The sequence below is a fragment of the Mustela nivalis genome (genome assembly GCF_964662115.1).
Source record: "Mustela nivalis genome assembly, chromosome: 8".
In the NCBI taxonomy this organism is placed as follows: domain Eukaryota; kingdom Metazoa; phylum Chordata; class Mammalia; order Carnivora; family Mustelidae; genus Mustela; species Mustela nivalis.
The window spans coordinates 40,092,428-40,354,784 of NC_139027.1; the positions used below are offsets into that span (position 1 = coordinate 40,092,428).

Below are 262,357 nucleotides of genomic sequence, written 5' to 3' on the forward strand. Positions count from 1 at the left end.
CCCCGGGCCTGGGCACTGCTTGCCACTGGGGTTCAGTTGCATCACACGTCCCCAGCTGGGACAAGGCTGGGGCAGCAGGCTGGGGACGCAGTTCTGTTTGGGCTGCGATTTTCTCAGCTGCCCTGAGAAACCACGGTGAGGCGGCACCTGAACAACATGCTTGCTGACCAAGAGGACAGCTTATTGCCACTGCACACAAGTCTGGCTTGTCACCTCGGGGGCACATCGCATCACATTAGGCCGATGGGAACAGGGCACTGGAGGGCCAGAGAAACCCCAGGCTAGTGTGGAGAATCACGGACTCTGGTTTGCGTGTTACCATGCTTCTTGGTCGTCCTGGCCAAGCTGCTTTTCCTGGTCTAGGCCATTCTTTCGTATCATGGGGTGGTGGCTGGAAAACCAGGCTAGAGCCAAATGGGAGAACGGAGTAGGCCAGAGTGTTCAATCTGGGGGCAGGAGCAAGGCTGGGTAAGTCTGAACTGGAGTTCAGGAGGCCAGGCCGAGCTGCGGCTGTCCTGACCCACTCCCACTCCTGGGCCCCAAGGGTTATGTCGCTTCTGAACTCTGATCGGCTGGATTCTTCCATCCCCAACAAATTCTAACCAAGTTCATCTTGATTTTGTGCAAAGTAGCACAGGGAAATCAGCTCAGCTCCTCTACGTATCTCCCCGTCTTCTCTCTGGGGAGCTATGTGGGGGTCCACCCGACAGCCTACGGAGACAGCATGTGCCAGGGATGATTCGCAAAGGAGAGCGAGAAGGAGGGGCACCAGATCCGTGGTTCCGACCTTTCTAGGGTTGTGAAGCATTTTACATCTCCTGTGGAAGGCCTAGATAGGCCCTTCCTAAGAAAAATGCACAGGTTAAGATGTTTGCATCTACTTCCAAAGGGTTTCGGCCCCCCTCCCCCTTCCCCAAGAGAACCACAACTTAATCCTTGGACTGTGCTGTTGCTAATGTCCCAAGGTCTGAAGCTGAGCACTCTGGAGGCATTACATGGGGAGTGACTTAGTTAGAAAGGACTCTCGCAGAGGCCTCTGGCCTCCCCTCCAGCTAGAAGCCCACGTGGACTGGTCCCCAGCCATGCTGCGGGCTACTGGGTATTGTCTGTCCCATCTGCAGAATTAGCCTTCTGCAGAGCAAGTGGAAGGAATCTGCAGGGGAGGAGCTACTGAACAGACACTCTCAAGTGGAGGTTGGGTCATAGCCTTTCTGCGCCCCTGCCCCACCAAGCTCAGGATGCTGTTGGCTACCCCTGCAGGCCCACTAAGAGCCCAGATTGGAGGAATTAAAGGGGACGAAGGATTAGTTCAGGTTGGGCCAGGATGGCATGATGCAAACTGCAGTCCATTACCAGCCCAGGCCTTGAGGCATCCTGCTAACAACGGTGCGGAGTTCTCTGCTGAACTGGGGGGCTATGTTGTCTCACCTCAGCAATGCACCCCAGCTCCAGAGGGTTGGACGTGGAGAAGTGTGTAGGGGTGAGACTGTGATCTTCCATGGGTCTACTTGAAGGGGTACAGAGGACAGAGCAGTGTAGTGGGGTCTCCCCAGCTCAGGACACCCTGACCTGGAGCAATGGAGCAATGGAGCTACTAGATTCCCCAGAAGCCAATGTAGGAAAAACACGTGGGGGCTGCACAGCAATCTTAACCAGAGCCAGGGCCACTCTTCCCCCTAGCTAGAGTGTGCAAGGAGTCTGGGCCTCTAAGTGCAGGATAGAAACCACATGCCCTCAGTGGGAGCCTGGCCAGGGCAGAGCAGCCTTCTCTCCTGGAGCCCCTGGCTCTCACCAGGCCCTGGAACAGGACCATAGCAAGGTATGTGGCTTGTCTTGGAGGAAAACACTTGGGGCACCTGACCTAGAACAATTCTTTTATTCAAAAACTGCTGGTGTGTGAATCTCCTCCTTCAACCAGGCCAGGAAACCACCCCTGATGGGAAGTGCACACCTCCACGGGGTAGGGGGTGTGCAGCAGGGGGGTGCCCAGCTGGCAGACAGGCAGGGTGGGCAGCAATGGAGACACCCACCAGAAAGCTGGTTCTGTGACATAAACTAAGGGATAGGGAGAGGGGAGGGTGGGGTAAGTCCAGACCAGAAACCCCCAGGGGCCCGGCTACCAGCTCGGGAGAGGATGGAGAGAAGGCCTCTTGCCCTGGTTCATGCTGCCCCATTGGCTGCTACGATGGCTACCTTCTCCCTTCAAATTCTAGCTGCAGGTCCCTGTCCTGGGGATACCCACAGCCTGAGAGCCCTGCTGCCCAGCGACTCAGAATTCTGGCCCCTCTGTGTGGGAATATCTCCCAGCAGGATACAGGGAACATCCACTCAGGGCCTTCCCACCTCATGATCCATCCGCTTGTTCACCTGGAAACCAATTCTCAACTAACTCAGTTCCAATTATGGCAAATTCTTGCTCTGGAGGTGGGTCTGTGGGGAGTGGGATGGATCTAACTAACCTGAAAGTCTCACTGGGTGAGGGTCCTTGGCCTCCCCAACCAGGCCCAGCCAGGGTACGCCTGGCACAATGCACCACGCACCCTCCCAAGCCCCTCTGGCCCAGCCTTTAAGTGTCTCTGTCGGCCGTGGGCTGGTCAAATCAGCCACGTGCCTTCGGATGAATGTGGTGGCAGGTCACACACGCCTGTGAAGGTGAGATCCTTGGAGTGAGGGGCTTGTGGCCCATAGCACTTCGGTGCTCCCAACAACGAGGCCTGTCCCTTTGACACTCCAGCCAGGTAGATTTCCAGAGTCTTGAGCAGCCGCCTGGGGCTCTTCTTGGCCAACACCTCCAAGTCTGGAACAGAGGATTGGAGAACAAAAGGCTTGACGGGGTTCTGGACTGCACATTAGTCCGGGCCCAGCAGCTCTAGGCAGCTCTCTCATCCCAGACCCCGCGGGGAGAAGGGTGAAGGAGTGTTCTAAGATGGAGGGTCACCAGAGAGGGAGGATGACGGACCAGAAAAGGCCACAGCAACCACACCTCCTAGCTTGACCAGGACAGTCTCAACTTGGAATGGTTAGTCCAACTCTTGGGCCCAGCTTTTGATTCAGAAACCATGACCACCCTAAGTCTGAGGCCAGAAAGGGAGGACAGGTGGCAGAGAAAGGAGAGCTAGCAGGCTCCAGAGGGTGGGCTAATGGAGACTTTGAGAAGCTGGAGCTCGAGAAGGTGTGAGTGGGGGGCTGGGGGGAAGGGAAGCACAGTCCAAACCAGGTTAGCCACCACCCTGGGGTCCCTGAATCTGGGGAGGGGGATGCTAGGGAGTTCAGGCCTCTCCAAGAAAGAAAGAGCACACCTTTGAGGACAAAGCCAGAGTCAGCGATGGTCTTCTGCTGCGTCCTCCAGACATGTGCGAGGCGGAGGAAGGTGGCGGCATAGAAGCTGTTCACCACGGGGATCACTTTCTGCTGCCGGTTACACTCCCTATGGCACAAGCGGGGTGGTGCACTCAGCAGCCGACAGACAACGGCTAACAGCTGGGTGCCTTGGCCAGCCCCATTCCCCCAGTGAGCCATTCCCCACACAGCCTTCGACCCCAGGGCAGGGTTGGGAGACGGGCACGGGCTCCCCAGAGAGAGCAGGGAGAATGGCGTGGGGATGGGAGGGAAGCAGGTTCTGCTGGGTCCCTGTCATCAGCCAGACAGCAGGCAGGACTGAGCAGCGGGGACTCACCTGGAGAGGCTGTCCTCCCTTAAGGCCTGGATTGTGATGCGGGTGATGTTCACGGACATCAGACAGAAGGGGAATTGCTGGAATGGAGTGGGCAAAGGTCAGCAGCAGCCCCGGCTCTTGCCTTCTGGAGCCGCCATCCACAGCCCAGCAAGGCCGGCTGTAAGCAGGGGCAGCCACGGCCCCGAGGCGACAGCTGACATTGCTGATGCCACACTTGATTTTTGCAATAATCATCCCATTTCCCAGATAAGGAGGTTGGGACTCAGCAACCTGAAGTCATCTTCCTGAGGGGCTGCAACCAGGATCCCAACTGAGGATAATTCACTCCCAGCAGGCAGAACCCCCATGCTAGCTCTCCAGCCTCTTCGCCATCCTGACCCATGGGCTCTCCTTGACCTTCATTCACCAGACCCACCATGGTGCTGCCCAAGCACTGCACCACCCCTTGGGGGCAGGGTGAACACAGGAGGGGTGGGGCTTGGTTATCTAACTGTACGGGTTCCTACAATCTCTTCCCCCTTTTTCTAGGCGTCTTTTTATTTGACTGCTCATAAGCACTTCATTCAAAAGTAGACAGCGCAGGTAGAAAGTCAGCCTGACTTGCTGTCACACCCCATTTGTCAGTAACAGAGGCCTGAGAACTAGCTGTGCAGGTCAGAGAGGGGGCAGCATGGGGTTCAGCAGGGCTGCTGCCCCGGAGGGGGGGCCTCAGAATTCCCTGTGGGGTCCACTTTAATGCTTTATTTTTTGGAGGGGCATGCTCCTTTCTTTTTTATTTTTTTAAAGTAGGCTCCATACCCTGTGTGGAGCCCAGTGCAGGGCTTGAACTCATGACCCGGAGATCAAGACCTGAGCTAGACCAAGGGTCAGATGCTAAACCCACCAAAACATTCAGGTGCCCCACCCCTCCCATTCTTTCATAACCAAAAAACTAAGAAAATGAAGAGAGGCTTTTCCCAGGACATTTTCATATATTATATGTTAGTTTCCACCGTTGCACATACTCAAGGACACCCACTGAGAGGGCCCCACAGATCAGTGCACTCATTAGTTTAGAACAAGAGCCAAAGTCTATCCCATCTGCTTCCCCTGAGAAGAAAAAGCCATTACATTATGATGCAAAACTGTGCTGTCCACTATGATAGTAAGTAGCAACACAGAACTATTTAAGTTTATTATCTTTTTCAAAGATTTTATTTATTTATTTGACAGAGAGAGAGAGAGAGACAGTGAGAGAGGGAATACAAGCAGGGGAGTGGAAGAGAGAGAAGCAGGATTCCCAATGAACAGGGAGCCCAATGAGGTGCTCGATCCCAGGACCCTGGGATCATGCCCTGATTAAATTAAATTTAATTAATTTAATTTTTAAAATTAATTAAAAAATTAACATTCGGGTACTTGGGTGGCTCAGTTGGTGAAGTATCTGCCTTTGCCTCAGGCTCAGGCTCAGGCTCCTCGTTTAGTGGGGAGTCTGCTTCTCCCTCTCCCTCTGCCCCTCCCCACACCACCCTGTTTGTGCTCTCTCTTTCAAATAAATAAACAAAATCTCTTTAAAAAAGTTAAACAAACTTAAACATTCAATTCCTTAGTTGAAAAAAACTCAAGTTTTCAGTCCTATTAGTCCTATTTCAAGTGCCCCATAGCCATGCGCACTCAGTAGTTTCTGTATCAGACAGTGCTGATATATGACATTCTCTTCATTGCAGAAAGTTCTGTCTGACAGCACTGAACTGTCGAGGGCCTTCTGCCTCCACAAAGAATTTTCTCAGGGTCTTCTGTGATATCTGGGTTCCAGATCTTGGCCTGGCCACCCACTAGCTTTGTGTCCTTAGAAAGGCCACCTGAATTCTGTGAGACTTAGCTTTCCCATGTCTTAAAACCAAAAAGGAAGTACCTTTGAGTGACATGCTGGAAGAGTTAACACACCAGGCCCGAGACTGCTGTCCTTAGAAAGGCCTGCTTGCAGGGGTGGCCCCTGGCTGGCACCTGGGAACCTGGATTTGGGAAGGGGTCCCACCATTCCCTCAGGATGACTCATGTACCTAAGCTGTTTGTGCAAACAATGCGATTTATGAATATCTGCTTTTTCTCTGTGATTCCAGCATTTGGGTATGTGCCACACAGATGGTATCTGCACAAGTGCCCCCCCCCCTAAAACCTTGGGGACTGAATCTCTCCATAGTGAGCTCCCTGGCTGGCAACATTTCCTGTGCCACACAATTCAATGCTGGAGGAATTAAGTGTGTCCTGTGAGACTCCATCAGGAGAGGACTCTGGGAAGGAAGCCCAGCCGACTTCCTACAGTTTAGTCCCATGCACTCCTTCCCTCTGCTGGTTTTGCTTTTGCTGGACTAGATGAGAGCTGTGTGTACAACTACAGACCAAGTCCCGTGGGTCCTCCCAGCACATCCTCGACCCTGAGGGTGGTCTCGGGGACCCTGCCACGCGTGCCATGCTGGATGGAGTCAAGTCACTAACATCACACTCCCCGAGATAGGTTTTATTACCTACAGTTCAGTTTCTACCATCTATCCCAGGACCTACTCCCAGAGTTACTGTCAGAAGTAATCTAGATCACATATGCAAAACACTAAGCACGGTGCCAGTCCGAGGAGGTGCTAACAACGGTTCATGATCGTCATCCTTGCCTCAACATGAGCGGCTGAGGTCAGTGGCAACACATTTACGCCTTCATGAACCGCCTATCTACCACATCCTTGTATAAGATTGACCTCTCCTTTGCCTTTTCTCAGTCTAAAAATTAATAAGGGAACAAGAATATGGCAGCAACATAATTAACAGAGGATCTATACCTCGTGTTCACTCACTCTTGGGAACATTCTAATCAAGCCCACTTATTAAAAAGCAGAGAAAAACTGGGATTCAGATCTAACTGTCTCCTTTTCTCCAGCAGTTCTGTTGGCCTTGGAAAGTGTTGCCTGCAGCGAAATACCACCAGGAGGCTGAGTTTAGGGAACTGACTGAGGGACAGCAGGGGACATCAGACCTGGACTGTTTTGAGTTTCCATTTAAGATTTCACTTCTCCTCATCCCTCACACTGGGGCTTAACCACCTTGGAATCCTGAAGCAAGGAAGACCAGGTCATCTTTTGTGGGGGCTGCTGACATGGCCCCGTCCCTGGAGATTCAACCCAGTAGTTCTGGGGAGGGGCCTGGGACTCTCAAGTGGGTTGCTGGCTGACCAGAGCTGCCCTAAGGAGCCTGCTGCTAGGCCTGCTGTCAGGAGGCAGGTCCCAGGCCCAGCTTTACCCTTTGCTAGCTTTACCTCTCTGACCCTCACATTCCTTTGCTGGAAAACAGTTTGCAAGGATCACTGCTGCCCTACCTCTTCATCGGCCAGTCATGTTGGTGGAATGAAACGATGGGTGGAAACTGCACAGAAGGCTAGGGGAGTGTGTGTGTGACTAAGTGCGATTATAAGCCGCTTCCCCGCCTGCCCTGAGCAAGCAGCTCATTGTGCCCTGTGTCTCTGTGTTGTAACCTCTCGGCTTCTCAGGGCGGCTAAGCACACCCACCCTGCTGGGATTCCGTGGAAGCCTGCCCCCTTCCCGCCCAGCACTTCTATTTTTGGTCAGCTCCCTTCCAGCAGGATGAACCACAGGTACCTTGAACTTGAGTTCTTCCCTTAGGAGAGAACAGGACTGGTTATGGGCAGGGCTGTGTCCCCAACTGCTCCTCTGATCTCACCATGCCTCCTGGAAAACGGTGTTTTCAAGATTCATAAGGGCTTGAGGTCAAGGTTTACTTTAAAACCTCGGAATTGATGGGGGCGCCTGGGTGGCTCAGTGGATTAAGCCCCTGCCTTCGGCTCAGGTCATGATCTCAGTGTCCTGGGATTGAGCCCCGCATCCGGCTCTTTGCTCGGCAGGGAGCCTGCTTCTCTCTCTCTCTGCCTGACTCTCTGCCTACTTGTGATCTCTCTCTCTCTGTCAAATAAATAAATAAAATCTTAAAAAAAAAAAAAAAAGACTTATAAAACCTCGGAATTGCTTATAGTTCAAGGAATTATACAATAAATCTGGAAAGGACCTTGGAATTTTTTAGGCCAGAGTAAGGCCCAGAGAGGTGAAGTGATTTGTCTCAAATCATAGCTCCATAATAATACCACAGATAGAATGAGTGTCTAGCTTCCCGACGTCTGCACCAGCCCTCTTGTTTTATTAGGTTAAGCTGCAATTCCGTCTTATTGTCCGACAGGCATACTGTGGAGGAGTAAACATAAATCCCAGAAGCTAGCAGGTGAAGGGATGAGAAACACATTGGTCACACTGGTCAGTCTGGGTCCCTGCCTGTCCCTGCTGTCCCTGCTGATCAAGTTCCCAGCATTTCCCCTCTCATCCTGTTGCTCCCTCTGTCTGTGATGCTCCTCCCACAGATATCTGAATGGCCTGCTCCCTCCCCTCATTCAACTGAGGAATTCTGAGCTGGCAAAAACTCTCTATCCTGGCTTCCGTTTTCCGTATTTCTGCAGGAAGCACTTATAAGAGAGCCTTCATGAATCACAAGAAGGGAGACACTGAGGTCAGAGATGACCTATAGGAAATACTGATTAGCTGTGGGACCTTTGGCAAGTCATTTCCCTTCTCTGGGCCTCTATCTAAAATGAGAGGCTGGGGGCGCCTGGGTGGCTCAGTTGGGTAAGTGTCTGACTTCAGCTCTGGTCATGATCTCAGGGTTCTGGGATCAAGCCCCACACAGGGTTTTGTGCTCAGTGGGGAGTCTGCTTCTTGCTCTCTCCCTCCTCTGTCCCTCCCCGCCATTCATGCTCAGGCTCTCTCTCTCTCAAATAAATAATTAAATTCTCTGTCCAGAGAAATGATCCTCGAGGAGTAAAGGGGCAATCAAGACACCCAGGCACACCTTGGCTCTACTTTCTTAAGCCCATGAGCTCAAGATTCTATATCCAGGGGGTGCCTGGGTGGCTCAGTGGGTTAAGCCTCTGCCTTCAGCTGAGGTCATGATCTCGGGGTCCTGGGATTGAGCCCCACATCGGGCTCTCTGCTCAGCAAGAAGCCCGCTTCCTCCCCTCTCTCGCTGCCTACTTGTGATCTCTACTTGTCAAATAAATAAATAAAATCTTTAAAAAAAAATTATACATCCAGAATCTGACCACTACACACCACCTCCTCTGAAAATACCCATCATCTCTGACTTGATTATAAAAGCCCTCACTATAGACTATTCTCAACCTAGCAGCTGATAGGATACATTTAAAAAGTTAGATTGGATCACGTACTCCAGGCTGCGAAAACCCTCACTTTATTTGGAGTAAAACTGGAAGTCCTTACCACAGCCTACCAGGCCCTCTGCCATCTGTTCGCTGTTCGCCATAGGACCTCCCTTCCAATTGCTCTCCTGGGCTCCTTCTGTTCCAGCTTGTTCCCTGCTACCCCTTCACGTGCCAGATATGATCCTTCCTCAGGAGCTTTGCTCTAGTGCTCCCTCTGCATGGAATGTTCTCCCCCAAACACCAACTGGGCCAACATCTTCACCTCCTTCAAGGTCAGGTTTAATTCCCACCCTCTTGTGAGAGTTAGCCTGAGCACCCTGTAAAATACTCCCCACGGAGGTGCCTGGGTAGCTTAGTTGGTTAAGCGTCTGCCTTCGGCTCAGGTCATGATCCCAGGACCCTGGGATCGAGAGAGGGAACCTCCTCTCCCTCTCCCTCTGTCTGCTGCTCTCCCTGCTTGTGCTCTCTCTCAAATAAATAAATTAAATCTTAAAAAAAGGCACTCCTCATATTTTCCTAACCTACTTGTTTTTTCTCCTTAGTGCTTGCCACCTTTGAACATACTCTATCATTTATTTATGTGTTGGGCTCACTGCCCTGTCGTTTCTGCTAGAAGGATCTTTGTACATAGATGTGTCCCAAGCACTAAGCACAGTAACAAGCATAGGGAATACTGAAGAGAAGCTTATTTACTGGATGAATTCCAGGTCCCATGAATGTGGCGTAGGTGAAGGCAGGGAACAGGTCAGATTTGTTTTCTAAAATGGTGGGACCACTACCCTTTACTACCTGGCAAAATCATTAAACCCAACCCCAAAGAAGGCTTGGACAGACCGAAAGCTACAGAAGCCACATCTGGTCTGTCAGTAAGACCATGTGTCCCTTGCCCCTCATAGGTAGATCTCCTCCTCTGGGGCACAAACAAGCTAACTCTCCTCCTTCAGGGTTAAGAGAACCTACTGCTGCTCAAGGGATGTCCTCAGGGATGACAGTGAGTTGACACATTAACATCACAGCTGTGCCTAGTGCTCTGGTACACATCTCATTTAATCTTTCTAATTGTCCAGCTGAAGAGTCCCTGATTTCCATTCTACAGATAAAAAAAAACAAGGCTTTGAGGAGTTGAAGCACTTGCCTGAGACACACACTGAGTGGTGGAGCTCAGATTCTAGTACAGGTCAGGCTAATGGGGGAAACCTGGTCCTGCATCAGTTGTCCTGAGAGCCCTGAGCAACTAGAGACAGCCCCCCTGTGAGGTTCTCCTGGTTGTTCAAGAGCATTCTGTACCAACAATGGCTCCACAGCCCTCTTCTCTAGCTGCCCAGCAAAGCCCCACCTGGATATGGTGACGAGATAGGCGGAAAATCTCCTGGGCCATCAGCAAGGTCTTGGAGTCCATCACCAGGTAGAGCAGGTGTAGGAGGGCAAGGAAGCCTGCTCCTCTCAGGTCTGTGGCTGGATTCGCTCCTGTAACCGAGAGGAAGAACTGAAGGGCAACCCAATGCCAAATGAAGTCCCCCCTCCCTTGAGCTTCAAGGGCTTGGCTACCTTTGTTAGGCCAAGTGGGGAACCTGGACTCCCACTCCTGCCTGACTGTAACGAGGTGCCCCTTAGCTTCACTAGGGTAGTGTCGGCAAACTGGGGAGCCGGGACTGAGCTCCATAACTTTGTGTCGTCAGTGGAGTCCACACAGGACTCCTGTAATGAGTCATGTAATGAAGCACTGGTGCCCCTCTTAGCCAGTGGAACCAGCAGAGCCCAAATGGGGTACCTAAATTTCTACCCCTGCCGCGCAATAACGAGTGACATCCTCCTTCCCCCACTGGCTCAGCATCAGAGGAAGCCTGCTAAAATAAAAGATTTACAGCAGATCCAGAGTGTCATTACATAATACCCCAAATATCCAGGATACCAAAAAAAAAAAAAAAAAAAAAATCACTTGTTACATTAAGAACTAGGAAAATCTTAATTTGAATGAGAAAGATACTTAATAGATAGCAACACTGAGATAACACAGCTGTTGGAATTACCTGACAAGGATTTTAAAGCAGCAGTTACAGGCAAAATAATGGTCCCTCCAAAGACATCCTTGTCCGAATCCCTAGAACCCAGGAGTATATTTTGTTGCATGGCAAGGGGAAACTAAGATCATAGGCAGAATTAAGGTTGCCGATCAGCAGATAGGGAGATTATCCTGGATTCTCTGGGTGGTCCCACTGTAATCAGAAGAGTCCTTAAAAGTGAGAGAAGAAGGCAGAAGCACAGAATCAGGGAAAGAGATGCAAGGCTCAGGGAGATGCTAAGTTCCTGGCTGTGAAGAAGGAGGAGTGGAGGTAGCCTCTAGAAGGTGAGAAAGGCCAGGAAACAGTCTTTCCAAGAGTCTCCAAAAAGAAATGCAGTCCTGCAGCCACAGTGATCTTACCCCAGTGAGACCTGTTTCGGACACCTGAGCTACAGAGCTATAAGGTAATAAGTTTGTGTGGTGAGGAGCTGGCTGGCTCCACAGGAAGAGCATGGGACTCGTGATCTCAGAGTTGTGAGCTTGAGCCCCATGCTGGGTGTAGAGAGTACTTAAATAAATTAATTAATTTTAATAAGTTTATCTAGTTTCAAGCTACTAAATTTGTGGTAATTTGTTACAGCAAAAACAGAAAACTACTATAGCAGTTATCACAAAAATGCCTTTAATAAATAATTACACAGTTTGAAAAAAATTTAAAAAGTAGAAAGTCTCAGTAAAGAATTATTAGGTATAAAGAACCAAACAAAAAACCCTTACAACTGAAAAATATAACTAAAATTAAAAACTCACTTGATAGGCTCAACAGCAGAATAGAGACAACAGAGGAAAGAATCGGTGAAATTGAAGATGGAACAATTGAAATTATCCAGTCTGATGAACATCAGAGAGAAACAAAGCAAAGCAAAACAAAACAAAATGAGCAGAGCCTTGGAGATCTGTGAATTACAGAACAGAGATCCAAAGGAATGAACAGCACAGAAGAACTAGCAACTGTGTCATCAGAGTCCCACAAGAGAAGAGAAAGTATGGGGTTGAGCAAAGTACTTGAAGTATTCATTTATGTAGAATTTAAGAAACAAAACAAATGAACAAAGAAAAAGAGGGAAACAAAAGAACAAATTCTTTTTTTTTTTTTTTTAAGATTTTACTTATTTATTTATTTGACAGACAGAGATCACAAGTAGGCAGAGAGGCAGGCAGAGAGAGAGGTGAAGGCAGGCTCCCTGCTGAGCAGAGAGCCTGATGTGGGGCTCGATCCCAGGACCCTGGGATCCTGACCTGAGCTGAAGGCAGAGGCTTAACCCACTGAGCCACCCATGCACCCCAAAAGAACAGATTCTTAACTGTAGGGAACAGATGGTTACCAGAGTGGAGGCAGGTGAGGGGATGGGTGAATAGGTGAAGGGCTGAGAGTACACTTATCTTGATGAGTACTAGGTGTTGTATGGAATTGTCGGATCACTGCATTATTCGCCTGAAACTAATATAACATTGTATGTGAACAACACTGAAATTAAGGAAAAAAGGTACTTGAAGTAATAATGGCTGAAAATGGACCATATTTGGCAAAAGACATAAACCTATAGGTTCAAGAAGCTGAGCAAACCCAATAGGGTTAAAGCCCAAAGAAATCCACACTAAGACACAACATAAACTCCTGCAAACTCTAAAAGATCTTGAAAGCAGAGAGAAACAACTCCTTACCTCTCATGGAGAAAGAATTCAAATGACAGTAGCTTTCTCATGGAGGCCAGAAGCAAGAAGCACAGTGTACAAGTGCTACAAGAAAAGAATTGTCAGCCTGGAATTCTTTGTCCAGAGAAACGATCCTTGAGGAGTGAAGGGGCAATCAAGACATTCTCAGAGGAAGGGAAACTAAGAGAATTTATCGCCAGCAGAACTCCTTTAGAAAATGGTTAAAGGAAGTTCTTCAAAATGAAAGGAAATGATAAAAGAAGAAATCTTGGAATATCTAAGAACAAAAACAGAGCAGTGGAAAGAGTAAGCATCTGGGGATATACAGCAGACTTAGCTCCTCCTCTTGAGTTTTCTAAATTGTTTGATGGTTGAAATAAAAACTGTAACACTGACATGATTCTCATTGCATATGGAGGGAAATAATATAATTGTATTACAGATCAGGGAAGATAGAGGGATTTTAACGTGTCAATACCAACAGACCAATTAATTATGGGTACATAAAATTTCCTTTTTAAGTGAGGACATTTTCTGGGGCACCTGGGTGGCTCAGTGGGTTAAAGCCTCTGCTTTCAGCTCAGGTCATGATCCCGGGGTCCTGGGATTGAGCCCCACATCGTGCTCTCTGCTCAGCGGGGAGCCTGCTTCCCCTCCCCAGCCCTGCCTGCCTTTCTGCCTACTTGTGATCTCTGTCAAATAAATAAATAAATCTTTAAAAAAAAAAAAGAAAGAAAGAAAGGCAAGCTGGAGCCTTATTAAAAAAAAATAAATGAGGACATTTTCCTATTCCATATAAATGTAACTTGATATATTTTCAAAAAAGAGTAGCATAATCCAAAAAACAGCTGAAATCAATTTGTTTCACTCAAAAAATAAAATAGTATAAAGCAAAATTTTCATCTGTGTTAAAAGGAAAGAGGAAAAAGAAAAAAAAAACAGATTGCAAATCCAACACTTTGATGCTTTCCATCTCTCTTAGAGTAAATGTCTGACAATGGCCTGTTAGGCCACAAGGGACCTTTCCACTTCAGCCACACTTCTTACTATTTCTAAAGCGCAGTAAACATGCTTCCCTTGGGCCTTTGTATTTCGCACCCTCTTCTCCCAGATACCCTGCCTCAGGGCGCTGGCATGACAGGAAGGGGACTGTCTGGGCTCTCACTCTAGTTCTGGATTCAGGAGTCAAGGAAAAGAAGATGATCCATTCCTGTCTCTTACCCTGAAAGCCCAGATCTTCCCAGTGGTCTCCGTGGAGGGCGCAGTCAAACTTGGAGCCAGTCAGCTTCTTGTAGATGGTCTGGAGGACTCGGCCATGCATTGGGTCCTGATTATCCAGGCCACCTGCCCGAAAATACACCCCCAGTCTTTGTCGGACTGCCCGCCCCTCAGGAGAGGACTATTTCTCAGAGAATGGTAATGTACCATTCGAACTGGACTGTACCAAGATAAGATCGAGCTGGACTGTACCAAGAGACTGTGTTCTCCCACGTTTTCACCCCATAGCTCCCGCTCTCCCTGCCAACATGGTGCATGCAAGACCTCAGCAACAGGTGTGCAAACAGTGCTCTCTGCTTGACCACATATGCAGCCCCTGCTCGTGGCAGCACCCGTGCACTCACATTGAGCAATGGTCAGGACCAAGTCCCTTTCTTCTCGGAGGCCCTGGTGGAGTTTTGGAGGCCCAAAGAGGCAGTGCCGGATGGCAGCGAGCCCCGTCCTTCGAATAGTTGGCTGGATTCTTTTCTGGGGAGGAAGTTGCAGGTAATGAGCAAAGGGCTGGGTTCACCTGCTCTAACTTACCATCAGGATCGGTACAGGGACTTGTAGAAGAAAGTAGCTTCCTCAACTAACTGGCTAGTCTCTGGGCCAGGGAAATGGGGTAGGGGCTATGAAGCACAGGCTCCATCTCCAGACACAGGCTCTGCTGGCTCCCAGGATTTTTATTAGTAGAAAAGAGATGTCCCTGGGCCACCTGGTGACTCCATTGGTTAAGCGTCTGCCTTTGGCTCAGGTCATGATCTTGGGATCCCGGGATGGAGCCCTGTGTCTGGCTCCCTACTCAGCAGGGAGCCTGCTTCTCCCTCTTCCTCTGCCCCTCACCTTGCTCCTGCTCTCTAATAAATAAAGAAAATCTTAAAGAAAAGAGAAATAAAAGAAATGTCCCCAAGTATAGGCATTATTAGCCCATTGTCTGCATTTGTTCCTTTGGGTTTGTCTAGAGCTATTTTTCCATTGATGGCCAGAGATAGCTGGCACGGGGACCCCGCTTTGGTCCAATCAAGCCAGGCCAGGCTTCCCAGCAGGGCTGCTTTCCCTTCTATAGGTCCATCTCTTTCTGCAAAGGGCATAAATTACACAGCCTAGCAGTCCTCTCAACCTCCAGGACAAGGGAGCCAGTGAGGAGGGGAGTCTAGTGGGGACTTTTGGAGCTGGATACCTGAGGGATTGCTGGAGCATTCTGTCCATTCCACAGGGGCACCTCCTAAATCAGGTCATGCTGACTTATTGCTCAAGGGCCACTGCCGCAGGCCTTAGAATATTCTGATTTTGGTAGCTTCTGACCCTCTGCATCCCATGAACCAATCTGATTCTTGACTTTTCAGCCTCTCTTGAAGCTCTGAGGTTTTAGGTTGAAGATCTGAAACCAGAATCTTCTTCTTTTTTGAAACATTTTATTTATTTATTTGAGAGAAGCAGAGATAGTGAGAGAGAGCATGAGTGGGAAGGAGAGGGAGAAGCAGACTCTCCGCTGAGCAAGGAGCCTCATGCGGGGCTTGATTCCAGGACTCTGGAATCACGACCTGAGTCGAATGCAGACATTTAACCAACTGAGCCACCCAGGTACCCCTGAAATCACAATTTTTTTTTTTAAAGATTTTATTTACCTGACCGACAGAGCTCACAATCAGGCAGAGAGGCAGGCAGAGAGAGAGGAAGGGAAGCAGGCTCCCCGCCGAGCAGAGAGCCCGACACAGGGCTCCATCCCAGGACCCCGGGATCATGACCTGAGCCGAAGGCAGAGGCTTTAACCCACTGAGTCCACCCAGGTGCCTCTGAAATCACAATCTTCTAAAAATACTCTTAGTCACTCAAGATGCCCCAGAAAGTCCACCAGCTTTTATTTTCCTCAATGTTTCTTTTTCCAACCCCACATATTTTTTAAAATTCCCAGATAACTTCTGGCTCCCTGATAGGTTCAGGGAATGATAGATTTTCCTACAATAGTCATGAATTACTCAGCTTTCTAGACAGCATGCCTTGCTTCCCTAAGTAACTATCTAACATTTGATTCTAGACCTCCCCATCCCTAAGAGGGAAGAGCAGGGAGCAGCTACATAGACCTGTGTATAGCAGGGCCACAAGAGCTCTGGGGACACAGTCCCAAAAAGGTCACTGGGTTCCTGCATGAACCTTGGGTCCTTGGCCACCCCTGATTCTGTGCTCCAAGATTTCTTAGGTTAGGTAGGGTCCTCAGCTGGAAGTTTCCATCTTGCTTGCCTAGTGCCCTAGGTTGGTGGGATAGAAACCTGGCTTCTGGGAAGATGCTTTGCCTGCGACCCCAAACTCCCTACTTTCATACCTTGAAGGAAGAGAGGTCCACAGTCTGGAAATGCTGCAGAGCCTCACTGAAGGAGATCAGCTGCCCAGGCTGGTCTACACTGGCCTGACTCCCTGTGGCAAAAGGGAAGACATTCTCAGATTTATAACGGTTGTCATTCTGTCTGTGCACATTCACTGGGGGCCTTCTGATCATCACCTCTAAGCCAAACACTGGCTTTCAGGGACAGACATCAGATATCTACAGCTAAAACCGACCTTCTTTTAAGGGGCTGGCATTCTCTGCTGGGCCAGGTCCCTTTTTAGACCAGGCTGTTCAGGAGCTTGCTAGACTGACCTCTGAAGTGAGTAGGGACAGATCTGCCCTGCAGGGGGTCCCAGTCCATTCATCTGTGAGGAGGCAAGTCACTGCCCAGAGTAGGTACCCACAGAGGAGCATGCCAAGGTCTGTTTCGGGAACTTTCCTCGCTTCCACTTTGCCCCTTTTCACACCCTGTATATGAATGACCCCCTCTCCAGCCTCTGGTACAGTCCACAGGGAATGAACGTATCCGTTAGCAATGTCGGGGATGACTGACATAGTCCACTATAACGACTTTCTAGGAGCCCAGGTATAGCTCGAGCTCGATATGGGCCCGAGCTCTACCCTCCTGCAGCTTCATCCAAACCTGTCAGAACACGAAGTGAAACAGTATTTACCCAGCCCTCAAAGCCTTCCAGCAGATGGCTTTAGTCCCTATCTCCAGAGACCTCCTTGTATAGTGAACAACCTGCTTACCCTTGGGCCAGGACCCTGGCTGCCTGCCTCCATCCTTCTGTCCAACCTCATCACCCTGCAGAAGCGACCCTGACCAAGGTACTCCCTGTCTTCTCTCAGGTCTGAGTAGATGGCAGCCCTTTTCCCGTGGCATTCACTCCCATTTCCTCCAGAGGTGGAATGTCATGATCTTTGGATTAGAAAGGTACTGTATCCTAAGTCAGGGAGCTAAAATGGGAACTCTCAGGAATTCGGTGTCCTAACCCCAGGGCCACAGAAACGCTAGCCACACGTGGATGGGGCCTTCATTAGCAGTGGAATGCCATTCCTGCGGTTACCTGACTCTGTCTGGATGTTGTCCACAGCTTCCCATTCTTCTTGGGCTCTGAGCACCTCCGCATTCACAACTGTAGTCAAAAGAAAAGGAGACCCTCTGAGACCTGGGGAAGTCTGGATCGCTGCTGCAGCCTCAGCCTTGTCCTTGGGTCCCAGTGCCCTCAGATACCCTCTCCACACGGGGGCCAGAGTGAGCGTTCGAAAAGGCAGATCTTATGCCAATCCCCTGCTTGAAAACCTCCAGGGGTTCTCCATCATGACTCTCTAGATAAAACCCAAAGTCTCCAGCACAGCATCTAAATAATCCCACCATTTGGATATTTCTTCCACCCACAGCTGTGCGCTAAGGGTATCCAGAACTCCTCAACTTCCTCAGCCCCTTGCACCTTCAATGCCCTTGCTCAGACGGCTCTCCCCCTGCAGTCACCCCAGGCACCTGCATCTCCGGTCCCAACCCTTGTGCTGTTTGTTATTCCTCCTCAACCCTCGGTGAACTTTGACATCTCCCTCAGCCAGCCACCTGGCCTGACTCCATTAAGTCTGCAGAGGGAGCCCGTGAGCTTCTTCGAGCCCCTGACACCCAGGCTCCTCAGCGTGGTGACTGTCTCTCCCACCACACGGGGCGCTACACGAGGACACGTTTTCCAGAACCCAGGGCAGTGCCCCACACAGGACAAGGGTTCAACAAATGTCTGCTGAATGAATAAAAGCACCAGGAATGGGGGGGAAAGCAAGAGAGAAAAAGCAGCAAAACAGGTTCTCTGTAGTCCCCGCATAGCCCTTTCTCCAAAACGCAACTGTCACTCTAACCCAGACTGCTGGCGCGCGTCCTGTTGTGGCCTTCCCCATTTGCTAGACAGGAAGTCAATACAACATGGAGAAAACGGAGACCCTTCAGTCCAAAGCCCCAAATCGTGACCCCTTCAGCCTCCAGCCCCAGTGCTAAGAGTGAGAGGGCAGCTCCTCTTGGCCATGCCCATCTTGATGGAGGATATCACAGGGCAATGAACTGTTTCCAAAGTATACTTGAAAATAAAATAAAATACTCCCAGAAACTTAAAACACTAACAGAAATGGAGGCAGAGAAAGTTGCTGGGAAGCCCTAAAGGGCTGCTGCTGAGAGCAATTCCAGAGCCAGACTGCTGGCAAGCACTTCCTGTCTGTGCTCCCCAGCTGCACTTCTGTGGACAAGTACTTAACCCCCGGCCATCACTCCTGGACCTGCTGGAGGATGGTGCATCTCTTCAGCTTCCAGGGGTGGGGGAGTGGGTATATGATGCAAAGGTCAGTACTCAGGACGTGTTAGCTCATGTCACTGACACCAGCTTGGGTTCAGGTCCAGCAGTGCAGGGGCTGTGGAAGCGGATGACATGGGTCTGGACTTCTGAATTCAGTCATGCAAGCCCCAACCTGGGGTGGACGGGGACCCTGAGCCTTGGGGCTTCCAAGGCAGGTAACTTCATCAGGATACAAACTATATGAAGAAAATAAAATTTCCTTCCAGCATACTGGACCCTGGATGATGAAAAGGAGGGAGAAAGCAGCTGAACAAAAAACAAAACAAACAAACAAACAAACAAAAAAAAAAAAGAGAGAGAGGGGCAGCAGCAGGGACTGCTGGTGAGGGCGCTGACGAGGGCTGCATTACCCCTCACCCTCGCTGGCACCTGGCTTCAGACTCTTCACCCTGCACCTCTTTGTTTCAAGCAACTTGGTCAAACTTTTTTTTTTTTTAAGATTTTATTTGAGAGAGAGTGAGAGCGAGCGAGTGAGCATGAGTGGGCGAGGGGCAGAGGGAAAGGAGGAGAGAGAGAGAGAGAGAGAAGCAGGCTCCCTGCTGAGCACAGAGTCCCTTGCAGGACTTGATCCCAGGACCCTGAGCTTACGACCTGAGCTGAAGTCAGATGTCTAACCGAATGAGCCACTCAAGTGCCCCTCTTTTCTTTATTAAAGATTTACTTGTTTATTAGAGAGAAAGAATGAGAGCCCAAGCAGGGGGAGAAGCAGAGGGGGGGAGAGAGAGAGAGAGAGAGGAATTTCAAGCAGACGCCCCACTGAGTGCAAAGCCCAAAGAGGGGCTCCATCTCATGACCCTGAGATCATGACCTGGGCCAAAATCAAGAGCTGGCCACTTAACTGACTGAGCCAGCCAGATGCCCTTCAACCTTTCACCTACAAACAACTTGGCAGAAGGTTGTGAGCTCAGAGCAGAAACCTCACCAGCACCTGGGAATCTGCTGACACAAAGTGCAAGGTCTCAACTAGGAGTTGCAATCTAGTGTCTAAAAACTGGAGACAAACGTCCAAGGCATAGCAAGAGCACCTCTTCCCTTTCCTCTTGGAACCAGGGAGACTCTTCTTCATCTGAAGATGATCCTAACATAAATACTAATTTCCCCCAACAGAAAAAAATGGAGGCAAAACATGAATCTTCAGGATAGCGAATGCAGCTCACATCAGCACAGTTCTCTACTTTTCTTCCTTTTTCAACTGCCTTCTTGATTTGGGCTCTCTTCTACTTATCCATACGGGAAACAGTATCACTGAGTTAGCAAGCCTCTCCATCTATCTACCTACCTACCTATTTATTTTATTTTTAAACATTTATTTATTTTGGGGGGAGAGGGAAAGACAGTATTAAGCAGACCTCTGTACAGAGCACACAGCCCAACATGGGCCAGATCTCATGACCCTGAGATCACAACCTGAGTGGAAACCAAGAGTCCAACGCTCAACCCACTGTGCCACCCAGGAGCCCCATTTATTTATTTATTTTTAAAGATTTTATTTATTTATTTGAGAGAGAGAGAGAGAGAGAGAGAGAAGGAGAACTCAAGTGGTGGCAGAGAGAGAAGCAGACTCCCTGTTAAGCCAGGAACCTGGCACAGGGCTTGATCCCAGGATCCTGAGATCCTGACCTGAGCCAAAGGCAGGTGATTAATTGACCAAGCCACCCAGGCACCCATTTTAAAGATTTATTTTTTTGAAGTAATCTCCAACATGGTGCTCGAACTCCCAACCCAAGATCAAGAGTTGTATGCTCCATCAATTGAGCCAGCCAGGTGCCTCATAAGCCTATCAATTTAAATAAGCTGAGAGCAATCTGGAAGAAAACTGCAATTTTTTTTTTTTTTAAAGATTTTATATATCCGATTGACAGTGAGAAAACACAAGCAGGGGGAGTGGCAGAGGGAGAGAGGGAGAAGCAAGCTCCCCTCCGAGCAGGGAGTCGGACATGGGGGCCTGATCCCAGGACTCTAGGATCATGACCCAAGCCGAAGGCAGATGCTTAACGACTGAGCCACCCAGGTGCCTCAAAGACTGTTGTTCAATACAACTAAAAATATGTGGGACAGAGGAGCCTCGAGTCTGACTTCAGCTCAGGTCGTGCTCATCTTAGAGTCTGCTAGAGACTCTCCTTCTCCCCGTGCCTGTTCACCATGCTTGCTCGTGCACATGCTCTCTCTCTCAAATAAGTAAAAAATCTTTAAAAAATACCTGGTACACAAATGTTACTTGTACTGAAATATAAAATATTTTGGCATTTAAGGCAAAATCTCTAATAAATGTTAGGTTTGTCACTACACAGCAAAGATACAATTTTATTAGAAGAAACTTCATATGAGGCACCTGGGTGCTCAGGTCATGATCCCAGGGTCCTGGGATCGGGCCCCACATTGGGCTCTCTGCTAGGCAGGAAGCCTGCTTCTCCCCCTCCCACTCCCCCTGCTTGTGTTCCCTCTCTCGCTGTGTCTCTTTCTGTCAAATAAATAAATAAGTTAATTAATTTAAAAAAAAGACTTAAGAAGAAACTTCATAGATCTCCAGATAACTTTTCTGTAAGTCCCATATTCAAAGAGATTACATTTTCAGTTTATAGAACTTCAAGATAATAATACATAGCACTGAGCATCACTACAGATTTACAGTCTGTGCACTACGTACTTCACCTTAGCTCATGTAATCCTTACGCAATTCCCATCACTCAGGTTCTGACCAATTTGTTTTAGAGATGAACTAAGTGCAGTAAAGGTTAGAAGGTTAAGAAACTTGCTCAGGGTCCTATAGTTGGTGGGTGAGAGACGCAGGACTTAAACCAGAGATGTGGGACTCCAGAACTGGTTATTTCTCACCTGGTGAGTGGACCTTTCTGTGTCATAAATCAGCAAGTGAAATGAGTTTTAAATAGAGTATATGAAAGAATCATGTAAAGCAGATAAAATAGGATACTTTTTCAAAGCCTCTTCACATACACTCTCATTTCATTGTTACAATATCTCTCTGGGGACAGAGAAGGCACTGATGTCTTCAAGGCAGACATCTGATTTGCCCAAGGCACATAATAAGCTGCTTGCAGCACTAAATCAGGACTCGAATCTTTTGACTTCTAATCCAGTGTTGATTCTAATTTTCCTTGAAGAATGATAAATTTGTCAAATTCTATAGGACATGTAGTGAGAGAAATTCCAATGATGAAAAGCAGACAATGGGGAGCTCTGACTTGGGCCCCACCCAGGCTCCAAGGGCCCTGAAGGGGACCTTACCACCTGGCTGCCATCCGTTGGCTTCTGCTGTCAGGGCCCGGAGGATGCCATGATTCTTCAACTCTGAGATCTGCAGGGGCAGATGACCTTCGGTATGAGAGTGAGACCGTACCCTCCCAAGCACACAAACGTACCCGGCCCACAGTACAGAATGTTCTTGGAACTGGAGGTCAGAAGGATGGCTTTAAAGCCAATCTTAAAGAGAGACACATGGAAAACTCTAACTCTGATGTACAAGTTGGGTGACCTGGAGACAAGCATATGTTCTCCTTAAAGAATAAACAAAAATTCACACAACTCAATTGAGACTGTGAGGTGCCTTTGGTATTCCCACTGCACTTTACATTCTGCTTCCCTAGAGCAATTATCTTACTAGCTAGAGGTTGTTTTGCATGTTTGTGGCCCACAACTCCACCTCCAAGTGTGATTGGGGTCTCTGCCGTCCTGAGTCCCTGGTTTCTGGCCCCACAGAGCGGCATGCAAAAAAAGGTGGTATGGGCAGGAAGTCCTGGGGTGTGGGTGACACATACAGGAATTCCTCTGAGAGCCCGAAGAACACCGGTGTCCTTGTCATATGGTAAAGGATACGCAGCACACACACTTTCAACCTGTAAGACAAAGAAGGGTCAGCTTCTTGGGAACGTATCAGTCCTCTGAAGCTGACAGCTTAAATGTCACACCTTTTCCCAATACCACCCACACAAAGACGAATCAACTCCTGAGAACTCAACTGTAAGGAATCCTGGAAGGGAAAACTTCTGCTTAACCTCGTCTTAAGAAAAACTACAAAAGGCTTAATGTTATGGCAGATTTCTTGGCTCTGTGAAAGGTCTCAGGTGAAAGGTCTCAGGATTCTGAGTTTAGTGAAGCAGTTTCCTTACTTTTGGCCTTTTTGTTCAGCTAAACCTTTGCCCAGTAGAGCTTAAAAAAAAAACACTTGACCGGGTGCCTGGGTGGCTCAGTGGGTTAAAGCCTCTGCCTTCGGTTCAGGTCATGATCTCAGGGTCCTGGGATCAAGCCTGGCATCGGGCTCTCTGTTCAGCGGGGAGCCTGCTTCCCCCTCTCTCTGCCTGCCTCTCTGCCTACTTGTGATCTCTGTCAAATAAACAAATAAAATCTTAAAAAAAAAAAAACCCACTTGGCCAACTTCAAACAAACAAACAAAACAAAACCACTTAACCAACTCAGATTATCAAATACAGAATGAATTTTCCCAATATGTTGAAAAAAATCCTATAAATCAGTTAGGAAAAGAAACCAAACCCAGTAGAAAAATGGGCATGGATATGGATAGCTTACAGAAGAGGAAACTCGCACTGCTCTGAAACAAACACAAAATGCTCAACTTACTCATATTAAGAGACATGTCATATAAAACTGTTCTGAGGGGCGCCTGAGTGGCTCAGTGGGTTAAAGCCTCTGCCTTCAGCTCAAGTCATGATCCCAGGGTCCTGGGATCGAGCCCCGCATCGGGCTCTCTGCTCAGTGGAGAGCCTGCTTCTGCCTCTCTCTCTCTCTCTACCTGCCTCTCAGCCTACTTGTGATCTCTGTCAAACAAATAAATAAAAATATTAAAAAAAAAAAAAACTGTTCTGAGATAATATTTGTCACTTATCACATGAGCAAATTTCAAAAAGTGTGAAAACACACTGTGTTGGCTAGAAAGTCAAGTGTTTTAACACACTGAAGAGTAAATTGTTCCCACCTCCACTGCTTGACAATACTTGACAAATCGTACATGCTTTGTGCATTTTGGGCCCTTAACTGCATTCTAGAAATTTATCCAACAGATACACTCATCTGTGTGCAAAAGGACATGCTTACAACGTTATTCATGGTAGCACTGTTTGTCATAGCAAAAAGCTAGAAAAACCCGAATGCCCACTAATGGACTAATTCCACAAATAAAAGCATATTAACTCAATGAGCTCTGATCTAGCCATAAAGAAGAATAAGAAAGTGTTTCATGGACAACATGGAAGAATACACATGATATATTAAGTGGAACAAGCAAAGGACAAAGTATATACACTGCGTCATCATTTATATTTTTAGAAAATATAAACACAACTATATATGCTTGTCTCTGCCAAGACTATTTCCAGACTTAAACCCAAGGAAGCACGATTTTGCCTCCAGAAGAAAACTGGGTAGCTGGGAGACAAGAGGAGAAAGCAGTTTTTCACTATAGTACATGCTCCCTACTTTTTAGATTCTGAACATTGTGAATGTATTATTTTCTCTAAAATAAATAAGAGGAGGGGCGCCTGGGTGACTCAGTGGGTTAAGTATCTGCCTTGGGCTCAGTTCATGATTCCAGGGTCCTGGTACAGTGTCCTCCATCGAGTTCCCGGCTCAGCGGGGAGCCTGCTTCTCCCTCTGCTGCTCCCACTGCTTGTGCTCTCACTTTCTCTCTCTCTCTGACAAATAAATAAATAAATCTTAAAAAATACAAGGGAAAATATTAAAAGAAAATAACAAAAAAAATCAGTGCTATGTCAAGGCCCCAGAATCCCAAGGCCCCTGTTACTCTAATCCCTCTTACACATTTTTGCCAACTACTACTCCTTAAACAGAGCTGTGATTTCTTTGTGACCCAGACACAAGAATGGATGCCCGAACATAGCACAGCTGAGCAGACTCCTCTGTCGCTGGCCTCCTGATGCCTCCTCACGAGTATTTCCCACCTCAGTCCAGCGAACACACTTGCTGCAGCTCCTCTCACCTCCATCCCTTGGGTCATGTGGTTTTCCTCCAGAAGACACCCCTACTGCCACCTTTTCTGTGTCCTCCCGTCCCTTCAAGATCGGTTCTACCTCCTCAAGGTGGCCTGCCTCCCCTGTCCCCGACCCTGGGGCTACAAGGGTCTCTCCCCTTCTTTCAGTCCTACAGCCAGCCCTTCTACCGGGAGCACACGTCCCTCTGCAACAGGCCTAAGTGATGAGAAAACGGCTATTCAGATTTGCTTCCTACGTGTTTGGAGTATGACAACCCTGCTCACAGCCAGAACCCAGACATTTAGATAAGCGCTCGAGTTTAGGATTCCTGCTACGAGTTCCTGCCTTGCTTTTCGTTGGGCACTTTTTAAAATAACCACTTAGTGTTGAGCCTGAGAAAAGCCAGTGACCTTCCCCCTGTAAGTAACAGGGGTGCTTGCTCCCCTACTCCCTATCTTCTTGCTCATGATCTGGAACTGAGGACTGTCCCTCCCTTGGCTCACTGCCCCCTCCACACACTCACCCCTGCCACATTTCTGGAATCTGTACATAATAAGTCCCGTGACTCCACTTTTTTGAGTGTGCTGAAACTGCACAGTCAATCAAAACAGCCCTAGAGTTCTCACTTCCTCCAACATAGCCTATCTTTAAATCAGGCCCTGTGGCTTTGAGTGAAAGAACGTTCTTTTACACTTCTTTTTTCTATTCCTGACACCCATTAGCACAGTACTAGGCACAAATGTGTTCTCAAAAATTCTGATGATTCACTATCCTGAACAACTCCTTGCAGAGGCCCGTGTGCTCAGGGTTCATTCCATCCTTCCTTTCCGTCTCCAATTCAGTCCCCTCCAGTGGCCAAAGTCTTCTCTCTGGGAGAACAGTTCACTTTGTACAGGGAAGAAAACCTCCCTAGACTCCCAAAAAGGCTTTGTCCTACAAGCTCCATTAAGACCACTTCTGGACCAGATAGGGGGAAAGGTAAGGAAGGGAGGGTTAGCTGCCAGGCTCACACAAAGACTTATCACACAGGACCCAGAGTCTGAGGATAATCAAGCCAAAGCATGTGTTTGACAAGGGTCAATAAGGTAAACAGTCCAAATTGATAAATTACAAATAGCTTGGGGGGATTCCTGTTGACATTCTCCTCTCACCCAAACAAATCTGAAACAAAATGCCATGACTCACTTAGAAAATAAGCTACAAGCAAAGAAAGCATATGACTCTTGATCTCGGGGTTGTAAGTTTGAGCCCCACACTGGGTGTAGAGATTACTTAAATGAATAAACTTTAAAAAAAAAAAAAAAGGGAAAAAAAATTAAAAAATAAAAAAAAAAAATAAGGGGTTGGGGGAGGCTGTGTGGCTTAATCTGTTAAGCAGCTGCCTCTGGCTTGGGTCATGATTTCATGATCCTGGGATCAAGCCCAGGGTCAGGGTCCCTGCTCAATAGCGAGTCTGCTTCTCCCTCTCCATCTGCCCCTCCCTGCTCCTGTGCACACACACTCTTTCTCTCTCACAAATAAATAAATAAGCTCTTTTAAAAAGAAAAGATGCCACTAGCAAAGTCAATTGACTTAGAGGTGAATGAACAGAAGCTCCTCTTAATAGAACAAAGAGCATTATAATGAGGGTTTTCCCAAAGCATTTCTAAAGTTCTACATTCTCTTGATATATTGGGTGTTATTACTAATAACAATATATCCCAAATGAATACCTTTTTTCTCAAATAGAAGTGCTTGCTTACCTGTCCATCTCTTAATTCTTTCTCATTGTGGAAAGAGCAAGAGTTTTCATTCATGACTCAAAGTCATTTGTTCAAGTGAGCTTTGTCCTTGGCTCAAAAAAGAGTTTAATAAGGTCTGAGATTAGAAGTACGGGGGGAGCCAGAGATCCGACCGCTCTACCTTTGTCTTCCTTCTTGACAGTCATTCAGACTAAGAGCAAGTAAACAGTCCCCATGTGCCATCACCAAGGCTAGGAGGTTTCTGTGAGTACTGAAAGAAGTCTCTGGAGTCTCTGAAGTCTCAGCTCTGAAGAAAAAAAAAATTACAAAATAAAACTAGTTTCATCATCCAGTTAAGCTGCTGTTAAGAAAACCTGACTTTTTTTTTTAAATTTATTTATTTATTTGGCAGACAGAGATCACAAGCAGGCAGAGAGGCAGGCAGAGAGAGAGAGGAGGAAGCAGGATCCCTGCTGAGCACAGAGCCTGATGTGGGGCTGGATCCCAGGACCCTGGGATCATAACCCGAGCCGAAGGCAGAGGCTTTAACCTACTGAGCCACCCAGGCACCCTGAACACTTAACTTTAAAAATCTTAAAGCAGGAGCAGCTGGTAGCCCAGGAGGTTGAGCATCCCGCTCTTAATTTCGGCTCAGGACATGATCTCAGGTTCGTGAGATCATGTTCCCAGTACAGTAGGGCTCTGTGTTTAGTGGGGAGTCTGCTTCTCTCCCTCCCTCTGCCTCTGCCCCTGCTCGCATGCTCTGTCAAAATAAATAAATGAATCTTAAAAATAAATAAAAATCTTTAAGCAGCTGTGGATTTTTTCTGAATAAATTAGCTGCTTTAGTCAAATGCCTAACTCTTGGGATGTGTGGGTGGTTCAGTCAGCTAAGCATCTGTCTTTGGCTGAGGTCATGATTCCAGGGTCCTGGGATCAAGCCGCATCAGGGTCGCTGCTCAGCAGGAAGCCTGATTCTCCCTCTTTCTGTTTCTCCCCCAGCTTGTGCGCACTCTGTGTGTTGCATAAATAAATAGAATCTTTTAAAAAATGCCTCTTACTTTCCATGCCACTGGATGGAAAGAAGGGGATGCTATAGAGTCTGAGGGCTGGATTCTCAGTGTCCAGAAGGCAGCAGCACCGCTGTTAAGTGGTGAGGTCTGGTTCTGACAATGAAGTCATTCGATCTGGGAACAGCTTATCAAAGGGATGATGCTAATGTGTGGCATCCTGTAAGTGGTCTTAGCTGAAGTGCTCAGGCTTTGCTTAGGTCTCAGACACAGGTTGGGTCTGGGAGCTTAGAATACTAGACCCGATATCTATGGTGATAGAAAATCAAAATGCAACACATTGCCTAGCCTTCCTCGGTGAACACTAGTATTGCCCATGTTGCAGCCGTTTAGCCAGTTTGGCCAACTCTGACAGTCATCCCACAAGCTCATCTTGGGAAGAGGGCTAGACATGCAGGAATTGTACAACCTGGATGCCTGTTACGACAACAATCTGGATCGTAAGTCGGCAGATAGCCCATAAACAACTGACGATCACATTTCAGACTTGGAGAACTTAGGAAGGAGGGTGGCCTCTTTTTGAGGTCAGCTCCTGACCTTGGGAACATGACTTGGATTCCCTAAGCATTGGCTGCCAGTAACAAACTGGAATCTGTCAGGCGCTAGAATGCACTGATTCCTAGCACCTAGAATGGGAATACTTCCTGGCTATTGTGCTGGACATTTGGGTCACTGTAATTTAGTGGGAAGGACAGTGCTCCCTGGTCATGGTTCCTCAGGAACTAGCTCTCTCTCATTGTGTCCTCTGGGCCCTCATCCCTTTCCCTTCCCTCCTCCTTGACCTCCATCACACCATGTAACAAAAAACTCACACAGCCAACCTTGGGAAGGTGACAGGCAGGGATGGTACTAGTGATTTCAGAAAGCCTCTTCTGTTTCTGCGTATGACGTGAATCAGGCAGCACAGAAGCATGAGCAGCTATACACACCTGCTAGTGCCTCAGTTCTGGCTGGAGCTCTGAGGACTTCAACAGGGACAGTTACTATCTGTACCAGAGAAGAAAAGGGCAAAACTCCACCAAATAAGCCAGTAATGCAAGTTATGAGGTCACTCCCACCAACAGTAGGCAAATTCTTTATAGCTGGGGCCCAAAGAAATGGTCTTCCATAAGTATGGGTCCTTTTCTGTATTTTTTTTTTTAAGATTTTATTTATTTATTTGACAGAGGGAGACACAGCAAGAGAGGGAACACAAGCAGGGGGAGTGGGAGGAGAAGCAGGCTTCCCGCAGGGCAGGAAGCCTGATGCGGGGCTCCATCCCTGAACCCTGGGATCATGACCTGAGCTGAAGGCAGACGCTTAACGACTGAGCCGCCCAGGCGCCCCAGGTCCTTTCCAAACTAAGTATGGTACACCCACTTTAGGCAAGGAGCTACACATTAAGAGGTAACTTCTTGTTGGAGCTTCAACTCTCTGAACAGGTAATTAATCGCGACACTGGATCTACAACTTCAAATACAAATGCCCAATAGGTCTGACAGCCCTTCTCTGATCCTTTCATCAGGCTTGTACCTGGGCGGCTCCCCGGCCCCTCACTCCCCTCCACGGAAGGCAGGTACCATGGGGCCCAGGTAGAGGCTTGGGGGCACCGCCCGGCCCCCGCCGCAGCCAACGCCATCCCAGGCGGACGCCGCGGCCCCCGGCAAAACGACTGGCCACCTGGGGGACACAGGGCCGGGTGCTCGCCGGGTGTGACGCGCGGATCCCGGCGGGAATCTCACTCTACCAAGGTACCCCGCCAGACTGGGGCTGTGTGGATTCCGGACGGAAACCTCCTCACCAGCTGGTGCGGAAAACAGGTAAGCAACTTGCCTCGGGTCAATGGGCGAGCCCACGGCACCGCGCAGGGCAGAACCCAGATCTCCTGGGTCCCGGGAGGGATTCTCTCTCAGGCTTGCAGCTCCCAGCCTCGTCTCGGCCCGGGGAGACCATCTCCTCCCCACGCCCGCTCTGGGTTTGCGGACCGCGGCCCAGAAGTCCGGTGCCGCCGCGTCAGAGTCTAGACGCCGGCCCCGCCTTCCCGCGCGTGCGCACCGCGTCCCCGCGCCGCCTCTCCACCGCAAGCTCCCCACCTCCCCGCTGCCAAGGACGCTTGGCACCGCGAGAGCCTTACGAGCCGCTGGGAGGGTCAGTCTGCGCCGGACTCAAAGCTCTCTGCCAGAAAGGTCTGGCTTATCAGTGGTCGAGACTGCCTCCGCCTCCTCCCAATCCCGGTCTCCCCGCCCAGCCCAGAAGGACTCAGAGGCGCGGCAGAGTCCCCGACGCAGAAGCTGGGCGCGGAGGCTGCGGACCCCGTCCTCGGACCCCGTCCTCGGACCCCGTCCTCGGACCCCGTCCTCGGACCCCGCCAGCGCCATGTGGCTTTCGCTGCTGCTGCTGCTGGCCCTGCTGCTGCTGGCGGTCTTCCGCAAAGGGCACCTGCGCCTGTCCGCAGGCGGCTCCCCGAACCCCTTCTCCGAGGACGTCAGGCGTACCCCCGCGCCGCTGGTGACCGACAAGGAGGCCAGGAAGAAGGTTCTCAAGCGAGGTCAGCGGGAAGGGACCCTGAGCTCCAGGGCTGCACTTGGGTGGCTTGCATTCCCATTCCGACAGGGCAAGCCGCTGTCTACTTGGGCCTCAGTTTCCCAAATGTAAAGCGTTAGGAGGGCTTCCTTGCACGGGGAAGCGTCCCGCCTTAGTATCTGCTACCGCTGGGAGCCTTAGCCCTGGCAGGCCCTAGGCCTTAGTGGCTCCATGGGCGCGGTCCGGTCTCAGCATCCCAAGGTCATGGTATACCCAAGAACAGGTCCACGATCTGCAGGATAGACAAGAGACCTTCCCCCCATTTAGTTTATAGGACCTTAACTTTTTTCACCTACACTACCTCAATGGTTCAGAGGCGTGGAGGAGCTGCACGTTTCTTACAACCTGTGTGGGAAGTTGTATTTTGCCCATCAAGTGATTTGACTGGTTATGCCTCCTCCCAAATTATATGGTCAAACTCTGGTTCTAAAACTTTGGAAGAACCTCAACAGGATGCCTCAAGCTCAGAGCTTCTCCTTGGTCAACCAGAGTATCTTCACTCTCATCTTTAGGACATATTTTGGGGTTCCTCAAAAGCTTTAAAGAAGGAGTTCTGTCTTAAAAAAAAAAAAATAGATCTCCTCTTTGATCTCCAAGGCCCCTACCACTTGTAAATTTTAGAATTCTGTGTGACACATCTTGTGATACAGGCGGCCACAATACTCTTTTAAGTGGAAAGACTATTAGTCTGAACTTCTGAGATCAGGGTTTTAGCTTGAACTCTGTCATTAATTTACTGCATAACCATTCGCAAGTCACTCCACTAATCTTGGGTTAATCTAAAAATTAGGTGACTAGTATAACTTTTTCACACTAGGTTGTCATCTATCAGTGGGTCATGAATTCGATTTTGCGGTTTGGATTTCAAAATGTGATAGAATAGAAACTATCAGAGTCATCATACATAGTTCTGGGAATTGTTGAATTGTGAAACTCCTGTTTCAGGTATTTATATTATATACTTATTTATAACCTGGGTTGTGATATAAAATGTGCTTGTTTCTCTAAAAATGTTTGAAAAGTTTTCCAAGTTGTTTTTTTTTTTTAAGATTTTATTTATTTATTTGACAGAGAGAGATCATAAGTAGGCAGAGAGGCAGGCAGAGAGAGAGAGAGAGAGAGGAGGAAGCAGGCTCCTTGCTGAGCAGAGAGCCCTAATGTGGGGCTCTATCCCAGGACCCTGAGATCATGACCTGAGCCGAAGGCAGAAGCTTAGCCCACTGAGCCACCCAGGTGCCCAAGTTTTCCAAGTTCTTGTGCAGTCTGAAAAATTCCAAATCTCAATTCTTCAGGAGTGATCTTTAAAGAACAGATCTTGTGTGACCCCTTAGTTCTGCCTCTAGCCTTTTCTGATATTAAGGGGGTGGTGCTATGATTTCTCAGCTCTGTCCTGCTCAAGCTTCTGCTTGGGGATCGTGAAGAATCATCATAGGACCAGGCTGCTCCACTGGTGCCAACAGACCCTGTGTTTTCCAAAGATAACCAGCTTGTGAATGGACAGTTCCGTGAGCCAGCAGCCTGCCCACAACACTCTCTTCTGTCCCCCATCTCCTCGTTTTCTTTCTTTCTCAGCTCTCTATCTGCACTGAAGTTTCTCAGCCTGTATTACTGACAGCTTTCTGGTTTTGTTTGTGTTGTGGTTTACTGATTCCTACTTTCTTTGATAGTAGGGAGACTCCCCAGGTACATATGGGTTTTGATTACATCAATCTAACTCAAACCAAATCACTGTCTTTAATCTGCCTGGCTGGTCCCTGAGAATTTCCCAGGTGAACGGGTGGAGTTATTTTAGTCAGTCACTCCATGCCGAACTCCCTAGAGTTCACTTGCATTGTATAAGCGAGTGGAGTCTTCCTTGGTTTCTATCTCTTTGCTCTCTCGCTGCCCCTGCCTGAGAAGCTCACCCTCTGACTCTTCCCTCTGCGGTAGCTTTCTCAGCCAGCCAAGTGCCAGAGAATCTGGATGCAGTGGTGATTGGCAGTGGCTTTGGGGGCCTGGCTGCAGCTGCGATTCTGGCCAAAGCTGGCAAGCGAGTTCTGGTGCTGGAACAACACAGCAAGGCTGGAGGCTGCTGTCATACTTTTGGACAGAAAGGTGTTGAGTTTGACACAGGTAAGGTTTATGTGGGAAGGGGCTGGGAGCATGGCTCTGTCTTCAGGAGGCTGGGGGAAGCCATTATGGGAGGATTCTCCTTTTTGACAAGGCTAGCTTCTACTTGGTCAGATCACAGGCTTTTTTACTTCCTCTGAGATTAGGTGGGATTTTTCAAAAGAAATTTGGTCAGAAAACTGAAAAGCAGAGAAGGTCTTATCTGAATGTGGAATGGGAACAATGTTTCGGAGGCACCACTTTGCCTGATAGCCATAACCACTGGGTATGGAAGTGGGCAGAGATTTGGTGGTTTCTGTTGCAACTCCTCCCCACGGAAAGGGTCGGTGGTACCCTCCGGGCGGGGGACTCAGACAGGCAGGACTACCCCTTTCACCTTGCTTCCTTATCCACCTTTCCAGGGGTCAGTCCTCTTATCTCATGACACCTTTTTTTTCTGTCTCCCAATAGGAATCCATTATGTTGGGTCCATGCAAGAGGACGGGATTTGCCGTTTGGTCTTGGACCAGATCACGGAGGGGCAGCTGGACTGGGCTGCCTTGTCCTCTCCCTTTGACATCATGGTACTAGAAGGGCCCAATGGCCGAAAGGAGTTCCCCATGTACAGTGGGGAGAAAGCTTACATTCAGGGCCTCAAGGAGAAGTTTCCCCAGGAAGAAGCTGCCATTGACAAATATGTAAAGCTGGTTAAGGTAACATGGCCATAATGAGGACCCCTGTTTATTCCTGACAAGGCTGACCTTCTTCATGAGTGGAGCGACTCCCTGGCAAGAAGGGAGAAACAGTCAAGTCTGCCCTGAACTCAGCCACTATCCCTAGTTGGCCTCAGTGCCTAGTTGGGTCCAGTCTCTGGACCCTGGGCTTGGCGGCTGCCATTCTCACTCTGGCCTCTGGGGGGCACCCTGGTCTCCTTTTTGACAAGGCTAGCTTCTACTTGGTCAGATCACAGGCTTTTTTACTTCCTCTGAGATTAGATGGGATTTTTCAAAAGAAATTTGGTCAGAAAACTGAAAAGCAGAGAAGGTCTTATCTGAATGTGGAATGGGAACAATTCACGGAAGACGGAATTTTAAAAACCCAAGTTCAGCCAGGTCTAAGTGGTGCTGGGCCCTGCTTGGGGGCTGGTGCTGGCTATTGGAATGGTGACTTCCTGACAGTGTTCTAGATATGGGACCTGTTCTCAGGGCTCATGTTTTCCCTCAGGTGGTGTCCCGTGGAGCTATCCATGCCGTCCTGTTGAAGATGCTCCCCTTGCGTTTAGCTCAGCTCATCAGCAAATGTGGGCCGCTCACCCGTTTCTTTCCATTCCTTCGTGCGTCCACCCAGAGCCTGGCTGACGTCCTGTGGCAGCTGCCTGCCTCCCCGGAGCTCCGGGCGGTGCTGAGCTATATCTTCCCCACTTATGGTGGGTATTGGCCTTGGGTCCTGGGCAGCTCCTGGAGGAGGAGGTGCTGCCCTCTTGGCTCTCAGTCTTTCTTCCTGAGCCTGCTTGACTAACTGAGATGGAGCAGTATATACCCAAGGCCCTCTGGAGCTTCCAGATAACAAGTCTGGCCACCTACCTTCTGGACTCCCTGGTAAAAGATTCTGTCATCCGTGCCCTGGATGGTTTTCCTTTCCAACCGACAATGTCCTCCCTCATCTTGGCAACATGGCACTTTGCAGGGAGGACATTCCCACCAGCCCCAGGATCTGTCAGTTGCCCTCTATTTGAATGGAAATAGGCCGTCTGGCTGCCCTAACCCTGGGAATCATGTGGATCCTGGGATGGGTCGACTCAGGCTGTGTGATTTTTGACAGGAAACTGTGTTCCTTTCTAAATGGTGCTGCTGCCGGCTCTCACCTCATCACCCCTTCCTTGCTTCTGTAGGTGTGACCCCCAACCACAGTGCCTTTTCCATGCATGCTCTGGTGGTTGACCACTACATAGAAGGAGCCTTTTATCCCCGAGGGGGTACCAGTGAGATCGCTTTCCACACCATCCCTGTTATTCAGCGGGCTGGGGGTGCTGTCCTGACCCATGCCACTGTGCAGAGTGTGTTGCTGGACTCAGCTGGGAAAGCCTGTGGTGAGAGCCCTACATCCTGCTTCCTGGTCCCTGGGCTAGGGTGGGACAGGACTGGGGTCCTGAGAGAATCAAAACTGTGGTCACAAGGTGGAGAAGAACTGATCACAAGGGGAGTTCAAGGCTGAAACTGCCCAGAGCAGGGGCTTGAGGAGAGGGATTAGTCTGGAGGTGAAAAAAGGAGGCAGGAAGAATAAAGGGTTGACTGTTCCCCCAAAGGACAGTATATAATCATTTATTCAATAGGTAAAATAGTTATCTGGTAATCCATAACCTCCTTGAATATAGGGGCTGTATCTCTGTTATCTTTGTAGATCTTAGCACATAATGGAGGCTCAACAGGTTCCTATTCAGTGACGGAATGAATAAGTAACGTACGCACTCCAAAGGGCAGTGTGGAGGCCAGCCAGATGCCCTGGCTTCGGTCTGTAAATGGCAGGTGGAGCCAAGAATCTCGTTAGCCTGGCTCAGGTCTTTCCTGGTGCCTGCACAGAGAGTCAAAATTGCGCTGTGGATTAATTCTGTGAGGGGAGGGTGTATGCAGGGAAGGACTCAGAGAACGAACAGGCCATCCCTGACTAGGGGCTGCCTGAAGCAGCAGGGAAGGAGACAGAGAGAGGCCTGAGAGAATAGGGCTGATGTGACAGTGAACTCACCAGAGGAATCTTGCAAGGAGGATTAGGGGAGTGGATGGCCTAGTACATACACACACACAACACACACACACACACAACACATACATCAAGGGAGAAAAAGCCATGAGCAGTCTCTGGGAACGCATGTGTAGAAGAGACCAGGAATTGCCGGGATAAAAAAGAGGTGGCTGTCAGTTGTGCGAGATTTTCTCTGATGTCCAGAGCAAGTTCTTCCAGCCGAAAGAGGTTCATGAAGCAAGGGTTGATGGGTTTAATTAGATTCGGTTCAGAATATTACTTATATTTTTCAGGTACAAGGTGATAAAAGATGGAGATAAAAACATAAGATGGCTATAAAGAAAATCTGTAACTCAAGAAGTTTCCAGCCTCATAGGGGAGATCACTGAGACACAATTTAAAGTGTCAAATAGAGACACATACTAAGGATGGAGGAAGGAGTGGTACGGTGCCTGAGCCTGAGCCAGTGGAAGAACAGCTTGTAAAGTGTGAGAAGAAGCTAGCCCGAGGTTTTGGGATGTTATTCCAGGCAAGGGGAATAGCATGTGCAAAAGAACAGATGTATGAAAGAGCTGAGTATTTTTAGACATCTGGAAGTAGTAGCTTGAACCCTAAGAAACTGCCTTTTATTTTTTAAGTAGGCTCCATGCCCAGAGTGGAGCCCAACGTGGGGTTCGAACTCACAATCCTGAGATCAAGATCCAATAGATGCTTAACCAACTAAGCCACCCAGGTGCCCCAGAAACTGCCATTTTTATAGGTCAAATATGGTTGAATATCAGCTGCTTCATATGCTGTCCTCAATAGGTTAGTGCGTACGGCCAGAGATGGGACTGGAGACATAGAAGGGCCCAGACCTTGGAAGGCCAGTATAAGACTTTGGAGTTTATCTTACAGAGGTTGTGGTGACACCAGAGGTTTTCAGAGTATTTTGGAGATAGAACTCTGGTAGCAGTGAAGAAGGGCCTGGGATTCCAGTGGAAGAACTTCAGCGCATGAGCTTTGTTGGGGTCAGTGTGCAGGTTGTTGGGTTTGGCTAAAGAAAAGGGTACCTACATGGGGAGAGAGCCAGGGAAAGTAAGGGCAGGAGTGACTTGGGCTAGGTGAAGATGTACTCACTTTGCAGTTTGGCCCAGAGCCTGCCCACCTGGACCTGGGTGGGCTGGATGCCCAGGTCTGAGAACATGCAATGTAGGCTGGGAGAGATGTGTGCAAGATCTGGACCTTTCTTGGAGTGCGCAGAACCTCAGCCAAGCTCTTGTGCCTGTAGGCGTCACTGTGAAGAATGGTCAGAAGCTGGTGAACATCTGTTGCCCCATCGTGATCTCCGACGCAGGACTCTTCAATACCTATAAGTACCTGCTACCTGAGAACGCCCGCTGCCTGCCAGGTAAAGACTGGGCTGCGTTGCTCTTCCGAGCTCCCACCAGCACCCCTCTGGGGCTAGCCTGCCCAGCCCGGCTGGTGCTCTTGCTCTTCCTGACTGCCCTGTGACCGTCCTTGAGCAGAACAGGTGAGCACGAGCATGCCGTCTCCAGCATCTCTTCCCAGCATGGCCTCTGTGCGTAGGGGTTGGGAAGCAGCTTCCCTTGTATTGTGTCACCCCCCAAAGAGCCCTTGGTCCTTCTCTCTCATTCCATTCTTGGCATATTTACCCTCTCTCCCTTATAACCTCACTTACTTTGCCCTCTCCTCTTTCAAGGCTCCATTCCAGATTGCCCATTTCTAACTTCTCCAGATCTTAAATCATCTCTCTCACAGTTGGTGAGGGTGGGTGGCATCCTAAAGGAACATTTCTTGGGTTTTCACTAAGTTTGTGGTATGAATCCTACTTTTCTCCTTAATTTCTCACTTATTTTGAATGGGAAAGCCTCGTCTGACAGTATCAGTAAGGGAAGCTAAGGCCGGCATGGAGAAGAAGGTCTTGCTATAACTATTGTGTGTTTTATTGGGGATCCAAAGTTATATTTTTTGCCTCTTTCAGGAACCAGCTTCTTATTGGGGCTGAGGCTGCAGGAGGAGTATCCTTCTGGCTTTCTTCTGTCCCTTGAGCTCTGGGCTTGTGCTTGAAATCTGGGACCCAGACAGAAATAATACTCAATGTGATCATCTCTTCTGATAGACTGTGTCCAAAAATCGAGAAGCCTGATTTTAGGGGCGAGGGGTCAATAGGCATAGCCACAGGTGAGCCCTCCCTTGGTAAGTCTGTGTGAGAGGCTTTCCCTTTGTCATTGACATGACATGATCCTCATTGCCACCTGGGAGATGTCATCATCCTAATGTTTACGCAGCATGTGGAGAAGTGAGGTGAAGTGACTTCCTGAGGCCACCCAGGTGAAAGTAGCCAAGTTGAGATGAGAACACTGGTGTGTCTGACTGGCTCTTGGCCCACTCTGGACCAAGGAATGTGGAGCTTCCAGACAAAAGGAAAGAGGCAGGAGAGCAGCCAGCCTACAGGGAACAGAGTAGCCGAGCCAGAGTTGAGTGAGATGTTATGATTTTGAATTGGACTTTAGAATGTCACGTACTAGAAGCTACTGGTATGATCTGAGGACAGGAGGCCAGTTGGCGGGGAGGGGATCTGTAGTCCAGGAGGGTAAGAGACAGTTCTAGATAAAGGCCTCTGGCTGGGGTGGGAGGTGAGAGTGAGGAAGAGCTCCAGATGTGGTTGGGGTGGAAACCATGGCCTTCATTGGTACATGGGGGTGCCCAGAGAGCAGTGGGAAGGAGCTCTCCCCTCCAGAGGGTGGGCCTGTGGCTGCTCTGGAGGAGCCAGGGAAGGTGGGCAGCACAGTGGGTTCAGTAGAAAAGTGATGTCCTGGGTCCTTCCAGGGGAGAGGACAGGTGGCAGCCATGATGGTCTCTGAGGCACGAGATGTGTATGACCAAAATCCAGCCTTCTCATCTCTTGGCCTCACTTAGCTGGGCTTCAGCCAGCATCTGTGCCAGCAAAGGCCTCCCTTCCCTCACACCACATGGGCTGAGTGGGCTGAGGCAGACTGGCCAGTGGCAGGGCAGCTGGGCAGGGCTCTGTGGACTGATGGACTTTGCCTTTGGTACTTGCTGCCTGGCAGTCTCTCAGGAACTCTGAACCCTGGCCCTGTCCTCTGATGGGTCCCTGTACCCTCCCCTCTCTCCCACACCTCCTCCCCCAGCAGCCATGTTGCTCTCCCTTCACTATCTGGTTACAGTTACAACATTTGCTGCTTTATGTGTCTTATCTAATGGCACCAGGCCCACCTGGCAAAAAAAAAAAAAAAAAAAAAACAATTGTCCTACTTGGGTGGGGAGTTAAATGCGGCCTCAGATGAGTCCAGTCTGAGAACATTTCAGTTCTCAGTGGCAGTGAGGATGCCTAACTCAGCACACCCCAGGTGCTGGGACTCCTTTGTTTCCAGCTGCTCTGGGCTGGGGATTCTCATGGGTCTGTCTCCCTCTCAAAGATGAGAACTGGGTGGCCTCTGGGGCAGGCAGTGCCAGTTGCCGTCAAGTGTGGAGGAGGGGCGGTCAGGCAGAGGGAGCCTGTGTAAATGGGAGCACTTTTCTTAATTCCACTGCTGAGCCTTGAGGAGGTTTCTGGGGATGGTTTGGAGGGGAAGTTGTCTGAGTGGGGAAGACTGGTCTGACAGTACCAGTAGGGAAGCTGAGGCTGGCCTGGGAAAAACAGCCTTGATGTCATCCTTGTGTGCCTGATTTGGAACTCTAGGCTCTTGTTTTCTGCCAGGTATGTGGTTTGTGGATCATATCCTTCTAGTTGGAGAAAAAGGAAAGGAGGGTCTGGCTGGAGGTGGTGGCCATTCTTAAGGGCCTATGAGACCTAGACTGTCTCATTCCCTGTCCCCCCCCCCCCCCCCCCCCCCCCCCCCCCCCGTCTTCCCCATGACCACCCCCACTGCACCTGGTGAGGGGGGAGCTGGCAGTGTAGTCAGCCCTAGATGCTGGGATGCGGGTCACCGGTGCCCCTGCAGCTCCAGAGTAGCCCCAGGCGCCCTCCTGTGGCTCTGGAAGCCCGCGCTCCCCTTCCCCCATCAGCGAGCACCTACAGTCCCGCTGCCATCGTTAGCATGCCATAGGCTCAGAAGTGGCCTGTTTTTCTATGTGCACCCTACACAGATTGCTCAGTTCTTTGTGGCCTCTGTGGGGAAAGCCAACTTCTTTCAGGAACAGTTGCTGTTCCAGTAGACAGGCTTTGTATCTGATACCCTGTAGTGTCACCAAGGCCTAGGAGAGGACCTGGCACATTTTAGGTCCTCAACAAATACTTGTTCAACAAGTTAAGCAGAGCAGCCAGTGGGCGAGTTACCCTTCAGGCAGGTGATGGTCCTGGGAATGGGAACGAAGGAGAAGACTTTGTGGGAGCCACTTCCAGAAAATTGGTCTGGGGTCATTTGTTGAGAGGTGGGGAAGCTGCTTAGGTCCAGGGGACATCAGATAGCCCTCAGAAGAGTCTGTCACCCTCCTCCAGGGTGCTCTTCCCTCCTCCCCTACCTGAATTCTAAACATTAGGTGTCAGTAATGCTGTTTGCATTTGTTCACATGCATCGCTTACCACGTTGAGGTCTCGTACTGCCTGAATGGATCATGAGGAATTATGCATAGTCATTCATTAGATGGCTTGTATTAAATGTTATATGGAAATCAAGGCTTGTAACAAAGTGCTGTGCATATGTGTGGTCTGTATAGTGTGGAGCACAGTAGTCCGCTCATGACTTAAAGCCATCAGGGGGAGGCTGGAGGCAGTAGGCCTGAGACTGTCCTGTGACCCTGGGCCAGCTTAGGGAAGCTGAGCCTCCCGGGCTTCTAGGGGTGTTTCGAGCAGAGGTGGGAGAAGGCAGAAGAGTGGGAGCCTGGGGTTGGGCTCTTTACAGGCAGGAGACGGAAGAGCAGCTCCCTCCCCCCGCCAAGTCAGTGTTGAAGTAACAGCTGTGAAAATGGCCCAGGTGCTAGGCTGGCTGCCGAGGGTAAAGTGAGCAGGCATCCGCAAGGTCAGGGCAGGAAGCGGCCACCACAGCCCCAGGTCACGCAGCCCTGACACTTTGGCAGGTGTGAAGCAGCAGCTGGAGATGGTGCGGCCTGGCTTGGGTGCCTTCTCTGTTTTCATCAGCCTTCGAGGCACCAAGGAGGACTTAGGGCTACAGTCCACCAACTACTTTGTCTGCTTCGACACAGACCTCGACAAGGCGTAAGGCGTGTGTGCACATGGGGGGGGAGAGGGGGTCAGCAGGGGCCTGTGGCCCACAGGGCTCTTGCTTCCTCCCCTTCATGCTGGGAGAATCCGCAGCAGGATGTGGACTAAGACTCAGCTTTGTCCCTGGGGAGGGGTGTCCTTGGGGGTGACGTACCCTCTGGGCAGTGCAGTGGCAGTGAGCGAGGCCTGGGGATTGGCAGCCATGCTCCTCCCCTGCAGAATGGAGCACTACCTCTCGGCGCCCAGGGAAAAGGCTGCGGCACACGTGCCCATCTTCTTCATCTCTTCCTCATCAGCCAAGGACCCCACTTGGGAGGACCGGTTCCCAGGTGGGGCTTTGGGTCCTGGGGGTGGGGGTGGGGGCTGGAACAGGGAAGGGGCCTGGGGTTAATAAGCCCGGCTCTGTGTCCCCAGAACGGTCCACGATGATCGTGCTGATGCCCACCTGCTATGAGTGGTTTGAAGAATGGCGGGAGGAAGCAAAGGGACGGCGGAGCAGTGACTATGAGACCCTCAAAAACTCCTTTGTCGAAGCCTCCCTGTCGGTTGTCATGAGGCTGTTCCCACAGCTAGAGGGGAAGGTAGGACAGTAGACTATATGCTCATGGCAACAAATTGGTGACAATTCTGCTTTTTCTTTTGGGGAGGGCAGTAAAGCCCGGAGACAGCCAAGCTTGGGGAAGGGAAGGGAACCCATGCCGACAGACAGCTCTGTCAGGGAGAGCAGAAAAGGGAGGAGGGGAGGGCCTTATTAGGCCCCACTCCCACCTCTTGGTTACCTTTTTTGTCTCCTCAGGTGGACAGTGTGGCCGGAGGGTCCCCACTGACCTACCAGTTCTATCTGGCTGCTCCCCGAGGTGCCTGCTACGGGGCGGACCATGACCTGGATCGCCTACATCCTCACGTGATAGCTTCCATGAGGGCCCAAACCCCCATTCCCAACCTCTACCTGACAGGTACGTGGACTGCCCCATTTCTCCAGGGCCTGAGACCCTGGGCGTCCCTGTCACCCCAAGTACTTTGTTCTGTCCTTAGGTCCTACTGTTCCCTACAGCCTTCCACACGTGGATGGGCTGCCCCAGCAGGCTTGGATCTGGGGTGGCCTAGCTGGGAGGGATGACCATGACAGCCCTTGCTCCCCATCCTCCTTGTGGGAAGGTGCTCATGGGCCTTTGCTCTTGTCCCCTAGGCCAGGATATCTTCACCTGTGGGTTGATGGGAGCCTTGCAAGGGGCTCTGCTGTGCTGCAGTGCCATCCTGAAGCGGAACTTGTACTTAGACCTTAAGAAGCTTCACTCAAGGATCCATGCACAGAAGAAGCAGCATTAGTTCAGTAAGCAGTGGGTCTGAGGAGTCCCACCAGCGCTATGGCTCAGCCCTTGATTAGCCATGGTGTCCTTCTGTCCTGTTCCTTCCTCACATAAAGCACTCTAATTTGTTTTATTTCTGACTAGAGGTCTGACACACAGGTCACAGTCCTTAGATCATAGTTCTCAAGCTACGGCTCTTCCAGTTGGCCGATGATGAGCTCTCATGCCTCCAACATGTCCCTGCTGAAACACCTGGTATGGGTGGGTCAGTGCCTTGCAGAGCTCCTCTTGTCAAGCAGTGCTTTGCATACCACACTCTCATACCTCCCAGCTCCAAGCTGTCAAGAGTCAAGTATTCTTTTGGTCAGGTGGAGAGAACCTTCAAAATCATGGGCCAGCTGAAGCAGCTTGGGCCAGCTGTCCCGAGGCTTCTCCTCTCCCATTCTCCACGCTGCGCTGCAGGAGCTCCACATAACTGAGGGTAAAGAGGGCCTGAACAGGCTTTTGTCCAAACCTGGGCATGGTTTTGGTTGTAGTTCCATAGGTTCAGAGGCCCCCAGACCCCATTTTTGTTGGTTCCAATGGCTCTTTCAGAGGGTCGAGGAAATGCCTATGATGGGCTCGGTGTGGGTGTGGAGGTAAAGACATTTGCCAGCAAGGTATATGTTAGCATATCCAATTCATACACAACAGGCCCTAGGTTCGTCTTACTTCCAAGGTGACACTGGGTCTTCATTGGGTCTGCACCAAGATATGTTTACGGAGCTCAGTACCTGAGCCTTAAGGTTTATCTTCCAAAAATCCACAGCAAAGGGTAACATTAGCAGTGGGGGCAGAGGAGTGGAAAGATGACTTTACCGGGGTTGAAGCAGGCTGAAAGAGCATTCCCGCCAAGCGTATAGCAGAGGACAATCACAGAGGTAACTGTAAGACACATTAGCCAGCTACCTACTAGACCCAGAACATGGGCTGCCTGTTAGGGAGCAGTGCGGCTGGAAATCAGTCAGGATCAGAATGTGGAAAGCTACAGAATGTGTGCAAAGGCCTGGGATGGTGTTCCTGTTTACTGGTACACACATGGGGATTAGATAGGAAGATTAACAAGGCTTTAAAAAAAAATTACCTTTCACTTATATTAGCCTTATTTCTGTCAATTTTATTACCATTTTAATAAATGTAATGATTTTGCAGCTTTAATATTTGAAGTTTATTTTGGTTTCTGTGCAATGATACAAAGCTACATTGAAATGGCATTCAGAGGAGCTCAGTAAAACATTATGTACTGAAAAATACTTATCATTAGACCAAATAAGCTTTTAAAAAAATAAAAGTAATTATATAGTTAAGTTAAAGCTGAAAATATAAAACATTGCAAAAACAGTGGCACTGTACTAATCAGGTAAACAAAAAGGGAAACAACTCCAGTCATTTATTTAACATGAGAAAATTCTGAACTAAAGGAGTATCTATGAGTGTGAGGAAGCTGGCTTTTTGGCAGCTTGAAACTACACAGCTCAGATCTAACACCTTTACAGAGGAGTTTCTCAACAGGGACATTTAGGAAATTCACACGGTTACTTGTGGGACTAGCTGAGCTAAGATTCAGTCTTTCTCTGGATAAGCAGTTAAATGAAACCTGAAAAATCTCTTCCCAGGATTCTTCCTTTAGTAAGGCAGTGTCAAAAACAACCTTCCCAGCAAGAGTTTTCAGAAAACAGCTGGTAGAACTAAAGGGTCTGGTGTCTGGTGTCTAAAATACTTTCCTCCCTGTTCAAATGATTCAGAACATGTGCAAAGCGTGCTAGCTTTCATCACATACACATAACAGCATTATATATCAAGTTACCCTGTAAAAACAAGGAGCAGGCTTCCTTTTTTTGATTTAAATGACATGAAGTAGAGGAAAAAAATAAGAATCACCATCAGGGGAATTAAAGAGGTTTATAATTCTATCACCAAATGTTTCATTAAAAGCCATCACGGGAAAAGAAATGTCAGCATTTATATAGCTAGTTGTCCAGTCTTTCCGAGCTGTTACAGCCTTTCTACATGGACAGGCCTTCACTCCCCCCGAGTCTGGAAGCGGATTCTTTAATTCCTCTCAGTAATCTGTAGCAGGAAAACAAATCCGTCTATTGACATCCATGACTAAAGCATAGATTCCTCCTCATAGAAATCACCCTGCAACCAAAAGCTGGGGCAGGAAAGCAAGCATGTAGCTGTCTGGATAGGGGTGCCTCTCATGGCTCCATGTGCCTCCCCTCCCCTCACCAGCTTGAAAGACCTGCCTTAGCCAGTTCATCCTTCTCCACATCATCCCTAGAAAAACATGCTTCCAAGAGTTCATCTTCAAAAGGACAATTCCTGAGGAAACAAGTTTTCCACAGGGGTGAGAGAGTTCCTTCAGTGTAATTTCTAAAGTGAAACTTCAATTCAATCGTACTCTTAGCACGAGAAACAATACTTCTTGGATGCTCAAAAAATGGAACTATGAAGACTCCACAGAATACTTATTTTGCATCCACTTGGTGCCAACCCTCTTGGTTCCTGAAACCAACCTTTCTGTTCTCCTTACAAGCAAAATCCATCAAAAAGGGACAGCAACCAGTAGCCAGGAAGAGCTGTGTGAGACCTTACTTAAGTTACATTCATATGTCCTAAACAAAGAAAATGTGTCCTTTGCATGGAGACACTGAACTGAAATACCAGGGAACGTCATTATCCTGTAGGCAGATATGCAGACGGTGCCACAAGCACTCCTGCAAACAGCTTAGTTTTGGGGGGAAGAGACCAGATAGAGACATCAGATAATGTCTGCCCTTTTTTGTTGGGAGTTGCAAAATTTGTGACTGGCATTATTAGGAGTTCTTAGAGTAGAATGAAAAGAGCCAATCCTCTGTAGTGGGGGCAGTGAGGAAGGTGCGTGGGAGAACCTGAGCTGGGCCCTGAAGGAAGAGTTGGGGGAGACAAGCGGAAGAATAGAAGGGAGTGCACCCTAAGCAAAGAACAGCCAGGGGAAGCCAGGGAATGGAGGACACAGCAAGAACAAAAAGGCACAGAAGCCTACATGGGACTGCCCAGAGGAGCCTTTGGCCTGGAGAGTATGCAGATCTACACAGTCCTGAACACCAGAGTCATAAAAGCTTGCTTCTCTAAGCCATGAGAGGTAGACAGGGGGATCCATGGTTTTATGGAATGCTAGGAGAACCTGACAGAAGATTCCCTAGAGAGAGGAAAGCATTTTAAGGTTGGTGCACAGGCAGAGAGAATGATGCAAGAGCATTCATTCCTTCCTTATCTCCATAAATCTCAAGTCAAAGCCATGCTCTGTTTTAAGCAAGGTGCAAGATAATGTGACAACAGGCTGGTCCCTTCTGCAGACCGGCTTCCTCGACAGCACAGAATTCATCCTACTGCCATCACTTTCCACATTCTTTGTATTTCCCTGAGATCAGCTATTCGATTTCCAATTTTTCTCTGCAGAAACAACTCTCTCTAGGCTACTATGGGGTAGCACAACTAGAGCAGATTTAAGGAGAACTTCAAACCACAGCAGGATCCAAGACACTACCTCAGTTACCCCTGAATTTCTTAAATTTTAGTAATGTCTGATATGGGCTAGAAGGAGAAATTTTACGAATTACCCTTGGCATTTTGTATCAATCAGAGAACCATTAACTAGATTAAGGTAAAAGACAGTACAGTTAGTTTCTGATTACAGGTCTGTTTTGTCTAGTTTAGGCAACAAAGGCAAAGCAGAGTTTATGGGAAGCCTTTCATAAAAGCCCTTTGAAATAATGCAGATCAAAACCGAAACCCTCCTGTACATCTTCTTATGCAAAGCCTGAGCTCACCCTATTTTAAAAAATTTGTTACAATTGTGAGTATAGAAGAACAAAGCATTTCAAAAATCATAACTATATTTTTAAAAATCTATAACGGGAACCATGGCTTTACAGCCTTACTTCCAGAATCCCCAAGTTCAGTCAGTACAACCAAATGGAAGTTTTGTCTTAATATGAAAATATTGGAAAAACGTGAAGAACTTACTCTAGACATGTTGGACTTAACAGGCAATAAAGCACTTTTTAAAAGCTGTTTTGGTTTGCTGCTGGAGCCTCTCCAGAGAGTTATGTGTTAAAGTCGCCCTTTGCCTGTCATCATTCACCTCTTCATCTTTTGTAAAGGGCACAACCCCCCCAAGTAAGAGGCCTTGGTACAAGAGCATCTCATCCTGCAGAGAATTTTCCTAGGTCTACAAAGATAGTAGTGGGCACAATGCTATTTTCAAGGGATAACTACTAAATGACCAAGACCCAAGGGAACGCAGTCGGCAGCAGTAGCCTGCCTGGGGCTGAGCTCCCTTTGGTCACAGTTGGCTTCCCACATACTCCCTCTACTCACATTCAGAGGAGGTAAGGATGGAAGACACGAGCAGAGATAATGGGGACACAGGAGTACAAGGTCACAAAAGTGCAGGTGCAAAAATCAAAGCAATCCCCTTGCCTCTGCCAGCCCAGACTTGCCACCAAATCCTAGAGGAGGGGGTGTCTCTTAGGTCACAGTACTTTTTTCTTCATCTCTCCATTTAAAAACAAATCAGCAGGGAGGACAAAGTTCTCAAGAATGGAAAAATCAAATCTGAAACAAGAGCAACACAATTCATTGGTAACATTAATCTCTTTCCAGAAGGAATATACCTCACTATGATTTTAGGGGGAAAAAGATCTTATTGGGGAACCTGGGTGGCTCAGTCAAACATCTGCCTTTGGCTCAGGTCATGATCCCAGGGCCCTGGGACTAAGTCCAGCATCAGACTCCCTGCTCAGTGGGAAGCTTGCTTCTCCCTTTGTCCCCTTCCCCCTGCTCATGCTCTCTCAAATAAATAAAACCTTAGAAGTCAGTTTGAAATCAAACATATACCAGAAAGATGCACATTTGGTGGAAGAACTATGGGAACCCTGGCTTCTGCTTTGTGCCATTCTGTGTTGTTCTGAATTGTTTATATGTGCATTTTTTTAATTAGAAAAAAATGAAAGGGAAATAAATTCTTAAAGTCAATTATCTGGAACAGTAGTAGGCCAGGGCTAAATTGAAGCTGACCTACTAGGCTAGTTAAAAAAGATGTTCTGAGCTGAGTGGCTTATTCTGGTGCTGGTATGAGCCATACATGTAAACTGTGTTCCCTTTAGGAAGTCAGGCCACCAACCACTTTTTACCAATGTCCCGACTGTCCCTACACAAAAGGGGAAAGGGTGAGTGCTGGCAGCAAAAGGCAGTGGAAGTATCCTGCTCCCATTCAGACAGGCTGCCTCTGGGGAGAGTATTGCTCAGCTCCTGCATTGTGGGGTGGAAGGAAACCTGTTTTCTGACAGGCCTGGGATGGCCACACTCAGGAAACCTAGTCCACAGTGCTTAGTAGGGCTGATCTGGGGAATTGCAGGTCTTTTTGTTTCTGGACCCATTTGTACTCATGGAGTGTAGTCTAATGCTTTGCTACCTAATGCATGGTTCCCCAGCATTTGGCATCACCTAGAAACTCCTAGAAATGTAAAAACATAGCTTCCACCCAATAGGTAAGGATTCAGATTTTGCTTTTCCATCATAATTCCCAAGGTGGTTAAAATCTGCGAAGTGCTGATTCAGTGCCAAAAGCACAGGACAGGTGTCTACAGACTTGCCATCAAATGTTAATTTTGCCACAAACTTGCAGTATGAACTTTGGGGGGAAAAATCATGTTTCTGGGCCTGACTTTCCTCATCTGTTGAGGGAGGAGGCTGATGTAGAACATAAGAGGGAGGGAGCTGATGTAAAACATATCTAGCTCTCATGTTGCAGACATGTATATAATGGATGTCTCTGCTCTGTGGTCTGCAAAGGGATAGGCAATGGCGGCAGCATCCCAGAATCAGCTGCTGCCTCCATGTCAAACGCAAGTGCACTGCTGGGCCTATCTGAGGCTGCATCTGCCTCCCACACGCTTGGGGCTCCCTTCCTTACCTTCTGGTCCAAACGCTGGTAATCACTGGCCTTTGGGCGCCGAGTGACTTTAGATCTTTTTCCTTCTAGGACAAAAGCAATAATCTGGGGAAAGGAAAAAGAAATTAACAGGTGACTCTACAATGGCATATTTCAGTCTCTAAAATCAGAGGTCACCACCTGGTAGTACATTTGTTAATGACCCTGACAGTGAAAGAGCAGTACAACCACAAAGAGGCCTCTTTAAATTATAAGTTTTCAGTTACATCAGAATCTATTATACTGTCAAACAGGAAATGACAGATGAAGGAAGACTGTGCTGGGCTTTAGCTTGTGGGAGTCTGTATGATTTACTCAAAAGCACAAAGATCTGCCAACTGTGCCCCAGACAGCTCTAGGATAAGACATTCCTTTTTTCCCCACAAGCAATAATTATTTCTTATCTGCAAATGTACTTTTTCTCCTTGTTTCATTTTAACCTTACCATTTTCACATCTGAGGTTTCTGTGTGATAAGCATTTGGATGTAGCCTAAGAAACACACCATATTATTAAACGTCTTTCCTCATTCCTCACACCCACAGGCAAACTGACATCATGAACTGAACTCTCCAATTTCAACCAGGCTATAGAAACTACTGAGTTCTTAGGGCTCAATGAGAAATGCCGTCATTTCGTCATCAGAGTGGTTGCTAAACAACAGATATTACTCCACACCAAACCCTGCTATCACAGTAGAAGACGAGTGTAATCATGCAATTTATGGCCATTCTTCTAATCAGAAATTCAACTGACTGTAGAAGATAGTCCTGGGCTCTCTGCTGTGGCTGTCAAAGACTAGGTAACCACTCTTTCTGCGACTGCAGATGGAAGATAGAAGCTCGGGTAAGGAAATCAGAAACGATGCACCATCTTCAGAGTGGAAACAGGAAAGTAAGTACTCTACTTACAGACTGTCAGGTACTCAGGTTCTCTGAGGCAGTAAACGATCTAAGTTTACAATTTCGGGAGGAGAACCCAATTAAGGTCCTCACTTGGCACCTAGGACAGCAGCAGAGGGTACTCAAAGGAATCTGACATGAAAGAAGATGATCTATAAAATGAGAGTAAACGCCCTAGGAGAATCTGAGGAAAAACTGCAGTTTGTCTTAAAACCCCCAGTGCTCACAGGCTGATGAGTGATAGATATTTGCGCACGCACCAAGAATTCAGGATGGAGGAAATCCCATTCCTCTTCTTAAGGCAATTCTTGACTTACCTTCCGTTTGTTGTGATAGGCAATGTAGAGCACAGCAACAAGAATGGCTGCAGTCACCAGATAGGCAAAGAAGTGGCTGCTCTCTGCACTAGCACTTCCAAGATTGTCCTTAAAAAGGTCATCATTCTCCCTATTCATGGAATCTGAAAGTGTCCCCTCATGGTTCTCACTGGAGGCAAGGCCAGGCATTTCTTTCTCTCCTTCGGGTGGTGAATTTTCAGGTTCTGTCTCCCCTTCCTCAGCCTTCTTGGCCTCCACATCTGTAAGCTCTGAAGCCTTGCCATCTTTCTCCTGCTGTGGAGAAGTGGAGTCAGAGTCTAGTAATTCTCTCTCCCCAGATTCACTTCTAAAAGCATGCAGAGAGGTATCTTTGCCAGCTGGTATGTTTAGGTCAAGCTTGGTAGGCTCCTCCTTAGCAGAGGATGGGTTAGAGACCAGCTTATCAGGGCTGTCTCCTTTGGACTGTGGCTCAGGCTTCTCCTCTTTAGGGCCATCTCCTATGGACTGCGGCTCAGGCTTTTCAGTGTTAGGGTCCTCTCCTGTGGGCTGTGTCTGGGTTTTCTTCTTGTTAGGGTCCTCTCCGGTGGTCTGAGGCTCCGGCTTTTCCTTCTTAGGGTCCTCTCCTGAGGACTGCGTCTGGGGCTTCTCCCTGTTAGCACCGTCTCCCCTGGACTCCGTCTGGGGCTTCTTCTTGTTAGAGTCCTCTTCCGCGGTCTGAGGCTCAGGCTTTTCCTTCTTAGGGTCCTCTCCTGAGGACTGCGTCTGGGGCTTCTTGTCAGAGTCCTTTTCCGTGGTCTGAGTCTCGGGCTTGTCCTTCTTAGGATCCTCTCCCGTGGTCTGAGGCTCGGGCTTGTTCTTCTTAGGATCCTCTCCCGTGGTCTGAGGCTCGGGCTTTTCCTTCTTAGGATCCTCTCCCGTGGTCTGAGGCTCGGGCTTTTCCTTCTTAGGATCCTCTCCTGAGGACTGCGTCTGGGACTTCTTCTTGTCAGAGTCCTCTCCCGTGGTCTGAGGCTCGGGCTTTTCCTTCTTAGGATCCTCTCCTGAGGACTGCGTCTGGGACTTCTTGTCAGAGTCCTCTTCCGTGGTCTGAGGCTCGGGCTTTTCCTTCTTAGGGTCCTCTCCCGTGGTCTGAGGCTCGGGCTTGTCCTTCTTAGGATCCTCTCCCGTGGTCTGAGGCTCGGGCTTTTCCTTCTTAGGATCCTCTCCCGTGGTCTGAGGCTCGGGCTTTTCCTTCTTAGGATCCTCTCCCGTGGTCTGAGGCTCGGGCTTTTCCTTCTTAGGGTCCTCTCCCGTGGACTCCGTCTGGGGCTTCTCCTTGTCAGAGTCGTTTCCCGTGGACTGAGGCTTGGGCTTCTCCTTGTTACGGTCGTCTCCCGCGGCCTGCGGCTGGAGCTCCTCGTCAGGGCCCTTGCCCGTGGCCTGTGGCTTTAACTTGTCGGACTTTTCTACTGGTAAGGAAACTGAAATAAAGAAACCAGTTGGTTTCAGAGCCAGAAGAGACTGAGGCAACAACCAAACGGGCAGGCGGGTGATGACAAGCGGAGGGGTGGCTATGGCAGGGAAGACCCGCGGTGAGGGTGGTGGGTCTGGGGGGTGGCAGCTGGATTACTGGGGGCACGGGGGGGGGGGTCTCACCCGTCGCTGCGACGCTCAGCAGGACCAACGCAACCAGGAACCGCATCCTGCACAGGCTGTGCTTCCGCCCTCTACTGCTCTCGCGAGATCCGTCCGCGAACTCTTAGTATTCTTAGCTCCGCCCTTTCCTGCGTGCGTCTTTCCGCCGCAACCCCGGTGAGGGGAAGTGGAGAGGTAGGAGAGGGCCGGACCGGCTGGTGCTTCCGCTTTGGCTGTATTCGTCCGTGTAGAGGTCCTGCAGTCTTTCTTTTCCAGATTTTTTCACTGCCTAGCCGCCGCCGCAAACGTCACTCCCCTTTTCCTTTTTACCCCCCTTGTATTTCCGAGACAATCTTGGCAGAGCCAGAGCTCCCTGGCCGGCAGATGGCCCCACGGGACTGACGTCGTGGGGCCTGACGTCGCCGGGACCCGGCGCCTCGGCTCCATCCTCAGCTCACGTTTTTAACTTCTCCCTTTCTCTCGGTTCTTTGCTCGTAGCTCACAAAGGTTTTGCGCCCAGGTCTCTCCCATCTGGAAACAGAAACTCATCCCGTCACCTTTGTAGCGGGAGCCATCCCATTCCCACGGGGACTGCCCTCCGAGGTCCCCAAAGATCTTTTCTAAAAAGTAGGGCCTTTTTCTTGTCATGAAAGTTATTCATGTTCGCTGTAGAAGATTTAGTGAACGTATTTATAGAAATAGGAAAAATCTTTATCCCACTCTTACGGGATAATCACAAGGTTTTAGTGTATTTTCTGCCTTGCAAACGTTCTAAAATTTTTGATTTTGGTATACATTCTAGTGGTTCAGAAACCAAAATGAAATTAAAAAAAAAAAAAAAAAAAAAGGTATACATCAAAATTCTTGATCCCTACCATGCTACAGATTACCACTAAGTGTATTGTGTTTCTATGTAGTGTTTTATTTATTTTCTAGGCTTTTTTTTCCTTTTCCTTTTTTTTTTTTTTTTTTTTTTTAAAGATTTTACTTACTTATTTGAGAGAGAGGCACACACAAAGAGCACCAGCAGGGCGAAGGGAGAGGGACAAGCAGACTCTGGGCTGAGTAGCGAGCCCAACCTGGGGATGGATCCCAGGACTCTGGGATCATGACCCAAGCTGAAGGCAGACACTTAACCAACTGGGCCACCCAGGTGCCCGCCCCATCTAGTGTTTTGTTTTTAAACAAGTAAGAATACTTATTTCTCCCTCTGTCTTAATGGGTGTATTTTTTTGTTCTGTTTTTACATGCATATTCATTTTCCTCCAAATTGGTATCATTGGGTAAATAGTTTTGTATCCCACTGTTTGAAGTACTGTTAGTTTATACGTTAATTGCTGCTTGAGATCTTTTGTAATCATTGGCCAGCTTAGAGGCTTGGTAGATTGGTTTTAAAAATGATAGGTCCTCACTTCTCTGTATCGTTCCAATTTTAGTATATGTGCTGCTGAATCAAACATGATAGGTCCTCACTTAATGGAGCATGGAATCTAGTGGAGAACACAAATATTAACCAAATATTTATACAGTTGTACTATGTGTGAATGTATGTTTGTGTGTGAGTGCACATTCAAAGAAATGCCAAGAAAACAAGGTGCAGAAACTGTGAGCTCTATTGAGACAGGGACCTTCAAGTTGAGGACCAGAGAGTGTAGGTATTTCCCAGGTGAGGTTGAAGGGAAATGGTTTACGTGACCTTGGGCAATTCACCCGTGTTAAGTATTAATTTCATCATTATGTAATGGGAATAAAAGTATTGAGAATTAGATATTTCATATGAAGTATTTAACCTAGTATCTAGCATATAATTAAGACTCCCCAAAGTTATTATCATATGTTCATTATATAAAAATTTTTATATAAAGATAAGCCAAGGTAAGAAAATAAAAATATCTTGTAGTCCAGAGCTATTGTCATGATTATTTTGTTGATTTTCCCCTTTTTTATGGGTGTCTGTGCATATGATAGATTATTAACTGAAAATAAAGCAAGTTACAGAACCATACATACAATTCTTACCTTACAGGTCCTCTTTGTAGTTTTAGTGCTACAGCTAGTCATGTCACTTGTCTTCTGGTACACTATGGGCTTGTTTTTCATGGTTTCTTTACTCAACATCCTTTGAGGGCTTTCAATTGTCATAGAACTGAGTGTTTCTATGAGGAAAGTGAAATCAACAGAATAAAATACAGCACAGTGGTGAAGTAAGATAAGGAGTTAGATATTTCAGTAGAGTGTTGAGGGCAAAACGTGTTTGCAATGGGTTATGTAGTGAATGGAAGGTAAATAGTAACTACCCTTTTCTGGAAGTTTGCATGTGAAACAGAGGGTTTCAAGTTATATAAGAGGATTGAACTTTTTTGTTGACTGAGGGGAAGAGCTCATTAGACAAAGTGACCAAGATTACAAGGTACAGAGATGAACAAGGCCAGAGATGAAGGGTTGGGTCTAGGGAGCAGCAGAGCTATTGACTTTGGATTGAACCACAGGTTGACTTTGAGACCCGTGGAAAGGCAGTTAAAAATGATTAGAGGGTGAGTGGAAATTTAGGTGGGGATGTGGGGGATCAAAATGGAACATTTCAGCTGGCCTCAATTTTCTTGATATTCTAAGAGGCAGGGCAGTCTTCAAGAGTGGGAAGGTGGGGATTGAGTTGGGGATTTGAGAATGGTGATGTGTAGTTGTTGAGGGGCTTTGGAGAGGAGCTGACAAAGGCCAATCATAATAACCAATGAGTGGCATGGAAGGTCTGGCTGATGTTTGGCATCACAAATCAATTGTGGCACCTAGTTCATTGTGTGGTTCTTCTTTAGGCAGATCTTCTAACTGGAATAGGATTAGAGAAGGCAGATGCATCACCAACCCCAAACCCACACCCATTTTGGTTTAAGGGAGTGGTAGCAGGGATTTTTAGTAAATCTTAAATTTTCTTGTACCCCTGCAAGATAAAAACACTTAAACTAGGAAAAGAAGGGAGCTTTCTCAATCTGAAAGAGGGCATCATACAAAAATCTCACAACTAACATTATACTTAGTGGTAAAGGACTTGAAATTACCCTCTAAGACAAGGAACAGTGATGTCTACTCTTACGACTTCCACTCTGTACTAGATGTAGCCAGGACAATTTGGCAAGAAAATGAAATAGAAAGTATCCAGATCGGAAAGGAAGAAGTAAAACTATGTTTACAAATGGTGTGATCTTGCATATGAAAATCCTGAGGATTTTCTAAAAATTCATTAAAACAAGTTCAGCAGTGGGGCACGTGACTAGCTTAGCTGGCAGAGCATGCAGCTCTTGATCTCAGAGTCGTGAGTTCTGACACAAGACACAAGTTCAGCAAGGTTATAAGATGTGAGACCAATATACAAAAATCAATTGTATTTTTTTTTAAGGTTTCATTTATTTATTTGACAGAGAGAGATCACAGGCAGAGAGGCAGGCAGAGAGAGAGGAGGAAGCAGGCTCCCCAATGAGCAGAGAGCCCGATGTGGGGCTCGATCCCAGACCCTGGGATCATGACCTGAGCCAAAGACAGAGGCTTTTTAACCCACTGAGCCACCCAGGCGCCCCTCAATTTTATTTCTATACATTTTCAATACACAACCTAAAAATGGAAATTGTTTAAGAAACAAGTCCATTTGCTATCAAAAAGAACGAAAGAGGTAGTGGCACCTGGCTGGCTCAGTCAGTAGGGAATGAAGCTCTTGATCTCGGGGTTGTGAGTTCAAGCCCCATATTGGGCATAGAGTTTACATTAAAAAAAAGGCGGGGGGAGTAAAATGGTGTTTAAAAAAAAAAAAAAGTGCAGGGGCACCTGGGTGGCTCAGATGGTTGAGTGTCTGCCTTTGGCTCAGGTCATGATCCCAGGGGCTCTGCTCAATGGGGAGCCTACTTATCCCTCTCCCTCTGCCATTCCCTCTGCTTATGTTCTCTGGCTCTTTCTCTGTCAAATAAATAAAATAAGTAAGATCTTAAAAAAAAGAAAAAAAAGGAAGTCCAAAACTTATTCTCTGGAAACCATAAAACATTATTGATAGAAACTAAAGACCTACATAAATGGAAAGACATCCCATATTCATGGGTTGAAAAACTTAATTTTGTTAAGATGGCTATGCTCCCCAAATTGATCTACCAACACACTCCCTATTAAGATCTCAACTGACTTCTTTACAGAAATTGGCAAGCCAATTCTTAAGTTTATATGGAAATGTAAGAGACCTAGGATAGCCAAAACAGGCTTGGAAAAGAGCAAAGTTGGAGGACACACCCTTGTCAAGTTTTATTTTTTTTTAACTTTTTTTTTTTCTTTTCTTTTTTAAAATAAGCTCTATCCACCGTGTGGGTCTTGAACTCTCAACCCCGAGATTCAAGAGTCACCCATTCTGACTGAGCAGGCTGGATGCCCTCATACTTCCCAACTTTAAAATTTATGACAAGTTACAATAATTAGGACAGTGTGGTACTGGCTTAAAGACCTATAGATGAACTGAATCAAATTCGAAGTCCAGAAATAAGCCTCTACACTGATGGTCAGCTGATTTTAAACATGGGTCCTAAGACAGTTCACTGGGGGAAAGAATAGTCTTTTCAACAAATAGAATACTCTGGGACAGCTGTCTAATAAGCATACGAAGAAATGCTCAACTTCACTGGTATTAGGTAAATACAAATCAAAATCACACTGAGATCCCGCTTCATAACTACCAGCACAGCTATAATAAACAATGGACAAAACAGAAAAACATGTGTTGGTGAGGATGTGGGGAAACTGGACCCTCACACGTTGCTGGTTGAAATATAAAATGGTGCAGTCACTAAGCAAAACAGTTTGCTAATTCCTCAGAAAGTTAAAACACAGAATTATCATATGACCCAGCATTTCCACTCCCAGGTGTATATCCCAAAGAATTGAGCACAAGAACTCAAACATTATACTTACATGTGATACTCAAGGCAGTATTATTTACAATAGCCAAAAGGTAGAAACAACCCACGTATTCACCGGAAGATGAATGGATAAACAAAATGTGGTTTATAAACACAATGGATCATTTAGTTATAAAAGGTAATGAAATTCTGACACATGCTGCAATGTAGATGAACTCTGAAAGCATTATGCTAAGTGAAATAAGCCAGATTCCAGTTATATGAGGTACCCAGCATAGGCAAACTCATAAATAGAAAGTGATCAGAGCTTCCTAAGGTCTGTGGGGAAGGGGGTATGGGGTGTTAATGTTAAACAGGTAGTTTGTGTTTGGATGATGAAATCATTCTGGAAATTGACAGTGGTTATGGTTGCACGATATGAATGTACTTAATACCACTAGATTGCCCATTTAAAAAGTCAAAATGGTGAATTTTATATGATATATATTTTACCATAATAAAAAAAAGCTGTGTCTGAGTAGGGTAAAAAAATCTGACAAGTACTCATTAAAAGGCAAGGGAAGACAGAAGTATTATATCTTTTTTTTTTCCTTAAGATTTTATTTATTTATTTATATGCCATAAAGAGAGCGAGCATACAAGCAGGGGGAGTGGCAAGCAGAGGGAGAAGCCGGTTCCTGGCTAAACAAGGAGCTGGGTGTGGGACTGGATCCCGGGGCTCTGGGATCACAACCTGAGCCAAAAGCAGATGCTTAACCCACTGAGCCACACAGTGTTCCTTATCAAGTCTTTAAAAAAAAAAAAGGCATGAAATGCTAATCCATCCTAGAATACAGACAGCCCTGGAGAACAGTGCGCTAAGGCAGGCACAAAGGGCAGATGATTTGGATTCCACTTACACAGACTATTTGGAATAGGCAAATTCATGGAATGAGCAAGTGGATGAGCCCCACCGGGGGCAGGGGGAGTGAGGCTAAGGGGGCTGATGACCCAGTAGTCATATAGATTCTGCTCAGGGAGATGAAGTTTTGGAAGTTGTGGTTGTGTGATACATTGTGAATGGAATGAGAGCCACTGACGTGTACATTTACAAATAGTTAAAATGGCAAATTTATTTTACATATATTTTACCATCAAAAATAAAGGAGGGGTGCCTGGGTGGCTCAGTGGGTTGAGCATCTGACCCTTGGTTTTGGCTCAGGTCATGATCCCAGGGTTGTGAGATGGAGCTCTGCATGGGGCTCTGCCCTGGGTATGGGACCTGCTGAAGATTCTCTCTCCCTCTTACTCTGCACGACCCCAAAATAAAGATAAATGAAGTGCTGATACATGCTGTACCATGGATAAACCTTGAAAATAGTAGGCTGAAAGAAGTCAGCGAGAAAGGACCATACGTAAGGCATGTGGCTGGCTCAGTCAGTAAAGCATAGGACTACCAATCTCAGGGTAATGAGTTCAAGCCCCACGTTGCGCGGGGAGCCTACTAAAAGCAAAAAACCCACACACAGACACACATACACTCAAGTACCATATGTGTATCATCCCATTTATTATTTTTTAAGGTTTTATTTATTTATTTAGGTTTTATTTAAGTGATCTCTACACCCAGCATGGGGCTTGGACTCACCAGAGATGGGGAGTCACATGCTTTTCCCACTGAGCCAGCCAGGCAGCCTCTATATGATCCCATTTAAATGATGTGTCCAGGATAGGCAAATCCAGAGACAGATAATAGATTAGTGGTTGCCTGGGACTATGGGGGTAAAAGGAGAAAAAATGGGGGTGAATTTTAAAGGGTCTGGGGTTCAAGGTGATGAAAACAGTAAAATTGACTGTGATGATGGATACACAACTCCATCGAATTGTACACTTTCAACGGGTAAATTGCATGTATGGGAATCATAGCTCAATAAAGCTGTTATAAAAGGAATTTCAGTGCTAGGTATAATGCAAAACAACCAAAGGACGCTGTTTACATCATGGCAATCATAAAAAGACAAAGACAAAGATTGCTCTCTCTTTGGATCTCAGTCACTGATACTGACTGGTCTCGGGACATTTGAGGCTGGAAGTTGGGTTGGATTTTTCTGTCAGGCATGTTTTCGTATTCTCCCCTCCAAACCCCTGCAAAAAGCTACCACAGGACTTGCTATGAAGATGGCGGCTTGATTCAGCAAAAGGACTGAAACACTCAGAAAAGGTCTTGCAACTGCAATTTTATTTTCTTTTGTGAAAATAAACAACTGGAAGTTTAAATTGCTCCAAAAAACCCCATAAAAACAAAAAGAAATACACACAGAAGAAGCATGTGAGGTGATAGGGGGAGGGGGGAGGGCGTTTAGACCTTTGGCAGATTGTGCTAGCACTGACCCAGGGGACAAGAGCCAGGCCTTGGGGCCAGGTCCCATCTGCCACTCTGGGACTGTGAGGGGAGGTCTTGACTGGTGAGGGGGTGGCACAGAGACTTCTTCACCGAGGAAGTGGCAGGCACCTTGAATCCCTTTCAACGTGGGGAAGAACCATTTCAGAGGACATGTTTGCCCACCAAAAGCTGGAGGCTGTTGCGTTAGGGCCCACTGAGGGAAAGGGGACGCTGGTGGAGACAAAATCAGGCAAAGGTGGCTTCTCGCGTGATGACAGTCTTACACTGGGCAGAGGACGAAGATGAAGGCAGTTGAGCAAAGGAGAAAAACTTGGCGAGGTCAAAGGGAATGTCCAGGAAGGGGGTCTAGATGAAGAGGTAACAGGCCGGAAGTCCGGCCGAGGCCGACATGCGGACTGGGAAGGGGCGGAGGGCATGTGGGAGCGCCGAGAAGAGGGACAGGGCAGAAAGGGAAAGAGGTAGAGAGAAAGGGGTCTTCTGCCCAGGTCCATCCACCACTGCACATACAGGAAGAATAACACACTACTTTTCAGTTCTCTTTCTTTTAAAGATTTTTTTTTTATAGTTTTGTTTTGTTTTTTAAAAAAGCCTTAAGGTCAGCTACTGGTTACATCTACAAAACGTAAAGTGCTGCTGTTACCAGTCACTTTACAGAACAGTCCAGAGTGGTCAAATATTGACCAATAAAGTTTCCTTTTTTTATTTTCTCCTTTCTTCTGAATCATTACTACTCGACGAGTCACTTGACAGCCTGCATGGGTCAGGGGGCAGCTCAGTGGGCAGACTTGGTGACCAAGGAAAGAGGCTGGGCCTGGAGGACTGGAAGGGCCTGGTGGGCATGGAGTGCAGCCGGGAAGGACGGAGGAGAAGTCAGCAGAGCTGTGGGCAGGGACCCGAGGGGGAGGGGTCGGGAGAGGAGCGGGGGCTGGCTGCCCATCTGGCCAGAGGAGGTGGCTGTTGCCTTGGCTGACAGGAAGGCAGCCGAGTGTAAAGCCAGCTGGGCCCGGCTCTCCGGCTTGGTGGTGAGGGAGAGGGGCTGGGCTTGCTCCGAATGGGTCGCCGCAGGGGCAGCCGGGGACGCCAAGGCTGCGGAGGGGGTGGCGGGGGAGTCCAGCATGCTGCCGTGTGAGGAGGCGGGGCTGTCACAGGACTTCTCAGGGGGCAGGTACTGGACACATGGCTTCTTGCTTTTGGAGGCCAGAGCACCTACAGGGACAAACCACAAGGAAGACTGAGCAGCTAGTACCGCGGGTGAGGCCGAACACAAGATTGCCTACTGGGAGGTGGTGGGGGGGGTGACCCGAAATCCAGCTTTCAAGATGCGGAAACCATACTGAAGGACTCTAGAGCGTCCAGAAGGGGCAGTGCCAAAATGCCTATTCAGTATCTGATAGGAGGGGACATAACCTAGGCGATCCTATCATTCCCTTCCCTGCCTAAATCTCAGCACTTCTGGACGTAGATCTCCATTCGATTTGCTTTAAAAATTCAGGCTTATGTGCTAACAGAATGGCAGGGTGCCTGCTAAGCGGTGAGGTATCCGGCGGACTTTACATACTTCACTTATGTGTACTCCTGTGTAAGCAAATATACAAACGACATCGATGGCAAAGAGAGAGGGAGGGAGAGAGAAGAGATAAGCTTCTCTTCAGCTGGTCTCAGAAGTTCTGTGCTTGTCCAGAGTGAGCAGGAGAGAAGAGGTCACCATGCTAGGTGGGATTCTGGGGCGAAAAGACGTGGTACGTAATTTTGGCACAAAGTGGCCCCAAGACCAAGCAAAGTATTTCTTTGGGTGCTCAACCAACCATATCTTGGAAGAACACCTACTTCTACTGGGTTCATGAATAGAGGGTATGTCTATCTCTACTGTGCCCCTTCCTGAGGGAATTCCAAAGATAATTTCAGATACCATTCATTTTTGCCCGGTATATTGATCCCAGAACCCCTGAGTAAGACGCAACCCAAGTGAGTTGAAAGGCGCAGAGGTTCTGAAGTGGGAAAGTGCTGGCATCAAATTCTGTCTCTGCCATTTAACAAGCAGAGTGACTGGGTCATCTCTAAAAAGGGAGTAATAGTAACAACCCCCTGAGTATGCAAGAGCCGCCCCCCCCATGAGGCAGAGGCCCTGAGAATGGCAGCTGTGATGACACAGCACTGTCGCCGAACCCCACAGAGACCCCGGAACGAGGCGCAGCAGGTGCCACTGTGACGGTGGTTCGAAGAGCCTGTGCCTTCCAACAACTCACCCTCAGCCTCTTGGACTTGCTGCTGGGACTGTGTCTGTGACAGCTGCTTTTCTCTCTTCCTCTTCTTTTTCTTACCCTGAAAGTTAGGCCAAAGAAAGGGTAACCAAGGGGCAGAATAACCGACTCTTTAGGGGGATGCCCAGATAGTGGGGGAGTATGGACCCCCATACAGTATGGACATGGCCCATACTGCTCTTGACCCTCCCTGGGTGAGGGAGCTGGGGGCAGAGGGGAGCCGCTCAGGTCACACAGCCGACGCCTCCGAGGAGGCAGAATGAGCCACCCTGGAAGGTGCCCTCCTTTCCCCCACTCGGTCTTTCCCTCCAGCTCGGTGTCCTGGCCTTCTTGGAAGGCCTCATCCCTTCAGTGCCCTGGGGTATATGTTTCCATTTTCCTCCCTGGAACAGGGTGGCTCTTGATCTTTTCTGAGGAGACTCAGTCCCCACTGAAAATCTAAGACAGCTTGGAAGCCTCTCACCAGAAATAAAAAGCAAATGAGAACAGACATAGAAAATTCGGTCTAGTTTCAAAGAGTTATTAGAAATGCCAGCTGAGGTTCAGAGCCCTTGGCCAGCAACACCCCCACCACCAGAGCCCGAACACAGCTCGCACTGCGTCCTCAATTACGGAATCAAAGGCTGAGTCTGCTTCAAATGAGAGCGCTACAAATTTACATCGGTCCTTAGGACGCCAAAGCCATGTCCTTGTTGATCTCCTGAGAATGAAAATGCCTTCCTTGTTTCTAGAGACACATGGCCTCCCACTGGCCTTAAGAGGCCTCTATAAACAGTCTTCTTGTTGCCCGCGTGCAGTCACGGACACCTCTCTCCAGGGCCAAGGGGGCACTTACGTAGTTGTCCCGGGCTGACCAGGTCGGGTAGAGCTGGGAGTGAAGCTGCCGCTCCTTCCGGGCCAGTTCATAGTACTTGGCCTGTTCTTCCCGGGACAGGTTGTGCCACTGCGGAGAGAGGGTCAGAAGTGACAGGGAAGGAAGAGTGCAGGGGACGCGGTGCAGCCGCGGGCGAGAGCGGGCCTTACCTTTCTTCCCAGGATCTGGTTGATGGCCGCACTTTCCTTCAGGGTGCACTCAGCCACCACCTTGGCCCTCATCTCCTTCATATACAACATGAAGGCATTCAGAGGCTTTTTCACGTGGGGTTTCTTTTCTTCCTCCTTTTTCACCGTGACTGGTGATTTCCTGGGAAGTCACAGAGCTATCGGTCAGCACGTGTCAGGGCCCCCCAGCCCGCCATCCCTGCCTTTCACTGACGCTCAGGGCTGCCTGCCCTGGACGGTTGGTGGTGAGGGGGATGAGCACCCTCCACAAGGGGTCCCCAACCTCGGAATGACCTCACGCCCTATCTCTGAGGGGCCAGTTCCCTGAGGAAGGAGCAGGGGGTGGTGGTGAGGAGCGCTGGCTGCAGGTGATAGAGGAAAGGGGGCAGGGCACTTTGGGCAGAAGCAAGAGGGGGCTTTACTGCACCAGGGGCTGCTGACGTGGGCCCTCCCGCTGGCTTTGGAGCTCAGCGGACGAAGCTGGGGCCATGATGACAGTCTCAGCCCTGCCACTGGTAGCGGTGTGGGCCAGAGAAAATCCTCCCTTCGGGGCTCCCACTTCTCTGTATGTGAGGGAGGAGGAAGGATGCCAGAAGCGTTCTCAGGTTCTCCTTCAGCCTCTAAATCCTGTCAAGCTTTCCTGACTGGGAGCAAAGAAAGATGTGTCTCTGAGAGGATGGGAACACAGAGTCAAGGGAGCAACTGCCAAGAGAGAAGAGGATACAGCAGAGGGAACCGCTGGCTGCCCGCTAAACGCCACCAGGAGACAAGAGCAAAGGGTATTTGCTGCTCAGAGACTGGCCACCCCGGCAACCAGGCCGCCTGATACTCACGCGCTCACCGCCGGGCTGAGGCTGGGGGGCGCCGGCTCCTGCTTGACGATGGGGGAGACGATGGCGGGGTGGGGAATCCCTGAGGTGGGCAGACCGGGATGGGCCGGAGCCACCATGTGAGGAGAGAACCGACTGGAAACCAGGCTGTGTACCAGGTGGGAAACAAGGAACAACAGAGGGGCTCAGGGTGAATGTTTGTCACCCGGCAGAGGACATGGCGGCTGCCTGCCCTTACGGCGGAGCTGGGTAATAATACCTCAGCTGTGGCAGGCCTTCGAGCAACGGGAGCCCATTCATGGACCCCAACAGAACCAGGTTTGGCGAACACCCAATAAACCTCCCCTTCTCCCACAGATGCACAGGGTTTCCCCTATCTGATGCTGGAAGCAGGTAGCATGAAAAACACAAAAGAAGGGGTAGTGGGCCAGAGGCCAGGGTGCACGGGGGGAAGAAGGGCGTAGCCTGTGGGTTGCACTTCCTTGTCACAGAGGAGCCCCTGTCATGTAGATCTGGCCCCTGAGACAGAAGCCCTCTTTCCTGTTCCCATTTCAGGAATAATGAATCTTCTCCCAGTCTCTGGCATCAGTGCCACAAAGCCTAGTGTTGGGGGGGGGATGTGGCGGGAGGCTAAGGGCTTTGAAATTCTTCCCTCAGAGAGGTGGGGAAAGAGTGAGCCAGTCTGTGGTCTCCATTCTGACCACGGGGCATGAGGAAGAGCCTTAGCAAAGAGGGGTGGGGAGGAAAGGTGAGCCCGTGCCTCCCAGTTAAGGGCCAAGAACAAGTTTTAATGGTCAGAAATGGCAAGGACACTCATAGAGGACCATTCCCTGCAAGGCCAGTCCACACTGCCAGCCCCAGTCCCAGGACTCACCTGGACATTGAGGCGTTCATGGCGAGGGCAGGGTAGGGGTGCCGGAAACCACCAGGAGGCAGGGAGTACATGGGCTGTCCTTGCCTGTCAGGGCCAGGAGCGAGGAAATCTGGTCAGCATATTGGCTACAGTGGGACTGTTGCGGACAGGGGAGGCCGGGGGCTGGGACGGTAGGATGATAAAGGGCAAGAAGGAGGAAGTAAGAGTAAGAGCCATGAGCTTTGGGGAGAGGACCCCAATGTGAGGGGTGGGGGTGCTGCATACAGACCCGCCCCCTCCCCGCAGGGCACACCGCAGGTATAGGAGGCAAAGCACAGCACAAAGAAAGACGGAGGGTAAGGGAGGCGGTGAGTTTCCTTACTGCGGGACGAGCCAGCCGAGGGGATGGGGGATTTGTCCAACAGCTCCGGGAGACAGTGGGTAATATGGAGACAGCTCAGATGGGTGAGGGGGCCGGGGGATTCCTGCTTCAAAGAGACACATGTCAGTCTGTTCCCTGGCCCTACCACAGCACCCAGAAGTAACACCAAACCGGAAGTCCCTTGCCCCACGTCCCCAGGCATGCTGGAGCTTGGAAGGCCTTTCTTTCAGTATCTTGGCCCTGTCACCTCCCAGCTCTGCTGGGGTCAAGGACATATCCAGGGAAGGCAGGACTAACACAGCTTCTCTCTGCTACGTGGATCCCACCTCTGTCATCAGGCATAATTTCCAGGTGTTCACATAGGAGTCATCCAAGAAAGGGACTGAGAGACCCCAGATATCCCCCAGAGCCATCTGCCAACTAGTCTTCCTCTAGAAAACCTGCCCCATTCATAGAGAAGTAAACTTTGGATGACTTCTCCACATTTGTCCTCATTATCTGTAACGTACAGTAACTGTGATTTCTCTAAAGAGGGGCTCCAAAAATGCTTTGAGCCATGACCACTCTGGGGATTTGATGAGGCTATGGCTCCCTGGGCTGGACAGTTCTGGTGAACAAGTTCAAAAAATAAATAAGTTAAAGCCGGCTCAACCTCAGCACTTTTTGCTATACTCAGAAGTCAGGCTAGAATGGTTACGTTTGAAAATGTTCAGTATTAAGGCAAAGGTCTTGGTTAAGGGAGGCACAGCCCACAGCTGGGCTAGACTTCAAGGTCAACACAGAAGATTTACCCCCACTTCCAACTCATGGCACCCCCTAAGTATTAACAGATTCTCACTGTGGAGCCAGGCCTGTGCATGGCCTCGTGGGATTCCCTTTTATCCTCACAATGCCTCTATGGTATGAAAGGGACACAGGAAACAGATGAAAAATCTGAAAAGGCTAACATTAGGCGGCAAGGTTATGGGCTCCTGGGAGTTAGACATGTGACCTGAACCCAGGGTTGCCTGATTCCAGGGCCGTGAAGACAAGCCTGCCCCACTGGAGCCCTGCATGGGGGCCAGCCTGTGCACTGGGTGACTCACCTGTCTTTGGGTCGATCTCTGGGGAGAGGTGCGTGGGAGGGGAGCCGGGGGAGAAGTGGTCGTTGCTGTAGGTGATGAGGGGCGTCAATGGGTGCATGTGATGTGGGGGCTGAACAACAGGAACTTTATTAGACTGAAAGACAGAGAGAAAAAGACTAGGCACAGTTGCCAGGGAGACAGAGAGCACAATCTGCTATTATTTACTGTGTTCAATACATGCCAGGTATTTTCCACGCAACAGACCATCTAGCCTACGGACAGCCCCGGAGAGAAAAGAGCAGTCTACACAGCACCAAAAGTACCAACAGAATTAGAGGAGGGTGACACCCACCCCCCAACATCCCCTCTTCAAAATAACAAACACTTCGTGTGTGCTGTATGGTGCTAAATGCCCCAGGCCACTGAGTTATCAACTGTGCTCTCTGTAATCTGTGTGGTTTAAAAGGTCCAACACACCCTTTCCAAACAGATTTCACAGAAATAGTAGCTCACAAGTTCAGGTCTGAGACTGGGAACAGACCAGTGGGGAACTGGTCCTGATCAGACCTCATGGAACCAGCTGTCATGTTCAGCTTTACAGACACAATCCAAGAGCACTTAGAACAGGTCTCTCTGTAGTTCTTCAAACACCACTAACCTAATTACCACACTTCCTTTAAACACCAGCAAATGTAAGAAGAACCATTATTTATAGAACTGCTAAGAAGGAAAAAAACACTGGCATGCCACGGACACATCATGATTTCAGATATTAAAGTGGGAAAAACCTGTGTGTCCTAGCACTGGTGAACCGGATTGTTTTAATATCATCTGACTTAACAATAAGGAGTTCTTTTTCGTAAGATTTTATTTACTTATCAGACACAGACACAGCAAGAGAGGGAACACAAGCAAGGGGAGTGGGAGATGGAGAGGTAGGCTCCCCATTGAGCAGGGAGCCTGATGCAGGGCTTGACCCCAGGACCCTGCGACCATGACCCGACCCAAAGGCAGACACTTAACGACAGCCACTCAGGCGCCCCAACAATGAGTTTTATTATAAAAAGAACTACAATGTTTTAAAAAAGATTTTATCTATATAAGAGGAAGGGAGAATTAATGCACAGGCAGGGGAATGGGCAGAGGGAGAGGGAGAAGTTGACTCCTGGTTGAGCAGGGAGCCCAGCAAGGGACTCGATTCCAGGACCCTGAGAACATGACCTGAGCCGAAGGCAGCCATTTAACTGACTAAGCCACCCAGGTGCCCCCACAGAGCTACAGTTTGCTGAACACCCCACTACAAGCATAGCGCTAGGCAATACATCTCATTATAACAGAGAAGAAGTCATGATTAACCCCATTTGAGGGATGAGAAACTGAGCTCAGAAAGATTAAGTGGCTTAGCCCACTTATTACAGCTAATTAATGGTGAACTGGATTTGTATAGCCCTTTCCAGGTCTAACAAACCAGAGTGTTTTCTCTGGTACTATCTATGTGTGCCCAAGAGCCCAATCAAAATATATCTGACAGAAAGAGCTGACATACAATTTTTTTTCTTTGCATAATAAGGTAAATGAGTTACAAGTGGAGAAGAGATTTTCTCTAAAGATATCTGCAAGATGGATAATGACTTGGAGGCAGTCCAAAGGCTAGAATTCTAAACTGCTGTCTTTCCATTTGAATTTTTCGTTTCATAGATTCTTGGAGCCCTTTTTTATTTGTCACAGCGCCCATTTGGTACTCATAATGCGAAATCCAATCTGTACATCTACGCACCCATGCTGATGGTATTCTTGCTCTATTTCCAGTAGGCTAAGCACAGACAAGAGGCAGGGTACTGGACAAGGTCTGCAACCAGGAGTCTAGCTCCCAGACCTGAGGATGGGAGGCAGAGATTTCAGACTGTTCATAACCATAACCACTAGGTGGCGCCAGCACATGACCAGAGGCTGCGGGAATGGCTTGGAAGAACTTCCTCTCACCGCCCAACGACAGTGGGCTCCTTTGACATGGTCTACAAACTCTTCAATTATTTTCTTCTTATTTTTTCACCTCTTTTCTTTTATTTATTTATTTATTTATTTATTTATTTTTTAAAGATTTTATTTATTTATTTGACAGAGAGAAATCACAAGTACACTGAGAGGCAGGCAGAGAGAGAGAGAGAGAGAGAAGGAAGCAGGCTCCCTGCTGAGCAGAGAGCCCGATGTGGGACTCGATCCCAGGACCCTGAGATCATGACCTGAGCCGAAGGCAGCGGCTTAACCCACTGAGCCACCCAGGCGCCCCTTTCACCTCTTTTCTTACTGGCTTTTGAAGGTATCTCCACGTACATGAACAAAGAGCACAAGTAAGAGTATAAAAAGAGTATAAAGAGTATAAAAAATCAGATTTCTTGGAACCTAATGTATCTAAAATGATGCATTTTGGTTTCCTGAAAACAGCTTTGTCTAAAGGATGATTTTTAGTATCAGAAAAGCAACAGAATTATTACTAAAGTGATAATAAATGATAAAAGAATTACACAGAATGATCACAATTTTTTTTAAAGATTTTACATATTTGGGGGAGAGAGTGAGTGAGTTGGGAGAGGAGCAGAGGGAGAGGGAAAGGGAGGAGCAGAGGAAGAGGGAGAAGCAGGCTCTGAGGAGTGCAGAAGCCCAACGTGGGGCTCAATCTCACGACCCTGAGATCATGACCTCAGTTGAAATCAAGAGTCAGATCCTTAACCAACGGAGGCACCCAGAAGCCCCTAGAATGATTACAGTTTTTAAAAAATACATAAAACTCTATGTTTAAAAAAAAAAGACTAGAAGCACATCAAAATGTAAACAGTAGGTATGTTTTACAATAGGTATGTTTGAGGGGTGGAACTAGGGGTGACTTTGTTTTTCTTGTTTCTATTTCTGTATTTTACAGCTTTATTTATTTATATTTAAAAGTACACTTCTGATGGATAAAAAGAAAGAAATACAAACTATTATAAAGCATTTAGAAAACACAATCAGGGGCACTTTGGTGGCTCAGTTGGTTAAGTGACCGACTCTTGGTTTTAGCTCAGGTCATGATCTCCTGGTGGTGGGACTGAGCTGCGCGTCAGGCTCTATGCTCTGTGTGAGTCTACTTGAGATTCTTTCCCCCTCCCTCTTTCTCTCTCTGCTCTTGCCCTTGCTTGTGCTCTCTCTAAAATAAATAAATGAAATCTTAAAAAAGAGAGAGAAAAGAAAACACAATCACAGTAGCCTAACCCAGCCCCTACTCTCATTTTGGTATATCTCCATTCATTTCTACTTCTTGTAGATAATGGTTTTTTACTTATATCAAGTAACATCATCTACAGCCATCTTTTATTAACATTTTTCAGTTTTTTAAATTAAAAAACTTAAAAAAATCTTATTTATTTATTTGACAGAGAGAAAGAGAGAGCACTCACACAAGCATGGGGAGTGGGAGAGGGAGAAGCAGGCTCCCCACTGAGCAGGGAGCCAGACACGGGGCTCGATCCCAGGACCCTGGGATCACGACCTGAGCTGAGCCACCCAGGTGCCCCTCAGCTTTTTTTTTTTTTTTAAGATTTTTTATCTTTTATGTACTTGAGAGAGAGCAAGAGAGAGAGAGAGAGAGAGCGCGCGTGCACACAGAAGGAGAGGGAGAAGCAGACACCCTACTGAGCAGAGCCTGATATGGGGCTCGATCCCAGGACCCTGAGATCATGACCTGATCCAAAGGCAGATGCTTAACCTGACTGAGCCACCCAGGTGCCCCCATTTTTCAGCTTTAATGAGGTATAACTGACAAAATAAAATTGTAATATATTTTAAGTGTACAATGTGATTCTTTAATATATGTATCTATAGCCCCCTAAAAATACTTCATAATATTATGAGATCCTGACTGCCCACGTGCGGTTGAGTCCGGCCTCATCAGAAGCTGGCACACAGCACCAAATAGGTAGCAAAGTACAAGGAGGGAAATGTGAGTTCTATGAAAATGCGTATGTGTCCTCACGTATATGCTCTGTGAGTTATTCTTGGTTCCCATTAGGTGGCATCATTGTCTAGAAAATGGACTGGGAGGTGGTGGGTTCACAGAAAGAAGAGGAGGGTAAACTCTTCCTAGGTCAGTCTGGGAAGAGGCAGCCTCTGGGATGGATAATTAAGAACTGCTTTCTTTGGAGCTGACCCAGGGTAGGCCCTCCTTGGTGGCTACCATTCCAGTAAAAGTTTCTGCTTTTTCCTCTCCTCAGCTGCCCTCAGAAGCAGGATGTCTACAGCACACGCAGGCCAAGGGTAGGAAGGCTGGGAACCATTCTAACCCTCTCAGTGGAAAACCCCAGAACAACGTGCACGGGTGCTGCATGGGGTTCGCTCAGCACCACAGCCGAGTCCAGATCTATCTGGAGAGCATTTCAGAGCCATCTCGGGCCTGAATCCTTCTGCAGTCAATGTAGACCCAACCTTTTTCCCGTTCAAGTGCTTCTCAAATGTTTTAGTCTGTTACTAAAGTTAGTCCAGGTGAAAATTTTTCTTTAAATTCCTTGTCCTCGAGGAAGCAATGCCTCATCTTCTACCATCCAGGACTTAAATTCAAGGTCAAAGTAAAGCTAGCACCATACAATTCCAACACGGACGGAGAAGTCAACTCTCCACAAGGCCCCTCTCCTCCAGCTGCTCCTCTAAGGAACTTTTTGGAAGCCTCCACAGAGCCTCCTGGCTCCTACTGGTCACGCACTATTCTCTTTTCTTCCCAACCCTGATTTCAGAGAGCAGAAGGATAAGGTTTTGTAGATGAGGTAAAGATGAGCCTTCAGCTTGCGGGACCACTGACAAAGCAGCCACAGACGCGCCAACAGACTGCCCAGGGAAGACACTGAGCGCTCCTCTGGGCTGCTGACTGTATCTGATTTTATACATTTAAGAAATCTGTTCTTTTGGGATGCCTGGGTGGCTCAGTTGGTTAAGCAGCTGCCTTCGGCTCAGGTCATGATCCCAGCGTCCTGGGATCGAGTCCCACATCGGGCTCCTTGCTCCGCAGGGAGCCTGCTTCTCCCTCTGACTCTTCCTTCCACTGTCTGCCTGTGCTCGCTCTCACTCACTCTCTCTCTCTGACAAATAAATAAATAAAATCTTAAAAAAAAAAAAAAAAAAGAAATCTGTTCTTTCTACATCCATTTGTCTGTTTACTGCTGGAGGCGATCTTCTCTGTGGGAGCAGGAAGGGGATCTGTTTCCCCCAAGACAGGGCTATCTGCTGAGAATACTCAACAGCCCGAGAAGGAGGATTTCCAAGGACTGGCTGGCCCCAGCTGCAATGTTCAGTGTGACTCTGATTCTGTCTGTGACAGATGGTGACTTAGGCTGGGGTGGGGGGGAGGGGGTCTCCAAACGTTCTTGGTCATAGAACCTAATCGATAAAAAGTATCGGTTCTGCCCTGTTTGGTTGGCTGGCTGTTAGGTGGTCTGTGCTTTTTAAGCAGTAGTATTTTCAATCTAAGGATATGGCAGGAATCTTTGAAGCTACTTGTATATTTCCTTACAGGATATTTTAGTTAAAAGTCAGTCATGTGTAAATCCAAGTAGCTGAGTTCAGATGACCGGCCCTATGCTGAACACCAACAAGAGGGGAAGTGCCTGCCACAGATACCCTCATGTTCCATACCTCAAAGATGAACTTTTTCCTGGTGACTTTAGATTAAGACACAAGGGACAGTGTTTTCACCCCCAACCCTTGCCCTCAATGGAACATCGTGTGTCTGCACAGCTTTTCAGAGATAACCAATTGGACTCACTGCTCAAGCTTGGGCAGAAAACAACTTTCTTTGCATGTGCCCCAACACAGGTGCTAAGAGATCTTCTTCACGTTACTTCCACGATTCTTTCCTATCCCTATACCTCAGTATATCACGTAAATAAGTATTTACTCTACCAAATGAGGGCTCATCAAGTGTGGGAAGAGAAATACCTTGTTCTCTGAGATCTTCTCTTTGTTTCCCTCATTGGCCACAGTCTCTGGACTCCTATTTTCTGGACACCTGTCTCTAAAGTACTCCCATGTCTTCCTTAAAATTAGTAAAATATTACAGAGGGAGATGGCTGGTTGGTAGTGCAGAAAATAAGATTGAAAGATTTACATATAATAGAACCAGGGCCCTATAGGAACCTAATTTAAGTTGGTGGGACCTCACTTCTCTCTCTGTATGGACACACAACACACACACACACACACACACCCCTCTCTAATAAATACTACTTGAAAGGCAACACATACGCTCTTTGCCACTCTATCCCATTAAGGAAAGGAAGTCTGAATGTAGGTTTCCTCTACAGAATTTTCCTCTGCTGAGAGAAATGGAAATCCATGCTTTTATTTATCAGATAAATGTTTGTGGAGACTGTCTACACAGCAGGCACTGAGTTGGGCGGCCCAAGGGCTGGAGGCCTTTCGGGCAGAGACAGAAAGAATCTGGGTCTCTGATAACACGAAATGAATTGCTGACTGGCCCTACAGGAAACACCAATCCCAACAGTAATGGTGACCCAATAAATTCCTTGCTTGTTTCCCTGTGGCTCCCTCCTGGGAGCAAGTATTTCTGTTGTAGCTGTGCTATGCCAGGTACAGCTCCAGGCCTTGTGAATGCACCAGACCCAACTATGTAGACACAAATTCCTACTCTCATGGTACCCATGTTCTAACTGGAGAGATAAACAATAAGCACAACTAAAAATAAAACACAGATATTGAGAAATGCTAAGGAGAAACACTAAGTCAGGGCCAAGGGCAGTGGGGGTTATGACCCGGGTTGAACAGGGAAAGTCTTGAGGAGAACAGGACTTCTGAATAAACACCTGAGGGAAGGGGGGTGGGGCGGGACCTTCAGACAGGTGAGGGAGGAGCAATTTGGCAGAAGGAACACCGGAGTGGGGCTGATAGACAGGCAGTGTGCTTGGCATGTCTGAGGAGCCCCAAGGAGGCCAGAAAGGTCTCTATTACCGTATTAAATGCTTTCTGAGCTCTTCATCAGTGGGAAGCCACAGAAGACGTAAAGACAAAGCCAGGCAACCAGTGAGAGAGAAATGTTTAAGGAACTGGAACGTGTTTCAGGTCCTTCTAAGCAGTGCCAAATTTTCGAGGTCCTTGCAAACAGGGCTGCGTATAAAATTCTTGGGATAAATGTTTCCTTTTCTTCCCGCATAAATGCTTGTAGGAAAAAAACAAAACAAAACGCTTAAACCTTCGCAATTCAAATCTTCTTCGGGATGGGCATAGGTGAACGCCAATTTTCATTTCTTTTCTAGAATTTGGGTGAGCTCTTCCAAACTATGAATTCAAGTGTTTGTTTTTAAAGCCGAGTTTCACTTCTTTTATTTATTGCCTTTTGTTGTCTCCATCGGCTTGGTCTCTTTGGCAGGAACACTTATTTGTGGACTGGTGTTTTGGTTTCCGTCCTCTATCCGTTGTCATCTTTTCCATGAGGGTCATTAATCCATGGATTGGGCTTGCCACCATGTCCATTCTGCTCTACAGCAAGATTCATGAGCGGGAAGAGAGGAGGAAGAATTCCCCAAAGCTGGATTCTCAGTAGCAGAAACTAACAAGGGGATGGAGGCAGGTCCCCATCAAGGTTTGATGAAAACCAGGACACCTATATGGCTTCAAAGCCTCTCCCCACAGACAGCGCTCATTAGGTACAATCAAGGAGCAATGTAATGGTGGAAACACACGGCGGACGCCACCTTAACTGAATGAATGAAGCTGACATCCTCGCAATGGGGACAAAAGGACACCGTGGACCTGCCTCCCAGTGTGAGGCTCTCGGAAGGACATGGCCTCAGTGCAGAAGTGTTCTTGCCAAAAACACATGACCGGAGTCCAGCCACAAGGAAACAGACAAACGCAAGCAGAGGAACAGTCTATAAAACAGCTGCTCTGTGCGTCTCAAAAAATGTCAAGGTCGGGAAAGACAATGGCTGAGAAACTCTGCTACAGCAAAGGAGACAAGGGACATGGCAAGTAAATGTCACGTGTGATCCTGGCTTGAGCTCTGGCCAGGGAGAAGCACATGGCCATAAGGACACTCTTAGGGACATTTGCCAAAATTCTGAATATATATTAGAGAGGAATATGAAATGTTCATTTCTTGATTTTGATAACTGTACTGTGCTCATTGTTAGGAAATTTCATTGTTAGGAAATATAGCCAAAGTACTCAGGGGTAAAGGGGTATAATGTCTCCAACTGACTCTCAAATTGTTTTTAAAAATCCCATACATATATGTAACATGTGTTTATACACAAATATATATATGGAGGTGGAGGGAAGCATAGGGCAAAATTTCCAAATCTGGATAAAGAGCACATGGGAGGTTCCTTGTATTATTCTTGTAATTCTTCTGCAAGTTGAAAAATTATGTCAAAATAAAAAGTTAACACTGGGCAGTAAGAACCGAAATCAGTACCGGAGGCAGACAGGGCAGCGGCGGGCTGCAGGAGGAGTTTTGAAGTGCTTGGGCCCACAGCAGGTGTGCTGTGGAGAAGATGGAGAGATGAGGCACTATTTTAAAAGGGAAGCCTCAATAAATGTTTGAAATTGAGAGGCGGCACGCTCAGCAAAGCCGAGAAGCTGAGCAGCAAGGGGGCCCTCCGGGAGGATGGCTTCCGGCCACCGGCCAGCCAGTCGGACCTCGGACATGAGGCTTGGCAAGTTGCTCCCGAGAGTGGCCCAATGTTCAACAGCAAAACAGGGTGTTTACTCTTTAAAGGAAGCGTTCTGCTCACCTCCTAGAGAGCACCTTACAGGAGCAGGTATCACAAAGTGTGTGCGGGCTGTGGGATTAGAGGTCTTTTTCTGCACACTTTGGCGTCTTCCTAAGTGTTCTCCATAGCACAAGCCCTACCTTCATGGTTTCAAAAAAGGCTTAGTTTAAAAAAAAAAAAGCCCTATAGGAGGAGAGGGACTGAAGCAAGAGGGAGAGAGGGGCTTACAAGGGCTAACACCTTTCCCCTGAGGGGTCATTCTTCCCTTGATTCACAGAGGTTCCCCAGGCACCTTCTCTGTGTTAGGCGTTCTAATGGAGCAGGGTAAACGAACGTGAGCAGAGCAGACGGGATTCCTGTCTTCAAGTTGGTTATGTTCTAGAAGCACATAGACTGGTTTCGTGTACAGGGTACAGTGTTCCAGGGAGAGAGGAGGGAAAGGCGGGGGCCAGGCACACAGGGGCCCAGTGAGGGATCTGATATCAGTCTAGATGTAAGGAGATTACAGTGAACAGATATTACAAGTAGTTACATATAAAATATCAGAGCCATTCCGTTTTTTAGAGCTTTTTTTTAAAGCATAAAATCCAAGTCGTAAGAACACTTAACTCCATCCCTACCTGGCCCAGTTACGGCTTGTTTATACACACTTCCTTGACAGGTAGCTCTGTCATGACTCACTCCATCTCTGCCTAGTAGGCAGGCTGTTTCCTTTGCTTGCCCTTCTCCCAGGGCAAACCTCATCTTAAAATATTTTGCTTGTGCTTCTAAATGAAACCTCCTAATTGAGTGTTTTCAGTTTTCTAATAAAAACGCCAGTGTCCAGACCTCTGAACACCTCCAAGCCCAGCTCCCAGCTCCAGCCTCGAGAAGCGAGCACCTAGTGAACTGGAATCGAGCACCTAGTGAACTGGAATCGTCTCGAGCTCCTTCTCCCCATTTGCCTCTGATTTACAATTTGTGCAATGATTCTCCATTCTGTCTGCCCCTTAGAATCTCCTGGGGACCTTAAAAAAAAAACAAAGATACCAACTGTACCCCAGACCTAGTAAATCGTATCCTTGGCAGAGCAGATGAGAGTCTACGGACTCCTCATCTATTACCTTTGCGATCTGTCCACTTGAACTGACCCCTAAGGCAGGCCCTCACCACCTCTCAGTCAGCGAATTAAACAGTATTTTAATCGCTCTCATCTTCAAAAGAGTAGCAGTGGTGACAGGCAACAGCAGGGAGCTCATGGTCACGGAGGGCTCACCCCGTGGAAGGCGCAATTCTAAAATCCTCACAATGCATTGGCTCATTTGCACACCACACTTGAGGTCAAGACCGCTTCTGGTTCCCATTTTACAGACAAGGAAACCAAAGCAATGTAAAAAGCAATAACTTGGCTAGAGCTGCACCAACAGGAAAAGGCAGGGCTGGGATTCAAACCCATGGAGTTAACATCCTCCAACACAGAGGCGGTGCTCCCCAGGTGTGTCGGGCTTTGCTCCTACACACACGTGTATCTCAGAATCGGAATGAGATGCTCTGGCGGGAAAACTGAGAATGAAGGTCTTCTCCCAATCTGTAGCATTGGAAGTTAACGTTAAGGTCTCCCCCCATAAATGTTTCTTAAAGCTTTCAAGGCCTGTTTCTGCTTTTTTCTTTTCTTTTTAAGATTTTATTTATTGAGGGGCACCCGGGTGGTTCATGAAGTGTCTGCCTTTGGCTCAGGTCATGATCCCAGAGCCCCGCATCAGGCTCTCTGCTCAGCGGGGAGCCTGCTTCCCCCTCTCCCTCTCCTCCTGCTTGTGTTCCCTCTCTTGCTGTGTCTCTCTCAAATAAATAAATAAAACTTTAAAAAAAAAGGATTTTATTTATTGAGAGAGAGATAGAGAGCATGCGCATAAGCAGGGGGAGGAGCAGAGGGAGAGGGAGAGGCAGACTCCCTGCTGAGCAGGGAGGCGGATTGGGTCACTACCTGAGCCATCCAAACACCCCTCTGTTTTGTTTTGTTTTTAAGATTTTAAAGACTCTCTTGGGGCTCGAATTTACAACCCCAAGATCAGGAGTCACATACTCCACTGACTAAGCCAGCTGGGCGCCCCTCTGTTTTTCTATTTTAGAATACACAGTGTGATAATATACACCTTACTAGAAAATGAGCCATTTTGTTACCTACACTGTAGTGTGTCAACTGTTCACGCTTCTCCACTCTGACAAAGTGAGGAGCCCCTGCTGCACCCCACACTGAATTAGTGTCCGTAGAGCACGTATCTGCAATGGACAAATCCGTCCATCCATGGTTGTATATATTGTATAATCCATCCATATGTCCATGGATATATTTGCTTGGCTGCTGGAGCTACAGGCATGGACCCCTGTTGAGAGTTTAGGGATTTCGTGTATCTTTATGTCACTCACACGGGAGACCGTAAGTGAGAACAAGGTACCTTAATTTATTTAAGGAAAAGAGTCTAGAAAGAGAATGGAGGCTTAGAGAGGGCAAAGAACTTTTAGAGTCTCTGGGTCCAGTCTCCTGGAGAGGGGAGAGGAGGAGTCCAGGAAGCAGAGGGCTGTAAACACTGACCGATGCCAGTGGCCGAGCTGAGCCAGGCTTCAGGGGACCAGCAGAACGAAGGGGGCGGTGATGGAGGTGGGGGTCTGGCTCTTGCGGGAGAAGCTGGGAGTGAACACCGCCAGTGAAGTATAAAAATGCTCGCAACAGGAAGAGGGCGGGACACAGGGTTTTTATTTTCTTTTTCAGAGATGGAGGGCTTTGGGCAACAGAAAGGGTGGGAAGCTCAATGGGTACCCGTGCTAATATGAAAGGGAACTCACTTCCTTGAAAAGTAGATGGAGATTTTAGACAATATGCACAGAGACAGTATGGGGGTGGAGGAAAGGAGGGAGGGTCCTGCATGTTAGGGTCCACTGGAGTGGGCTGGGGGAGGCCGCAGGATCGGCGGGGGAGTGAGCAAAGGTTTGAAACTGTTAGACAGAGAGAGAGAGAGAGAGAGAGAGAGAGAGAGAGCTGTGCCAGGAGGGGACTGGCCAGGTCTGTGGCAGGGTGGACGTGGGACGCCCTGTACTCCACCATGACTGACCGCTAGGGGGCATCGGGACCTTGCACTTGGCCATCCCAAATGGGTCTCTGGGGGACCAGAGACACCCCCCTGGCCTATTCTTGGGGCTGTTCAGCCTTGGTGAGCGGCCACAGAGCCTCTCAGGGGCAGCCCACACTGGACTGGACTGTTCCCTACAGTCACTGGTCTCTCCTGGAGAGGGTGGGAATCACCTCTTCCCACTCACCTCCCCAGTGGATAGCAGTGACCATCACCTGAGAACCACACAAGACATTCTTTATAAACCTCCAAGGTCTCTGCCTCTGTGAGCTGCTCTCACGATTACTGCAAATCATATGGGCTCCATGTATCTTCTTTCTCCTCAACCAGATTTTAAGCTTTTTAATGAAAAAGGGCTGTCAGGGTATTAAAATGTCCTGAATGAGATGAAATGATATGCCTGGAATTTACTTTAAAACAACCCAGTGTAGGGGCGCCTGGGTGGCTCAGTGGGTTAAGCCGCTGCCTTCGGCTCAGGTCATGATCCCAGGGTCCTGGGATCAAGCCCCGCATCGGGCTCTCTGCTCAGCAGGGAGCCTGCTTCCTCCTCTCTCTCTGCCTGCCTCTCTGCCTCTTTGTGATCTCTCTCTGTCAAATAAATAAATAAAATCTTAAAAAAAAAAAAAACAAACAACCCAGTGTAGTAGAAGGAGTATGGGTAAAGGAAACAGGTGAAATTTTCCATAACAATGTTTTATTTTATTTATATATTTTTAAAGATTTCATTTATTTATTTGCCGGAGAGTGAGCAAGGGAGCACAAGCAGAGGGAGGGGCAGAGGGAGAAGCAGACTCCCCACTGAGCAGGGAGCCTGACACAGGACTGGATCCCAGAACCCGGAGATCAGGACCTGAGCTGAACGCAGACGCTTAACCAGGTGCCCCATAACAATGTTTTAAATAAGACCATCTTTTCCTAGGTCTCTTTGTCTGTAAAATGTGTAGGTCATTCCAGTGGGCTTCCTTCTGGCTGCACCCTCTAAGACTCTGAGGCTCACTGTACAGTACATAACATCAGTTAGCCTGCAAGGCTGTGTGGGTCTCAAGGCCAGGGATCCTCAAGCTCCCAAGAGGAATCTTGGAATGCAATGTCCCAGGCCCAGCTCTTCTGTAAGTCAGTCCCCTGCCAGCCCCGGGCAGGTGAGACCTGCTCGGACCCCACTGCTCCCCTCTCCCAGGTCCATCCCGATCTTCTTCCCCTGGGGCCCGAGCTGCCACAGGGCTTGGCACAAAGACCTCTGTGGCCCTGCTGGGGTTTTCATTTGTATGTGTTTTACTTAATTCTCTCCTATAACATCCTGTACAAGAAAGCCTCTTGGACTGTCGCTGCCTGCACCTGTGAGGACAAGGGGCAGGGCAGCAGGAGCTCCAGTAGGGCGGAAGGATGGCACTACTGCCCAGGTGGAGGGGGCGGCGGAAAGGACCAGGGTCGGGCCGCCACTGCTAACCACACACGATCCTGGGAGGTATGTGCGCGTGTGCTGAGGTGCAAGGCGTGGAGGGGCACATAGGTGATGCCATTCCACCCCCGACAGCTCAGCCCTTCCCCCGAGGCACACACACTTGAAGCTACCGGACCCCATCCACTTCGGGACGGCAGAAGGGACGCAATGCCATGGGCTGAGGTGAGGGACAGAATCTCTCCAGTGCTCAAAGGGGAAACAGACTTACCAAGTGTGCTGGGGATGGTGACCTGGTGTCCTTGACCGTGGCGCTGGAGGGGACATCGAGGAGGGGCCATTTCATCTGCAGGTACTGCACAGGGCACAGAAAACACAAGATAGCTGGTGAGATGGGGTCTCACTAGCACCCCCAAGTGAGCAGGGAGGCTCCTGCTGGTTCACTGCACTGGCAGGAGCTCCTGGCTGGTCTGCGTCCAAACGATCATCTCCAGGGACAGCATGCGCTTACAGTCACCACCAACCAACGTGTCCAAAGATCCGATGGCTGAGGGTCAAGTTCTGCTTGCTCTAGTCATGGGACAAGCAGGGCTCATCAAGGGACCAAGGGCTCCCAGATGATCCTGCCTCCTTCATCCCCATGGCTTATAGCACCACACACAAGACTCCCCAAGACACGGCCTCCAGGAGATTCTGGGAGTGAAGGAATAAAAACCATCTGCCGGACACCTGAAGGGTCATGGGTAATAACCGTCCAGACTCTATGATGCTGATTTAACATCTAGCGTTTCCTGACCCTGAAAAGATTGCCCAGTACCTTACCCTGTACTAATCCAAACCCAACAGTAAATCCTCTACACACACACACACACACACACTTTTTTTTTTTTTTTTTTTTTAAACAAAAAGCCTCTCTTCAACCCTGGCCTGGCAGTTTTTGGGGAGGGCCTGGAAAAGGATGAGTGGGGAGGAGGGGAGGGACCCTGGGGTCCAGAGTCAAATGCTCACGGGTTGAGGGCCTCACTCTGCCAGTGTAGGTTGTGCAACCCTGGACAAGAGTCTTGACAACTCCAAGTCTCGATTTCTTCATTGTAAGGCAAGGCTAGGTCCAGAATTTAACTGGTTGTTAGAAGGCTTAGGGACCATGTCAAGTACAGAACACAATGCTTCCCACGTGGGAGACGTTTGATGAAGGGCAACTATCATTTCCATAAGCAAACCATTAGTCTTCGCTGGGGGCAAAAGCACACATGTTGTCTTAGTGTCAACACTGATATGGTGCTTCTGGGCAGCGGACCAGCTACACAGCCTCTTCACAGAATTGAGGTTACTTTGAAAGCTACACCTCCAGTAAGAAATGCTGGTCCCAGGAAGTTTCACAGAGAGACAGAAATAAGTCTCTGAGTTTTAATTCCTTGCTCTGGTCATTCAATTCCAGGGGGAAAAAGAAATCGTGATGTGGCCTTGAGCTATGTGCCCAGGACTGGGAAAGTGGGATGGGTGTGCCCCTCTGCTCATCATCACCCACAAACATGGACTGAGAGGGCAGGGTCTGGGCTTTCAAAACAACATCCATGGGTAAGGATAATAACCCTAAGACACATCTACAGAGGGCCAGTGGGCAGCACTGACAGCAGGTGAATGGGCCAAGCAGGCCTGGCTGTGGGAGGCTTGGGAAGTAGGAATAAAAGGGGGGAGTTTAGGGGCCCTAAAAATAAGGCCAGTCTCTACTCCGGGCCCTCTCGTACCTGTCCGTTCCTCCTTCCCCACTGCCATATTGAATAGCATTCTGTCCCTGTGTTCTGCTGACCCTTCCCACCCACACCCATCTCTCTCCCAACCCAGAACCTCCACTTTCTAGATGAATGAACTGGGATTTCAATGCCTCTGGCAAATTTAAAGGACTGGACAGATACTGGAATCATTAGTTAAAACTCATTTCCTCAGTGAATAACATTTGTGACATGTGGACAGTTTCCAAAGCTCGCTTGCTTGCTTGCTTGCTTGCTTTCTTTCTTTCCTTCCTCCCTCCATCTCTCTTCCTTTCTTTCTTAGATTTTATTTGAGAGCGAGAGCACACGTGCACCCATGCAGGGGTGGGGGTAGGGGTGGGGCGGGCTGCTGAGGACACAGGGAGCGGGAGAAGCAGGATCCCTGCTGATCAAGAAGCCCGACGCAGGGCTCGATCCCAAGACCCTGAGATCATGATCTGAGCCAAAGGCAGATGCTGGACCGACTGAGCCACCCAGGTGCCCCCCAAAGCATTCTCACACACGTAAACGGGTTTCATCTTCACAAGAACCCTGTTGTTATAAGTAGAGGTGACTGTCCCAAATTTTCAGAGGTGCTAAGGGAGGTATACACAGGGTGAGTGACCAGCCCAGCTTTACGAGGGGAGTGGCCGCGGAGCTCCCCGACTTCAAACACCACACTGTTCTCTGCAACACAGGTCCTAACACTTTCCATAACATCACCTTCTTGAAACCCCACCCCTACCCCAGCCTGATTCTTCTCAGTCCCTATCTGTCTCTCACAGGGCTGGCCACCTCAAAGCTGAAAGAATGTTTACGCATCGGTGTTCTCCTGTGGGGATGTTTCTGTAGCAGTCACAACCGGAGCATTTCTGTTTATTTTCTGAAGCTGAACCGCAATTGCAAGTGTCACATGCCAAAGAGAAGTGTCCCCAACCCACCCCAACACGGAACGTAGTAGAAGGCTTCCCGAAACGCACCAGCACTACCAGCATCTGGTTTCCTAGCTGGAGTCCTAAAGACACGGGCTGCACACTCTTCTCGTTGGCTTAGATCAAACAGGAATCCGCCCGAATCCTCGTTTAGGAGAGAACGCTGACCTTTTGGGCTGGGAGGCAGAGCAGGCTGTGGGAGCTGAGTGCAGGTTTCTCAAACACAATGCTACAGGCACTGGGGGCGGATTGGTGGGAGTGGTCCTGTGCACGGCAGGATGTGCGGCAGCTTCTCTGGCCTCTAGGGCGGCAGAACTGTCCCTCAAGGGGAGTCCCTGCTCGACTGGCTGAAGAGCTGGGACCTAATACAGAACCAGGAACAGAACCGTCCTTCCTGTGTGTGTGTGTGTGTGTGTGTGTGTGGTGGAGTGTAGGTGTACAGGTGCGCAAGAATTCAGTCTGGGGATAGGGAAATGGAGGAGTGTCCCTTCCCCTATTCTAAACTTTTCTGCCTTTTAAAGTTTTTTTTTTTAAAGACCTGGTTAGGTTTGTTTGTTTGTTTGTTTATCTTTTTAAAGGTATTTCTTATTTATTTACTTAACAGAGAGAGAGAGAGAGATCACAAGTAGGCAGAGAGGCAGGCAGAGGGAAAGGGGAAAGCAGGCTCCACTGAGAAGAGAGTCCAGTGAGGGGCTCGATCCCAGGACCCTGAGATCATGACCTGTGAAGGCAGAGGCTTAACCCACCTGAACCACCCAGGTGCCCGCTCTTTAAGATTTTGCAACAAGTGACAGAGGGCGGTGGGGGTGGGGGGAAGACCTATAAAAAGACATCAGAGCCCCCCTAAGAAGTTACTTCGCTATCAAATGCCTCTGGACTGCAATTCTGAAGAAGGAGCACTCAGAAGCGACAGCTGAGCATCCCAGAACCATGGCTCCGGGCGGAAGGGGCCAGCAGTCCCGCTGTGATGCGGAGGTGAGGCTGGTCAGGCCTCACCCAGTGTTTCGTGGCAATAAAACTCTCCCTGGCTGGAGCTTCTCGCCCGAAGTCAGCCCTCCCATGACCCCAGGGCCAGCTATTGGTGGGAGCATGTCCTCAGGGCCTGAGACAGGTGTGGCGGAGCCTAGATTCTCTGCATGGTCAGGGCATGTGGGCAAATCGAAGATGCTGGTTTCTCCAAGCCCAGTCTCAGGTCCACCTGCTCACCCCAACTGGCTCCTGACGAGGGTACCCTGCTCAGACTGCACTACGATGAAGCTGGTCCAGCCCCGCCTCCCTGCAGCGGATGCTCTCTAGAGTTCAAAACACGGGAACCTGGGTTGCATCGAGGCAAGCCATGCCAAGCAACAGCAATGCTTGTCACCCAAGGGGTGTTGTATGCGGGATAAGTACTCTCTTGGGATCCTCAGAAACAGAAAGAAAAAAAACCAGACCCAAATGGTGAGTAGTACCACCTTCGAGTTACACATGCTGCTTGATACACTACTGTATGTCGTGACTGAGACAGAACAGAGAGGCGGCTGCCCGCTCTTACTGAATCTGGGAAATTCTTTCTGGACACTGGGGTCCCACAGAAAACACTTGGGTAAACGGTGCTGTTGCAGTTCACGGTTAAGCAGACGGAGGCTGTGGCTTAGAACTTGTCTTGACCTTAATGAAGGAAGGACGGTTCTGTTCCTGGTTTTATTTTGTTTTCACTCCAACAGTTGTTCAATTGTCTCCAATCTACCAAAAACGGTCATGTGGTTTCTTTTCTTTGCCTCGGTTGTGGTACGGATACACAGGGACAGATTCTTCTTACACGAAAGCACCCTTGCATTCCCCAGGTAAACCCTATTCGGTCACGGTGGCTTGTTCATTCTTGCACTGCACTGTGGAATGCTAACCACGGGTGTCTTAAGATTTTTACTTCTGCATGCCTAAGAGTGAGCAGAAGTTTTCTTTTTTGTGCTATCTCCATCAAGCATTGCGGTCTGTGTTACTTTGGCTTCATGATTTGTCAAGGGGGCTGCACCTCTTTATCTTTGTGCTCTGGTTCCCTTTCTGCTTCTTGCCCCCTCCTCAGTGCTGCTTCTTGGCCGGGCTATTTCCATTCCACTCGGGCCCAGGGAAGGGACCCTCTGGAGGGCGCTCTCCCTGGACAGCCAGAACCCCCTTTCCTGCAGGGAGGCTGAGATCGGTCCTACAGGATCCCTGCTTAGCTTGAAGACTGTGCAGCAGATTAATTGCAGCTGTGCCCTGGAATTTCCCCCACATACAAATCTTCATGATGTAAAACAGCTGGGAGGAAATCCCAGCATGCCCTGGACAGAGGCAGAACTGCCAATGAGCTACAGAGATTAACCCTCTACCTCCCAGAAGGCAGCGATCCCCCCCCACCTCCCACCCCCCACCCCCCAATCTGCCCGGTCCCAAGCTTGCTGTGGTGCAGACAGGACTCTACAGGACTCTGGGTAACGCCCACATTCTCCCCATTCACACGTTCTCACAGAAAACCCTTTAGGCAGGGCCCGGGCAAGAAAGAAAGCAAAGCTTCATGTTACAGAATCAACAGTAGGGCTCCCAGAAGGCGTGCGTGCGCTACATTTGGAAGCAAGGACACTGGTCATCACCAAAGGCTTCCCAGGTGAGAACACCCCACCCCTCAGAATTCCGTTCACTTCTTGATGATGGCGACAGGCCTGCGGCAGAAAGAAGGGCCTCCCCTCTAGCTTTCCCCTCTCACGGTTTCTGTGCTCCAACAGCAGAGGCCTCCCAGTTTAGAAGACCAGTCTTTCCTGCCTCTCCAGCCCCCAGTGATAAACAGACCCGCTGGGACCCCAACGCCAGGCCCCCTGAATAAAGAGGAGGACTTTTGCAGACCTCTCTCTTAGGAAACTGTACGGGGTGTGTGGCCACCTAGGAAAACAGGCCCACAGGCAGACACACAGCTGTCCACCACACAGTAACAAGGACATAGTGCAAAGTGCGTTCTTTTAACACGAAGAATCGTATTATAAATAAAAAAACGCGAACCAACAATCAGTTTCTCTTTACTCTCCATTCTGCCACAGCTGGGCATATAATCATTCCTCACCAGGACTACTGCAATGGCTCCCCAAATTCTGTAAGAGTTCAGCTTCTAAAAACAAACTCATCAGGGGGCACCTGGCTGGCTCAGTCAGTGGAGCCCGTGATCCTTCATCGCAGGGTCGTGAGCCTGTGTCCCACTTTGGGCATGGAACAAAACACTGAAATAAAACCCAATTAATTCAACAGACTTAAAATCCTTTCCTGGTTGGCTGGTGGGGTCAAGGGATAGAGCCCCCAGATTCCCCAGCAATCCGGGGCCAACCTATCCTCTTCCAGCTTCAACCCTCATGGCTCCCCTACCCCTCAACACTAACTGCGCTCAGATTCCTACTAAACTCTCTGCCATCTGCTCGGCTGCTCCCCAACAAGATCCTTTACTCGCAGGGAACTCTAAACCCTTCTTCAAAACCCTGTCCCAAGGTCACCTTCCCAGCTCCCCACACAGAGCACTGGTAAAGCACTCTCACCTCTGTGCCTCAGCTGTGCTTGGCGTTCCCATGACATTCTTCATGCTGTGTTGTTATTATCCATTTGCAAATTCTGTCTATCTTTTGGACCATAAGCTCCTCAAGGGTCACGTTCACATCCCCAGTTTCTTGCCCAGAAGCCAGCATTCATGATGCATGCAGACCTTGTCCCATCTTCAGCTTAAGCCCTTATCGACCTCCTAAGCCTAGGTTCCGTGTCTGTAGCACTGGGTTGCCCAGTCTCCTCCTGAATCCTTTAGAGACGTGGAACGCACATAACGGAGCTCCCACGTTAATTAGCCTCGTATTACCAAGAATTTGGAAATGCAGCTTAGAGGCTGTGACACCCAACCCTGCCAGCGTCTGGAGGCCTGTTTAAGATCCTCTATCTTCTGTCAAAATGGACATAAGTTGATCTAAATTTGGTGAAAGTCTACCAACATTGAGCAATGGGCTCATTAGTGCGGAGACAGAAACGCTCTCCCAACTAAGAACAAATGTTTCGTTTCAGGAAATCACTGAAGATAAAGTGAAAGCATTTAGAACCGGTTTCCAAACATGATGGATTAAACATAGTTCCAAGAGCAGAAGGATAAAAAGCAAAGTGTACTTTCACTCCCCGACCCCCCCTTTTTTTTCCCTCTAAAGAGGAGCAGCTTCTCCATTTGCTTCGGTTTCTGGCTGACACGATACCCCCAACACAGTCACCCTCTCTGTTTCACTCATGTGTAGAAGGCGGGGTTCCTTCTTAAGGTTTTGCTAATAGGTTGTTAGAAATAAATCCAAAATATCTTCAAACAAGCTACTTTTTCATGTAGTAAGACACATAATTTTCCTTGGAAAAGTTATTTAGAACCACATTTCTGCAGTGTTTTAAACCAACAAAACAACTTTTTTTCTCTGAAGCACCTGTCACAGCATTTGGGTCAGCAAGTATTTCTGGAGCCCCTCCTGTGCACTGGCAGCGAAGGGGCTCTAAAAATATTTCATGACTGAAGAGTAAACTAAAAAATAAGAGTGGGTTGGTTATGGGTTCCCATAAACACCCATTCCCTGCCCATTCCCTCAAATAACTCCCTTCTTTCCTGGATGGCCTTGAACTATTCTCTTCCTTTTCCAATTTGGAGAATCTGGCAATTCCGCATACAGACTTGACCAAAGGTGGTTTTTTTTTTTTTTTTTTAATTGGCTCCCCTCACAGAGGCCAGTTTCCAGTGGTAGAAGGATACAGTGTGAGAAGCGGGAGACCAGGATTCCACGCTTGTTCTAATGTCTCTGGAACTCGATCATGTCACCTTTATTTAAGACGTACTTATTTTTTTAGAGAGAGAGAGAAAGAGACAGCACAGAGGGCAGAGAGAGAGAATCCTCCAGCTGACTCCCTGGAACCCGACACAAGGCCCGATCCCATGACCTGAGCCCAAACCAAGAGTTGGATGCACCCACAGACTGAGCCACCCAGGTGCCCCTTGACCACTTCACCTTTTTTTTTTTTTTTAAGATTTTATTTACTTATTTGACAGAGAGAGAGATCACAAGCAGGCAGAGAGGCAGGCAGAGAGAAAGGAGGAAGCAGGCTCGCTGCTGAGCAGAGAGCCCGATATGGGGCTTGATCCCAGCACCCTGAGATCATGACTGAGCCAATGGCAGAGGCTTTAACCCACTGAGCCACCCAGGCGCCTGACCATTTCACCTTTAAAATAAAGGTATTTTAGGTCAACCAGAGAAAGACAATATCACATGATCTCTCTGATATGAGGAATTTGAGAGGTAGAATGGGAGGTTGTGGGGGGCAGGGAGGGAAAAAAATGAAACAAGATGGGACCGGGGAGGGAGACAAGCCATAAGAGACTCTAGATCTCAGGAAACAAACTGAGGGTTGTTGGGGTGTGGAGGGTAGGGATAAGGCAGTTGGGTGACAGACACTGGGGAGGGTATGTGCTATGATGGGTGCTATGAATTATGGAAGACTGATGATTCACAGACCTGTACCCCTGAAGCAAATCATACATTATGTGTTAAAAAAATTTTTTTTTAAATATGGAGGCATTTTGCATCAGTGGCTGAAGGCAGGGACCTGGACCAGATGGCCTCCCATGGAAGAAAAAAGTGAAATGTCTTTCTAAACCACCATGGGTTCCTGGGAGAGGAGACGCATGGAGGTAACTCAATAAACAGATTCAGGAGGCTTTGCAGGTCCCTGTTCATAAGCGGTGGACACTGGGAAGCTACCTCCCCTTTCAGAACCTCTGGTTTCCCACCTGTAACATGGGGATCAAAGCACCAACCACCCGGGAGAATTCTGTTACTGCACGTAGCAGCCATGAGGGAAAGGACCAAGCAAAGTGCTGAGCGCATGCCGAGTTCTTAGGAAATACGTGTGTGGTCATTAAGATTGAAAGTCACTGTTGCTCAACGAGCCTCTCACTGACACTTTACCCAGGGCCAGAGGACAGCCAATTCACAGGGTCTGACCACTCGCTGGTCTCTGGGTGCTCTTGCAGAGAGACCCTGCTCAGGGGTGAGAGCTAGTCAATGTGTGGCAAGCGGCTCTCTGAGCAAACATCAGAACCCGCTTTGTAGCCTTTGCTGGTGTCCGCAGAGCAAACACTCCCACCAGGGCTAATGTCAGGCTACCAGGGTGAGTCCCCACTGGCAGGGTTGGGAAGAGAGGCTAAGGACAGGCTGGTGGCAGCTGGCTCTGGCCTCAGATGTCTGGAAGACTGATACATGGGATCCTGGGTTGAAGCAGACCCGAGGCCTTGGCGCAACATCGGATGCTCAGGCCAGGCATATGCCTCTGGCAGCTGCTGGCTCCTCCTATTTATTTATTTATTTTTATTTTATTTACTTATTTATTTATTTGACACAGAGGAAGAGAGAAAGAGACCACAAGTAGACAGGGAGGCAGAGGGAGAAGCAGGCTCCCCACTGGGCAGGGAGCCCGATGAGGGGCCTGATCCCAGGACCCTGAGATCATGACCTGAGCCAAAGGCAGATGCTTAACTGACTAAACCACTCAGATGCCCCTGCCTGCTCCTTTTAAAAGGAGCAAGGAAATTCTGCCCCCAGAGCACTGGACATTCAAAAGAAGTCAAACTGCATTTGGGTCCTAATTTCTGAAATCTAGAACTACAAGTCTTGTCCATCTAGGCAGCCTCTCACATTGTCTGTGATCTTGGGGTCTGCCAGGCCCGGGTTGTTTCCGTGCTCACTACCTAGCATATATGGTGATAAACACACCGTTCAGAGCAGAGCAGCTTCTTGGTAGCAAGCGGCCTTAGAGGTCTGGCCCTCCTTCCCCGCAGCTGAACTCTGCTGGGAACCTCCCTCCCTCCTGCCTTGGGCCTCATCATGGCCATGGTGGCCTATGTAGGCAGCACCACCCTCGCTTTGGGTAAGATAATCTGTCCTGGTCCTCCGCTCAGACTTGGCCAGAGGAGCCTCTGCCCTGTGCAGCTTTGTGCCCTGTTCTCCAGCCTGCATGTCTGTGCCCCCATCTCGATCACCCAGCCACAAAGCAGAGCTGAGTCATTCTGGGGAACGGCTCCATGGTGTCCATCACACAGAAATGCCATATTCTACAAACAGTCCCTACACACAGATGTGTAAGTGCTTCCCAATCTTCGCTGCAGTCCATGTCCCCAAACGCTCATTATGCTCATGCAGGAACACAGCTGTAAGATACTTTCCCAGCTGGGAGCGGAACTGCTAGGTCAAAGGTACGTACATTAAGGTTTTGAGAATTATTATCAAATTTCTCAGTCTACACCGCTACCAGGAACATCTGAGAGAGCTTTCAGCCTTGCCCACAATGTCATCAAACATACTGATCTTTGCTAAACTGACAGGGGAAAAGCGGCAGCTCCTTCTACTTCCAACGTGCATTTCTCTTACTAAGTGAGGCTGGGAATTGTCACACATACAGGTAATGATCTGAAGGAAAGACAAAGGATGTGTGTGGCCAGGAGGAAGTGGGCTTACCACCTCTGGGGGGTGGGGTGAGGGAGCAACAGGGAAAAGCAGGGAATGGGTACGGCATCTGCAGGCGCCATGGCAGCCTTGGGGAGCTGCGTGGCAGAGGGCTCTCCGTGGCTCCGCATGAGTTACAAAGCACCGTGTGACCTCTACTGCTCCTGACCTTCACTCGGAGGGAAGAAGAGCAGATCTTCAGGCACAGCCTGTGGGGTAGATGCATGTGGAAGGGGAGGGGGAAGAGGAGAAACAGGAGAAGCAGGAGAAGGAGGGAGGAGGAGAGACAGGAAAAGGAGGAGGAGGAGAAGGAGGAGAGCCCGGGAAGTCACTGTGGCTGGGGCTGGGTAGGCAGAGAACTGGTGCACAGCCCCACTCTCTCATCTCCCTCCTTCCCTTCCAGTCCTTCTAATGCTCCCCTCCTCACCCCCTTCCCATCCACACCTCAGCACTCAGCGGTCTGGCTTCTGTTCCAGTCACTTGACTGTCTCTGTCACTGCAAGGACACTGAGGACGCGAGAAAGGGAGGTGGCTTTCTCGTTACCGAACCTGGCACATCTCCTTCAGGTCCCAGCTCATCTGGCAGCTCTGAGGAAACACTCCCACATGGAAGCCCTCCCCTCCCTGGTCTCCTGTGGTTTCTGCCTCCAGGTACCCTCTGGCTGATCTACCTGTATCGACCTGAGTAAATGTCTCAGACAAACTATTTAGGGAGAAGAGCCCACCACAGAAACTTAGAAGGACAGTCACCAAAATGACATCACTGGGTTTGAGCAGTTCAGGCAATTTCCTTACTGTCTTCTTTGTGTTTTTCTTCTTCCTTTGAAATTTTGACAATGACCATGAACTGAATCATAGCAAGAGTAGTAAGCAAAACCATTAAAACGAATCCTCTCTTGGGGCGCCTGGGTGGCTCAGTGGGTTAAGCCGCTGCCTTTGGCTCAGGTCATGATCTCAGGGTCCTGGGATCGAGTCCCGCATCGGGCTCTCTGCTCAGCACGGAGCCTGCTTTCCTCTCTCTCTCTCTCTGCCTGCCTCTCCATCTACTTGTGATTTCTCTCTGTCAAATGAATAAATAAAATCTTAAAAAAAAAAAAAAAAAAACGAATCCTCTCTTAATTTCCTTTCCCTAACCGTGGCCTTCAGTTTTCCCAACTGGAAACCTCAAAATTTGCCTTCACATCTTGGCTTCCCCCACCTCCTGTTGGCCAACAAGGTCCAAGGATCCCAGGCCTCTTTCTAGATTTTGGGAATTCAGGCTTTCCTTATTTCCTGGCTGGGCTATGGCAGCAGACTCGGGTCTGCTTCTGGTCTCCCGGCTCTGGTTCAGTTCTGTTCCAGACTGTATCTTGGAAGCGGTAGGCGGTAGCAAGTCAGGCTGAAGGGGAGGGTGGTGTGCATTCTGTTGCCTCCAACTAACAGAACGTTCAGCACCTATATCAAAGAACAGGGTGCTAGACAGAGATTAAGGCGTCCCAGATCCTTCTCTCTGGTGTCACAGCTGCTTCTGTCTCCCTCCCCAGCTCCACGAGTCCATCCGTCACTTGCCCCTAGAAATATCATTCTAAAATATAAAACTAAGCTATTTAAAGGTAGCAGGTGGCTTCCCAATCTTCCAGAACTGCCTGGTAACAAAGGGGATTGAGAAGCCGCCAAGGCTCTGCATGGAGCACTCCATGAATGTGACCCGGGCTCCTTCCATGAGGTAACGGTTTCTGTGCAGGACAAGCCCCAGGGAAGATTCTTCTAAGCCCTTAAGTAAGTCAGCAAATGACAGGCTCCCGGAAGACAGGGGTTATGGTGGGCAGGATTCCCATGGAAAAACTGGAAAACTTCTTGCAGGAGGTGGCTGCAGAGCTGGGTCAAACAGGCAAGATACTTCTGTAGTCATTTTACTTCTTAAAGCATTTTATATTAATTAGCTCATTTCATCTTAATGACCCCTAAATAAAGATAAGGCAGGTATTATCAACCTCTTTTTAAAAATGGGGAAAACAAGGGGCACCTGGCTGGCTCAGTTGGTTGAGTGTCTGCCTTCTGCTCAGGTCATGATCTCAGGGTTCCTGCTTCGAGCCCCGCATTGGGTTCCCTGCTCAGAGGGGAGCCTGCTTCTTCTTCTGCCTCTCCTCCTGTCTCATGTTCTCTCCCTCTCTCATCCTCTCCCTGTCAAATAAATAAATGTTAAAAAAATATATAAATAAAAAATAAATTAAAATGGGGGAAACAAATCTGCTGGAAGCTTCTGGATTTAGAGTTTCCCATGGCCACAAACAAGCTGATGTCCAGCTGGGAACAGGATGCAGAGCTCTGGACTGTTACGGTAGGACTCAAAGGGTACACGAGCACGCTTTCGGTCTTCAAGAAGCTTCGATCTTACCTTGGAGTCTTGGGGTAGCAGATACAGAGCATGAAGGCTGCCACACCCCCTCTTGTGCCCATGGGGGACACTGCTAGCAGATCATGACGTTCTTCCCTATTTAGGCGAAGAGCTCAGAATCCTCACCGCCATACACCAGGTGGCCACTAACAGTTGATCAAAACTGATCTGGGAGGTGCAGTCCTTTTATTCTGTCTGATTTATGCCCGAAGGCAGATAGAGATATTCTGGCTAATAAGAAGGGAGGGTAGGACCAGGACTCGGCAATATTTGTCTCTAGGCTGGCACAGTGAGGAACTACGTCTCCCGACAGAGGTGAAGGAGCCACAAAGAATGTGACAGGACAGCAAAAAGAATAATGACTTGCATGAAGCCCATTGACCAAAAAGCAGGCCTGGGAATTCTAAAGTTCACGGATTTTCCCCTGTGGGAGGAGAAGCTGGAAAGCATCCCAGGTATTGAGGAGAAAGGAAGCAGGATCTGTGTATAATCAATGGGGAACAGGAAGTGCTTATCATGGGCGAGTAAAACACACAGCACAAAAGAACAGCCAGGCGGCCTGGAGCGGCCTCCCAGCGCCCAGAGCGACAAGAGCCTCCCTCCAGAACCCTTCTCCAGCAGTCCTGCAGCCAGCGCTGGCCAAAGTCAACAACTCCTGGGCACTGGGAAGTGGGAAATGTCTGAGGAGGTCCCTCCATTGGTGGACAGTTCTGGGGGCGCTCTCCGACCCCAACAGGCTAGGGAGGATGCTAAGAATAAGGCCACACCAGCGTTCTGGACACAGGGCGGTCACTCCTGATTAGGGAACGGAAAGGATAGGTTCCTGCGTCCCAACCGAGTGGGCGTGCCGTGTGTGGGCACAGGTGGGTCAGTCACCCACAGGGCACCACCGAATGATTCTGCACTGGTACTGAAGTGAGGGCGCCAAAATTAGGATAGGATAGTGGAAGGGCTATGGGAAGTGAACATTTACTGTGGGCGCACCATGAATCCCTCGTCCCAGCACCAAACTCGCATGGCTCCTCCTTCTCCCTTCCTGAGAGGGTGTTGGCACGTCATTCCCAGTTCCCATTTCAAGTTTGCTGAACTACACCCATTTCTTAGTATTTAAACTCTTCATTTTAACAGGCATCAAAATAGATACGCATTGTAAATGTAAAAAAAGGAAAACCGATTTCTTGGATACTGTTGTTTTTAGTGAAGCTCCATTTTTTTAAAAGTTGGGGGGAAAGGTGAGTCAAGTCAAATTAGGTGAGTAACATAGGTGCTATGGGGCCAAGATGATGGGGATATAGGGCCTGGTAGGGAAACACTGTTGTAGAATCACATGTTTATGGCCATCCAGAGGCTACCGCAAACCATGGGTGGAGATATCCCCAGGAACCAGAAGAGGTTGTGTACCCAAACCCAGAAGTCAACATGTCCCAAGACATACCACAGTCTTCCTCCCAAGTGCTTCTCGCCCAGACCCACCACCGTCCAATGCCCTCCCAAGTGAAGACCTAAGAAATCTGTCCCTTTCCCTTTTCCCTCACTCTCCGCTGGCTCGGAAGAAGGGGAGTCGTTAAGTCCTGTCCACAGTGTATTTTTTCCCATTTCTAACACCCCTGACCTTGGCAGTGGCTTTTTATCCACTCCCTGCCCTGGCTTAGTCCTGCCTCGTGGTCTCACACACACCGTGTTGCCCCGCTGACCTCCCGGCCTGTAGCCAGACTCATGGATCCTGCGTCACCTCCTCCTCCTCCCATGGGAAACAAAACTTATTTGTGTCTTGGATCCTCAAAGCCCGAGGCACAGCACATCCCTTGTGAGAAGCGCTGGGTAACGAGTGCACTGAGTTTTAGACTTAATGAGGGATGCGAGGGCTTCTCTCTCCAAGTGTTGCTTCTCGGCCAGTTCCAGGAGGGGGTGGGGGATGGATTCAAAAGCCAAAGGCCATCACTGGCCATGCTCCTGGGGTTGTTGCCAGAGCCCTTAATTTGCTGGCCTCCGGTGAGAGCAGTGAGAACAGTGATAATCATAACCTTTTAGGAACACAATGGATAGAGTGAGTGGCTGTCCATTCATTCTAGTCTGTTGGCCGATAAAGACTCTGTTTACTTAATACAGTAGGACTGATGAAATCGAACATTCGCGGTTATCATATCTGCTTCCAACGGTTTTCGTTTTTTCCCCTATAGTGTATATGTTGATTATAATACAGAACCTGGTATTTCTTGGGTCTTCTGTAGTGGGGGACATGACAGTGGGACTGTGTTGCTCAGGGCTGCTATGGGATATGATATTGCTGAAATCATATTGTCTGATGCCAGTAACATTTCAGGTAAGCAGATACAGAGGTGCAAGAGCCAAGGAGAGCAAATGGTCTGCAGAGAAGAGTAAACAGATTGCTCTAAAGATAATATTTACCAATGAGTTAGCTGGTGCCAGGCACCGTCCCAAGCTATTACCATGTATTATATTATATCATTGGACCCTCTCAACCTTATATGTTGATGCTATTTTCCCCATTGAACAGATGGAGAGACTGAGGTAGCAAGAGTTTATGTAACCTGCCCAAGACCCATCTCCTCTCCAAACCCACACTCTTAGTAATCCCTTCATTTATACTCCTGTCAGAAGAGAAAGAGAAACAACAACAACAACAACAACAACAACTATACCATGCTTCTAGCCCATTGTGACACTTGTCAGATAAGGGCGCTCTGGCCACTGGCAGAGTTGAGGTTAGAATAACCCAGGTTTGGGGGCTGGTATTGATCAGGTTATTTTTTGCAACCAACCTATCAACTACAGGGGAACATATAAAAATAATTGGAAGGGGATAAACTATTACTCTAAGCAAATCAACATTATGAATGCCAAGCAGCAGGAGTCATGTTTAACACCCAACAAAGGAGTGATTGTCTAAGTTGACTGTCTCAGTGGAGAGTTCCCTGTGCCAAGGGCAGCCGCAGCTCCACACTGCCCCCTGGTGGTTCGCATGCACACACCGGAAGCCGGCAAGGCCAATGAGCAAGGGGAACAAAGGCTCTGGATACAGATACCTGGCATCAAGGAAAGACCTTGGAAAACCTATTGAGTCCAACAGAAAAGATCCTTCGGGGCCAGGCACTTAACCAAGCAGTCAAGGAAAATCTCTGGGTTCTACTTCCGGTTGTGTGCAGCATTTGAGATAAAGAAGTGATGAACTAACTCACTAAGGAGTTAAATACTTCTAGTCTGTCAGATTGGCAAAGGCTTTTCTCTTTTTTAGTTACCACAGGCACTTTTCAAACCTCGCTGGTGGGAGGGTAAATTAGTAAACCTTTCTTGTGCAATTTGGAGGCATGTATCAAGCCTTCCAAAGGCTTACCACCCGTAGGAATGTATCTTAAGGAAATAATTAAGGATGTGAGCAAAATGTAGCTGTGAGAAAGTTCATCGAAGCCTGTTTATCACAGCCGAAAGATATGAAGTACACTGTGTTGCAATGATGTTATCTGAATTTATGAAGTAGGCCAGTATTTACAGACAGGGAGAGTTGTTTACTATATATTGCTAAGTGGAAGAGCAGGATACAAAACATGTACAATACCACCTTTTAAAACCATGTATCTTTATGTACCTGCTAAAGAAAGATCTGGAAGGATATACACTAAAAGGTGAACTGATCTCTGGGTGACAAAATTATGGGTTCCTTTTATTTCCCTCTTTTGACGAAGTATGCATTGCTCCTCAAAAGTAAGAACAAATACATGCAAAAAAAATCACTTTTCGCACAGAAATCCTAAAGACAGATAAAACCAGTCTGAAAAAAAAAAAAAACCCAATTGTAGAAGCTATACTCAATCTCTAGTGTCACATTTCTAAACTTCTAAGTGTTATTTTCCCTTGAATGGTAGCCTGCCCCTGACAATTCTTTCTAGCCATCCCCATTAGGGCCTGAAAAAGGGTGATCTCAGCCACTTAGGAATCTCTGCGAAGCCCTGGGCAAGATGCGCTCGGCCGGGGGTACGGCGACCGCCAGCTGCAGACACCCTCTCGTGACTGAGGAAGGGTCCGGTCTGCAGGCCCTGCACTTTGGGCCTCTCCTCTTGCTCTTTCCCTTCCCTGCACACAGAAGGGGGCCCCAAAGAGGGAAGATGTGAGTGCCATTCTGCACGGAAGGGAAGAGCTGTAGAGATTGTTCAGGGTACTGGAGAGCTGCCTGAAGGAGCTTTAGAAAACGGTTTCCCGCCCCTGGTCCCCCCATTATGGTCTGATAGTTCTTGGGTAGCGCTGAACCAACCCATTTTTTTTTTTTTTTTAAAAGCTCTCCAGGTCATGCTGTTGTGGGCTTTTCTCCAGATGCTAACAACCCCTCGCCCCTCCACCCCCCATCTGCAGCTCTACACACTGTTTGGGCTTCTCTTCCAAAGATGGCTTCCGTGGATCGGTGTCCTGCCCCTTGTACATTCTCCTTAGCCCCCAGAGCAAGCATCTACCCGCCTACCCACTCAGTGGTTTTTAGTGCTACTGGATGCTGGGTACCCTGGTCTCAGCCCTGCCTGTATCCTTGCCCGGAATATTATCTTTACTACAGAGGAACAATTATCTGGGTAAGGTTCAACGTGGAAGTTTCTAGTGAATATGGAGAATCTAAAACCAGAGAGCGGCCCTTGCTCAAGGGGTTAGATGGGATGTGCTTGCAGCCATGAAGCCATGATTCCTGATGATGTTACTGGGCAACTTGCTGTGTTCCTTCAACATTCTGGAGGGCGACAGCATATTACATGCCTCATTTCTGGATTGGGCGAGGGGCCGTGTCATATTCCCCAACCTCTCCAACCAAGTCGAGGGCTTAGTCTTTACGGAATTTCAAATATTCAAGGCTAGGTTAATGGGGCTGAGAAGGGGGTACATTTTAGCACACAGAAGCCCTCAAAACATTTCTCGAATCTCATGTTATCTCCCAACTAACCCAGTAGCACACCAACTCGAGGTACAGCCGGTGTACAAAGCTGCTTACAGAATTGGACTTTCTTGCAGCTGTTTGGGAAGCAGGGCTGGGAGCTGGTCAGGCATCATTCAGGGCCCGTGGCTGAGGGCCCCATGAGTCCACATCTCTGCCCCTTCCTTCCTAAGGCCCTTCCTTCCTAAGGCCCTCGTTCCTACACACAGGCTCTGAAAAGCAAACAGTGAACTGGGTGACAATGACCTCTCCCTATCCCAAGATCCATGATGCATACTGAGCCAGACGAGGTAAGTGTGGCTCATATGAGTGCTTTTTTCTCTATTTGATCCACTTTGATTTTCTCTGTTGCATTCTTCAATGTCCCCACACTATTCAACCATTTCTCGGGGTCAGGCATACTCAGAGTCACTCAAACACATGCTGAATTAAACTCAGAGTCATGGTTTGAATGGGTCATTAATTTCTTCCTCCTCGATTTCCATTTGTCCTCCCAAATAAGGAAAGCCAGTACAGGTAGCCAGAGGCCCCCAGTTGGGTGGGCCCCTGTGCTGCTGTGGGTGCTTCTCCCTTAGAGTCTTTTTATAAAAAACAAAGACACCCTCATTTGCCCCTTCCACTCCTCCTGACGCCTTGGTCCAGTGTAATCCGGCTTCCATAATGCGGACACTGTCCTTGTTAAGGTTGCTGCTGGCCTCTTAACTACCAAATCCAGTGTCATTTCTCAGGTCTCTTCCCTAACAAGCCATGATGATCTGAAACTACCTCCCCTACCTCCAGCTTTCTGCTAGTTTTTACACTCACCCCCTACCTCTTTCTAGAATCTCGGCCTAAACCCTTCAAAGGCTGGTGTTCTCAGTCCTCACTGTCCGCAGACCCACCCCTGTGGGCTGGTCAGCAGCCACATGGTGATCACCTTCAACTCTGTGGTTGCCCCCAACCTTTTTCCTGAGGCCCTCACCCCTCATTTCCAGTTGCCTCCTCTACACCTTGCCACAGGCAGCTCAATCCCACACTCATCAAAACCCAGCACTGATCCAGTTTCCTAAATCTTACAAACGAGTGTTCTTTTGAAGTAAATGGGAACATTTTAAACAATTACGTGGGATGGGAAAGTTCATTTTAAGTGTCAACTTGACTGGGACACTGGGTTCCCAGATATTTGCTCAACATTATTCTAGATGTCTTGGGATAAGATTAACATTTGAAATGGTAGTCTGAGGAGAGCAGAGTGCCTTCCGTCAATTAGGGAATCCAATCAGTTGAAGGCCTGAACAGAACAAAAGCACTGGCTTACCTGCTTCCTAGGTCTGAGGCCTCAGACTGGACTTAAATCATTGGCGCTCCTGGGCCTCTCGTCTGTCGGCTCACCCTGCCCATCTTGGGACTTATAAGCCTCTGTAACTGTCCATGAATGCATGCATCGTACACCCCTCACTGGTTCTGTTTCTCTGGAGAACACTGACTAATACACCAAGACAACCAACGTAGGCCACAAATATGGCCACCCTGACTACGGTACAAACCTGGGGATAGTTTTGGGTTCTTCTCTCTTTCCCTCACCCTCACATCCGACGGAGGACCAAGTCCCGTCATTCTAACTCATCTCTCAAAACCTTCTTCCCCTCACTGCTGCCCTAGGCCTCTGCAGAGACTCCTAATTGACCCCCCTGCCTCTCCCCTTCCTCAGGCCAGCCTATCGTTCATGCTAAGGACTGTTTCACCAAAAGCTCTGGTGGCCCCCAGATGTTGCAGAACAAATGCCCTCTGGCCATGATGGCCCCAGCCTGCTCTTGGCATCTCCAGCACATGACCCCAGGCTCCAACAACACCCTCCTCCCGCCATGTTCTAGTTGCCCACATTACTCAATTCTCTGAGGTTCTCCCTGTTCATGCCCCTGAGCTTTTGGCAAAAAGCTGCCCTGGTTTGCCAGAGGCTGGCTCACCATCCTGGGCACCTTTGGCCAGTGGCCCAAGTGCTGGCAAGCTGGTCCTAAGGGACCTCTGTTCTCCCCAGGTGCATCTGAAGGATGTGAACCATCACAGTGTCCATAGAGAGACAGACAGACAGATGCTGAGACCCCTCCAATGGCCTGTTATTTCTAGAGATCCAGAGTGAGGAGAGGGCACAGCACTATCCGATGACTAGGTCCCTCCCCAGCCCCCGCCTCAGGAGTAAGGCTCCCTCAGTCCTCGCATGGTACCCACAGGGGCCGTGCCACAGGCCTGCTCAGGGGCAGCCTCAGCACCACCTTTACACACACTCCTGCTTTCAAGGGTCCTAGGAACCCTACGGTGGCCACACATCTGCCATATATATATATATATATATATATATGTTCAAGCTCACCCTCCTGCACTCTGCTCTCTTTCCCTTTTGGCAACATCTTGGGGGAAAAGTCTTTCTGGGACACATTGAACCCAGACCTTTAACAAGTTCTTGAGGGAAGTGTCTACTTCCCTACTGGGTACCTGAGGCACACAGAGTCCTCCCAGCCACGGCCCCTGACCCGGCTGACTGCTTTGTCCCTCGCTCCTTAGAGTTGTCAGCGGCTCGAGGGAACTGACAGAGCTGCTCAGGAGAGGAAGCCCCGAGCGCACAGTGCAGTCTTCTTGGCTTGGACCACAGCTACTTCTACTCGCCCCGATCACTTAGGCTGGCTTTTGGTTATAGCTAAAGCCTGTCTGCCGGTCCTTATGCCCTCTGTCCAGACATAGGGGTCCTGGCAAAGTCAACCATCCCCCAGTGTGCAGTATCCTCTCGTACCCAGTGTCAATGGCACACCCTTCAGCAGGCGGCTTCGGTGGCCCAAGCTCACATGCTCCATCGCTACAAACCCTCCAAAGTGCTCTTTCCTTTAATGCCTTCACTGAGTGGCCACAGGCCTGGGGAAGCCAGAGGTTTCGCCTGAGGGCCTTCTGGTATTACAGTTAACTTTAACGGTGGGTTTTAGGGGCTTAAATAATTCTACTGATATTATCAGAAGTAAATTTTATAAGCTTTGGCTTTGGAACACACACATACACACACCCCAGAAATAATTCTGTAAGTGGTTGGAAACCATAATAATACTCCTGAGTATACGTTCAACTACTACACAACCACTGTAGACCACAAAGATACTGATCAGAAATGGCAGAAAGGTTGTTGGCAAGAAGGATCTCAGCAGACCTGTGTGCAGCCTGTCCCAGTAGATGTGATCACTGAGGGTGAGCAAATGTGCGGTGATTAGAATAAAACCCCCAAATCCTGGCAGAATTAACTGCTATGCCCCAGAGATGATGACACTCTGCTGTTCGGATGGAGCCGTTCTACCTGCAAGGGTTGAGGTGACCCTGAACTTCCTGAAGGCAAGAAAGATAGGTGATGATTTTTACTTCCATATCCATAGAACAGACCGCAGCACAGTATCCCACACCCGTGTGATAAATGACCATTGAAACATCTCTCAAACGGGTGTTAACAAATGGCCAGGCTCTCGTCTGAACTTCACAGATAAGGTTTCTTTCTTTCTTTCTTTTCTTTTTTTTTTTTTTTAAGATTTTGTTTATTTATTTGTGAGAGAGAGCATGAAAGGAAAGAAGGTCAGAGAGAAAAGCAGACTCCCTGTGGAGACAGGAGCCCGATGCAGGACTCGATCCTGGGACTTCAGGATCATGACCTGAGCTGAAGGCAGATGCTTAAGCAACTGAGCCACCCAAGTTGCCCCATCTTTTTTTTTTTTTTTTTTTGGTAAGATTTTACTTATTTATTTTAGATAGAGTGTGTGTAAGCTGGAGGAGGGGCCGAGGGAGAGGGAGAGAATCTCGGGCAGACTCTGGGCTGAGCATGGAGCCCGACATGGAGCTCGATCTCACGACCCTGAGATCATGACCTGAGCCAAGATCAAGAGTCAGAAGGTTTAACTGACTGCGTCCCCCAGGCGCCACCCACCTCACTCCTAGTTTCTTTATGTGATGAATCAGAAGCAACACTCTCTCTTCTTCTATTTCAATTCCAGCCTCCCTGCCTATAAGATGGGGGTGAGAACAAGTGCCTTCGGCCCACGGAAGGATAAATCGGGGAAATGCACCTGAAGGGCTGGTTCCTTGTCGGCACTGGAGGGCCATTAGCCATTATCCTCATTTCTTCTTGTGGATGCCATTAGAACACGTGCAGCAGGGTTTGCCTTAATGAAGGGGGGCGAGTCCACCCGGTCTGACCTCCGGGGACCCGTCCCTGGTGCAGCAATGAGCCGTCCAGGAAATGCGAGACACAAGAGAAGCGGTTTGGGGAGGCCTGAGAGGTCTGCCCGGGGCTCCCTGTCCCTCTGTGAGCCTTCCATTGCGCTCCCCCCACGGCGGCAGGGCGCTCCCGCTCCCGGCCCCGTTCAGCATGCCCCTGTTTCTCAGCTCTCCCCCCGCACTGCTCGTCCATTGTTCAAAAAAAAAAAAGGAATCGAGCCATGGCTGGAAGCTTGAGTTCATCGTAAAAAAAACTGTGTGGCTCTAAGGGTCTCCATCCAAGTTTTTTTTTCCAAAAGATTATTCTCCGAGGAAAAAAGAAAACAAAATGGCCAAATCTCACAAATTTTTGGTCTCCATTATCCCACGGCTCTCTTTACCCCCTGAGACGCCAATTTTTAGTAGTAAACTGGGCTGAAGAGTGAGGGCAAGGCCTAGAGAAGCTGTTTCATTTCTACCACCAAAGACAAACTCGGATTCTTTCACAATTTCCCTCCAGGCTGGCCCTCTGCTTCATAGGGCCAAACCACTGAAAGAAGACATGAATGCAAAAAATTTGCCTCGCAGCAGCAAACACTAAGATTTTCTACAGATGCAAACCCACCCCAAAGATAATAAAAGTGAGCACAGGGTTTACTGGGCTTGTTAAAGGCTGGCTGCCTGATTTTCTTTAGCGTCTGAAAAGGTTTACATGGAAGGGGGGGGGGTGGCCCTTACTGACACAGCAGTTTAGGAAAATCAACACAGGCCCCCAGGACACTAATTAGCCTGCAGTGAGCTCACCCTTCATTCCACAAATACTCGCTGTGCATCTAGCCTGCTCCAACTCTGCGGGAGGTGATGTGAGGGACAGAAAGCCAATGTGGCTTGGGAGGCAGCCGTGGCCCAGCAGGTAAGACAGGACTTGTGCCCCAAGTGACAAATACCACGGAGGGTGTGAATGGGGAGCGAAGGCTAAGAGGTGGGATCTGACCCAGACCTTTGAAGAACAGGGACTCCAAGCTGCCACCTGGACAATTTACATAGAGCAGGGCTCTACAACTAATGTTATTCATAAATAAGCAAAAGTTCTGAACTGAAGGTTCCAGGGCAATGTTTTCCTAATGACAACTACGCAGGGAGTCTCCGATGTCAATGGTTGTCAGCCTCTGGGGAAGGAGGGGTCCATGGGGAGACCCACCCCTCCTGTCTGTGGGGCCCAGGACAGGAGTACAGATGAAAGCCGACCGCCTGTCAAATTTAAAAGTTACAGCTTAAGCTAACAAGACGCTGAATACACTCTACCTTCGTACCTTGTCAGATCTGCCTTCCCAGTATATTTGAACCCCTAGTCTCAAATTCAGGAGTCCTAGAGTTCTGAGTTCTGGACCAGAATATGGCGCCTGTGCGAGAGCCTGACCTGGCACCCTCTCCTCTCCCCCCAGTCCCCAGCTCTCTCTTGTACCGTGAGGTCTCAGGACCACACGTGGGAACACCCAGGCCACCTCAGGCCCTCCCCAGTGTGCACATCAGGGGCTCAGCCCACACACCCAGGACGATGTCTCTGAGGGGTCTCAAAAGCCCACTTCTTGCCTCCTGGGCCCCGTGGCTACTCTAATTTGATAGGTAGGTATCAGGACCAGGGGTATCGGGACCCCCCCCCCCTTAGTGAAGTGGGGGTCCGCTGCAGAGGCTCCTCTAGCTCAGGCCTACGGGTGACACTGTGGATAGGGAGGGATTGGGTTCCCAGGATCGTGAGGCATAGTGTCGTGTGGTTTTCATTACGATGCGGTTGGAGGCTAACCTTTATCCCAGATGTGAATGCAACATTAGATTCATTTTCACTTAATCCTCACTTTAAGCCTAGGAGTTCAGTATTGTTATTATTCCCATTTCACGTGTGAGGAAACTGAGATTAGAGAGGCCTTAGTTTCACCAAGACCACACAGCGAGGAGAGGCAGAGGCAGGATTTGAATGTTATACTGAGTCTCGAGGCCGAAAAATAGTCAGAGGGAAATCATTTCCTGATCTTCAATCATGGAATCAGAGGCAGAAAGAACCAGGCAATTCATTGTTTCAAATCCTGCCAACAGTGTCGGGTGATGTGTTGGTGGACAGCAGCCGAGGAGGAGTCCAGGGTCCTGCCGGCCTGCCTGTCTTCATGCCCAGCCATCCCCACTGTGCACGGGCACAGGCTCCGGGGGCAGGGTGGTGGGGGCAGGGGCAATGGGGACAGGGAAGCCACTTGGGGCTGGGCAGGTGGCCAGGGCATGTGTAGCTGGGAAGGCAACCTCACTCCAAACAGGGTCCTGGGATTTGTTTCCTAAAGCTGCTGCCTTTGGTGTTTTCTCCAAATCCCAAGAGCAAAGTGGTGGGGCTACAGAGGGGAAGCCCCAGAATCTGGCTGAACGCAACTTCATTCTGTTTCCAAACATCTGGGTAGGAGCTTGGGCACCCACACTGCCCCAGGCAATCAGAGATGCCCATAGGCGTCTCCAGAAGGAGAATTTTTTGTCTCTCTTTTTAAAACTTCAATTAAAAACAAAACAAAACATGGGGCACCTGGGTGGCTCAGTGGGTTAAGCCTCTGCCTTCGGCTCAGGTCATGATCTCAGAGTCCTGGGATCGAGCCCCACATCGGGCTCTCTGCTCAGTAGGGAGCCTGCTTCCACCTCTCTCTCTGCCTGCCTCTCTGCCTGCTTGTGATCTCTCTCTGTCAAATAAATAAATAAAATATTTTAAAAAATAAAAAAAAAAAAATTAAAAAAACAAAACAAAACAAAAAACCTTTAAACAGAAGTATAGGGCGCCTGGGTGGCTCAGTGGGTTAAGCCGCTGCCTTCGGCTCAGGTCATGATCTCAGGGTCCTGGGATCGAGTCCCGCATCGGGCTCTCTGCTCAGCAGGGAGCCTGCTTCCTCCTCTCTCTCTGCCTGCCTCTCTGCCTACTTGTAATCTCTCTCTGTCAAATAAATAAATAAAATTAAAAAAAATAAACAGAAGTATAAAATTTATATAAGGAAGTACACAAATTTTGTATACAGCTCAGTGAATTTTTAACACGAACGTATTAGGTAACTACCATCCAGACCAAGATAGGTACCTTTTCTTTTAATTCAACACCCAGTGTGGGGCTTGAACTCATGACCAGGAGAGATCAGGAGTCCCATACTCTATCCCACGGAGTCTCACAGCCGAGCACACCAAGATAGAGAATGTTTTAAAAACTGATTGTAAATCGAAGAAGTAACACATGAACACATTCTCTTTGTAAAGCATTAACACAGGACATGTGAGCTGACCCCCCTTCTGACCCCCTCTATTAGCGACCTCTACACACATATAAGGCCCCACTGTTATAATTTGGCGTGTCCGGAAGCAGGAGCTTCTCCCTCAGCATTCCCAGGCCTTCGGGCAGGGAAGCAGCCTGACCGAACAGGTTTGGGGTCTTTCTCCTCAAACACGGTCTTCTGCCCACCCCCATACAACTCCTGCTATGGATAGAGAGCCTATAGCTTCCCCTGCCACAGACAGTTCACCCCGTCCTCCGCATCTAAGCTGTCTAATTCTGACCCCCTAGAGTGACCTTCGGGTGCCTGGGCTGCTGGGCCTACACAAGGAGGAGGGGCTGTGGGGACGCCCAGCTCCAGGAGGCGGGGGCACACGGAAGCCAGAACTGCCCAAACTGGTTACATTCCAGCAAGATTAGCTAGCGTGAGGCCCGGGCCTGCTCTGGAGCCCACCCCTCCCTCCTCTCCTGGACCATGAATAGGATTTTAACTATTTCCCTCCTACTTGCTGTCCAGCTTCACTGGCTGACAATGCTCCCTGCTGTTTGCACATTAACCTCCCATTTGCCAGGCTGAGGCTCAGGGGCTGTGGATTAACACCCACCCAGACAATGGTCTCCAGGGAGGGATGCAAGGGACTCAGACAAAGGCTGCAGGCGCCAGGCCCGGTCAGTCACTGCACTGGAACCACTGGCCACAAGGGCAGGGGCTCCCAGACTCTGAGGGCCGGGTGTGCTTCCCTAACAAGGGCCTAAGGAACAGGGAAATGACCCCTACCCGGTCTAATCTGGATGTTCCAGCCCTGTGGTGACTGACTGCAGGTCTGCAGGGACCAGGGGCTAAGGTGCTGGGATGGGGAGCCCTTGGGCAGGCCTGGCAGACCCAAGCCCCCATCCCCGGAGTTAGGTTTTCTCCCTTCTCCAGGCAACACTGAGCTCTCAGGGGACACAGCAGGACACAGATGACTGGCCCTGCACCCCGAGGCTTCCTGGAAAAGCTGCCTGTTCTCTGTCTTGCAAGATCTGACCAAAGTCCATGTCAATGCCATTTTCTTACCCTCCCACGTGCAGGTGTGCTGCCAGAAAAGGCAGCAGCGGTCAGAAGAGAGGGGACGGGAAAACAATCAGAGGATCAGGTGGGGAAACGTTCTGGAGTTCTGGGTTCTCGACCCCAGCTGGGCTGTAGGATAAAGGCCAGGCAGGAGTATTTTAAAAACCCTCCTGTGGTGATTTCGATGCCAACTCTGCCCCAAAGCAGAGCCTCTCAAAGCTAAAGTTCCCAGGCATCAGCCCGGATCTTGCTGAAATGCAGATTCTGGGCCAAGAGGCCTGGGCTGAGGCCGTTGATGCTGCATTTCTACCAAGTTCCAGGGTGACGCAGGGGCGGCTGGTCAAGGAGCACCTTTGGGGGGGGGGGGCGCCTGGGTGGCTCAGTGGGTTAAAGCCTCTGCCTTTGGCTCAGTCATGATCCTAGGGTCCTGGAATCGAGCCCCGAGTTGGGCTCTCTGCACAGTAGGGAGCCTGCTTCCTCCTCTCTCTGCCTGCCTCTCTGCCTGCTTGTGATCTCTGTCTGTCAAATGAATAAATAAATTAAATCTTATAAAAAAAAAAAAAAAAAAGGACGACCTTTGGGCACCAGGTTCATCAGGAGGCTGAACAGTCTCAAGACTCTTGTACCAAACCGTCTAGCTTTAGTGTGAACCCTTCCCTCAAGGTCAGAGTCCGTCCTTGTATTGATACGAGTGCCTGCAACAATCCCTCTTCTTCCTCTCAGTTCCTCTTCTCCTGACCTGGAAGTTCTGGGTACCCATGAGAAAACTTTCTGGCTTCTGTTCCTGTTTTCCCCATATGTCCAGCCTCCTGGTCTAGGCCAGTAAGCCCCTTTGGACCATTTCTCTGACCCTCATTCTGTTCACCGTCCTATTACACCAAATAGGGGGTGTGGGGGGCAAACTGCAGAGGCTATGGAGGTAGGGGTGGGGGAAGAGCCTCCAGTGGAAACAGAAACCAGAGTTCCAGCCCTGAGGCCATTAACATCCAAGAAACTTGAGGACAATTAAAAAAGCAACAACCACAATTACTATGGTTTACACAAGCAAAACTCATTAGTGTGGGTTGAGGTGCTGAGGTTTACGGGGCAAACCTTTTCCTTACAGATAGTACAAATTAATTGCCGACAAGAACTGCAAAGCAGGGTTGGGGGTAGAGGCTGGGGCGGGGGTGCCCAGGTGGCTCAGTCGGTTAACTGTCTGAGTCTTGGTTTCAGCTCAGGTCACGTTGTGGGATGAAGCCCAGACCTGTATAGGGATTCACACTCAGCAGGGAGTCTCCCTATCCCTCTGGCCCTCCCCCTGCTCTTTCTCTCTCTCTCTCTCTCAAGCAAATAAATATTAAAAAAAAAAAAGGAACTGCAACAGGGATACTTTAAAGGGCTGTGCTCTATGTTCAAGCGCTCCAGATGCAGGCGACAGACACTACCTCTCCCCTGCAACGGACACACCCGGGCCCTGGCTCAGGGTGCCTCACCTGGCTTGAATTCCTGGTGAAGTTCAGGTGCGACCAACCCATGCTCCTCCGGAAAGGTCTTACCATCCAGAAGACTCCCTCACTTACGCTGCCGCCCACGCCAAGTCTGAGTTAACTGTTTGCAGGCAGCCCTGGGGCCTCATACCCTGCTAAGGGAATCACGTCCAGATCATCGCTGCAGGGGGGATCTGAGCAAGGCTTTACGGTTTGCAGTGGCAGTGGGTCTATAAATGATTATCCCCCATGAGAGGATACAGGAGCAACCTCAGATCAAACACTCACCTGGCTTTCTTGAGCTCAGCAGGGCTTTCTGCGCTTCCACGAGCTGCATGCCCGTGAGCCCTTCATTGGGTCTACTTCAAAGTCTAATGGTCCCAAAGACCCAAGGGTTCCTGCTGCCACTCCTTGCCCCTAACCTCTGCAAGGTCATAGACCGCAGAGGGGTCTGGTGGAGCTAGGACTGAATCCTGACCACACTCCTTATTCATGGGGCTAATTGGTCTAAAGTTACTCTTTTGGGGCGCTTGGCTGGCTCAGTCAGTAGAGCATGAAGGGTCATCTCAGGGCAGTGAGTTCGAGCCCCATGTTGGGCGTGGAACCTTGTTTTAAAAAAAAAATAGTTACCCTTTCTGAGTCTTGGTCCCTACTTGTTAAAGAGACATTAGTATCACTTAGGTTTAACTGAGCTAATACTTAGCAAGTAAGATCTTACAATGGTAATGAAAAGAGGACCCTTCTTTCCTAAGGTAGTAGAGATGGTCTAACACCCCTTTTTTGAGGCTCCAAAAGCATCGGTCTTCTCTTGAGACACTGACCTTTCTCTGCCTGAGGGTCGGCTCAGCCACTAGTTTTGTTTCCTGGTATTGGCCTGGCAGAGAGAAAGCTCCCACACAAGCTCACGGTCTTTTGTATCTTTGACTCTCCTGCAATGCTCAACCCAATGCCTGTAATCTGGGGGAAGCTGGTTGGTCTGTGCACTGATTTTCCAAGTCAACCAGCCGACACAGGACAAAGCAGGGACCCAGTAACTCAGTGATTCCCACGGCAGCCCAGGCCAGGCCTCCCACCTGTTGTTGAGTAGGTTCTGTTTCTGTCCTTAGGAACAATGGTAAGACAGGAATTACAGTTCTGACCTGCTGCCAAGCTCTTCATGAAAATGACCACCAATACCCTATTTTTTTTTTTTTTTAATGAAACACTACATGATATGTCTGCCACACAATGAAAAATCACAAAACTCTGTGGTTTGGGGGGGCTTTCGGATTCTTCTCCAGAAACATGATCCTTCACGGTCACACTCAGTATGATGCAAGCTCAGACCGTGCTGTTCGCCAGTCTTGTCACACCGTCCATACGTCCTACCTTGTTTATAAGGAAATGGGTCATGAGGTCAGGGGCCACCTCTTCCAGGCCATGACATGCTCTGCTTGGACAGTAATGTCCTCTTTGGGGGGTGGTGTAGGTCTAATTTTAGGCCTTCTGAAAAAGTGCTGTGCTGTTTCCCCAGGCTTCATTTCCTATAGTTATGTGATGGAGATCACGTTTTTCTGAGGTTCTAAAATCAGAAAGCACTGTTCCCTTGAGCTATTATCTCTTCAACCCTAGAAGGTTGGGACTGCACTCTGGGGCCCCGAGAAGGGTGGGACTCACTCTGGGGAAAGCCTCCCGATGGAGCTGAGTACTAGAGGGGCCTGGGTCCGGGTGGGGCTGCTCAGATGATACTGGCTGTGCCTAGACGTCTTTCGAACTCCTCTCCATTATGCACAACACTCTTTCGTGGGGTTTTTCTCCTTCCTCTTGGTTCCGTTCAGCCGGTCCCTCCCCGAAACCAGGGATCCCCGAAACTCCCAGCAAAGAGCCATGCTTGGCATGGAGCCCCTCTTTTGGAGGGGCTGTGCCAAGGGACCACATTGAGGCTCAGATCAGGGTGCAGTGGGAAACAGACTGGGAGCACACACTCATTTTGGACTGTCTGCCCGGAGAGCCGTCTGCTTGTTATAAGAAGGTATTAACTGCCCGCAATAGCATACACGAATTATCTCTAAGTTCTGACCCTGCACAAGGGCCCGTCCCCACAGTTGCCATCTCAGGCCCATGGCTACGGCCTTGACAGGAGGAATGAGCAATTTTGGGGTGAGAACCATGGGGAAACAGAGGCACAGGGGGACCTGTGTGTACCGTGGTGGGGGGACCAAAGCGGGGGTTTCCTGTGCTCCTGGGGTGATTACAGAGTCCTTCCATCCTTTCTGTTCTACCTGCTCCTTCAGCCTTCCTGTTTTTCCCTCCCTTTTCCCCTCCTAACACGTAGGTACCATCTCCAATAGGGAAGCCGCCCGAGGCTCTCAACTGCGATCCGAACCAGAATGAGAACCTGGTTCAAGGTACAAGCACCACACAGCCCCTTACTGTGACATTTTCTGAAACGGGTGTCAGTCAACAGGGAGCAATCAGGAAGCAGAGACTCACGAGAGTGATCCTAGAAGAGAGGGATGAGGACCTAACACATACCTGCCGTCTGACCCTCCTCCTCAGCCTTCCGTCTGGCTAGCCCCCGGTGGGCTGCTGAGGCTGGAGTCAGAGACATGGGTCTGGTCAACTCGCCCCACCAGCAGTGTGACCCTAGGCACGTTCTGCCCCTCTCGGAGTACAGGGGCTGGAAAAACCCCTTTATTGAGACAATTTTGTATTAAGCACCCACTGTTTACACTATACATGGAGCATAATAAAACTCAGAGGCTTTTTATTTCTTTCTATAAGCCTTCTCTTTGTGTGTACTGAGAACGGTACTGGTTATCACTCTAGACAATAATACTGCCCGGATATAGGTCATTAAGGGGGGCAATGACCTACCCCCTTGGTACACTGACCTATTCTTGGTTATTCCAAAACATTATTCAGGCAGCATGATAATTGCTTAATTTTTCTTTCCACTCCTAAATTGTAAAATTAGACCCAAACCCCAAAACAAACAAACCACACAAACCTCCTAAACACAAAGTAGGACCTTGACGCTACCCAACATCTGTTTCAGTCCCGCCGGCGGGCAGCTTGAGCTCTTCCCCCTACCGGCGGCCTCAGGCTGTTAATTCTCTCTGTACTGCTTTTCCAGCACTCAGTCCGAACACCAAGAATCCTCCAGAGACTCTAGTTTCTCCTTTCCTTTTTCCGAAAAAATCTCTCAAAGGTTCTTTATCTGTCCCCCAGATGTGCCTAATTCCCTGCCTTCGGGACTTCCCGAAGTGGACAGCACAACTTGGGGGCCTGTAGGAAACGGCGTAATCCAAAATTATCCAGGCTTATTAAAAATCCTGCTTTTGAACGAGTCTATGTTCAAGATCTTATCACTGAGCTCTTTTGGTTAAAAAGGCCGAATTACCAGCTCCAATGTGAGGTGGGGGAAGAAGTCCAGGGGTGGCGGGAGCTGTCGGGCTTCCGGCTCTCCCAGATGCCTCCCTACAGTGTGCAGTGGCGCCAGCTGGTACCGGTTCGTTAGCGTCGTCCTGACGCGGGGTCCTGACGCGGGGTCAGCGCTGCCTCCGTAGGTTGAAAGTGGTCGTGGCGGGAGTATTTACACCACGGAGAACAGCCAATGCTACACATCACCACAGGAAAACACTGTGACATTTTCTCTGTCTGGCTCTGCCCTGCCTTTATGTATGCAAGTTCACGTAACCTCATAACTAACAGTGCAGGTAAAGAACGATTATCATCTCCTTTTCACAGATGAGGAAACTACGGGCTCTTCCCCACTCTGTGAGTTTCCCACTGTCCCATAAAAAGGTCTGGCCAGTGGCCCATGTGCAAAACACTTCAGAAAATGCTCCACCAGAGCTCAGACTCAGGAGCAAATCCTTTCATGCAGGCTCAGTTCCAGGAAGGGTTCTTGGAAGTGACAAAAATGATGTGAGCTCTGAGGAGGGTCAAAGAGACTCCAGAGGACACCGTGGAGTGGCTGTTCAGGCCAGCTTGCCAAGAGGGGTCTTTGCTTACCAAAGGCTCCTGGTAATGAACTCCCTTCCCCTGGCACACTTGGTCAGGCCAGGGAAACCCCTTCCACTTCTGGAGGGGGAAAAAGGAAGGAGGCACAGAATGCAATTATGAGAGAACAAACGCATGCTTAGATTCTCACCACAGAACCGCCAGGGAAAAAACCCAACCCTTCTACCACCAAGAACCTGGGCGGTGCCAGAGCAAACACCCCGAAGGCCTCTGTTCACCCTTGCAAGGGTGACTGCACAAGACCCTGGGCTCACACCACCAGGGGACAGAGAGGGACCCCATTTTCCTAGCAGTCATGCTGGCGCAGCAGCCGGTTCTCCCACTGGATTCCCAGCTGGAAATTCCGGAAGGAACAGCTTTCTGTCTTCAGCATCCCAAGAAAGAAACTGCAGTTAAGGAGTAACAAAATTTTAATTTCTTAATGCTCCTTCACAGGGTGAAAAGAGCCACATCCTGCAAACAATCAGACCTTAGGCCAGGCCTTTCCTTACAATACTTCGGAGAGGCAGAAAACCAAGTCCAATCGCCTTCTCCCTATTTCCTCTTTTTTTTTTTTTTTTTTTTTTTGCCCAGGGAATGAGTCAAGTCAGTCAACAAATATTTATGGAGCGCCCACGGGCTTGCAGAGTCTGGGAGGAGACACGGGTTGCTGGAAGAAGCCCAGGATAGTTCTCACTTGAGACAGTAAAAGGAAATGTCAATCCTCAGGCCAGGTCTAAACAGGGCAGTAAGAGCTGACTGCCACCCTGGGTGGGTTTATTCTGGGCCAATCACTCACTGCCGGCTGAGTGGCCTCTGTTATCATAAGGCCAAAGTGGGTGGATCCGCTAAGATCATGCACATTTTTGGAAAAATAGAAGCGCAATGCTAACAATCTTGATGGTTTTGGGGGTGGGGATAGGGGGTTGGCGGAGATGCTCGTCTTCCCTCAACTCCCAAAGGGACCCAGAACAATCAAAATTGGTTAAACAAATGTCAGATGTTGGCCATTTTCTCTTCTGCAAAATGTAAATGTGTGTGAGCTGGAGAGGGAGGCTAGGAAAACCTGGGACCAATGGAGACAGTCTTTGGGGGACCTGACCCTCTCTAGTTCGGAAACTGGAACTGGAGCCTTGCTGCTCAAAGTGTGCTCCCCAGACCAGGGCGTCGGCATCACCAGGAGTGTGTTAGAAATGCAGACTCTCAGGCCCTGTCCTGCCCTAAGGAATCAGAGTCTGCCTTTCATAAGCTCCTCGGGTCCCTCCCATGCACCTGCAGGCTGGACAAGCCACCGTCCAGATAAGCAGGCGACTGTTATTAGATCCCACAGAATCCCCCAAAGGCACATTTGGGGAACACCTGTCCTCCACATCACCAGGTGCCTGTTAGCAGGCTCCCAAGGTCTTCTGTTCACAAAACACAAATATTACTAAAGCCTAAAGACCTGTAACTGTATCGTGATTCCTGGTTTAAAAGTAAGTCGCCTGGAAAGATCCAGGTCAGTTACCCCTTCACTTAATCAGAGGAAGATACACGGTTAGGGCCTAGCAGAACTGAACGCAATGGGCCACAAGGCGTCCTTCCACTTCCACTTCACTCCACTAACAGTGCGCACTGGCCTAGATTCTCCTCTGTTTTAAATAACCAAGTATGTTTGAATAACCTGTATGGTTACAATTAGGGTCAGCGCATCTGGGGAAGTCACCGCAAACCCCCACACATAAATATGGTGATTTTAATAACAAATAACACATTTGGAGACGGGTATAGAAGTATGCAGGCGGAGGGAGCCACTGAAGATGTTAATTTGCATGTTCACAAAGGAATAGAATCCAGCTGCAACATTAATGCTTAATTCCAGAGACATAGGACACATGCACAACCTCACTACGGTCTTGCTCTAAATTTAAAGCCGATTTTCAAACCCTCGCAATTTTGGCTTAAACTTAAATTTAGCTGCTTGAAGAGGAGACTGGATTTTATTTATTTATTATTTATTTATTTTCCCCCTGTGAATCCTGAAACGGTGAATTTGAAAAAAGTCCATTTGTGTAAGTTGTGCAAGTTAAATACAAAGTCTCTGAAGAGATCTGATGCAAAGTTTCTCAAAATATCCATGTTGGCACAGGAAAACATAAAAGGTCTCATCCCTGGAAGAGATTTCTTCTAATAAGGCAGTGGAATTTAAGGACTATGTTGGAGCTGGTCTGGTCTCCCAAACATGTTATCAGTCTTAAATAAAGCACAGAGTACATCAGCTTTTAAGATATATCTTCTGGGGACCCCTGGGTGGCTCAGTCCGTTGAGTGTCTGACTCTTGATTGCGGCTCAGGTCATGATCTCAGGGTCACGAGATCAAGCCCCGTGTCAGGCTCTTTGCTGATAGCAGAGTCTGCCAGAGTTTCTTTCTCCCTCTCTCTTTGCCCCTTCCCCCGCATGCGCTCTCTCTAGTAAACAAATAAATCTTTTAAAAAAGAATTAAAAGATAAAAAGATAGCAACAGGGGCGCCTGGGTGGCTCAGTGGGTTAAAGCCTCTGACTTCGGCTCAGGTCATGATCCCAGAGTCCTGAGATCAAGCTCTACTTCGGACTCTCCACTCAGCAGGGAGCCTGCTTCCTCCTCTCTCTCTCTCCCTGCCCCTCTGCCTACTTGTGATCTCTGTCTGTCAAATAAATAAATAAAATCTTTAAAAAAAAAAAAAAAGATAGCGATGCCTCGGTGGCCTGGGTGGCTCAGTCAGTTAAGCGTCTGCCTTCGGCTCAGGTCATGATCCCAGGGTCCTGGGACAGAGTTCCACATCCTATCGGGCTCCTTGCTTATTAGCAGGGAGCCTGCTTCTCCCTCTGCCTGCCCCTCTACTTGCTTGTGCTCTCTCTCTCTCTCTCTCTGACAAATTAAAAAGATAAAAAGATAAATCTTCTGAAATAGGATGTATAGGAGAATCAATGTGTGTAGGAGGGAGAGAGTGTTCATAACAGTGGTCATATCTCTATACTGTGGTAATAATATACTACTTATATCAGAATATATCTAATGTGCTATAATAACAACAGATATTGTGGGAATTTGGCCATTTTAGGGGGAAACAAGATCCTGGGAAGTTGTGTTCCCTTTTATCCCTTTCTCCAGGAACATGGTGTCTGGTGAAAGGCCCAGCATGGGTCCTCACTCAAACATCTGCATAAAGACAGAAGGGGCCCCCTGTAGGGCTGCAAACCTGGTAAGGACGAACAAAGGGAACTCGGTAACAGCATAATCGTAACAGCGTAATCGATTGTTTCAGTGATGAAGGAAACAGCTACAAAATCCTCCCACACTCACAGGGCACAGACCCTGACTGAAAGCTGTTGGCATTCACGCTTTACAGAGAATGGTGGGGAACCAGGACCAATGGGGACGAGAGCCGCTCGGGTCCTACAGGTGACCAAGTGGGAAGGGAGGCTGCCAGTCGTCCTCATCAATCAAGTCAATGCACATCAAACCCTTCTTGGGGGCGCATGTATCAGGTCATGATTTCATGATATTAAAGAATGTCTTGAGAGTTAAATGCTCGGGAGTCCTCAGAACTGCAATTCTGCTGAATCCCTGGGCCATCTGTTATGAATAAATGCCAGTGGCAATAACCGTGAATACACGTGTCAAGGGGGGCCACTTCCTTATCCCCTCCCCCACCAGGAATCGGACAGATGTGGGAATCTGAAGACCTCGGTTGATAGCCCAGTCCTGCCAGGGGCCATTCTGTCACCTCGATAAGCCTCAGCTCATCGCCTATTAAACAGGCATGATACCAGCTTCACTTAATTCTTAGAACTATTCTGAGGCTCAAATGAGATAATGGATGTTAGTCCCCAGCTACGTCAATCAGCCAATAACCCAAGCGTATAGGATATAATCTGGGTCATCCATGGCCAAGAGGCTGGGTGTGTTAGGGGGTGAGCTTCCTTCTTCACGGTCCCAAAAAGCATGTGACAACCCTCCTCGTACTTTCCCCTCTATGGCTCCCAAACAAGCTTGCCTTATAAGTTTTCACACACTTAGAATTCATTAAACAATTAAATCCATTCTGATGTAATGGAGTTTCCTCTGAGAGCAGCTTAAGGTTCCTTTAAGCTTATGAGTAACCTGAAGGTGGAAACCCCACCCCACTCAACTTGGGTTGAGATGTCCATCATCAATTTTCTTTCAGTGCATGATTTAAGCTCTCTAGATGGTTCTGTTACATCTGGAGACCAGAACCAAGCCAGCCTCCACCATGAGTGGCAGCCATAAATAACACCACTGCATCGAACCCCCACTGGATGTGGATGGTTTCGCCCTAAGCCACGAGCCCAAAGGAACACCTGGCTGCCATTTAAAGGCAGACTGTCTGGTGGGAAGGACAGCTGGCCAGTCACTTGATAACCACGCGGGGCACGGCCACCCGCTAACGGGTTCCATCTGACAAGCCACCTTCAGTATATGCACAGCGGAGGCCCTGGGCCAGAGATCTCAGAGCTCGAGGACGCACCACATGGCTCCTAGTTGCCAAGCCAGAGCTCCGTGTTTGCCCTGTAGCCAGTGCAAGCCTCTTCACCCTCTTGCCCCACCTATGAGGGCAGAGGGAATGGTGACTGAGGCCTGCCTACTGCTTTCCACTCTTAGGAGGAATCCCTTGGACTGCATGCTCCTGAGCCAGTCCTGGGCCCTAGACAGCCTGAGCCCTGATAACCATGGGAACCCGCAGTACAGATTCCAAGGACTCTCCTGAGGCTGCTCAGTGGCCTGGCATGCCTGGAATCTTGGAGAGAAGCCTCCTTTGCCCAGTATCTGCCTTGATTCCCTGCTCCAAAATCTGTCCTACTACCCTGTAGAGTAGCTGGGGAACTCCACAGCCACAGACAGCTCTTGAGGGTGGAAATGACCTCCATTTGTTGGAACTCTCACCGGACTTGGCTCTTCAAGCAGTACCTGACTCAGGTGATCTCTCCCTTTTCCAAAATACACTCTCTTTCCTGGCTCCAGGGTCTCTGAACCCCCCAGGTCCTCCTCCTACCACTCTGCCTGCTCCTTCTCCATCTCCTTCCCCAGTTCCTGCTCTGCTCTCCAGTGCGCTGCAGTGCCCAGGACTCAGCCCCCCATCCTTTTTTTCTTGCCCGCAACCCCCAGGATCTCCTCCAGTCTCAGCTTTAGGTGCCATAGACATGCTAATGACCTTAAAGTCTCTCGCTCCCACCCAGACCTCTTCCCTGAAATCCAGACTCAATTACCTACTACCCATTACCTTCGCCACTGGATGGCAAAAAAAAAAAAAAAAAAAACTTTAAATGCAACACGCCCTAAGCAGAGCTCCTGGTTATTTTACCCCCAGATCTACTTGTCCCAGTCTTCCCCATTTTGGTTAATGGCATTTCCATCCTTCCTCTTGCTCAGGAGGGGCACCTGGGTGGCTCAGTTGGTTTGCTGGGCATCTGGCTTCGGCTCAGGTCATAATCATGGCGTCCTGGGATGGAGCTCTGCATCAGGCTCCTTGCTGGGCAGGGACTCTGCTTCTCCCTCTCCCTCTGGCCCTCACCCCCACTCCTGCTTCACCACCCCCTCTCTGATCTCCCTTAAATAAATAAAATTTAAAAAAAAAAAACTTCCTCTTGCTTAGGATATACTTTTTTTTTTAGGATTTGATTTATTTATTTGAGCGAGAGAGAACACAAACAGGGGGAGGGGCAGAGGGAGAATAAGACTCTTTGCTGAGCAGGGACCCCGATATGGGGCTCAATCCCAGGACCCCAAGATCACAACCCGAGCCGAAGGCAGACACTTAATGGACTGAGCCACCCAGGTGTCCCCTCAGGAGATATTCTTGACTTTTTTCTTCCTCTTTCATCTTATCAAGAAAATCCTGCCACTTCTCCTTCAAAATGGATCCAGATTCAGCCAACTTTTCCCACTCCCACTTCTACTGCCACCATTTAAACTACATGGACCCCTGACTAGTCTGAGTTTCTACACTTTGCCTCCCTTTCCCCCAACTCAGTCTACTTTTATCACAGCAGCCTGAGAGCTCTGTGAAAACGGAGATGAGATCCTGTCCCCTCTCTGCTCAAACCTCTAACATTTTGCATCTCACTCAGAGTAAATGATCCAAGTCCTCACCGTGTTCTACTCGGTCTCCTGACTGGCCTTCTGTTCCCTTCCTGGCTCTGCCTCCTTCAGTGCTCCCCGCCCCGACCCCTGCCCACGAGGCTCCAGCCACACTGGTTCCCCGGCTCTTCCTCAAACACAGCAGTGATGATCCTGCCTGAGGCCCTTCACACTTGCCGTTCCCCTCTGCCCGAACCAGGTTTCTAGACAGGTGGAGCTTGTCAGTCTTTACTGAACCGTCACCCCCTAGTGAGGACTTCAGTAAATATTTGTTAAATGGATGAACGGACAAATGAACGGGGGGCTTCCCCCGGAACGCTCACTGGTGGGCTGGGACTCTGGTTCGCCTGGCTTGTTGGTTCTCTCCTTGGGGCTGGATCCTGAACCCTCTGTATTCTCACGCCTCCGGAGGGTGCTGTCCACCGTGTGGCGGGCTCTGGCCCTGAAGTCCGACCTGGCTAGCCTGCACTGTCCCCGAGAACAGGCACCCTGTGTCTTGTGGTTCATAACATGCATATATGCCTCCTCAGACAGCAGATAGCACACGGAGATGACTCAGTACATATCTACCAAATGAGTGCATGACCCGAACCCGGCCTCACCTTTCACGCTGAGCAAGACTGCTGTCCTCTTAGACTCCTAGGCATGGGGCCTGCCTCTTTGGCAAGGCAGCCCCTCTTTCCCCACCTCACAGCACAGGCACCTCGCACCCTCCTTTCCTTGCTGACCTACCAGCGCCTCCTAGGCTGTTCAGATGCAGACAGTGATTTCACAAGAGAAATGGGTTCTCTCTCCATTTAGTTTCAAGAAGCTGGAGCCCCTGAGAGATCCCCCCTGGAGAGTCACGGGGCATGTTCCCACAATCCCTTTCTCCTCAAACAAAGTACCCAGGTAGGCATGTCTCATCATGCCTCCTCACAGGTACGGTACAAAATGGCCCTTTAGGGACTCAACACAAAGTGTGAAGCCCCATCTGAGTGACTGAAAAGCCTTCCTTCAGCTTCACCATTCCTGGTAATAAGCTTAAATAGCCAAATTTTCTGCTGCTCCTTCTGGGTGATAGCTAGAGACACCCCAGTACTCCCTCTCCCGAAAACACAGGAAGACAGCATGGGAAACTCAAACCCTAAATGAGGCCAAGAGTACCCATCACACATTACCGAACTAGTCCTTTTGAAACACCGTGCCAGAGGGTTATTAATAAATGATGAAAACACTCCGAGGGGAGACTGCTGCTGAATGCACACCAGTCTTGCACATTTTAACCAAAATACACCGGGTTCAAGTAGAAACCAGTTCAAGCTCATCTTGGTCTTGTAAGACTACAAGGTCTGTAAGGTCTACAAGGTCTGTTATTCCTCAAGGTCTGTAAGACTACATGTGTAGGAGGCTCCACTGGAGAGGCTGGAGGGAAAAAACATGCCCTTTCATCCAAGAGTTTAAAAAAAAAAAAATGCAGCAGCATACCAGGGAAGGCTGAGGCAAAATAGGGAAGCAGGAAAGAAGGGAGAGAGAGTATCAGGGGAGCCTTCCTGAAGAAGACAGAAAACTGGAAATGTGCAAATAGAAGAAATGGAAGGAAGCAACACGTCCTGCATGGGAAAGGAGAAGGCTGAGTAAAAGGGGTCCTGTAAGCAAGAGGCTCACAGGGAAAATGTCTTCAAGTAGTACGAGTGTGGGAACAAGGGCTAGACTTCATGGTTACTGCAAATGGCCATGGTGAGCCCCATTCGAGGAGGAAGAAGGCAGAGACAAACCTCAGTGACTGCCCCCTAGAGTAAGAGTGGACTCGGAGCCAACAGAGGACAGCTTCTGAGGTCTAGAGAGACAGTTTGTCCTCATATTGTGATAATGGCCGTGGTCTGGTTTGGATGAGAAAGTGAAGCTGACAAGAAGCTGACAAGGCAAGGTAGGACTGTTCTCGGCATTACCTGAGGTACCCACAGAAAAAGAAGAGGAGGGAATTCTTGAGTGGCATGTGTCCGCCAGTGGACATGTGTGGATTTGGTTGGATGCTGGCATTTTACCAGGCTAGGGCATGATCTGACATGGGTCCCATGTGGGCACTGGGCAGCCCAGGGCTAGCAGAAACGCCCCAGGGAAGTGGGCAGCCGTAGGATTCCGGTCTCATGGTACCACATTAGAATTATGGGAGCATAACTATCAGAGATGGGAGAGGCCAGCTGGGTGACATCTGAGTCTTCCTCCCGCTCGGGTCATGTAGGTAAATGTTTAGTTGGATCTTAAGTGATCCAGATACTGTAAGTCCTCATCAGCTTCTTAAAGCTCCATGTTTTTAGACTTGGTGTTATTAAAAAATGCCCCTTGCCATAAAAAAGAACCAAAGCAAAAAGAAATGAGAAAGGAATATTTGCAGAGAAACAGAAACGAGCAACGCCTAGACCACGGCAGTTGTCCAGGTCCTAAAGCACAAAGAAAGGCCTAATAGAGACTTTACTTAAATACTAAAAATAAACAGTGCCTGTTTTTAATTTCTATTTGAAAGTCTCTAAAGAGAGCCAGTAAATTAAAACTATACCTGGGGCCTGAATTATCTCACAGGAACGAGGACTGCTTTAAAATGCACCCCATCCTCTGGGCCTGCTCCTCAAGTCACATTCTGTGAGTCGGTCAACGAACTCCTATTGTGTATTATCACGGAGAAGGCACTGAAGACTGGGCTCTCACAGAGCCCAACCAGAAAACCCTATAGTGTTCCAACTTCTGTTCCCACACTGAAAAATGCTGAGCTTCAGAAGACATGCTGTATAAAAATGTTGAAGAGGAAGACAAACCCTTTAAAAGGGTGACCTTGGGCGTGCCCTTCCCAATGGAGTTAAATGTCACTGCTCTGAGAACTTGTACTTTCTGATTTCCTGATTTTGCAGAATCCAAAGCTAGCATAACGAATTTAAAGCCTCCAGCTTCCTTCCTTTCTCCATTTCCTTAAAAACAAAAACAAAAGCCACAGACTTAATTATTTCTACTAAAATACAACTTAACAAAAAGCATCATGCATTTTTACTGTTACCATGGTTTAGGGGGAAAATACATTTCCCTCTGTTTTTTTGCTGCAAGATAACTTTTTCAAATTTCAGGGAGACACTAAATCCTGCCCCTGCATAATTTAGTCCATAACCATACACACCATTTTAGGCCACTTATGGTTTTAATTGTCGATCTGTGTTTTTCAGTTATCTCTCTCATTCGTAACATGGCGACGGTCGGAATCAGGAGGGAAATTCTCACGTGGGTCCTTAGACTCCTCAGGTTTTCCCATCCACACCTTCAGGAATGACAGCCCAAAGTTTATAATATCCTCTACCTCCACTGTCGCCTCAGACTCCCTCTTGTTTGTATTAGAAGGAAGGAGGTCATGGGACATTATCCCCTCCGTCCTGCCCATGAGGAAGGGCAGGCTCTTAGAGCTGTCCTGTGTAGACACATGTGGCTTGAGTCTTTGAAATGATGTGCTAGGAGCACCTGAGGGGCTCAGTCGGTTAAGTCCCTGCCTTTGGCTCAGGTCATGATCTCGGGGTCCTGGGATCAAGCCCTATGTTGGTCTCCCTGCTTAGTGGGGAATTTGCTTCTCCCTCTGCCTCAACCCCACTTGTGCTCTCTCTCCCAAATAAAGAAAATCTTTAAAAATAAAATAAAATAAATAAAATAAAATAAAATAAAATAAAAAAGATGACCTGTTGTACATGTTAAACATACATCAAAAAACGTGAGGGAAAAAAAAGTGAAGTGCCTCGGTAATAGTTTTTATATTTATTATATGTTGAAATTATAGTATCGTAGGTAAACTGGGTTAAATAAAATACATTATTAAAAATAATTTGCTAGTGTCTTTTTATTTCTTTTTTAAGGTGGCTTCTAGAAAAGTTCAAATGAGCTCTATGGCTCACATTATATTTTTGTTGTACAGCGATGCTCTACAGAGATTGATGCGAAGTCATCCAGAGGGCAGGAACAGACCTGGGCTAAATCCACCTCTCCTACTAAATTTGGGGTGCACAGAGTTTCTCAGGGCTTAAGGAATTGGGGAGAGCATTGCATACAGATGAGAAATGGTCTGCACTGTGCCCAGGAATGAGGGGAAGACTGCCACCTGTCCAGCTGTATACATAACCAAGCAGGGCTCCAGTTCTCATGGCAGCAGGGGGGAGAAGGTTCAAGAACCCCAGGGAGGGCCAGGCCCCCACAGCCTGCCTGGATGGGAGCTTGCACAGGAGTGGCTGGGGTCCTCACCTGGCGGCTGGGTCAGTGATGGAGGCAGGGTGCACCCCCCTCCAATAGGTACCCCCTCTGGACCCAAGTCCTGTCCCTTCCTTCCAACCCTTTTCCACACAGTAGAGAGTTATTTTAAAATTTATCAGATGAAGCTATACCCCCTGCAAAAAATCCTCCCATCAATTCCTCTGCACTTAGCATAACATGCAAACTCTCCAAGGGTTCTGCCCTCCTTTCTGACTCCATCCCCTATTCCCAGACCCACAACCTGGCCTTTATAGCTGCTCCCTGAGCCAGCGACACCCTCACGCCAATCTCCTCCAGCCTGGTTCCCTGTCACCCCACCTCCTGCTCAAAAGCCACTGAGTCTGCCCACCTAGAATTGCCCTGAGCACTAGCACGCCACCTCCCAGTCATCTGCCTAGCAGATCATTACTGTCTGGGGCTCCCTGATTTGTTCACTGTCTCCCCCCAGTAGAGAGTGATGTCCATGGCACGAGGCCCTGGATCATCTGGTTTTCTGCCTGGCCTCAGATCCGAGGACAGTGGCCAGACCCCAGCAGGTAAGCTAGGTGAGAGCTAAACGAAGAGAGAGAAGAACCTGACTGATGGCCCCAGTAGTGTGTGGTGACCAGGGACCAACAGCATGGACACAGTGCAGCTCAGAGGGGCTGGCTGCATAGAAGCCTCTGCATGGGGGCTGCCAAGGTTACCTGCATTTCAGAGGAAGTGGAGGAGTCCAGTGCACACAGGGCCTGGTAAGGGCTGGGGTTCAACTCAGGGTCTGGCTCGGAGGCAGCTCCCCTCCCTCCAGGGTCACCGTTTCTAGCTGGTTTGCTCTGGCCCTTCCCTCAGGACCTGGAAGTTGCAGGCCAGCTCCCCAGTCCTCCTCCCACCGCAGGTGCTCTGTGTACCCTCTTCCACTAGCCCTCATCGGACACAAAGGGCAGGGCGCCGGAGTCCTTGGCGCAATGGCCTTTCCTCCCCACCTGCTCAGCGGCTTGGTGAGTAGGGCCCCTCTCAGACAATGGAGTCTCTACCCCCGAGTCAAGGACAGCCTCTCCTCATGCTGACCACGGGGGTTGCACAGCCAGTCCAGGGGGAAGCAGCTCTCATCTGGAATGCCACCTCCCCTCCCAGCCTTCGGGCATCACCTTCTTCTCATCCCGCTTTCCTTCAGTCAGGTAGGCCCAGGCCGTTCCCACCGCTCCTCACTTGGAATCACCCCGACTTTTGTGACAGCGTGCCCTCTGCATGTGAAATCCCTGGGAGCCTGTGCACCCTCTATGCCTCCCGCTCATGCCCACCCCTCCCCCACCCCCCTCAGAGTCCTGGAGGGCCCCCACAGAGGCCCCCTGATTGGGTAGCCCCTGCACACAGCACCCCTCCTCCTCCCCCATTATCCTTAGCTGCAGGCTGTCTCCCCCTGGACTGTTTACACAGCTGCAGAATGAAGGGACTTTCATTCCCCACCCCACTCAGCCCCCTGCTCAGGGTTAATGTATGTGTATTTCCGGCTCCCTACAACTTGGGGCAATGAGAATGCTAACCCAACCCAACCTCCTGTAAATAGTCCATACGCGGATAATGGTACTTTCTGGGGATGGCAAAGTGTGTGGAAGGGCTTCCTTACAGCCAACCATCTCGTGGGTGCGGACACAGGCTCCATGTAGCCTTGCTGCAGCCCGAGGCAGAGCAGCTGCCCCATGCCGGGGAAACCCAGTGACGTGAGGACCCGAGAGATGGCCATCCTGCAGAGCTCCAGGTGAACCAGATTCAAACAGGAACCAGGGATGGGTGTCCTTAATTTGGAGATGGTAGAGTCCAAGCTTGACCAACTATGCAAAAGTTTCAAGAAAAATAAAATCCCCACCAGACAAGCTATCTAGTTCTAATAATACCTGAGAACTAGAAGTAAAGACCCTGAAAGTATTCTAGGCCTCTCCATCCTAAGAATTTCCCCCAAATAATTACCTCCTCCAGGCAAGAACCACACTCCAGGCAAGATGGGAGAAACAACCAGACACAAAAAGCACCACACTAGCCTATGGCTAAGCTCATAAGGGCGGTTTCCCCAGCTAATGTGGGTTATACAAGAGCAAGAGTTCTTTTTTTTTTTTTTAAAGATTTTATTTATTTATTTGACATACAGAGATCACAAGTAGGCAGAGAGGCAGGCAGAGAGAGAGAGAGAGAGAGAGAGAGAGAAGCATGCTTCCTGCAGAGCAGAGAGCCCGATGCGGGGCTCGATCCCAGGACCCTGAGATCATGACCTGAGCCGAAGGCAGCAGCCCAAACCACTGAGCCACCCAGGCGCCCCAAGAGCAGAGTTCTTAGAAAAGAACTCAAGACACTGACTTGAGGTCTGAAGAATGACACAGAGGATGAAGCTGATGCTCTGATGCCCCCCGTGGTGGCAGACAGGGTTAGGGAGTAAAGGACAAGGAAGTCACAGTCACTGCGGCCGTCCCCTGCAGTCCCTCTTCTCCTTCCAACCCCCTTGCTCTAGAATTCCTGGAAATTCATGGAGCCTTTGAGGCTTCTGTATCTAACAGAGGAACTGTCACTCTGCATGTTAATTTTCTTCAAGGAACTCAGACTAGGGATCTTGTTGCCTCGTATGTTCCCACTGACCCCCACTGATGACATCATGACCCAGGGATAGATAGATACCACCAATGGCCCCTGGTATAAGCTCCCAGTATAGGAATTCTGAGGGTCTCTTTCCTTTTCCATATATGGAATGAAGAAGTGTCCTTCACAAGAGAGTACCTGACTTGTCTAATGGGGCCTGGCCTACCACCAGCCTGTCTCTTGACACAGTTCCTGTTAAACTCTCACTCTTAGACTCTGGGCTCCAGGGATAGCAAGATGTTTACACCATCCCAGCCAGAGGCATCCAACCACACACACACACACCTAGGAGAGGAGCCCTCGGGGTCTGACCTGCATCAGAGGCCCTCTGCAAGGAAACCTGGGGGTGACAGACCCGATTCTGTCTGTGAGGTCTTCATGGGGTCCCGGATAACCACAATGACTCAAGTCAGCTCAGAGCAAAGTGTGGAGCCTAGAAAAAGTCTTACATGCAGTGAGGGTCACAAGGACTAAAAGAGTCGCTGACACAGACCGGCCTGAGCTGACGAATCACTTCAGGGTTGCTAAAGTCATTTTGGCCTAACCTGTCAGGTTGTTGTGTGGCCGAGTTCCTTTTTTTTTTAAGATTTTATTTATTTATTTGACAAAGATCACAAGTAGGCAGAGAGGCAGACAGAAAGGGACAGAGGAGGCAGGCTCGCCGCTGAGCAGAGAGCCCGATGCGGAGCTCGATCTTAGGACCCTGAGATCATAACCTGAGCGAAAGGCAGACACTTTAACCCACTGAGCCACCCAGGTGCCCCCAAGTTCTTGTTTTTATCATCACCAAAAAGGTGCATGATTTACTCTTGCCCTTGAGATCCTAGTGTCTTGGCTAGAGGAGAGCCTTACAGTTGTAAGGCTGAACACATCTTCTCAGCTGAGCAACTCAAGGGTCATGGTCGCAGGTGAAGCATTAGTTCCATGGTACAGTTGAAGAAATGTGCCCATGCCCACACCACAGTGACTCCCAGTATAGGGTCCTGCCCATTTTCCAAACTGCCTTGTAGAACTATATTCCTGGGCATCTCCAGAGAGTGAAGATAAACCAATCCCACCACACATGGCTGAACTCTACACTGCAGGATAAGGAAAAAAGCCTGGGGGAGAGTTAGGGAGGACAGGCAGAATCTATAAGCAAAGTAAAGTCATAACATCTAAGTCCTCTGGACTAATATTGGTGTGTTATTCCTACTTAGTGTGGATCTAGGCTTAAACTAAAGGAAAATAAAAATAACTTTGACAGCCATTTCCTTGCTTTCTTTTTCCACCCAAGAGGCACCAGTGGTTAACAGTATGGTGGCAACAAGTGGGTCAAAGGTCAGCCCCTCAGCCAGCACCGGTTTCCATGGAGACGGGGGCTATTCATCCAGCACACAGAGCCTCTTCACAGTCACTTACACACAATTGAGCTATTACTGAGAGCCCAGGAGAGCAGTGTCTGGAGCACAGAGCACTAGACAGGGCAGGGTTTAATGGAGCTGATTAAATGGCAGTTGGGGAATTATTCCAAAGCAGAATTTGGGAATGCCCCTCAGAAACAAGTTAAATCCCCAGGTCTCATCCCATTCCCAACACTCCTCCCTCATATTAGAATAATGCTGTTGTCTACACACTCGCTCACCTCACCCCTCTTCCCACATGTCCAAAGTCGAGAGGATAAACCCTCGTTCTGAGATTCTTGGACTTCTGGCATCTGTATCATTTGCTGAGCACTGTGGTGCCTTTGTGACTTCAAAAGATATCAAACCAAAAACAAAGGAAAATTTAAGCAGACCATCTATTTCAGGCATAAAATAAATTCCAGTGGATGGTGAATGTGGTTTAAAACCAGAACTTCTTAGAGATGGGAGAGTCTTTGGCATTTGTTTGGGAATACTTGAAATCTCCTTTTGAAAGAAGGAGAACATTCCTTCCAAAGTTGCACTGCCATCTGTAATTGATCAGACATCCTACCAAAATTCCTGCAGCCTTTAAAATCAGGACAGAACATGAGAGGTAAAAAAGTAAAAATCAATAGAGAAACAAAAAGTCTTATTAAAAGTTTATTCTCTCACAGGAAAACGTTACATGAACGTTTATACATAACCACCCCAAACTGGAAAGAATCCCAATGTCCTTCAACAGGTGAATGGATCCGCAGACACTGGCTCATCTGTACGATGGAATTACTAACGGGTAATGACCAGGAGCTACTGATGTGAGCAGCAACATGAATGAATCTCAGATACATTTTACTATATTTTTCAAAGAGATTTTATCTGAGGTGTCTGGGTGGCTCAGTCCTTAAGCGGCTGCCTTCATTTCAGCTCAGGTCCTTCCTGATCCCAGGGTCCTGCTCAGTAGGAAGTCTGCTTCTCCTTCTCCCACTTCCCCTGCTTGTGTTCCCTCTCTCGCAGTCTCTCTCTCTGTGTCAAACAGATAAAATGTTTCTTTATCTATTTATTTGAGACTGTGTGTGTGTGTGTGTGTGTGTGTGTGTGTGTGTAAGGGAGCTGGAGGGTGGAGCAGGGAGAGGGAGACAGAGAGTGTCTCAAGCAGACTCCCTGCTGAGCACAGAGTGGGGCATGATCTCATGACCCTGAGATGAAGTCAAAAGTTGGATGCTTAACTGAATGAACCATCCGGGTGCCCCTCAAATACATTTTACTATGTGAATGAAGCCAATTTCAAAAGGCTACACACTGTATGAATCCACTTATATGTCATTCTGGAAAAGGCAAAACTATAGACCCAGAAACCTGATCAGTGGTTGCCAGAGTTCGAGACTAACTGTAGGGAAGGTATTGACTGAATGGGGATGTCACAGGGGACTCAGGGGGTGGGGTGGGCTTGTTCTAGATCATGAATGTGCTGGTACAATTTGTTAAAACCTACAGAAACGTGCTCCACAAAAAGTGAATTTTATGGTATGTTAAAAAAAGGGGGGGGAGGGGTGTCTAAATTTAGTCCTTTAGATGACAGGCAAGAAAACAGTGTGCTGACACTGCAGGCCAGGATAAAATACTGAATCTGCTTCATTCCCCTAAATTATACGTGCCAAGCTCTAAGTGCAGCCCACTCTTTTAAATCTCTGTTGCTGTGATCTCTAACCAGGTTGAGATAAAGATGAAAAATTCGAGAACTGAAGCACTGCATGAATAACAACTATTCTGACACCCACAACTGGGAGAGGAACATCAATATTTGTATTTTCTGAGATGTTGGTTCTTTCTGAGTATGAAAACAGAGGAAAAACCGGTGAAGATGTTCCTTAATGAGTAGGAGAAAAAACAGTGGAAAGAAGGCTGAAAAGACAGCAGTTATGGTCAAGTGGGTTCATGCCCCCACGTTGAACAGCAAATTCAAGGTCTTCATGCTAAGGGTGAACGCAACCTCAGAGAGAACATCGAAACCTGGAGGGAGAGACATACAGATGTCTACCCATATCTTCCCTGGAATGAGAGATTCACCAGGATGCTCAGATCACTCCTGTGGCCGGTGTCCAGAGCAATATGGCGCCCACAGGAGGTACGTGGTCAGTACTGACTGAGTAATGAACACGTGAAGGCAGCTCAGAGGAGAAAATCTGATTCAAGAGAAATGGCTTAGATTACATGGAAGATATATACATATCACTTGCTCAAGTTCAGTATTATGAAGCATTCTGAGATTTAAAAATAACACAAAACCAACCCATCAAACAAAAAACAAAAACAAAATAAGCCTCAAAACAAAAGAGGGCAGGCCAGAAGGAATGGTGCGGGAGCCTCAATTCTCCAGCTCTGAGCTGCTCAGCCCAGGCTCCTGGGCCATGTCGGCTGCTGCTCTGGGAGGCTCCCTGGCTGGCTCTGGAGAAAACACAATGAGGACACCCAAGAATCTCAACAGGCGACAGTGACAGATGATAGTTAACCTAGCGAATTTTTTCATTGGTCTTTCAATGCCCAGGCGCTGTTCTAAGTATAAGGCTAATAGTAACTCACTTTAACCCTCACAAGCACCACCACAGGGGGTGCTGTCAGAGTACCACTGTACCCACGAGGGAACAGGCACCGTGAAACTAATTGACTGGCTCAGGGCATGGTCTGAACCTCTTCTGACCTGAGGGTCTGCACACATAACCCCTACACTATTCTGGAAGAATGGGGCAAACCCATGAAGACAAGAGTTCAGAGAGATGAAGGGCTACAACCACAGACATCCCACCACCGAGGGCATGGAAGTGGGACAGGACTGAACTGACAGCTACATGTGACCCTAACACTGCGGGTGGGGGGTCAATTCTGCTCCACCGGGGATGGACACAGGAAGCTCCTTCAACAGCTGACACCCTCCAGCAGTGCCCAGGGAATGGGGTTCTGCTCTTGGATACACCTCCTCCCAGGAGGTCCAGATTGGAGCAGCAGACTGAGGACATTCAAAACTACGTTGTCTAGAGACATTCAGTGTGATGAGAAGACAAGAGGAGAAGGCTGTCTTCTGAAGAGTGAAAGGCACTCTTCACGTGGACGAGGAGGAATTCAATTTGCTCTGGCTGCCCCCATCACTGCAGGTGTCCAGGGAGAGGCCAGACAACAAATTGTTGGATGAGATAGCCCTGTGATCTCAGCCAGTGATTAATTATTCTCAGATGTGAAGGGATTCTCAGGTCTCCGAGAGCAATTTAGGAATGGAAAAACCCACTTCCAACTCAAAGAAGAAATACAAACAAGGCTGCTGGGAGGAAGCATCCGCCAGCCGAGAAGAGATGCTCTTCAGATGCTCTTCTGTGGCCGGGCCAGGACCGCAACCCTGGGGCCCAGGGCATCCTAACAGACCTGACTTCCCCAGGGCCCTGATGATCAGTTATCAGCAAGAGCTGTTCCTTCGAGCTAACTTAGCAACCCCGGCCATCAACAAGATTCCTGCAGAGTTTCAAAGTATTTTCAACGTACCCTATAATGTTTCTGGGAACATTTATATGTTCTTCCCCCCTGAAGAGAGCATTAATCCTGAGGGAACCAACATTTCAAAAACCAAGGGATATATCCAAGCTTAGACTACGTTTTGGAAAGCTTAAAACATTTGTTCCTTTACCACAAACTAACAGCTAATTAAAAGGCTATATCCACCCATCCCCTCAGGCTTTTCCTCTGGCAACACAATCAGGCCAACTGTACACCGTGTAGCGCCAAGGAAAAATGGTGAAAACTTGAAGCTATTCCTTTTTTTTTTTTTTTTTTTTTTTAAGGACTCAACCCTATTGACTCTGCCCCCACGAACAAGAGTACCGTAAAATGGGGTATAAAAGAAATGGGGCTTTTGGTAGCCCTCCGTGTAAACTGGTTCAGCCCATTGCAAGGAAATTTGGCAATGTAGAGTTTTAAAAATGTTCCTAGCTTTTTACTTAGAGCTTATGTCTGGAAACCTACTCTAGGGTAGTAATCCTAAACTCAGAAAAAGCTTTGTGCATAATAGATACTGCAGTATTGTTTGTGAGAGTGAAATACCAGAAAAAAACAAAACTTCTAAAAATAGGGGAATGGTTAATTAAGTGTATCGACGGAGGGTAACACTTAGGGTAGAATTTACGTGAAAAAAGCGAAACTCCAAATTACACCTCAGGATGAAAACACTGATGTTTGAAAAGTACGAAACTTACACACCACAGGAAAGGTTGGCCAGAAACTGGACCAATATATTTGAGTGGTTACATTGGGGTGATGGGATTATTAAGTGACTTTTTAAAGAGAGGGGTGTGCCTGAGTGGCAGAGTCAGTTAAATGTCCAACTCTTGGTTTTGGCTCAGGTAGTGATCGCGGGGTTATGGGATCGAGCCCCGAGGAGGGTTCTGGGCTCAGTGTCGAGTCTGCTTGTGACTCAGTCTCTTTCCCTCTGCCTATCTCTCCCCATTCTCTCTCTTTCCAAAATAAATAAATAAATCTTTTTTTTAAAAAAAGAAAATTTTCCTCTACCCCCAAGTTTTCTTTAATACACATGCCTCTCCCTCCCTTTCTCTCTTCCAATAGGTCAATGAACACAAGGGAATATTCTCTCTGATTTTGCTTCTCCCAGGTCTGAGGTAAATCTTCCCTTTCCTTTCAATACTGTACAGCCCCACATAAACACACATGCATGCAGACGTTTACATCTTTCTGTTCCTTTCTTTCTTCTACCAAATTGGGATTGTATTACCCTTTTTCAAGAGCTCCTCAGTTTTCTTCAAAACAAAAGGCCCTAATTTCTAAGAACTGTTGTTACCTCAGCAGACCTTATTACAACATCCCCCGCCTTGCTTCCTCTGACTAATTCAAACCATAAGGAATTCCTTGGGGACCCCACATCAAGTTCCATACCTTGAAGGGAGCCCAGACCCCCTCTTCCCCCTTCCTTCCTAGGGGCCAGGCTATGTTCCACACCTGCCTAGGCACCTTCCCCAGGTCCTCACCCATAACTGGACACCAACTACTATCCCTCACTTGAAATGCAGTCCCTCCAGGCTGGGGACCCAAACTTGTTTTATATCTCAGTCCCTAAGACATTCCCCAACACCTAGAAGCTGCTCAATGATTATGCATTAAAAAATAAATATCCAAATACCACCAAATTATTTATGACTGATTCTAAGCCAATCGAATATCTATTTGCTGAGAAACTTCCCAATGAAGACAAATTCCAAGAACCCAAAACTTTATAATGATAGGAAATAAGGCCCAGCGGCATTGAAAGCTGTGGTGACCACCAGTGGCACCTATCAAAATGGTAGCAGTAAAGACGAAGGGGGGGAGTTTTCGCTAAAGCTAAGTTTACACAATGTAAAGGACTGACCTGTAATGTTGGGTGAATTCATTTTTCTCTCTCCTTTGATTATTGTTATTAAGATGTTCTTCTCAAAATGAAATTACGGCGATAGTAGAGGGTAGTTTTTTTCTATTAATATCTTTACTCAGTAAAAATACAAGCGGGTATCATTCTGCCAATCCTCTTCTTCCCCACATTTTCTGACACTTGAATGGTCCAAGAGACCCAGAAGTGGGGTCCAGGTGACCAATGGCTCTGGCAGTTTATGGGAAGACAACCTCTTAGAGTTTTAGATCTCCCCTGAAGTCTGGAAGTGGCGCTGACATGAAGAAAGGTGGTGGAGCAGAGGTTAAGAACCCTGACTCCGGGTCTGCCTGGCTTCAAATCCTGCCCTTGCCACTTAACAAACAGGCAACCTTCAGAGAGTAATTGATCTGTGCTCCGGTAGCATCAACTGTCAAACAGAGATACACCAGCACACACCTCACAGGGGGTTGCTTTGAGGACTCAAAGCTATGTTAGTTACAAAATATTAGAAAGCATAGCCCATGCAGGGTTAAACTGCAGTCTGCCTTATCTCTATGGCAATGGTCATCCCCTGGGCTTGGGCTTCCTTCTCCCTCCTTACTATGCTCAGCACAGCTACATCCACTTAGGAGTAAGCCCACACCCTCACATCTGCTTCTTGGAGACCCTCCTGTAGCTCTCCTGACCAGGCCCTCCCCTCCGACCCTTCCCTGCCCTCCCTCCCCATTGGGAGGTCCTGAGGGGTCCTACTCAGACACTCAACTCTCCAGCAAGCTCTTCAATGCTATCTTGGATGCTTCCAGGTGAATACAAATGAAATATTTAAAACTTTTTATTTTGGTAATGTTCAAACATATGCAAAAGTGGACGAATTCAGCGAAGCTGGTTAAACCATCACTGGTGTTCCATGACTAGCTCATGGCCAACCTCGGGTCATCTACCCCCCATCCACTTCCTGCAGACACCACTCTGAACCCCAAACTACAGGATACCATTTCATTGGTACATGTGTATCTCTAGAAGACAGAAAATTTTAAAATTCCTCTAGGATGATTATGTTTTAAAGATTTATCAATAATTCTCTAATATTATAAAGTATCTAGCTATGCTTTTAGACTGTGCTGATTGTCCTATAAATTATTTTTTTCCCCTACAGTTTATTTCAGTCTGGATCCAAATGTGGTCCATGCACCGTAAGAGTTTAAGGATAGCTCTTTTTTTAGCTTTTAATCTTTTTTAGACCTTGGTGGAGGGTGGGGGGGGTGTCTCTCACTTTCCCTCTTTCTCTCTGTATCATCTGTTGAAGAAACCAGGTTCTTGGTTCTGCAGCGTTTTCGACAGTCTGAACTTTGTTACTCATACCCTCATGTTGTCATTTAACATGTTTCTCAGAACCATGTATTTCTTAACAACGAATAATCAGACTGAGAAGCTTGATCAGACTCAGGCGGACTGTTAGTTTAGTTTAGTTTATTTAGGGGAGAAAAAACGGGACTATTTCTTCTTGATTTATTAGCTGGGAAACTTCTGTAAAGAAAAACTTTCCTGGCTACTATTTGGTGGTCCAGCGACACAAGGTACATACATAACACAGGCAACACAGATGTCACATCCTTTCCCCATATTTATCAGTTTTTAAATAATGACTTACTTAGCTCCCTGTTTTCCTCCAAAAGAGAACAATATTGCTGTTCATCTGGTTTGGGTTTTTTTTTTTGAGAGTCATTGTGAACTTAAGGGTTTAAATAAATAATGTTATTACTGAAGCTCTAATTATTTCATCTTTGACTTCTTCAGGTTGGCTTCTGGGTCTTTTTGACCTAGTAGTCCTAGTACCTGAATCCCTAATGGTGAACCAGGATACCCGAGTCTCTCCAGCTTTCTACTTTCTTACCTGACACTATGTTCTGGGTTCACCTTGTACAATAAATCATCTCTTTCTCCTAGAGGCCCTGTTTTAAGGGGAAAATGATAATAAGTGAACAGAATCTGAGCACGAGAGTTGTCAACTGCTCCTGAGATGACTGTTCTAGGCCTTTTCAGTGGACAGAGTTGGGAAATACATTTTTTATTTGTTTTTATTTATTTTAAAGATTTATTTGACAGAGACAGCAAGAGAGGGAACACAAGCAGGGGGAGTGGGAGAGAAAGAAGCAGGCTTCCTGCTGAGCAGGGAGCCTGATGCAGGGCTCAATCCTAGGACCCTGGGATCATGACCCGAGCCAAAGGCAGACGCTTAAGGACTGAACCACCCAGGCACCCCTAAGCATCCAGATTTATATTGGTCCTTCCAATTTGCATTCAGGACTCAGATATCTTTTCTTAGCCTCCTTTCCTTCATACTGAAAATTCTTACGCTCAGTAACCACAGCATCATTACTCATTTACTCCTTACTTAATACATACAGGACACAACAGACTCAGAATAACAATACCAACACCCAATAAAACCGCCGATGAAAACAGGGTGAGATTTTTGCTTCTTGGCCCTTCTTTTGGTCTTTATTTTACATCCACTAGGGATAGGCAAATAATTGTATTTGTATAACTGGGTTCTGCCTAGGTCTGCTGATTTCCAGTCTGGCTCTGTCCTTAAGCCTGCCCAGCTTTTAGTCGGAGGTGTGATATCCTGCCTACTTTTTGCCAGCTCTACCCGAGAAGCTGGACTTAGTACAAATCAGAGAAGCCCAAAACACCGCAGAAGTCTGACTTTAGTGTTTACTGTTCCAGGAACTCCATGCACTCAGACAGGCTTAGATCCAGGTTGCAAAGAAGCCTGAATGTGCCTTGCTCTTTTTTTTTTTTTTTTTTTTTTAAAGATTTATTTATTTATTTGACAGACAGAGATCACAAGTAGGCAGAAAGGCAGACAGAGAGAGAGGAGAAAGCAGGCTCCCCGCTGAGCAGGGAGCCCGATGTGGGGCTCGATCCCAGGACCCTGGGATCATGACCTGAGCCGAAAGCAGAGGCTTTAACCCACTGAGCCACCCAGGCGCCCCGTGCCTTGCTCTTTTGACAATGATTTGGGTGTTGGTCTGTTTTGCATCGGGGCCACGTCTAAACGCCCACTGGTCTCCCTGCAGTCTTGTTCCCTCCCATCTGACTCTGGGAACCAGTAAACCCCAGGATGCACCTGAGAGGTGTCTATCACAGAGAAATATTTATTCAGAGAAATATCTATTCAAACAGTTATTCATATCTGCCCCATTTTTAAGTTGGATTGGGGGGGGGGCTACTGAGTCATAGGAATTATCAGATAGATAATTTTCAAGTATTTTCTCCCATTTAGAAAGTTGCCTTTTCATTCTGCTGGTTTCCTCTGAAGTATAGAAATTTTTTAGTAGTATTTTCTTTATTGACTATTTTTGCTTTTGGTGTCAGATTCAAAAAGTCATCACCAAGACCTGTGTCAAAGAGCTTCCAGTCTATGTATTCTTTCAGAAACTTTCTGGTTTCAGGTTTCACATTCAAGTTGTTGATCCACTTTGAGTTAATTTCTGGGTATGGTCTAAGATAGTGGTCCAGTTTCCTTCTTTTGGATGTGGCTGTCCACTTTTCTGAATATCATTTATCGAAGAGACAGCCCTTTCCCCACTGTAAATCCTTGGATCCTTTTTCATAAGGTGACCACATATACATGGTTTATTTGTGGGCGCTTTACTTTGTTCCACTGATCTGTTGCTGTTTCTATGCCACACCATACAGTCAGTTATTATAATTTTTTGTTTGTCTGTTTAAAGATTTTATTTATTTATTTGAAAGACACAGCAAGAGAGGGATAACAAGCAAAGCTAGTGGGAGAGGGAGAAGCTGGCTTCCTGCTGAGCAGGGAGCCCTATGTGGGGATCAGTCCTAGGACCCTGGGATTATGATCTGAGCAAAAGGCAGAGCTCAACGACTGAACCACGCAGGTGCCGAATTATTATAGTTTTGTAATATTGTTTGAAATCAGGGAGCAGGATGCCTCCAGAGCTTTCTCTTTGCTCTTTCTCAATATTGCTTTGGCTATTTGGTGTTTATTGTGGTTCCACGCAAATTTAGGGATTATTCAATCTATTTCTAAAATGCCACTGGAAATAAATAAAATCTTAAAAAAAAAAAAAAAAAAACGTGGGTCGCCTGGGTGGCTCAGTGGGCTAAAGCCTCTGCCTTTGGCTCTGGTCATGATCTCAGGGTTCTGGGATCAAGCCCCAATTCAGGCTCTCTGCTCAGTGGGGAGCCTGCTTCCCCTCCGCCCTCTCTCTGCCTGCCTCCCTGCCTACTTGTGATCTCTGTCTGTCAAATAAATAAATAAATAAATAAATAAATAAAATCTTTTAAAATGCCATTGGAATCTTCATAGAAATTGCCCTGAATGTGTACATTACTTTGGGTAGTACGCACATTTTAAAAATACTCATTCTTACAATCCATGAGCACAGAATATGTTTCCATTTATTTGTGTCGTCTTCAATTTCTTTCGTTCATGTCTTGTATTTTTCAGGATACAGGTCCTTTCAACCACTTGGTTAAATTTATTCTTAGGTATTTTATTCTTTTTGATGAGACTGTATATGAAACTAAAATTGTTTTTCTGGGGACGCCTGGGTGGCTCAGTTGGTTAAGCAGCTGCCTTCGGCTCAGGTCATGATCCCAGTGTCCTGGGATCCAGTCCCACATCAGGATCCTTGCTCCGCAGGGAGCCTGCTTCTCCCTCTGACTCTGCCTTCCACTCTGTCTGCCTGTGCTCGCTCTCACTCACTCTCTCTCTGACAAATAAATAAATAAAATCTTTAAAAAAATAAAATAAAATAAAATTGTTTTTCTGACAGTTCATTATTGGTGCATAGAAATGCAAACATACTTTCATATGTTGAATTTAATGAATTGTTTATTAGTTCTAATAGATTTTTATGGAATCTTTAGGGTTTTCTATATATAATGTCAAGTGCAAATATGACAGTCTTATTTCTCCCTTTCCAATTTAGGTTTTTTTTATTTCTTTAGTCTTGCCTAAATGCTCTAGCTAGAACTTCCAATATTATGTTGAATAAAGGTGATGAGAGTGGACGTCCCGTTCTTGCTCCTGATCTCAGAGGAAATGCTTTCAGCTTTTCACCATTCAGTATAATGTTAGGTGTGGGCTTGTCATCTATGGCCTTTATTATGTTGAGGTATGATCCCCTATACCCAGAAAGGCTTTTAATGGATACTGAATTTTGTTAAATGCTTTTTATCTTTTTTTTAAATTAATGTAGTGTATGGTACTGGTTTGCAAATGTTGAACCATCCTTGCATTCCTGGAATAAATCCCGCTTGATCCACAGTGTGTGATTCTTTCAATGTATTATTGAATTTGGTTTGCTGACATTTTCTTGAGGATTTTTACATCTATGTTCATCAGGAATACTGGCCTGTAATTTTCTTTTCTTTTGGTGCCCTTGTCTGGTATCAGGATTTTGATACCAGTTACCTAACAATAACTTTTAATTTAAAAATGAAGCCAACTTACTTATCTACCTCTTTATAGTTCTAAAAAATATTATTTTTAGTTACAGAACTATTAAAAAATATTTTTAGTTATGGAACTATCTATCTACAAATAAAACTATATCTAATGCAAAGAAACAAACAATAACACTAACATACCCATAACCCATATTAAACAGTGTCACATTTTCCCCTATTGATCTTATAACTCTCACCTGATTTAGAAAGAAAGAAAGGGAGGGAGTGAGGGAAGGAGGATATTAAAAGAGCTTAAGTCCCCAAACTCAGCCATCCATTTTCCCAGAAGCGACTATTGTCCAAACATGGCGGTTAGCATGCCTCTGCTTTGTTTTAATACTTTCATTACATGTGTTTTATCTACAATTTACAGGCTCAATTTGGACGTTTTCTCCAATGATTTATTTTTTAAAACTCCACATTTACAGGGAGGTTGTAGAAATACAACGAAAACCCATCTTTTCTTCCTTTCTTCAACCAGATTTACCATCAGTAGCACATTCCCAAATTTGCCTTAGGTTTACCTCTCTTCCCTAGATATGTGTACACACACTTTTATTTTGCTGAGCCACATGAAAGTAATTTGTAGACATCATGACACCTTATCCTCCAATAGGCATCAGCATGGATCTCCTAAGCACCAGGCCACTCTCCTACATAACCACAATATGATTATCATTCTCTTGGGAGTTTTAAACATTCATATAAATGGCACCACAATTTAGAGATGCTTTAGCAACTTGTTTTTTTCCAATTAACAATAGACTTTCGGAATCTGTTCATGCTAGTACACATAGGTCTGGTTAATTCTCTTCATTCTACTATATGGCTGTGTTTCCTCTTCTACTTATGTTATGTATGAATGACTACTATGTTCTAGTTTATGTTACTACATACAATGAACAATGGCTATTCTTGTTCATGTCTCGGGCCACCTGGGAGAGCTCTACTGGGTCATAAGATATGTGCATCTTCAATTTTATTACGTATTGCCAAATCATTCCTCAAACTATATACTAATTGAAGCATCACTTATTAACATATATCCTCACAAACACCTATATTCTCATATTTTAATATTTGCCATCCCATTATGGTTTTAATTTGCCCTTCCCTGATCCTGCCTCTTTTTTTAAACAGAAAGCAAAAAACACATTTAACCTTTTCTGAACACCTTATACACCCTCCATTACAACATACCCTTCCGTAGTACTACTCCAGTTTTTCCCTTTGCCTAGATGGTCAGCTGCAAACTATCTGGCTGTCTAAGAACCAAGTACTCTGTTCCTAAATCAAGTCCGTCAACCCTAGGTAAAGGACACTATGACCAGTTTTACAGTGAAACTAAACACTTATCAATTCTTGGTTATACAATATATGTTTAATCCATTAGAAGTATAATATTTAGATGAGTATCGCAAATTCCCACTCTGAGAATTAGCAAAAAGCAGAGGTTAGCGATCTCATTGCCTCCCCTCATGGAAAGGAGGGCAGAGGTTAGAGATCTCATTGCCTCCCCTCATGGAAAGGAGGGCAGAGGTTAGAGATCTCATTGCCTCCCCTCAACACAAAGGTGTGCAGCCTAGCAGCCTGAGGCGGTGGGCTGCAGAGAACACAGATTCACCTCATTTCATTACTCAGGATGGGGCGGGGCAGAAAGTAGAGGCGGGCAGAGGTGTGTCGTGATGGGAAATAAACCCCGCTAGGAAATAAGACCTGGCTGCTGGCTCCCACTCATTTTCCTCATCTGTAAAAGACTAGAAACTAGACGGCTTCAAGTTTTTGTTCTTTCAACTCAAACATTTAATGGTTTTACAATACTATAAAAAGCCCATGAAAGATTCGTTTCACTTCAGCCCTCCACAAAACTGGGGTTCATACAGCAGAACCTAAGTCATTAAAAACAAAACAAAATGCAACAGAAAAGAGTCTCTCTTCGTTCTTCAAAAAGTTAGGAAAGTGTAGGATACATTTTAGAATACTTTGACCAAAATGATTAAAGTTTAAATTTTAGCATTTTGACAAGGAACCCTATGCCTGGAAAACCAGATTTCTTTCTTTCTTTTTAAGATTTTATTTATTTGATAGAGAGAGAGCATGAGCAGGAGGGTCAGAGGGAGAAGCTTACCCCCTGCTGAGAAGGGAGACCGATGCGGGACTGGATCCCCAGACCCGAGATCGTGACCTGAGCAGAAGGCAGCCACGTAACTAACTGATCCACCCAGGTGCCCCTGGAGTGCCAAACTTCTTAAGGGATAAAAGACATATACATGAAATTTGCACCCCACAAATATACAATGAACATAGGCAAGAGAAGAATACTATTTCCGATCCCAAGGAATTCATTATTTAATGGAGGAGACAAATAAGAAAACAACAGCTTTAGTACAAACTGACTGGTGCTAATTTAATTTGGGTAAAAAGGTACAGAAGTCAATCATGGGCAAGGAATTTCTAAGTCACTGGTGGGCAGGGGTGTCAAGAAACTTCTAAGAAGAAAAGATGCCCACAGAACCCCGAGAATCCGTGGTGAGCACATTGGCACAGACAGGTAAGGGGTGGAACACTGCAAGTCCCCACGGCTTCAGGGCATGGCATTCCCTGGAACAAGCTGGGACACAAGGCCAAGAGGCTAGGAAGCTCTGACACCAGTCGCGACATCATAGGTGAACAGAAAGTGGCTTCTGTCCTCTAGACTCATTCACTTTAAAGGATGATCTTGGAAATGAAGAGTGTAGAACACCTTAACTTTCCTCTCCTGTGAACAATTAGTTACATGGAGATTTAATATCTGCCTAACACAGCAGGTTAAAATTTTCAGGTGAAAGTCAGTATAATTTGCCTGGTTTCTTCTTTCAATTTCACTGATTTCGTAATCATCAAGAACACTAAGTTCATTGGTTGATTTGGTGAAGTCATTTATGAACACTTAGGCTGGGTAAAAAGGCCCATAATGCCGAAGGAAGCATGTTCTATGTTGAAGAAGTTAGTGTCTAGACACAGTAAAGGCAGGAGGGGCCTATCCATGTGTCATGTTCAACACACGTGCAACGTGCCTTTTTTTTTTTTTTTAAAGATTTTATTTATTTATTCATGAGAGAGAGGGGGAGGCAGAGGGAGAAAAAGATTCCCGTGGAGAAGGGTGCCCAATGTGGGGGACTCCATCCCAGGACCCTGGGTTCAAGACCTGAGCCAAATGCAGGCACTTAACCGACTAAGCCATCCCGGTGACCCAGCAACTCACCTTCTGAATGGAGGATGGTTAGCCTCTGAAAACTCCTGGTCGATCACCAGCAGTCTAGGGACAGAAGGGTCATGAAGAAGATGACATCTCTTTCTCCCCTCCCCAGGGGGCTTCCGGACACTGGGCAGACGGAAGGAAGGCTAGTGGGCCCCAGGCTACTCCAAGAGCTAGTGCTGGATGATCTCTTGCAAGGCCTGGCTGGAACATCTCCTCACCAGGTCCTCCCCTCATGCCTCTCCAGGCTTGAGTACTCCTTTTTCAGGTCCTCCAGGTAAGGTTCCGCTCTGTTTTGCCAGCCACTTGTCACATGGACTGTAAAGACTGGTTTTCCTGTTTGTTCCCCTGCATGTTAAGCTCCCCAGGGCCAGGACCCTATCATATTCTATTTGGTAACCACAGAAGGTGTTCAGTAATTGTTAAATGGATGGACGGATGCGTGCACACCAGGCACTCTTCCAAGGCAGGCCGGCAGGGAGGAAGGGGGTTGGTAATGTTGGCCTGATTAATTTCACAGCCTGTACGCATTCTAGAAGCAAAAGAAAGCATGGAAAATGTGGACTGGTGATGTTTGTTTTGTTTTGCTTTGTTTTGAGGCAAAATGGAGAGGGTAAGTTGAACTGAGTTAACATCGCTAACCACTCACTGAAAGTTGTGTGGAATCCATCATTTGGGAAAATGCCGAGTATGGTGGGGTGCGCAGTTCCCAGGATGGCAAGAGGGGTGTCGGGTCTTCACGGGCAACGGAAATGGGCAATTGCATTTCACACAGTCACATACCTTCTCATCAGATCCCCGCTATTAATTTCCGCACCAGTCCAGTAATTCAGGGGCGGGAGTGGGAGTAGATAAAAGGTGTCTGGAACAGGACGAGGAGAAGGCTGGGCAAAGAGGGCCCAAACTTGCCCACATTCTGTAAGCTTCCTTTCATCTCTTTTGAATAAAATCTGCATTCCTTTTCTTGGAGGAGGGCGGCCCTGCTCTCCACCTAACAGCCCTGAATGTGGAGGATCGGGTGCCCCAAGCCAAGCTCTGCGAGGCAGCTGAACCCAGGCCAGCGTCCACACAGAGGAGAAAGGGAGATTGTCCCCCTGGCCCAGCTCAAACATTTCATTCTCTTCCTAGGCCTCAAAACCCTAATTTGACCACAAAAACCTGGCCTCTGGTGTTTCTGTTATGAGTATCAGATTCCTTCGGCTGAACTTGGCTGTTCACTGCCTGAACAAATTACATTAACAATACAGAGAAATGTATACAGGGCCTTAAAAACACTGCTGAGCAGGGACCAAAACAAAGACGGTGGTGTCCTAGCAACAAACCGCACCCCCCAGCAGCCTCCGGCTCTGCCAGGGATTGTAAACCATTGAGCTCCTCTCTTCTCTGCAAACAATTAGGGACAGAGAAGTCACAATTAGAGATGGGATTTACAGCCAGAGGAGCCATCTATAAATCACGGAGCTCCCACCCCCAGCCATTCCCAGGCAGATAATCAGAGCCAGATGTTCGCCACAGCTGCTGCAACGTGGGTACACTGCCGTCCAACTCGACCACGCTCCTGCTCTGAGAACCGGCAGACGCTCCAGCCAATGCTCCTTGCCAAGCCCGAGGGGGCCTCTGCATCCTGGAGCGAGCCCACCGGCAGCAAAAGTCGGGTCATGCGGGATGGGATGGCCAAGAGGCTGCCAAGGTGCACGGGGCACTCTCCGTGACACGGGTGACAGTGGCAATCCGCAGCGGGGGCGCTGGCAGCATTAACGCTCACCGATCACTGTGAAGTACTAAGCACTGAACTGAGTAACTTGACAGCCACTTCCTCACTGAAGGGCCCGCAGTCCATGGATGAAGACACATCGCCTCCGAGAGGGCAACAGTTTTTTAGAAGGTTCCCAAGGGCTCCTGAGTGGCAGAGCCGCGAGTTAAGGCTGGGTCAGCTTTCCCGTGGTGCCCTAAATAACCTCATTAAACCGTGGAACGACGGAGAGACCGATTCAGGATGCGAGGCTGGCAATTTCCAAATTACTCTCTTTTAACGGTCAAACTCGGAAAGAAACTTGTTGTTATTGTATTTCTCCATAGGTAGCTGGGGTTTTCAATTTTCGTGGCTGACCCACGGCAGATTTTTTTAGGACCTGGGGGACCTAAAAGGACCTTTAGGACCTTTTTAGGACCGTGAAACAGCAAACTCCGAGCGCAGTAAAAGCCGGACTATTCAAATGTCGCCAAGGTGCTTCTCCCAGTCGCCCTCCTCCTGATGCACACGTTCTTCATTTCCTTCCTTATTTACTGAGATATATATCCCGTGCACACATCTTAAATACACAGCCCAATTTATTTTTCTGTATGTACCAACCCATGTAACCACCACCAGATGAAGATAGGGAACCTTCCAGGATCCATTTTCCAAGGTTCTCCCATGTCCCCTTCCCAGTCAACACTCCTCTGCCCCCACAGTAGCTGCTGTCCTAAACTTTATCACCATATGGAATTTTGCTTGTTTCTGAATCAGCAGAAATCACACATTGCGTCTCTGGTGTAAAAACAGGTCTTTTGTGCAGTTTTGGCGATTCTGGGGGTCAAAGCAAGGTTCCCAGGGCAAAATTCCCGACAATGAAAACCTACGATAACATCACTACTCTGTCAGCTCCATCAGCTTTGTGAGACCCTCCCACGATACTGGAAACTCCTCTTCCCAGAACCCCTGTTGCTGCCTAAGAGGCCATGTCCTCGAGGGCTGGACAAGCCCCTGGCCACTGAGCTTCAAGCACGGTCAGTAACTGAATCTGGTAGTAACAAGCTGTGTTTACCCCACTTGTCACCCTCTATCCTTTATGCGCTGACAGCCACCACCTTTCACTCCTCAGGAAGGGCAGTAGGCCATGAGGATGTGGCTGAGGCCCTTCCCGGGAGAGGAAGGATTAAATGGTCTGGAATGCCTGGGCTCCAAGGGCTCTCCAGGGTCGGGCTGCTGAGGCAAAGTGCTCGCTCCCCAGTCACCCGCGCACTGCCCGCCGCCCCAGGAGACCCTCAGAGCGGGAAGCACTGCAAGGGAGTGAGAGGAGGGCACCCAGTCATCAACCCTACACAGGAGGAGCCCTTACTGCAAAGGGCCTTCCTGGGAAATCTAGGCAGAAAAGCTAGATTTGGGGGGCGGGGGGTGGATTCATAAAGTTTCCATTCGGAGGATACAAACAGCCACAGAAAGAGATTCTGAGACGGGCGCCTGGGTGGCTCAGGGGGTTAAAGCCTCTGCCTTTGGCTCGGGTCATGGTCCCGGGGTCCTGGGATCGAGCCCCATGTCGGGCTCTCTGCTCAGCGGGGAGCCTGCTTCCTCCTCTCTCTCTCTCTGCCTGCCTCTCTGCCTACTTGTGATTTCTGTCTGTCAAATAAATAAATAAAATCTTTTTTAAAAAAAAGGGAACGGGCTTTTCTTTTCTTGGTTTTCTCCCCACAACCTTGACCACCTCCTGAAGCACAGCACTGCTCACCTCAACTCCTTGGCATGGCCCCAATTTCACTTCCCAGAGCAGTTATTTTTAGCTGCACTGAGCACCTGTTTGTTTCCATGGCTGTTTAAAATTCTAAATCTGCTGGCGTATTATGACACTGGACACTTGCAAAGGATCTAATATGATCAGCCGGAAGTGGCAGACCCTTAGGAATTCATACTCTCGTCCAAGTATGTACGGCTGACACGTAAATACAGTGACCCTACCTTCCAAATAAAACATCGGGGCCTGGGATTTCACAGAGGATATTTTTGGAGGTGTCATTTGGATGGAGAACAGGAGAATCACAGCATATTCTTGATTTGCGGAGATACTGTGGGGATTTGATCGTCTGTGAGGAGGACTATTTGACAATTTCAGAACTGGAAATGAGGGAGACAAAGGCCACTCCCAAATTCAGCATGTTGAAGCCCAAAGCAGTCTCCTATCATAGCTGCTCGGGTCCCAAAGAGAGCTGGAGTCCATTCCCCACATCCAGCCACTACAAGTCCTCCCTTGTCCCTGGCACACAGGACAACTGGCGATTTCTCCTCCTCCTCTTTGTTCTCCTCTTCATCTTCTGGGCTCCCCGTAGGTCAACCCATTTCCCCTGTCTAAGCCTGTGTACTCCCCTATTACCACCAACTGCCAAGATTCCTCCATTCAAACACAAGTCTCTTCTGCTGGGGCACAAGTTCTGTCTTGTTCTAGTCTACGGGGGGAGTGGGGAAGGCAGTTTTCTAAAGGCTGGTCAACGTCCTAAGCCTGTAACTGACACAGGAGGGTCTTCTGACCCTTCCTACGACTCTGTCTGGACCCCACAGTGACCCTGACCACAGCCTGCTCAGCTGAGGACTGGGCACGCCCAATCCGTGAATGAGCATAACCTTCCTCCAGGGCTGAAGATACTGACCTGTACCCAGGCTCAAGCCTATCTGCAGCTCACATGGAAACATGTGAGAAAACGCTCAACGGAAACAAGAAGACCACATGCATCTGTACGAAGTACCCCCACTTTCCCACCTCCCTACATCTACTCCTGTAGGTCCCTCGCCCCGTCTTCTCTTCTCCCTCTTTCAGTTCAGACTCTTCAATATACAGATCCTTAGAAAACACCGTCCAGACCCCAGGCTCCGATAAGCCTTCCTCAGAACCATAGGTCAAACACAGGAAGGCATCCCAGGGCCAGGAGGAATGCAGTCATGATAACAACAGCAGCCACAATAATAATTATCGCGTGTGTCCTAGCAGGGGGCCCTGCGCCTGGGCCTTTCACATGGACTAACCATTGAATCCTCACAGCAAGACTACACGAGAGGCACCGGCACTGCCCAGAGGTACAGAGAGGCCAGGTGACTGGCTGAAGGTCATGCCCACTGCTGAGGGGCACAACCAGGGTTTGAGCCCAGCCCATCAGAGGGGACGCTGCAGACTGTTACCAGCAGGAGCTTAAGCCCAGCATTGGCACACCTCGGAGAACCTCTATACCTCTTTTTTTTTCTTAAGGGATGCTAGATTTTTACATGATATTTTTTAACTTTGTGAGATCACTGTTTTAGCCCCAAGCCACAAGTGAAAGGAGACTGGGACAGCGGGCGCAGATCATGGGCGCAGATCACGGGCACAAATCACAGGCGCAGATCACAGGCGCAGATCACGGGCACAGATCATGGGCGCTCTCAACAGAGCCTCAGGCATCTGCGCAGGCACTGTTAGATGAGGGCTTTCCTTCCAGTCCTGGAATTAGGGTTTAAATGTTTGCGGTTTCAGACAGCCCCTCCTACCTAAATGAGAAGCTAATGGAGGGCAAGGAGTGGGTCTTAGGAGTCATCATGTTTTGTGAAACCCTTCACAGCCTCATGTCATCCTGGTAGAACAGGGGAGAGACTTACCTTCACAGAGACCCTACTATGTGCCAGGTCCTTCCACGTACAAGCTAGTTTAATCGTCACAAGGACCCGTTGAGTCTGGTTATAGTGATCTAGCCTCTTTCTAAACGAATGAAGATGGGGACGTTCGGAGGGGTTTAGTCTCTGACCTAAAGTCACAGCTCGTGGAACAGAATGGAAATAACTGTTGATCTGCTCTCTCGGTGGTTCCAGGCAGCAAAATCAATTCCTCATTAATTAATGAGGGGACTGTTTATGTTTCAAAGGCTCTCAGAAAATAATAAAGTACTTGGATCCTGGGCTAACTGAATTCTCTGAGCTCTCTTGTTGGCTGTCTTGAAGCCTGAAAACTGCACTAGAAGTACAAGCTTATCCGACAATGTTTACCAAATCCCTTCTCATGTGTGAGGTTTGCCCTCAAAGTGAAGGAGCAGAGCTGGGAGTAAACCCATCATGCTGTGTGGCAGGAGGCCATCCTACGCCGGTGAAGCCTTGTGCAGAATCCTAGACTCTACCATTCCCGAGCCGTGCCTCCCTCAGGACCGTCTTCTGGCTTCTCCACACTTCCGTGTCCCTACTTAAAAATGAGGAAGACGAGCCTGGTACTCACTAGTAGTCCCTGCCTCCCAGGGCTGGTGTGAGGATTTTATTAGTTCAAAAACATGTGTAGAACCAGGTCTGGCACAAGGCAAGCACTCCATAAGTGGGATTATTGTTTAAAACCCCAACCTGCTGCTCCATTATCATCCTCCAGGAAAGGGAGAGGTCCTACTAGACAAGGACAAGGAGTTGAAAACGGCCCGGATGAACCCAGCCCTCCACACGGTCATCAGATGCTTCCTTCGATGGCTTACTGAAAACTGTTCCTGCGTTGACTATGTCTCATTGTGTATGGTGGGTTTTCACTTGATCCTCTAGGGTTTTCCAGGTAAACAGTAGTTGTTTTCCAATCTTTATTGTCTTGGCTACTGTACCAATGCAACCCTGCTCTCTCCCTTCCTAGCCCTTTGCAATTCTAGTCTATCTTGTCAACCTGGCAATGACCCTGAGGCCGTGCTAGAGATCCCTGCTGTCAGAAGAAATATTAGGGTGCCACAGAGGGACTACAGCTGTGCTAGGCCCAAGGCCTCGCCAGCAGGGCAGACAGTTCCCAGGAGAAGCTGCAACGGCAATGGGAAGACACAGCATGTATGGGGAAGGCGCAGGCAGGACAGGAGACCAAGGAGGCAAGAAAGAGGCAGAGCTGAGGTCATTATAATAAGCCAGTAGTGGTCAGATCATGGGGAGTGCCCCCCCAGGAGGCCTGATACAGGGCTGGGGCTCAAAACGTACTGGTGCATCAACATGACCTGTGAAGATCATGTCCTATCCCCATGGGCATAACCTAGGAAAGGCCCTTCCAGATCCCCCCCTTCTCCAGGATTTTAAGTCTATGGGTTCATCCGGGCCGTTTTCAACCCCTTGTCCTTGTCTAGTAGGACCTCTCCCTTTCCTGGAGGATGATAATGGACTCAAATGCTGCCTTGGCTTACTAAGAGACACCCGTATCTCAAATATAGATCCTTGCAAAGAAGGTGGACAGTTTGCTCATTCATTAACATTCTGACTGAGCTCCCTGTCTGCTCAACTGGTCTCCTTGGGAACGTGCATATAGGCCATTTGGGGGGGGGGGTCATTTTATAATCCGAAGTTACAGTATCTGTAGCAGGTTTCTAGGCAAAGGGGTTGCTCCCCATTACCTGGGCTTCCTCCCTAAGTCAGCCCTGGGTGTCAATGAGACATCCTGGGGTGACCCGGGAATGTGGATTTCAGCAAGCACTCAGCACCCAGGATGACTATGAAGCCGGGGTCCGGAGACTATAGTTTGAGAATCACTGTCCTGATGGTTCTGAGGGTTTGATGCCTCTGAGAGACCTTACCATAGTTCCCCACTCCCTCCTCTGACCCAAGAGGCCCGATCAGATATTGGAGCAGATCCTCCTAGGAGCACAGGCAATGGGCAGATCAAAGGAAGAAAAGCAGGCCTTTACAACCCCTGGCATGGCCACCCTACCCCCAAACAATGGAAGATGGAAAGGGTTACAGAGTATCCAACTGAGCCCTCCGGTCTCATTCAGGCACTCACGCAGGACAAGCAAGCACCAGTAGCCTCCTGTGTAACCCAGGCCACAGCCTCAAGCAAAGGAAGGTAAACATGCCACCTGGGTTTCCATCCTCCTGTGGGCCCGACATTAGAGTCTCAAACTGCCTTCTTCCTTGGGCTGCGTCCAGGGATTTACGGCCTTGTTCACAGTCCAGGCCCTTCCTGCATGGCTCACCTGCTTTCCCACCAGATGCATACATATTCACTTGTCTCACCTGGAGAAAACTCGCATAACGAGACACTGTGTTTTAATGGGGGCGCTTTTTAGATTAAGAGAAATATTTGTCCCTGTTACTCAATGATGGCTGTAAAATTCTATAAAAGATTTGGAGGAGAAAGATATTAATGACATGCAAAGCCCAGAATATTCTGAAAAGTTACCTTGCTCTTATTAATTTCATATTGACTCCTAAGGTGGCGGTGGAAGGGGTCAGAATTCTGTGATCTATCACTTCTTCAAGATAATAAAAAACAAACTGAAGATTAAAAATGTGGACCACAGGGGTGCCTAGGTGGATCAGTGGGTTAAAGCCTCTGCCTTTGGCTCAGGTCATGATCCCAGGGTCCTGGGATCAAGCCCCACATCGGGCTCTCTGCTCAGCAGGGAGCCTGCTTCCTCCTCTCTTTCCCTGCCTAAGTCTCTGACTAGTTGGAATCTCTGCCTATCAAATAAATAAAATCTTAAAAAAAAAAATGTGGACCACAAACATTGCCGCCACCACCACCCCCACCGCTTTCTGGAACTGTCTCTTCCGTAAAAAGGCAGCTCCTACCATTCCAGTCCGCCTCCAGTGGACTGGGGTATTCAGCTCCAGGCTGGTGGCAAAAACTAACACTGCTTATGTGACAAGATAAACACATACCTAGAAATCACTCTGAAAACAAGGAATGGTAGGAATTTAGCTTTTCCGTGATGAATTAGATATGGCTCACTCCCTCACTTCCTTCAGGTCTCTGCTCCAACCTCACCTCCGTGAGACCTTTCCTGACACCTGTGTGTAAGGCATCCTGACCTTTACTCTCTCTGGGCCTCACTCTGCTTTATTTTCTTTATCACCACCCGATACACTGTGTGTTTGTTCACTGTCTCTCCCCCTATCTAGAAGGTAAGCAACTGGAGAAGTGACATTTGATTCATTGCTACATGCCCAGCCAGTCCCTTGAAAGTGTCTGCCGTGTCACCGTGCTCAAGTAGCTGTTCAAGCAAGGAACCCACCCACCTGCCAAAATGCCCAACAGACTGCCCGTTTACCCGGGTATCTACCCATTTAGTAAATGCCAACCATGATGGAGATGCCATGATGGACGTTCTGTGAACAGGGCTCGAGACTAGACTTGGTGTTTGTTCCTGGAGAGACAGATACCTGGCAGATGTGTGTGAATAGAAGACAAGTGCCAGAGGAGAAAAGGCAGGAGCTATGAGAACAGGAAGAGGTGAGCGCTCTTTAAGATGAGGGGACCAGGGAAGTCTTCTAGAGAAAGTGACGTGGAGGCTGGGAGGGGGTTATCCACATGAAGAATCGGGTGAACGGGAAGCACAAGGGAAGGTCCAAGGTGGGAAGAGCTTGATGGCTGTGAATAAGGAAGAAAATGACACAGAAGACAGGAGTCAGACCACACCTGTCCTCTTCACCAAGGTGCTGTGAGCCTGGCAGGTGGTACATTCTAGACCTAAATCATAGTAAGGATCATGCATCAACCCTGCTTACAAGATTCATAGAAGCAAGGAACAAACAAGTTTTTCTTCCCATACCAGTTATAAAAGAGTACTAAAATTAATTTTATTTATTTATTTATTTAAAAGATTTTATCTATTTATTTGACAGACAGAGATCACAAGCAGGCCGAGAGGCAGGTAGAGAGAGAGAGGCGGAAGCAGGCTCCCCACTGAGCAGAGAGCCCAGAGGCTAGATCCCAGGACCCTGGGATCATGACCTGAGCCGAAGGCAGAGGCCTTAACCCACTGAGCCACCCAGGCGCCCCCTAAAATTAATTTTAAAATATGGGTTGAAATCCCCCTTTGGTACTGCATCAATGAGGATGCTTCTTAAGTATCTGAGAAACCTTAGTATGAGGAATCAACGTAACTTAAACATTTTTGTTTAATACCATGAATACCAGAATACCATGGAGCTCCTTCACATTGTCATTCCAAATGGCATTTCTGATTGCAGAGTGGAGTAATTGTTCACAGTCAGGAGACTGGATTTACGGACATTGTCTTAAAGGCAAATCTTTTTCTTTTTTTTTAAGATTTTACTTATTTATTTGACAGATACAGAGAGATCACAAGTAGGCAGAGAGGCAGGCAGAGTGAGAGGGGGAAGCAGGCTCCCTGTCAAGCAGAGAGCCTAATGCAGGGCTCGATCCCGGGACCCTGAGATCTTGACCTGAGCTGAAGGCAAAGGCTTATTAACCCACTGAGCCACCCAGGCACCCCTTAAAGGCAAATCTTTAAAAGCCTATTTTCTTTTCCACTAGAACAAAACATCTTATCAAACTTTGTGTCCTGGGTTTATTTTTTCCTGCTAAAATTATAAAATTGAGTACAATAAATGAGGGCCTCCTTACTGAACTGTAAGCTCCTTGAAGGGAGGCATTATCTCTAGATTCCCAGCACCAAGAACAGCTCCCAGCCCATAAAAGATCCTTTAAAACAAGTTTAATGAGATGAAAGGGCCTCAGTTAGCCAAGATTTTGATAGCCTGGTTTTGCGTAGATCCCACTCTCAAACCAGAATCTGCCAGATGCTAGCTGAAGGATTACAGGCTCTGGGACGGACTTTTTCCAGAAAATGAAGTGCAACAATAACTGATCAAGAGTGAACCCTCCAGAAGCCCAGGACTTGGCAGTTCATAATTGGGTTAATCAGTAAGAGGGAATATTGTCTTGTCCCCCAAATGCAGGCAAAACCAAGATTGTTCACAGATCTTTTTGCATTATTACCTTAACCATCTTCTATCAGAGTCTGAACTTGGCACAAAACCATTAACCCACTGACACATTCTGAGGGCACCCAGTCCACAGGGTCATGGAGGACTGCAGAGACTCTCTGGGCAAAAACAAACACAAAAAGGTCTCAGGGATAAAAGGGCCACCAAGGTGGCAAGATCAGTGTTGGGTGGGTAGAGGAACAGCCACTAACTCCCCCACAAGGTGGATGGCATCCCAACAGACCAGTCCCAGAGACCGCCCTGGGGCCATGTAACCTCATATTCCCCAGAGGCCACTGCCCAGAGCCCTCCCAGGCAGGATACAGAGCCCAACAAGTGAGAGGTGATGTCCCTAAGCAGCTGGACCATCAATTTGGAACAGTCTATCTTGGTCAATAATAAAAGGTCAGCTGTGAATGACAGACGGACATCACGCCAAGAAAAGAACTGCAGGTCAGTTCTTAGCAACAGGACTCTGAAGAAAGCAGCCCACTAGATGACAGTCTGTATCAATGGCTTCTCAATCCCCAGGATCCAACTGAGGTAGTGATTTAATTTTTACATAATATCCAGTTTTTAAAATGCACACGAGGAAAGAAAATCACGTAGAAAACCTTATATGAACAAACCAGAAGAAAGGACAGAAGCGGACAGGCACTCCTGCCTGCTGCCCACAAAGGCTTCTGGGACCCATCAATTCCCCCAGAGGGCATGTGCATAACATCTATCTGCTCACGAATCCGGCATCTCAAGACATGAAATACTCCACCTTTAGTGGGCAGTCGGTCCAACAGAGTGGTGGTACCTCCGTGGCAGGAAAACGAAGACTTTAATACACGCCTTACCTCCTGCCTCCCGCTGGAGGCCGGAGTGACAGTCATGCCCCCTTCACACGCTGCTAGCAGCTAGCACCAACAGAACATGGTGAACGACTCTGGAAAAAAGATGGCCAATTCCTCAAATGTTTAAACACCGCCTTCCCATCTGACCCAGCAATTCCACTCATCAGGCCCACAAAAACTGAAAATATGGGTCTATTTTCATACAAAAACTTGTGCACAGATGCTCATAACAAGACCATTCATAACAGTAAAAAAGTGGGAACACCGCAATTGTCCATTGACAGATGAGTAGATAAGATGTACATCCATGCGATGGACTATTCCTCAGCCATAGAAAATTATTTAAACCTGATTATCCCTGTAACACGAAGAAACCTTGGAAAAATAGTGCTAAGTGAAAGAAGCCGATCACAAAAGGGCACACGTTCTGTGACTCCGCTTACACGGAATGTCCAGAACTAGCAATTCCACAGAGACAAAAAGTAGATTAGCAGTCACTGGTCTTGGAGGAAGAAGGTAAAAGAGAGGGCATGCTAGCAGAGATGAGTTTCTTCTGGGGGTGATAAAGTATTCTGGGGTGAGGTGACGGTGACAGCTGCGTCATTCTGCGAGGGTACTCAAACCCCGGGTTCGCTTTCATAAAGGCGTGAAGTTTATAGGATGTGAATTAGATCTCAATTAAATAAATAAATCGGATGTATTTTTAAGCCGTGACAGAAAGCAAGAAAAGGAAAAACGCTCTGGCCCAGTATTTCTGCGAATAAGGCCTGAAATCTTTACATCCAACTGGCATACCCCGAATGACGACTCCCAGCCCCAGCTGCCCATCAGAATCACCCAGGGAGAACTTTCAAAAAAACACAGTTGATGCTAACATGCAGCCAGAACTGAGAACCACTGCCCTAGAATTTGAGCTTTTAAAAGAGTCCCTGGTGTTGGTTTAGATATCTGTTATTTTATCCTTTCTCATAAACATGAGATGGACAAAATTTTAGGTGGCTCGCCATCTCTGGCTGTTAGAACTGGAATTTCATTTTATGGTCTCTTCCACATTAAAAAAAGGTGGGGGGGCCGGGGATCAGCAAAAAGATCAGCATGTTGCCATTTTATAGACCAAGAATCTGGAGTACAAAATGGCTAAGATGCACACTGAGGTCACCAGAGTGAGTGGGGGTGGGGATCAGATTACGATTTCGTCCTGGGAACCTAGGACTCCAACTTGAACCAGCAGAACAGCCACAGGCCACGGCGTGAGGAACAGGAAGGCCGGCTGCAGCCTCAGCCAGGGGACCCTGCAAACTCTCAGGCACAAGGTCTTCACCTTCCGATCTGGTAAAATGGAACCACCCCTCTCCAGCGCCCCACCCAGCCTCCCCCAAACAAACCTGTTCTCTTTCCAGGGCTGGGAAGAAGAGGTTTATTCCGCCTCCCTGTCTCAGGTAAGCTACCCCAAAGCGCTCACTTATTTGGAACATGCTTATCTGATATTCATTATTTTCCCATAAGCCGGTGAAACCCCCGTCAGGTCTGCATTAGGCTCCCCGTTCGTGTTGGGGCCCCAAAGCTGTTTCCAATTGGCAAAGTCATGGCCAGTGCGTGTTGTTCATTAGTATGTTTGTGGGAGGCTGTCCAGGCCTCCACCTAGCCACTGGCCGTGGGAAATTCTTCCCAGATCAGAGGACTCTCCAGGCTCGAGACCAGAAAGGAGGAAGCTACCTCCACCTCTTCCCGGGGTCCCGCTCACAGCCCCTTCCCTACTTGCACTTGCACGGAACACAGGAACACACAGAGACGGCTCGTTTGGGTTCTGATTCTCGGGAGTAACTTCTCAACGACTTTTAGGGCAGTTCCCTGGCTTCTCCATCCCTCTCTCCCTCTCTCAGCTGTTTTATAAGCGGAATTCTAATCTGGGTTTCTTCACAATGTCGCCTTTGACTACAAGCTAATAAAACCCCAAACGGGAAATTCAGGAGTAATGGAGAGGCCACGTGACTATAACCGAAGGTTGTTGGTCAAGTTGCTTTGGTTTTCAAGCTTGTACCCCCATCTGGGGGCTTCAGTCCCTCTACCAGCCTTTGTGGCCATCAAGAGGGTCTTTGTCTTTTGTCACGCGGAACGAGAGGAGGCCTGAACCTTTGCTGAGGAGTGCCATCAACCTCCTCACAACCCTGCAGGACCCCCGCACACCGCTCTCCACCTCTGCTACCCTGTCCAGTGCTCATGCAGGCAGCTGCCTCTCCAGAGCCCATACCTGCCACCAAATCTGCTGGAGACACAGCGCTGGCCGCCCAGCACACCCGGGAGGCTGGCCACAACCTGGGCAGGGGGACCTTTTCTGTTATGAGCATGCAAATCCTTGACCTAAAAATCAGGTAAATCAATGAGAAGAACAAAGGTGTTTCGCAGCACCCTGAATTCCCTGGTTGTAGCCGAGAGCTGTCTTGTAACAGCCACCTCGTATAGTGATGTATTTTTGAATTTTGTTTTTAATTGCAGAGGACTGGGGAACATCTTGATTTCGACAGGAAGTGGTAGCAAATGCTAACAGGCTTTCAGAAGACTGCCTTCTGTTTTTTTGTTTTTGTTTTTCTTTAAGATATTATTAATTTATTTGACAGAGAGAAGGAGAGATCACAAGTAGGCAGAGAGGCAGGAGAAAGCAGGTTCCCCGCTGAGCAGAGAGCCTGATGCAGGTCTCGATCCCAGGACCCCGAGATCATTACCCAAGCCAAGGGCAGTGGCTTAACCCACCGAGCCACCCAGGTGCCCCCTCAGGAGACTGCCTTTTGATCTCAGGATAGTCTTTTGTTAAATCAGGGTTTCTCAGCCTTTCTTTCATTATTGCCCACCTTAAGGAGTATGTGATAGACTTTTCTGCCTACTTGTGCTCTCCCCACTCAATGAAATCTCAATCCCATAGATACACTGTGTCTCTCTTCAAGTACAGTGACCCTATGGAGGGCCATGCACCATTGTCATAGCTAGATTTTTTTTTGTGGTCCCCTTGGAGGCAATATACTCTGAGAATGCATAAACACAATTTTGTTTCAAATTGCAATCATTACAATGATAGCAACACTAGAAACAACAACGGAAAATTCTTAGACAGTAATAGTTACTTGGTAGACTCTTTTCTAAGCATGTTACCTGTACTCATGTAAACTCACAATGCTATTATCATTTAATAAATGAAGAAAAGGAGGCACAGAGAGGTGAGGTGACTTTCCCAAGGCCACACAGGTAGCATGTGGTCGAGCTGGGAGTCACGCCCAGTCTCCACACCCTGAACCACTAGGCAACACTGCCCTTCCCACACGACCACACCACACAACTGCTTGTCTCTTTATCACACAGAAACCAAACCATTCAAACCCTGCAATGGAACCACCCATCATCACAAGACACTTCCACAAAGGAACAATTCACACATTACTAAACTGGCCAGAGCACCAGCCCAGTCTACATGATACAGGAGAGCAGACTACGCATGCCTGAATATTTAACAAGCCGGGGGTGTGCTACAAGCTTCCTAATCAATACTGACCTTATTGTAAGAATTCCAGCCTAAAAGGAAGTGAAGAGGGGACTTAGCTGCCCCAGTGTGAGCCACCGTGGTGGCTCCACGCAGTGCAAAATTAGTCTCCGGTATGTTGAAAGGTGGGGTATTTAATCAGACATATTTAATTTTGGTTGCACATTTTTACATAGTAAAATGAATTATTTAAAAAAAAAAATCAAGTCCAACATTCGAGAAACTCCCAAAGCAGAGGCTCTGACGTCACCTGCTCACCGTCCAGGGAGGGCTCTGTGGTCTGGCTGAGGGTGCCCAGCTGCACAAGCCACAGCAGATTCAACCCAGCTCCTGCACCCAGCTCCTGCTAAGGCATTTCAGCTCCATCCCCTCTGACCTTCCAGCCCAGGTCAGTCGGCTACAGCCTTGCTACAGCCTCGTCTTCCCACTTGCCAGCACCAGTTCCATCCAAGTCTGGGCTGGGCCCAGCAGCACTAGGGGTCAGGCTCTCCGGGAGACTCCGACATGAAGGGGCCCGCGAGTCACAATCCTAGCTCCACTGCCTGTCATCCCCACTTTCAGAAGGTGACCTTAACTCTGACCAAGATCACAGCCAACTGTTCCAAGCTCCCCATCTGCCTCTGAAAAGACAGGCCGCTTTCATGTCTGCTCTTAAGGCCCATCTGTGGGAGCAGGGAGTTCTCCGGACTTTCCCAACTGTGTGTGCTCCTGCTCCTTACTGCCTTCTTCCCACTCATGCATCTCTAACTTACTGCACGCCTGTCACTGGGGAACCAAAACAGACAACTTATCCTTGCATAGCGTTTCCAGCAGTATGAAGGAAAAAGAACAGAGGGCCTAATTTAGAGTGGGGCAGATGAGTGGAAATTATCTTGAGGGGTGAAGGTAACAACATTCTAGGCAGAGCAAACCCCGAGCAGGGAGATGAGAGAGGTTGTATTTAAATAATCTGAAAGCAGGTGGATGAGACCAGGAGGCACCAGGGGACCGAGGAAGACAGAGAAGCCGCCTCTGTGTGTGTGTGTGGGGGGGGGGGGTATATGTGTGTGTGGGGGGGGTGCCTGTTGCTTCCCCTCTCCATCCACGGGGGCAGCCGTGAAATCTCTGCAGTAGGGGGTCTGGGCCAGGAGGTGGGACACCGGCTGAGTCACACTTTCTCAGACATGAAATTAGGAATGATCCTAATCCTTAAACCACATGGGAGGTGGCAACTAAGGGCATGTGGCCTCCAGAGCAGGGGTTCCTCACCTGGCCCTCACAGTGCAATCACCTGGAGCCTTACAAAGTCCCGATGAGTGGGGCCCACTCCGGGCCTGGCCCCGGCATCCCGAGTTGTCAGAGTTCTCGTGGTGACGCTGAGGCACCAGCTGCCGCAGGAAGGAAGGACTGCACAGAGCAGGGCAGAGCACCGGGCACGTGGCAGATGCTCAAAAAACCCGAGTGGTCGCCTACAGCGGTGTCTCCACTCCTTACACCCCCCCAACGCCCCCCACCCCGCCCCGCTTCAGAGATGTTCAAGTTCCCCATCAAAATCATCCCTCAGCCCTCCCGCAATCACTCCAGTGTGGATGACTTTGGGGAGAAAACTCTAACCACTGCTTGCCCGTCAAATTCATAACGACACAAAGTAGCAAGGGAGTTGCCAGGGGAAGGAGGAAGAGGGAGCTGTTCAGTGGGGACAGAATTTCAGTGTGGGAAGATGAAAAAAGTCCTGGAGACAGAGGGTGGAGACAGATAGCTGCCCACGGTGCAAAGATAGTAACCGAACTATACACACAGGAAAGGTTAAGATAGTAAAATAGTATGTTACGTGTATTTTATCATGATTTTCAAAAAACTCCTTAAAGTGGCAATTACTTATATTAAAAATGTCTTTCAATGTCCACAGAATATAAGAAATATCAACTTCAACAATAATGAAAAGAATACATGTATACTCTTCCATCTCTAAGAATCCACCCAACAGAAAAGCCACTCTGCTGTCAAGATACACGTACAAGTGTGTTTGGTGGGGCAAGAAGCAACAGGGCAAGAAACATAAACAACCTACAAATTCATCACTAAGTGCGTGTAAGTCAAGATCCTCTTGGGACTATTACACAAACCCGAAAAAAGACTGGGCTAGTGTATCTCTGCAGACAACAACTCGGGCAAACAACAGACTATTCAGGAAGGCACTGGCCCCTGGCATCTGAACTCCTCCCCATATCTAGGAATCCCTGCCCCTTTCAAGTCCTGGTGGGAGACAGGGTCCACCTCTCCTGCTGGGGGCCATAAATGCTGGTAATATTAACTGCAGCAGGGCATCGGTCTGGTTTTGTGCCATAACGGTGGTGGCGGCTGTTCTCTGGGCTGCTGCCTGGTCTCCACAGACTGAGCCTATGGCTTCCTCAGCAAGTCTGGGAACCACCCTGATGTCCTTTCAAGAAATGCCTTCTCCGCGGCTCTCAGCCAGTTGAGAGAGCTATTGTTTGCAACTAAGAACCCTACTGATGAAAACGGAGTAGGACTTGTTTTTTAACAACAACAACAACAACAAAAATAGGTCCTTATATATCAATAAATAAGGACAGCTACCATTTCTTGAGCAGTTACTGCATGCCAGGCCCTGTTCTGATTACTTTTCAATGTGCTAATTCAGTGTCCATAAGACCCCCATGAGGTTTGTAGGATTAATCAATGTCATTTTACAGATGAGGGAATGCAGGCTTCGATGACGGTAGGTCAAGTGCCCCAAGTTACAAAGTTTGTAGGCAGTGGTTCGTGAACCCAGGAAGTCTGGCTCCAGAGCCCACAAGCCCAGCCCTTCTGCAAACATGAAACTGCAGAGATCTGAAGAGGGACCGTAGGGAGCTGTCCACACCTGTTACCTCTGGGATGGGACTGAGGGCTGGGGCTGGAGGAGGCTGCTGGCTCCTTCCTTCTATTTGATTTGAATCTTTTGCAACAAAAACCATTCATGTGCTACTTTCAGATAAAGTGGAGTGACTAAACTTGAACTAGGGTGCTTGAACACAGAAGGCGTCGCAACAGAGACTCCATTGCCAGCAGGAGCCTCCTGCTGCCACCCCCAAGGGCCTGAGGAGGATTCAGCCCCAGATCTCCCGCCAGGGGTTTCCTCCTGGCTCCCTCAACACAGTGCACTCCCAAGGTATCCACTGTGGTATGGCCCCAGCAGATGCTAGCTGTGTAAACCACACAGGCTCTTTGCCCTGGGTTCAAGGGCACCTGGGAGCCCACATTCTGCACCCTACTCTTAAAGTTTGACCGGTCTTAAGGCACCCTGGGGTCCCATACACCCTCCTAGGATCTTCTGAACCACCCAGCCACTGCCCTGCCCATCAGAACCCGGCCTGGTTCTCCTACAGTTTCACTCTCCAAGGCCCAAGTTAGAGCCGAGTCTGCAGGCAGCCCCCAGGTTCTCCCGTTGCCTGCCCACACCATTGCCAGAGTACTCCTTCCTGTTTCTCAGCCCTCTTCTCAGTTTACCCACCCACGCCTCCCTTCTTCACTCAGATGGTCTATCTCACTCCACTCCTGAGAGCCGCCCACACTCCACTCTTTCACATGGACCTCCCCCCATGACCACACATGGGCAGAAGTTGCTAGAAACACCATCTTGATCACAGGTCTGCTCTCCAATGACTCTGACATCCTCCTGCTATTATTTCAAATGGCCCTAACCAGATGAGGGTCTGTTGATTGGTTGATTGGTTGGTTGGTTGGTTTGACATAGACTCCATGCCCAACCTGGGACTTGAACTCATGACCCTGAGATAGGAGTCACATGCTCTACCAACTGAGCCAGCCAGGTGCCCCCAGATGAGGTTTTTTGGGGGGGGGGGAGGTTTGTTTTAAATAATTTCAGTCCTACTGGAAAATAGCAAGAGTAAAATGGGTTCCATCTACTTAAACACCCCAAATGTTAACATTTAACCTGTCTTCTCTCTCTCCATATAGTTTATTCTCTGAACATTTGAGACTAAGTTGCACACATGATACCTTTTACCTCTAAATACTTTAGTATACATCTCCTAAAAATGGACATTCTCTTACATTACCAGGTTATTGGCCTAATCAGAAAGTTCACATTGACACAATACTATCATCCAATCTACAGACTTTATTCAACTGTTGCCAACTGTCCAAATGATGTCCTTCAGAGACAGAGAGAGGGAAAAAAAGAACAAACCCATGGTCTGGGATTCAGTCCAGGCTGAACACTGCTAGGAATTAACTTCCCAGTTTCCAGACATGTCCATCCAGACTGGACAAGTCACTGTCCTATCTGGGCTCCACCCCCCATCACCCATGAGGATAAAAGGGCAGAGACGCCAAGGGCATCTTAGCCCAACTGCTTGATATATTGAAAGCGGTCAGCCAGTAGGGTCCTTATAATAACCCTCAGCTTCTCCCAGCCCTAAACACAGTCCATTCAACTGAAAAAACTGAAACTCATTTCACTGAGTCCTTACTAGGTCTGTGTGTCTTACTTGTGTCATCTCTATGAAGCTCCCCTCCCCCGCCGTGTCTACGGTTATCCCCATTTTGTAGTTGAAACAGCCAAGTCTGGAGTGGTTGAGTCATTTGCTCAAGGTCTTTCCAATGTTTCCAGAATTATAAGTGAGGCTGGCAGAAAACACACCTTGTCACTGGCTGTCTGACCCATGTTCTCGAGGCTGAAATAGTCCCCCAGGTGTGAGGGTGGCAGAGTCTCTGAAGAGAGACTCCCGAGGCTGCAGCGGCCACCGGGCACAGGACCCACATAGCCCTGTGGTGGCAAGAACACTGGTCCACGCATCCAGCAGCAGGTCTCCAAGGCAGAGGAGAAAGAAATTCTGGAACCACAGTAAAAACAAAACTACGCCAAGTTCCATGCTACAACATGCTTTCTCTTTGTGGTCTGGAGTTGAAAATTCTTGTCTGCTCCCCAGGTATAGCTTTGCTCTCTGCAGCTGAAGAGGGAGCCATGTCCCTTTGTAGGAAGTTGGCCATACCCAGGGCAGAGATCAACTTCTGATGCACGCCCCAGAAGGGGACCAAGCACACACTCTGCTTCATGTGTTGCGTACGCCTCTGCATGGGCCACGCCATTTCACAGCCAGTCCCGTGACTTGGCCCAATCTGAGCTAGGACAGGACATTTGTCTCGAAGTCCTTGCATTGTGCCAGTGCTTTCGAGAGAGGCAGAGGGGTCTGATGTTAGAAGCCGGCAACACATTAAGTGGATCCCCATCCTTCCATGAGCCATGGAGCAAATCAACACCTCTGAGGGCCATGCATCTGTCCCAGTGGGATGGTGACCACCTCCCCAGGTGGTGGGGGAAACCTCTTGCCCTGCTGTCCTCAGCACAGATGCCACCACCCCTCTGTCTGAGGGCAGTTTGCAAAGCGTCTATATTGTTTCACTTCCCCAGCTGAATTGTGAGGCTCTGAAAGTCTGCTTAAGATTCCTCTTTTTTAACACCATGGTCCCAATAAAGGTGTGTGTTTCCCCTTCTGCTTTTCTCTTAAAGCTTAGTTTCTAGGGGCACCTGGGTGGCTCAGTGTATTAAGACCTCTGCCTTCGGCTCAGGTCATGATCCCAGGGTCCTGGGATCGAGCCCCTCATCGGGCTCTCTGCTCAGCGGGGAGCCTGCTTCCCCCTCTCTCTGTCTCTGCCTGCCTCTCTGCCTCCTTGTGATCTCTGTCAAATAAAAAAAATTAAAAAAAAAAAAAAAAAAAAACCCTTAGTTTCTACCGCCAGGAGCTTAAGAGCAGTTCAGTCGATTACATGTCTGACTCTTGACTCATGGTTTTGCTCAGGTCATGATCTCAGGGTCTGCAGATCCAGCCCTGCACTGGGCTCCACGCTCAGCGGGGAGTCTGCTTCCCCTCTCCCTCAACCCCTTCGCCCATTTGTACACTTAGTTGCTACTGAGGTAGAAATTATGACAATCCCTTGGTTCTCTGCCCCAGAGTAATGCTTGCAGCTGCCCTCACCTTAGCACAAAAGAGCCTGAGCCCTTATCTCCACAAATGTCAGCCTTAGAAGGCCACTTAATTATATCTGAGCCTCAGCTATTCCATCTGTAAATGGGAATAATAATCTTTCCTACCTCGAAGTGTTTAAAGTACTTACAATGCATATGTTTTACGTGTGTGTGTGTGTAAAAACAGCTTAAAGCATAAGCCAAACGAATTATTACATAGAAAGCACTTAATCCAGTCAGTTCCCAGTGAATGGAAGATTCTATTTCTTCAGCTAATACCACTACTACTGCTGTGATCCCCAAATGCAACTTTGCAAAGCTGGGGAACACCAGGTCCTCTTGGCATTCTGGTCTGTGTCTTTCACTCCCCCCTGTTCTCAGTGTGGTCCTAGGGTGCCCGAGCCACAGTGAAGACACAAGCCAGAGCTGAGAGCCAGGGGTTTCCAGGGTGCTGGCTGCCAAATGGCACAAGCCACAGGGAGCCGATTAAGTCCATGCCCCCAAATCCGCATCTACCACCAACTGGTTCCAAGCCAGCCCAAGGTACTGCCCCTTCCTGCAAACTGGCCTCTGGTTGATCTTGCGGATTCCAGAGACAGCCCACAAGATCCTCTGTGGCCACTTGCTGCCTTGAAAATGTTCTTTTGTCCCTTCAGGGTCTCAAGTCTACTGTCCCTGCAATCATGAGGCGATCCCAGTTCTTTCAGAAGGTTGCCTGTACCCCTGGGACAGAGGACACTGTAGCCTCTTCAAGGAACAGTAAAGTGCATCTATATCTATGCACCCTTGGCCTAAATAAAAGGAGCATCAACCCGGTTCACCCATTCAACAAGCACTTACTGAGAGCCTAGGGGATGTAGCGCTATGGAGACAAAAAAGGCAAGGTCTCCATTCTTAAGCAGGGGATCAGATGGGTGATCCACAAAGATAAAAGCTGAAGGTCAGAGCCAAAGATAAGCTCCAGCAGGTCCACGCTTGCACTTTCCTCCCTCATTGCTCCCTCGCTGCAAGGTATTCCCACCCCTCCCTTCCTGAGCCCCCAAGCGCACGGAATGAATGAGCCCCAAATAGCTGTCCAGCGTCACCCCTCTGGGCTCACTCCTGGGCCCCGGGCTCTGCTGAACAATCGGGGCTTCTGGAGGCAGGCCCAGCCGACGCATTCTCATGTGCAGGGCCCACAGCGCCCTTCTCAGCTGATTGTGTCCAGGCGGCCGGGGTCTCCGAGGCGCTTGAATGCCCTTGAATGGGCCCATTCAGACTGATGGACAGGAGCTGAAAGCTGCACACACACAAAAGCCACTGGGCAGCCGGGAGGGCTCCAGCCCCGGGGTTTGCCTACGGGAAGGGAGGCCACCACTCCACAAAGAGCAGTGTGAAGACTTCTCTACATTTTCAATGGCATCTCTGGGCGCCAACCACACAGTACCCCCCCACCACCTCCAAGTGGGTAACAGCAGCACACGATAGCAATGCATGGAGAAAGCTGAGGGGGTAGAGGTAGAAATGAGAAGCCAACAAACAACAAATAAACAGAATACCTTTTTTTTTTTTTTTTTTAAAATAGCAAGATGGGGCTCTGGGCCAGAGGAGCTGAAGGGTGCCTCCGTGTGCCTAGCGCATACTCTGGTCAGGGCTGCATTCCTGACACCCACGGTGACCTTTAAGGACTCCGGCTGACCTGAGATTGTTTAACACGTCACCAAGAAAAATGATCTTGAAAGGACGCAGCCACTAGTTCAATGAGGATTGGAAAAACCTGGTCCCCTCTTGTGCCACTCACTTGGGAGTTTTCTGGTGGCTGGGGGGGGGGATCTCTGAACTGACATTTGTATTTTTAAACAGGACCAGGAAGGGGAGAACCACCCACCTGGAATTCTTTTAATTGCTTCAAGGGGAGGGCAGGCTCAGCCGGTCAGAAGAGCAGGGAAATCTATTTACACTGTTGCGCACAAATATTTTATGCTCATGGGCAGGTGGCTACTCTTGGAAGGGATGAGTCTCAGCTCCCCAGATCATATTACTTTAGAAACAATCCCCCAAAAGATAATTAAAGATAGTTCCTCCTCATAATGCAATACTATAAAGCGCAATTAAAATTAAATTAGCTTGTCACAGTAAAAAAGATGGATTACATTCTTGGGCTTCCCGACTCAGAGTTAGTAATTCATGGAGAGAAGCAAGAAGTCTGTGAGTGAGTAGCAGTTTTACTGAGGAAGTAGTAAATGTTCAGATAAATTCTGTGAACAGATCAAGATAACATGGAGACAGGTATGCACCCTGGCACAATTACCGGTTTTCTTGCATTTGTTACATTTTTTTAAATAACAGAATACTTCAAATATATAAAAAGGACAGAGAACAACCTAAAAACCAATAAACCCATCAACCCAAAATCACAAATGGTAACATTCTGTCACAGTCGTTGTTCTCCTGAGATTTGTTTTTTTATTTTTACTTCTTATTTTTTAAGGAAATAAAATGTTATAGAACCAGAAGAAGCCACTTGCTCTCCCTCCAGAGGCAACACGTCTGTATTTTTATAGGTTTGCCATTATCGATGCAACATAAACAGACCATAACATTGTTTTCTGAGTTCTTTTTAACTTTTTAGTTTGAAATAATTATACACTGACGGGAAAAGAAAGGAATAGGGCGGTTCCAGGCACTCTTCATCCAGACGCTCCCAATGTGAACACCCCGCACACAGAACTATAGTACAACCATCACAACCAGCATAGTGACACTGGCCCAATCCAAAGAGCTTATTCTGATTTTTCCAGGTTGGTTTTTTAGTTGTTGTTGTTTTTTTTGTTTTTGTTTTTTTTTTAGATTTTATTTATTTATTAGAGAGCGAGAGAGAGCATGAGCAGAGGGAGGGGCAGAGGGACAAGCAGACTTCCCGCTAGGCCCAATCCCAGGACCCCGAGATCATAACCTGAGCCAAAGTCACTTAACCAAGCCACCCAGGTGCTCCAAGATTTTACCAGTTTTACAAGCACTTGTTGGCAGGGGTGAGGGTGGAGGGAAGAGAATGCATGAAACTTGATCACATGTGTACCTTTGTATAATCAATCATTGAACTGTCAATCAAGTCATCAAACCACAATCAAGTCATCGAACTGCCCTATGCCTACAAGACTCCCTCATGCTACCCCTTCATGGGGAGGCCCCCAATCACCTACCCCATCTCTAACTCCTGATCACACTGACCTCTTCCCACCTCTGACTGTACTGTTTCAAGAATGTTTGATAAATGGAATAGCATAGTATGTAGGGTTTGGAGAGTGGCTGTTTTACACGGCATCTTTTCACGAAGGTCCATCCACACTGTTGCATGTACTAGTCATTCGCTCCCTTCCACTGCTGAGTAGTGTTCCCTGATGTAGATGCACCACAGTTCCTTGAACCATTCATCATTGAAGGACATCTTGGTAGTTTCCAGTTTGTGGCAACTTCGAGTAATGCCATTATGAACACTGGCGTTTAAGTTTCTTTGTGAACATAAGAGAAAGGCCCGAAAAGAGTCTGAATAATTTTGAAAAAGAATAAAGGAAACTTTTTCACCAATGTGAAGGATTACTATATAGCTACAATAATTGTGGCCCCGTGGTAGTGGTAGAGGGATAAACAGAACACAGAACACAATCAGCCCCACACTAATATGCCCGCGTGATTTTTGGTAACAGTGCAATGAATTCAATGGGGAATGTATAGCCTTTTCAACGAATAGTGCTGGAGCAACCAGACATCAAATAACATCGACCTCAACTTCAATTTCATGCTTTATATATAGGGTAACTCAAAATGGATCACAGACTTAGATGTAAAATATGAAACTGTAAAACTTTTAGGGGAAAAAAAATACAGGACACATGGAGATAACGAGTTCTGTAATTCACAGAACACCAGGAAGAGCCTCTTAACACAACTTCTCTGGTGTGTCCCAGATGACTGAAATTCCACTATTAGACAGTCATACCTTTGGCTTAGGACTCATCCAGAAAATTCCTTGGGGAGAGATAAGATATGAGCTTTAAATCCTGGGGTGAATCAAATTTCAAGAACTCTCCAGCTCACAGCTAAGAGGAGGTTCTAAAAAGAAATAAAACAAAAACATGCACTACATACTTGGGAGAAAAGAGGAGGTTAGAAAGGAGTCAGAGGAAAAAGATGACCTTCTGACCAGTTCCACCTACTTGATAATGCCAAGGTCAGTTTTTCCAAAATCTCTATCTAGTTCACAATCATTGGTGGTAGTGAGGCTGGTGATAAGTTTTCACCAAACTAAATTCATCCAACACGAGCAGACATTCATACCGGGTGTGTACCAACTTATACGCGAAAAAGAGTGTACACAGGAGTAAGAGAATAGGGAGTTGCTGATGTTTCCTCAGTACAGAACAGATCTAGCTCAAAACAAATCATTTCTATTCTAAACAAGGCAATAGTATGGAAGATGTATTTATTATTTATCTAGCATCTTCCTTCCTGGGTTTATTATTTCTTTTATGTGGATGTTTTATGGAATCACTCAGGCAAATGCCTTTCAGGGAACTTGTTCTTAGAGTATCCTAGTTACAGATACATTGGACATATCACCAACTTCAAAAGAATCAAAAACTAAGCTTTTAACCCTACAACTGTAGAAACAAAATTTTCCCCTATGCTAGTTCAGAAGGCACGATGGATGCCATATGATCATGTAATCATATTTATTAAACCATGAATTTGTGTCATATAATCTGAAGTCTAAGAGTCACGAAAACAACAGAAATGAAAATTTTAAATCCAGGAAGTGTGGTCCCATGAGGTCTCAGGCTACCATTTCTTGTTTTTCGGAGGCCATGCAGGAAGTGTTCAGAAAGGCAGCATCAAGTCTCCACAGCGCCCCCTAGGGCAAGGAGGAGTCACAGCAGGTTGCCACAAGCTCTCAGCTCTTCCACGTCACTTTGAAGGGGCCCTGAAAACATTCTCCAGGTATTCTCTCCTGACTGGGAAGTCAACCCTTATCTCCTAACCAGGCTGCTCAGAAAATATGACGCTCAAGTTAAAAGGAGGCAGCAGTGCAAACACACTGGGAGGCTGAGCCGTCACCAATGTGAGCCAAACAGGCAATGAGGGCCCTCTCAGTTCTGACCATGTTCCTCTCTACCAGCTAGCCTCAAAAAGCCACCACAGGCCATGAGCTGCCACAGTCGTAGTACAGTGTGGCACCTGAGGCTTGGACACAGTCATTCTCTCACTGAAGGCAGCTTCCTGAGAACACTCGTGAGCACAGACTGGACAACCCTCTCAGGACCAAGCGAGCTTCTGTGAGGTGCCGGAGCTACCCCAAGGTTAAGTGTGAGGGCTGTAACGTCTGACTCCTGCCCAGGACTGGGCAACGCACCTGGCCTTCCTGTGCCTCAGCGGCCTCATCTGTGAAACGCTGTTCATGGATTCCTGAGTCGATCCACAGGCCTGGCAGAGTAGGTCCTCAGTGCGGGCTGCTTATTCCTTGTCCCTAGCGCACACGCACCCAAAGCTGATTTCCCAGGTGTTCCTAAGTCCCTGCGTAGGCAATCACATTCTTGAGGAAAGAGAAATTCTTCACCCAAGACTAAGAAAGTTTCTAAGTGCTGGAACAAGCTCCAGATGTGTAGCCAGAGAACTGAGACACAGGCAGGCAGACCCTGTCACTCAACTTCACTGTGACATCCTGGGGCAGACCCTTGATCTCTCTGAGATGCTGGAGTCTTCCCCTCGTTGTGAGGATCACAAGGGCTCGTGTGAGAGACCTTACACCTGGCCAGAATAGAAGCTCTTGGGCCACGTCACCCAGCAAAGGCCCACTTCCTGACATGAGAAGGCCCAGGCAGGGCAGCACAGGGCTGGGTACTCAAATTGAGGGAAACATAGTCACTGAGAGCCTGCCTTGCCCTGGCCTCCATACCAAGAGAGAGGACATCAGCGGGGCCACCCTCTCCGTCTACACACAGAGGCATCCACGGAAAGAGGATTCGGTGCCACAGCTGTGTGCTTACACCTGCAAAGGTGGGCCAGGAAGGGGTGGATGGATGACATCATCCTCCACTGGGCTCTCCAGGTAAGGAAGCCAGCCTCCAACTGTCACACTCTGAGGGCTGGAGTTGTGAAGAAGCCTCTTTGCAATCACCATCATGAAGATGCCAGAACCATCAAAGACTAGAAGACCTTTTTCCTGCAAGCTGGCTCTCAAATGTGTCTATTGTCCCTTCATTCCCCTCCAACACCCAATCCAGGCACTCGTCACTAAACTTCTAAAATCACCTTCCGGCCACCTTCCCCCTGAGATATCCCACAACTCTTAGCCAGACTCTACTTTCCATAACTTTGCCTCTAACAGGCCTGGTCCAGCCCCTCTTCCTGACTGTCAAGGTAGCTCAGGGCCATCCCTCAGGCCATTTTTGGTGCCTTACCCTCAGGGCCCCTTTGCTGACTAGAATGCCTTCTCCTTTTTTTTTTTTCCCAGATTTATTGAGATATAACTGACATAGTACATTGGGTAAGTTTAAGGTACACGACATACTGATCTGACTGTGTATCTGCTGGGAATCCCGGGGCGCCTTCTATCTACCCAGGTCCTGCCTGGCATTTACAGCTGTCAGAGCCGCTCCACAGAAAGATCCCTCCAGATTTCGAGCCTACACAGACACTTCATTTTTCCTTTAAACGAATTTCTCTCTCAAAGTCCTGGCCTTAAGATGGAACCTGCCACACTCCACGTGAACAGTCCCGGTGCTGTGCCATGCAGCAGGGCTCCATACTCCTGGACTGCCACGGCGGTTCAAAAGCTCTACTTCTAGCCTTCAGTCCCACCTCACTCTGTCTAGCTCCTGCTCTGGTCTCATCTTCCCCTTGTCCTCCCCCTGAACTACTCATTATATCCCACCCCTTCTCACGACTTTACAACATCATGGCAGCCAGCATGGCCCATCACCTCCCACCTTTTCCAGCCCTGGGCCTCTGTCTCACTATCATCTGTTTGTCTAAGCTTTGCTAAAACTGCAGCTCCCACAACTAACCCTGAAGCCCCAGAACCGGGCTGAGCAGCACAGACTCATTAGGGCCATTCTCTACCTTGAGCTGGCCTCTCTCCTTCAACAACTGGCCAACACACTTGCCATCCCCGTTGAGCCCTTGCGTCTTTTATTTGGATTGCTTTGGCCTCGAGAACTAAGTAGGTTCACTGAAAATGGCCTGAAGGGGTGTCCTCTTGCATCCTCTGGGGCGCTAAGCACAGGAACACATGTAACAACTACCCACCAATTCACCCACTGTTTTAACCCCAAAACAGGTCTGGACCAAATGACATGTCTATTCACCATGGCTAACATTCAGACACCTCCTGCCATAGGCAAGTACAGGTTTGAGTCAGCAGGCAACAGACATGAAGAAAGACACCATCCAAAACAAAGGAACATCCAAAACAAAGTCCACTGTGCACAATAATAATGACTACTGTCTGCAGCGTTCTTCCCTATATATAAGACATAAAAGTTAGACTAGGGATACCATGGACCATCCTTCAAGGGACCTAAGACTCCAGTGACTCAGGTTTACACTAACATGGGGGGACAAGTTGGAAATTCAATGATGACCTCCACTGCATCAGGCCTTCTTGAAAGGCACCTGTGCCAAGAGTAAATGCAAATTTTTATTTTCCTGACATACTCGAAATGGTTTTTGAAATCTAGTATTTCAAGCAGGCATCAGGTGCAATCAGGACGCTTTTTAAAAAATGTTATTTATTTATTTATTTATTTATTTGAGAGAGAGAGAGAACACAAGTGGGATAACTGGGCAGAGAGACAAGCAGACTCCCCACTGAGCAGGGAGCCTGACTTGAGGCTCGATCCCAGGACCCCGAGATCACGACCTTGAGCTGAAGTCAGACGCTTAACCCACTGAGCCACCCAGGTGCCCCCAGGATGCTTCTGAATTGTGGCCAATACAATGCCATTTTATTTTCCTCCTGGGCTCAGGAAAAGACATTTCTCAGATGCCCTTGAAGTTAAGTGGGAGAACTGTGACTGACTTCTGCTCTCTCTCATCCCTCCTGCCCTGACTGGCTTCGGTGGAGAGCAGAGAAGCCCTAGTACGGTGGTTTTCCACGTGCGGTCCCTGGACCAGCAGCAGCAGCTGCAGCTGGAACTTGTTAGAAATGCAGGCTCTGTGGGAACAGGCCCTAGCAATCTTACTACAGTGACTGATGCACAAAGTTGGGAACCAATGCTCTGAAAGGTGACTGAACTTTTAGATGGAAAGGTTAGGTTCCAGAAGGAAGTGCAGTGCTACAGGCTTGCACTGGAGACAGCAATTAACTTGCGCTGGCTAAGCCATCTGAGGGGTCATTTTGTAAAAGAGGTATTCTGTACCAACAAGGATCAGCGGGCTTCTACGCGTGAGGGCCATTTCCCACCTGGGGTTTCCCAATGTCAAAAGCTGGCCGGACAAGCTCTCTGGAGAGCATGGAGCTGGGGTTACTTTATCCCCGCTGCTGATAGCCGACACAGGGACCCTTTCTACCCACTCATTCATTCGTTCCCAGGCGGGTTGGTATGTTAACAATGGGGGAAGCGGAAGTCTCTCGGCAGGGCCAGGATCAGATAGCAGCCAGCTGCTGGTGTTAACACATTCCTGCCCCCCGTCCGGCCCTCCTGCCTGCCACAGGCTGCCTGGCACCCCAGGCCAGCCAGCCCAAGTCTGGGTCCTGATTCACAGGCAGCCGGGATCAGGAAGTCTGTGCTGGCAGCTCCAGCAGCTCCGGGGCTGGTCCCAGAGCCTTGGCTGTCCACCTTTCCACCTGCGACGCTCAAGTTCAGTTCTGAGGACCCTGTCTCTCCTTGTGACCGTTGTTGCCTTTCCTCTCCAAATGAAATCCCACTTACTCCTCAAGGTCTGCTTCACATCCTGCCTCCTCCACAAGGCCACAGACAGCTCTGTTCTCCTGCATCCTTAGGCATTCTGTATCTGACACTCTCGGTGTGGCCTCAGCCATCCCCTGGGCCCACCCAAAGAGGTTTAATTGTGTTCCACAGAGTTCTCTGTCTCCCCATTAAATGACAGTGTTTGAGGGTAGGGGCTACATTGCAGGCCTTTCCTGTAGCCACTCCCCAGTCTGGGCACCAGACAAAGGGCACTCATTACACTGGTGCTCACGGAGTTAGGTCCTGGGGAAACCAGCAGCCCCCAGGTGCATCCCCTGATGATACCAGACACATAACCACAGGACCAATAAACCTAGATTTAAGATGCAGACCAGTGTGTGGGAAGGGAAGGGAACTGGGTGACAGGCACTAAGGAGGGCACTTGATGTAATGAGCACTGGGTGTTCTATGCAACCGATGAATCACTGTATTTGACCCCTGAAACTAATAATGCACTACAGGTTAACTAAGTTGAATTTAAATTTTTAAAAAACGGTGGGGGGCGCACCTGGGTGACTCAGCAGGTTAAGCCTCTGCCTTAGGCACAGGTCATGATCCCAGGGTCCTGGGATCGAGTCCCACATGGGGATCTCTGCTCAGCAGGGAGCCTGCTTCCTCCTCTCTCTCTGCCTGCCTCTCTGCCTATTTGTCATCTCTGTCAAATAAATAAATAAAATCTTTAAAAAAAAAAAAAAAGGATGCAGACCAGTTTTCTTTGCTGGGGGCACATGTTGGCCTCAGACTTTCTCCTCCAAGCAGCGTCCCCTTCCTTCTCCTCCAGGCAACCTCTGGCTCCTCTGTGATTATTCCATCACAGAAGAGAATGCTTCTGCTTGGCTCCAGGGGCTGCCCTGCATTCTGGATTTTCTCACTTCTCTGGCTGTGCTCAATTCTCTCCCTTATCACATATTCTTTGTTCCCAAGGGCTGTTTGTTTCACGGGCTGCCTTGCCCAGCAAGCAGGCCCGGGCTCAGCACAGAAGCACACAGTCGTTGGACAGCCTCCTAGATCTCCTTCAGTCTTCCAAAGCAGACCGTTTCCCAGGGCACTTGTAAAGGACGTGTCTGAACGACTTACACTTCGTTTCTGGCCACACACCGAACTGGACTGGACGAGGAATGCAATCCCTCCATGCTTCCCCCGCCCCCGAGGCGTGCTGGCCACTCCTGTTTGGCAGGTCTGCTCACCAGGTGCCCCAGCCCTCTTGCAGGTGCCCCCTGCTCACCACACTTCCCTCTTTTCGAAGTCTCTTCCCCAATCCCCTAGAAGAATCCCAAGCCAGGCAGGTACCCAGAGCAGCCTCAGAAATTGAAGAAATGTGACTCTCCCAGGTTTCTCTTTCTCTCTTCTCAGGAGCAGCAGCTGACTACCCCAGTCCAGCAGCAGCTATCCGGCACACCAGCAGAAGGTGAACATCTGTAGTGAGCCCTGAGCAAGGTGGGCCTCAGGGCTAGGCCTGGGACTCATGTGCTTCAGACTTGCAAGGGAGGTGGCCGTCCAACCACCTGTTCTTTGCTGGCCACGTGGCATTAAAGAAATCACAGAACCTCAGAGCACCTCAGTCTCCCTACCCGGAGACACAGTGGACAGAGCCGATAGGTACTAACCTCCCAGGGCTGTTATAAAAATGACATGAGGGAATGAACAGACACTTGGAACAGCGTCTGGTGTGGAGGGCACGCTCCAGAGGTCAGTGCTTCTTATGCTTATTATTTCCTGAGGCCTCCCTTCAGGAGGTCACTAATCTCTGAAGAATGTGAAAGGCAAGGAGCAGAGACCCTCGGGAGCCAGAAGATAAAGGCAAAGGGGTGCTAACGACCACAGAACCCTCCAGAACCCATATCCTCCATAGAAGAGCATCCAAAAACCTTCAGGATTATGATGCAAGATGGAGCTCAAGCCTTCTAAATCCCTCACCTGGGAGCGATGTGACGACTAAGGGGGCAATGATGACTACACAGAAACCATTTAACCAAACATTAAACTCAGTTAAACACTTTTATCTCGGGGCACCTTGGTGGCTCAGTCATTAAGCCTTCAGCTCAGGTCATGATCCCAGGGTCCTAGGATCGAGCCCAGCATCGGGCTCCCTGCTCAGTGGGAAGCCTGCTTCTCCCTCTCCCACTCCCCCTGCTTGTGTCCCCCCTCTCTGTGTCTCTCTCTATTAAATAAATTTTTTAAAAAAACACATTCATTTCAATTCTGAAGATCCCTATGTTTTGAAAAAAGTATGTACATGTGTGTATACACATATATTCATATATAGAGATTTTTGAGCTTAAAAATATTTTCCCTGGGGGCGCCTGGGTGGCTCAGTGGGTTAAAGCCTCTGCCTTCGGCTCGGGTCATGATCTCAGGGTCCTGGGATCGAGCCCCACATGGTGCTCTCTGTTCAGCAGGGAGCCTGCTTCCCTTCCTCTCTGCCTGCCTCTCTGCCTACTTGTGATCTCTCTCTCTGTCAAATAAATAAATAAAATCTTAAAAATAAAATAAAATAAAAATATTTTCCCTGATAAGCACCAGGGAGGGCACCTAGATGCTATCAAGAATGTTACAGGGGGGCACCTGGGGGGCTCAGTCAGTTAAGCATCCTAGTGATTTCTGCTCAGGTCATGGTCTCAGGATCCTGGGATCGAGCCCCACATCAGGCTCCCTGCTCAGCAGGGAGTCTGCTTCTCCCTCTGCCCATCCTCCTGCTTGGGCATATGTGCACTACTCTCTTGCAAATAAATAAAATCTTTAAAATAAATAATCAATTGTTTAAAAAAAAAAAAAAAGTAATGCTACACCCTGAGAGAAACTCACAGGACCCTCTCTCCTTAGTGGGGACACAAGGGGAAAGGCTGGGGAGGAACTGTGAAAGTGGGGGCAGCACATGTAATGGGCTGGCTGGGAAATTAGTGACAACCAGCACAGCGCCCGCCACACTGTCAGCAGGCAACAGCAACATGGGACTTCACAGGGGAAGAGGCAGGGGAGTGATCTAGGCTGAGGAAGTGGTGCGAGCAAAGCCTGGGCAGAGTGAAGACTTGCCGCGTGTTTAAAGAGCAGGAAGGGCCACATGCAGACAAGGACGGCATTAGGAGAGATCAACGTAATTATGTTGGCAAATAGCACACGGATGCAGCAAACATTTGTCAAGCCCCTACTGTGTAGCAGACACTAGGAGTCCAATAGAGAACATGACAGGCAGGGGTCTCTGCCATGTAGGATGGACATTCTCCTAGGGATGTTGGGCAGAACAGCTGCCTGAACCCCATACAGATTCCCGCACCCCCCCAAGATGCTGATTCAGCAGGTCTTCGCAAGCCCCAAGAGACTGATATTTTTTTTTTTAAGATTTTATTTATTTATTTGACAGAGATCACAAGATTCGGTGCTCCATCCCAGGAGGATCCCAGGACAGGGCTTGATCCCAGGACCCTGGGATCATGACCCAAGACTTTAACCCACTGAGCCACCCAGACGCCCCAAGTCTGATTTTTTTTTTTTTTTTTAGCTTATTTTTACTTTGGTTTGCATTTTCTTGTGCAGAACTTACTGGTACTAGGTATAAGTTTTTGTTTCTTCAGTTTCTTCTGGGAGATATTTTCTTCTATCCAACCTCCTCTTCTGGTTTAGGAACAATGTGCTCTTTTTCCGTAAAGATCATCTCAACATGGAAGGGAGGAGAGCTCAGGTATGTATGTGTGAATCCACCCATGAGCCCTGCGAATTCTACATCCCATCTTGGGGGCTTTGCTCACCTGGCTGTGTGCAATGACCAGAGAGGGCATAGACCTTTAAATACTTAAGTTCTGCATTAGTCTCTGCATCTTTACGCATGTGCAGTAAAAATTCAGCACTCTTCTTGGGCTGTCAACTCTGGATTCAGCCCCACTCTGGCCTGGGCACACCTCCCAACTCCACCATTGCCCTGATGGAATGGTAGGTACGCACTGCTTCTGCAAAGTGACATCTTTCAGATACTTGGTGGCTTTTCGGATATGCATGCCTTGGACGGCCTGGGCAGCTTCACACGTGTTCTTAAAGTGAACACGAAGATCTGAACCTCTTGATTTTTTTTTTTTTAAAGATTTTATTTATTTATTCGACAGAGAGAGATGACAAGCAGGCAGAGAGGCAGGAAGAGAGAGAGGAGGAAGCAGGCTCTCCGCCGAGCAGAGAGCCCGATGCGGGGCTCGATCACAGGACCCTGAGATCATGACCTGAGCCGAAGGCAGCGGCTTAACCCACTGAGCCACCCAGGCGCCCCTGAACCTCTTGATTTGCATGATTTTTGCAGGGTTTTATGGGTCCAGTGAAGAACAAACCATTTTCAGAGATTTTGAAAGTGTAATTCTGATACACATTTGGGGAACACCGATCTGGACTCCCCAAACTCTCAAGAGAGCCTACAATACCCCTCCCTGGACCTGAATTCCCTCCAGAGAAGGAGGGCCTATCAAACTGTAAAGTGTCCCATAAAAAAATAACCTATTATGATTGATGCTGGGTTATTATCCCAACTTTGGACAGATCTGACCTTCTAGAGAGCTGAATTTGCAGCCTGGGACACCCTTCAGCTGTTTGAAGCACAGCTCCTGTCCCCTTCCCTCTCCTCTTTCCCTCCAGAGCTCAGCAAAGTGCCTTCTCTGGTAAGACTCAGGACCACCTGGCCCTCACCACACCCAGGGCGAGCTCCTGTAGCTCCAGCTCCCTCTTGACATCTAAGTCATGGCACCGACCCAGTGTTTGCCCTGGTGCTCTGATGGGGCAGGAGAACATTCCGACAGCCCCTCCAACAGTCCTCCTAGACACAGACCATATACCCCTCTGTTGTTTTCCATTTCCCTCCTTAACAGAGGTGAGTTAGGCTTTGGGAAGCTTCTATTTTTTTCTATCAAAATAACATTATGGGGGCGTCTGACTGGTTCATCAGAAGAGCATGAGGCTCTTGATCTCAGAGTCATGAGTTTAAGCCCTACATTGGGTGTAGAGATTACTTAAAAAAAAAAAAAAAAAAAGACTTAAAAAAAGTTTAAAAAATAAAACCTGAAAAACCCAGAGTTAACTTTAGAAAAAAAAAAAAAAAAAAAAAGATACCATGGATCCCAAGCATCAGGAACACTGACTTTCTACTTACTCAAAATGAAACTAAAAAGCCCATCTACTGTCTTCAACAAAGTTTTTCAAGCACCAACTCCTTCTGGCCCTCCTCTTGTGGACCTGGCTATCAGCAGTCTGGGCCTGCCCTTCTAAGGGTTAGCATCCCAGAATGTTCCATGGGGCCCCAAACAAGCACCACCAAAACCAGACGTTAGAAGCTCAGACCTCTTTAGCTGTCCCCTGGGAGAGCTGACTGCACGGAATGGGGCCTTTCTTAGCCAGGCCCCTTATGTCTGGGCTCTTCTCCCTGGCTTTGTCCCACTGCTATGACACGGCCTTTTCCCCTGCTTCGCCAATGTCCTCTTCCCCGTTCCTACTTGAGGCCAGAACAGCAAATCCTCTCACCGCGGTCTGTCCTTTGGCAAGTCATCAGCTTGCCAAATGCACTTCTTTCAGAAGCTGTCATGACTGTCCAGGCCCTCGCCAGCATCCCCGCTCGCACCCCAGCCAGACACGGTGGGCCCAGATGGGAAAGCTCGGAAGCCAAGAAACGAAATTTTTATCCTGGGCCATGGGAAACTGTCAAGGGTTTTGGGGAGCAGCCGGGGCCCAGGAGGTGCTAGCATGGCGATAAGGCGACGGCAGAAGTAGAAGGAAGGACTGGGAAGGGGAGAGATTGGAAACTGGCTGGAGACTACTGTAATAGCCTCAATGAGAAAAAAGAGCAACCCAAGGTGGTGGCAGAGGCAGGAACAGAAACCGTGACCTCCAGAGGGTGGGGAGTCACTGGTAGGAGGACCAAGCAGGACTGCAGCGTGGAGAACCGAGGATTCGCCAGGATGGGGATTACAAGGTGCACTTGAGGGGGGATGGTAACAAGCCAGGTCTGCCACAGGAGGCTGAGATGGCCATGGGTCCTGCAGGCAGACACAACACACCACAGCCTCCCTGGCTAACCCCTTGCTGGTCCAAAGTTAACCAAAAAGAGCACCTTGAGGCTCAAAAGCTGCGAGACTCAACATCGGATTCCCAGCCCACATCTCCCCTCCCCTGCCCCGGAGAGGGTCGGTCTCCTTGACCTCCTCTCCAGCCGGTGTCCCTCTGCCCCATCTGACCAGTCACTTGGGTTTGAAGCTGTGCCCGGGGCCTCGCTGAGCTGCGTCCTGAGCAGGAGAATCAGACTCCTCCACCTCCCTGAAACCATTAAAAATGAACTCTGGGGGGTCTTCTGCAGCTAAAGAAAGTCAGAGAATGTGTTTAGAAGAAAAGAACATTAACTGCTTTTTTTTCTCATTCCACATCTAACAACAGTCATGACTCAAGAGAAAGGTTGTATTTCTTTCTTTCGAAAAAGGGTAAGAAATCTTTTTTATGCACTTACCGTGGAAAACGCTTAGCTTGTCAAATTCCACATGCTGCAAGGAGGAAAGCAGCAGTGCCCCCAGGCCCTCGCCACACCAGGCAGCTCATTCAACCCTGTCCTAAACCCTGCAAGGCGTGGCAGGTGAGGGAGGGGTTCAGCGGGAGGGGGGGGGGAGAAACAGGGCCAGGGGACAGTTTAGCTCTGGGACTTAGCCCAAGTCTCTTGACTACTCTGTGCCGAAAACCAAATCAATCCTCTAAAAGACTACAGCTCTCTACCACACTCACGGTGTGGGTTTTGTGGGGCGAAGAGGGGGAACAAAGACCCGGATCTGAGAGATGCTCTGGTAGAGTGGTTCCCAAAGTGCGGTCCCGGACCAGCAACACCATCATCACGGGAGAACTGGTTAGAAATGCAGCCTCGCAAGGCCCCGCTCCAGACCTACAGAAGCACACACTCTGGGGGCAGTGCCCGGCCATGTGTGACGAGGCCCGCAGGTGATTTGGAGGCATTCGAGAATCATTACTCCCAACATTTATACCCTGTTTCATTCCACGGGAAACCAGAAACTGTTCCGTGCCCAACTGGAAGGAAACAAACTCCAGGTGTTCCCAATTTCACTGGAAAGGTCAACATCAGGTTGAGTTCAAGGTAAGTGGCTCTATTGATTTTAACAGTAATAGGCAACTACCGTTATGCAGCAAAAGAAGACAATGTCTGCAGAACACAGGAGGCTTTGGAGGGAATGCGGACCCAAAATGTCAGACATCAGCTCAATCTTCCAGGACCTGTACTTTTCCCAGCAGGGGACTCTGAAAGGCCCCCCCACCACTGGGGGCCACTTTTCCCCATCTTGGGTTAATAGCCCCTTTCTTCTCCTCTGCACCCTCTTCTTGACTGTCTCTTCCACTCGAACTCCACTCACCCACAACAGGCTGCAGTCAGGAGGTCCACACCCCACCAGGGCTGCCTGAGGCTCTACTGTGACCCCTCACTTGAGATACCTTATAAGACAATCATGTTTTAAAATGCAGTCCTTCTCAAAGGACCTTGCTTCTCAAAGTTCAAACAGGAGAGGCGACAACCACAGCTAAACCAGACCTTTACCTGAGGCCATAGCACTCTCTGATCCTAGAGACTCAACAAGTCCTCGATTTCCCTATATATAAAATGGACAAAAAACTATCTAGTAAGTGCTCATTAAATGTCAGCATTCCTGGCCTCAAGAGCGTGAGCCCTCAGAGAGGGTGGGTGGAAGCATCTAGATGCTGGGATTCCAGTACCCACTGCCTTCCTACAACACCCTCCCCCCACAGCCCCTTCTGGAATCTGTAGTGCATAGCAGGAGCTCACAAAAATGGAGTAAATGGAGGGGTGAGAGGTGGAAGGAAAGAGAACTGTGAATTTATGACTCAAGCAAAGTCAGGATTGATCAGTGATGGTATTTGAGGGGGAAGGAAATTGCTAAACAAAACAAACTATGTTTACTACCACGAAAGGAAGCCAAAACAGTACCCAGCTAATATGAAACACAGGAAATTCTGGAGAGTATGTAAAAAGAGTACTGTTTTCTTTTTTCTTCGGAATGATTAAAACAATTTTAAAACATATTCCTTTCCACTCTAAAGAGCTCATTGTCCTACACATGGAGATGTTCCTGGGACACCAGAATGGGGCGCTACCTCCTGCGGATTTCTTCCCTTCCCCCCAAGGTCCCCTGCTTTCTCTCAGGGGTAGAGGGGGCTGCGACATCATTGATCTGTCCAGTCAGAACTAGTTCGTGTCACCAGTTAACATGTGATTATCTATCCGTTCCACAGAAAGAGGTGCCATCGTCCCAAGGCTGACTGTGACCACAAGATGTTAGTGTTCTTCATTCTTCATTGTGCTGTGCCTACGACTGGGAGTGAAACTGTTGCACAGTGAATGGATAAACCACCGAAATTCTTGTGTAGATACTCTGAGTATAAGCATTAATATGGACTCGTCAGAAGAGATAAAGGAAACACTCAAATGAGGACAGGTTTGTTAGGTGACAGGATTATCATCATTTTTCCTTTTTACAAAATGTGGTGGATATTGACTTTGGAATTTCACATTTAAAAAAAAAATACATGGTAAACATATCAGGTTTCCAGGACCCACTGTTCTTCCTTTGGAACATGTAACTTGTAGAAAGCCACTATTTTTGCCAGCATGTATAAAGGTTAAGAAGGCCACAGCCCACATAAGGACAAGTTATCCTGAGACAGGAAAGCTTGACAGCCAAGGATATGGAAGACGTGAGACCGACCGTGGAGGACGCTGGCGGGGTGGGGAATGGAGAAGAAAATAAGTGAATGGAAGGAGGAAATCCTCCCACAAGTGGAGCTGTCCACCATGGGAAGAAACTGCCCAGCCCCACGTCCTCTGACCATGCAGATGTGGGAGAGGGAAGTGCTGAGCCATCAGCCATCTGCAGGAACAGGTGGGCTCAGGTGCTTCCAGATATCACTTCTTACCACTGCTGTGAGGCAGGTAAGCACGTGGTTAAGAGAAGATGGAGCCTCGGACCCAGATCTCAAAACCCAGACTGCTACCCCACAGCTTCCCATCCACTTGGTGCTTCTCGGCCCCACAGAGGTAGGATACACCTGAGGCAATTGCCTTGATTGCCCTACCTCCAGAGCGTCCGAGGCTGGCTGCCTCCAGTGTTTTCACTCACCCTAAAAAGCCTGACAGATTTCACACCATTTCCCACTCTTGTTTTAAGAGGGAAAGGTGACAGCACCTCTTAGCACAGCCAAGAGGAAGCGATGGCTTCCTACAAAAGCTACCGAATTTTTTATCAGAAAGAAGTTGACACTGTCCCTTCCGGTCTCTAACTCTGATTCTAAGAGATCCATCTGGTCCTTTCTCTTCAGGAACAACAGCCAAAGAAAAAAGAAAGAAAAAAGAAGACTGACCTAAACATGTCTGATAACAGTGAGGCAGGGAGACAGGCCAACAGGTAGGAAAATGTGGGGGCTGGCGCAGAGGTGGTCAGAAGTACCTGGTCACATCCTGGCTTGTGTTACAGCCAACTTTTGTTTACCAGGTTTACACATTATCTTCCTGGCCTTCCCAGCTTCCTATTTTAATTTTCTTCTTTCTCTGCTTACTGTTATCTCAGCAGACAATGAATACAGACCACTGAGAAGCAGTGGAAAAACTCAACCAAGTTACCTGCTAATGTCAGATTACCTGATCCACTGGGAAAACAGAGAATGGCGAGTCCAGTAAGAATGGGGCCCCACCTCATTGTTCCAGATTTCATTATCTTGAGGCAGCACCCCCCGCCCCCCTCTGCCAGCCAATCCTAACTGCAAATCCTTAATCCAGTCTGGGATCGATAGCTGACAGGAACAGGAACAGGAGTCAGCAAAGGTCCCTTCAGATACACGTGATCAGAAAGAAAATCCATAGTTCAAGTTTTGACCAAAATTCAGGTTAGTTTCCCGCTAGTTCAGCCACGCACCATCAGGAATTAACAATGAGAGGTTAAAGCAGGATTCGAAGTGATTTAAACCTGATCCCTGCTCCAGAGACCATTATACAGCTGGGCAGGTGCCTCCATTCATACCTCCCACCTCTCCAGTTACACGGCAAAGGGCTCGTGACTCCCAGACACCACACCAGGCAGCATTCACAGAGCGCCCGCTGCGAGCTGCTCTGGGTGAGCCCAGGGGGTCCCCTGATGTCTGTGCCACGCTGCAGTTATGGCTCAGGTGAGGCCCAAAGGTAAGACAACAACATCAAAGGAGAAGACAGTCTCCCGTAGAAATGAGAAAACCCAGTTAAACATAGCTAACAGTTCAAGATAATGTTGAAAAGGCCCGAGGAGCTGGCCTGACTTTCCTGAGGACAGCTGGGATCGGGACAGGGACCTGAAGTCACTGAGGCAGAATCCTGTGCCCCAGAGCAAGGTAGAACACACGGAAGAAGCTGGAGGAAGCCAGGGGCGCCCGACAGGAGGCTGTGGAGAGAGAGACCAGCGGGGCAAGAGTGGAGGATGGAAAGACATTGGGGAGGCTACAGCGTTCAGATGTGGCTGACGGGCCAGAGGAGAGGAACACTCCGGTAATCACACGCATGGCACACTGGCTCTGAAAGGCCACCGGAAGTGGGGAAGGTCCACTTCCGGAGTCGACAACAACCAGCTAGATGAGACGTGCACCAAGGCAGACCCATCCAGGCAACAACACCCCGGTGTCAGAAGCCAGGAAGCTCCATCCCCTTCAAGCCTTTCATTACATTTCACCATGGCTCAATGGTAGCCGAACACTAGAAAGAACTCAAATGTTCATCGAGGGATGGATGGATAAGCAAGATGAGGCAGGCCTAGCCGTACCATGGACTACTATTCGGCCATAAAAAGGAATGAAACACTGACCTGTAACTACACGGATGAACCTCGAAGGCGTATGCTAAGTGAAAGCAGGCCGGTCCGATGACTGCCTATGGAATTATCCCACTTACATGAAATGTCAGAACACAAAGAAAGCAGATTAGAGGTTGCCAAGGGCTGGGGTGGTGGGGGAAGGGGAAGGGTGATGAAAATGTCCTACACTTAGTGGTGATGGTCGCCCAGCTCTGTAGGGATGAATTTTATGGTATGGGATTTAAATCTCAATAAAGCTGTTTTTTTAAAAACCAGCTGGATGGGAGTCTTTCTGAATACATGTGCTAATCCCCTATCTTCCGATACAGGCATAGTTGATCAGACTTAATCTTTATTAGTAATTCAAGGTCATTGTTTCAATGATCAATCAACAGGAACCCCATGCTATAATAAAAAGACTATGTCCTCCCCAAAGTGCTTCTCAGTATCCCTGTATGATGCCCCTTTTTGGTCTCGGCCTCCTGCCTCTGGAGCTCACTGTCAGGCTGTCAGCCAACACCTGGGTGCTGCCGGGACCCCTCGGCCCCCTGATCCTCAGCTGTGCAAGTGCAGGCTGGTACTTATGTCAGTGCTCAGAACAGATCATTTCAATTAGGCACCTGGGTGAGGCCCCCTCTGCTGAGACTGAGCAGGAAAAGGTACCAAGAAGATCCCCTCATTATCTTCATTCTCCTTTTGAAAGGGCAATTGACAGGGCGCCTGGGTGACTCAGTTGGTTAAGCGTCTGCCTTTGGCTCAGGTCATGTTCCCAGGGTCCTGGGATTGAGCCCTGCACTGCCTTCGCCCTACCTGCCCCCCATTCCCACTCACTCTTCTCTTTTTCAAGCACTCTCTCAAATAAATAAATAAAATCTTAAAAAAAAAAAAGAAAGGGTAATTGATGTGATGAGTTTAATTTTTCTCTGGAAATAAGGTTTGTGTGAGAAAAGTAGGCGCATGTGAATCTTTTTTAAATCCCGCTGCCACCTACTAAAAATTGTTTTTTGAGCACCTACTATGTACCGGGCACTGTTCAGGGTGAAGGAGGCCCATCTGTGGTAGGTGTTATGGAGTAAGATAAGGCAGGGGAGGAAGAGGAGGAGGTAGGGGGAGGGGCACTGCAGTCTGGAAGAGACAGTCAGGGAACTGAGGGGGCAACTATTAAATCAGAGCCACACAGTTAGGGCAAACAATGTTCTCAGTGAAGGGAACACAGAACAGAGGCCCTGAGACAAGAAAGTGCCAAGCGGGTTCGGGAACGAGGAGTGTGGGTGGAACAAAGTATGTGAGGGCGGTCTCATTATTATCTGAACGGCGCTTCACTACCAGAACATCACCACCTGGAACCTGTCAGAGTCCTGCCGGGAGTCTGCTTAGCTGGACAGACAGCAGAACGCAACCTGAGGTGGAAGTACCAGGCAGGCCTCACGGTGGGCATGTGACTAAAATCTGCCTTCCAGAGGCAACATCAAGGAGATGTTTCAAACAGGCCTTGACGGATAGCATTGCCCATCTCACTGGATGGTCCAGAAGATCCAAGAGCAAGGAAGACTGAGAAACTAGTCTCCACGAGAACTCCAGCAGTAACAAAGGATGTTTTAGAGCCAGAAGTAGGAGTGGAGGGAGCTGGGGAAGGTTATTTCAATAGGATCAAAACAGCAGCTACTCAGTACCAGAGACGCTCGACATGCGTCCTCACCATGCTTTATGATAATTCTACAGATGACAAGATGGAAACTTGGAAAGGCCAAATGGCTTGGCCAACGCTGCAAAGCCAGCAGACAGGAGAGCTCCCCCATGACCCAGATCAGTCCCATGACATAGGTCTTTCTATCAGTCCTACAACACATGGAACAACAATTTCTGAATTACAAGAATGACTGTTTCCTCAGACCAGATGGAGAGGCCTGGCCCTCCCAACATTTACCCACAATAGAAGCTCTGAAGGCTCCTGACAGGGGCAGAACTTCACGTAAATCCACTGTTGGGCCCAGTGCATTAAGAGCACACACCCCAAGATTTGCAAGCCTCCTTGCTGTCAGAATCGCCCCTAGGAATCCTTAGAGATCCCCAGTCCTGGCCTGTCTGGATCAGAACATCCAAGGATGAAGTCCAGGAATCTGCATTTTCAAAAAGAATTCCCCCCACCCCACCCCACATCATTCTAAACAATCCTTCCCCAAAGTGTGAAAACCCACTGCCTCACTATTTTTTTTATTGGCAGGTGCAAATAAAAAATTACAACAAGTGCATTTTCCTAAGATGTTCCTAGGCGGGAAAATCCAACGGCCTTCTCTCCACAGGCTTTCTGCCCATCCTCCTGCTGAGACTCCAGGCTGGGAGTGACTCCAGGGGAGAGAAGAGCATCCTTTCACACCTCCTATGGTGTGGCCTTCCTGCGCAGGTGGGAAAAACCAATGATCAGAACTCCACTCTGGGTGAGTTTCCTAGGGTCTGTTTTTCTGTCTTGAGACGTTCAGTACCAAGATTTGTAGGAGAGAGAACCTGCTCCCGTTAGCAGAGAGGTTAAGAATCAGAGAGAACTCTCCCTTTCACAATAAGGGAAGTCTTTGACTAGCAGCAGGAAGGCAGGGGCAAAAACTGCCCACGAAGGTGCTACGGAATATAACTGGAATTCTGACTTCTCTTACGGCAGTAGGGGGTGCCCCGTGATGTGTTGCTCTGCATTTGCGCAGGGCCATTTGCTCCTTCAAATGTCTGGATCTCTGTTTTCTATACTGCTCAACTGTCTTTCGATGAAAATACAGGACATGCCCCCTCCTGCCCAAGCTGGCTTAACCCTCCAGGCAGAGACTGCTCACTTTGTTGAAAACACCAGGCTTGGTGCTTCTGAAAATGAGGCCTACCTAGGAAACTCACAGTCCCCACCCCAACTCTAAGATGGCGCAGGAGAGGGGAGAGCCAGCTCTGTCTCCACACTGCAGGGAAGGCGGTCGGAGCATCTCCGCAAGCCGGGCTGCGGGAGCCCTCTGCGAGAGTTAGCCAACATGTTGGTCCTTGAGATCTCACCTTCCTCCCTCCAAGATGCTTACCTATCAAATCGACCTTGCCATGCTCTAGACTCAAGTGTGCAGACTCAACGGTTTCAGCTACCTCAACTTGGTTTTGGTTTTTGTGTTTTTTTAGGATTTTATTTATTTATTTGTCAGAGAGAAAGAGGACGAACTCAGGGAGAGTACACAGGCATGGGGAGCTGCAGGCAGAGGAAGCCGGAGAAAAGGGCTCCCCACTGAGCAAGGAGCCCAATGCGGGATGCGGGGCTCGGGGCTCGATCTCAGGACCCTGGGATAACGAATTGAGCCAAACGCAGACGCTTCACCGACTGAGCGACCCAAGTGCCCCTACCTCAACTTTTAATTACAAGAAAATATTGTTCCTTTTTCTCCATTCTCATCTTGCACAATTATCTCAAAGTGAGTTTAACTATCTCAGGCTCCAGTAAAACCCAGCCATTCCCTAAAACATCCTAACTGCATTCCACCCTAACAACTACCCATCAGAGAGCCTGAAGTTACAGACCCCAGTCCACTGCGGAAGAGCCCGAGGACCCAGCCAGAAGTCATCTGGCACGTGATGATGGGGGCCCAGGGTGGACCAAAACTATCACACAGGGCCCTGCCCTGCCCCAGTCAGAGACAAACAGAGAACACCATCACAGGCTTTGTCTTGTTCACGTGTTACATATAGACAAAAACACAGAAGTCATGAGGCCTATCTTGCATCTGGAAGCCGGCCCAGCAGTGCAATCTACTCAGGGATGGGGGGAAGGACGAGCAGGGCCACCAGGCACCTCCAGGCCTACCCGAGTATGACCTTTCCTTACATCCCTCACCATGTCTGCCCAGGCCTGGCCAGGGCACCTCCTTATTCCCTAACTGTCCTCTCACCCCCGTGAGGCTCTGGATCCCCAAGAGTTGGACATAGTCCTCGTCCCCTGGCACTCTCCTGCTTTACACCCACTCTCCAGCTCAGAGAAATACCCTGATCCCAAACCCGGGCCCAGAATGCCATGCCACGGATCACGAGCACTGCCGCCACCGAAGACTCCTGCTGTGTGGGGTCCAGGTCTAGATCGGACCTTGGAGATGGCAGACACACCTGGCACAGGGTCCAAATACTACCCAGGCCCGTGGATGCATGAAATCACTATCTCTAGCCTCAAGGTGGGTGGGCAGTACTTTGATTAACAAAACTGGTAATAACTCGCTATACTGTGGGTTTTGTAATGTGATTGTGGTGGTGTTTACACAAACCCACGCATGGGATAAAACAGCACGGAACTGTACAAACACACACGTAAGCAAAGGCGTGAGAAAAACGACGAGAACTGATTATAGCCTGTGAACCAGTTAGCGGTAACAGTAACATACCATTGTCCATGACCTGGTTAGGATCTTGAGCTTGAGCTACAGGCGATGCCTCCACTAGCGGAACCTTGCAGAGAGGGATCCCACAACTCTTATGTACTATTTTTACAACTATCCACGATTCTAATTATTTCAAAAGGAAAGTAAAAAACAAAACCCCACCAAAAAAAAAACCCTAAATCTAGTCATCTACAATCAACTTATTTTCACACCCACCAGGACCTGGGAGCTGGCACCCTCAACATTTTCCCAGGCCACCTGGAACTGGTCCTGTGAGCCCAACTTTCATGTCCAACATGGGCAGTTCAAGCACTGGTGTGAGGCTTGCACGGTTCCACAGTGAACAAGAAGAACACGTCCCAGTACACTGGGCTCTGCAAGGAGTACGTTATTTTGCCAAAAGTCCCTCTCAGCCCCAAAGGAGACTGACAGAGACAGAACAGCTTTCCCAAGCAGGACCCAACAGCACTCGAGGCCATATTTAAAGCTGGCCTGGTTCTAAAATATCTCCCTAATGTTATCGTCTCTGAAAAGAAGAAATATCCAAGTCCACGTCAATGCACAAACACACACACACAGGCTTAGCCCCAACGGGCCAAAAATAAAGGATACAAATATCAACTAAACCAGTGATTGTTAAGACTGCAATCTAGAATTATCTTCACTGATTGGATTTACCCACCCACTGGGGACAGGAAGGGGTTATTACAAACACAAACCAAGGCTTCTTAACCTCTTTAATGCCACAGATACACACCCCAACCCATCTCCCGCCCCCTTGGCAGCCTGGGGAAGCCTGCAAACCTTCCCCAGAACGGTATTAAATGCACCAATTAAATACATAGCATTCCAAAGGCAGCCAATTAGAGCAAATTGCAGTTATCAAAATATTTTAAAATTTTTGTATGGTAATATTTAATTACCATATTAAATATGACCTAGCCGGGAGTCTCCTAACCATCTTAATTCTGAAGTAGTGATAAGGGTAATGATACTTGAGATGACGACAAGGACTCTAACAGATTGGGGGAAAAAAAAGTCTCTACAGTTCCTACTGGTGGTAGTCACAGGTGCTGCTAATGTCACTATGGTTGATTGTATCCATTCATAATTGAAGGAAATGCAAGTTTTCAGTACGTGAGAAAGAAGTGTGCACTTTTTCTCCAGCCAAGTGTTTAGAGCCTCCCTGAACTCTGTCCAGAGTCGAATCGTGTGAAGAACAACCTCTAGAATAAGCAGCTTGGGAAGCACCCTGGTCGCTACTCCCTAACCTGGTTACCAATGATAACGTCTATACCTTCCGAAGAACCACCAGCGCCCCACAAGGGCCTCTCCTCCAGAGTCCAAATGCATCCATTCGAGCTGGGGGGCACCACCAGCACCTGACTCCGGCCTTTATCAGGGGCAGGCGAGGCCCACCCCTCACGGTCACCTCTCCTTTCGGGCCCTCAGCCGCTCCTGCCACAGTGAGGAAATTAGAGGAATCCTACCCACCTCTGGGAAGCCTGACCGTAAGCCATCACCCTCCAAGTGTACCCAGAACCAGGAAAACGGACGTCAGTCTGTCAGCAAGTTAGGGCTGAATGCTGACCATCAACCAGGCCCGGGCTCTGCGCTCTGAGCGTGACGGTGGAAAGAAAGTGCACCGTTCTGCCCGTTAAAAGCTGTAGTTAAGGGAGAAAACTTGGAGGATTAATAGTTAGGGTTGAACTGCATCGGAGTCCAAAGGGCTATGCCGAAGTCCTTTCCACTCCCCCTTCCACTCCCCACAGTTACCTCAGAATGTAACCTTAGATGGGTCTTCATTGAGGGAATCAAGTTAAAATGAAGTCAGGAGGGTAGGCCCCAATCCAATAGGACTTATAAATAGGTCCTTATAAAAGGGAAATATCTGGACAGACACCCCCAGAGGGAAGACAACGTGAAGGGACGCAGAGAGGAGCCGACCCTCTGAGAGCCAAGGAGAGAGGACTGAGCACAGCCTCCCCTCACCGCCCCAGGAGGGAAAAGACCCTTCAGACACCTTGATTTCAGACTCCAAGGCTCCAGAACTGGGAGGGAGTACGTTTCTATTGGGTCAGTCACCCAGCGTGTGGCGTCTTGTCACGGCAGCCCTCACAAATTAATACAACATGTGAAACATAGGAAGTCAAATGTATGGACCGGGACAAGAGATCTTAATTCGGAGCCCGTCTCCTTCTGGTGCCACTCATCAATGTAAAATTAGATTCTGTTCAGAGTCTGCTTCTGGTCCCTGGGCAGGAGGGATGGTCCAAGGCCAAGTCTTTCAGAGGGTAAGACTGGAGGACAGAAGGGGCTTGGGGAACCCAGGAGTGCAAGGATGGGGACTCTCCCACCTGCCCAGGACTTACTGGGAGGCCATCCCCTCATCAGGCAGGATCTTTGTAATCCTTCCATTCAAATATTCTGTGAGGAGTTTTGGCCTAGAGCAGTGGTTTACAAACTTGGCTGCATATTAGAAGCCCCTGGGGAGCTTTAAGAAAATTCCACGCAAGCTTGAGCCCCACCCCAGACCAACTGAATCAAAATCTCAGGCGGGGGGTGGGGGGGCAGGAACATTTTTTAAAAGCTCCCCAGATGATTCTAATGTGCAGCCAGGGTTGAGAGCCACTGGACCCTGTGACCTTTGAGGGCCTTTCCTTCTCAGAATTCGGCGAGAGTGCATTTTGTGTTTATCTTAGTGGTTCTCAGGAGCGTGCTGGGGCTGGCCTCGGGTCTGGTTTCTTACAGGTCCGGTCTGTGGCGGCCTTTATTGGGTCTGAGCGGAGGAGTAATCCTGATAAACAGGGGGGATGGTGGCAGAGAGGGAAGGGAGTTAAAAATGCCTTTCATTAGAACATCAATTTAATAAGATTTGGTTAGTAAGTTCCTACGTGCCAGGAACTCAAAAAATGATCCAGAAACAAGCTGACAGCTATTAAAGTGAAGAGTACCACAACTGAGGGACATGCAGGGGTAGGGAAAGGGGGGACAAGCCACCCCCATGGCAACAGAAAGTGCCCTCAGAGATCATGTTAGAGAAGAAACCAGAAATGTCTTCTGTGAGAACAAAAGGGCATGGGATGGCTTGATCCATGGACTGAAATTATTTTGTCTGACTAGAAACAGAGGAGACCATACCTCGGCAGAGACCAAGCACACATGACAAGCACTGGTTTGGGGATCTGGTATGTAACAAGGGGTGGCCCGGTTGAGGTACGTATGGCAATGCCTGACTTTCCTCTGACCTCTCCCACCTTCCTCTTGGGACTGGGTTCCATCTGTAGCCACAGAGCAGCCTGCAGATGCCACCACTGCCCAAGGCAGGAGGGTCTCAACCCAGCCACCCACCAACATTTAAAGGTAGTACATATAAGTGCCAGGGTCCCATGACTGAGAGATTCTGGGCACAGGGGTCAGGCATTTAAAAAAAAAAAAAATGGCGGGGAGGCAGCCTCCAGGGAATTCTGATGGGCCAGGAATTCTTAACCTTCAGGGGCCTCTCATAGCTGTGATCTTCAAACTTCGGTTTCTGAGGGCAGTCCGCCAGGCCTGTGGTCCACCACTGGCTTGCCTGGTAGGGCCGGCCCCCTGGAACCCTCAGCCCCTGGGTCCCAACCCTGGCTCAGCCCAGCCATCGGGAGCTTGAGTTTCCATAAGGATGCAGCCAGGCCCAGCTCTCTTCCAGCTCCGGCTCCTACTCTCAGGTCAGGACCTTGACACCAACCTGGCCAAAGAGCCGACAACCTTCAGCCCATGGTAGGGAAAATCATTCTCACCCTTGCACAGGGACACAATATGCTCAAGAGCACAAACAGGGACTTCCTGTTATGGCCCACATGCTTCACGTGCTAAGCTGGCTCCCCAGACCTAAGACCACCACCACAGGCGGCCATCCTCTGCACACAGAAGTCAATCCCTTCCTCTGATGGGAACCATCTGCTGCCAGGAGGCAGGAAGGGCGAGCCCCCCAACCCTGAGGGCCTGGAGCTCAGGGGATGCCCCCTCCCCACCGAGGGGCACCTCCCCTAGCTAACAGCTCAGCTTCTTCCCACCAGGAGACCCACATCTGTGCCCCTCCCACAAGAGCCAATCACTTAAAGTTCTGGCACTAGAAACCAAACACCCAAATCCCATTCCATAGACTTTATGTATGCTAAAAAATACCCAGAGTTCATGGAAGCCTCCCAACTATCTAAGAATCTGAAAATTTACCAGGATGTTGGGCACCTACAACGTATCCCGGACAGTCTGAAGTCAACACTTGGTTTAACAGGAAAAATCTCTCATGGGGCGAAGCTGTTACAGTGCTCAGGGGGACAGGTAGGCTGGGGAAGCAGATTTTTTCTAAGCAAAGTGGATGGTAAAGGCTTTGCTAGAAGGACAAGGGCACATTCCCCAAAGCACGCCCAGCAGGGGCACTCTTGTCTGGGTGCTGATGGTTCACAGGTCGTCCTAATTCTCCCACACCAGCGAGGAGAGGCCAGACAGACCTCGACAACCACCCTGTCCTACACTGATTCAACAGCAATGAGCTGTGGGTTCTTGATGATGTTTGCAAATGATCTTCTGGAACAAAATTAACTCCTGACTTTCTTAACATGTACCAAGACTTCAAAAACAAAAGGCGGGCTCAAATCCACTGTTTAGAGTTTCCTGTGCATGTTTTTTCAAACTCCTCTTTCTTTCTTGGGCAGTCTCTAGCTTAGGGTTATTATTATTGACAAAATTCCTTTACACTTAGAATTCATCTGTGTCTTCTTATCACACATAGTTTTGAAGCCCCGGGCTAAGAGAAGTGTTTTCACCATAAGCCAGAAAACAGGGATGGAACTGATAAAAAATGTCATGAGTAGACACGGCTAAGGCAGGTGAGAAGGAGGAAGGCTGGGTTAACACTGGCGTGTCCCCACTGAAGGAGCGCTAGCAGAGTTCAGAGCAGTCAGAATAAAAGGCAGAGAAAGATGAGATGCTTTCCAGAGAGTGGACTTGATTTTCATGTTTTTCTTACACCAGCAGAAACCAGTGAATTTCCTGGTAAGATGCCCACAACATGGCCAACGCATCCTGGAGAAGAGTGGTAGAGAGAGACAGGGGTTGCCAGGGCCAAAGGGATGAGTAGTTTTTAGTGGTTTGCAGCTGTAGCGGCCGGCGGCTGCATTAGTCTATGTATGTTACAATGCATAAGACGGTGGGCACCTGGGTGGCTCAGTCTGTGAGTGTCTGACTCTCGAACTCGGCTCCAGTCATGATCTCAGGGTCGGGAGATCAAGCAAGCTGGGCTCCGTGCTCATGCTCAGTGGGAACTCTGCTTGGGATTCTCTCTTCCTCTCCCTCTGCCCCTCCCTGCGCTTGCACATCCTGTGTGCACATGCGCTCTCTCCCTCCCTCTCAAACACATAAATAAAATCTTTAAACAAAATTCATACAACTATATACCAGAGAATCACTCTTCCTGTATATTATTTTTTTTTTCCATTTGAAAAGAAAACAAAACACAAACTTTCGGCAGAGGTAGGAAAGAGTTGGCGGAAGATAGGACACGCAGCTGGCGCCCTTCATCCCTCATGTGACAGTGTCCCAGGACTCCAGCTGGGCATGTGTACACGTTCCGGAACACTCTCTGCGAGCAGTGGGCTCTGATACTCGAAGAACCAAGTGACCATCAGTCCAAGCACATGGGAAGAGGAGTGAGCTGAGCCCACCAGGGAGGAGACACTTTGGGAGGAAACTGGGCCCCTAAGCAGCAGATGGAGAAACTGAGCCAGGAAGGACCTGATAAGGGGCAGAAGGAAACTGGTAGGGGCATGGCAGGAAGCTGTTGAGGCCACACGGCCAGCAGGACGCTCTAAGACCAGACCTGCCTCGACAGGGAAGACCAGATGTAGCCCTTCTCCTTAAGCACCCCCTTTATCAAAGCCTTGGGCCAAGAAGGCCTAAATATGAGCTTTAATTTCTTCCGGGCTTCTCCCACCTCTGATGTCAAAAGGCCTTCACTTAAACCAGCCAGACAGGGGTTCCTGGCTGCCTCGGTCAGAAGAATGTGAAACTCTTGATCTTGGGATTGTGGGTTCCAGCCCCACATTGGGTGTAGCAACTACTAAAAAAAAAGGAAAAATTCTTTTTAACTAAAAGAAAAAAAAAAAAAAAGAAACCAGCCAGAATTCAGGCAGTTCTATGGCAAACAGAAGGAATGCTTAAGCCTCCCTTCCTACAGTACCAGGTGTCCCCAAGCACAGGCAGCCAGGTATGCCCTCCTTGTCTCCAGGGCTCCTTCTGGAGCGGACATCCCTGACCAAAATGCAAAGAGTAAAGAAAAGCCAAGCAGGGCAGGTATCTGTCTGCCCAGCTGGTTCCTGAGAAAGACAGGGCAGCCGACAGCCAACCCGACACCAAGCACACAGCTGAGTCTCACAGAGGGCCAAGCACCTCTCTTTGGACGATAAAAGGGGCATAAGCCAGGTTCCTGGAGGTCAGCAGGTGGTCCAGGGGACTTACGGAGTCCGGTTGGCTCCAGGAGGAGGACACCAGGCTCCAGGGCTACCCAGAAGCCACAGGCAGGACAAGCCTCAGAGAAGCTGCAGAGGCTGCAGAAACCCCAGGAAGAGTTTCCTGTCTCGAGCGCCAGTCTCTCTCATTCCAGGAATCCCCTCTTCCTGAAGCTCCTTGCTGTTCTTTATTTATACAAGGCCGAATCCCACTTTCCCCAGCTCCACGAAGCCTCCTGCCACAAAGCCCGATTGTGCTCCCACATCCTCAGAGCCAAGGCCGAGACAGAAACTGGCCTGAGGGAAGACGGTCTGTAGCGGGGATGGAAACGCAGTCAGATTTAAAGGCGCGGTTCTCCGGCAACAGAGAGCTTTGTGGGGACGGAGCACACCCTCCTGACAGTGCGGCGTGCTGGGGGTTTGGGCCTACCTTGGTGACGGGGGCCCTTCAGCAGGTGAGCTGCGGCTGTCTGGTTTTGGACCACCTCCAAAGAACCAGGCCTCACCGCAGGGCTGGCTGAGAGATAAATTAGCATGCGATTCTGCTCAATTATCCACTTACAGAGAGAGGCACAGCGACATTTTATTCAAGCACCCCATGCAGAGAAAAGATACAGCGGTAAGAGAAAGCCCTGGAATTCCCCCCCCCCAAAAGGAGATAGGAAAACTATGGTCCCCTGAGAACTATTCTGGCCCAAGCAACAATACTTTTGGCAACTTAAAACACAGTGATTTTTCTTAAGGCCTCCAAGGTGGGTTTTCTCTCCGCCCCCAAACCTCTCAGCAAAAGGTTTGGTCAGAAATTATTTTTAAACAGGCTCGCACCTCCTCACAACAAAATACATCTATGAAGTGCAAAAACAGCCCATGGGCAAGTTTGGATCTTGGAGCTCTAGCTAGGTTTCCACTTGGATGGTCTTTGGGACACTAAACCCAGAGCATAGAGTGGTCCCAGAAGGGAGCAGTGGCCTAGGTCTAGAGCACCCATGGCAGAGGGAACAAAGGAGAAGGAAGTCTGTCCACTGGTCAGTTCCTGGGTGGCTGCTCCCAGCCACTGCCCCATCTCCTGTCCCAGCGCGTTACATGGCTGGGCAGCCGGTGCCTCACGGATACGGGGGAGTGGTTGATGCTGACCTCCCTAGAAGTCTGGCTCCGTATCTTCCTTCCTCCCCACAAAATGCCTGCTTTCCTCTTGGTCTTCCATGCAGCACTCTGACAAGAGTCCCCCAGTCTCTCATCCCAAGAGACACTTCCAAAGCCAGGCTCCTTGTCTACACAAATGATGAGGAATTACCACTAACTGCCCCTCGCGGCCCACTGACCCCAGGACCTCCCCTGAGCAGGGAGAAAGGAGGGGAAGGTGGGAAAACCGGTCAGGGTCTCTCCCAACCTGCCCTCCCCTGCCCGGCTCCAGGCTGGCATTCCTGCTCTCCAGCCAGAGGCCTTCTCAGCCAGCGGGTTCTACAGCTCAGGGTTTCTTAGAGACAAAGCTCTGGCAGTACTGACCCTTCCCAAACAGCAGCTTTAAAATGCAACTCCTAGAAGGAACTCCCCAGGTCAGGGTCACCCAGTCTTCACGGCTCAGACCTCGTCCCTCAAGCTCAGGCAAGCCCTCCAGGTGGCCCAGCGGGAGGGAGGTGGTGCCACTTCATAGCAGAGGGACAGATCTGGGTTCTCTGCCAGTCCCTGCCCCTGGAACGCTAGGTGGCCTCAGACAAGTTTGGTTCCCTCTAGAATGAAGCCGGAAAAAACCACAGTACCCATCGGGTCCTTTGGAGAACTGAATGAGTCAATGTATGCGATACTTCTCTGGGACACAGAGAACACTCAAAGAATAAGATTGTCATCACTACACAAAGCGCTATTCAGACAGACGAGGGACTCCAGGACCAGTCCTGCTGTCTCTCGCTAGCTCCATGAAATGAGCAACTCTCTCCACCCCGGTGTCTTTCCACCATAACTAAAATCCAAACTGCAGGGTGCCTGGATGGCTCAGCGGGTTAAGCCTCTGCCTTCAGCTCAGATCATGATCTCAGGGTCCTGGGATGGAGCCCCGCACTGGGCCCTCTGCTCAGCAGGGATCCTGCTTCCCTCTCTCCCTCTCTGCCTACCTCTCTGCCTACTTGTGATCTCTTTTTGTCAAATAAATAAATAAAATCTTAAAAAAAAATGTAAACTGCCTCTCCAAGGTCCCTTCTTAAAAAACACACCCACACACCCACACGGTTTATTTCACAGGTGTACACAACATGTGTCTGCACACCAGGGTTTCTCCACTGCCGCACAACAGACATTGGAGCGACCAAATCTTCTGTTGCGAGGAACCATCCATCCTCTACGTTTTGCCGTGTTTAGCAGCATTTCCAGCCTCTACCTGCTAGATGGTAATAGCTCTCCCCCTCGTCGGAACAACGGAAAATGTCTCCAGACCTTGCCAGTTGTCCCCTGGGGGGCAAAATGGCCCCAGCTGAGAACGAGTCATCTACACGCACACGCACGTGCACACGGAATAACAGGCCGCCCACTTTGAGAGGGAAGAGGTAAGCAGGGTGAGAACGGAGGAAATCCACCGCTCCAGGTACAGTCCTCGCCGTGTGCGCGAGGCAACTTTGCAGGGACTGAGACCACAAACACACACAGTACTCCGAAGCGTCTTTCCATCTGTGAAACAGTTACTGTGCTCGTAAAAACCGCCTGCAGACTTATTTTGGCCTGCACATACAGGGTCCCATTTAGTGCGAAAACTTGCCAGGCCACGCTCCCCAGGCCTAGTCAAGAGTGTGCTCAGAAACTCGGCCTGGTGGAGAAGAACACAGGGGGTTCTGTGTGCTGCGTCCCTGCACACTCACCTTGAGAGATCCCTGAGGAAACGGAGGCCGCCTCAGGGCAGTGGGCAGCTGTGGGTTATTCTTAAGGAAGAGGGCAGCTTGCCTTGGACTTAATGTGTTAGCGGATTTGAGGAAACTTCTATTTTCCCCATTCAGAAGAGCTAGGGGCTTGGTAGCCAAGGCTTGTGTATCCATGGACACAAGACCATGTGTACACACCTACCCACTTGCTAATCTAAGTAAAAATGAACAGTAGTCATAAAGACGGAAGACAGAGGTTAAGTGGAGGAGGAAGTGAATGTCTGCCTTAAGAAGTCTGTTTACACCCAAAGTGCTTAAAAATGAAAATCCTGAACTCCCTTTCTACCTTATTATGACTTATTTAACATTTGTTTTTTAATTTTCCCAAGATCATAATCTTCACCCACGACCACGTATAAGCCAACTTGAACTTGAAAACCAAGCTGGACCTTTGTTCTGCTTGCATGAATTAGTGTACAAAGGGGCATCTGATTTCTCCCTCCCCTAACAATCTGCAACACTAGTCCCTATGTATGTCCCTAGCGCTGGGGGAATGGGCCCTAAGACAGGCCTCAGGAAACCAAGGCTCTAATCCCGACCGATTACTTATGTGCCACGGAGACAAGTTACTAACTACACGGACAGTTCCCTGCTAGCTGGAAGCATGGAGGAAATTACATAGAACTAGGAAGAGCTACAGGGTCCTAGTCACTCTGACAAGTAGTAGAATGGTAGCCCAGACCCAACCACTGTTCCCAGAGAGTTCTGGGGAATACCAGTTCTATGAGATGCCACTTAGAAAGAAAACATCCTGTGGTTCCTTCATTCCTCCAACAAATACTTATCAAGGGCCTTCTGGATGCCTGGTGCTATAAAGACAATAGAGAGCATAAGAGCCCCACTCCCTGAGTGGGGTAAGTAAGTTGAGGCTCCAGGGACAGGTATCCAGAGACCAGGCCACCTCTTTCCCAACAGTAAAGGGAGTCCACATACAGGGAAGGAGGAACCACATCTGAGGCTGGGAGGCGGAGAGTGGGAAGGGGGCAGTAAGCTGGGCGTGGGGGTGGAGGGTGGGGGAGGGGGGGCAGGTTTTGGGGTGGGGGTAGTATTCCAAACACAGGGCCGGAGGAATCCTGCACAATGCCCTCCTCCCCTGTAAGAGATTCCTGGTACACACTGGTGTGTTAACGGCCCCCCAAGTCCTGTCCCACCCAATAACATCCCAAGGATGTTACTCTGGGAAATGCTGAGAGAGGCATTATTGTTCTTGTAGCCTACAAGAACCTTCCGTATGAAACAAAAGCTCTTGTTCATATTACGGGAAAACTATGCGTCTTCTCAGAACAGCCAAAATACCTTGGGGTTGCTAATGTAATCCTCAAGTATTTTCCTTGGCACAGACCTATAAAAACATATGGCTTCCACAACTGCTGACATACTCCCAGTATCACAGATGAGGGAAAACCCACAGCTACAAACCAGTGGGCCAGAATCAAAGGTCTACCTCCAGCACAGACACTTGCTTCATTTTGGGAAAGACCTATGTACAGCCTAGGGGCGCCTGGGTGGCTCAGTTGGTTATGTGTCTGACTCGATCTCAGCTCAGGTCATGATCTCAGGATTGTGAAATAGAGGCCAGTATTAGCCTTGGAGCTAGGCGTGGAACCTGCTTACGACTTTTCTCTCTTCCCTCTCCCTTTTCCCCTTCCCCACCAAAAAAAGATGTACGCACAGCCTCAATACTGGGATGAACTGAGAAAACCATCCAAAGGGGCACCCGGTGGCTTAGTCGGTTAAATACCTGCCTCTGGCTCAGTCATAATATTAGGGTCCTGGGATCGAGCCCCACATCAGGCTCCCTGCTCAGCAAGGCGTCTCCATCTTCCTCTCCCCCTGCCCCCTGCTTGTGTGCTTGTACTCTCTCTCTCTCTCATGCACTCTCTCTCCCAAATAAATTCTTCAAAAAAAGAGAGAAAGAAAAACCTGTTTAAAAAAAAAAAAGTTAAGGGGCACCTGGGTGGCTCAGTGAGTTAAGCCTCTGCCTTCGGCTCAGGTCATGATCTCAGGGTCCTGGGATCGAGTCCCGCATCAGGCTCTCTGCTCAGCAGGGAGCCTGCTCCCCCACCACCCTGCCTTCCTCTCTGCCTACTTGTGATCTCTCTCTCTGTCAAATAAATAAATAAAATCTTTAAAAAAAAAAAAGTTTAAAAAAAGGAAAAAAAGATCACCACCAATGATCAAGTTACCAAAGATTAAACCCTGAAAGATACCAGAAGTGAACAATGACTCCCCTTGTTAGCCTACAATGCCCAGAAGGAAGACAGATGTTGATGTTTATTATATAAGATGCATAAAGAAGGAAATGTAAATAAATAACAAATACACATGTGCAGATTTTGTGTATAAAGTACTGTGCCAGGAGTGACAGTGATCAAAAGGGACAGATGGCAGCCAGGGTCCTTGCAATCCAAAACTGATTATCAGTAAGTGCCCAGAGAATGGTTCAGTATAAAGACTAAATTTTACAAAGGCTGGGAGGTCCTGAAAACCCAGGACTGCCAATGCTGATAATGAGTTTGCCTTAACGAAGCCCTTACTGTAGGTCCCAGACAATGTTCTCCATGCTTGCATACAACCTTATTTCATCTTTGCAACTATGAGGTAGGTCCTAGGAATATAACAAAATACGGCCTTGGTCTCAACAGCCAATGGAAATCTGTTCTTCGACTCCAGCTTCAACCTTCAGAAGGCCTGAATTTCTGCTTGGTTAATGATCATATAGCCACAGGGATGACCAACATATTTAATTAGTGTAACAATGTGAGAAATAAGGAAATGAAGTTTGTCTGAATTCATCATCATTATCTGAACATGTCCCTTCAAAAACAGGGAAGGATTCTTTTTCTTTAAAGATTTATTTATTTGTCAGAGACAGAGAGCAAAAGCACGAGTGAGCACAAGCTGGGGGAGCAGCAGGCAGGGAGTTCCCCACTGAGCAAGGAACCTGATGAGGGGCTCAGTCCCAAAACCCTGGGATCATGACCTGAGCCACCCAGATGTCCCCAGGCAGATTCTACATGTAAAGTTTAGGGGAGATCTCCTTACGAGCTTTACTTCTTGAAATGTTATTAGTTGGCAGAAGTATGTTATTTTTTATTAGAAGAATACAATATAAGCATGAAACATTAATCTCATACAGAAAACAATTACAATGTACAACCACAATTCTTAAATAGGACTAATTACCTGCATTACTAATATTAAGAGTACATTAAAAAGGAGAACAGTACATACTTTTTGCGCAAGTGTTTATCAATGTTTTTAAATTACAATAGGCATACTATATTCTACTTCTAAACTCTATAGAAACGAGTGGTGTGCTCATAACATTAAATAGAGTAACCTTAGAAACTATATATGCACCCTCAGCATTCAGACTGTGGTCTCTAAATAACATTTTTCACTAAAAGGAATCAGAGCTCCTTCTAGAAATAGCTGATCTGGGAAGGGGGAAAGCACAAGATGAATCTGGAATGTCCTCCCATAACAGGAAGCAAGGAACCATCAAAGACCACTGGGATCGTGTCCAAAGGACTCAGGAGCCAAGGGGAAGAGGATTCTACCAGCTAAAGATAGAACAACTGGGAGTATCAGTTAGAATAATACTAGGACACCTGGGTGGCTCAGTCCGTTGGGTGCCTGCCTTCTGCTCAGGTCATGATCCCAGGGTCCTGAGATCGGGTCCCACATCGGGATCCCTGCTGGGGAGCAGGGGGTGGGGGGAATCTGCTTCTCCCTCTACCCCTCCCCACTGCTTGTGATCTCTCACTCTGCCAAATAAATAAATGTGTGTGTGTGTGTGTGTGTGTGTGTATTTTTAAGTAGCATAGATGAGGGGCACCTGGGTGGCTCTGTCAGTTAAGCATCTGACTCTGAATTTCAGCTCAGGTCATGATCTTAGGGTCTCAAGCTCTAGGACTCAGCCCCACACTATGCTCTGCACTCAGTGCGGAATCTGCTTGAGGACTGTCTCCCTCTCCCTCTGCCCCTCTCCCCACTCATGTACATTCATGCTCTTTCTAAAATACATCAATGCATCTTTTAAAAAAATGTAGCTGATAGGTGAAGAAGAAACGACACAGACTACCACCATTTTGAAACTGCTAAGGAGGTGATGGCCATCAGTGGCTGCGAATTTCACAGACAACCAGACCTTAAGTGTTTCGTAAAATAAGGACCCCCATCTATGAAAAAGACTTTGAAAAATATATTAAAAAGGAGAGAGAAAAAGAGAGAGAGAGAACCCTGAAGCTTGATCATGAATCTAAATTCAGGGGACTCCCCCTACCTGCTGTATGGGATGTTGCCTGAATCATAAGTCACTTAATAAAGCCAAACAGAGGGATCCCTGGGTGGCTCAGTCAGTTAAGCATCTGCCTTGGGCTCAGGTCATGATCTCAGAGTCCCGGGATCAAGCCCCGCATCAGGCTCCCTGCTCAGCAGGGAGTCTGCTTCTCTCTCTCCCTGCTGTTCCCCCTGCTAATGTTCCCTCATGTTCTCTCTCAAATAAACTAAAATCTTAAAAATAAATAAATAAAGACAAATAGATTTTCAAATTAAAAAAAAGAAAGAAAGAAAAGAAAAAAGGAAAGAAAAGCATCTAAATCCAGCTAACAATTGTCAGAAACTACAAGGGACAGAAAAACATGTTACAGGACATCATAGGGTTGCATTTAACAAAATCCAGACTGAAAAACTCCACAGGAATCATCAGATAAAAACCTAAAAACTTAAGTAGGAAGTTCTTTACATTCTCTGGAGAGTACAGAGCCAAATGCCAAGTTTGCTACCTCAATATTTCATAAGATTTCAAAATCATGTACCACACTTTCTTGATAAATCACCTATGATCCAAGCATAATAAAGATGAAAAAAACCATGAAAAGAGGAAACTCTCATAAACAACAACAACAACAACAACCCAATACTCATTTTTTTCATCATCCCCCATGGACCAAAAAGATCTTGTTCTTTGTCTTATAAGTAAGACGAAACTCTTCAAAATGTGACCATCAATTTGGCCACTGCAGAGTAATAACTGTTTCTGGTAAGAAACATCAGTGGATACTAAACAGCGGAAAAAAGTTTGATGAGAAACAGGTTATTTATGTAGTCACAAAGTATCTTCCCACAAGACACTAATTACAAAGAGGAAAAATAGTAACTTCCTCGGAGGAACCTGGCAGACACCATTTTTACCAAGTGATCAAAATTAACATCAACTGTAGCGGGGGAAAATAGATGGTGCCTGCTGAGAAGAGAACCCGGTAGCAACAGAGAACCTGAATCTATTCATGACGAAACATCTGGGGAAAAAAGCAGAATTCAAAGTTCCTCTACAAAATAAATGGCTTAGAGTCTTCAAAAGTGGGGAATTCAAGAGACACAAGACAAAAGAGCTGTTCTAGACTGAAGAAGGCTAAACAGACACAACCAAGTGTAACACATGACTTGGCTCATCCTGGACACCTCCCCCCGTTTTTTTTTTTTTTTTTGAAGATTTTATTTTTAGGTTGTATCTACAACCAATGTAGGGCTTGAATTCACAACCCTGAGATCAAGAGTCAAATGCTCCCTGGGTTAAGCCAGTCAGGTGCCCCCCAAATTCTTTTAAATGTTTTCTTCTGCTACAAAAGACAGTTTAAAGAAAAGTAGCAACAACTGATAAGGTCTTCAGATGAGACAATAGGCCTATGTTAATGTCCTGATTTGATAACCACATTGAGATGATTGTCTCTGGTGTTAGAACATACCTGTGAAATTATCCAGGAGTAAGGGAGCACTGTATTTGCAACTTACTTTCAAATGGATCAGAAATAAAAGTTACAGAAAAACAGAAAGATAAAAAGAATATAGCAAATAATAACATTTGGGGAAATCTAGAGGAAAATACGTGGGAATTCTTTGTACTATTTTGTACTTTCTCTGTATCTGAAACTATTTTAAAAAGTTAAAACTAACATGAACTAACAGTATATATGTCATTCTGTTGAGAGCTATTTGATTAAGAATTCACACAAACTGGCAATTCTGTTATAGTGATATGTAACTCTTTCCAAAGGTGAATTGATAACCATATAAATTCATAATCTGCACTAAGAACTGAAAAATGATGTGCTAATTACTTTTGCTGAAGCATTTCTGGTCCCCCTATGACTATACCATTTAATCATTTCTTATAAAGATATTTTAAAACACTGTAGGAAAACTTCCACTTATTAAGATATTGGTTAAGGGGCATCCAGGTGGCTCAGTGGGTTAAGCCTCTGCCTTCGGCTTGGGTCATGATCTTAGGGTCCTGGAATGGAGCCCCACACTGGGTTCTCTGCTCAGAGGGGAACCCGCTTCCTCCTCTCGCTCTCTGCTTGCCTCTCTGCCTACTTGTGATCTCTGTCTAATAAATAAATAAAATCTTAAAAAAAAGATATTGGTTGGGGTGCCTGGGTGGCTCAGTGGGTTGAGCCGCTGCCTTCAGCTCGAGTCGTGATCTCGGGGTCCTGGGATAGAATCCCGCATCGGGCTCCCTGCTCAGCGGGGAGCCTGCTTCCCTCTCTCTCTCTCTGCCTGCCTCTCCATCTACTTGTGATTTCTCTCTGTCAAATAAATAAATAAAATCTTAAAAAAAAAAAAAAGATATTGGTTAAAATTTTTGGTCACCAAACATCTTAATAAAGTTGTAATAATACTACAAATTATCTGGATGACATTACTCATTTCTTTTTATATCCCAGAGATTCATTCTATGATGCATTTAGTTTTAGTCTTGCGCAAATCCTGGTTTGTTTTTCTAAGTTTTATATCTTTATTTGTCAGAGAGAGAGCACACAAGCAGGGGAGTGGCAGGCAGAGGCAGAGGGAGAAGCAGGCTGCCTGCTGAGCAGAGCCCAATGCCGGACTCCATCCCAGGACCCTGGGATCATGACCTGAGCCAAAGATAGTTGCCCAACCAAATGAGCCACCCAGGCGTCCCAAATCCTGGTTTTGAAATGCAGTCTATTCACAGCCAAAATGTTAATTCAGTAACCTTCAAATACACCATTGTCCCCATTTTGCCAAACAGCACCCTAGGATACGGGAGCACAGAGCCAGACCAGGGCTGGACTGGGCTTCAAGGGGACGTCAACTGTGGCCAAACTCAAGTCCCAGACCCCTTTAGCCATACTGCCTCCCCAAGGGAAAGGAGTGGCCCGTTGGCAGGGTCTGCTCCTCTATCCCTCAGGCCTTGGGACACTCACCACACCCAACTCCTCTCTCCTCCTTCAATGCCAAGCAAACACAAGAGCTCTTAAGGGGGGGCTCTCCCAAACTCCAGTTGTTCTCACCATCCTAGCCCCTCCCTGTGTTAACTCTCCTTGTGAGAGCCTTGCCATCATGACCCATTTCCCACTCCAGAATTCAGTACCACAGTCTCCCTCCCTGACAAGCATTTTATCACAGAAAAGATTATGTTGTAAAAAAGTGTTTTCATGTCACATATCTTTAACACTCCTACTCTAATATTCTACCTCCCTGCTCTGGGACCTTCCTAAAAAATAGATAAATAGATAATATAATTGATAAGCAAAGACTATACCCAATTTACCTAGAAAATAATATTCAGGGCACCTGGGTGGCTCAGTCCGTTAAAGCATCTGATTAAGCGTCTGCCTGCCTGCCGCTCAGATGGTCCTGGGATCCAGCCCCTGCTCACTGGGGAGTCTGTTTCTCACTCTGCCCTTCCATCCACTTGTGCTCTCTCCCCCTCAATAAATAAACAAATAAAATCTTTTTTTAAAAAAGAAAGAAAGTAATATTCTGGGGGACCTGGCTGACTCGGTTGGTGGAGCATGTGACTCCTTTCTGGGTTCAAGCCCCAGGTTGGATGTAGAGACTGCTTGAAAATAAAATCTTAGGGCGCCTAGGTGGCTCAGTGGGTTAAGCCGCTGCCTTCGGCTCAGGTCATGATCTCAGGGTCCTGGGATCGAGTCCCGCATTGGGCTCTCTGCTCAGCAGGGGGCCTGCTTCCTCCTCTCTCTCTCTGCCTGCCTCTCTGCCTACTTGTGATCTCTCTCTGTCAAATAAACAAATAAAAAATCTTAAAAAAAAAATGAAAAGAAAATCTTAAAACAAAGAAAAGAGAAGAATATTCACACGTACACAAGAAGTAGGACTTGGCCGGAAGTAGGAAGCAGGCAACAGACCGAGTCAACAGATGCACCTGACAATATTTTGTATCATGGTATCTAAAGAAACAAGTTCACCACTTCAAGATGTGAGAAGAAAAACACAAGGGAAATTGGAGGGAACAGATTATACAGAGCCACAGAGCACAGAAAAGCAAAGAAAGAGACAACAATGAACACTGTCTCTGAAACTGTCAAGAGACCAGACACTGAAGCTGGGACACTGACTGTCCCAGGCAGAAGCAGGGATTAAAAGTGCCCCTAAGGGAAAGGGCTGGAAATGCCACCAAAATGAATAAATACAGACATGTTACTCCTCACTCCTCTTTTAACTTGTACACATTATTTCCAAAGGGCATTTTCACATGAATTTGGTGGTCAATGCTCAGCAGAGGGGGAGGCTAGCACTGTGGCTGGAATGATGGCTCCAACACATTCCAGAAAGGGAACTGAGGGCCCCTCACTTAGCTCTGTCTCAGCTTCCTCCGGGATAAGACAGATTATGAGACCAGACGTGCAGGCATTCAATGTGGTAAGAGTTGTAAACAGTAACACACAGTGCCCCAAGAACACTGCAGGTGCCTACAGGCTATTTTTTAAAATGCTGATGTTTAAATAAATATTCATGCTGTCAACATTCAACAAATGTCTGGGAGTCACTTATCATGCATCAGGTGTTAGGATTTAATAAAATAAGTAAGTATTTTGAGGCATACTTCCTTTGTGGCACTACAAGGCTCACTGTAGACCCCCCAAGTAGTGGAGAGAGAGTAATAAAGCCTGATGATGGAACCGAGCCCTAGTCCTGTTTCCATCCTTCCTAACTGTTGGCTCCTGGGCAAGCTCACAATCTCCCTGAGCTTCTGCTGCTCACGGGTGGGGTGGGCTGGATGTTCCCTTCTAGCTTGGAGGGCTCCAAAGGTACCCAGGCAAGGTCCCTGCAGAAGAATCTCAGGGAGGACCACCCCTAGCAGGTAGGTGGCACACAACCATCTGACCTTAGCAACCCCAATCCAGACTTTTTGAAATTTATGGAGAAAAATATAGTCCGAAACACCAGAAATCACTACTGTCAACAAATCTGAACTTGTAAACTGATCAGCTTTCCATACCACCACTTTATTCCTACTTATTCCTACTTCTTCCTCATTGTTAGATCCATCTTTCTTTCTTTCTTTTTTTTTTTTTTTTAAAGTAAGCTTCGGGGATACCTGGCTGGCTCCACTGGTTAAGCCTCTGCCTTCAGTTAGGTTATGATCCTGGGGTCCTGGGATCAAGCCCCACAACAGGTTCCCTGCTCAGTGGAGAGTCTACTTCTCCCCCTCCCTCTGCCCCTCCCCTGCTTGTGCTCTGTCTGCCTCTTAAACAAATAAATAAATAAAGCTCTAAGCCCAACATGGGACTTGAACTCAAGACCCTGAGTCAAATGTTTCACTGAGCCAGCCAGATGTCCCTAGGTCCAGCTATACTTTTAATCATAGGTTTACTATCTCTCATTTATTTTTTCTGTTTTCTGCATGTTTTTTTGACAGACGTTCCTACAAATAATGGCCCCATTCACTGTATGAGGTATAAGACATTTATCTCACTAAGATTTAGTGTCTTTTTTTTTTTTTTTAAAGATTTTATTTATTAATTTGACAGAGAGAAATCACAAGTAGACGGAGAGGCAGCCAGAGAGAGAGAGAGGGAAGCAGGCTCTCTGCCGAGGAGAGAGCCCGATGCGGGACTCGATCCCAGGACTCTGAGACCACGACCCGAGCCGAAGGCAGCTGCTTAACCCACTGAGCCACCCAGGCGCCCCAAGATTTAGTGTCTTATAATACCCAGATCTCCAGAAGGGCTTAGCTAGGACCCCAAGTGTCTCCCCAACTTCTATCAACCATACTCAGAAGGCCCTCCTGTTCATCTTTCCACCATGCTATTGTTTTCAGAAAGGGAAGTGAAAGAAAAAGCACCAAATGAGCTGAATCCTAATTTCAAATCATCTTACACCCACACTGCCCCCCCACACACACAGAAAGGAGAGTAGAGAGGAGACTAATACATTCTCTGCAATTTTTTTTTAAGATTTTATTTATTTATTTGACAGTGATCACAAGTAGGCAGAGGCAGGCCTAGAGAGAGGGAGGGAAGCAGGCTCCCTGCTGAGTAGAGAGCTAGATGTGGGGCTCAATCCCAGGACCCTGGGATCATGACCCAAGCTGAAGGCAGAGGCTTTAACCCACTGAGCCACCCAGGCGCCCCAATTCTCTGCAATTCTTAAAATATTTCTCTGTGTAAATATTTGGTATTTATTTAATAGTCAACTTACTGAAATAGTTATAAATGACCGCGGCTGGTTTTGAACATAGAGACCTTTAAAAAGGCAATGAATTTATCCGATATTTTATAAAATAAACAATAAGGGAATATTTGCACGCTTGGTTCACCAGAGCTTGGTTTATTAACCAAACGATGTTGTAATACAAATTGCAGGGGTAGCAAGCAAGTTGACTCCTCCCACCTTCTTCTACACCAGAGACCCACTTGTGTATTCCCCCCAGGCCTTACCGATTTCAACAAGGAAAAACTGTCCGCAAGTTCAAAAAAGTTCTAATGTTGGTACACAACCACTTTCTTCTCCAAAGAGGGTAACGTGCGGTGGTGAACTTCTGGGGGTCACCCACAAGAGGTTATTTAAGTCCTCCAGAGTACAGTCCTCCTAGAACAACTTAAACCCTAGCCGCTCACTTTGGCAGCTGTTTATTTGGGAACGTGCGTTCCCAGGACAAATCTACGCACCCCCCACCACAACTGATAACTCCCATCAGGATTTCTGAACTGAGAAACAAAGGTCAGCTGTCCTCACCATGGGAGGAGGACTTAGTTACATCAGGCACATGAGCAGTCACAAGGGTAGAATGGGAAGACCTAGACTTTAAACTCACAACCAAGTTGAAATCTCTGCACCATCAATTACAACTGGTGTGACCTTGAACAAGATACTTGACCCCTACTAGTCTGCCTGCACAGCAGCAAAATGAGAATAACAAGTACCTACTTCCTAGCAGATCAGAAGCTATAAGAAATATTAAGGTTTTAATAGCTATTGCCAGGTGCTTTTCAAATGCGGTGGAGGTTTTTTTTTTTTTTTAGATCTTATTTATTTATTTGACAGAGAGACACACAATGAGAGAAGGAACAGAAGCAGGGGGAGTGGGAGAAGCAGGCTTCCCACCAAGCAGGGAGCCTAATGCGGGGCTCGATCCCAGGACCCTGAGATCATGACCTGAGCCAAAGGAAGACACCCAAAGACTGAGCCACCCAGGCGCCCTTGGGGGGTTATTCACACCCTTCAGGAACAGCAAATGAGAGCACCCACTTTACCATACATGTGCCAGCAGTTAAAAGTCATATTAAGACAACATCTCTGGTAATTTGGTAGGGGGAAAAAAGAGATCCTTTTCTTTATTAGCATTTTTTTCCTTATTAGCATGTTTCGACTACGTAGGAGGCTAAACATTAGTTTCACATATGTGGTTGTTATTTGTAGTTTCTTCTTTCGGGAATTTTTTGTTTCTATTTATTTTATGGTTACTTTCTACAACTATGGTGAAAACGTGGGGCCTTGTTCCTCTTGAATGAAACAAATATATTTTCTTCTTTTTTTTTTAAAGATCTGTTTATTTGAGGGATGCCTGGGTGGCTCAGTGGGTTAAAGCCTCTGCCTTCAGCTCAGGTCATGATCCCGGGGTCCTGGGATCGAGCCCCACATTGGGCTCTCTGCTCAGCGGGGAGCCTGCTTCCCCCTCCCTCTCTATGCCTGCCTCTCTGCCTACTTGTGATCTCTGTCAAATAAATAAATAAAAATCTTTTAAAAAATAAACAAAAAACCAAAAAAAAGATTTGTTTATTTGAGAGAGAGAGCACGAAAGAGAGCATGTGCATGGGGGGAGGGGCAGAGGCAGAGACTCTGGAAGCCAATTCCCCACTGAGATTTCTAAAATGCTATAGCACAGTCTGGGAGTATGAGTATGAATTTATTTCCTGTCCTGAGGACTCCAGGTAACTAGTTATCACCCCTTACCACTTCCACAAAAGCTTCTGAAAAGGGCCATGTTAAGGAAAACATTCTTATGGTTTACTCTCAAACTCTGAAATGTATTTCGAAACTAATTGTTCATTTTCCCATGAGGATCTGCAAGCTATATATATATAACAAAAATATTTAGGATTCCAAAATTTATTTTAGAACCTTAAAGGTATCTGTCAATGGAGGTAACTCAGAGTGTTTCTAAAACCTTCTGAGTCTAATAAAGAAAATCTCCAGCACCCCAGTGTTGCTCATTGAGCCGCCCGTAATGTAGAGAGGAATGGGCGAGCCCCCCTTATTTCCCTTGTGTTCCCTTTATTCCCGAATGCCAAGGTTTTGGAAACTGCAATTTATTTCATTGTCCCTGAAATCCAATCCAGTCTGAGAGAAGATAATGAAGCATGGGACATATAAAAACCTCCAAAAATACAATCAGATTAGCCCATTTGGGCAGTTTTCTACATGCTTTTAAGCGGGACAGTCCTTTTCCATCCCAATTATTTATCACATCCCAGTAACTGCCTCTGACAGCAAATGAGTTGTATTTTGATTCCCATCTTTACCCTCCTTCAAAATCAGCCAGCTGCAGACATTAAAACGAGGTGTCCCAGGTGTGTCCTAGCTCTCAATCAACAACCTTTCATTATTTAACATGGAGCTAAAAGGTTCCCAAAAGGTTTGGGTTTTCTCATGGGATGCGGAGCGCAGGCTTGTACTGCCAAAACATCCAGGACCCTTACCCTAGCCAACTGGCCCTTGGTTTGAGAATACCAAAACTATCCAGCCACCCGATACACTGCCCCTCACTTTCTGCCACCACCTCCCCCCCACCCCCGCTTCCTTCCACACCTTCATCTGCACCTCCAGGGCCAGTCTGCACAATCAGGAGAACGTCCATCACTACAACAAGACTGCCTTCTTCCCATTTCCAGTGCCATCTCTTCTTCCTCCCGTCTTCTCCCCCATTCATCTTCCATCCCACACTACTGCCCTACAAACAAGCTCCCACTCCAGCGTCCCAGACAGACTCTTCTCCACGGCCCCTGGCTCCTCTTTCCCTCCTCTTAATGCAGCCAAACTTCAACAGGTTGTCCGGACTCTGGTTTTCAACATCTTCTGGGTTATGGTGGACAGGAAATGTGTAAGGTACACAGGGGGCAGGAGGGGAGGCTGCCTGCCAGTCTGGGCTGGGGTTCCGGCTGCAGGAGGGATGGGCCACTCCCTGGGGCCAGTCCACAGCACAGCGCCTGGGCACGCAGCTGGGAAGTGCTGAGCCAATATCTCTCCCTATCTTTATCACCCTCACTTGCCTGGATTACTTCTCTCACTGGACACCAATAACTTCCTAATTGCTACATTCCCAAAGCTCCTCTTCACGCCGCCATCTTCTCGTCTTTTCTTCATGGCATCTGACACGGAGGACCAGCTTCGAGAATGTCACAGGATCTAGGTACACCTCTTACCTTGGTGAGACTCCTTTCCATGCTGCCTCAGCGACTTCTTTCTCTGCTCTGAGCATCCTGTCCCTTCTTGCATCACCCAGTTGCTGCGATATCAACTATCCACTCATCATCATCCCCTCAGACCCCATGCGTGTCCGATCAAACTCAGCACTTCCTCCAGACAAAAGCCCCTCACAGCCTGTGTGAGCTGTTACTGCCAAATGGCCAGTGTGAGCATCTGTCCAGCATGCGGCAGGCAAAGATGGCACATCAGTGCCCCACCGAGAAGAAGGCATTCCCCCAGGTCACGGAGGCTTCGAGAGAGTTAACTGTGACATCCGCCACCTTCTGCCTCCACTTCCTACCCCTTTCTGCAGAAACTCAAGCAACCATTCCAGTCTCTCCCTTCCTATCCTTCCTCTCCATTCAGATACTCTTGGACACTTTTCACCTCTGCCCCAATCCCCAGGAGTTTCCTAACCCTCATAGCTCCTTCTGGGTCCTCTCCCTCCAATCACTATGATCTAGCACACCAACCAGTCACATCACTTCCCAGCGGAACTTTTAAAATGCTTCCCCTGCCCCTCATCCTTTCCAGGCAAATGGAATAACTTGTATTACCCCAAACAGCCCTGAACTTTTGGCCTTTCCTCTCCCAGTGCTGGCTTCTACCTCCTAATTGGGGTGGGAGACGAGTGTACTGTTTGTTTCAATTTTTTATAATTAACAAGGATCACTTTGATTTAAAGAACGACTGAGTTTTAAGGACTAAAGGGATGGTTCATTGTTTCTAGATTTTTATTTTTTTAAGATTTTATTTATTTGACAGAGATCACAAGCAGGCAGAGGCAGGCAGAGAGAGGAAGGGAAGCAGGCTCCCTGCTGAGCAGAGAGCCTCATATGGGGCTCGATCCCAGGACCCTGAGATCATGACCCGAGCCAAAGGCAGAGGCTTAACCCACTGAGCCACCCAGGTACCCCCGCTAGACTTTATTTTTAAGTAATCTCTACACTCAGTGTGGGACTTGAACTCACAACCTCGGGATCAAGAGTCACATGCTCCACCGACCGCGACAGTCAGGCACCTCAGGGACTAGTTCAAAACAACTTCCTCTCCCTGTGTTCCTTGATCATGCTAGCCCAAAACAACTTGTTTATTCTCTTTCCTCTGAAAATTCTCTGGGTTTTGTGGACTCTCAAGACCGCAGAGAGGTCTATGTTCATACTGCTCAATTTTTACGCCCTGTAGAGCAAAGCTGGGCCGACTTCATCCTGTTTCCTGCTGCCCATGACAGGTCCTCAGTAAATATCAGATGAACTTGAGGAGTTCCGAGTTCATCTTGAGGGTGCCGATCTAAAGCTCCCCAGTTTGGCATGTAAAGTTGACTTTAAACTGGAACGCAAGTAGGAAGCTGTACCGTATAGATCTGGATTGAAGGCAGCTTCCGACGACTTAACCATTTAAATTATTTTTCAGGTCACAATTTCTGGGGGCGGTAATACTGCACCTCACTGTAAAGGCAGGAACACTCTGTTCAAGGTTAGATTTCTGTTTGTAACCTAGCCTACTTTCTCCTCCAGAATCCCAAGAAGTGAGATGAATGAGTAGTATTCCAACCTAGAACTTTCCAAAAGTAAAGCAAGTCAGGCATTCCCCACCCGATCCACCCACCTACCCAAAGGAAAAAGACAGCGTTCCAGCTCCCTCCACAGAGAGTTACCCGTTGTCATCCCATCACCCCAGAAATCCAAGGCTAAAACTGCAGCAACCCAGGCAGGACCCCTGCAAAAGCTCATTCCATGTAAAAAACTCTCATTAAACACTGAGTTATATGGGGGGGGGGGGGGCAGAAGTTATATTTAGATGAGATGGCTTTAAAAAATTTTACCAAAAGCAGCACGTTTATATACTGATCTTCCAAAAGAAAAGGATTTACTTATTCACTCCTACATACAATTCCTAAAGACAGACCATTTCTCCCTCTGCACACAAAGATGTCTGCTGGGGTTTCTTGGTGTCAGAAGGAACCAGGCGCATCCAGGATGCTAGCCAGACTGGCCATGGGTAGCGGTGGGATACGAAGGATTGAAAGCAGGCACACATCTGGAGAACAGAACGTTTCCTACAGAAACCTGAGTGGAGATGGTGTGAGGAAGGTGCCCACGGATGACGCTTGAGCTACAAGATAGTAGCTCTTAAATGTAGAAATTGGACCCCAAAACTAGAGACTCCCTTGGCAACTCTACCTAGAACCGTTCTTTTCCAAAATGTAATGAGCACTCACGCCACGGTCCACTGCCTCTCCACCAGCTCCTAGCTAAGTCACCGAACCACATTCAGCATTTTTGTCTGGGCCCTTATTAGTCTCAACACTATTTTCAACATCCACTTTCTCCCGCATTGGCTTACGCTTTCCTCACGAAAAACCAGTCAACGACACCAACGTGGTTTAGTAAACGCATGAAGCCTTTTCGCTCTGAAGGAGCGAAAGGCGGTTTGTGGCTCTTATTCATCTCTTCAGAGGCCACGGGGTCCCCAGGGCTCCAGAGGAGAATGAATCATGGCGGGAGGCTTGGCACACACCCCAGGCTAAGGGGACCTCTTCTCTAAAGAGCCTCAGGAAGAGGCCACTTCCCAGCCTCCCAGCCAAGCCAGAGTGCAGGGCAAAGGTAAGGCATGGGGAAGAGATGCCCAAATTGCAGGACCGGCCAGCTGCCTCCCCACCCCACCCCCGCCCCCCAGTCAGCCCACAGGAATTACGCCAGGGGATGAGGGTGTTGCAGCCCTGCTGCTTGCAATTCCTAGGGTCAATTAACACCCTGAGAACATCCTAGCCAATCCCAACTTTTGCTTGTGGCTTGGTTTTTCCAGAAAGCATGAGAGCAGCAGAGAACTGAAGTCACCTAATTTTATACTACTCATAGGCTTTAGAGGGCCAACGCCTAAGGTCGTGAAATGTAGTAGTAAAACAACAACAAAAAAAAGACCTGGGATGCCAAGAGAGAGATCATATATTCCAGGCACCCCTGCCCTGCCCCACCCCTCCCTCCCCATCCCCTCTATCTGCATTCATTTTACCAGGCCTGGACCCCAACCGAGGGCCACTTTGTCTGCACCTACAGTTTGCCCACTGCGAGAAACCTTTAATCACAATATAATCACCCACAGGAAAAGCATCATCTCAACCTTACCGTCCAGACAATCAAGTGCTTAAGTGTTTCCTCACTTGCTTTCCTAAAAGCCCATGATGTTCAAGGAGAGGGTCAAAAGGAGCAGATTCTGGAGCTCATCTAATGGCAGGAAACGTTCCCAACAAACTTCATAACCAGGCAGGCCTAACACAATTATGGGCACAGAAGGGGCACAGGAACTACAGGAACCTGAAATTAGTTCTGTCGGGGCAGTTCACCAGGGGGACAGGCCTATGTATGGGAGTGGGACAGGGCACCCTAAGTTCCTTAGGAAAGGTTGACAGCTAGAGATGCAAGCATCCCTGGAGGCTTAAAAGGAAGACGGTGACATGGGCCTGGGCAGGGAACAGCTGAAGGAAAGAGCAGGGACAGTCAGAGACAGGCAGAGAAAGGCTGGCTTCTCCAAGGAGGGCTCCAAAATTCCCCAGCAGGCTTGGATTTAGTCATCAGGAATCCCCGGTACCAGCGAGAATCAGCCTATGAAAGTTCTTAGGCAAAAGAACATGTAAAGTGGAAGAAGGAGCAAAGGACAGTAGAAGATGCTGACAGAAAGAAGGGAATGGACACAAACAGAAAAACCATCCCCCTGGGGCTCTCGGGGTGGGGGTGGGGAGCAACAGAGGAAGGCGCACTTGTCAGGGCCATCGTTCAAAGAGGAAGAATGAAAACACCCTAGAGAGAATCAGGTGGGTGTAAGGGAATAATAGCCTGCTCCAGGGAAATGATTGGTCATATTTGGGACATTTCTGGTGACTTTATCTGCACCAGGACCTGGATCAGTGCTGACTCATGGACCTTAATGCCTCCCAGACTCTACTTTCCAGACATCTAATGGTAAATGGAAAAATGGGACTTTGCTAGCATCTCTCACAAAGTGACAGGGACCCAAGCAAAAGTGAGCTTTCAAAGCTAGCAGAAACGAGCTACACCTGTGCACAGAGAAAGGAATCAATGGAAACCTACAAAGTCAATGCAGCTTGTTTTGCTCAACTTTTACTTTACCCACTTTCAATATGAATGAGAAAAGGCACCAGTCAGATGCCTATATCCAGCTTAGATTCAGGACTTCCTGGGGTGCTCCAAAGCGGGGACAAAGCTGCAGGGGCTTCCCGGCTTGAAAGGTGAAGGTGTGTGGTCCCACGCCCCTCTCCCCAGGTCAGAGCCCCCCACCTCCACTCCCACAACCCTTCCGGGCAGGAGAGCGCCTCCACCGAGCCCACCACGGTGCCTCCGCTCTCCACCGACTCTACCACGCCAGCAAGCAGCGCCCATTAACCACCAGGCATTTCTCAAACGGCCCTTTAGTTATGATTACTATTTAAGGACAGCTTAAGCGAAAAGTGAATTTGTCGGACCTGCTCCTGAGGCGCCAACACCTCCCGCCCCCGAATCAAGAACTAACTGGCGGGCACTGGTAAGCAAAGAGAACCACCACGGCGCGCGTGGCGCCCAAGGGACAGCGCGCAAGAGCCTGGCACACAGTCACAGGAGGAAGGCGCTCACCGAATATCCGCCATCGGACCTAGCACCTGGGCAGTGGGCCCCGGGGTGGGGTGAGTTGGCTGCTCGGGGGACACAAAGGCCTTGCCAGCCCAGCGCTGCGCCCCTCGCGACGCGGGGGGCGCGAATTTAGGGCCAGGGAGGGGGCGATGGAATCCTCCCTCATTTGCACGTCGTCTGGGGCCCGGTCAATTTGCTTAATCACGGCTCTAAATGCCAGCGCGCAGCACACAATGCGCGCCCATTAACAGGTTTAAAGTGTCGCAGCGCTCGCTTTAAATGAGAAAAGCCGGCAACAAAGAGGGAAAAAGCCAAGTTCCTCAACTTGAAGAATGCCTCGGGTCACCCTCCAAATCATCTAGGCGAGTTTAAAATCCCAAGCTCCACAGAACAGTTGAGGCCCCTGCTCCACGGCTGGGGGTCAGGGGCTGGGGTGTGAATAATCCGCCGCGAATCCTGGGTTTCTTAGGAACCAACTTGCAGCCGCTCAGTGAAACTGAAGTCGGGGGCAACGTCGCCAACCCAGCTCCCCCGGCCCACTGCCCAACCGCCAGGGAAAGCTGACGGATTTCCAGGAAGGAAAGCGAGGCCCCCCCGCCCCCCGCGCCAAAAAAAAGCCGGCACAAACCCAAGTTTTCCTTTACCGCCAGCAACGAAATTTTGGAGGCCAGGGAAGACCCCCTGGAGTGAACCCCAAAGCCTCTCCCCAACAGAAGGGGAAAATACATTGGAACTTTACTTTCATCCAGACACTGCCCAGCGCAGCCTACCGCTCGGCCGCCACAGAATAGTTCAACTCCGCAAACATGTTCTGCCTGGGATCCTCCCGGGCTGGCCCCATCCCCCACCCCATCGCCGAGCCGGGGGGCGCATCCCGCCGTCCCGGCCTCCCACCCGCCCCGGCGCGGCCGGACAGGCACTCACCGTGCGCGCTCCTCCGGGAGACAAGGGTCCATTGGAGAGGTACGGACTGCTCAAGTCCGGGATCATCAGGAACGGGTACCCAGGGTACGGGGGGCCCTTAAAGAACGCGCCGTCCTGGGGCCTTCTCACTGCGGACAGGACCGAGGCGGGGGTGAGGCCCAGGCCCCCGGGACAGTGAGGCGGCAGGGGACCCGGGGCGGGGACCGCGCTCCAGGACGGCTGTGGCCGCGGGGGGGCGGAAAGCAGGGGCACGGTCGCGGGGCCGGGGGAACCGTGGGCGGCCTGAGCTGCCGCGCTGGGCGCAACGGGGCCCGGGACTGGGGGCTGCCGCGACCCACACGTACCTTCGGCGAAATAGTCCCGCGGCTTCTGGAAGGCGTCCCGGGCGGGCTGCGGGCGCCTCTCCGCCTGCGGAGGAGACACAAAGGCGAGGGCGGGTGAGCGGGCGCGGGGCCGGGGTCCCCCAGGGTCGGCCGCGGGAGCCTCCTTACCTCCGAGTCCGAGCTGCTGCTCTGGTTCTCCGACTCGTTGACCAGGGACGACTTGACCTCGTCCAAGTCCCGCTGCGCAGAGGCACTGTCGCTGCTCGGCTCCTGCTCCTCGCCCCCCTCGTCTTGGAAGGGGATCAGCTCGTCGTTCGCCCCGAGGTCGTCTCCTCCGCCGGCCGCCCCGGCGCCCGAGCCGCCGCCTCCGCCCCCGCCGCCCCCGCCGCCCCCGCCGCCGCCGAGCTGGGGCATGGTGGGGCCGCGCGGGCCGGGGCCGCCGCTCTCCGAGCCCCTCGCCGCCCGCGCCCGGCCCGGCCCGGCCCGGCGCCCGCCCCTCCCTCACTCCCTCCCGCTCGCCGGCCCGCTCGGCTCGCCGCCGCGGCGGCCGCAGCAACAAAGTTTGACAGGGCGTGGCCCCGCGGGAAGCGGGCCGGCGCGGCGGGGCCGGGGCGGGGGCGGCTCGGCTCGGGCCCCTCAGGCAGCGCCCAGCCCAGCGCTCCCCAACTCGTCGCCGCCGCCGCCGCCTGCTCCGCCGGGGCGTCCCAGCGCCTGGCCCGCCGGGGAGGGGCGAGCGGCGGAGGAAGGAGGGATCGCCGGCCTGGGCAGGGGGGCCGGAGGGAGGAGCCCCGGCTGCAAGCTGACACCCGCGCGCCTCGCGGAACCCGGAGAGCTCCGGCGCGCACACACTCACTTGCATTCACACTCGCACACCGCTCACTCACACCTTCCGGGGGCTGCGCCTCCCCGCCGCGCGTACCGTCCTCGCCCTCCCTCCTCCTCCCCTCTCTGTCCCCCTCCCCTGCGCCTCGCCCTGCGCCCCCGGCGGCCCTCCCGCACCCTCCAGCCCACCGCCCCCACCGCTAGGCATCCCCTAACTTTCTTCCAAAGAACCCCCAGAACTCCGCACCGCTTCCACACCCCCTCCCACCGCAGCGGCTAGCTGGCGGGCGGCACTGCCCCCTGCGGGCAAGCTTCGGACACACAGACCTGCCGCGGACACTCGCAGCTTGGAGTTCGGAGCACGGATCCCGCCAGTCGGCTTGCCCTCGCCGGATGCGTAGGACAGAGGATCGCGCAAATTTATGGCACCCTGAAATATCCCGGGCGCCCTTCCACTCCTCCTTCCTGCGGGGTTCCAACGCGCCCCCTCCCTAGCCTAGGCTTTTTACCTCATTCAGGTGTCCCAAGTCAGCCGCCGCTGAAATCCCAAAGATCGCCGCAGAGTTCCAGACCAAGTCCGTCAACGAATAATGTGCACAGTCCTCGTTTCAGAAAGGATTCGGATTGGGTTCGTTGCGAAGGAAAATTGTGTGCCTGTGACATCTGAAGCCGTCCACAGACCTGCTTCGGAAGCCAAGGAGCCTATAAAAAATAACCCAACATCCTCGTGCTGAAAGAAATGCCTCTTAGAATTACGTTAAGATAGCATTCCTCTCCAGCCAGTTCGGGAAAGTTTTAAAAAGTGGATCTCGTGCCATCCACACTGGGGAAGCGTTGGCGAGAGCATCTATCTTAAAAGCGACTGAAAGGCAGAATGGGAATACCTAAAAACTATTTTCATCGCAAGTGGCAGGGAGTTTTCTACAGCGATTCCCCCCCACACGGACAAAGTCACAGATGCGAGGAAGTTCAAAGCTGCAGGGAAGTTGGGAAGAGGCGTTCTGGGTCTCACAGTGAGGGTCTGTGCAGCAACCAGCTCAACAGAATAAGGCCCCGGCACATAAGGATCCTAGAATGACTTTAGAGAAACATTAAATGAAAGAAAGTATATATGGCCCTCAGTCTTTCATTTTCATTTTGTTTCTTAAAAATTAAATACATAGGGGTGCCTGGGTGGCTCATTCGTTTAGTGTCTGCCTTTGGCTCGGGTCATGATCCCAGGGTACTGGGATCAAGCCTCCCATCTGGGCTCTCTGCTCAGCAGGAAGCCTGCTTCTCCCTCCCCCACCCCCCCAAAATTAAATATAAATATATATATATATATTTGTTTCTGCATAGAAGAGTCTGTGAAGATACACACCAAGTTATCAATAAATACATCTGAGAAAAGGGAGAGAGGAGAGGAGAGAGCCTATTTTATTCTGCTTTCTACACATTTTACTGTTTATCACAACCAAAGATGCCTTATCTCTTTTTCACACAATTAATACATGAATACAGCCTCAAACCTTTTTCAAACAATATCCATGGATCTGGAATAGCATCTTTCTTTTATAGATATATAAAGATTTTATTTATTTATTTGACAGAGATGTAGAGAGCACAGGCAGGCAGAGCAGCAGGCAAAGGGAGAGGGAGAAGCAGGCTCTCTGCTGAGCAGGGAGCCCGATGCAAGGCTCCATCCCAGGACCCTGAGATCATGACCTGAGCCAAAGGCAGCCTCTTAGTGGACTGAGGCACCCAGGCATCCCTGGAATAGCATCTTGGGTAAAAGGTAAAAGTCCTTCCCACTTGCCACACCTCACTCCAGTGAAACACTGTTAGTGGTTGGGTGTATCCTTCCACACATTTTCCCAGGCATGTGTAAACACATATACAAAATTCAGATTTACCTCCACATAAACAGAATTATACTGTTCATATTATTGGGTGATACTTCATTTTTATAAGTTTCTAAAAGAAATGTTTTCATGTGGCCCATAGACATATGAAAATCCTGTTGTGTTAGTTTCCCATGGTTATTGTAACAATTATCCCAAACTTGGTGGCTTAAAACACTGGAAAGGCATTTGCTCACTGATGGGGAGACCGGAAGTCCAAAATGAGTTTCACTAAATCAAAATCAATGTGTTGGCAGGGCCAAATTCCCTCCTGAGGCTGTAGGGAGAATATATTCCTTGCCTCTTCTAGCTTCTGGTGGCTGCCTGCCTTCTATGAGATCTCATCACTCTGATTTCTGCCTCTGTGGTCACAGGGCCTTCTTCTTTGCCGGTCCCATCTCTCTCTCTGCTTCCTTCTTAGAAGGAAGGACACTTATGATGTCATTTAGGGCCCACCAAGATAATCTTGGATAATCTCCCCCACTCAACTTCCTTAACTTAATCACATCTGCAAAGACCCCTTTTCCTTATAAGGTAACATCCACAGGTTCCAGGGATTAGTACAGGGACATATCTTTGGGAGGAAGCCATTATCTGCCAGCCACACCTACTGCCCTGGAAGAAATGCAAACTGAAAACATCACAGAGGTGCCATTTTTCACCTATCAGATTGGCAAAGGCAGAAACAATTACACCCAGCACTGGTCCCCCTGTTGGGAAACATAGAGCTGCTGAGCATGGCTATGTGTAACATTTCTGAAAGGCAATTTGGCAATAGCTATGAAAAACCTTGAAATGTATACACCTTTGACTCACCTATACACTTTAAGGATTTTATACCAAGAAAATAACCAGGCATACAAGTAAACCTGTACAAGTGTGTTCATCACAGTAAAAAGCTGGAAACAATCTCATTGTCTCCAGATAGGGAATTGTTAAATAAAATCATGATGCATTCATTGGATGGAATGCTATGACGTTGTAAAAATACGTTTGTCCGTGTGGAAAGAGGGCCATGATAATGAAAGTAGCAGATTAAAATTAATGTATATAGACTTCCGGGGGGCCTGGGTGGTTCAGTGGGTTAAGTGTCCCAAATCTTGATCTCAGGGTCCTGAGTTCAAGCCAGGAGTTGGACTCCATGCTGAGCATGGAACCTATTAAAAAAAATAATAATAAATAAATAAATAAATAAAATGTATATAGACTTCTGCTTCCCATTCTAATGGAATATTAATGTCAGATTGACTTTTCCATCAAGAACCACTATAGGGGTGCCTGGGTGGCTCAGTGGGTTAAAGCCTCTGCCTTTGGCTCAGGTCATGATCCCAGAGTCTTGGGATCGAATCCCGTATCGGGTTCTCTGCTCAGCAGGGAGCCTGCTTCTCTCTCTCTCTCTCTGCCTGCCTCTCTGCCTACTTGTGATTTCTGTCTGTCAAATAAATAAATAAAACCTTAAAAAAAAAAAATGAACCACTATAAATGCTGGGTAAAATACTAAAATAAAATGACAACAAAACCCAGCTGATTTGAAGGCATCAGAGTGCATCAAATCGGCCAGGACTTAAGTCAAGACACCAAAGAGAAGGGAAGTTCACTAAGGTTTATACTGACTCCTATTTGATCTCCTCAGAGCATTTGGTGATTCGCAACATCGGGCAAAGAGGGCAAACAAGAAGCTACTGTCTAGAGCAGGCAAACTTGAGCCTCTTCCCTGTTCCCATAGGGCCTATGAACTAACAATATTTCTTACATTTTTTTAAATGGTTCCCCAAATAAATCAAAGAAGGGTAACAGTTTGTGACATGAAAATTATACCAACTTCAAATCTCAGTGTTGATAAAGTTTTAATGAAGCATGGTCATGCTAAGTCCCATATTGCCTATGGCTGCTTTAAGCTACGATGTCAGAATTCAGTACTTGGGGCAAACATCATACGTGGTGTTCTCATGGCTTCACACCACTACTCTCTACCGTACAAAGCAGAGATGAAGTGTTTCAAGTGCCATGTATATCACTCAGACAAATTCACAAAGCTTGTGGAAAGAACGAGGTGGTTATAGCCTGTAGTACTCATTACATTACTGACCAGCAAGTACTTGGCAAAAAATATTTACGTTCTGTTTTTGGATTCTTTTTACAAACCATTCATTACCTGAAGACACTTTTCCCCGGATTGTATTTTTTGGTTTGCTATTTCTGAAGGAATGATTATTCCTTGCAGGTGGTCCAAAAGTTGCCTGGCATGTAGCACCAGCTTAATACAGAAGTATGTGTTTGAGGGACGCCTGTGTGGCTCAGTCGGTTAAGCCACGGCCTTCTTCTCAGGTCATGATCCCAGGGTCCTGGGCTCAAGTCCCACATCAGGCTCCTTACTCGGCAGGGAGCCTGCTTCTCTCTCCCACTCTGCCTGCTTGTGTGTGCTCTCTCTCTCTCTCTAATAAATAAATAAAATCTTAAAAAAAAAAAAAAAGTATGTGTTTGAAGCGCTGTTCACGTTGCTATAGGGTGTTTGTGATGGATCTGCTGTGGTTTATAATGAATTTTCCCAGCTCTGTCATTTATTCTTTTGTAAATATGGAATTAAATCATTTTATGGGTGAGTTAAGATTTGAGCAAGAGGACACAGCCTACTCATTCCATGAGTTCTAAGAATTTTCCCATGTGTAAAAATCCCACTGAATCATCCCAATAAATGATTATTAAGCATTCTTTGGATGTAATAAATAAAGTTGTGCAAGAAACCAATCTTCTCTGCTGTTCCCAAGATGAAGAACCATGCAAAAGCCAAAGTCGTGAGTATTTTGGTTTGCATTAGGGTTCTGATCATTACAATGGGACTCTGGAAAGGTCAAGTTCACATCCTGAAGCTTTGGTTTCCTCATCTATGAAACAGGGAAACAGAGCCATGGGTTGTTCTATCTCCTCCTCATTATACAGCCAAATCAGCTGTCAAGGACACTTTTGGCCTCATTTCCAATTGGGGAAATATGAAAGATGAGGGATGAGGGAGATGACAATTTATCAGCATAAATTTTATGTTTCTGTGTTTTCCTCTAACACGTTCACGTTCCTTTCTCAATTTACTACAGACTTTCCAACTTTTGATCATTTTGTGTTATTGTTCCCAGCAAAATTACATATGCTTTGTTCTCTTTTTCTCTCTGATTTTGAAGGAGGAGGTAGCACTCTAGTACTTTCCTCTAATATAGCTTCAAAAGTATTCCAGTATTGGGGCACCTGGCTGTGGGTAGAGCAAGCCACACTTGATCTCAGGGTTGTTTCAGTCCCTTCCTGGTGTAGAGATTACTTAAGATCCCTTTCTTTCTTTCTTTCTTTCTTTCTTTCTTTCTTTCTTTCTTTCTCTTTCTTCTTTCTCTTTTTAAGATTTATTTATTTTTGAAAGAGAGCAGCAGGGAGGGCCAGAGGGAAAGGAGAGAGTGTCTCAAGCAAACTCCATGCTGAGCATGGAGCCCAATGTGGGACTTGATCTCACCACCCCGAGATCACAATCTGAGCTGAAAGCAAGAGTCAGATGGTTAATCGACTGTGCCACCCAGGCACCCCCAAAATAAAATCGTTAGAAAAAGGAAAAAGGAGGCACCTGGGTGGCTCAGTGGGTTAAAGCCTCTGCTTTCGGCTCGGGTCATGATCCCAGGGTACTGGGATCAAGCCCCGCATCTGGCTCTCTGCTCCTTGGAGAGCCTGCTTCCTCCTCTCTCTCTGCCTGCCTCTCTGCCTGCTTGTGATCTCTCTCTGTCAAATAAATAAATAAAATGTTTAAAAAAAAAAAAAAAGAAAGAAAGAAAGAAAGAAAAAGGAAAAAGTATCCCAGTATCTTGATGTCGGGCATATCTGGTTTTGGTAAAGAGAGTTAATTTTTCCTGCCAGAGCCCTATGATTAGCCAAATTCTGGCATAAACTTTCCAGTCCCAATTCTTGTCATCTTTTGGGTTTTTCTTTTATTTATAAAGAGGGCTCCACACCCAACATGGGGCTTGAACTCATGACCCTGAGATCAAGGGCCATATGCTCTACTGACTAAGGCAGCCAGGTGTCCCATCTTTTGGGTTTTTAAATAGTACTGATTTTTAAATAGTATTGATTAAATAGTATTGATTTCCAAATCATGGAAAGAATATTGGTCCCATAAAAAATCTGAAGCAATACCTACCAAGCAGTAAACAGTGCTATTTTCTGGAGATAAGCTAATAGGGAACTTTTTACCTGATACATTTTGCATGTGTGTATGTGCACGTGTGTGTATATGTGTATTAGGTTCATAAAATATATATATTTAAAAAATTTGTGCCTTGTTATAGAAAACGGACAATTCATAAAATGCTGAAAACACAGTGAAATATAAAAGGACGCAAACGCATGTTGCAGAATTGATGTGGGCAAGACCCACTTGCCATGGCTGGCACTGTACACCAGTTTCCACCTCTCACGTTGCTGGTCTCATGCACTGGTTGGTGCTGCTGCCCTCCTTCCCTGTTCCCCCGGGGTGCGCCGCCAAGCCGCAGCTACCAAAGCACCAAAAATCACCTGCCATGACTCTGCTTCTTTGCATTCTTCTTCTTCTTCTTTAATATTTTATTTATGTATTTATTCGGCAGAGAGAGAAAGAGAGAGCACAAGCAGGGGGAGCAGCAGAGGGACAGGGAGAAGCAGGCTCTCCACTGAGTATGGAGCCCAATGCGGGGCTCCATCCCAGGACCCTGGGATCATGACCTGAGCCGAAGGCTGACATTGAGCCGACTGAGCTGCCCAGGGGCCCACTTCTTAGCATTATTAACCCCTGATTCAAAGACCAAGGTGAATGTGTCTGTTTGTCAAAGTCTAGGTCATATACCCTGTATCACAGCTATAAGGGAAGAGTGGGAAAATGAGAGCTAGAAGAGCAGACACAGAATCTGAGGAGATCTGTGTGCAGGTTTATTGGGGAATCATCTCAGGACCAACACCTGCAAATGAGGGAGCGAGGCAAGGTTAATTTCGATGGAAGAGTTGAACTGCAAAGCAGTTGCAACGAAGGACTCAGTCAATCTCACAGAGAGCTCTAGAGCTGGAATAGTCCTTTGGATTTTCCCCAAATGGCAGCAAGGGGCCAGACCTTTGTTCTCATACACTGACTAGTCCTTGAATATGGGCTGCCACCAGAGGCGGGGTGGGAGGGGGGTGGGGGGGTGAAGAGGGACACATACTCTTGGGCAAGCCAACTCTCCTTTGCCCAGAACAGTTTCTAGGGAAAGATTCAGCGGTGAGCCATTGGCCGCCAAGAGTCCTGGTGGCTGAGGAAATGAGGATCTCGGTCCTAAAGGGGAATTCTCTGTGGCGCACCACAGCAGCCACCACACTCTATCCCTTGCACCATTTGGATCTGCTTCCTTTCTATAGTCTGTTCATTTCATCTGGGAACAGCTCAATGGTTCTGAATGATCTCATTTCCTGGGAAAACTTTTGTGAGAAAGGGTAGCAGGATAAACTCAGCGCTCACTACTTCAGCTTAGTTCACGTTGCAGTGCCCCCCCCCCCCCCACACACACATTCTGGTGGAGAGTTCCAGATTTCTCTCACCTTCCATCTAGGCTGCTTCTCTGATGGATGGCCCAGACCCTCAGCACTGGAGTGGTCTGAGCCCAGAGTCACCACACTTTTCTTACACTGTGGCTGCTCCCTTTGTCCATTTACCCTAAATATTGAGCAGGGTGAAGCAAGAGATTTTTCAGTGAATCACTTGGGTGCAAAATGCATTCTTTCCTACCTGGATTGAGTAACAGCAATCCTATCTCCTGATGATCACAGTCAATTAATTACCCATGATAATAGGGTTCTTTCTCTCCTTTCTTGCTAGTCTCTTGTCACAAGAAACCCAAAGTGCCTGGGCAGTAGCTTTAGGGAACTTACTCTGAACTGTAGAGGAAGCCTTCTACTCTGGGAACCAGGAGCTCCAGAACTTAAAATTGTGGGGATAGGAGGCTCAAATTTCCCCGGTGGGTCAGTGGAAATGATGGACGTGGAGCCACTCCTACTTCTATTCCTTTGCTTCCTAACTCATGTAGTCTATCTCTTTGGACACTATACCATATAATGGTCATTGACTTAAGGTGTATATTGCATCTGGGAGGATGGCGTGAGGATGGCGTCCCATTCTTACTATCATCTCTAAATTAGTTCCTCAGCTAAACCTTCAAAAGGCTCTTCCATCACTTTATTAGTTCAGAAGCTTTTGAGTAAAATGGTATGTGATAGGATCAGTAGATCTCCTTATCAGGTGGTCATTGCCACGTCTTCCTTTCGGTAAATCAGGTTTCTTGTTATGCAGAATTAATTCCCTACCCGTAGATCACTGCAAAAGTCCTGACCCCCAGGGTGCTGCAGGCAGAAAAGCCAGCAAGACTATATCCACAACATGTATGACTCCCAGCCAAGAGCAAGCAAGAGTCCTTTCAGAGGGGCTCAGTACTCAGCTTGGCACCAAGTGGTTGTCTGGCTTCCTTGAGGAATGGCCCTCTATCCGGGACCCAGCATGGACCTCTGTCACTGGTGGGCTAGGCACTGCCCAGCAGTAGCAGCTAGAGCAGACCTGGTGGGCGGGCACTCCTGCCCTGGTGCCCATTCCTAGTCTCCAAACCTACCACAATGGCCATTCCGTTCCTGAGCCCACGGTGTCAGCACTGGGGGAGATGATGACACAGGTTGGCTGTCATCAACCTGCCTGAGTCACTTGTCAGTTTGGTTGTCTGGTGGCTCTTCTGTGGGTAGATGCTCTTTTGTGGTCTATGAAATGCAATACAAAAATATTCACACTTTTACCCACTTCCTTGGGTCCATCCTTAGGAGGCGCTGGCAAACTTAAAGCCCACAGACCAAATCCCCACAGTGTCTGTTTGCAAATTAAGTTTTGTGAAAACAAAGCCATGGTCATTCATTATGTACTGTTGTTGATGGCTGTTTTTGCACAGCAGCTGAGCTGAGTATTCACGACAGCAACAATATGGCCTGTAAGTCTAAAACAGTTGGTCTGATTCTTGACATAAAAAGTTTGCAGACTGGGGTGCCTGGGTGGCTCAGTGGGTTAAAGCCTCTGCCTTTGGCTCAGGTCATGATCCCAGGGTCCTGGGATGGAGGTCCGCATCAGGCTCTCTGCTCGATGGGGAGCCTGCTTCCCCTGTCTCTCTGCCTACTTGTGATCTCTGTCTGTCAAGTAAATAAATAAGATCTTTAAAAAAAAAAAAAAAAAAAAGTTTGCAGACTACCAAGCTACTCACTTCTTTCCAAGACCTTGTCCCCAATTTCTTTTCAGGACCGTGATCAAGGCAAGCCATTTGACCCTGCCCTCAACTCTGTGTACATTTTTACCTTCGGTCACTTCTCTTTGCACGCAAATTGATGACTAGATGTGTCACCCAAAGTTCTCACCATAGGAAGGATCTCCCCCAGATATTTTTCAGGGTCACTCCTAAGTGAGACCGCACCCTTTCAGCAGTCCACTTTGGCTTATACTCACATATCAAGGCAATTCACCCAAGAATCAACCTTAACCTTGTGCTTCTGTCAGCTTATAATCTCAGGAACAGGTGTGTCAGTCATCAGTGAAGGATGACACTGTGGTCTGCTTGCTGGGGTAGCTGACTTTGGCCTCTGGCCCCATGTGATATATACTATTTACAATTATTAATGGATTTTTGCTGGGCTCACTCAACCTTATGACTTGGTAGGTCTGACAGAGACCAGCTCCTGATAGGCACTTCTGGCCACGTGGTCCCTTCATGTCTCATCGTCATATGCTCCATCTCTGTCGTAGCCCAGGAGCATTCCAGGAGCTGTTTTTGGTCTTGGACTCGCCTCCTCACAGGTCTTTTTTCACCATAGAAACCTCAACTGTCACACAGTCTCCTGGACTATATGACCCAAGGGGCAGGGTTGCTTGTGATGTCATGTGAATCAGGTAGAGAGACTTTTCTTGCCCTGAGCCCTACTTGATGTCAGTCTTCCATGGGATCCAATAAATAGGTCAGAGCAGTTCTCCCCAGTATGACACATTCTGTCTTCAAAACGCAGAGAGGCCACCAAAGTTTTGTGCTTCCTTATCAGGGAATCCCTAAACACTGTACTAATGTGGGAGGTCCCAGAATCTCCCAAGGATTTAATCCCCCATCTTTGGAAAGCCTGGACAATAGACTTGCCATTTCTTCCTCTCATGGTCCAATTAACATGATATGTTGTCACAGTAGACAAGGTGATGTTCTTCCAGCTGTTTAGATAATCCAGATCTATTGGGACTATGTTATGATGGTGTGCTGAATTTAAAAGATGTCCAAAAATTCAGCAGAGTATGCAACTCTTGATCTCGAGGTTTTAAGTTTGAGCTCCACATTAGGTGTAGCGATTACTCAAAAATCAAATCTTTTCTTTATTTTATTTTATTTATTTATTTGACAGTGAGCCCACAAGCAGGGGACACAGCAGGCAGAGAGAGAGGAAGAAGCAGGCTCCCTACTGAGTAAGGAGCCCGATGTGGGACTCCATCCCAGGACTGTGGGATCATGACCCGAGTCAAAGACAACAGACTCTTAATGGACTGAGCCACCCAGGTGCCTTCTTAAAAAACAAAATCTTAAAAAATAAATAGATAAAATAAAAATTCGTCCTTCATATTCCTTGCTTCAGGAGGTAGAGCCTAATGTGTCTCCCCTTGTAGGTCACCTTTCTCAGGGAAGTTAGCTGCCATGTTGTGAGAACACTCAAGCAACCAATGGAGAGGCCCATTTGATGAGGAACTGGGGCTTCCAGCCAATAGCACTGTGAATGAGTCATCTTGAAAGTGAATCTTCCAGCCCCAACTAAGCCTTCAAATGACTGTAGAACCTGTAGACACCTTGATTACAACCACAAGAGGGATCCTGAACCACGACCACTCGGCTATTTACTCCTGCGCTCCTGACCCAGAGAAATGGTGAGATAATAAATATTATTGTCTGCTCCAGGGCTCCTGTGACTTGGTGCCATGAGATGCTTCTCCACATTTATATTGGTTTTTAAAAAAGACTTATTTATTTTAGATAGAGAGAGAGAGAGCAGGGGGAGGGGCAGAGGGAGAGAAAAATATCCCAAGCAGGCTCCCAGCTGAGCACAGAGCCTGACTCGGGACTCCATCCCACGACCTGGAGACCATGACCGGAGCTGAAATCGAGAGTCAGAGGCTCGGGTACCTGGGTGACACAGTTGGCTGAGTGTCTGGCTTGGGCTCAGGTCATGATCCCAGGGACCTGGGATCCTTCTCCATCCTTCTGCATCCATCCCAGGGACCTGGGATCCAGTCCAGCATCCGGCTCCCTGCTTAGTGGGGAGCCTGCTTCTAATCTCCCTCTGCTCCTCTCTGCCCTACTCATGCTCTCTCTCTCAAATAAGTAAAATTAAGAAAAAAAAAAAAAAAGTAGTGGGAAGCTGAACTGATTGAACCACCCAGGCACTCCATCTTCTCAACATTTAAACACATGCAACCCTTAAGTGGAAGGAAGATATCTTCATCAATGAGGGTTAATAGTCCACGGTTAAAAGTTTCTCTCTTTCCATACCTGGCAAACAGCTCTGGGGCATAGTTCGTAAGGCTTCTCAGATGGTCCCACGGAAGGAAGGACTAGTTACCTATCATTGATGGTCAGTTCCTCAATACATCCTGTATTGGCTTTTCCTCTTTCTTTTCTTTCTTTTCCTTCCTTCCTTCCCCACCTTCCTTTCTGTAAGCTCTTTACCCCGTGTGGGACTTGTACTACACCTCTGAGATCAAGAGTTGCATGCTCTACTGACTGAGTCGGCCGGGTGCCCCTCCGTACTTCCCTTTCTTTCTTTGCTTTTAAGATTTTATTTATTTGGGACACCTGGGTGGCTCAGTTGGTTAAGCAGCTGCCTTCGGCTCAGGTCATGATTCCAGCGTCCTGGGATCGAGTCCCACATCAGGCTCCTTGCTCTGCAGGGAGCCTGCTTCTCTCTCGGCCTCTGCCTGCCATTCTGTCTGCCTGTGCTCGCTCGCTCTGCTCTCTCTCTCTCTGATAAATAAATAAAGTCTTTTAAAAAAAAAGATTTTATTTATTTATTTGAGGGGAGGAGATAGGAACTGGGAGCAGCAGAAGGAGAGGGAGAAGTAGACTCCCCACTGAGCAGGGATCCCGATTCAGGACTCCATCCCTCGATGCTGGAATCATGACCTGAACCAAAGGCAGATCCTTAACGACTGAGCCACTCAAGTGCTCCCCGTCTCTCTTTCTTATTCTTCACTCTTGCTCCCTGGGATTGCCTTCCCCCCAAAATTATCTGCACACAATCTTTTGTCTGCTTTTAGGAAGACCCACAAGATAATATAAAAAAGGCACTTGGCATAATTCAAACCTAATTTTACCTATTTAGCTGCCCAACAGTTGGCACCTTATCTTACTTAATATAGAAATACTGGGGTGCCTGAGTGGCTCAGTCATCAAGTGCCTGCCTTCCGCTCAGGTCACGATCCTGAGGTCCTGGGATTGAGCCCTGAATCAGGCTCCCTGCCCAGTGGGAAGCCTGCTTCTCCCTCTCCCACTCCCCCTGCTTTGTTCTCTCTCTCGCTATCACTCTCTCTGTGTGTGTCCAAAAAAAAAAAAAAACTTAAAAAAAATACAGATATACTGAGGTTAAGAATAGTGCTACTACTTCACCTATGATTTAACAGGATTTTGAAGTATTAGCCAACACATACATAAGAGAAAGCATTTTAGACAAGAAATATAATAATGGAAAAAGAAGAGAGAAAAGGTTCTCTATTTAGCAGTTTACCTGGCAGTCGGCACATCTGTCTTTTGCTCCAACACTGTTTGGATGGAACATATTCCAGGAATCCCCTTCTTCCTGCCTTGGAACACTTCAATATCTTTTCCATTCCCAGCGGCAGGACCACTTCCTCATCCATCCCCTTCCTTCCAGACCAGCTAACACCATTGTGTGTGTGTGTGTGTGTGTGTGTGTGTGCATAGTTACACTTACTGCCAATACCTGAGCTCCCAAATATGAGTTAATCAGAATAATTCGCATAATTCAGAATTATTCCACCAACATGGAGGCCGCTGTCAACCACTAGGTTCATCCGCATCCTCTGGCCTCCACCTCCTCTCCTGGGCTCCTCTTTTGAGATTTACATGTGTCTGGAGGGGTTGGCCCTCTTTCAGACATGCAGAAGCCAACTCAAGACGAGTGAGGCAAAGCCCTGGACACACAGAAAATACCACACCCTGGGAGGGAAAGCTGAACCAGGCCCTTTGGCGTCTGCCAGCCCCGGCTTCTGCCCACTCAGAGCTCCACTTCCTGGAGAACCACTTCCTAGATGAAGTGAAACTCATCAGGAAGATGGCGACCACCTCTTTCACCTCCACAGGCCAGCCAGACGCTAGGCTGGGCGAGGAGCTCTTCAAAAGGCTCATCCCTCAAGTAAGACTAAGAGCCTGCAGAGCCCGGCAGCCTTTGAGGGGCCCCTCTGGTAACCCCCTCGTGTCCCAGCTTCTGCCTGAGCCTCTCCCTGCAGCTACCAGGTGACTTTTCAATCCCCTGTAGTCCTGCCCAAGCCATGGACCAAATGGAAACAATAACGCCTTTTGCAGAAAACACCAGCACACATACACACAAAGAACAAAGAAAAATTTATCTCTGTTTTTAGATAATATAATTATTCAGCTGGAGCATCCAAAAAGGTTGAAAAGAAAATAATCACAAGGATAAGAAAATTTAGTAAAGTAACATGATATAAAATTAACGTGTAGAAATCAATAACCTTTATATATATATAAACAGTAAGCAACTAGAAAGTATAATGAAAGAGAAGATCCTTTTTTTAAATTTTTTATTCTTTTTTAAGATTTTATTTAACAGAGAGAGATCACAAGTAAGCAGAGAGGCAGGCAGAGAGAGAGGAGGAAGCAGGCTCCCTGCCAAGCAGAGAGCCCAATGTGGGGCTTGATCCCAGGACCCTGGGACCATGACCCGAGCCGAAGGCAGAGGCTTTAACCCACTGAGCCACCCAGGCGCCCCGAGAAGATCCTTTTAAAAATAGCAAAAAGGGGCATCTGGCTGACTCAGTCAGTAGAACATGAGACTCTTGATCTCTGGGTGGTAAGTTTGAGCCCCACACTGGACAGAGAGTTTACTTAAAAAAATTTTTTTTAATCTTTATTTTTAATTTTTTTTTATTTATCTGTTTGAGAGAGAGAGCATAAGCCAGGGGAGGGGCAGAGGGAGAGAGAAAGGGACAGCTGAAGTCAGATACTTAGCCCACTGAGCCACCCAGGTGCCACTTTTTAAAAAATCTTTAAAAATAAAAGCAGAAAGGGCTGATAGGGTGGCTCAGTCGGTTAAGCATCTGCCTTTTGCTCAGGTCATGTTGTCAGGGTCCTGGGATCCAGCCAGCATCCCATCCCACTTCTGCTCAGCAGGGAGTTTGCTTTTCTCTCTCCTTCTGCCCCTCCCCTCCAACTTGTGTTCTCAAATGCTCTTCTCTCCCTCTCTCAAACAAATAAATAAAAAATCTTAAAAAAAAAAAAAAAAAAAAAAAAAACCATGGGGCACCTGGGTGGCTCAGTGGGTTAAAGCCTCTGCCTTCGGCTCCCGTCACGATCCCAGAATCTTGGGATCAAGCTCTGCATCGGGCTCTCTGCTCAACAGGAAGCGTTTCCCTTTCTCTCTCTCTGCCTGCCTCTCTGCCTACTTGTGATCTCTGTCTGTCAAATAAATAAATAAAATCTTTAAAAAAAAAAAAAAAGCAAAAAGAAACTAAATTATCTGGTGTAGACCTAAAGGAAATGTGCAAAGCTGTATTAGTGTAAACTACAAAACACACATTAAAGCCATAAAAGTGGGCTTAAACAAATGGAAAGATGTACCATCCTCTGGAATAGAAAGCATTATTATCATAAAGATGTCAGTTCTCCCTAACTTCTGTAATACATTAATCATGACTTCAGTGGTAATTACCACTATCAGTTTTGCTTGTTTTATAGAGTTGAACAAGTTTATTATATAATGTATTTATATTATAAAGCTAGTACACTTCTTTAAGAAAGAGAAACATGGAGAGGCTAGCCTCCAAGACATTATAACATTAAAGTCTCTATAATTAAAACAGTATAGAAGTGACACATGAACAGACAGACAGACCAATGGAATTGAATAGAAAATCCAGAAATAGACCTAAGTGTAAAAGGAAATTTGGCATACAAGAAAGGATATATCTCAAATCACTGGGGGAAAAGACAAACTTTTAAATAAGTGGTGTTGAGACAACTGTGTACCCATATGGAAAAAGATAACATGAGATTCATTCTTCTCATGTACTGGAAAATAAACGATACATGACTAGGAGACCTAAATGTGAAAAACGAAAATGTAGAAATACTAGAAAGAAACCAGAATGCATTCCTTTATAACCTCGGAGTGGGGAAACATTAATAATTTTACAAATCAGAAGAAACACAAAAAAGATGAGAAACTTTACTACATAGATATAAATATGCTTTTGCAGGAGAGAGAGGGAGAGAACATAAATTTTCAAAAGAGAAATTGACAAACTGGGAATAGTATTTACAATTTATATCACAAAGGGCTAATACTTCTAATATATGATATGAAGTGCTCCTGATTTTTAAAATGAGATAAATATATGAACATAGAAAAAGAAATGCAAATGGCAAAGATGCTCAATCTTTTTTATAATAAAGGAAGTGCATATTAAAATTACCCTGAGATAACGTTTCTTCCCTATCAGATTGGCAAAAATCCAAAAGTTTGACAACATACTCTGATGGTGAGATGTGGGGAGCTGGGCTCTCTTATATGTTTCTCATGGAATGCAAAATGATACAATCTTTATGGAAGGCAATTTGGCAAAATCTAGCAAAATTAAATATGCATTTACCCTTCGATTTAGCAATCCTACTTCTAGGAATCCATGCTGAAGATTCACAGGTAAAATTATGATCCAACATGCAGACAGCATTTTCTAACCCTATTTAATAAAAAAAAACCTGCAAACAATGCAAAAGTCTATCAGTAGGGAACTGGTTGAATGTTATATTCATGCAATCAAGTACTGTATAGATGTAAAAAGCAATGAGATTCTTTATTTCTATGGACTGAATTGTGTCCCTTCAAAATTCACCTCTTGAAGCCTTAACTCCCAATGTAATCATTTTTGGAGATGGGACCTTTGGCAGGTAGGTTTAAATGAGATCATGAGGGTAGGGCCCTTATAATAGTCGTAGTGTCCTTATTTATTTATTTGAGAGAGAGAGCACAAGCAGGGGAAGTGTCAGAGGGAGAGGGAGACGCATGCTCCCCGCTGAGCAGAGAGCCTGTTGTGGAGCTTGATCCCAGGTCTCTGGGATCCTTACCTGAGCCAAAAGCAGACACTTAACTGACGGAGCCACCCAGGTACCCTAGCACTAGCGTCCTTATAAGAAGAGACACCAGAGAGCTAATTCTCCTTCCCTGCCATGTGAGGACACAGCGAGCAGGAGATCACCTACCCGCTAGAGAGAGAGAGAGCTCTCACCAGAAATTAACCATGCTGGCATCTTAATCTTGGACTTCCAGCCTCCAGAACTGGAAGAAAATTAAGTTTTGTTGCATAAGCTATCCAGTCTGTGGTATTTTCTTTGGAAACAAAAGATGCGTCAGATACGGTCTACCTCTGTGGAGTGATTCCAAAATATACTGCTAAATGGAAAAAAGCAAGATATAGAATATTGCCTAATATGCTATCCTTTGGGTAAGAAAGTATATAAACATGAATATACAAATATATTTGCTGATATTTTCATAAGGAAAAATATGAAAGCATAAACGGTCACCTACAGAGCAGTCTTTCCCAATCTTCTTGCTCTAGAGGAACTCTTGGAATTTTTTTTTTTTTAAAGGAAGCTCTGTGCACAATATGGAGCTTGAACTCACAATCCTGAGACCGAGAGTCACATGTTCTACTGACTGAGCCAGCCAGGCACCTCTTGGAATGATTTTAAAGTCTTAGGGAATCCCCGCATAAAAAATTGTACATACAACTCACTGTACATTAGCATGATTAGGAAAATGTAGACATAATAATCCAATAATAATCATCGATGTTCTTTTGAGTAAAGAATATTTTTTTTCTGGGCGCCTGGGTGGCTCAGTGGGTTAAGCTGCTGCCTTCGGCTTGGGTCATGATCCCAGGGTCCTGGGATGGAGCCCCGCATCGTGTTCTCTGCTCAGCAGGGAGCCTGCTTCCCTCTCTCTCTCTCTGCCTGCCTCTCTGCCTACTTGTGATCTCTGTCTGTCAAATAAATAAATAAAATCTTTAAAAAAAAAAAAAAAGAATATTTTTTTCTGGTGAAGTATGCATTTTGCTTAACTGATTAACACACTTTTTTTGTGTGTGGTTCCTCCTATCCACAAAGGATGTTAATTCCAATGCAAGTCACTACTGTAAGTAAAGAAAACTTATTCTTTCCTTTAAAAGAGATTCTTACCTGAATACATTATCCTAGAAGATCTAAAGTCTTATCACAAATTTCTACTATTGAAGATGTTAGTGAAGTGTGATAAATGGTATGTATGTCTTTTCCCATTGAAAAATTTTGACAAACTTCCTTGAAAAAAGTAAAAAAAAAAAAAAAGTAGTTAACTTAGCTTAATATTTAACTGATTTCTTTATACAAAATTTTTATTTTTACTTTTTAAAAGATTTTATTTTTTTTTACATAATTTGGTTTTTTAAAAAAGATGTATTTATTTATTTGAGAGAGAAAGTATACAATGCAGAGGGAGAATGAGACTCCCTACTGAGTGGGGAGCTGGATAAGGGGCTCTATCCCACAACCCTGAGATCCTCTGAGATTGTGACCTGAGCCAAAATCAATGGTCAGATGCTTAATCAACTGAGGCGCCCAGGTGCCCCAAGAGCACACACATATTTTTAAGGAATCTCTAGAGACACCCAGCCTGAGGCTCAAACTTATAACAAGAGATCAAGAGTCACATATACTACCAACTGAGCCAGCCAGGGGTCCCTACACAAAAATTTTAAACAGCTTTATTGAGATGAAGTTTAAATTCCACACAATTTACCCATTGCATGTGTTCAACTCAGTGGCCCTTAGCACATTCACAAATGAAGGTGATTACCACCATAGTCAATTTTAGAACATTTTCATCATCCAAAAAAGAAGTCCCAGCTTGATGGGAGAAGATGCAGTCACATTGCAAAGGGGCAAGCATACAACAAGGAAAGGAATTCATGACCACAGGGGGGCAAAAAAAAATCTATCGTGGGGCGCCTGGGTGGCTCAGTGGATTAAGCCGCTGCCTTCGGCTCAGGTCATGATCTCGGTGTCCTGGGATCGAGCCCCGCGTCGGGCTCTTTGCTCGGCGGGAGCCTGCTTCTCTCTCTCTCTCTGCCTCCGCCTACTTGTGATTTCTCTCTCTGTCAAATAAATAAATAAAATCTTTAAAAAAAAAAAAAAAAAAAAATCTATCGCAAGCAGGGACGTCATATTGTGTCAGAAAACCAAAAGCTGTAGAAGACAAATGGAGTCATATGAAAAGGACACAAGGAACAACCCGAAGAGGCTTCCACAGGCCTAAGGTGGGACAACTGGAATTTCCTTTAAGACACTCCAGGAAAAAAAAAAAAAAAAAAACCAAAGCTGGGCTATGGATGGATGAAATAAGATTGGCAGAATGTTGAGAAAAGTTGGAACTGAGTGGTGCATACATAAAGGTTCATTTTACTGGACTCTTACTTTTGCTATATTTGAGTTTTCCTTAATCCAAAATTTTTAAAGTAATATATTTAGTCTAAAACATTTTGGGAAGTATAGGGGTGCCTGGGTGGCTCAGCTGGTTAAACATCGGCCTTCAGCTTAGGTCATGTTCCCGGGGTTCTGGGATTGAGCCCCTAAATGGGGCTCCCTGCTCAGTGGGGAGTCTGCTTCTTTCTTTCCTTTTGCCACTTTTCTCCCCCTCCATGTGCACGCTCGCTCTCTCTCTCTCTCTCTCATGCTCTCTTTCTCAGAGTCTTTTTTAAAATTTAAGAAATACAGAAATACAATGAGTATAAAAATTATTGGTTAATCCCATCAGAAATCTGATTGGTAACACTGGACTGTTCTTCTAGGCTGTTCCTGTTCACATTTGCAAGTCCTGGCCTCTCCAGCATTGCTCAGGAGTATCCTTAACCATCATCAAAAAAACACAGGCTTGGGCTGTCCCCTCCACTGCCTCTCTGCCTACTTGTGATCTCTGTCTGTCAAATAAATAAATAAAATATTTTAAAACAAACAAACAAACAAACAAACAAACACAGGCTTCCGCTACCTGTGGGAGAAGCAAATTGGCACCAAGAGCTTGGAGGCTCTGTCCTTGGCACTGTGGTTTTGGGCACATGTCTGAAACTAGTTTTTTTGTTTTTTGTTTTTAATTTGACAGACAAAGATCACAAATAGGCAGAGAGGCAGGCAGAGAGAGGAAGGGAAGCAGGTTCCCCGCTGAGCAGAGAGCCCAATGTGGGGCTTGATCCCAGGACCCTGAGATCATGACCTGAGCCGAAGGCAGAGGCTTTAACCCACTGAGCCACCCAGGCGCGCCTGAAAGCAGTTTTTTTGCCCTGACTCAGGATCGTACTGTGGCAAGTCCCTTCTGGCCCTCACAGGGTGTCTCCTTGAACTCGCTTACCTGCTGATCTCTGCAGTCTCTCAGGCCACATACCCAGAAAGGGAATTGTGAGTATGCCATAAACACACACACACACAAATAAATATAGTTTAATGTAAGCTCTTGCCAAACATGGGCTTGAACTCACAACCCCACGATCTACCGACTAAGCTAGCCAGATGCCCCCTAAAGCCATATTCAAATTCAGTCCATCCTAAACATACCTTACACATTTGGAGACACTCTGTCCCCCCTTTATATATTACTGGGTAACAAGAAGACTGAAATTTTTTAATTTATATGGATTTATTTTGCAAACTTGTCAAATCAGGATCATACCCTGCTTTGTTCATGTACCATGAAATATACTTTATACTATGATTTTTAGTGTTGGCATCATTTTCTGAAGCCTGTGTGTTATAAAAAAGGTTTTATTTATTTATTTAACAGACAAAGAGAGGGCACAAGCAGAGGGGGCGGCAGGCAGAGGGAGAAGTGGGCTCCCCGCTGAGCAAGGAGCTGGATATGGGACTGGATCCTGCAACTCTGAGATGATGACCAGAGCCGAAGGCAGATGCTTAATCAACAACCACCCAGGCGTCCCTTCCATAGCATTTTTCACAGCTCTAAGTAATGCTTCAATGGATGATTTTGTAAATAAACCTTCCCTACCTCTTTATTTCCTTAGTATATGTTTCCAGGAATGGGATTACTGGAGCAAGGCATTTGAACATTTAAAAACTCCTCACACGCACGTGTGTAACATTTTTAAATGTTGTCAATATGCTATGTGGAAAATGGTGTCTTCCTTTGATGTGCTCTTCTTTGATTATTACTGAATATAATTTTTTGATTATTACTGAATATAATTTTAATGATGTTGGGGAAAGCTCAGGAGATATGAAAGGGAAAAAGGACACTGAGCTCTCTCTTTTGAAGGAGACGTGTGTGTCATATCAACTTTGGCAGTTGGTAGAAGTGAATGGTAGGTAGAGTGTTGGGGATAGACAGACTTGGGCTTGAAGTCTAGAACCTTCCAGAAGTGACCCTGGGCAGGTTTCTTGTCTGTTTCTGCATCTGGAGGAATGGAGTCATGGGAGCTTTCCCTCCCTAGTGTCCTGTGGAGACCTCCTGAGGCAACCCACCCACGGCTCAGCGTTTGCCTGCCCTGGAGTAAACACTCAGCACTCCCTGTCAGGGTCAGGGCAAGTACGCACATGTGGAGGTATTCCAAAATGTTAACAGAGTTTAGAGCTGGGTGGTAGTATTTTGTGTGATTTCTTTTTCATCCCTTGCCTGTATTTTTCAAGTTTGTTTTTTTTTTTAATATTGATTACATGTTCCCTTAATGCATTCAAAAAACTTTTTCAAAACCTCTTTTTTTTTTTTTTTAAACTGCAGCTCCTCCCAGCTGCAAGGCCTCACTCCCCAAGGTTTGCAAACTGTTTCAGTGCTGAGCCGGCCCCCCAGACAGCGGACCCCCGCCCCACCCGCAGCTGCCTGCCCCAAGTCTCCGCAGGCTGCGGGGATCAGCGTCTCGGGGCCGCCTGCCAGGGGCACAGCTGTGACCCCTTGCAGCTTGAGCTGCTCCAGCCACGGCAGATCGAGGGCCTGCCTAGCCCGGGAGAGGGTCCTGCCGGAGCTGAGCAGGGATGAGGGAGCCAAAAACGGCTGGGTTAGCCCCAGCCCATCCGTACCACCATCTGTGTTTCTGGCCTCGCAATCCCCCGCGGGCCTGGGATTATTTTTAGACTTGACAGAGGCCTTCCAGATCACCTGCCTGTGGTTCCGCCTGGGCTCCACGGGAGACTCATTCAGGAAGCGTCTTGAAACAAACGGATGCCTGAGCCCCACTCGAGACTATTAGAGTCCCCAGTGGTGGACACTGCCCTCGGCTGGGTGATTCTGCTGGGCAGACTCTGCATTTCGTGGTCGGGGAAGCGGAGGCCGGGAAGCCAAGTAGCATCACGTGGCCCACGGTGGGATATCACACAGACCTCAGTCTGGTAACGCAGACAGATCGTCCTCGTCATCCTCCCCATGTCGTGAGAGGCTTGAGTGGTTCACAGAGATTTCCTCAGACACCATGAGTGCACGTAACATGGGGTAGAGAAGGCCGATGCTTTGAAGACCAGGAAACCGAGGCCCAGATGCGTGAATTCTAAGTCCGAGATGGAGTCAGAACTATAGTCTGACAATGCCCGAGACACCCCACCGCAGGACTCCTTCCAGAGGGAGACACTCAGGTGAGAACACCTTGGAGGGCTGCACTCCAGACCCATGGTATCAGCACATCTGGGTGTGAGAGAGACTAGGTGCAGTTTCCAGAAACTCCTCAGGGAACTAAAGTCTGAGCATCATTTCAAGTGTGTCCACTGTGGTGACCTGAAGCTAAATAGCAACAGAATATGCTTATTTAAAATTTAATCTTAATGGGGAGGGGCAGATTTTTCCATTCAAGATGGCTGAACAAGAGAAAAACCTCAAAAAAATTGTAATACTCTCAGAGAGATAGGATACTATGTTTATTAAACTAGAATAAGATGGTATTTAATTTTAAAGAAATGATAACATTGAAAAATAAAATTCTCAGTGGCCGTACTTTTTAACCCAAAATCTTGGCCTAGCCACACTAGCTATTAAATATACATAATTTTCAGACTTTCAAAGTAAAAAATAATTGACCTGCAAATAAACACACAAAGAAATCTGTCCTTTCTCAGAAAGCTACTGTGCATCACACCTAGAAACCAACCAGTTCAGAACGGAGCTAAGGGACAAAGGCCAGAGGAATGTAGGATGGAGGTCTCCGGGCAAACAATGGACAGGATGCTTGTGAACCTATGGAAAATCTTATTAAGAGGCATTGTATGGAGCTGTAGGGGAAACCTTGGCCAGAGAGTCAGAGAAAATAAAACAAATGAGGAGGAATGAGCAGGGTTTCCTGGCTGGCTCATTTGAAGAAGCATGTGACTCTTGACTTCAGGGTCCTGAGTTCAAGCCCCACGTCCGGTGTAAAGATCACTAAAAAAAAAAAAAAAAAAAAAAAAAAACTTAAAAAAAATTTAAAAAGAAAGAATGAGACAAATACAAAAAGTAATGTTAGATAGCAGGGGAATGCATGTTAGGGATGCCTGGGTGGCTCAGCTGGGAAAGCTCCTGCCTTCAGTTCAGGTCATGAACTTTGGGTAATAATGATGTGTTAATCAATGTAGGCTCATGGTCCTGGGATTGAGTCCCACCTTTGGTTCCTTGCTCAGCAGGGACACTGCTTCTCCCTCTGTTTGCGCTTCCCCTGCTTGTGCTGGTACTCGCTCTCTCTCTCTCAAATAAATAAATAAAAACTTAAAAAAAAAAATCCATAACCTCCAAAGGTAATTCCAAAAATGTCTGACTTGGGTCACCTGGTTGGCTCAGTCAGTAGAACATGTGACTCTTGATTTTCGGGTTGTGAGTTTGAGCCCCAGGTTGGGCGCAAAGATAACTTAAAAAAGAAAAATGTTTGGGTACCTGGGTGGCTCAGCTGTTGATCATCTGCCTTCAGCTCAGATCATAATCCCAGGGTCTTGGAATTGAGCCCCTCATCAGGCTCTCTGCTCTGTGGGAAGCCTTCTTCTCCCTCTCCTACTCCCCCTGCTGTGTTCCCTCTCTCGCTGTCTCTCTATCAAATAAAAAAATAAATAATTAAAAAAAAAGTTTGACCCAATAGCATCTTTGGTTGAATATCAGAAAGGAAGGAGATATTTACAGCACATATGCTAATAAAAGATTATTATAGGGAGACTCTGTAAGGAACTCTTTCTTAACCATCAATAACTGGAAGGGGATGTCAAATCCAAAAGAAAAATTTGCAAAATATATAAACAGGAATCCTGAATAACTCACAAATCTATGAAAAGTTTCTCACTAGAAACCAGAAACACAAATAAAATAAAATAAAATACCATTAATAAAAACGAAATACCAGGGTGACTCAGTTGGTTAAGCATCTGCCTTTGGCTCAGGTCATGATCCCAAGGTCCCGAGATCAAGTCCTGCATCAGGTTCCTTGCTCAGTGAGGAGCCTGTTTCTCCCTCTCCCTCCTGCTGTGCTCTCACTCTATCAAATAAATAAATAAAATAAAAAATAAATTTTAAATATTTCAACATAGAGTTATGCGGGCCAGCAATTCCACTCCTAGATATATATTCAGGAGAAAATAAAACATGTCCATATGAAAACTTGTATGTGAATGTTCATAGTACCATTATTAGAAACAGCCAAAAAGTGGAAACAATGTAAATGTTTATCAAACTTTGAACAGATAAACAAAATGTGGTATATCCATACAATGGAATGTCATTCAGCAGAAAAGAAAGCAGAAGCAAAGAAAGTAAGGGTGAAGTATTGATTCCTACTGCAACACGGATAAACCCCAAAAACAGGCTAACTGAAAGAAGTCAGACTCGAGGACCACATTCTAGTATGATTCCATTTATATGAAATAATCAGAAGAGGAAAATCCACAGAGACAGGAAGCAGATTTGTAATTACTCGGGGTTGGGGGAGGAGAGGGGAGAATGGGGAGTGACAGCTGCTGGATTTGGGGGAACAAAAATGTTCTAAAATCGTGTTGATAGTTGCACAACTCCATAACTATATTAGCAACGTTGAATTGTGTACTTTAAATGGGTGACTCATACGGCATGTGAATTACATTTCAATAAAGCTGCTTACAAAAAGATATCAATCCAGCAATTGAATTCCTTGGTATGTACCCAAATGAATTCAAAACTTGTGTCCCCACAAGAACCTGGACAAGGATGTATATAACAGCTTTATTCATAATTGTCCAAACTGGGAAACAAAAATGATACCCTTCAGTAAGTGAATGGATAAACAAACCGTGGTCTGTCCAGACAGTAGAATATTATTCAGCACTAAAACGAAATGAGTTATCAACCCATGAAAAGACATAGGGGAAACTGAAACGTTTATTCCTAAGTGAAAGAAGCCAATCTGAAAAGGCTGTATGTATACTGTGTGATTCCAGCTATCTGACATTCTGAAAAAGGCCAAGTTATGAAGACAACAAAGAAATCAGTGGTGGCTAGGGGTTGGGGGAGGGAGAGATGAACAGCGCAGCAGAGGATTTTTAGGGCAGTGAAACTACTTTGTACACTACAATGTGGATACATGTCATTGTACATTTGTCAAAACAAACAGAATGTTCGCCATCAAGAGTGAACCCTGGGACGCCTGGGTGGCTCAGTCATTAAGCATCTACCTTCAGCTCAGATTATGATCCCAGGGTCCTGGGATTGTCGAGGCCGGCTTCTTGCTCCCTGCTCTGAGGGAAGCCTGCTTCTCCCTCTCCCGCTCCCCCCCTGCTTGTGCTCCCTCTCTCACTGTCTCTCTCTCTGTCAAATAAATAAATAAAATCTTAAAAAAAAAAAAAAAAGAGTGACACCCTAATGTACACTATGAACTTTGGGTAATAATGATGTGTTAATCAATGTAGGCCCATTACTTTTAATAAACGGACCACTCAGGGGTGTGTGGGGGTATCTGGAAACTCTGTACTTTCTGTTAGACTTTGCTGTGAACCTCAAACTGCTCTAAAATTAAAACCTATTTTAGGGGATGCCTGGGTGGCTCAGTGGGTTAAAGCCTCTGCCTTTGGCTGAGGACATGGTCCCAGGATCCTGGGATCAAGCCCCGCATCGGACTCTCTGCTCAGTGGGGAGCCTGCTGGGGGGCCTCTCTGCCTACTTGTGATCTCTCTGTCAAATAAATAAAATCTTAAAAAAAAAAAAGGTAAAACAAAAACAAAACAAAAAAAAACCTATTTTAAAAAAAGAAAAAGAAAAGAAAGTGGCAATCACTTATATTGTTAAGGAAAAGATATTAGATCCTCTTCTGGGTTCCAAAATTGCTTTGAGAAATCTACTGCCTGTCTAATTGTAGTTTCTTTGTAGGCAAACTATTTTCTGTGGTCTTTAAAAAGATCGTCTTAGATAAGCTCTATCTTAGGATTTCTGCAGTTTCCCTGCACTGTGTCTAGGAGTTGCCTTCTTTTTGTCTTATTTCCTGCAGCTGTGACTCTGGTCCGCCCTCAGTGCCAGAACTTTCTCAACCATTCTTCAAAGATACCTCCCTTCCTAACTCTCTAGTCTCTCCTCCTGGAGTTCTGGTCCAATGCTGGACCTTCCCATTCCATCTTTCTTGCTTTGTAACTGTCTCTTTGTATTTTCCACCTCCTTGTGTCTCTCTCTCTTTTCATTCTGGATCATTTTTCTCTTCATTTTTGTGTAACCTGTTTAACCCTTTTGTTAAGGGTTAGGTTTATCTTTTTTCACCTTTTATTTTGATACAATTGCAGATTCCTATGCAGTTTTAAAAAATGGTCCCATGTCCTCTTTACCCAGTTCCCCCAATGATAATGTCTTGCAAAACTACAGTATAGTATCAACAGCATGAATGTACCTAGAGGGTAATTATGCTAAGTGAAATAAGTCAAAGAAAAATACCATGATTTCACTTATATGTGGAATCTGAAACAAACAAAAGTGAACAAACAAATCCAGAAACAACCTTTTTTTTTTTTTAGGGGGCGGGGCAGAGGGAGAGGGAAAGAGAGAATCTTAAGCAAGTTCCACTCCCAGCACAGCACCTATACGAGGCTTCATCTCACAACCCTGAGATCATGACTTCAGCCAAAATCAAGAGTAGGATACCTAACTAACTGAGCCACCCCAGGCCCCTCAGAAACCTGACCGTTTTTTAAAAAAAGACTTTATTTATTTACTTGACAGACAGAGACCACAAGTAGGCAGTGAGGCAGGCAGTGGGGTGCGGGGAGCAGGCGCGGAGCAGAGAGCTCGATGAAGGGCTCGATCCCAGGACCCTGGGGTCAAGACCTGAGCTGGAGGCAGAGGCTTTAACCCACTGAGCCATCCAGGCACCTCCTGAAACATGACCATTAATAAGAGAACAAACTGCTGGTTGCCAGAGGGGAAAGGGATGGGGGATGGGCAAAATGGGTGAAGGGACGTCAAGGGTACAGGCTTCCAGTTATGGAATGAATTAAGTCATGAGGATGAAAGGTGGAGAACAGAGAATGTAGTCATTGGTGTTGTCATAGCATTGCATGGTGTCAGACGGTAGTCACACGTGTGGTGAACGTTGCATAAGGTATAAACTTCTCTGGAGTTGTTCGGTTATTATGTTGTACACTTGAAACGAATGTAACACTGTGTATCAATTATACTTCAATTTAAAAAAAAAACCTGGGGGTGCCTGGGTGGCTCAGTGGGTTAAGCCTCTGCCTTCGGCTCAGGTCATGATCTCAGGGTCTGAGATCGAGCCCCACGTCGAGCTCTCTGCTCAGCAGGGAGCCTGCTTCCCTTCCTCTCTCTCTCTCTGCCTGCCTTTCTGCCTACTTGTGATCTCTATCAAATGAATAAATAAAAATCTTAAAAAAAAAAAAAAAGCCTCTGCCTTCGGCTCAGGTCACAATCTCAGGGTCCTGGGATCGAGTCCTGCATCAAGCACTCTGCTCAAGTGGGGAGCCTGCTTCCTCCTCTCTCTCTCTGCCTGCCTCTGCCTACTTGTGATCCCTGTCTGTCAAATAAATAAATAAAATCTTAAAAAACTAATGAAAAATAAATAAAACACCTGGATTTCAGTATCATAACCAGGATATCAGCATCCATACAGTCAAGATATAGAACATTTCCAACACAAAAGGATCCCTTGGTGGCCCTATTAAACTCCTAGCCACTCCCCTCTCACCTCTACCCCCTCCTTAGCCCCTGGCAATCACTAATCCCTAATCACTGTCCCCCATGTCTATAACTGTGTCATTTTAAGATTATATAAATGATATCACACAGCATGTAATCTTTTTTTTTTAATGTTATTTATTTATTTGAGAGAGAGACAGTGAGAGAGAGCATGAGCGAGGAGAAGGTCAGAGAGAGAAGTAGACTCCCCATGGAGCTGGGAGCCCGATGTGGGACTCGATCCTGGGACTCCAGGATCATGACCAAAGGCAGTCGTCCAACGAACTGAGCCACCCAGGCGTCCCAGCATGTAATCTTTTTGAATCAATGTTTTTTCACTAGCATAGTTCTCTGGAGATTCATCTCCTTATTCTAGTTTTCTGAACAGGTATTAAATTTTGTTAAATACGTTTCCTGCCTCAATTGATATGCCCACATGATGCTTCTTCTTTAGTCTGTGGATATGGTGGATACCAGTGTTTGATTTTTGAATATTGAACCAGCCTTGCATCCCTGCAACTCCACTTGCTCATGGGATATAATTTTATATATTGCTAAATTCTATTTGCTAATATTTGTTAAGGATTTTTATGTCTCTGTTCATGAGAGAGCTTGGTCTGTCTGTTGATATTTTGTTTCAACAATTGTATTTTTAATTTCTAAACATTCTACTTAGTTTACTTGAAAAACTGTTTTGTTATTGACCAACCCTTGTCACTTTCTCATTTTTGTGTTTCTTTTTTTTTTTTTCTTTAAAGATTTTATTTATTTATTTGAGAGAGAGACAGTGAGAGAGAACATGAGCAAGGAGGTCAGAGGGAGAAGCAGACTCCCCATGGAGCTGGGAGCCCGATGTGGGACTTGATTGCGGGACTCCAGGATCATGACCTGAGCTGAAGGCAGTCGTCCAACCAACTAAGCCACCCAGGCGCCCTCATTTTTGTGTTTCTATGGTGATAACAGATCATTAGCTCGTGTTTGGTTTATCATAATCTGGGAAAATCCCAAGACTTTACATTGGGTATGGTTTCTTCCGAATAGATTTGCATTTCTTTCTGCTGGCTGCTGCAGAGCCAGTTGCTTGGGGCCACCTCAGTCCCCTTTGCACCTCTCCCCACCAGAGTTTCAGGCTTAGCTCCTAACCCCACCCTTTGCTGCTGGCCCAAGACTCAATCTCCCAACATCAGGCTTCTGTAAGCATTTACTGTCCAAGCAACTCTACCTCAAAGGACTCTTCCCCTTTGAAGATTACTCTTATTTCTGGCAAACTCGGCAAAACAACACATATAATGGTTTTTGTGGGAGGTCCTTTAAGCCTCTCTAGTTCATGATGCATTCTGGCAACAGAATGTGATTTCATTTCACATCACAAGCCATTTCACAGAATGGCAAACACTTCAATGCCCAACACCTCAAACATTGAGGGCATGAGCAGATTAAACCCTTACACATGGTTGGTTGGAACATACACTGGGACAAACCACTTTGAGGAGCTAGTTGTTATTAGCCAGAAAAATTGAAGACGCACATTTTCTTCATTCTATTCCTGGTACATATTCTAGAGAAACTCTGCCACAGATGTCCTGATAGTCACATACAAGAATATTCATCATGCATTGTTTATGAGAGAACTCATTGGAAACAGGCTAACTGTTCTTTCAAAGCATACATCGTGGTTCACTTACGCAATGGAATACCATGCAGCAATGGAAAGGAATCAACCAGAGCCTTGTGTATTAATATGGATAAATTTCTCAAACATATTGTGAGCCAAAAAAGCAAGTTGCCGAAAAATACATATAACATGATTAAGTTTGCATAGTGATTGAAACATGGAAAATAATAGTAAATATGACTTAGGAAGTGGATACCACTTAAGGATTTTTATTTTTATATATCATATATACATACGTTGAAGAAATGCATAATAGCAATCAACACCAAACCCAGAACAGCAGTTGCCTCTAAAGAGTAGAATAGGGATATAAGTGGGCCTAAGGTGGACCCAGGGGCTTCAGCTCAATTGTTTTCTTTCTTTTTTTATATTTTATTTATTTATTTGACAAAGAGAGAGAGAGAGACAGCGAGAGAGGGAACACAAGCAGGGGCAGTGGGAGAGGGAGAAGCAGACTCCCCGCTAAGCAGGGATCCTGATGTGGGGCTCAAACCCAGGACCCTGGGATCATAACCTGAGCTGAAGGCAGATGCTTAATGACTGAGCCACCCAAGTGCCCCTTTCTTCTTCTTCTTCTTCTTCTTCTTCTTCTTCTTCTTCTTTTTAATACTGTTTTATTTCTTAAGCTGGGCAATGAGTATATGGCTATTCACTATATTATTCTTGTATCTTTTCATAAGTCTTGCCTCGTCATTTAAGGGGTAGCCAGATTGCTACCCCTTAAATACTTCTAATGGAGTGAATCCCAGAGTCACCAGTAGAAATGAGATTAATCCCAGTCAGAGAGAAGTTTTGCTGAGGTCCAGCAACATCTCTGAAGGCTGAAACATGGAGAACTTAATGGTGCTTAACAAATCCACAGAAGAGAATTTCAAGAATGTGGGTTGGCAGTTTCTGACATGGCTCCCAATGATCCCCATCTCCTGGTATTCATGTCCTGTGTGTTAACCTCCCACTGACCATGGGCTAAACCCATCACTTGATTCTAACAATTTGACTGCAGTGGGGCACCTGGTGGCTCAGTTGGTTAAGCATCCGACTCTTGAGTTTGGCTCAGGTCATAATCTCAGGGTTGAGAGATTGAGACAGGGCTCAGGCTCCATGCTGGGCATGGGATTCTCTCTCTCTCTTTCCCCCTCCCCTCTTAACAAAACAAAACAAAAAACAAATAGAATACAACAAAAGGGATTGAATGTCACTTTCCAGCTTAGGTTACAAAAGAATGTAACTTCTGTCTTGCTCAAATTCACTCTCTCTCTTGCCCATCTGTTGGCCTGCTCTGATGATGTGAGGTGTTATGTTGTGAGTTGTCCTATGGAGAGATCCATGTGACAAGGAACTTGGGGTGACTGCCAGCCAACAGCTGGAGATGAACCGAGGTCCTCAGTCCAACAACCAATGAGGAACTGAATCCCACTGACAGTTACTTGAATAAACTTGGAAGTGGATCTTTCCTTTGTCAAGCCTTCAGATGAGACCATAGCCCCATGCAATAGGCCCTGAGCCAGGGGATCAACAAAACTATGCCTGAGTTCCTGACCCACCAAAACAGAAAGTAATAAATCTTGTTTTAAGCCACTATGTTTTGAGTAATTTGTTATGCAGCAATAAATAACTCATACAGATTCTGGGTACCTGGAAATGGGGGGGCCATAATTAATACTTAAAGATATGGGAGAGGCTTTGGAATCATAGTGGTGAGCAAAGTCTGGAAAGGTTTTGAGGAGCACATTAGAAAAAGCCTAACTTGCTTTGAGCAGGCTGTTAGGAGAAATCTGGACTTTGAAGAGACTACCAGTGAAGTTTCAAAAGGAAAAGAGGTAAATATTATTATAAACTGGAGGAAGTGGGGCACCTGGGTGGCTCAGTTGTTAAGCATCTGCCATATGCTAAGGTCATGACCCCAGGTTCCTGAGATCAAGCCCTACGTCGGGCTTCCTGCTTGGCAGAAAGCCTGCTTCTCCCTCTTCTACTCCCCCTGCTTGTGTTCCCTCTTTTGCTGTATCTCTCATCAAATAAATAAATAAAAATTGTTTTTTAAAAGTGTCTTACTTCAGCTTAGGTCATAGTCTTGGGGTCCTGGGATCGAGCCCCACACTGACTGCTGACTTGAGCTCTGTGATCAGCAGGGAGTCTGCTTGTCCCTTTCCCTCTGCCCTTCACCCCAATCATGCTCTCTCTCTTTCTTTCAGATGAATAAATAAAATCTTTAAAAAAAAGAAGAAGAAACTAGAGGAAGTGAGATAGAGTTGTTACATAATGACAGAAAGCCTCAAGACACTATCTTCTGCAACTACAGGGAAGGCAAAATATGTACCTGATGAACTTGGAGGTCTAGACAAGGAGAATTTCTAAGCAAAGCATTGACAGTGCCTCCTAGTTTCTTGCTGCTTACAGTAAAACCCAAGAGGAGAGAGATCAATTGAAGGAAAGACTGTTAAAAACAAAGGAGCCAGGAGTTGATGGTTTTGAAAGTTTCAAGTCTCTGTAGATGGCAAACCATGCTAATGTGAAGAAATGACTTCTGAAAGCAGGAAAAGATGTCCAGTGGAATAAAGACAGTGTCTTCAACAAATGGTGTTGGGAAAATTGGATAGCCACATGTAGAAGAATGAAACTGAACCATTTCCTTATACCACACACAAAAATAGACTGAAAATGATGAAAATATCTCAATGTAAGACAGGAATCCAACAAAATCCTTGAGGAGAACACAGGCAGCAACCTCTTTGACCTCAGCTGCAGCAACTTCTTCCTAGAAACATCGCCAAAGGCAAGGGAAGCCAGGGCAAACATGAACTATTGGGATTTCATCAAGATCAAAAGCTTTTGTACAGCAAAGGAAACAGTCAACAAAACCAAAAGACAATCGACAGAATGGGAAAAGATATTTGCAAATGACATATCAGATAAAGGGCTAGCATCCAAAATCTATAAAGAACTCTCAAACTCAATGCCTAAAGAACAAATAATCCAACCAAGAAATGGGCAAAAGACTCGAACAGATATTTCTGTGAAGAAGACATCCAAACGGCCAACAGGCAGATGAAAAGTGCTCAACATCACTCGACATCAGGGAAATACAAGTCAAACCACAGTGAGATACCACCTCACACCAGTCAGAATGGCTAATAACCAATCAGGAAATGACAGATGTTGGCAAAGATGTGGAGAAAGGGGTACCATCCTACACTATTGGTGGGAAGGCAAGCTGGTGCAGCCACTCTGGAAAACAGTATGGAGGTTCCTAAAAAAGTTGAAAATAGAGCTACTTTATGACCCAGCAATCATACTACTGGGTATTTACTCTAAAGATACAAATGTAGTGATTCGAAGGGACACGTGCACTCAATGTTTATAGCAGCAATATCCCCAATAGCCAAACTATGGAAACAGCCTAGATGTCCATCAACAGATAAATGGATAAAGAAGATGTGGTGTTGGGTGCCTGGGTGGCTCAGTGGGTTAAGCCACTGCCTTCAGCTCAGGTCATGATCTCAGGGTCCTGGGATCGAGTCCCACATCGGGCTCTCTGCTCAGCAGGGAGCCTGCTTCCTCCTCTCTCTCTCTCTGCCTACTTGTGATCTCTGTCAAATAAATAAATAAAAAATCTTAAAAAAAAAAAAAAGAAGATGTGGTGTATATATGCAATGGAATATTATGCAGCCATCAAAACCCCCAAATCTTGCCATTTGCAATGACATGAATGGAACTAGAGGATATTATGCTAAGTGAAATAAGTCAGTCAGAGAAAGACAAGTATCATATGATCTCACTGATATGAGGAATTTGAGAAAAGAGACAGAGGATCATAGGGGAAGAGAGGGAAAATGAAATGACAAAAGCAGAGTGGGAGACAAACTATAAGAGACTCTAAATGTCAGGAACAAACTGAGGGTTGCTGGAAGGGAGGAGGGGTGGGAGGGATGGGGTGGCTGGGTGATGGACGCTGGGGAGGGTATGTGCTATGGTGAGTGCTGTGAAATATGTAAGGCTGATGACTCATAGACTTGTACCCCTGAAACAAATAATTAATTATATGTTAAATTAAAATATATATATATATAATAAATATAAATCAATAAATAATGGTTTAAAAAAAAGAAATTATTTCTGAGCACTATGGAAACAAACAAAGAAACACAGCCTGGTCATTAAAGGCAAGTGTATGATAATACTACGGTTTGTTAAGACCTTGGAAAAATCAAGCAATCGGAGTAGTTTTCAGTCACATGAAAAGACCTTTCAGTAGATTAAGGATGTCCCTCATAGATCCTCTCTAACCAAACCATGGGTTCTAGAAAGTTTAAGAGGGCTGCCCCCAGCAGGAGCCCAAGGTAGAGAAGCCCTTATCTTAGAGACCTGTGGGACTAACTTTGGTGGATAGAGTGAATCTGAGTAAGATTCTCAGAAGACCCACAAAGTTCTTGAGGAAACTATATAAGGAGAAACACTACCAGCTCGAACTGAAAAAGAGAGATGTACAGAATGAAGAAAGGCTATCAGATCTCTAAAATTCTACTGGGGGAAGCAGGCTGAGAAAACTATTCAGGTGCAAATATAATATGTATTACCTCTCTTGGATAAGAGGATGGGCTCAGAGGCAGAACCAGGAGCCCAGAAGGCAAAGCCAAAAGTCATGCAGAATTATTGCCGGGCCTTGAAACCTAATCAAGAAAATTGCATGTCAAGAAAGCTGGATTTTAGGATTTCTGTGGACAAATGATTTTCTTTTTTTCTTTCTCTCTCTCTCTCCCTCTCTTTTTTTTTGGGGAGGGGGCGGTTGAACAGGGATGTCTTTTTTTTTTTTAATATTTTATTTATTTATTTGACAGAGAGAGATCACAAGTAGGCAGAGAGGCAGGCAGAGAGAGAGAGGGGAGAAAGCAGGCTCCCTGCTGAGCAGAGAGCCCGATGCGGGACTCGATCCCAGGACCCTGAGATCATGACCTGAGCCGAAGGCAGCGGCTTAACCCACTGAGCCACCCAGGCGCCCTGAACAGGGATGTCTATAGCAGTTTTCCCATCTGTCTACCTGTGCATGTGGGGCTGGGGGTGGGTAAATGTCTTTTCTCTTTCATTTCACAAATTCACAGAGCAGTTCTGCTCTATGAATTTGTTCTGCTCTAGGTGAACTACACCTGACAAGCCTCATCTGCACCTGGACCTAACTTCGGTGAGGACATTCTGGACTTTGAGCAGTGATGGAAGGAGACTCTGGGGGACCTCAGGAAAGAGCAAATGTATTTTGCGTGGGATAGGGACATGAATTTGGGGGGGTCCAAACATGGACTGTGGTCCACAGCTTCTAAAAAGGCTCTACAAGTATTCACGTCCCCCTCCTTGAACAGATTGTAGAACTTAAGTCCCTTCCTGAAACCAAGAGCACTCAAACAAGGCACTCCAGACCTGTGGCAGCAGTTTCCTTAAGAAGGGTTGACAGAGGGCAGGCGGTGAGGTCTCTGGGTGGCTCCTGAGACCCTGCTCTGTTCTGGCTTTTCCCCAGCCTCTCCGTCTGCAGCTTCATGCCTCCTGTAGGTTCTCTCTGCTCATCCTGTGAGAACACTACCTCCTTCAGCAGCAAGCTGGGTGATCTCCCCCCAGAAACCTCACACTCCGTAGGGACCCCAAGGAGAAAAGAAGGCTTGGCCATCTTGGAAGTGTCAGGGAAAAAAAAAAATTCTGATTTCCCAGGGCCCTAGCTTTCATTAGAGCCCAGGATCCTCATCCCCAGAGTCACCGCCCTCCCGGCCAGACCTGCTGCTGCTGTCCCTGGCATCTTGGTCCATATGCTTGTCCTAATACAAAGTCCAGCTGGGAGCAGGGTGATTGACAGCTGGAGCTCCTCTGGGGCTCATTAAGGGAAGCTGAGTGGGGATCCAGACAAGCAAGTTGTCCCCTGCCAACCCCAGACCCAGGCAGTAGGCCAGGAGCAGGGAGGACAGGCAGGCAGATCCCCCTGGGCTGGGGTGTCCTCTGCTTCCTGCCAGCTCAGGACCCAGTTGTACCCATGGCCAAAGGAGAGGCTCCACTCCTAAGGGCCCAGCAGATGGACTGGAATATTCAGAAGTGCCAATGCCTCTTCCTGTGGGGCCCCTCAGAGCCCGGCATATGCCCGTCACTGCCTTCCATTCTGGAGCCCCACAAGCTACTCAGAACCCCTGTCAACTCTTTCTTCTCCTGGTCCAAACCCTCTTTTTCCCCTACTTCCTGGGCTTTATGACACAGTGGGCCTGGCTCTCAGCATTATGATTTGCTGATTTAATCTCCAAAGAGCTGGTTATGATCTGTAGCGTTAAAAACTAGATGTAGGGGCACCTGGGTGGCTCAGTTGGTTAAGCATCCCACTCTTGGTTTCAGCTCAGGCCATGACCTCAGGGCTGTGAGATCGAGCCCTCCAACAGGCTCTACATTCAGCGGAGAGTCTGCTTGAGATTCTCTTTCTCCTTTTCCCTCTGCCTCTTCCCCAACTCACACTCTATCTCTCTCTAAAATAAATATAAAATAAAATAAATATATAAAATCTTTTAAAAATACCAGATGTAGACTCTATGTCTATATCTCTATTTTTTTTTTTTTTTTTAGATTTTATTTATTTATTTGACAGAGAGAGACACATCGAGAGAGGGAACACAGCAGGGGGAGTGGGAGAGGGAGAAGCAGGCTTCTTGCTGGGCTCGATTCCAGGACCCTGGGATCAGGACCTGAGCCAAAGGCAGATACTTAGTGACTGAGCCACCCAGACATCCCTATATCTCTATTCTTAACACGGGTTAATTTTCCATTTCTGTTTATACCCTTTTATGCTGCTCAGATACTTTTATGTCTCTTTAGTTACTTTCAAAAATCACGGAAAACAATAGCTATTTCCAATGTGGAAGATCATTATTTTCTCTCCTGATGATCAAGGCCAAGTACTCCAGAGGACAACAGACAGAATTTGGATCCCTGTCTTGGGGAACCTTGGCCAACATACTTAATCTCTCTGGGCTTTAGAATCTTCACATGTAAAATGGGATTAATGACCTCTCCTCCCTCAGGGCTGTTGAAAGATCAAATGAGTGAAGAGGTGAGTATAAATGAGTAGAAAGTGCTTACTGATACATAAAAAGTCCTAAGTATCGGGACGCCTGGGTGGCTCAGTTGGTTGGACGACTGCCTTCGGCTCAGGTCATGATCCCGGAGTCCCGGGATCGAGTCCCACATCCGGCTCCCAGCTGCATGGAGAGTCTGCTTCTCCCTCTGACCTTCTCCTCGTTCATGCTCTCTCTCTCACTGTCTCTCTCTCAAATAAATAAATAAAATCTTTAAAAAAAAAAAAAGTCCTAAATAAATAATTGTTAAATAAAAATGGAAAATTCATGGGGCACCTGGCTGGCTTAGTTAGTAGAATATGTGATTCTTGATCTCAGGGTTGTAAAGTCAAGACCCATGTTGGGTAGAAAAATTAATTAAAATGAAATCTTGAAAGAAAGGAAGGAAGAAAAAGAAAGAAGGAGGGAGGAAGGAAAGAAGAAAAAGAAAGGAAAGGGTAAGGGAAAGGAAGGGAAGGATATTCAGCTCAGTTGCCCATGAAAAGTAGGTTAGTCATAGGTTCGATGGCTCCCATCTCAGCCACTGCTCCTGACTCTCCCTATCCACTTCTGGCTCCTCCTCCCCAGGGCCTAGATGTCAGAGTTTATGCTAGTTCTATAGATCCTACTCCAAGCTATTGGCCCAGGATGCTGCCAGTCCCTTGGCCCCGCAGGTCCTGGGCACCTTTGTCCACCTCTGCCTGTGAATTCTGCCCTGACGGCCATCAGGGCCTGTGGATTGGCCAGCCACACCTGGCTCCCTGATTTCCCAGTGTTAGTGAATCCCTCCCTGTCCCTCCAGGGCCACAGGACTGTTCTGCCCCTGAAGCCTCACTGGAACCATCTGATCCTCCGACAGCACCACGCCGGTCCTTTAGCCCAGCCAGTGATGCTGACCACTCACCATGGGGCACGACAGTCTAGGACCCAGTCCCAGCCTTCTTGCCTTGCTGAGTTTGAAGGCCACCCCTCCCTGCTGGTGAAGGCTTCAGCTCCTTCCTGGGGGCCCGCCTCTGACATCACCATTTCTCAGCCGTGCCCACCTGTGCCCTGCCCACCCCACCCACCCCCTCATGCCTCTGCTTCTCTTCGGACAGAAAGACTTGAGGACTCACCCAGGACTTGACTGCGGCTGAAGGGTCTGCTTCCGACCTCTCACAAGTGGCTGTATGCAGGCTGTTGTTCTGAGGGTCTCAGTTCTTCACTGGCTGTACCAGTGAAGCGATGTACCATAGCTCTTTGCCATGTGGACCTTTCCACAGGGCAGCTTGTAATATGGCAACTGGCTTTCACTAGAGTAAGCAAGTGAGAACACCAGAGGGAGCCCCAGGATGGAAGTCAGAGCTGTTCTGTAACCTGTGATACAGTAAGAAATACGTATTTGGTCTTTGACCCCCATTCAGAGATAGAGTTCCTAAATCACAGAGTTCCTAAATCTCAGGAAATTTCCTGGTGGGAGAAATGAGAGTATCTTTTGTTCTAAGGAGGCTTTTTTTTTTTTTTTTTTAAATAGGCTCCACATAGGGACGCCTGGGTGGCTCAGTCGTTAGGAAACTGCCTTCAGCTCAGGTCATGATCCCAGGATCCTGGGATCAAGCCCTACCCCACATGGGGCTCTCTGCTCAGTGGGGAGCCTGCTTCTCCTTCTCCCTCTGCTGCTCCACCTGTTTGTGCCCACACACACACACTCTCTCTCTGTCAAATAAGCAAATAAGATCTTTAAAAATAAATAAATAAATAAGTTCCACACCTAACATGGAGCCCAGTGTGGGGCTTGAATTCACAACCCTGAGATCAAGATCAGATCTGAGATCAAAGTCAGATGCTTAACCAACTAAGCCACCCAGGAGCCCCTCTAATGAGGTGATTCTTAGCATGCCCCTCGTTAGCTTCAGGATGGGTGCTGTTCACCAGAAAGACAAAGGAATGATTAGGGGATTGGAACTTTTAGCCCTACCCCCGTCCTCACCCCCCAACCTTTGGGTAAGGGAAGGGGGCTAAAGGTTAAGTCAATCACCAACTGCCAATGATCTAATCAACCATGCCTACATGATGTAACCCCCATTAACCTCCAAAATGACAGAGTTCAGAGTTCAGCTTCTAGGTTGCTGAAAACACTGAGGTGCCAGGAAGGTGGCATGCCAGAGAAGGCATCGAAGCTCTGAGAACCTTCCACCACACCTTGCCTCAGGCATCTCTTCTGTTGGCTGTTTCTGAGTTGTATCCTTTGTTGTTGTTTTGTTTTTAAAATATTTTATTTATTTATTTGAGAGGCAGAGAGTGAGAGCAAAGATGAGAACAGGTTGAGGGGCAGAGGGAGAAGCAGACTCCCCACTGAGCAGGGAGTCTGACATGGGGCTCCACAATCTCAGGACTCTGGGATCAAGGCCTGAGCCAAAGGCAGATGCCCAATGAGCTAAGCCACCCAGGCACCCCCGAGTTGTATCCTTAATAATAATTTGGCAATAGTGAATAAAGTGTTTTCGTGGATCTTGTGAGCCATTCTCATAAATTATCCAAACTGACAAGCTGGTTTATCACAAGGGCAGGTGACCACTTGGACTTGGGACTGGAATCTGGGGTCAGGGGGAGGGTGAATTTTGTGGGACAGAGACCTTAATCTGTGTAATCTGTGCTAACTCTGGGTACTTAGTGTCAGAATGGAGTTAGAGGCACCTGGTGGCTTAGTCAATTAGCCGTCTGGCTCTAGGTTTTGGCTCAGGTCATGATCTTGGGGTACTGAGATCAAGGCCCACATCTGGCTCTGTGTTCAGTGCTCAGAGGGAATATGCTTGGGATTCTCTCCCTCTCCCTCCCCCTTCCCTCTGTGAACTGCTGCCCCCCTTGTGTGTGCTAGCTCTCTTAGATAAATAAATAAATAAATAAATAAATAAATAAATAAAACCTTTTAAAAAATTATATTAAATTGTAGGATATCCAGTTGGTCAGAGCAATTGCTGGTGTGGAAAAAACTCACACATTTGGTGTCAGAAATATTGTGAGTAAAAATGGCTCATAATCCAATCTTGGTAGCAAGGGAAAAGAAATAAAGGGCTCAGATATCGGAAAGGAAGAGATAAAACTGTTCCTATTATCAGATAACGTGATTGTCTGCATAGGAAATCCCAAGGTCTCCACAGAAAACACTCCTTAAACCAATAGGTGAATTTAGCAAGGTCACAGGATACAAGGCCAACACACAAAAACAAAACATATTTCTTTTTATATGCTAACAACGTACAAGTGGAAACCAAAATTTTAAAAAAATTAGTATCATTTATGATACTAAAAAATGAAATTCTTAATTATAAACCTAATAACATACACATAGGAAAACTATGACACTCAGATGAAAGTCATCAAGAAAGATCTAAATAAATGGAGAGGGGTGCTTGACTAACTCAACTGGCAGAGCGCAAGACTCTTGATCTCGGGGTTGTGAGTTCGAGCCTCATGCTGGATATAGAGATTACTTAAAAATAAAATCTTTAAAAAAAGAAATGGAGAGGGGCGCCAGGGTGGCTCAGTAGGTTAAAGCCTCTGCCTTCTGCTCAGGTCATGATCCCAGGGTCCTGGAATCAAGCCCCACATCTGGATCTCTGCTAAGCAGGGAGCCTGCTTCACCGTCTCTCTCTGCCTGCCTCTCTGCCCACTTGTGATCTCTGTCAAATAAATAAATAAATAATCTTTAAAAAAATAATAAAAAATTTTAAAAAGAAATGGAGAAACATACCATGTTCATGAATTGGCACACTTAACATAGTAAAGATGTTAATTCTCCCTAAGTTCATTAAACTTAATACAACAAAAATCCCATCAAGATTGTTTATAGGGGACACCTGAGTGGCTCAGTTGGTTAAGCAGCTGCCTTCGGCTCAGGTCATGATCCCAGCGTCCTGGGATCGAGTCCCACATTGGGCTCCTTGCTCAGCAGGGAGCCTGCTTCTCCCTCTGCCTCTGCCTGCCATTCTGTCTGCCTGTGCTCGCTCTCTCCCCCCTCTCTGATAAATAAATAAAATCTTAAAAAAAAAAAAATGATTGTTTATAGATGGGGCACCTGGGTGGCTCTGTGGGTTAAGCCTCTTCCTTTGGCTCAGGTCATGATCTCAGGGTCCTGGGATTTAGCCCCTTACTGGGCTCTCTGCTCAGCAGGGATCCTGATTCTCCCTCTCTCTATGCCTGCCTCGGTTCCTGCTGGTGATCTCTCACTGTCAAATAAATAAATAAAATCTTAAAAAAAAAAAAAAAAGAAAAGATTGTTTATAAGCATAGGGACCCCTGGCTGGCTGACTCAGTCAGTAGAGCATGTGACTCTAGATCTTGTGGCAGTGAGTTTGAGCCCCATATTGGGAGTAGAGAATACTTAAAAATAAAATCGTCATTTATTATTATTATTATTATTATTTATTTAATTATTTTTATTAACATGTAATGTATTATTTGCCCCAGGGGTACAGGTCTGTGATTCATCAGGTTTACACATTTTAAAAATAAAATCTTAACTGTCCTGTGACTAACATAATTTAATAAAAAAATAAATTAAAATAAGCCCTCTGCAGTGGCAGTATCATAGCCAATGAGGTTTATTTGAGGCGCAATTATTGCTAATTGAAAATAATTAAAATAAAATCTTAAGAACAAGGATTTTTTATAGACATAGATAAAATGACTCTAAAACTGATATGAAGGGGTGCCTGACTGGCTCAGTTTGTTGAGCATGTGACTGTTGATCTTGGGGTTGTGAGTTTCAGTCCCTCACTGGGTGTAGAGATTACTTAAAAATACAATCTTAAAAAAAATAGTAAAATAAATGAATTTGATAAGAAAAGGCAAATAGCTAACACAATCTTGCAAAGGAGGAATGAAACAGAGGTAATTACACAACACATTTTAAAGCTAAAGTAATTGAGACAATGTGCTATTGGTGAATGTTTAGATATGCAGACCAATGAAATATGGAGATTTGATTTTTGACATTGGTGCAATGGAGGAAGGATAATTTTTTCAACCAATAATATTGGAACAATTCTATATCCACATACCAAAAAACCTCACTTTGGCTTAAACTTCATGCCTTGTTTTATTTTATTTTAAGGATTTTGTTTTATTTATTTATTTTTATTTTTTTGAGTAAAGTGATAAAAGTTTAAGCAAGGATATAAAAAAAGCTGTTAGAAGTGAGAGCAGTCCTGACAGGGTTGCCAATAAGGGCCTTTAGGGTTGGTCTTTTTACAGAAAGCTAACCAGGGAACTTAAATCCTTTTAACATCTCTATTGATAACACCTTCAGTGGCTTACTTCCTTCTTAGGGGCTGGTTATTCTTTCTTGGTCACAGGTGATTATGATAAAGACACCCACCCTCACACCCAGGGCTTGCCTTATTTATTTCATTTTATCTTAAAGATTTTATCTTTTAAGTAACCCCTACAGCAACACTGGGGCTAGAACTCAAAAGCCTCAGATCGGGGGTAGCATCTTCACTGACTGATCTAGCCAGGCACCCTCTTTGTGCCTTACTTTATTTTTATTTTTTTTAAGATTTTATTATTTAGGGTGCCTGGGTGGCTCAGTGGGTTAAGCCGCTGCCTTCAGCTCAGGTCATGATCTCAGGGTCCTGAGATCGAGTCCCACATCGGGCTCTCTGCTCAGCAGGGAGCCTGCTTCCCTCTCTCTCTCTCTGCCTGCCTCTCTGCCTACCTGTGATCTCTCTCTGTCAAATAAATAAATAAAATCTTAAAAAAAAATTTTATTTATTTATTTGACAGACAGAGATCACAGGTAGGCAGAGAGGCAGGCAGAGAGAGAGGAGGAAGCAGGCTCCCTGCTGAGCAGAGAGCCTGATGCAGGGCTCGATCCCAGGACTCTGGGATCACTACCCGAGCCAAAGGCAGAGGCTTTAACCCACTGAGCCACCCAGGTGCCCCTGTGCCTTACTTTAAAAAATTAAGTCAAATATGATTCTAGAGACATTAAAAACATGTGTGCATCAAGGGATGTGAATAGCTATTTCTCCAAAAAAGACAAGAAGACAGACAAATTGCCAATAATGATATGAAAAGATGGTCAACATCATTAGTCATTAGGAAAATGCAAATCCAACGTGTAATGAAATAGCACTACACACCCATTAGGATGAAGATAATTTAAAAAACAGAAAGTAGGGGCACCTGGGTGGCTCAGTGGGTTAAGCCTCTCGCTGCCTTTGGCTCAGGTCATGATCTCAGGGTCCTGGAATCGAGCCCCACATTGGGTTCTCGGCTCAGCAGGGAACCTGTTTCCCTCTCTCTCTGTCTACTTGTGATTTTTCTCTCTGTCAAATAAATAAATAAAATCTTAAAAAAAGAAAACAGAAGTAACAAGTGTTGGTAAGAATGCGGAGAAATCAGAATTCTTATACTTTTCTGGTACAAATGTAAAATGGTGCAACCACTGTGGAAAAACAATTTATCAGTTCTTCAGAAAGTTAAACAGAATTACCACATGACCAAGCAGTTTTATTACTAGCTATTTACACAAGAGAATTGAAAACAAACACTCAAATAAATATTTATACATACGTACTGTGTTCATAGCAGCACTACTCATAATAGTCAAAAGATGGAAACAAACCAAGTACCCATCAGTGGATGAACAGATTACTAACTTGCAGCATATATAAGTGATAAGATATTAATGAGTCAGAAAAAGGAATTAAATATGTTTTAAATTTTTTTAAAGTAAATTCTACCCCCAGGTGTGAGGCTCGAGCTCTCGATTCTGAGATCAAGAGCCCCACGCTCCATTGACTGAGCCAGCCAGGCGTCTCGAAATGAATGAAATACTGACAACTGCTAAAACATGGACAGACTTTGAAAACATGTTAAGTAAAAGAACACGTGTTGGGCCCCTGGGTGGCTCAGTCAGTTAACCGTCTGTCTTCCACTCAGGTCATGATCTCGGGCTCCTGGAATGGAGCCCCACATCTGGCTCCCTGCTTCTCCCTCCCCATCTGTCCCTCTCCTAGCTTGTGCTCTCTCTCACTCTCTCAAGTAAATAAATAAAATCTTAAAAAAAATTAAAAAAGGGGTGCCTGGGTGGCTCAGTGGGTTAAAGCCTCCGCCTTCGGCTCAGGTCATGATCCCAGCGTCCTGGGATCCAACCACGCATCGGGCTCTCTGCTCCGCAGGGAGCCTGCTTCCCTTCCTCTCGCTCTCTGTCAGCCTTTCTGTCTACTTGTGATCTCTGTCAAATAAATAAATAAAATCTTAAAAAATAAAAAATAAAATAAAAAGAATACTTACTATTTGTTGTCATTTCATGCAATGTTCAGAATAGGTAAATCCACAGAAACAGAAACCAAGTAGGTGGTTGCCAGGGGTTGCAGGAAGGGAAAAATGGGTACAGGGTTGTGTTTTGTTTTGAGAAGTGAGATGTTTTGGAACTACATAGAGATTGTGGTTTCGTAATAATATGAATGTACTAAAAGCCATTGAACTGTATACTTTAAAATGGTTAATTTTATGTTATGTGAATTTAAATCCAATAAAAACTAATTGTATAGTTCTTGGATGATGTAATAGAACTTGGTGGTAAAATAAATTTGATTATAGATATAAATATATAAAGTAAAACTATAAAACCTTTAGAAGGGAATGCTGGAGACAATCTTTGTGACCTGGGGTTAGGTAAAAAATTCTTAGCCATGATACTGAAGGAATGATCCATAAAAGGAAAAAAACATTGAACTTCATCAAAATTAAAAACCTTTGCTTTGTAAAAGACGCAATTAAGAAAATGAAAAGATAAGCCACTGGGAAAAATTATTTGCACGTTCTATATGTGATAAGGTCGTGTATCCAGAATATATAAAGAACTGAACTCAAGAAACAAACAACTGTCACAGACCTGTACCCCTGAAGCAAATAATACATTATACGTTAATTAAAAACAAACAAACAACCAAATTAAAATATGGGCAAAACAGGCATGTCACCAAAGAAGATAAGCAATATTGAATAAGCATATGAAGATGCTGAATAGTATTAGCCAATCTGGAAAAGTAAATTAAAACCACATTGAGATACCATTACAGACCTATCCAGATGGCTATAATGAAAAGAACTGCAGGGATTAGGCCAACTTTCAAGGATGTCTATTAGTAATACACATTGGGAGCCTGGGGAAAGGACAGCTGGGTAACACAAGCCTCAACGCATCTATTCTGACCTGGGCTTTGGCCAGAACTCCATTTATTGCCATTTATTACCTGGCCCCTATATGCTCCTATTCTTCATCTTCTTTTTACGGTTTTATTTATTTATTTGACAGAGAAAGAGAGAGAGCACTAACAGGGGGAGCAGCAGGCACAGGGAGAAGCAGGCTCTCCGCCGAGCAGGAAGGCTGATGTGGGGCTCAATCCCAGGACCCTGGGATCATGACCTGAGCCAAAGGCAGGCGCTTAAACTACTGAACCACCCAGGAGCCCCAAAAGGATTTAATTTTAAGGAGTCTCTACACCCAATGTGGAGCTTGAACTCACAACCTCCACCAACTGCACCAGCCAGGTGCCCTCTACATGCTCCCATTCTAACAAGGGCCCCTGATTACACTTTGGTCTCAGGTGATCAAAGTCAGCTGGGAGTCTGTAGCCAATTGTCCTCAAAACGTTTAGGCATTTTCCTTTTCCCAATGCCCAATTACCCAAGTAAATAACTGAAGTCCCTCTGGGAGAAGGCCAGAAGAAATCCTTACCAAGTTCAATTGCCATGTGTGGCAGGGTTCTTCAATCCTGGAGTTCAGCCTCTTCTTCAATCAGTGGGTTCTGGGTTTGAAAAGTGACTTTGTGTAGACACTGGGCAAGGAGGTGTGACTTTTCACCAGAGCAACTGCTCTTCCTTCATCATCATCATCATCCTCATTTTGTTTGTTTGTTTTGGTTTGGTTTTTTTAATTTATTTTTTTTATTTTTATTTTTATTATTATTATTTTTAAAGATTTTATTTATTTATTTGACAGATAGAGACCACAAGCAGGCAGAGAGGCAGGCAGAAAGAGAGGAGGAAGCAGGCTCCCTGCCAAGCAGAGAGCCCGATGTGGGGCTTGATCCCAAGACCCTGGGATCATGACCTGAGCCGAAAGCAGAGGCTTTAACCCACTGAGCCACCCAGGTGCCCCTTGGTTTGGTTTTGATGGTTCAATTTGAAGAGTACCCTTGTAGGCTAACCAACTATTTTGCCGGTGGTTGGGACAAGTTCTATTAACAACCTCTCTAACTCTCCTCCGTGCTGACCATTTCAGTCTTGCCGCACACTATGATCATTGCAGCCACCTGGCTTCAACTAGTTAGGCACCGTCACCTGTCCCCTGTTGCTTTGGAGTCCTCTCTGGCCATTGCTGAGTGAGCCACTGCAGAGGAGAACAGGTCTGCAAGGGTAAACGATGGAGACGGCTTGCATACCAGGCAGCCTGGCCCCAGACACCACACTTTTCCCAGTTCCCACTACCGCCTGCCAAACCTTTAAAAATAAATGTTAAAATGACCTCTTGGAACCCTTCAAGGGCTGAGGGCTGGGCAAGGGGCTGCCTTTCCGTTTCGTGTTGATGCACTGCCCCCATGTGGCCACATCCCGAACTTCACCCTCATTTGTCTCCCAACACCTTGCTGTAAAGACCCTCCAACCTCACCCTGCTGGGAAGCACACCCCCGCGGGCCTCAGAAAGCACCGTGTGACTTCGGACTGGTTACTAACTCTCCTGGACTTCAGTTCTCTCCTTTCTAAAATGGGGTGATGAGGGTCGCCTAAATGACTCAGTTGGCTCAGGGTCTGCCTTCCACTTGGGCCATGATCCTGGGGTCCTGGGATTGAGCCCGGCGACTGGCTCTGGCTGGTTGGGGAGTCTGCTTCTCCCTCTGCCCCTTCCCCTCACGTGCTCTCTCTCAAATCAATAAGATCTTTAAAAATAATAATAAAATGGGTTGATGATAGCAAAGTGAATGGAATGATGAGATAAAATAATACAGCTAAATTCCTGGATCCATAAGGCCCAGTAAACATCACTCTGGTGCTGTAAAGCTGTTCTTTTCTAACTCAGGCACAGTTGGGCGCACCTGGTGGGCTGCGTGGGTGGAGCATGTGACTCTTGATCACCTGGTTTCGAGTTTGAGCCCCATGCTGGGTAGAGTGATTACTAACAAAAGTTTAAAGAATAATAGATTGATCCATCGATCAATCAGGGGTGGGAGCTGTCACCCTCACACCCGTGCTGCAGTCGGGGAGCTGCGAAGTCAGCTGCCAAAGCTGGCGAGCGGTGTTCAATGTGAGGCCACCTCGTTTTCGTTTTTCTTATTTCTTTTTTGTTTTTTAGATTAAAAAAAATTTATTTATTTGACACACAGAGATCACAAGTAGGCAGAGAGAGAGAGAGGGAAGCAGGCTCCCTGCTTAGCAGAGAGCCCGATGTGGGGCTCGATCCCAGGACCCTGGGATCATGACCTGAGCCAAAGGCAGAGGCTTTAACCCACTGAGCCACCTAGGTGCCCCACCACCCCCTTTTCAAGGTTCCTTAAGAAACATTCTGCTAGACTAGTTTGGTTGTTGCTGGCTTACCCAAACCACTGTTGAATAAAAGGCACAGAAGTTGCTGAGATCATGGGAGGCCTGGCTCAGACCCCTGATTCTGAGACTCAGGAAGAGAAGTCTGTCACAAGCCAAGGGTCTGCTGCTCGTAATGCTAAAAGGATATTCATCCCCATGGCTGGGGTTAGGGAAGTATGTGTTTTCCTCAAGCCTCTCCTTCCTGCCCCAGTCGTTGGAGCCCCCCAGGGGTGAGACTGCCAGGTGCCTTCCTGGACAGGATTTCTGCCCTTAAACAGGCAGCCTGGGGGGAAAGCTGCTTGTCTCCCCTGTCTCACAGAGCAGGAGAGGCAGGCTCAGGGATGATGAACTGCTCCAGCTCCACATAGCCAGCCTGGGCCTGAGCTGGGATTGAGTCCCAGATCTGGCTCTTCCCATGCTTGGCCCTGGGTCACTAGAGCAACACCTCCCGGCCTCCTAGTCAACATGGAGCCCATTCATGAAGACTGATCGCCAGCCTCACATACCAAGAAAGGGAGCCCTGCGCCCATCCTTGCTGAAGGGATCTCTTTCAACCACTAACACAAGCAGAAATGGTTCAGGAGCCATGGCCTCTCCTTCCCAGCAATTAGCTAGGCTTGTCTATCTGAAGGACGAAAGAAGCAGCTGGAAAATTGGGCTGGTAATTGATGAAAGTCTAGGGGAGGTGTCTCACTTAAATGTTCTTTATGGGTGATGACCTCCAGCCTGTAGAATGCTCCAATTCTGGAGATAATGTTCAAATACGGCATAAAGGCCACCAGTTTAATTCCTAATTTTGAGAAAGAAATTTATGTGTATGGCTGGACCAGTTTGTAAAAGTTATTAAGTGGCTTTAAGTGTCTACCCAAAAATTTTCCCAAGGATGACTTTCTAAATGTTCCCAGAGAGACTTTTTTGAATTCTCGGCTCCTCTGAATTTCCCATTGGAAAGATAAGGCAGAAATCTTGACGGGGTTTGAGAAGAACGTTCGAAGAACAAATCATCTTGTGTTTTCTAGGAGTGTCCTCATCTTAGTTTACTGTCATATTACATACCATGTCAGATGGATTTTATTCCGTCCAATTTGAGTCAGACCACCTGGGTCAGGGGCTTGGCTTTGACAGGGATGAGACCCAGAAAATCCAATTTATTTCCACATCTTAGTGTTAAGCGTTCTCTAGGCAGCTCTGTGGTGGCCAACGGGACTGTGAGGACTGTTGCTGCTGTGGCTGGGCTGGCCAGCCACGCTTCCACACACTGAGTGCCCATGGGTTTAGACAGACAGGATGTCACCTACACAGGCGGCCAAAGTCAGCATGGTGTCAGCATCTTGTGTCCGGAGTCCCCTGGGATGACGCCGAGCAGGGGGTCCCCAGAGCAGATGGCCCAGGCAGTGAGCCACCGTGCTGTATGGAGAAGCCAGCTGTCACCTCTAGCCCAGTGGCTTCATGGGCAAGGCAGAGGCCTGCAGACATCTTTGGAAGCAGGGAGAAGGGGCAAGTGCTGCCCTTGGGTAGAGGGAGGAGAAGGCCTCACGGTAGGATCCTTAAAGACAGGGAGGTGGGTGAATCAGCCCCAGGGCAGCAACTCCCAAGGTTGCTTACCTCCTGCTGCGCCAGGAGGAACTGCAGGGCTGGCTACCAGGATCTGGGTCCCGCTCCATGGGGAAAGATGTGTAAGGTTGCTGCCCTCTGGGGCAGAGCTGTTCCCTGAAACTTACTTTCATCCACTGTAAGATGGAGAGATTCAGACTGTCTCACATTTTGGGGTTGGTGGCTAGAGGAGTGTGGGACTCTTGATCTGGGGATCAGGAATTTGAGCCCCATGTTGGGTGTAGAGATTATTAAAAAAAATAAATAGATAAAATGAAACAAGATGGGATCGGGAGGGAGGCAAACCATGAGACTCTTAATCTCACAAAACAAACTGAGGGATGCGGGGGGGGGGGGGGGGGGCGGGGGTAGGGAGAGGGTGGTTGGGTTATGGACATTGGGGAGGGTATGTGCTATGGTGAGTGCTTGAAGTGTGTAAACCTGATGATTCACAGACCTGTACCCCTGGGGCTAATAATACATTACATGTTAATTAAAAAAAATTCAATTTATATAAAGAAAGTAAATAAATAAAAAAGGTTGGTTTTTTTTTTTTTAAAGGAATCGCCAACTTTTTTTTTTTTTTTTTTTTTTTTAAGATAAAGCTCCCATAAGGGTGTCTGGCTGGCTCTGTCAGAATGAGTTTCAGCCCCATGTTGGGTGTAGAGATTACTTAAATAAATAAGCCTTAAAAAAAGTTCACATAGAATTCTCCATTTTAAAGTGTGTACTGTTGGGCTGGCAGAAAGAAAGGGCTACTTAAGATGGCAAAAGTCCCGCCACAAAACCTGAGCTCGGACAGGAGAACAAAGACCCAAGCAGGAATCTGAAAACCCTCCCGTCCCGGGCTCCCGTGGACCAATGGGACCCTGACAAGCGGGAATCTGAGACCCTCGCCCAGGGCTCCAGTGGACCAATGGGACCCCATGAGCAGGCGAGATATCCAAATAAGGGAAACTTGCCAAAAGACCCCTGAACTCTCCTTGAGGCCCCTTAAAAGCCCCCTTCTTCCTGCCTTGAGCATGACTTCCGCCACTCTGCTTTCCAGAGTCGCGGAACCTGCCCGAGGGTGCCCACCTCCTCCCGGCACAACTTGCCTGGCTCCCCTTCTCCTGAGTCCTGAAACTTTGCCAGAGAGTGTTTTTAATAAATCTTGCCTTGCACCCACTTTGCCTGGTGTTGTGTTTATCTCGCCGGAAAAACTTTACATGTACAATTCTGTAGGTTTTAGAATATTCCCTGCTGTTTGTTCTAGAACATTTTACCAATTCAAATAAGAAATCCTTACCCATTAGCAGTCAGTCACTCTGCACTCTGCTCCCCCAGCTCCTGTGGAGCATGAGTCCACTTTTGTTCTCTCTCAATTTGTCTCTTCTGATCACTTATTTTAAAGGTTTTTATTATTTTTTTTTTTTATTTATTTATTTGACAGACAGAAGCCACAAGCAGGCAGAGAGAGAGAGGGAGGCAGGCTCCCTGCTGAGCAGAGAGCCCGACGCAGGGCTCGATCCCAGGACCCTGAGATCACGACCTGAGCCGAAGGCAGAGGCTTTAACCAACTGAGCCACCCAGGTGCCCCTGATCACTTATTTTAAATGGAATCATAGGCAGGGGTACCTCAGTGGGTTAAGTGTCTGGCTCTCCATTTCGGCTCAGGTCATGATGTCAGGTCCTGGGATGGAGCTCTGCCCTCAGTGGGGAGGCTTGGGATCCTCTCTCCCTCTGTCTCTCTCATGCTACCATGGGTGTGCTCTCTCTCTCATGCTTTCTAAAATAAATAAATAAATCTTAAAAAAAAAAAAAGAAAAAAGAAAAAGGAATGGAATCCTGTAATAGATGGTTCATGTCTGGCTTCTTACCCTTGGCATGAGGTTTTCAAGGCCCTTCCAAGTTGTAGCATGGCTCCATGTTCCTCTCCTCTCTGTGGCCATGTGATCTCCATTGTGGGGCTACATGGTGTTTGGTTTGTCCCTCCATCACTTGAAGGGTGTTTTGGTTGATTCCACGCTTTGGCTATTATGAGTAATGTTGCTGTGAACATTCATGTGGGAATTTTTGTGTGAACCAATGTTTTTAAGTGTCTTGGGTGCATACCATTCCACCCAGTGGAATCCCTGGGTCAAGAAATGATGACTCCATACTTAATGTTTTGAGGAACAGCCAGACTCTAGTCAGACTCTTTTCCACCGTGGCTGTGTATTTGATATTTTTCTGTAC

General features: G+C 47.6%; 4 protein-coding genes, 2 long non-coding RNA genes and 1 pseudogene across 10 annotated transcripts; 3 read left to right on the plus strand and 4 right to left on the minus strand.

The window, feature by feature from the left end:
• Positions 1-1,857: 1,857 nt before the first annotated feature.
• ELMOD3 (ELMO domain containing 3) lies at positions 1,858-29,379 on the minus strand. Of its 2 annotated transcripts, XM_082743481.1 has the most exons (13): positions 29,164-29,379; positions 26,303-26,588; positions 22,374-22,451; positions 21,844-21,913; positions 17,302-17,370; positions 16,229-16,320; positions 14,268-14,391; positions 13,867-13,989; positions 10,264-10,394; positions 5,571-5,723; positions 3,677-3,753; positions 3,300-3,427; positions 1,858-2,797 (listed from the first exon to the last, which is right to left on the minus strand). In XM_082743481.1, exons 2-13 carry the CDS (start codon positions 26,354-26,356, stop codon positions 2,595-2,597), a joined length of 1,302 nt encoding a protein of 433 aa, XP_082599607.1. In that variant the 5' UTR covers positions 26,357-26,588; positions 29,164-29,379; the 3' UTR covers positions 1,858-2,594. The 2 variants fall into 2 exon arrangements, with proteins under 2 accessions (XP_082599607.1, XP_082599608.1); XM_082743482.1 differs by lacking the exon at positions 5,571-5,723 and having other exon boundaries at positions 29,164-29,300.
• Positions 5,670-7,675, plus strand: LOC309870932. Its single transcript, XR_014314877.1, has 2 exons — positions 5,670-6,343; positions 6,588-7,675. It is a non-coding gene; the product is annotated as an uncharacterized lncRNA (long non-coding RNA).
• A 5-nt stretch (positions 29,380-29,384) lies between the features above and the next one.
• On the plus strand, positions 29,385-42,435 carry RETSAT (retinol saturase). Its single transcript, XM_082743466.1, has 11 exons — positions 29,385-29,878; positions 31,843-32,025; positions 32,473-32,714; positions 33,226-33,427; positions 33,893-34,090; positions 36,011-36,130; positions 39,784-39,922; positions 40,148-40,257; positions 40,343-40,509; positions 40,725-40,884; positions 41,118-42,435. Exons 1-11 carry the CDS (start codon positions 29,707-29,709, stop codon positions 41,255-41,257), a joined length of 1,833 nt encoding a protein of 610 aa, XP_082599592.1. The 5' UTR covers positions 29,385-29,706; the 3' UTR covers positions 41,258-42,435.
• Positions 42,422-50,260, minus strand: TGOLN2 (trans-golgi network protein 2). Of its 2 annotated transcripts, none has more exons than XM_082743476.1 (4): positions 50,111-50,260; positions 48,476-49,935; positions 47,240-47,323; positions 42,422-45,879 (listed from the first exon to the last, which is right to left on the minus strand). In XM_082743476.1, the coding sequence occupies exons 1-4, from the start codon at positions 50,154-50,156 to the stop codon at positions 45,874-45,876; spliced, it is 1,596 nt and encodes a 531-aa protein (XP_082599602.1). In that variant the 5' UTR covers positions 50,157-50,260; the 3' UTR covers positions 42,422-45,873. The 2 variants fall into 2 exon arrangements, with proteins under 2 accessions (XP_082599602.1, XP_082599601.1); XM_082743475.1 differs by having other exon boundaries at positions 42,422-43,347; positions 50,111-50,258.
• LOC309870930 lies at positions 47,330-72,227 on the plus strand. Its single transcript, XR_014314875.1, has 2 exons — positions 47,330-48,150; positions 71,201-72,227. It is a non-coding gene; the product is annotated as an uncharacterized lncRNA (long non-coding RNA).
• Positions 57,175-211,496, minus strand: TCF7L1 (transcription factor 7 like 1). Of its 2 annotated transcripts, none has more exons than XM_082743472.1 (12): positions 211,218-211,496; positions 211,071-211,134; positions 210,727-210,854; positions 77,323-77,406; positions 63,814-63,946; positions 62,729-62,834; positions 62,368-62,451; positions 61,497-61,640; positions 60,646-60,805; positions 60,458-60,565; positions 59,608-59,683; positions 57,175-58,567 (listed from the first exon to the last, which is right to left on the minus strand). In XM_082743472.1, exons 1-12 carry the CDS (start codon positions 211,461-211,463, stop codon positions 58,134-58,136), a joined length of 1,767 nt encoding a protein of 588 aa, XP_082599598.1. In that variant the 5' UTR covers positions 211,464-211,496; the 3' UTR covers positions 57,175-58,133. The 2 variants fall into 2 exon arrangements, with proteins under 2 accessions (XP_082599598.1, XP_082599599.1); XM_082743473.1 differs by having other exon boundaries at positions 62,729-62,831; positions 211,218-211,491.
• On the minus strand, positions 169,399-171,449 carry LOC309870921 (large ribosomal subunit protein uL22 pseudogene; annotated as a pseudogene). Its single transcript, XR_014316517.1, has 2 exons — positions 171,057-171,449; positions 169,399-170,847 (listed from the first exon to the last, which is right to left on the minus strand). The product of XR_014316517.1 is annotated as a large ribosomal subunit protein uL22 pseudogene (transcript).
• Positions 211,497-262,357: the final 50,861 nt, after the last annotated feature.

Excerpts from the sequence above, each read along its gene's own strand:
- ELMOD3 (XM_082743481.1), bottom strand. The coding sequence starts at position 26,356 with ATGAATGAAAACTCTTGCTCTTTCCACAATGAGAAAGAATTAAGAGAT. Across the intron at positions 22,452-26,302 it reads AAGAATTAAGAGATGGACAG|GTTGAAAGTGTGTGTGCTGC; the intron begins GTAAGCAAGCAC and ends TTTGTCTTACAG. Across the intron at positions 14,392-16,228 it reads TGGACCTCTCTTCCTTCAAG|AAAAGAATCCAGCCAACTAT; the intron begins GTATGAAAGTAG and ends CTTCCTCCCCAG.
- RETSAT (XM_082743466.1), top strand. The coding sequence starts at position 29,707 with ATGTGGCTTTCGCTGCTGCTGCTGCTGGCCCTGCTGCTGCTGGCGGTC. Across the intron at positions 34,091-36,010 it reads CTCAGCTGGGAAAGCCTGTG|GCGTCACTGTGAAGAATGGT; the intron begins GTGAGAGCCCTA and ends TTGTGCCTGTAG. Across the intron at positions 40,258-40,342 it reads TTGGGAGGACCGGTTCCCAG|AACGGTCCACGATGATCGTG; the intron begins GTGGGGCTTTGG and ends CTGTGTCCCCAG.
- TGOLN2 (XM_082743475.1), bottom strand. The coding sequence starts at position 50,156 with ATGCGGTTCCTGGTTGCGTTGGTCCTGCTGAGCGTCGCAGCGACGG. Across the intron at positions 49,936-50,110 it reads GCTGAGCGTCGCAGCGACGG|TTTCCTTACCAGTAGAAAAG; the intron begins GTGAGACCCCCC and ends TCTTTATTTCAG. Across the intron at positions 47,324-48,475 it reads CCTATCACAACAAACGGAAG|ATTATTGCTTTTGTCCTAGA; the intron begins GTAAGTCAAGAA and ends TCCTTTCCCCAG.
- TCF7L1 (XM_082743472.1), bottom strand. The coding sequence starts at position 211,463 with ATGCCCCAGCTCGGCGGCGGCGGGGGCGGCGGGGGCGGCGGGGGCGGA. Across the intron at positions 62,452-62,728 it reads CTCGGCTGGCTCGTCCCGCA|GCAAGGACAGCCCATGTACT; the intron begins GTAAGGAAACTC and ends TGGCCCTGACAG. Across the intron at positions 61,641-62,367 it reads ATGAACGCCTCAATGTCCAG|CCTGGTTTCCAGTCGGTTCT; the intron begins GTGAGTCCTGGG and ends CCTGGTACACAG.